A 260,610-nucleotide genomic window follows, 5' to 3' on the forward strand; every position below is an offset into this window, starting at 1 on the left:
GGCTCCTGGGCCAGCTTCATGGGGGTGGGAACCAGGGTGGGGGCAGAGCCCATGCTTATTCCACGTTCTGCTGTCAATGTCATGAATTCTCAATTCTCGATGAGTTTGTCTTTGAACTTGTGTTTTGTAAGTGGAGTCCAACGGGCCTAGGGAGCGTGCCCTTGAGCAGAGAAGAGGCAGCAATAAACTTGTCCACTAGCCTTTGCTGCCCATACACACACAGCTGTGGGCAACGCCCAGTAGGCCCGGCTTCCAGTGGCTGCACTCTGCCCGGGATTTCAGCAGGATTCCACGTGAGTACAAGGCGAGCTTGTTGTAGGTACCACTGGGTAAGCCGGGCACTGATAGCCCTGAGAGGCTACACCTTCCATTTGAACCAGACCTTGCTTTCAACCCAGAAAAAAGGAAATCGCGTTCTAAGAAACACACACAACCAAGGAACCGACCACATTTCTTTCTCATTCCTGTTACTCTCCTGTATAAGCCAACCATTCATGCTGAAAAATTATGATAGAGGAGAAAAGAGAGATGAGACCATTGAGAGCATTCATTTCTGTCACTGTGTCTTCTATTCCTGGAATTTCCATTAGATTTTTTCCTATAGTTTCCATCTCACTTTTGAAATTACCCATCTGTTCGTCCATGCAACAAGTTTGGATGAATCTCAGAAACATATTGCTAAGTGACAGTAGCCAAACTCAAAAGGCCACCTGCTTTACACTTCCATCGACACAGCATTCTGGAAGAGGCAAAACTATAAAGACAGAAAATAGATCCACGGTTGCCAGGTACTGGGGGTAATAGAGGCATTAACCGCAAAGAGGAGCAGGGATCTTTGGGGGGTGCGGGGGGTGATGGAAATAGTGTGTGTTTTTCTTACAAAAGTGTATAGGTTAGTGAAAACTCATAGACCTGTAGACTTACAATAGTGAATTTTGCTATATACAAATTATGTGTCAATAAACATTATTTTAAACACACACACACACACACACACACACACACACACACATCTGCCATTACAGGTATCCCAGGGGAGCTGACATTTAAGAAGGTGTCCGTATGAAATGCTGGTGAAGGAGAGCAGTGGGAACTCTCTGGCACTATTGGTTAGGAGTGTGGATTCCTGCAAGAACTTAGGGAAATTGTCTGACGATACCAACTGAACCTGAACATAGGCATACACCGTGACCATGCCGTTCTGTTAATAGGCTTCTACCCAAAAAGGGATTCATAAGAATGAACCCCAAGAGACAAGTACAAAAATGCTTATAGAGCTCTATTTATAGTAGCCAAATGTGGGGAAAGCACCCTATGATTGATAATTTATTGAGCTCCGCATTTACACACACTTGTGTGTTGTACACTTTTCCAAGTGTATTTTGTGTTTCTCTGTACTTTATGAGAAGGCGGTCCACCGCAAGGCGTGCAAAGCCTTCCGTGCTCCACCCCACCCGCCTCCGCAGCCTGATCTGCCTGCCCCAGCTGTGCTCATGCACCCAGCACTGATTCCCCGTGCAGATGCGCCACGGCCTGTCTGCCTCCATGCCTTCATCCACTCTGTTCCCGCTGCCTGGATATTCCTCCACATGTCTGACTCGCCCACCCCTCATCTGCACGGAAATCTCCAGCTTATATTTCAAACCCAAGTCCGATAGTACTTCCTTCCAGAAGTCTTCTTTCAACTCCCACTGCACACAGGCCCCCCCTGCAAGGCCGAATTGGGCACCTCTACGGTACTTTCTTATAACCTTGTATGCCTTCGGTCAGGGCTTATCAACCCCCACACTATTGACATTTGGGCTGAATACTTTTTGTCCTGAGGGTCCGTCTTGAGTGTGTTAGGATTTTTTTCCTTTTTAGCATCCCTCGCCTCTCCTCACTGGATACCAGGAGAAGGGGTCCACCCTCGACTGTGACAGCAGTCACCTGGGCAGTCACCGCTGGCTGAGAACCACTGCTCGTGGGCTTTAGAGAGATAATAAATAACCTCCTCCTCCCACACCCGAATTCAGAAACAATCGACTGACCCAAAGTCAGGAAGACGAAGATCAAAACGTTATTGACAGAGCTGATTGGAGAATGTGACTTCAGGCCTGTGGCCGCCGTAACTTGCTCATATGTCACTCGAAATGAGACCCCCCCCCCATCCCAGAGCTGAGCTGTGTTGGACAACCACGGGGCCCCCGCACACAGATGCCCAGCCACATGGGACATGTCAACATCCTAGCAGTGTGCCAGCCCTGAGGGGGCAGAGACAGGTAGACGAGCTCCCTTTCTCCTCCCAGACCCCCCAACCTGATGAGTCCCTCCTCCTGACATGAAAAAGACAGAGGGGTAAGGAGAGAGGCCAGGATATCACTCAGAAACCGCCCCATAGAGAAATGGTTATGCCCCTGACCCCGTGTCCCCCCATCCCGGAGAAGGCTGCGCGATGGTCAGCTGGTCTCTCGCCTGGGTCCTGCGTAGATGGAGTCCATGGTCCAGGTCTTCGTCCTCGGCGCCTAACACGGGGCCTGGTTTATGTGGACAGCTCACCACGTGCCCCGTTGTCCTTCTAATCCTTGCCACTCCTGCTGTTGTAACGTGCCTGGGCCCCTTAGAGCCCCAAATTCGCTCTGGAGAAAACCACTCACAGCACTGAAGCCTGAAAGCCACCACCGTCTCGCATGAGCCCTACTCCTGGACATCTCTCGCAAAGGGAGCCTGCCACACAGGAGGAACTCAAAAGTGTTGCAACCTTGACATCCAGCTGGCTGCCTGGAGCCCTTCCTCCAGCCTTGGCCTCATAATACCACCACCATGGCCACAAGGGGGCAGCATCCCCCTTCCAATGCCTCTACAGCCTAAAATCAACCCTTTCCCCAGGACCAGGGGAGGCAGGAAGAGACAGAATGCCCACTTCCCCTCCTAAAGGAGGGAGGGGATTCTGGACCAGATGACTGGCCTCGTGGCCACAGCTGGATGTCCAATGGACTCAGATTCTAACCATGATGTCCTTGGCCGTGAGCTGCTTCTCTGTGGCTTCTCTCTCCCTCCGTCCCTGGGTTGCCCTGAGACTTTCTCCTGTTAAGCCCAGGAGCATGCCCAGCCCCTCCAGAGTCAGGGCAAGTGACCCCTCCAGTCCTGTCTTGGGGCCTTCCCAGCTCTGGCTGGAAAGGAAGGCCCCACGTTGACCCTCAATCTTCTCACCACACCCACCTCCTCTCCCAGGGTGTCCCTGCTGCCCTCTGCGGTCCTGTTTCCCTGTGCCACCCATGGCCAGGCCCTGGATTCTCCCCCAAACGCATCCTGCAGACTACGTCTGGCCTTCTCAGACTCTCGGCGATGGTTCTAGGTTCTCAATCATTGGACCTTTGGACCAGCCATGCTCTAAGAGGTCAAGTGACCTATGGTAAGTCCCTTCCCCTCTCTGACCTCAGCTGTCTTGCTTACAAAGGGCACATTGAAATGAGCTCACCAGCTCTCATGAGCCCTGAGCCCTCTTCTCTCTAGGCCTGTCCCTTGCTGCTTCCCTCACTATCTCCATCTCTCCTGTCTTGTTCTTCTCTGGTCTCACAAGGACTTCTGCCTTCTCCGGACCCTACCCTCGGTAGGCTCCTGCCTCCACCCCATCTATACCTTCCTGGATAAGTCTTTGGAAACAGACAGATGTGAGTTCAAATCCTTAGATCGGCTCTTAATTGAATTATCACTTCCCTGAGCCTTGGTTTGTTTATCTGTGAAATGGGGGCGATAATGGCCACCTGGCTGAATTTACTATAAATGAGATCCTATGTACCTCACACATTGCAGGCAGTCAATAAATAAACTTCCCTCCCAATATTCCATGTCAACATCAAACTAGACATCCTACATAAAGGACCACTGATATGTATGTAGCTTTATCATTACTGTCCTGTGTTACAAACAAGGAAACTGAAGCACAGACTGGTCAAATAACTGGCCTGGAATCGGGGGCTGGGCAAGAGCGGAGCAGACCGGAAGGACTTTCGGGCTCCCTCTCCCCCCGTTACCCCACCATGTGCTTTGCCTCCCCGTTCCACGTGCAGGTTGTCGAAATTGTTGTCTCATCTTTGTTTTTCAGCTGGGGTATCAGCTTCAGTCCTGCCTCTGCCAAGTTGCCCCCATCACTCCTTTTTGGGGGGAAAAGAGGTCTATTCAACTTCTTCGTTTTTACTTTTGGTCAGATTCAGCTTCTCTTTCATAAAGACCTGGGACAGGTGGGTGAGACCGGTGGCCTGGAAGTCTTCGAGGGAAAGGTGGATGTTCACACTCAGTCTCATGGGGGGGTCCCTGACTTTGAAGAGGAGGGAAGTGAATTACCAAGTCCAGGGAATGCAGGCACCTGCATTCCTGGTTCCTAGACCCAGGGCCCTGAGAACAGGAAGCAGCTGTTTTCCACCTCCGTAGGAGCCGGACCCTGCAGAAACCTGCTCGCACTGAAGGCCGAGGCACAAGCGTGAGCAGAAAAGAAGCTACAAAGTGTCGGGTCATTCCTAAGGACAAGTGGAACCAAACTCTTCATTGCTTGCCTAGGAGAGACCCTGGCCCGGCCTGCCAGCTTGGCGAGGGAGAACAGCAGGCCGGCGGCAGGGCGATGGGCTGACCAGCCTTGCAGACCCAGAGAGTCGGGTCATGCAGGGCTGTGATAAGGTACCCAGAGACATCGTCTGGCCCAGAGACCCATGTTAGAGAAAAGGACACAGAGATTTCAGAGGGGAATTCTCCTGGCCAGCCCCAGTGTACCCAGATCTCCTGGCTGCTAGTTCAGTGCCCCTCCACCGAGCCACACACTGTGGCCTCAGTAGCCTCAGGGCCTCAGTTCCTGCCACCACGGGCCACCTGCAGAATCTCGGGCCCCATCCCCAAGCAGGTCCTTAAGAAGATCTGGGGGGCACCTGAATGGCTCAGGGGCAGCTGGGTGGCTCGGTCGGTTAAGCGTCCGACTTCAACTCAGGTCATGATCTCAGTCGATGAGTTCGAGCCCCACATCAGGCTCTCTGTGCTGACAGCCTGGAGCCTGCTTCGGATTCTGTGTCTCCCTCTCTCTCTGCCCCTCCCCTGCTCACAGAGCTGTCTCTCTCTCTCTCTCTCTCTGTCAAACATAAATAAATATTTTTTTTAATTTTTTAATAAATAAATCAATAAAAAGAAGATCGAGACCAGCTCTGATCTGCTAGGAAGGGTGATTAATGATGAAACCTCCAGGGGCCTCCAGATCTATGTCCCCGCCACTGCCCTGGAGCTTTTAATAAACAGTCTGCGTCTAAGTGCCCAACCACTCTCGGCTTCCAGCTCTCAGTTAACTGGGCCTCTCAGGCCCTTGGAAGCTGGCTCAGCCTGTGGCCTCAGTGACCGCGGCCAAGAGTGCCTGCAGTACCTCTATTGGCCGCTGGAGGGAGCCTTAGGCCAGGGACTCCACTGGGAAGCCGGCCACGGTCAGACCCTAAGGCTGGAGGAGAAAAGTTCAGATCACAGAATCGCAGCCCCTTCTGGACTTCCAGAGCCCCCCTTCGCCCCCCACGCATGCCTAGGCCCCTCCTGTTTTCTGAGGTCCCTGGTCCATCCACCGGGAAAGACCACAGCGGGTAGTGCAGCCGGTCTACCGGCCCCCTTGAGGGGCTGGTGGGGGGGGGGGGGTGGGGGGAGGCGAGGGGAGGCTCCCTGGGGGACAGAGAAAGAGCAATGAGATGGGCAGTGAGGGGGACTGAACCGAAGGGAACCGGGAAGGCAGCGGGAAAGAGCAGCTAGGAAGGGGATGGACGAGAAAAGAAGGAAGGGAGAGAGGGCCCTGAGGGGGGAAACTTGAGATGTAACATCTCCCTGGGCCTCCTCCCGCCTGGCCCTGCAGAGCCCGGACACCCTGCTCTGGCGTCCGCCTCGTGCACCTGCTGCCAGCCTCCTCAATACCAATCCAGGCTTTGGGTTATCAGCGCTCCGGGAGCAGGGAGTGGAGAGGAAGAGGTGTGGGGAGAGGCTGTAATGCGAAGCGAAGACACAAAGGCAGCCGGCTCTCACCTGATTTTCACCTCCCTTATCTCCACTTGGGATAGAGTCCGGCTGGTTCTAGTCCTCTGAAGGAGCGTCATTCAGAGAAGGCTGACGGCTCCCTCCCCAGCTGACACCTGCTGACACTGCGGCGGGAAAGATCGAGATTAGGTGTCAGCTCCTTCTGCAAGGCCACCCCAAGGAGGCTTCGGATTTCCAGGACAAATCGCCTCCTTTCCCGGCCTCTGCCCTGTGCCGAGCAGGTGGAAGCTAGGCCAACCTGCAGGTGGACCACCTGAGAGCAGAGAGCAAAGCCCAGGACAAGAAGCGAATTACGGTGGGTAGCAGTCAGGGTTTTTGAAAGAGCTGCCCGCACCTGCTGTCTCTCTCCACCTCCTGGTCACTCGTGGAGTCACCAGTTCTGGGATTATCCTGCGCCCTTTTGAGTCAGACACCGTGCTAAGCCACTCGCTCGACCCTGTGCCCCCACGCTCTGCGGTCACTCTTTCCCCAAAGGAAGAAACAAGGCCTCACGGTCTAATTCAATGACCTTCCAGGGCTCATGCGACTTGATCCGAAGGGGGATGGCTGGACTGTTGATCAGCCATTTCTCCCTAGAAACTCTCGCCCCTTTGCCTACTAACACATGAGATCTTCCTCCTGTTCTGAGACCTCCGTCCTCTTCAAAGGACCCTCTTCCTCTGCTTCCTCCCCACACACCCGTGTGCCCCGGTCCCACTCATGACCCTCCTCTCTCTACGATGCCTTTAGATCAGCATGAATCTCACCCCACAAATGCATGACAATCTTTTCCCGACTCAGATTATCTCCTCCATCACATAACCCTGTCCGCTAAAGTAGCTAGGAACTTCGGGGCGCCCAGTACTTGAACCTTAGGTAGGGCCGCGGCATCATCTGGGCTGCGTGGCCCCAGTGAGGCCGCTCTCTGCAGTTTCTGAACCACACCTGAGACACGGGGACCTCTGTCCTGCTGCCCTGGTCCTTGTCCTCTGTACTGAGACGCAGGACCGTCCTCCTCCTGCATCTTGTCACCTCGCTGGAGGTACTGTCTAGAAGTTCATACGATCACCCACCCCAGACCCGGGCCCTTTCTTTTCTCCTTTCTCTGGTTCAAGGAGGAGCTTGGACTGCCCCACCTTAAGTCACAAACTCGCCCCTGGACCAGCCTGCTATATAACTGGGAGGAAGCAGTCAGGGTACCCCAATGCACAGACATGACTACTGGGGGTCACCCCCGTATGTCATGGCCTTCCCAGGAAAGAGGACCACTGAGCCGTGCAGCTACCCCACATGATATCACTGTAAATTCAGGACCTTGACCCTTCACTTCTAAGTGCCCAGTGAACGTTTCCACCCGGAAGTCCCTCGGCTACTTCCCTCAACGCATCCAGCCCCAAACTCCTCACCTGTCCGTCAACTCTGTGTTATCCTTCTAACCATACTTCACCGCCCCTGCATTGGATCTGTGTTTGTTTTCCAGGTCTAGCCATTGAGCATGCCCAGTGTGGCCCCAGAAAGAAGCATAGTGTAGGCCCTCACCTCCTGCTTCTGGAGCCACAGAGGGGATCTCCTTCCCACTGGCCCTGGAGTGTGAGCCAGAAACCAGCAGCTACGCCCAACACCCACTCTCCTCTTCTTCCTTTACTAATGAGTCCCCGGAACTCATTGGGCTCTTGGTGGCACAGCATCAAAGTAATATCTCCCAGCAGCTCCTTGAGGTCAGGTGATGGTCTGGGCGGTGGCAATCTGAGCAGAAACCATGTATACAATGCAAACAATGGACTGTGTCCTTAAAGAGAAGGACATGATCTGCTCTTCCTCTGTCTCTGCTTTCCACTAACTGGAATGCAGCTGCAATGGCAGGAGCTGGAGCCACCTTTCTGGACCACGTATAACAAAACTGAAGGACCTGTATTTCCTCGGCAACTTCATCAGTAGAGCTTCAGTATGAGTTGGAGCCTTTACCTCGGGGCGGGGTGGGGGGGACTCCTAGCACATTTAAGCGTTTGGCAATGTGGAATCTGTTGTAGAAGCTGAGTCGATGTCCTAAGGGATCTTGAATCCATTTCTGTAGCATTTTCCAGCTTTGAGATCTTGGGCAAACTAATCTCCCAAGCTTTAGTGTCCTTAGCCACATATAACCTGTTTCCCGGGGTCGTTTTATAAATAAGTTAGATAACATCGACTATATTATCTAACATATAGCTGGCATTCAAGAGATGTTGGAACAGACAGCCCAGTCATCTTTGCAAAACGCTAATCTGTTCCCACCACTCTCACGATGGAGAATTTTCAAAACCGTCTACTGTTCTTACAACAAACACCAAACCCTTCACGTGACCAAATGCGCCCTGCCAAATTCACCCACCCTCTTCTAGTCCAACCTCCTGACCCTCCCCACCCCCCATCAGCTCCCTTGGGCTACGCTGACCTTGCAGTTGCCTCACTCTTTCCACAAACACGAAGAGACGGCCTCCCACATGCCCGACACTGTGCCGGGGCCCCAGGTACGGAGCTGGGTCCTTGCTCTTAAGGACTTCATAGTCTAGTGAGGGGGGCAGTGGGGAGGGAATCAAGTAGATAATAAACAGAGCCGACATTATTGAGTACTTACTGTTTGCCGAGTGCTGTCCTAAAATGTTTGTACAGGTGGAGACTCTCAATTCCTACACCAACCCCCGAAGTCGGATAACACCACTATCATCCCACCCTGGCAGATGTGGAAACAGAGGCAGAGCGAGGTCAAGCCACGTGCTCAGGGTCACACAGCCAGTAGGAACGGAGCAGAATCTGAACCGTGACACCACAGCCTGTGCGCTTAACCCCTTTTCTATCTGGCCTTCCACTGAATATGAAATTAAAACTGCAAAACACGCTGCCCAGAGGAGGCACGTGAGGTTCAGGCAGACTATGTCCCTCCTGCCCCTGGACCTTGGCACGTGCTGTTCCCTCTGCCTGAAATATCTTTTCTCTCCTTTTTACCCAATCGACTCCTGCTCGCTCTGTGGACCCTAACGTCACTGCCTGGGGGACCCCTTCTGCGCTCTCCCCAGACCATCAGAATCTGTTTACAAACTCTTACTGCGTGATGTGCCTGTCCTCTGGGGCACTTGTCACGCTGTAATTATATATTAGCTGCTTCTTTATGTTCCCCCCACTCTCCCTTCCGTGCTGTCATTAGACCCAGGTGCTGCAAGAGAAACAAACACACCAGTATTGCTCAATGCCAAGCACAATGCCAGCACATAGTAGGTACTCAATAAATATCTGGTGAATTCATTGACTGATTGGCTTACCCTGAGGTCTCCACCAGCTCTAGAGCTCCGTGTCTGTGAGGTTTTCTCCTTCTCTCCCTGGTGGTCTCCTGCCCTCCTTGAGGACCCCTGCCCCACGCAGCCTCTGCTCCTGATGTCCCCAACCAGCCCGAGTCCCCTGAGGGAGGGGTGATGGTGCTCCAGGTCAGATTCTACTCATGCAGGATACGAGGCTGGGGGAGGCCAGGGGCCGATGACCTTGCAAGCACCCCCTGGTTTTTCAGGACCAACCCAGGAGTCAGGGAATGGAACGGGGGCTGAGAGGAGGGGTCCAGAGCCCGGACATCCTGTCTCGATGGCCAGAGATGATCTTTAAACCCCATAAAAGCCGGAGCCGTGGAGGCGGCCGTACCACCCCCACCGCAGGCATGTGGTCTGGAGTCAGGAGCCAGCTAGATCAATATCGTTGGGGAGGCTCTCAGCTACGAGTCCTTTCTGCAGCCAAGCGTCTCCCGAGGCCTGAGGAATGGTGTGGAGGAGGCCAGAGGCACAGGAAGAGGAATGCAGATGCATATTCCTTAAGGCCCTACAGCCCGGCAGCAGACTCTAGTTCATCTGCACACCCGCCCCTCGGGGTGGGCGCTCTCCCATTTTACAGATGAGGAAACTGGGGCCCAGAGAGGGGAAAAAAAACTTTCCCGAAGTCCTAGCAAAGCCGGAACCACGCCCAGCCATGCCTGCTTCGGAGACCCGCGCTCCCTTGACAGGTTACACTGGACGAGGCTCATCTCTAGTCCCAAGGCCTGGCCTGGTCTTCCCAGATGCCCGGATTGGGCTGGAAGAGAGGCCTTTCCTAGGCTGTGCCCGCGGCCACACCCGGGATGGAGGCAGTCCACACTCCGGCACTTGCAGAGACGGGCACTCACTGGTCCCAGAGCACACTTGCCAGTAGCTCCTCCCCGCTCTGGGCTCCCAGCAGCCCCCACCTGTGACGGTGCGGGCTCCCTTGTCCCCAGGAGGCCACAGGACACAGCCCGGCCACCATCCCGGCCTCCCCGCGTCTCCACTGCTCCGAGCCAAGCTGTGCCAGTCCCGAGGCTCCTCGAGGCTCCTCGAGGCTGCAGCCCACTGGCCCTTTCCACCCACTCCTGCTTGCCCACGTCCTGTGTCCACTGTGCACCGGGCCCCTGGCCTGACCTGTGGAACTCAGGGGGGTATGGGTGCTGTCCCTCTCCTCTGACTGTGCCACTCTGCTAATTAGCACAGCCAGGGGTCAGCTCGCTGTGGGAGCAGCCCTGCCCCCTTGCTGGCCTGATACCCCTGGGACGGAGTCTCCACACCAGAAGGTGGGCGGGAAGGAGGTCGCAAAGGAGACACTGTGCAGCCCAACAGGCTAGGTCTCCTGTGTGTGCGTGTGTGTGCGTGTATGTGAGTGTGTGCATGCACCCCACCCTCCACCCCCCCACACACACACAGGTGCATTTAGTCCCACACCTACTGTTTAGAACCAGCTATATCCTTTCCATACTTTGAGTTGCTTAGAAACTCCTGAGACGAATAGTCATTTTCTCCAATGAATGAGGAAAATCCAGTTCTTTAAAAGAGGAAGGCAGAATTTTATGCCCATGAGGAGCCATTTCAGAGCCGCTGGACCGGATTTCCCAGGCCCTTCCCTTCCCACTCACATCCAGAGGGCCTGGGCATGGCCCCGGAGAGAGACTAAGAACAGCTTCTCCTTCAAAGAGTTCTGCCTCAGGCTGGTTGGGGGCTGGGGCAGGAGGAGGGACATTTGGGCTCAGCTCCCAAGGGGACAAGGGGGCACATGGGGAAGGGGGCCACGGGGACATCCAAGCCAATCCAGAGAGGACTTCTTCCTACTCTGGCCCTCCTCTGGGCCGTTCTCCGGGGCAGGTGCCTCTGTCTGTCTTTCTGTCTGTGGGCACACACACCTGCCACAGAGGATTCCGCACGAAGAAAGGTCTTCCACAGTGGTTCTGGAGAGAGGTGAAAAATTCCAGTGCCCCCGCTGGACCTCAGACGGATTCGCTTGGGATCTCAGGGTGTGACCCAGGCTTCGGGACTTTTCAGCCAAGTTTGAGGCCAACTGAGAGACTCTTCTTCTCTGGCCCCCAACCCCATCCCTCTGCCCCTCCTGCCCTTCCGCTGATGTTCCTGCTTCTTCCACGGCTGGACTCTGCCCACGCTCGGAACACCCGGAACAACCAGGGTACTGAGTTCCAGGCCCGGGCCCCGCCCCTTCCTAGCCCCGGCCAGCTGCAGAGACGCCACACTCCGGTCAGCGGGACAGGACTGCGAGGTGACGCCTAGGACCGCTGGTTTCCACTGGAGACCCAGACAAGAGCGGTCACCATCCTAACGGCTCGGGTGGTGCTGAGGCTGACAGTGCAGGGGCCACACTCGCATAAGAAATGAAGAGTCGTCAGTGTAATAAGGGGTATAAGGAGCGCTCGCCTCCCCACCCCAGACCCTCCGGCTGCAGCCCCAGTCCAGTTCCTCCTCCCCAGGGCCAGCCCCCACCCTGCCCCCCTGTTTGGTCCCCTCAAAGCCAGGCAGCCTCAGCCTGTCCCTCTCCTCTGTCTCTCTCATCCCCTGCCCCAGGCCCAGCCTAAAGTAACCACATCCCTCCAGAGCGGGGTGGCATCAGAGGGTGCCCTCCCTGCTCACACATCTGGAGCCCTGGTCCCCTCCGTGGGAAGCCAGCCAGACCACCCAGCCCCCCGAGCTCCCCGTCGGACCATCACTCATCAGAGTCTGTCTTTCCCTCGTAAACAAAACCCCAACAGCAGAGGAAGAGAGATGTGAGCTAAGAAACGCATGGACTCTTTAGGGTTCACAGCCCAGCTCCGCCAATTATCAGCTTTGTGATTTTGTGCAATCTCTCAACGTTTTTGAAGCTCGGTTTCTTTCTCTGTAAACTGAGGACAAGGACGGCCCTTATCTCATGGGGTGCAGGTGCATGAGAAAATACACATACGTGCTCAATGCCGTCTCTGGCACTTAGCAGGTTTGCTACATGATCTGCCTGTCAGAAGCTACATGACCTCTCACAGCCTTGCTCTCCTTGTCACTTTGACGTCACGACACCTACCTGCTGTCCCCATGGACCAGAATGTTCCAGAAGCAGTCCTGTGAACCAGCTCCAGGTAAACGGGTTGGTTCAGAGTTAGTCATTATGACCCAAGCAGGGTCTATCAGAGCCTAAGAGCATTCATCCCAGCATCTAATACTTGCTTGAAATATTGGGAGAAAAGAGCTCTCTACAGGGGCTGCTGCACTGGAAGGATGCCAACTGCTAGCACCGAGTGGCCATATCCTGGAGCATCTGTGGGGCCACCCCAGGGATAGAGGCTGTCTAAAAATTAAGGCAACTCAGAACCAAGTGATGCAGCTAAATTCCCCATTCCACCGTTCGAGCTGCTGGACCAGTGGTGCCTCACTTCTTGGTCACGTGAGCCAATACATTCTTTTTTTTTTTTTTTTTTTCTTAAACCAGTTTGAGGGGCGCCTGGGTGGCTCCGTGGGCTAAGCATCTGACTTCGGCTCAGGTCGTGATCTCACCGTTCATGAGTTCGAGCCCCGCGTCCGGGCTCTGTGCTGACAGCTCGGAGCCTGGAGCCTGCTTTGAATTCTGTGTCTCCCTCTCTGTCTGCCCCTGCCCCACTCTTGCTCTGTCTCTCTCCATCTCTCAAAAATGAATACACGTTAAAAAATTAAAAAAAAAAAAAAAAAAAAAAAAACAGTTTGAGTTTCTCTCCTAACTGAAAGAACCCAGATGAAAAACTCAGTGGCAATCAGAACCAAGACCTAGATGGTGGGGACGCTGCTGGGAGAATTACAGGTGAGCCGTATGCCAGAGGCATCCCTGAAGCCCACCCCATACCCAGAGCCTAGGTGAGGCCCCCTTCATGCTCACCAAGACGCAGCAGACCCCTTCCCGAAAAACACAGTTAGATAAAGGCACAGACTTTTTCTTTCGCTTTACCATTTATAAAGCCATACAATGGGTGGCCAAGAAACAAAGCAGCTGTACAGGGGCGGGCCAGCATTGGTGTAAAATACATTCATATCCAGGGCAAGGAGCACAGGTCAGGGTTTATACAAGGTGGCGGAGGTTATAGGCACGATGATACAAAATAGAAAGGATATTTCCATCTATATAAATACACAGCCAGGGGACGGGGAGGATACCAAGTTATTGTTTCTCCTGCAGAGGGCCTGGGAGGCGGGGAGGGGGTGGCAAGGAATTTCTTACATTTGTTTCGAATGGCGTGTCGGAGGGAAGAGAGAAAATGGGGAAACATGGCGTGCACACACACACATGTGCTCAGTCTCATGCACAAACCGAACATGGACACAGAGGAGAGTCTCAAACTGTTTAACACTGATTAGAAAACAAACTGGGGACATTCCTCTGCAATTACCTCGCTGCTGAGAAGAGCCCTGGTGTGGGAAATAAACGGAAGTCCTCAAACATGCTGGGTGTCTGAGGACAGAGGAGTCGGGAGGGAGCACCCCGTGTAGCCGGTCCTCACCAACAATACTGACAATCTAGCGATCGGGGCCCTCCTGATTCCTTTCACTGCTGGGTGATAGTGACCTTGACATCCCATCGCTCATTCGCTGCCTTTGACCCTAACCCCGTGTTCCCTAGAGACCAGCAAAATATGTACACATATATACCCACACTTGCACACGCACGTGTATGCATCCACCCCGTGTAACACCAGCCAGGAGCTCCAGTCTCAGGACCCTGGGGCCTGGGCCTGGGTGAAGAGTGGCTCTGGGACTCTGCCCCCAACCTCTCCAAGGAACCCAAGTGTGGGGAGACGTAGGGGCAGGAGGCAGCCCTTGGACAGGGCATGGACCCACTTGACCTCCTCCAATCCTGAAGTTGAGACAGTCCGAAGAAGTGGGGGAGAGCCAGGAGGCAGGGACGGTGAGCAAATGCCCCGGGCCTATCCCTGTTCTGCTTACAGACACCTCCACACCCCCTGGATGGCAGGGGAGCCTCCCTGACCTCGGCTGTGGTGCATCAGAGTACCCCCCCTCCTGAGTGCCCTTTATAAGGATCACACTTGTCCAGCTGGCTACTGCCTCCTACAGGTCACACGGCCACCAGGCCCCGCCACCCCTATCCTGCCAGCCTCTGACACACCCAGGGAGTCCTCAAAACCCACGGGAGAAGGAATCCACACATTTTTAGAGTTGCTAGGGAGAGACTCCGACAAAGATAGGGGTCAAAAGGCCCTTCCCTAGCCTAGGACACAGTGTATTGGCCCCCAAACACCTGGCTAGATAAGGGGACCAGGGTGCCAAGACTGCAGGGTGGGAGCATTGCAGTCACCCCTGGAGGTTGACCAGACAGCTCACTTCCTTCCTATTTCCCCTCTGGGGTCACCTCTCCATTGTTCCCATGCCCTGCCCTGTCCTCCTGTTCCACGGGTGGGGAGCCACCTGGACCTCTCCCTGAATCGGACAGATGTCAACTCCCTGCCCTCTTCCCTCCAGACACCGTGCAGGCCAGCCCCAGGCCCCAGGCCGGCTTCAGACGCCTGGCTGGAGCGGGGGGCCAAGGCCTGAGCCTGCCTGGCGTCTGTGTCACTGTTTCGCCGCCTCTCCCGTTCTTCCTTGCCAACTTCCCCCAGACCCTTGCCCTGCCAGCCTGTTTCAAGACCAGACAGCATTCTCCTGGCTGACACACAGATTCAACAATAACAGCAAAAAGGGTTGAGGGGGAAGGAGGAGAGGAAAGGATAGACATTCACACAATAATAACAATAATTATTAAAAGTGCTTTCTCTTAAAGGAAATCTTTGGCAAGAATATACCGCAGCGCTGTGGGGTGTGTGTGTGTGTGTGTGTGTGTGTGTGTGTGTGCGTGCACGCATGGGTACAGAGACCTAACCTGTGAGACATGGGAGAGCCACGGTGTGCTCCCAACCAGTGTCTGACCCAAAGATAGGGCCGCCTGGAGACGGGGGTACCTTTCCCTATCATTCTTCTGGAAACCCACTCCTTCCAGAGGGACGTGAGGGAGTGAGCTGATCAGCTTCCCAGGATGCCCGGTCCTTCCCAGGGTCACACTAGGCTCAGGCCTGAGTGGGGCGGGCTGGCCATGCCTGGGAGGTGGGAGCTGCTGGTGGGCAGTGGGAACGCACGTGTGAAGGCCCGGGGCTGGCTGCCGAAGGGTCTACCACTCGACCTGGCCTCAATCGGAAAGAGGACATCCAGGCCAGGAGGGGAGAGTCCCAGGGCCAGGGCCAGCAGAAGATTGAGATATTTACAAAGGAAGTGGGCAAGGGATATCTCCTATCTGGGAAGAGAGTCAGGGTATGTAGGGAATGAGGAGGGGGGAGATCTGGGTATCTGGCTTGAATGCCTCAGAAGGAAGAGCACTTTGGAGGAACCTCGGCCACCAAGTGCAAGGTTGTAATCTTTAGGAAGCGAGGGCCTGCTCCCTACCTTCAGACACTCTCCAACTCCCTGAAACAGAACGTCCACACAGATACAGCTTCTTGGAGGAGAAAAAATGCAAAAGACACACCTGTCACCCACATCTGTCACACACACCCTTGTCCCCTGCAGGCTCATCCACTTGTTCAGGCCCACAGTGAGGGGGGCAGCTCTCCTCATCTCTGGGAGCTGACTGCTGTGCCCCGGGCTTGCCAGAAAACAAGGGGGTGAAGGGAATGGACGTGTGCACCCCCTTCTCACTGAGCCCCAGACGGAGTCTAGGGAAGGCCAACAGTAGGGCCAGGAGACCCCTGATGGCTCCAAGGATAAAGGCCCCCTACAGTTCAGACCTCACTTATACATAAAAAAGGGACAGGAATTGGTTTATGCCCGGGAAGGCAATAAAGCAATATGGGAAAACAATAAATACTTCTTGTCAATTTACCTATTCTTTTTTTTAACCTTTTCTTATATTTTATTAGCTTACAGATTCTGTCAGTATGTCTCACATATATATTATATATATTTATATATCAGTACAATGCCTCTCTCTAGGGAACCCCATAGGCTTAAGAAGCCATTCAATAATGGAATCCCGGTGAATTTTCTACTCTGGCTTAGAGTGCTTGGGTGGTGGTCTGGGGGGTTCCCAATTGCCCAGATGGACTCTCAGCCCTCTGACCTAAATGCATTCCCTTGCCCCTCTGCTCCACGGGCAGCTTGGCTCTGCTGGGGAAACCACGGCAGGAGGGGGAACAGCGAGGCTTTGGCATTGTAGGTAGGCCATGTAGATGCACAGGAAGCGGCCCCAGGAGCTCTGCCAAGGACAGCCCGGGCAGCCCAGTAAAAATCAGACCCAGAATCACCTGCAGAGGGGGGGACGAAAGGCCATCGGGTGTCTCCCCCGGGGCCTCACGGAGCAGCTTCCCCAGGACGAGCTCCAACATAGAGACCCTGAAGGACAAACCAGGGCAGGAAGGCTTGATCCCCGACACCCAAAAAGGCATCAAACAAGATAAGCAAATCTGAAGAAAGGCTGGTCTGGGGCACAAAACGCAAGAATGGGCTGAGGGCTCAGGGCTGGCCGGAGCCACCTGCCCATACCTGCTGCTGGGCCACACGCCTCCGAGAAGACCCCCAGAGCTCAACCAGCAACCCCCTTGAGGGATCTCCTCCCCAAGACTATGCACACGCACGTCTGCACCTCCCGAACCAAGCGTCCAGCCTCCCCGTGGGGGCAGATCAGGGCTAAGGCTGCAGGGCGGCCAGCCCCACTCCTGCGGGGGTCTTTGCTGGGAAGGTGCTGGCAGCACCCAGGGCCGCTAGAGAGCAAGCGTGGGGACCGAGAGAGAGTCTGCGACCCCGTGATCTTGGGTACTCCTGCTGCCCTGTCACGCCCAACTCTCACCTTCTTTGGACAGTATGCACATGCGTGTGCAAATACACGGGGCACGCACAAGTCTATGTATTTATAACTCTGGCTGAGAGGCACATGGAAATCAATACGTGAAGATGTGGGTGTGGACACAGTATATACCCCATACAGACACCCACACAGACTGTACATCGGAGGCAGAGTCCAGAGACCTCAGGAACCTCAGGTCTATGGTACTCTCACAGGCAAAAGTTCTGCCACTTGGTGCCCATGCTGGCTCTTTTTGGTTTGCCAATCTACCCCAGAGGTGGCCAGAAAAGGATTCTCTCAATTTGATTTCTCCTTGCAAAGCGGTCGGGTTAGGGAGACAGCTTTTCCATTTACTCCCAAAATATAGATCCTCAAGGACTTGGTCTGTCTCCTCTGAGGAGCCCCGGCCTCTTGGAAGGGGGAGGGGGGTCAGGTGGACCTGGTTAGCGGTGGAGGCTTTGGGGGCTCTGCGGTATCCATCCACCCAGGGGAATCCAAGTTATCCTCCCCCATCTTTTTCTTTCTCTAGCTCTCTCTCTCTCCCCCCCTTCCCCTCTGCAATTCACTTCCCCCTCCCCACGTTGCACTTTCTTCTCTCCTTCTCCAAAATTGGCCCAAAGTCCTCCTTCTGGATTCAAGGGTGGTCAGGATTCATGAGTCCCCGCCCCACATGCCCCGTCCCCACTGCCATGGCCCCGGGCGAGGGGTGGCGTTCATCTCTTCTGGCCGGCACTCAGCATGACCTTGGAGACAAAGTTGACGATGGCGGAGGCGGGCTGGTTGGGGTCAAGCTCAGCGAAGAGGTGGCAGGCGTTGTCGGTGGTGCTGCCCTGCTTCCGGGCCACGAAGCCGAAGAGCCTGCAGGGGCAGGAGAAGGGGGTGACAGGCGTGAAGCGGACCCCAGGCCTTGGAGAGCTGCCCCCGTGAGCGAGCTCTCCTCAGGTTGAAGTCTCTCGCCACTCTTCCCGCCTCTCCCAGCACATGAGGACTGGGGCACAGGAGAGAGGGTTCCTCTCTCCCTTCTGCCCCGCACCCCAAAGCCAGGTCCTAGAGATAACAGGATCATTGGTTTTAGGTAGACAGAGATTCCCCTTTGAGAGACAGGGGGAGGCGGAGCTGGAGGCAAATGACAAGACTGGACACTAAAAGGCAGGGAGAGACCGAAAATAAAATGGGGACATTCCTAGGCGAGCTTCTCTCGGTCCTTCCCAGCCCCGCCCCTTCCTGACTGTTCACACAACACAGAAGCACATGAATAAAATGCTGTCTGCCTGTCAAAGCACTTTGCCTCAGACACCAGGAGGGGGTCAGGGAGACAAAAGGACAAGGGGTCACCACCACCCCCCCACACACACACACACTTCTCTTGGGCTCCAGAGAACGGGAGGGGACAGAGGACCCCACACCTGTTCCTCCCTACCCCCCACTCCCTGCACCAGGGCTGGAATGACCTGGCATTCTCTGTGCAAAACAGAGTTAAAAATATGAGCAGAGAACAGAATGTGAGCCCAGGTCCCCTCCCAGTCGGCACGTTGCTAATTAGAGCGAGATGGGGAAATCGGGACAGCTGGAGATTCCGATGGAAACCCCTCTCCCCAGGACTGGACCACAATAGCTAAAATTAGCAAAGTTGGGTCCTGCTTGCCACCGACCGCACGTATACACACACACACACACACACACACACTGGGCTTCCTACAGCTTTGCTCTCCCCAACTCTGTTTCAGGGTCTGGGAACAGCTGGACCAGAGTCCGGGGTAATGGCCTGCCCAAGTGAAGGGGTAGCCTGGGTAGACGGACCAATCCCCAGGACCCTCTTTCCAGGCGGGCTCAGTCTCCTTGGTGCAATGGAAGGCAGTAAGGGCGGACAGAGGGAGCGGCTCCAAGCTGCCGCATGACAGCGAGCCAGCCCCTGCTGCCTGGTTCTGCCGGGGTGGAGAGCCAGCCAACCTCACCAGCCTAAACACGGCCCGCCTGCCCTCCCCTACTGTTTACTTCAGCTCCGTGGCTCCCAGGGCCAGTTCAACAACTGCCAAGTCCTTTCTCTGCTTGGGGCAGTGGATCCAGGCAGGAAACCTCAGCCCCGAGGCAGGGAGGGGCACTTGCAAGAACCTGAGAACAAGTGTCTCCTTAAACGTGGGGCCTGAGGCGCCTTGCGCACGCCTCCTTCGTCTGAGACAGGCTCCCTGGGGCTCCGCCTGGCCCAGCTAGGCCGTGTCAGCAGGAAGCTCGGCACAAAACCAGCTCCGGAATGAAGAGAATGACTTCCAGGCCTGGGACCAGCCCACTTCTGTCCCTGACCCATCTCCCCACGGTGGGGCCCAGTGCTGAATGAGCACGAGCTCCCTTAAACACCAAGTTCTGGCCTGCCTGGCTGGGGTCCGAGACTGAGAGACCCAACGACCCTGGGAACTCAAAGAAGGCTGAAGTAGGTACAAGGCAAGCTTCAAGAAGGCTGGACACCTGCGTGCTCCTTTCAGCTAATTCTTTATGTGACCTCGGGCAAGGAGAGGTGCCCTGCATCCCCCTCTGGATGCTCCCAAGGGCGTTCACGGTGCTGACTGCCTACTGCTCAGCTCCATTCATTCCTGACCCAGGGGGCCTCACCGAGCTTCCTCCTCACTCTCCCCCTGCTTGCCTCCATCCTCGACTTTCTTCATTCGGCAAATATTTATTACCCCTCCCATACCACGAAGGCAGTCCTGCCCTCGGGGGCTTGCCATCGGTGTGGCCCTGCCTCCCTGTCCCCTGGAAATTGTCTCCTACTCCCACACCCATTTCTACCTGTGCAAAATGTGCTGTCTTTTAAGACCCACTTGAAAGTATTAGTTCTTTCCCCAAACCTTCCCAAATCTCTCCCTGCCTAGATGTGCTCTTTTTCATGCTTGGGCTTCATGTGTCGCTACAGCAGCAGTTTTAATTTTCTTTTAACAGGGAAAGTTCTCCTTGTCTAAAGCAATCTTACATGAAGTCCAAATACATGAAGGTGACAGCAGGATTTATGGCCATGAACGTATCGATTCAACAGCAAAACATTTACCTATTATAAAGTCAATGAGGGAGAAAAATTGGGGTGGCTTGCATGAACCATACAAAGTCAAATGTGGAATTGCAGACCATAGGCCAGCTTCAGTACTCAGATTATTGCTATACCCTGTTGAGGTTTTGTGAAACTGAGAAAACCTGATCCATACTGGTCAATAACTGCCTCTCAGGCCAGGGTTTCTCCTTCCTTCATAATGGCTCAGTTGCAACCGGAGGACCCTAGGGTTCCTGGGAACATGGTTTGAAAACCACTCCAGCACGTCAGGGCTGTTTATGCACTTGTCTTATCCACTGGGCCAGTATCAGGCCTCCTGAGGGCAGAGTCAGCCTCCTGGTCCGTCTGAATTATCCTGGGGCCGAGTGCCCTGCAGACACGTGGGAAATGCTGAAGGGGTGGAAGAATCAGCCAAAAGGTCCTAGGTCCATCCCAGAAGAAATGTGGACTTTCTGGGCTCCCGACTTCTGATGAAGAGGTGGAGCCCAGCCACAGGATCCACAGAAACCCACCCAAAGAGCAAGAATAGGAATCAAGGAAGCCAGGACTGGGGCAGAAAGATCATTTGAACAAGCCTTGCCCCATGACCATTGCCTCCAGTAGAATTCCCAGCTTTCTGTCCACTTTCTCAGATCTCTGCTGGTCTGGTCCTGGGAGAGGGAAGGTGAGGAGACTGGAGGCTGGGCCTCTGGCCTTGAGGCAAGAGAAGGCAAAAGACCTGGCTGCCTGGCCAAGCTTTTCTCCAAAGCTGAGTAACCTGAGCACAAAGGCCTTTGTTGCCCTTTGCCTACCCCTGGTCCCAGATTCTAACCACCAACCCCCCACACCCCCCCGGCCCAGGGAGCAGCCAGCTGGCGTCGGGGGAGAAGCCACACTTACTTAGCAGGGGCACCTCCTTCTGTCTTCATCCACCTGTGGAGACAAAGATACCACAGTGTAAACCACCACAACTCCTCCCCCGAGAACGCAGCCCTGCGCATGCCCAGACCTGCAGGGGGAAAGCAAGGGAAACCCCGTTCCAGGGGGGTGGGAGCCTCCAAAGACCACGCAGGGGGAGGCATTCAGGGTGGAGAGAACACTGTGGCCTGCCTCCCAAAGAGCTCTCCCGAGTGTGAGGAGGAGAAGCGGATTCAAGGTCAAGGATATGGCACGGGGCATGGAAGCAAGCATTTGAGTCCCTGGGAGGGGCTCCAAATTTGTGGTGGGAAAAACTCAAAAAAGTACCCAACGCAATTACCGACAGTCTCACAGACACAGGCGGATCTTCCAGTGGAACTGTGAATACACACCCACACGCACACACACGCCCACACATGCCCCCACACAGACTTCAGTGCTGTGAAGATGGGTGCAAGAGAAGGCGACTACAAGAGACTTACTTTCTCTCCTGTGGATCCAGGTCACAGAAGGTGACAGTGTTGAGGGGGTAGTGTCGTCTGAAGAAGAGCCTGTGGCACAGATACCAGATAAACAGACAATGAGTATCCACGTGACCACCCTTTGCCACTTTCCACTTGCAGGCGTCAGGCTACCCTCTGCAGCTGTCATGGGTTAACCCAGCCTCTCCCTTATGAGCAAGGTGGCCTGGGCTGCTCATCTTAGCAATGCATAGGGACATAAATGTGTCACTGAAGCATGTCCCAAATGCTAGTGACTAGGAAAAGAAGGGAGAAACTGGTACTGAAGGATGATCAATGAGGGGATGTGACAGAGGAAGGAAAGAAGCTGGAGGAAGAGCACAAGAGCAAGGGCTCTGCTCTAGAAATCAGGCACTTTTATGAGTTGTGTTTCTGGCTGTATACCCTATGCAGGCATATTTGTAGGAGGGAAGACGGATGGATGGATGGATGGATGGATGGATGGGTGGATGGATGGGTGGGTGGCTGGAAGATTGGACAGGTGGGTGGATGGCAGGTGGACAGACGGAGGCACAGGTTGGTAGGTGGATGGGTGGACAGGTGGACAGATGAGTACAAGGTACAAACGGTAAGTGGGTGGGTGAGTAGATTGACAGATGGGGCACAGGGGGGAGAGCCCAGTACGGAAGCAAGTAGAAGAGTCTTACTTTCTCTGGTTGTCAGTCAGTGTGATTCCCTGGGCAGAAACTTTGAAGTGAACGATGGTGGCAGCTGGTGTGGGGTCAGCAGCCAGAGTCTCAGAAGTGGCTTTGGAGATGGCCTGTGGCCCAGTGAGTGATTCCATGTCCACAGAGTTGACGAAGAGCACGTTGCAGGCTGGAATAAACCCACCCAAAGAGAAGTCACGGGGACTGGAGTGGGTGGGGATTACCTCCCAGCTCAGCTCTTCGGGGGAGGAGTAGATGAATGTTAGGCCAGCCTCAGGCCAAGGCATCCGCACAGAGAATCACGGACTGCCCAGAGATAACTGGGTCTGCAGGACGGGACAGGGCAGGCAGAAGGAAAGGCCTGGGCGGGCATCCTGTCTGGGGTGGCCACTTACCTGCCCCTTGCTTCAGCAGGTCAGTGGTTGAGTTGGCAGGGCCTGAGCTATCTTTCGATTCATCTGTGGGGTCTGAGACAAAAATTTAATTCAGCTGGTAATTAAAACTCTAGAGCTGGAAAGAAGCACAAGTCCGGCTGGGCCTCAGGCAAGCCCTGCAAATACTTTGTGCAATGGATACCGCTTTTCGTAACAGGCCCTGGCAATAGGCACGTGTGTGTCCAGTCTGAACATTCAGTGAGGACTGTCGATAGTTAGCACATGGGTTGAGAGCTCTGGAATCCAACAGTGTGGGGTGCAGACCCTCACCCCAGCACCTGCCAAGTACCTATAAAATGGAGATTGTGATGACAGTAGCCATTGTGCTGGGTTTTTGAGATGTTCCATATACACTGTTAGCCCAGTGCTTGGCATAAAGCAGGACTTCAAGCGGCAACTGACATCTCTGTTGTCATTTTGCATTGATGTGTCTTTGTGTAGATCGATGAATGTCCCAGTTCACTAAAGCACTAATACAGCGCAGTCGTGATTTCGATATTACTAAGAACGGAGTACTGTCTGTACCAGTGTTTCTCAGGCTTTGGAGTGCAGGCTGATTAAAACACAGGTTGCTGAGCCCCACTGGAGGGCTTGAGAATATCTGCATTTTTAACACGTTCTCAGGATGCCGATGCCACTGGTCTGGGAACCATACTTTGAGAAGCACTGGTTTATATAATGTAAACGTCAAACTACTTTCATAAATTTCGTAGAACTATAATTTAGTTGGTGTCTCAACTTTGTGCTTAATAATGCTACTTAAGTTGTACTTGAACTTTTAAATTAATAACGTTGGCCAATTATTAGCAGCAATTCAATGAAATGAGTTGGATTCACAGAAATTGTGAAATAATATTAGGGGTTTTGTGTATGGGCATAACCCCAAGAGCTCCAAGAGAAACTGGAAGAAAGTCCCAGAGACACTTCTGAATATCCTATTGTCAAACAGAGAGGATGGGGACCAGGTACCCAGTTTCCAGTTCCTAGACCTCAAGGTCAGGGCTGAGCATAATTTCCCTTGGGTGGGCCCTGATTCATGGGGCTGGGCAACAGAAGCCTGTGCGGTGACGAGTCTTGGGTGTCCATCCGCCATCTTCCAAAGCTGGAGCTCTTCTCTGAGAGAAGCTGGGCCTGGTGTCTCACTCAATGTCCTATATGTCCATTTGTACTTCCCACAGTCAAGAGGCCTTGCTCTCCCCATCAGCTCTACGTCCCCTCAGTCAGAGAACACCCTGTCAGCCAAGCGGACTAAAACTCCAGGGACGTCTTGGCCCTGTTTTCTTCCCACGCCATGAGGAACCTAGTCACTCTTCCTCTGTGTGTGCTCCCTGCTCTTTATTCACACCAACATCCAACACGTGGGCGCCCCCATGACCTAAATCTGCCTTCCCCTCCCCCTTCCTTCAGCCCTGCCCACTGATGCCCATCTCATCCTCCAGACACAGTCCTCCCCATAACTGACTCCTACTTCTGGTGCCTCCCCCCTGGGCTTATTCTGAGGATTCGCAAAAAAATTTCTTAAAGGCACCAGAGAATTTTCCAGAACAATCTGGAAAGTCAATTATGTGTGTTCCTGGAGTTAAGTTTTTTTTTTAGAACTTTTCCTTCTTTTTTTAATAGGAGATTTAAAAAAAAAAAAAAAAAAAAAAAAAAAAGAGAGTAGCTTTGAATTTCCCTAGATTGGCAAAATGACCCAGGTCCTCAATGCTGGCCCATGTTCTGGAGCGGCTGGCAGAGCAGACACAAACAGCAGCCCAGCTCAAAGATGTACTTGGAGAGCAAGGAGTCTCACGTTCCTACCTCGGTTTGGAATGACCAGCTTACAGGGCAGAGCCAGTGGGATGATGGAATGCTGGTAGACCAGGGCAGAGAGAGACCCTGCAGGGGGAGACAGCATGTCAGGAGCGGTGTCACTGGGAGCAGGCCCAGGCACCGAGGAGCCCAACCACCCAGCCCACTATCCGTCATCTTCAGCTTCTTTATTACCCACCTCTCCCTCATCCCACAATGAAGCTGAAAATCCACTCCCTCCTTGTTAGCAATATCTAAGGGAGAAGGTTCCAGCGGCTCGCTCTAAGCAGCCATAAGGTGTCCTTTCTAGAAAGTTCCTCCCAACATTTCTCCTAAGTCCCTCTGGCTGCTGGGGCCCTCTCAGGACAGTGCAGCAGAAGTATCAGGGAAATCGTGGGATCAAATCCCAGCTCAGTCACTTATTAGCTATGTGTTCTTGGGTAAGTCTAACTTCTACAAACCTCCGTTTCCTCATGTGTAAATGGGACCATAACACCTCCCATGCAGGATTGTTATGAGACCGGAAGTAATGTAAGGTTCCCAGACAGTGACTTTCACATAGTAGGTGGTCGATAAAGGCAGTTGTTACAGCTGTTATTCAAATTCTAATGATAATGCATTTCGGTGGGGTGAGACAAATGCAGAAAGGAATTTGGCAGAGTGAATCAGCCACAGTACAGAGGACGGGAGGCCACTGTTCATTTCCTCTGCTGCGTCTATGACAAGGGGGACCTGGGACAGCCTGAGACACTCTAGGCAGGTGGACTGTGGAGACGGGGTTGGGGAACAGCTCACCGAAGTTTGGCTCATTGGGGCATCCCTTGAGCTTGACTCCTCTGGGGCCAGTCTCTATCAGGAAATGTCTCACCAGCTCATGGGTCATGTCCCCTGGAATAAAGAGAAAGACATGAAGTTTGAGCACTTCTCATGGGGCCCTCCCACCACTTGCTAACATCACTTCATCCCTTCCCCACATGCAGCTCTGTGGCGGGAGAAAGGGTTGGAAAGATAATACAGCCAGAACCCAGGAATGGAGAGACCACCGCTCAAGGAAACACAACCAGAGTTCCAATAATCCTGCTTCCCTGTCCTCTGACCCCAACCATCACCAGGCCCAAGACTCATTCTTCCAAAGAGTCTGACTCAGCAGGCACCAGCTCCCCCAAGAACTATAGGTCTGTCCAGCCCTGAGTCCTTCTGGCACCTCAGGCTTGGAGGAGGCTGTGCTGGTCCAGAGCCTGGCTCAAGGGTGTTACCTTTTTTATTCTGCTGCACAACGGTCGGAGGAGGAGATGACACCTTCATGGCCAGCCCGTAGGCCCCTCGGAAGGAGTGGCTGTCGCGGATGATGAAGGCCCCTGGCTCCTGGTCCTTAAGGAGAGCGATGGCTGGGATTGGAAGGGATGAGGGGACCAGAGCAAATAAGAAATGGATGGCACGGGCCTTGCTTAAGACTCATCGGGTCTACCGAATCTCGCTCCTTAGTTAGAATTTAAACACCCCTAAGGGTCCTCCTATGCTAAAGTTGGCGAACATCCTCTATAAATAGCCAGGTAGTAACTATTTCAGGCTTCACAGGTCATGCCTTCTCTATTGCAAACTACTCGTCTCTACCACTGCAACACAAAAGCAGCCACAAACAATACATAAGCAAAGAGATACAGTGTGTTCCACCGAAACTGCATTTACAGAAAGAGGTCCGGGCCCTGGGCCATAGTCTCCAAAACCTGTCTAACATCCACACAGACCTTCCCTGGGAGCCCGGTGGGCCTCATTCCATCCCCACAACCACAGCTTTGTTTTGCCTGTAAAATGTGCAAAACTCTCTACATCACATAGCTAAGATTTGCTCTATGACCTTGGCTGGCCTTTTACCTTGCTTGGAAAATCATGACTTTGCTACCTTTTTTTTTTTTAACGTTTTATTTTTATTTTTGAGACAGAGAGAGACAGAGCTTGAGCGGAGAAGGGGCAGAGAGAGGGGGAGACACAGAATCTGAAGCAGGCTGCAGGCTCTGAGCTGTTAGCACAGAGCCCGACACAAGGCTTGCACTCACAAACCATGAGATCGTGGCCTGAGCCGAAGTCGGACACTTAACCAATTGAGCCACCCAGGCACCCTGAGACTTGGCTACTTTTAAGCACCCTTCGTAGGTCTACAAACCATGCTTCCGCTCCCCACAGTTCACCGCAAGGAGGTGCCTCTTACTGTCTGAACTTGATCCCAGCCCCCCTCTGTGTCCACCCTGTACTGCAAAAAGGAGTAAGTCTGCCCAGGAAGACATGGTGGGCTGCAGCCAGCTGTGACCTCTGATGGACCACAGGACCCTCGGTGCCACCTAGGACTCACCCTGCTCTCTGGAGATCTCAGGCTTGTACCAATACTTGGAAGTGTCCTGGACGAACTTCACTTTAGCCCGTGTCTCGGGGCTGTTGTCTAAGAGAGACGGAGAGAGAAAAACAGTGTTATGGGTTGAAATGTGTCCCCCAAAAAGGTAGGTTGGAGCCCTAACCCCAGGTACCTGTGAATGTGACCTTATGTGGAAATAGGTCTCCACAGGTGGATGCAAGTTAAGATGAGGTCATGCTGGATCAGAGCGGGCCCCAATCCAATATGACCGGTGTTCATCTCAGAAGAGGAGGAGAGACACAGAGACCATGGGGACAGTTGTGAAAATGAAGGCAGAGGCTGAGGGGACACATTCACAAGCCAGGGGACACCAAGGATGTGCCAGCAACCACGAGAAGCTAAGAGGTAAGCCTAGAACACATTCTCCCGCGAGCCTCCAGAAGGAGCCTGCCAACACCTTGATTTTGGACTTCTAGCCTCCAGCCCATGAGAGACTAAATTGTTCTCTTAAGCCCCCAAGTCTGTGGCACTTTGTTACAGCAGCCGTAGGAAACTAACACAGAAAGGCAGTGTCCTCAACACCATCAGAGCCCTGCTGGAAGGGGCCTCGAGTGGCTTGCCCATCCTTCCCCTGTCTCCTGCCAGCCACTGTGCGTCGCAGAGCTGCTCTCCGATGGAAAAGCCTGGCACAGCATTCTCACTGAGCTGAGGAAAGCCCTCCCTCCACCCCACCCTCTCCTCTCTCCAGAAGATCTGGACCAAACCCTTCCTGCAGCTTCCCTTCCACAGGCTAACGCACCCCACCTGCTAGCCTCTTTCTCCACTGGCTGAATTTCCCAACTTTGTCACAGCAACCTTGCAGTTGAGGGAAGAAAGCTACATTTCCATCACTTCTCCCCGAGCCCCTCCTCATGCCCTATATGAAGAGCCCGTGTTCTCCATCATATTCACATACAAAAAAATCAGTCCTGCCCTGGAACAGAGGAGGAGGTGGCTTAGAGGCCATCTACTGTGAGTCACATACCCCACTTCCCTGGCAAATGACCCCCACCCAGACCCTTTGCAGACCAGAGATGCTTTACAGAGCATTAGGTTCTGGAAGATGCTCAGAGAGAGCACCCAGGATAACCGCTCAACTTTACAAACGAGGGAAGTGAGGTTGAGAGAGGGTGAGGGACCCGCCCAAATCACACAGGTGGTTCACAGAAAGGCTCCTGTAAGATCTTCCCAGGTAAGAAAACACAGGCGCCCATTTAGTGCCTGCTTTGCCTGATCTTTGTCTGGGTATTAGGATGTGCGGCCCTCGCTCTCCAAGCCCTTCCTTCATCTTTTGGCACCCAAGAAACAAAAAGGCGGGGGGGTGGGGGGGGAGTTGGGGGAAGAGGAAGAAAGGAATATTCCAATTCCCCAGGTTTCCTCCCCTTTAGAAAGAAGCCAGAACAGAGGACGCCTGTGCTAACAACGCTATAAAGCTGAGGGTGCAGAGATGAGATCCGGGTTAGACTGTGGGTCCAGCGTTCAGTCAATTTTGACGGGTCAGTAACCCTGGGCTGGACCCCTGGGATCGGCCTCTGGAGGACAGCAAGGGGGTAGGCCGGCTCCCTTTCCTGGCAGCTGCGCACGGGGCAGGGGCGGGCGAAGCAGCCGGGCCAAGCAACTGCGGCAAGCTGCCTGTCTCTCTGCTCTGAAGCCCCAGGCCCCGCGGCTGCTGGGGCCTAACGAGCTGTCAGAGGCAGCTGCAGCCCCGTGTGCCTTCCTGCGTTGACTCCAGTGACTATTTTAAGCAGGGAAGACGGTGGGAAACAGGAAATGTCCCAACTACTAGAAGTTTTCCATCCTCCAAGAAGAGGGGCTGGGAACCGGTCGTCTCCGGTGGGCAGCAGCAAGCAGGGGCGTGCGGGGTCACTGTCGATGTCCCTGCCTGGCAGGCTCGGGGCAGGACCTGGGAGCGACACACTGAGAATCTAGGCAGCAGGGGCCCACCCCGGGGCTGCCTGAAACCTTCTCAATCTTCCTCGAATGCCCCAGAGTCCCGGGGCCATTCTGCAACAGGCACATTCGAGGTCTGGCGGAGGCCCTGACCTTTGTGTTTAGACACCGAGCCCTCTACGCGGAGGCCAAAGATGCCGAGTTCTGGTGACGAGCAAAGAGATCAGTGTGCGGACGTGCATGAGCTTCAGCAAAGTCGGGTCGGCAGAAACCAGACTCCAGTGAAAATGCTCAGCCCTCGGCCTCAGCCCCCAGTGCACGTGGCCGCCAGATACGTTAACAGTGATGTGCACGCAGTGGGATCAAAAGGTGGGGACTGAGTGCTGTGGGCAGGCCACAGGGATGGCAGTCCGGGTTAGGAAGGCAGATTCTCAAAGTTATGCTAAATCATAAATGTGGAAACACGAGAAGACAACTCCAATAATGCTTTGAGAGCGTGAGTTTTATGGCCAATGGGCCTAGATCGGAAGCCATTTACTAACTGTGTGACCCTGGACAAATGACGGAGTCTCTCTAAGCCTCACTTTGTTCATGCATAAAATGGGGGTAATAATACCTACTTTGCCAGGCGGCCGCGAGGATTAAAGAGCTAGCGAATGGCTCAGAGCCTGGCACACAGCACGTGCTCAGTGAGTGGCAGAAGCTATGCTGATAGTGATGATAATTATAACAGTAACACTATCATTATCCTCCTCCCCCTCCCCCTCCTCCTCCTCCTCCTCCTCCTCCTCATGGGCACCCACATCCTCATCACTGCCCCCGCACTTACTTTGAGGCCACCTCCAACTCCCATTATACAGATAAGGAAACTGAGGCCAAGAAGTCAGTGAGCCGCCCCTGGTTGTGTGCCAAAGAGCCGTCAGCACAGAGATGGACACAGACATCCTACCCAGTGGGCCATGTGCCATGGCAGAGGCGGGGGTGGAAGGAGGGGCTCACCTGGCATGGAGTACTTGGAGAAGTCGGGCAAAGTGTGGGAGAAGGAGACGGTGCTGCCCCCGCTGGGGCTGGACATGCCGCTGGCCACAGGCGAGGAGGACACCTTCCCGTTGACAGTGGCATAGTTGGGGAGGCTGCCTGCTCGGTCTCCCACGGACATCCTCCGCTTCTCGGGCAGGGCTGGCGTCGGGCTCCCTTGCCGGAAGGCTGCCGGATCCGGCGACGGGGAGGTGACGGGGCTGCTGAGGCCCGGGTAGTAGGCAGGGGACACAGGGAAGGAGGGCGTAGAGGGAGCCTGGTAACCAGAGGCACTGCTCTGCCGGGACAGCGTGGGTCTCCGGTCCTCGGGGGTGGAATAGCCGCCATAGGCCGCGTGCCGGTCCAAGCTGGGGCTGCCGGGAATCGTGGATCCAGGCCCTCCCAGGTGCCGGCCCGGGCTGGGGCTTCCAGGGCTGGCTACTGCATTGCCGTGGAGGCCGGAGGCCAGGTTGCCTTGGTGGGCCCCAGGGTGCCGGCCCAGACTGGGGCTTCCCGGAGTAGTGGCCACACTGCCGTGGAGGCCTGAAACCTGGTGGGCCCCGGGGTGCCGGCCCAGGCTGGGGCTTCCTGGAGTGGTCGCTGTACTGCTCTGGGGGCTGGAGACTGCACTACCATGGTAACCAGTTCCCGCTGGACCCATCACCTGGCGGTGGCTCAAACTGGGGCTACTGGGGGCAGCCATGCTGGGGTTGATGGCCCGGCGGCCGAAGCCAGGACTGGGGGGGGTGTTGGTGCCCACTGTCCTGTGGCGCGCCTGAGGGCTCCCAGGCACCGTGTGGACGCCGGCCACGGTGAACTGAGCCCGCGCCTGGCTTTCTGGGGAGCTGAACTGCTGTAGTGAGTAGTCGGGGCTGCTGTAGCTGCTGCCCACGGTCGGGAGAGGAGAAGAGCTCTGGGAGCTTCTCTGGGCCGAAGGGCTAGGCTGTCCCAGGCTGCCGGAACGGAAGCCAGAACCCAGCAAAGGCTGGGTAGGTGTCCGGGGACCCTGGTCGCTGCTTTCCCCTGAGGGGAAACTCCCCACTGAAGTGCTGGAAAGAGAGGGGGCAGGTTGAGACGTCAAGATGGCATTTCGTGAAGGCCAGGCTTGCAGGGAGCACTCAGCCCTCCCCCCACCACCACCTCTGCTAGCGGCAACACTAGGAGCCCCACTGGCATGAGCCAGAATGTCACCACTTTTGCACATCACCCTATGGAACCATCAGAAGAAGAGACAGAGGCTTAGAGAGGTTAGGCAATAAGCTCACGACCACATAGCTTGTAAAAGACCAGTCTTCCAACTCAGTCGCATCTGATTCTGAAGCCCATGTTTTCCCCACTGCCCCTTGTTGACTCCTCAACCAGAAGGCAAAGCAAGGGGTCTCCCCTATGGAAACTGCAGATGGCTGTCCCGATGTCACCTCCAGCACCACAGACACTGAACACCAGGGTGGGGTCAAACCACCCAGCTCCTGTTCCTACCAGGAGTATCCCTGCCTTGACTCACTTTTCCCAGGATGCCACTAGCATCTTTGAACACTGCGAGGGCTAGACCTGGGCTCTCATTCCCAGATAGCTGCAAAAGGCAAAGACACCACGTCTCAGAGCAGGACAGTTCAGCTTATTTATTGTAAGGTCTGCTTTCCAGCTGTTGGATCTGGCCACTAATTCAGCAAGCTGCCTTGTGTGGTAATGAGACTCCCGTCATTAGCAGCATTTAAGCAGAAGATGACCAACCTCTTGAATGTTGTGGTGGGAATTTCCTCCACCCGGAGGTTACAGTAGATGAGCACAAAGGTTGCTCCCAATTCTAAGACTCTGGAAAGTTCAGTTCAGAGGGGACTGTACCTGGCAGACAGCCACAATCACAGGCTCTCCTCCAAGGTTAAGGGCAACCTGGATCGTACTTGTTAAAGTTTCCTCATGTGGGAAACAAGGGGGCTGGATCAGATAACCCTGATTGCTTCCAGACCCAAACTCCTATCCATTGTTGACATGGCGGGAGAGGCCAAGGTTGACAGGGACCCTGCATCAGCTGTAGCTGCAGGGAGGTGGCAGGTAGGCTCTGCTCCAGGAGCCCCTGGGTGGGGGATGAGGTAGGGGTTGGGAGGGTGTCCTTACACAAGAATATGGGCCAACCTGGAACTACAGACTGGAGGGAGTCTCAAGGCCAGGCTGAGGCCAGGATAAGCTCAGGTCCCCGGCTGAGGTGAGGTGAGGGGCCAGGCAAGAGCCAAGGGCAAGAAGCAGGTCACGGCCAGGCCAAGAAAGAGTCTACTTCAGATCCCAGAAGTGGCTAGAGTGGAATGCCATTCCTGGTACGGAATAACATGGCCTCTGAGGAATGGAGGGAGTGTCCGGCTGAGCAGGGTGGGGTCAGGGGGACTGACATGGAGTTCTGGAAGATTAACCCCACAGGAGAAACACTAGCTTCCTGAGCCCTGAAAAGAGCCAACTCTACAGCAGGAGGAATTTGAGTGAGAAACAGTGAAAACTTCCTGATGTCAGGGCTCCCTGGACATGAGCGGGGGGGGGGGGGGGGGGGGGTGCTGGCCAGGTTAGGAAATGTCCTTTCCTTGAAAGGAAGAATGCACCTTCTGGCTCGGAGCAGATTTCCCAAGAAGTGGAGCCGTCTGCCTGTCAAGAGGCTGGGGAGGGGGCAAGGTGGACTGAGGGTGCACGCTTGGCTTGAGGTTCCAGAATTCTTAGAAGAGCAGAAGAACGCAGCCTCTGCTCACCCGGCCACCCCCACCCTGACCTGGGAGGGGGCGCGCCGTGCGGGACCAACAGAGGGCGGAGGGCCTGTGGCAAACTCAGCCACCGGGGCCTGGCCGGTGATAGTAGCAGGACATGGTTGGAGAGTTTCGAGGCCTCCAGGAGCCCAGGCTAGGGAAGGGGGCGGACGTGCAAAGGGATGCCCAGCAGCCGTCTCCCGTCCCGGGGCAGCCTAGCCTAGTCCGTAACCCCCTTGCCCGGCACCCTACGCCCTGCCCGAGCTCACCCCGGGCTCCCTGTCCTGTGTCAGGTCACGCTCTCCCTGTCGCCAAGCCCACACCCACTCCCCCAGCTGAGCAGCGTCTCACTTTACCCCCCACAAGGGGGCTTCCCCTTCAGAGCCCTCCCCTGCCTGATTCCAGGCTTTCCTCTCTGTCTGACCCACCTCGAATGCGAGGCACCCTCCACCAACACGGCCCTCCTCACCTGCCACTGTGTGCCCTCAGCCCCCCGCACCAACACGTCCGCACCCCAGTCCTCCGCCCCGGCTGTGCTGTCCTTCTAGAATGCCCTCTCCCTCCCCCTCCCCCTTTCAACACCTGCTCACCCTCCTGGCCTCACCACAAATACCTCCAGCCCCCAGAAACCCTCTCTGCACCCCTACCCAGAAACGGTAGCCTCCTGCTGGGAGCTCCAGACACGTACATGTCTGCTTTGGGCACGTCCGACTGTCATCCTGTGACAGGCGGGCACCTAAATGCAGGTCCAGGAGAGACATGGGCTCTAGAGCCAGAAGCCTTTGGTCTGAATCCTATTTCCGCTGTTTAGCCTGCAGGACCTTGAGCAAGCTACTTGGCCTCCCTGTGCCTCAGTTTCCCCTTCTGAAAAGTAGGATCCTAAGAGTAGCATTTAGCAAAGCGCCTGGCACACTGGAAGACTCGCTAGATAGTGGGTGCTGTCGTTAGGTTTTAAAGTTGGGGGAAGGACTGGTTTACCACGGTGCGTGGTGGTGCACGTCCGGCACAGTTTTCTGGATGGTGGCATTGAATTCAGCCTGGGAATTATAGTTCACCCATCCTCATGCTCCACGAGATTTGGCACCTGGGATGCTCTCCCAATGCACCCTGGGGAGCTGGTGTCCAAGGTGCAGCCATCTGGACGTGATTTCTACCCACCCACGCTCCAGGCAGATCCAGGCCTGGACCCTCCTCCCCACTTACCTGTCAGCACTGAGGATGGGGCTGCTGGTGGAGAGGGGGCTGGGGGAGACAAAGGAGCTTCCCAGGGTCCCATTCCTCAGGGGCATCTCATGGCTATAGGCCTGGGCAGGTGGGGCGCTAAAGCTCTTGGGCTCCGGGTCCTGAGTTCGGGGCCCAGCCACTGCCGTCCTCACCACCGACTCCACGTAGCTCCGGGGCTCTGGAAAGGGCCAGAAGAGACACTGAGGTCCACGAGGGTGCAGTGTAGACCCCTCCCAACCTGTCAGGGAACCCAACAGCGTTTCCCCAGCCTGTGGGGACAGCTCCCAAAGGACAGCCAAGCATGCAAAGGGCACTCCTCGGGCTCCGGCCTACCCACACTCCCCCTCTTCCCAGTGTCTTGGAGAAGCTGTAAGAGCTCCCACAGAGCCTTTAACCAGGGCCTCGCTCACAGAAGCTTCCCAGAAACGGACCCCAGCTTTGCCGCTGAACACAGCCATCGTAGAATCTTCCCTCCTAGAGCTAGGACACCTGTCTATAGCTGGCACCCCTTTTAGCGGCTTCTTTCCTTCAAAGACCCTTCTACCCAACCTCCAGGCCCTTCAAGGTCCCCCTGGCACCGCTGGAGTCTGGGCTCTACAGTGAACCCAGAGCTCCAGCCCAGCCTTGCCCACATTCGGGACAGAGCCAGGGTTCACATGGGCTCCACCCACGCCCAGAATCCACAAACAGGCTTGCCGGCCTAGCAACAGGCCCGCGCTGGTGAGTCACGCCCAGCCCCTTCCCTGCCAAGACACACCCACCCACCTTGCCTGACACACTTAGCATTCCTCCCGAGACCGACATGACTATCCCTGTCTGGTGTTTAGCAGAGTCTCAGAATCCGGGGGGGTTGCGGGACAAGTGCCAGCAAGGCCGTTCTACAGGTGAGGGCACTGAGGCCTGGGGAGAGCGATCAATGTGTCCGGAGGTGCGGCCCGGAGCCAGATCTCCTGACCCCCAGGCGGCGTTTGTCTGACCCTCCTCCCAGACCTCTGAGGCCAGGCCTGAAACTAACTCCGTGCTACGCAGGGAGAAGAAGCAGGGCACTCGGCCTCTCCAGGGACATGAGTAGGGATGGATGATGTTCCCTCCACCTCCACACCTGGCACCATCCCGTCTCCCCCAAGAGGGACATGATCAGAACACAGGCTCACACACTACCCACAATCAGGGCATCCGCTGAAATCAGCCTGAGAAAGTGAAGAACCAGAGAATCTGTGCTGCCTTGGGCCGGCCAGGCCCCTGGAGCTTTCGCGGGCCAGGACTGTGTGACAGCAGATGGGGGGAGGGCAAGATGTCTTCAGAGGGTCAAGCATGGGGTGTTGTATTCCAGGTACGGAGCACAGGGTGATACAGCCACCTCGGTGTCCCGAAGCTGGAGTCCATACAGGCAGAGGTAAGCAAGGCCTACCCAAAAGCCCCCCTCCACCAGCCAGGCCACCCAGCCACGTCACAGAGGTCCCAGGCCTCTGTCACTCCAAAGGCATTGGTTCTGGGCCGACCATACCCGAGGGCCTGCTGGAGCCAGGAGACGCTGCTACAGAGACCCTCTGGCCCAGTGCAGGCACGCGCTTTTGTAAAAGGTTCGATAGTAAATCGTTTAGACCATTTAGTAAATGGTCTCTGTGGCAACTACTCAATTCTGCATTTGTAGCACAAAGTCATAGACAATTCGTGAACAAAACAGCATGGCCGTATGGCAATAAAACTTTCTTTACAAAAACAGGCAATGGGCCAGATGTGGCCATAGTTTACTGACCCCTGATCTCACCCATCTCCTCAGCCCAGAAAAGTGGGGTGATTTGCCCCAGAACACACAGCCAATCATTGGTCATAGGTACTAGCACTGTGGTCTCCTGATTCTCAACGCCGGCTCCCGGTAGCCTAGAGAAGGGCCAGAGCCCCACGGGGACACCAAGAGCTGGCTGCGACCCAGTACTCCAGCATGTCAGCCAGAACTATTAATAATAATAACAATGGCAATTACATGAGCAAAGGAGGAGAATGTAAGTCCCTCACCCCGTCACAGGGGACCGAGGGACACAGCTGGCCTAGGAAAACAGGCGGTCTGACCTGGAGCTGCCCTCCCGCCCACTGCACACACACTGGCCAGCTAAAGTCCGGGAGCCAGTCGTTTCATGTGTCTTTAGTCTTGGGGGGCGGGGGGGATAGCTGTGTCCTGGGGTAACCCATCAGGGCAGAGGAACCGTGCAACAAGGAGCCCACAGAAATGGCAATGGAGACGCAAAGCCAGAGTCCACTCTCCCCTCCCATCCCTTGCCATTCTGGGTCACTCTCTGAAAACTCCTCTTGTACCTTTCCAGGCTCCTGGCTTCACCCGGGTGCCCACAGTCCTCAGCACCCCTTTTCTCTCACTGGAAGACAAGGACGTCCATCCACTCTCTGGCCACCCTGGGATCCTTGCTGATCTACACTTGCAGCGCCCTCCAACCCCCTTGCCTACAGTGTACCCTCGCCCAGGGTACAACCTCCAAATGGAAACAGTGGGGCTGGGGACTGAGTTCCCTTCTTCATGAAGGAAGGAGAGGAAGAAAGCCATTCCCCCTTACTCCAGCCTCCAGCTCCCTCTTGCTCTCAGCCTCACTGATTTTGCAGTTCCTAGAAACAACATGCAGTTCCCTCCCACCCCAGGGCCTTTGTACATGCTTTTTCTCTACATCAAATGCTTTTCTCACCTCCCAGTTTCACCAAGTTAATGTCACTCACCCTCACATCTTACTTCTTCAACCAACGTCAGGTTCTTGGCTATAAGGTCTCATAAACTGTATCCCTTCCCTTTGGAGTGCCAACTCAATGCGTAACTCCAAGTGACCTAATTCTGGCTCCTGATCACGTATATGCTCCATGAGATTGGGAATCACAGTACTGCGTATCAGTATCTTCCCAGAGCCTGGGACAGTGACTGGCACGTTATAGGGACGTGAAATATGGAATCAATGAATCAAAGAATGAGAGAATACATGTAAAGCACTTAGCACAGTGCCTTGAAAGCAGATCCCCCTAAAATCTGCTCTTCCTCTAGCCGAGTAATTCTGCCTCTGATCATTTTTCCTCACAAGAATCTTTCTCTGAATTTCCCACCAAAGTTTCAGCAGGGAGATCAAGCAGAGCTTCGGAGGGTCAGCAAACAATGTGCTTTGGTCTGACCAGGGAGGTGGTATATGAGTCGGGGAAAATGGAACTGGCCGGGAGCCTCGCTCCCCGGCCCTCTCCTGCCCCGCACCCCAGGCCACGACAGCAATTCCGACCCCCACGCTGGAATCCCAGGGCTCAGTGTCTGGAGACAGGAGGGGGGCTCTGAAATAGCCCCTTGACTAGGAGACAGGAGACCTGTAAGTCCAGTCTGGGCCCTCCTGCCTCCTAACTGGGGCCTTGGGCCGAAGCCCCAGACCCTCACTCACAACACAGGCCTCCGTCCCACATCTGTGGAAACGATGGGTCCAGCAGAGGTGATCCCCAAGAACCATCCCCTCCAAACTCTGTGGCTCCCAGACACACGAAGGAGGGTCGGAGGACTCGGGGCCTTGAAGGCCGAGAGTCATTTGTGCGGTAAAATGGGCAGTTCAGTTCTGCTGAGACTCACTTCTCTGAAGTGTCACCCCAAAGTGGGAAACACAACATCCAGCACCTATCAGCCTGTGGGATAATCCCCCCCTCAGAGCCTCCCACTGGAGAGGGCTTGTGGGTGCTCCTGGGCCCCAGCATTTCTGGACTCCTGTCCCATCCCCACTGCCCTGTCAGGGGCTAGGAGCCAGCAGCCGGCCTGGGGGAAAGCCCTTCCCCACCCCCGACTCCCGTAGGAGAATGGGGAGAAGGGCAGCCAAGAGCACGCTGTGGCTCCCCCCACTTGGGGCCTGTTGCTGGTGGCCACCTCGTTCTGCAACCCCCAGGCAGCCTGGGGCTGCTGCCCAAACTCTGGCTGGTGTCCAGTGTGCAGATTCAGAGGGGCACAGCTCATGCCCACTTTGGGGGTGGGAAATCAAGGCGGTGAGTGCAAAGGAAAGAGGCAGGTGGGATTCAGAAAAGCAGATAAAGTCTTTAAAGAAAGCAGGCCACACGGAACGAGGGCCCGAGTAGGAAGTCAGAACATTTAACGTGTCAGAGCTGGAAGGGACCTCAGTGCCCACCTCATCCAAGCCCCCCTGGTGGAGACGGGGACCCTGATGCCCAGAGTCACACACAGACGGCCACGGCCGGCACCCCCTTCATTTCACCTGATGCTCTTGAATCATCACTTGAATCCTGTTCCTAATAAGTTAAAGGTCTCCAACCAGATTGTGTCCCGCCTCTGCTTATGTCCCCTCCTATGTCCCCTGCTCTGCTTGGTGTACAACACAGAATTCATCTAAACTGAGGGTTAAGCTGGGACACAGACATGCTAACCCCTTGAAACTGTCAAAATTATGTGCACAGTGTCCCGATGCATTTGTGTGGGAGGAGATCCATAGCTGTCATGAAATCCCCAGAGGCATCTAAGATTCCAGAAAGCAGACTCCCTACCCACCATCTGTGGTAGCAAGGGCTTCAAGGGGGGCAACTCTAGGCTCTAAGTCTGCTGAGAAACCTGCTCTGAGCTGTGCACGTGGGGCATGCCCCAGGAAGTGGGATAACGTGTGTCCCTTCGCCTTCTGAGGGGGCTGTCCGCACCGCAGGCAAGCTAGAGGAAGTGTCGCTGGGGGAGGAAGGGGCGGGGGTGGAGGGGGGGTGGATCATCGCGAGGTGGCACCGCACTGGCACCTGGAGCTGGCTACGCCTGAACCTGTGCCCAGCTCCTTGGTCAGAACTCGGGGCAGCGTCCAGGGGGACAGCTCATCACCAGGGGGTGGGGACCAGAAAGCTATGTACCTGGTCATCTGAGACCCATCAGAAAAGAGAACTGCCCCCGAGCCAGCCCAACCAAGCCCCTCGTGAACAGCCACTGCCAGACTCAGAGAGAGTGAAGCGGCCACCAGCAAAGCCACACTTACCTTTGGGAAGCTCTGTCACCACCTTCCCCTCATCCTCCTCTGAGGGAAGATGAGAGGAGAGGTAGCAGGAAGGAGAGGCAGGAAAGAGAGGCAGATGATGAGGAGGTGAGGAAGAGCAGAAAGGAGAGAGAGAGACCAATTAACAGGGATTATTTCCTGAAAGAGAATTCACTGAGAAAGAGAAGGTAGGAAAGCAGGGGTGAGGCCAGGGCGGAAGAGCCCAGGGTGAGGGGTAAGATCCACCCTGACAGGACCCTGAAGGCTCAGGGAGCACAGTTCAAGGACAGCCTTGCTCCCAAGGACAAAGCCGGCCCCTCTCATGGCCCCTGCCCACCCCCCCGGCTTACATCTCGAGCAGAAGTGTGCTGGCAGGTGAGAGGCAGCCCCAGCCCCTCTGCTCCCTGGTGACTCAGTGTCCCTGGCCATGCAGACACCTCCAAGTGGGAGGCTGTGCCGGCCGTGTGGGTCACACATGCGTGTCATTGCCCTCCTACCTGGCTGGATCAGTCTTCTGGTGACTAAGGAGAAAAAGCAAAGTTGGCCCCAAGAGCCCCAGCCCAGCCCTAAAGCCAGAGTCTAGGGAACAACCTTCTGGGCTCTGCCTGAGCAGAATGGCCACTCAGGGACCAGGGCCCTCCACTCTCCCCTTCCCCACAGGGAGGAAAGGAGCTGGGGCACGTGATAAGGAAGTAGGAGGTGTGAACTGGGAGTGTGTGTACGTGTGTGTGTGTGTGTGTGTGTGTGTTTCCAAGTACACAGTGCCTGAACACTGGGGGATGGCAGAGCCAGGCTTCTGGCAGAGAAGGAAACTGAGGCCAAGCCTCCAAATCCCCCTGTTGGAGGACCCCGGGAGTGGCACTGACCCCATGAAGACTATAAAGGGACCTACCTGCCTCCACCCCTGCACAGAGAACCCCCACTCAGACCTGACAGTGTGGGCACAAAGCCACGTTGCCATCTTGTTTCCAGAAGGGTCCTGAGAACCCATCACCTCGGGGCATTTTCTGATTAGATCCTGAGGCCCCGCCCAGGACCACAGGGGTCCTCAGATGCTGACTCACTCCTTTGGCCTCCCCCACCACCTTCCATGCCCAGTCACTCACCACCAGTAGGGTGCAACAGGATGTCCGCTGGGTTGTGGGGTTTCAGGCCAAGAGCCGACAGGGGTGTCTTGGCCAGACCTGGAGGGGAGCGCACTGTGCCAGAAAGAAGAAAGGAGACATGGCAAGTGAGCCTCGGGGCGAGAGAGGTGTGGGGAGAGGAAAAGGGGCAGGAGTGCAGACACTCATAAGCGAGGGCATGTCGGTGAGGGGTGGGCGACAGGAGGGGGTGCAGAAGAACCAGCCCCAATCCCAGAAGTTGCTGCCACTGCCCTTTCCTGTCTCTGTGTTCCTCCACAGCTCCAAGGGTAGACAAAGTCAAGAAATGGAGCTGCCCCTCAGCCTGGCCCTCAACCTCAAGAAAGTAATTTCTTGACCTCAGTTGCATCGCCGTGATCCCCTTGAATCGCCACGGCTCACGACATACACACAGGCTTCTCTGGCTTTCTCTGACTTCCTCCATACTATACTCTCCCTTCCCTCATCCTCTTGTTCCCCGCTGATGCACAGCATCATTCTATGCACAGCATGGTTCTATACCATGCATTTCAATGGACTTAGAGAACTAAAGGAAATGGGATATCAAGACGGCACATCCTGTAAAGGACAGAGGGAGGAAAGGGATCCCGGGCAGAGCCGCGCCCACCCTGAGACCCCAGGGCAGCCCTCGGCCAACCACGTCGCTTGCAAACCCCAGGAAGAGAGAATTTCTCAGTGTGAGGCTCTCTGTACCCCCAAATCCCAGCGTCCGGGAAGAGGGAGAAGCCCCATCGCCACCATCCTTGGCCAAGAGCACTGACTCCCTGCGCAAACCCCAGGGCCCTTAGCAGCTGCCCGTCTGGGTTAGAAGTGTCATGGAACACACAAGGTCAGAGAGGGCTGTCAGCCGTTTTCCCATCAGCCAAGGACGTGGCCAGCGTCCGAGCTGAACTGCAGGGCGGTGGTTATGCCCAGCCACGAGATCTCTCCTCGGTGGCAGTAGCTGCCTCTCCTAACACACCTCTGAAAAGAAGCAAAGAAGCAAGCTCTGTGTCTCCTAGCCCGGCCACGGGGAGCGTGCAGAGGCCACGGGCCCTGAGGACACGCAGCCTCGGCCAGGACCCAAGCCTGCCTGCCACACGCCGTTGGCCTCAACAGACCAGCGGCCACCCTCCGATGCCTAGCACCCCCACAGCAGCTCTGGGACCCCCCCCCACAATCCTTTTCCCAAAAGGCAGAGAGACCTACAGGAAACAAAAGCTACAAGCTCTCAATGCAAGCGACATACATAAGTTGCTGGTGCACAGGTGGCTGTGTACATGGGTGCACACAGGAACAGTGGGAACTCGCAGGGGTCCAGGTGGGGGGCAGAGTCTATCCTCACACCATCCTTAGGTGCCGATTGGACAAATACAGCACAGGAGACAAACGTGTACAAACGTACACATCTGGGTAGTGAGGCAGATCCAGGTTTGCAGGTCTCTCTCCTTACATGCACGCACACTCACACACACACACACACACACACACACACACACACACACACTTTTGGTTTCTACCACCCTCCAGCCCCTCCCCTTACTGAAAATGGTGTCTTGCAAGAGATATTTATGAAGCACTTATTAATGCTTGTCAAACGAATGAATTTGAACGTGATTAGTTATGGAGGATTGAGCCCAGCTTCAGAGACCACTGCCCATGGAATGGGCACGAAGCATCTCCAGCCCACAGGTGTGCATGTGAGGGCCCAGCTGGCGTAGCAGAGGCACAGGTGGCCCAGTGACCCAAGGTGAAGAGGACAAGAGGCAGGGAGAGGTTTCTCCTGGCTCCACCTCAAGCATCTCCAGCTGCCTCGTCACTCATGCCCCAGTCCCCAGGCATCTAGCTCTTCTGCTGAGGCAGACGAGTGGGTGGCCCTGAAGCCAGGCAAGGCTTTTGCTTCCCGACAGAGAAATTCCTTGCATTTCTCCGCCTCTGTCCTCTCTCCCAACCCTGTGCACCGATGAAACCTCGGACTTACTCTCCCCGCTGGGACACCAGGGCTGGCGAGGGCAGGGCGAGAAGAATGGGAACAGGCACACAGGACAAAACCTAACTTGAGCTCAGCCCAGATGGCTTCCATCCCAAACAGGGTGATGACCAAGATCCTGGCTGATTGGACCAACCGCGAATTGGAGCAGGGGTGAAGGCGGAGGGCTGAGACCAGGGAGAGCGATTCCACGGAGTCACAAAAGGCCACAGAGCTGCCTCTTGAGCAGACCGCCCTGGGCCCGCACTGTCCACGAGGGGAGCCCTGAGGCACACACGTGGCTTTAGAGCACCTGCGCGGTGCGGCCAATCTGAATCGAGATGTGCTGCACGTGTAACACACACGCCCGATTTCAAACACTCACTGTGAAATAAGAAGGCAACACATCTCTTTGTATGACAGGTCTTTGGGGTTAAATAAAACCTGTTACTGAAAGGGATTTCATTGGCCTCTTTTCACATTTTTTAAAAGAGATTGTAACAGACCCCGTTAATATTTTTATCTTGAAGGGTGCCTGGGTGGCTCAGTCGGTTAAGCACCCGACTTCGGCTCAGGTCACGATCTCGCGGTCCGTGAGTTCGAGCCCCGCGTCGGGCTCTGTGCTGACAGCTCAGAGCCTGGAGCCTGTTTCAGATTCTGTGTCTCCCTCTCTCTGACCCTCCCCTGTTCATGCTCTTTCTCTGTCTCAAAAATAAATAAACGTTAAAAAAAATTTTTTTTAAATATTTTTATCTTGATCTACCTATTGAAACGATAATATTTTAGATATTTGGGGTTAAATAGAAAAATATTAAAATGTACTTCTCCGGTTTCCTATTATGTCTTTCAAGGCAGCTGCTAGAAAATGTCTCATCACAAACGTGACCCGTGTCCTGTTTTCCTTGGACGTGAGCTGCTGCTCACGACTTGGGCCTCCTGCGTGTCCCAGATGACAGCCAACATCAGTTGTGCTGGCACCGTGGCAGGGGACTGGTGCCACGTTCCTCCCCTCCTCAGGACAGCCAGCCACCAGGAGAACATGCCACCAGTTCTGTTATCACCCTCCTCCCCTCCCCGGTCTCTCCCTCCTCTGCTGCCCCGGGCCTGCCACAGAACCCCCCTGAGTCCTTCTCAGTATTGTCCCATCACTGCTGTCCCACAGCTGCCCCCTTCCAGCTCCTCCTGCCTCTTCTACGCCACCCCTGCACTCAGACGGGTCTTCTGTTTGGTTGGAAATGCCTGTGTCCTTGGGGGATTTTGCCTCTCCAGTGAGTGCATCAGGAGGTACGAACTAAATGCTCCTGCCTGGAGACCAAGGATGGATGAGATGGGGACTCTGCCAGGCTGAGTGTTCTGGACCTTTCTTTCCTTGATGGAAACTAAGTAGGTGGCCTGAAACGGAACAGGTGCCTGGATGTAGACAGAAATGGGCGTCAGGAGCAAGTAGGTCAAAGGGTATCTCAGGGGCACATCGGCAAGTCACAGTCGTTTTAGGAATTGGGGGAGGCGGGGGGGATGTTGCACGCAGGATGCAAAAACTCTCAACAGTTAGGAAAAATCTAGACGGTGGGAGGCCGCGGACCCCACAGAAGGTCAGCAGGATCCCAAGCCTGTGGCTGCTGCATCCGTACATGTCTGCACGTGGACAACAGAAGGAAGAGACGTGGGGCAGGATGGTGAAGTGAAATGAGTGGCAGGTCCTGGCCACGCCCAGCATTGCCAGCACCTCCCCCCACACCGGGGTGCTTACTCAGGCCAGGGCTGAGAGAGGGGCTTGAGGGGACCCAGGGAAGACAGACTCAGTGAGGAGCTCTTACCCCCGCCGGGTGGTGGGCTGGTCGGGGAGGCTCCCTCCATCTCCTCAAAGGCTTCCTTGTAGCTGTGCAGATGGGGCTGCAAGAGAAGAACAGGGCGGGTAGAGGGGATGCCCACTGGTGGCCATACCCTGCAATCAGGGGCTTCCCTAGTAACCGGCCCACTAGTCCCCTCGTCAGCCCGAGGCAAGTACAAAGGTCAAAGGGAGATGGCCACCAATTTCTTCATCACTGCTCTTTGCAAAACCGTGGAAATCGGCTCTTTGCAAAACCGTGGGTCAGCGTGGGTGGAAATGAGGGGCACCTGCCTTGGAAATACTCCACAACGGGGCCAAAGACAAGGGGCTGGGATGGGGGACTCGGGTCCAGAAGGCAGTCAGGAGAGAAAAGATGTCCAAGAGCCATTTATATCCAGAGTAACTCACTAGCCTGGATTGTATCCGACATGGGCCACTCGTATCAGGATCTTCCAAGATGCACGTCTACAATGCATATTCCTCAGCCCTGTCCCAGCCTTAATACGCTGGAATCTACTGCCTCCAACTACTGAAATGTCTCAGAAGTGCAAACATTTTGACATAGAAATTAGATATCCCAAGAAAACTCTATACCTAGAAAGAATTCAACGACACTCTTGTCAGACTCTATGATTGGGTTTGGAGCGTAGAGACTGGGGTCATCTGTGTCATACCCAGGATCCTTACCACCCTACTAAGGGGCGCCCTTTAGGAGTCAAAGGGGGAACTTCAACCTCAGTGTTGATGTAAGAAGTGGGAGCATAGAAGTTATTTAGGGAGGGAAATGCCAGCTTCCACATGCCAGAGAAGAGACATAGGGTGAGAACTGAGTTTACTGACAGGAGAGTGTCACTCAGGTGACTATCGGGCCCCTGGATAGTTCAGGTGGGCTCCGCTACCCTCTCTGGCCACAGGACACAGCCCAAGGACTCACCTCTTTGGGCCGCCCTCCAGGATTGAGGGCGATGGTGAGAGCCAGCTCGGGGGAGACGCACTGGACAGGGGAACGGACCCCAGGGCTACGGGGAGACGCGGGTTCTGGAGACTGGTTCTCATACTGTCCATCGCTGGCTGCCCGCCTCCGGAGAGGGGCTGGGGGTTCTGCAGGCTGCTTCTCCCGAGCCTGCACCCCTGGGAAGAATGCAGGGCATAGAAGGCAATGAGCATATTAGGCGAGAAAGGATCGATGAGGCCCGATCCCCCCAGAGAAGGCGGTGCACCTTAGCCAGGGGCCACACTGGAGCTGGGCCTGTCTCCCCTGAGTACTCCCCACCAGCTCCCTCCACCCGCACCCCAGGCTTTCTCTGCAGGGTGGGGGAGCTGCTAAGGTTGGGCTGGCCTTCACCGGGAATCGCTACCCTGCACAGGGCTGGGGCCCAAAGCACAAGGGCTGATACAAGAAACAGATGTCAACTCTTTGCAAACCCTGGAGGCAGAGGGCCAGAGCTTCCAGGGAAATGAGGGAAGGTGGAAGGAGGAGAGACAGTCTCCAAGGTGACCGCGTCAACCGACAAGCAACATCAGGCCCGTGGGGAAGAAATTTGGAAAGAGCCAATAATGCATCATCTTGCAAATGGTGCTCCCGAGGAGAAACAAAGAAATGACTCAAGTCTTATCGTGAAGTCCCCAGCCCCAGCTGGCCCCTAGAATATCGCCGGTCTTCTCTGGGGTTCCCCACCCTTCCTCCCATGCATCTCTGAAATCTCTCGCCAACTTCCCTTCCGCCGGCCCCTCATCTACTCACCCCTTTCCTCGCCCCAAAGATGGTGAGCTTCCCACCCTCCCCCTCCCAGCAGAACAGCAGGCAGAGGGGCTGAAGTCATGAGCTCCATCTGCTTTTCTGTAGCCCCTCCGTTCCACAGGCCCGGGCACGTTGGGAGCCTCGCCCTCCTTCCTTCCCACTCCGTCTTCCCACAGCTGGGCTGAGGCACGGAACCCATTGCCTCATGGAGCTGGCTCCAGAATCCTCGAAAACTTACTCCCCAGGTCCCGGAGGCCAAGACCCAGCCTGAGGACAGGCTCCTTGTCTTCATTATCTTGTGTGAGGGAACTTTCAGCTCTGCCTTCACCGCTTCCCGGGAGGGCAGGTGAAGTGAGAGGAAATGCCGGGATATACCAAAGGTCACGTAGGACACTGGCCGCACCAACCTCATGCCAGCACATCTGGGAACGCTGTCCCACTGCACACCACTCACGCACACGCACACGCACACACGCACGCGTGCCCACCGCTGGCCACTAGAAATGTGCCAGCGCAGCCAAGCAGAAATCACCCTCCTGCAGAGCGAATCGTCTACCATCCACAGTGGGGTCGGGGTGCCCCCAGGTGCCCCACCCCAGCTCCGGCCTGGCTCAGCCACTAAGGCTGCCGTGAGAAGCACTTGCTGAGAAGCCTTCCTACTTGTCATGAGCAGCAAGATGCCGAGGCCAAACTAGGGCCAGACACACACTCTCTCTCACACACACACACACACACAGTCACTCATGTCCCATTACTGGGGGCCCATCCAGAGAGCAGCAGGACTGGCATAATTTACAAAGGCACAGCGGTGCCCAGATGGGGTGGGGTCTGCTTTGCGCTCCTCATTGCCCAGAGGCAGCCTCCCTGTTACCTCCACCAAGACAAAAGAGCCCCTTGATGGGGACAGTGATCCAGACTCCCAAACGGCTCTCCTTAAAGCAAAAAAGCCCTCACCTTAAAATGCCCTTATTGGGGCGCCTGGGTGGCGCAGTCGGTTAAGCATCCGACTTCAGCCAGGTCACGATCTCGCGGTCCGTGAGTTCGAGCCCCGCGTCAGGCTCTGGGCTGATGGCTCAGAGCCTGGAGCCTGTTTCCGATTCTGTGTCTCCCTCTCTCTCTGCCCCTCCCCCGTTCATGCTTTGTCTCTCTCTGTCCCAAAAATAAATAAACGTTGAAAAAAATATATATATAAAAAAAAATGCCCTTATTTTCAGAATAGAAGCATGGGGGTCACATAGCCCTAACTAGGGTCTGAGCATCAGCCCGGGTCAAAGGTGCAGGCAGGCCCTGAAAGGGCTGAGCAGCGCCCGGGGACCCTGCAGCAAACCCCAGGCTCCCAGCCCTCAGAGAAGCAGCAGCATCGAGTGCCACTTCACAACTGAGGGTGCACCTGCCTTCACCCCGCTTCTCCCACCTCCGCTGAGCCCCTTCCTCCCCAGGCCTCCTGGGCAGCCTCATCTAGAGCTGCTGCTCATTTCATTCCTGGCAAAACATTATAAAGAAACAGACATAGCCATTGATTTTCTAATAATAATTGTGACAAAGGAGGCCCATTTGGGAAAGGCTCTAGGGGTTTGGAACGAAGTTCAGCCCCAAGGTTAAAAGAAATGCATTAGGGCCGGTTGTCAGTTCCGGCTCACCCAGCCCAGCAGCCTCTTTCTGGCAGGTCCCTGTGTCTTTGCAAGGGGTGGCCTGTTTGGGGATCTGATGTCTGCCCTTGAAAAGTGGGTCTGTTTTAATCCGAGGCCCTGAATCTCCCAGAGGGACAGAGAAAAATCTCCCCGGTTTGCTCAGAGCATCCTCCATGTCCAGGTGCCCCATATGGTGGCCACAAATGGTGGCCACCTCGCAGAGGAGAGGCCAGACTACTGGAGGGGCTTCCCAAATGTGGAGACATGAGGCCCTGGCACAAGGCAGTCAGACATCTGAGAACGATCACACCTCCTCAAGTCCTAAGGCAGGGGGATGGACAGGATGACCTCCAAAGAGCCAGGAGTCTGCAGAAGGGGGAAGACCCCGCATTCCACTCCCATGGGGACAGCCCCTCCCCCTGCAGTGCGCCCCATGGCACCAGTGGCCGGCCAGGGCTCTCGCATTCTTTGAACACAGTATCTCACTGTTGTCCCCCTTGGCAGGCTCAGATATGCCCCGGAGTGCTGGAGAGCGTGTCCCCTCTCTCTTGTCCTTCTCTGGGAGGGGAGACAGGGCATGGCCGGGGGGAGGGAAGAGAGTCCTACTGTTCCTCAGCCAAGCTGGGACAGCTGGACACAAGCTTACAGCCAGTGTCAGAGAGAGAACACCCCTCCCTCGTGTCCCGCAGACTGACCCATCATAAAAATAGGCTTGCTCCCCACTCCCCTCCTTCCCCCCACCACCCTCAACCCCAAGACTTTCTCAGTCTCTTGAGCCTGTTCCCAGTCTGTCAGGGCCTCTGTCTCCCTACACACACACAGGCGCGCACACATACTCTCTCTCTCTCTCTCTCTCTCTCACACACACACACACACAGACACACACACACACACACACGACACACACACACACACACACTGCAAGTCTGGGCGCTGTAGCCCTAACACACATCAACACACCCGCTCTGGCTGAGCACAGCCACCCACCACCCGAGTCCCACGGACAAATGCCCTGGTGTCAGGCTTCATCACATGTCTCCCCTGCAGCCCCCGGACTGGCCACTTCCACCCCCACAGACCCAGCTCTTCTTTCCAGCCTTCCGATTTCCAAAAGACTGGATTCCTCAGCTCCAGGTGACGGGGCTGGGTGTCCGACGGCATGCCTGGGGCTCCGAAAGCCAGGGTATCCAGGAGGCCACCTGCTGGGCCAGGGCACCAGAAAGCCACACGGCGATCACACTAGCAGCCCCAGGGCAAGCCATGCCAGCTCCCCTTGGGACAGGCCCCCCCACCCCACAACTGCCCCCATCCCCCGGGCCCAACTGAACACTCCCCACCACTGGGCCGAGAAAGGGTGAAGGGAGGGGAGAGGAGGCGGACAGGGGGCATTCTGCTAGAGCCATCTCCCCGTTATCCACGGACTGGGAAGAGGAGGGGCTGTGCAAGCACCAGATACTGCCATTGGGAGTCAACAATCCCCACTCTCCCCTAAGCCTTTTCCCGGAACTGCAGCCTTCTTAACCTGGGCCTCCGGGCTTCAAGGCTCCGGGCACTGATAACAAGATTCCCTCCATAGAACTAAAAGACTATGGGCCTTTACGTCTGAGAGGCCAGGGGCAGACGTTAGTGGGCATCATCGAGCAGACACAGACCCTTGATAAAGGGTCCACCATACTGGAGGACATCAAGCCACCAGCGTAAAATACACGTGGCAGGGCTATGATCTCTCCATTTTTCACATTAGGCAATTGAGCCCTGAGTAATTAAGGGACCTGCCCAGGGTCACAGGGATGGGTCACAGGCAGAGCCAGGACCACACCCAGGGCTTCTGACGTTTGGCCACGGGTCCTAGGATCCGAGATTCAGGATGAGGTCAGAGGGCGTGCTGTATCCCCAGAGAGTAGTGTGCTCTAGAGTGGACAGAGCACAGATGTTCGCTCTTTGTCGTGAGCCTGGTGGCCCACACAAAGCACAGCCTAGCTCCTACCGAGGCCCTGGCCCAGCAGCCTGAGTGGTCTGGCCAGGGTAGCCAGAGAGCTGGGCTGTCCTCACCCTTACTGAGCACACTCACGCGGTGGCCTGCGTGTCCACCGGGAGCCTGTAAGTTCATCTAGTCACCCCAGACCCTGTTCCCAGCAGATAAGGCCAAGGCAAAAGGCATCAGGTCTGTGTCCATGCAGAAGTGGGAGCACTCGCTCATGCAGAAAGGAGGGGGAGAGAGTGTGGAGAGAGGGAGGAGAGAGAAGTGGGTGGAGGGGGGGGCAGTAAGGGGCTGGCAAAGAGAATGGGAAGAGATGGAAAGAAGAGAACAGAAGAGGGAAGGAAGAAAGGTAAAGGGGAATGGAAAAATGAGGACAGAGGACTAGACTGGGCAAAAGTTTGGAAGAAGCGGCCCATGGAGCAGAGAGGAAGAGAAGCTGAGAGCCATAGTGAGGGCCGCAGACTTATCAGGGGGAAGGGGCAGAGGTGGACCAACCAGAGAGGGAAGAAGATCGGAGCCGGTGGAGAGGAGGCAGCTGGAAGCTCGTGTGCCCGATGCTCTGCAGCTTGGCGTTGTATGCTGCCCACCCCCACCCCGGGGAGCCGGCAGGGAGGGGGTGAGCAGGAGGGGATGACACCAGGCAAGGAAGGCACCACACCCACAGCACAGGGGGCAGGTGGACACGGGACACACGGAGAACGCAAGGGACAAGGCATTAAACAAGACGAAACAAAACAAAAACAAAGAGAAAATCAAGATTAGTTGGTGTTCTGAGTCTAGGATCTGACCACACGCTGGAGGGAGGTGGGAGGGTGTCAGACAAGAAGAGAGGGTCTTGCTTCTCCAATGGCCAGGCGGACCTCCCGCTGTCGGCAGGGACGCCACAGCTCTTTCTTTTCTAACCCCAGCATGGGGCGAGCAGGTGCCAGCCAGAGACCAGGAGACTACAGTCCTGTCGCCCTACACCTTACCCGCCCTCACCATCGGCCTGGCCCCCTCCCAGGACCTGTCTCCTCTCATGGTCACCTGCCTCTTCCTGGCCTCAGCTGTGATCCTACCAGCCTGGCCCAAGGGCCACACTCCCTAGCCTCCTAGCATCCCTCTGCCCTTCACCTTTCCCTCACACGTACCTTAGGTAACCTTCTTCCCCAAAGCCCCTTACATTTCTACTGCCGCCCAAAGCTGCTGGGCACCACCAAAAAGTCGTTAAAATGAGCCCACCTGAATGCACTAGAAAGACCTACTATGCCATCCTTTAATCCACCATCACTGACCTCCTGACACCTCAGGGGCCGCACAGGGAACCAGGCTCCTTCACCAACCCTCTGCTTCACAAGCTGCTCCACACCAGTTTCTTGGCCACTTCGTCTTCATGCCTCCCACCGTCAAATGTGGGAGGCTCTGGGACTCAGTCCTAGGACCTCTTCTGGATCCGTGCTCACCGCTAGGTGCCATATGCTATGCCACACTTCACGTGACATCACATACTGGCATCATAACACCCGCATTTTTAAACTCCAACCTCTCCCCTTGGTGGCTTCGAGGGCATCCCAAATCGATCACGGCCAAACTCACACTTAGGACACTCCCCCCAAGCCTGCTCTTCCCACACCTTATCCATCTTAGGAAAGAGCAACTCCACCCTTTAGTTGCTCAGACCCAAAACCCTAGAGCGGTCCTTGACTTGTTCACATCCCACCTCTAGCCTTGATGGCTCCACCTTCAAAACTGTCTACAACCTGAGCACTTCTCACCATCTCCACAGCCACCTCCCTGATCAATAGCGGCAGCCTCCTCACCGGTCTCCTTCCTCCCATCCTGGCCACACCGATCCTTCTAGAGCAAGTCGGATGATGTCACTGCTCTGCACACAGCACACAGAGTACCAAAGTTCTCACGATCACATACAAGGCCCACTGCAAGCTGGCCCCCACTCCCATCACCTCTCTGACTTCATGCCCCACTAGGCTCCTCGCATCAGGCACACCCCCACCTCAGGGCCTTTGCACCTGTGCATTCCCTCTGTGGGAATCCCTCTGTGCATTCCCTCTGTTCCATCTGTGCATTCCCTCGTGGCCCAGTGAAGCCTCCTCTGATCCTACGTAAAGTGCAACCACCCATCTACCCTCTACCCCTCACTGACGCTTGACTGCTTTAACTTATCTCTATGGCACTTATCAGCAATCTGACATATTATACATGTGTTTGCTTATTTGTTTTTTGTCCACCTCCCCCATGAAGGCAAGGATTTTTACCTGTTTTGTTTACCTCCATTTTCCCAGAGCCTAGACTAACACAGACTAGGGATTCGTGCTGAATGAATGACTGAATGGGCCTCGATGCCATCTCCTATTTCCATGATGAAATGTAAATGTCGGGTTCTCAATTTGAGGTCCCAAAGCTTGATACAGGTATTTCCCTATATCTGTATTCATCCGTTATTCTTGCTTCACAAAGAGGTATCTCACTTCCTGCTTGAGCCTAAATCATCCACCTGGGCTCCTGGGCCTATATCCCCTCTTACTTCCTTAGAGACCTTATTCTAGCAACTTCTTTCTTTCACTTACATTCTTTTTCTTATTTCTTTTCCCTCCATATTCAACCTCTGTTTCTCCTCTAAAAACATTCTCATGCCTCTTAGATTTACAAAAAGAAAAAAAGGAAAAAACAGGCTCTCAATATCTTGCTACCCTCTTTAGCTACTGTCGTCTTCCCTTTTATCACACAGCCACTTGAAAGGATAGTTGACATCCTGTCTGTACTCTCCCTGCACTCGCTCCTCACTCCTGCAGTCTGCTTTCTGTCACTCTCTATATGCCTTTGAAAATCCCTGGGGCCACCTAATTGGCACGCCCAGTGAACTTCTCCCAATCCTCTTCCTCGTGATCCCTCTGCAGTGACCCTGCGGACCCCCCACCCCTCCCCCTGGAAACTCTCTACTGTCTTCACTTCTGCGGTGACCCACTGTCCCTGTCTTCTCTCACTGTCCTGAACATTCCGTCTCAGTCCCCTTCCTCTCTCTTCTCCTCGTGGCCATTTCGTCCTACTTTTCTCTCCATGCCCCCTGACACAGAGATCTCATCCATGCCCAAAGCTGTGACCTACATCTTTGCGAGGATGACTCCAAAATCAGTAGTTTTTCCACTCTTTCAAGCTCCAGGTCCAAATGTTTAGCTGCTTTCCATACATCTCTCCTACCTGCAGGCTCACCGTCACCTCCAGACTCAACACAGGGAACACTGGCATCTCCGTCTCACACAAAATCCACTTGTCCTCCTAACTCTGGGCTGGTTAGTGGAACTAGCATTCTGCCCCTATTCATGGAGCCTCAGAATAATCGTTGATGTCTTCCTCTCCTTCACCCACTACATTCAATCAACTTGTAAATGCATTGGTTCTACTCCCGCGGCGTCCTTGACACTTTTCTTTTTCATCTCCACGGTCAGCATCTTAATGCAATCCCCCAACCCAGTCTACCTAATAAGCAACTACACCTCCTTAACTCAAACAAAGTCTCCTCTTTTGCACCCTTCCTGCCCAGATTCACCAGCTACATCTTCCTAAATTACAGCTTTGATCATGGCTTTCTCCCGACTAAACACAGTCATGGGTTCCTACATTGCCACCAGGTAAGATTCAAGCTCCTTGGTCTGGTATTTTAAGACCAACCAGAGGCAGGCCCCAGGCTACCTTTCTTGGCCTCTCACACTACCTAAATTGCTCTCAACCTACTATATCCATCAAACACTTCTGCCTTCGTGTCTTCACTAAAAACCCTCTCTCTCCTATGACCCCACCCACTTTCAAACTCCCACTCATCTTCCAAGGCTCTATCTAAAACCCACATGCAACTCACTCCTCAATCTCCCCAGCGGATACTGATCTTTCCTTTTTCTTCATTCCCACAGAACTTTCCCCATGTCTCACTTATTAGGAATGACTTCATTTTAAAGTTCTAGTTCTTTTTCCCCTGACTAAACTCCAGACTCCTTTAAGGATAAGATTCACACCTGATTTCCAGCATGCACTGAAATCTGTACCTCTAGAGACATCTGAGATCAGTCCAGTCACATAATCAGGATCATACGGTAACATGAACTCGACAACTCTGGCTTCTATCTCTTTTTCCTGCCTTCTTGCACTGGCTAGGGTATCCAATACAATGTTAAATGATAGCAGTGATATCAGGCATGTTTATTTTGTTCCTAGTGTAACAGGAATGCTTCTAACCTTTCACACGAAAGTGTGATGCATGCTACAGGCTTCTGGTGCCTACCCTTTATCAGGTTAAGAAAACTACCCCTATGTTCTCTGAGATCCAAGCTTAAATAAGATAGGAGGACCTGTCCGATCAAAGTGGAATGAGCCAGGGATATAGTATTAAGGTACAGAGGAGGTATTGAGCCTAGGGAAGAAAAGGCAGACCTGTGGGAGACAAGCCAGGAAAAACCAGATCAGGTTCATGGCCATGAAGAGGCTCTCCCTCGGGTCTAAGCTTCCTGAGTTACTCACGCTGAAGCTTACGTTCCAGCTTCTGGCAGAAGAATGTACAAGAAGAAGCAAGAAGCGGTCCTGGTCTATTCCCTGACTCCCATACTGTTGCACGCGATGATCCTGACAGCGCATCTGTACCTACACAAGCACATCAGACACTCTGCAGGGCAAACAGGACCCGCTGACATAGGAAATACTTCCATGGCAGGGCATGAACCAAAGAGGTCCCTTTATGGCCCTGGGGACCAAACATATCTGTCCTCTCTATGCATCTCATCCCTTCTCTGACTGAGGTAGAGAAGAGGAAATTAGGGCTGGAGACAGAGATGCTGTACCAACGACGTCTCTCCCTTCCTGTGACTCCTTGGCAGCCAAAGCCTGAGCAGCTAAGGATATGGATGTTGACGGTCAAAACCTCAGAAGCCGGTAGGAGAGAAAAGGGCTGAGGGGAGACGTACTATAAGATGAACACGCTTCTGGAGCCATTCAGGTATGGCTGCCTTTAGAGCAAGCTCCAGGAGAACTACACAGAAGGGTTTTCTGGTAGGCGGGGAGGGAATTCATTCTGTTTCCCCAGAGAATCTGCCCCCCAGATCCTGCCTATCATTAGGCTAGAGGGTTACCATTCATCGGGCCACCTCAACTGTATAAAATATTAAGAGGGCCACATCCTTCTCCCTTGACCAAAATCTGTGACAAAGAAGCCAGGGCCCAGATGTGGGACAAAGCAAAAGATGGCAGCTCCCTGTGGACCACTCCATAAAGCATTTCACGTCTGGAGCTATAGAGCTACTCATCCCATGTTTGACTCCCCACTAAAAGCAATGATGTTCTCGTGGGCCAGCTCTCTAGGCGAGGTGAGACCCTGATTACCAACTTCCATGGTGTAAATACTTTCGTGACGGCCAATTTGAAGTTGCTGACAGTGGAAGTGGGGACTGTGCTCTGCTCTGAAGTACAGCAGGGCATCTATGCCCCCACACCCCAATCCTGAACCCAACCCAATAGCCAGCTGGCCTGCCCTCAGCTACTTCCCCAGGCCCACTGTCCATCCCCAGGGAGGGTGTCTCCTCTCTCCTACAGCTGGCACGGTGACTCAGCTTCCCCTAAATTTAGGGAAAAGGGTGGAGGGCAGAGTCAGCCTCCCAGGCTCCTCTTCTTCTCCCTGAACTCCCACCACCCTGTCAGCTGAGGGGCTTGGCACAAGGTCCCCTAGCCCCAGTCTCTAGTCCATCCCCGCCCGGCCTTACTTCCACAATGAAAAACACCCCCAGGATTTCCCACCTGGTGTGGCTGCCCCCATGGAATGGTCATAGGCTTAGGCCATTAAGAAGGAAGGGAGACCTTCTGGTCCCTCCCAACATGGTTCTGCACACTCGGCCATTTCTTGCCTTTATCTCCCCAGTGAGCTCTCTGGTCACCCCATTCTCTCTCCTCTCTCCAGGAAGATGAGCCCATTCTCTGCTAGGACACAGAGTTTGGTTCCTCAGTGCCTGCTTCTCATACAGAGCAGGTCCAAAAGCCGGGACTAACAGGACAGTTGAACAAGAAGGGGACCTTGGCCTCCCCACCAAAATGAGACATGTCTTGAAAGGACCCACCAGGGTTGAACACTCGGGTAGAGCCCAAGGCCTTTAGGACACCCTTTCTATCTTTGTTATGCCTCTGAGTCTACAGAGGCCTCCCTCCAGCCTTCTCCACACCTCCCCCCTAGGAATTGAAGTCTGAGGACAGCAGGCAGTTGCAGAAAGCATCTTCTCTCTGCATAGAGAATCTGTACTCCAGCCCCAAAGTCACCACTTCCAAGAAGCTTTCCCTGATTGCCCTAGGTGGTAAGCCTTGCTTTCCCTCCAGCTCTGGGGCTTTGGTCTCCACCTCGGTCACAGCACACTTTACATTCCTGCGTAGCTGTCCCTTAACTAGACGGTAAACTCCCTGAAGGCAGGAACTGAAAGACACTGATCTCTGAATCTCAATGCCTGGCCTCCAGCCTAACAGACAACGAACGCAGGAAGGGGTGGCTAGGACGAGGCTCCTGACAGCCTCTCCTCCATGTCCAAGCGGCACCTGCCAAGGGGCAACGGCTGTGCCTACACCTCCTCCCCACAGCGAGACCAACCAAGACCAAAGAGGGAAGGGGAGGGGATTCCTAAGACTGATGGCCCACGAGGCCCTTACCTGCTACCCGGTGGGCCACCAGCCCCTCCAGGTTCAGTGGCTCCTCTTCTGGAGTGCGGGAGGGGTCTGAAGTCACCTCCTTTGGTGGGAGCTGAGGCTGAGCAGTGAGGCCAGGGAGAGAGGCTGGGGGCTGCTGAGGCCCTGGAGGGCTATGGGTAGCTGGAAGGAAGGCAGACGAGGAGGAGGAGGCTGGGCTCTTTGGACGGAAACTCTGGTTGGGCCCACCTGGACACGGCTGATAATCGTAAGGTGAGTAAGCCCTGCCAGGAGGGAAGGACTCCAGGGAAGCCCGTGGGGCCGGCTCAGGGGCTCCCAAGGAGTGCCCACTGGGGATGTAGCCAGATCTGGACTGGGTCAGTGGATGGGGCTGACAAGAGGAGCCAGAGAGAGGCTGGGAGGACAGCGGGGAAGCCCCTGGCCAGGCCCCTGGGACACTCTGGGACTTGTGCAGGGGGGCGGCGGCCGTCGGTTCCAAATCCAGCATGAGCATGTTGAGTGTTTCGATGGACTGCTCGATCTCCTGCTGGGAGGCTGCTCTTGGGAACTCAGGGAGGCCGGGGATGGGGGTCTCTGCCAGCGGCTGGGGGCTGGGCCTGCTGGGCCCGAGACTCTCCAAGTAGGCTCTATCCTGCTGGCGAGGAGGGGGACGAGGCTGCTGCTGCTGCTGCTGTGGCTGCTGCTGCTGTTGCTGCTGCTGCTGCCAGGAATTCAGGCCCCTCTGCACAGCCTCCCGGCTGCTGCCCCCACGGGCCGGAGCTGGGGGCAACTGGGGCTCGGTTTCTGGAAAGGACTGAGAGCGGAACATACCGCTGGGGTCATGGCCATAGTGGGAGGTGGTCATCGGCTGCGGCCAGGCGGGGTGGGGCCCCTCCCGCTGGTAGCCAGCTAAACCCTCCTGTGCGGAGTAGGAGGGCCGCATGGGGGCCGTGTGGCCAGCGTGGGCAGGCACCGACCGGCTGGCAGACTCATAGGCATAGCCCCCACCGTTGACCATAGGTTCCACGGGATAGGGCTTGTCCAGACCGTTGGTCAGTGAGGACAGGGCCTCTGGGTAGCCCCCCTCGCTGGTGTTGGTGACCCCATCCAGAGAGGACAGTGTGCCCATGCTGCCCACACTGTGCCCATCCTGGTTGGGCAACTCGTCATCCAGGATGTCCGTCTCCCGCTCAGATGCCAAGGCCCCACCGTTGACGTGAACCTGGGCCGGGACGACATGGCGGCCAGGGGAGGGCACGGCAGGGCCCCCCGCTGGGCGGGACCGGAGATGCTGGGTATGGTACATGGCGCCTTGCTTCTCTCTCTCTACGCCAAAGCCGCTGAGCAGACGGTCCAGCTCCCGCTTCTCCTCAGGACTCAGGGCAGCAGGGGCACTGGAGGGGCCAGGGGCAGGCTCATCGGTCTTGTCTGTCTTGGTGGAGGCTGTGGAGTTGCCGGAGTCACTGCTCACGGAGAGGGTGTGCTCTACGTGGTTGGGGGTGGCCGACAGGACAGGACGCGTGGCATTGACGGCTCCGGTGCTGCCGTGCAGGGAGTCCTTCTTCTTCACCTTGGCATACAGGCTCCCGTCCAGAGGCCCCTGAGTGTGTCCCACCACCTCTGTAAGAGAGCCGCGGGGGGAACAACAATCAGCAGACGTCAGTGGGAGGCAATGACATCTCCTCCCCAAGGAAAGGAGCCAAGAGCTTCCGTTCCCTAGACCCTAAAATCTCCTCGCACCACCTGAGATAGAGCTGAGGTCAGAGGATGTAGGGGAGGCGGACAAAGGGACCCCTACCCCAGGCTCTTGGGCCCCAACACCCGGCTTCAGGGCCAAACAGTGAAGTCTAAGACTGGCTGGGGTGCTCTGGGAGCAAGATGCCCCAGTCCAAAGCCTGGCTCTGGTATCTCCCCAGCTTCCCAAAGACCTGGAGGTACTGGGTCAAGATGGAGTTCAGCCAAGCCAGCACTCCCTGTGCTTTCCCTCTGAATGCTGGGCTCATGGGCTTCTGGAAAGGGGGTTCAGGGGCCAGGGTGGCATGGGAAACATCTTAGGAATCCAGAACACAAAAGGAGATGTTCTCATCCAGGAAGGGTGTCCCCTGTGTCATTTTGTCTGCACACAGCTCTGGCGACCCCATGAGCAATACTTTCTCTGAAAGGAAAGAGTGAGCGCTGGGTGGCTCAGGGCCAAAGGGCTGACTCAGGAACGAAGAACTTCCCCACCCAGAGGGACTCGGTGATTTCACACCCTGTACAGTCAGCAGCCCAGCTTCCAGCCCCAACACACACACACACACACACACACACACACGCACGCGCGCGCGTGCACAAGCACCTCCCCTCCCCTCACTCCGAGGCAGGCCCCTAGCTGGCAAGAAAAGAAAGTCCCCTCCCAAAAACTGCACAAACTCCAGCCAGACACCAACAGTCACACACACACCAACCACACACGGGAAAACCAGACACAAAGACATCCAGAGACACACACACACCAGCTCATAATCACCCAAGTCGAACACCCAGCGGCCAAATCAAACGCCCTGGTGCGCTCTTGAGGTACACGAGACAGGTGACCTCGAGACGCCAATCACCTTGCTAGGCACTTTACACGCACATTATTTCTAATCCTGTGAGTCAGCGAGTTTTACACCTACTTTAAGGATGGGAGAAACTGAGGTTCATAGAAGTGAAACCATTTATCTGCAGATACACGGTATCTGGTAAAGCGAGGATTTAAAATCAAAGATTTAAAATCACTTAAAAGTCAATTAAAATACAACTAAATTAAAAGCAAAATTAAAATCAGAACTTCAAAGACCACGCAATTTCTATTATTCCACATTCTCGTATCACACACACACACACACACACACACACACACAGTAAAATAAACACATAAAAGGCAGCAATACCCAAAAATAAATACTTCAATTTAAAGCCACAATCATTCCAGAAAATACAAGCTCCTACCATGCCCAAGGATAGGCCCTCAGGCCAGAAGTGGCAGCCTCTAAAAATAAACACTCATACAGAAGCCCACGGCCAAAAACAAGTGATCAGACAACCACAAAACAGGAACATCCTGATCAACACACACACACACACAAACCACAGGCCAACCAAATGACGTCACTGGGAGCAGGCACAGAGATGCCGGCAAGGCACACGGTCCACACACACCCCAGGGGGCTGGATGCTCTGCCCATTCACTTAACTCTCCAGAACCATCTATCTGTCCCCAGTTTTCCCTGGGGCTTTGGGATGCCAGCCGGCAGCAGGCCCCAAGTGATAGGGGGCCAGAGTGTGGCCACAGCCCTAGGCTCACAGGGATGGGGCTGGTCTGAATCAGACATAGGTCTGAATCTCCAGCGGTCTGCTCCCTGTGCCAGGTCCCCTAATAGTTGCTAAGATGCAGATACAAGCATGGCTGCCTCTTCTGAGTGACCTGTCACCGTCCCTAAAGGTGTCGAAGCTACTAAAGCAGAGAGGCTGTCCTTTGTGCCATGTCCTCTAAAGAACTGGGCTCCTTGTTACACCAAATAAGAGACCCCAGCTGACTGCTTCCCTAGCCGGAAGCATTGCCGACAAGGGCTCTCCTCCACTCAGACTTCCGAGGGTGGTGCCGTGAGAGTGGGCCCCTTGCAGCAGTCAGAGGAGGCTGGAGGGCTGTCCTTCCTTCTCTCTGTGCCTGGAAAGCTGCCGGCACCAGAGAAACAGGCCCATTCTTGGGCCCTGGCCCCACTCTGCAGCTCACACTGCGAGACGCCAGGTGCCTTCCCGGCCAGGGAGCTCCTGCAACCCCTGCACCTCCTAATCCCCCAAGCCCATGCTCATGTGGTCTGGGAAGCAGGGGGGACAGCAAAGCAAAGGGTGGTGCGTCCAGTACACTCCCCATCTGTACTTAGGGTCGATGAGAACCGCTGGGTGCAAACCAGTGCAAACCTGTAAGTATCCTTTCCTTCTGGGAGAAAGTGGACCCACTCCCGCATCTCACTCAGGTTCATAAAAGAAGAGCTTTTGGCAAGAGAGCTAAGAGAGCGTTCCCGGAGGCAGGGAGGAAGAATTCACACTAATTACCACTACCTGATATCTCGTCCCTTTTGGCCCCTTCATTGATTCTGACAAAGGTCAGATTTAAGACCTTAATTAAGGTCAAAATTAAGCTCATTCTGCCATGTAATCTATCCCCAAGGGGTCCACTGTTTGCAGCAACATCAGGAACAGTAACTGCCAGGCCACTGAGGCTGAGTAAGAAAATGGAAGAAGTAAAAATTGTTGAACTAAATCTTTTTCGCAAAGTAACAAACGGAAATGTCTATTGCTGTCTTCCAAAAAGGAGCCAGCTGCTTCTGACCACCCAGTGCTGGCTACATGTTCCAGGCTCTTCTGCACCTTCACTGGTCTTCCTTTTCACATCAGGGGGAGACAGTGAGGACACCCCAGACCCATCCCAGGTCTGTCTAGTCCCCGTGAGGGTTCACTGAAACCCCAGCGTGTCAGCATGACCCCGGCGGAGGCACGCACCCCCGTTCCTTCTAAAGGAGATAAAGTGCTCCCCGCACCCCACACCGGTACGCACATGCCCATCATTCCCTTCTGCCCATCCACCGTGGCCGCGTTAAGTGCTATTTAGCAGGACCACAAGAAGCCGGAACATAGCGCTGGTTTCAATCTATTAAGGCAGGAAGGGCAAAAGAGAGAGGCAGGCAGAGTAAGGAGGAGGGTGAAACAGAGAGCCAGAGAAGAGGGGCTTTAGAAAGGTGGGGGGAGATGGCTTTGAGGCTCTAAACCTGAGGGGCCACCAGTCTCAACTCACAGTCCCAGAAGCCTCCAGGGGCATGACCAGTTTAGGTAAATCCTCTCAGTTGAGAGGGTGCTGGGCATCCAGGGGCAGGGAGCAGGGGGCAGAGGAAGAACCTGCCTGGTTGGTGGGGCCGTGGGGACAGGAGGAACCTGTCACCGGCATGGGTGACAGTGGAACAGAAAGCTAAACTTCAGGGGAAACGCGAGTTACAAGCAGCCCAGAGTGGAGAGCTCCCAGCCCCAAGGCCAAGCCAGCCAGAACGTCCTGTCTCATGGGCCTTCTCCCTGGCCATTGCTCTAGGGAAGCCGAGAAGCCTGCGGTCCTTTCAAGGCCCCACTTGCTTTGTCTGACTACATCTCCTGGCTCTCCCCAGCAGCTGCTCCGAACCCGCACTCCACCCTCGACGCTGAGCTTGATTGCACCAAGAGGCCCTTATTCCACAGCGGCCGTACTCCAGATGTGTGAGTCACGCTTTTGGAAAGCCCTGAGGAAAATCCCCAGCTGACTTGGATGTGGACCTACTCCCTAGGCTCCTGCCAGCAGGCCGCGGAGGTGTGTGCGGTGCTAGAAGGCGCGGCACAGGCCAGGATGCAGGGAAGGAGGGACGCATCCATCCCGTACGCTTCAACCAGAATGAAAGAAACACGGGTGCAAAGGTGATATGGGTTTAGGGCAGGTGTTTCCCAATTTTGATGTTCATAAGCATCTCCTCCAGGGATTGGTTAAAAACATGTAGATTCGGGGGCCCCACCGCCAAAGATTTTCACTCATAGGTCTGGGGTGAGGCCAAAGAGCAGTGTTTTAGCTCTCCCAAGGTTCTGGGGCCCACACAGGTGGATAACATCTTGGGAAACCCTGATCCCAGAGGTCAGCACGTTAGACTCTGAGATTAAGGATCCTCACTTCTCTTACTAATGTCTAGTGGAGAAACTGTCTTGTTTAGATGTCAGGACAGATGGCCTGACCATAAAGAATAAAAGGTGCCAGGGGCACCGGGGTGGCTCAGTAGGTTAAGCGTCCGACTTCGGCTCGGGTCATGATCTCGCGGTCCGTGAGTTCGAGCCCCGCATCGGGCTCTGTGCTGACAGCTCGGAGCCTGGACCCTGCTTCAGATTCTGTGTCTCCCTCTCTCTCTCTGACCCTCCCCCATTCATGCTGTGTCCCTCTCTGTCTCAAAAATAAATAGATGTTTAAAAAAAATTTTTTTAAATAGCAAAAGGTGCCAGGCTGATCGAGTGCAAGAAAGAAGTTTCCTTTAGTGATGATTCAGTGAGGAGCGACCCCTCCTTGTCTAACCTGCAGACCTGTTTTGAATAATGAATGATTTATTACGGTTTTCAGGATGGGGCCTTTCATGATAAAAAGTCTTTTGGGTCCACATCCAGCAGAATAGCAATTCATTAAAATATATTGCCCAGAGCAGTGATGACCAACCCTTGTGGAAGAAAATCAATGTCGTGCCAATAGGATGAGGCACCGTGCCCACCGTGGACACAGGTAGCTCAGAGGCAGACCGGGGCCCCCGCAGACCCAAAGGGAATCTCAGCTCCTTACACACGGGAGGGGAGCATCAAAGGCAATGTGTGTCCAAGAAGCAGGTGAGCTTTGGGGCACCCGGGTGGCTCAATTGGTTAAGCGTCCAACTCTTGGTTTCGGCTCAGGTCATGATCATGATCTCACGGTTCGTGAGATCGAGCCCCATGTTGAGTTCTGTGCTGGCAGTACGGAGTTTTCTTGGGATTCTCTCCCTCTCCCTGCCCTTCCCCTGCTTGTGCGTGCATGCTCTCTAAATAAATAAATAAATAAGAAGTGGGTGAGTTCTGACAAGGGCGGAGGCTAGGCCAAGAAGCAGCCTGGAGAGCAAGCTCTGGACGTGTTAACCCGTTAGCCACAGACTCTCCCTCGGCCATGGAGGGAGCCAGGCTGGGGCTAGGACCAGGGCTATTGAGAAGCAACAGTGTAAGAGCCAGAGGAGGGGGCTAGGTAGCAGGGAGGCCACAGAGATACGGTTCTGGAGAGAAGGCAGAGGAGATGTACCCCTTCCCACCCCACCTTTGTGCCAGATACACCCCGTTACTCCAAAGGATGGTCCCCATCTTAATGGCAAATCAGCTTACATCAACCATTTAACCACACAGAGCCCAGCCTCCAAGGCTGGTGAGTGAAGATTCAGATGCTCACTTGAAGGTTTGCTGAGTGACGAGACTCAGGAGCTACGTACCGTAAGCTAGAACTGGGACCTCCGGACACTATTCTCCTCTCTCTCTACCTATTTTAACAGCTTCCATCACCCACAGAGTAAAGCCCAACCCGCCACTGCTGGACTGCCAGACCTCTTCTCATCTGGCCCTTGTCTGCCTTTTGAAGCCTCACCTTCACTGTCCTCAATATTCCAAATACCCTTCAACGCACTCAATATTCATATTCTCTTTCCTCCTCTGGGCCTTGTACATGCTGTTCCTTCTCCTGTAAGATCCTTCCTTGCTTTTCTTCCCCAAAGCTCCCAACTTCCCTGGAAAACCCCTTTCTCCTCCTTCAGGTTCAGTCTGAACTTCTTTGTGACACATTCCTCAACCTAACCCTTTTCCCACAGCCCTCCAGACTGAAATTAACCTCTTCTCTGTTCCTGTTGCCTTTTTCAGACAACTACTCTAACACCAACCTCCCTATTGCTATCCATGTTTGTCCTCCCACTAAGGTGAGGGCTCCTGGAGAGAAAGCCTTTGTCTCTCCCCACACACACCCCGGTCCAGTGCCTGGTTCCCAGAAGGTACCCTTCACAATATGTTCTACGTGAACAGTGCCTCTTGGACTTTCAGGCATAACCTGCATGGCTATCAGGACAGCTCGACAGGATGCAGTGCCTGGCACACATTATACGTTTCCTAAATGCTTCTTGTGTTATATTAAATAATCCAAAAAACTTTTATATAGTCCTGTCAGCTACTGGGACACTCTTCTTCCACTGCCACCCAGGGACGAGAAAAATCAGAGGTTCAAGGCAGACCCAAGCTTCTGCCAAAGGGAAGAAGAAAGAGAACAGCACGAGAGAGGAGTGTTTACGTGGTTTTTAGCACTGGCTGGGCACGGTGAAGGTGCCTGTAAGCTGGCTGAGCCAGAGCTGGACCCATGGTGTCTCTCAGAGGGCTCCGCGGCCATACTCCAGTCCAGTGGACGTTAGCTTTCTTAGGTAAGGACCCTTGGGGATAGCTGATGAAAGCCTAATTTCCAAAAAAATGCACAAACACAAACGTCGTACCTAATTTCAGGGGGTCAACAGACCCCTCCAAGTCCATCTATGACTCTTAAATTTAGATGTATGCATCGAACAGGGTGCTGCTTCTGGGGATCCCTCTCTGGCACCCGGGATTCCGCCAAGAATGCCAGGCTCTATGAGAGACGGGAGAGCGCACCAAAAGGAAAATCTTCCGGTTGGGGGAGCGCAGAGGGGGTCTAGCCCAGAGCAGCCCACTGAGTTGCGACCTGCCCGAGGAAGGCAAGGGTGAGGAGAGGATGGTGATGGACAGGGGCATGCAGAACCTCAGCCCCATGGCCCAGGCACGACCTGGGGTCCTCCTGAGACACCCTAGCAACAGTGGCAGGGATCTCCTGTGCCCCTGTCTGTGACAGCCTTAGCCTCCACCCATGCTGACCTCCCATCCCACAGCCAGCCGGGGACTGAGGCAGCCCTTTGTTCCTCCCAGCTGCAGAGAGCTCTGGAACATCTCCAGATGGGAACGGGCTTCCTCGGGGACTCTGAAGGTCAGCAGAATTAGGGTTGAAGAGGAGCGCGCAACTCTCTGGAGGGGAAGCGCACAGAGGAGACGCTGCCTCTGAGATGGCAGAGAACAGGCAACAGGTGCAGCCCAAGAGACTTAGGTCCACATTGGGAGGTGTCCGCGGAGGAGCACGGGCCCTCAGGCCCCGTGGGCAGGGACAGACGAGTCCACGCATGGCAAACAGACACCTGTCTCTCTTCTTGTTTCATAGCACTTGGAGGGAACCCACTACGTTTTCCGAGACTGGACAAAAGATCAATAAGATTCCTCTCAAGGCTGCTGTCAATCTTTTCACAGGTGGCTCTGTGCCCTGTACAAGCGACCTCACCAGAGATACCCAGAAACCCGCCTCTGTGGACCCAGGGAGGGTGGGTGGCCACCTCCATCATTCCACTGAGACAAGAAAGAAAGGTCCAATGTCCAAGTGGAGGCCTGGTCTCAACTTCACCCTGTGGGCCTTGAAGGTGGAGAAACTCAGCAGTCAAAGAGAAATTGGAAAGACAGCCCCTCCCACGGGCTGCTCCAGGAAGTTAGCGGAGCCAAGAGAGCTTTTTAAACGTCATGAGGTTTTAAGCTAAAGGGTCTTAGGGGATCAGTTACTCCACTGCCCACCCCTCAGTTTTCAGGAGGCAATGACACTCAGCAGGCTCAGCGAATCCCTCCCCCTCCCCCCCAAGGTCACCCAGCACAGAGAAGTTTGGCGCTCGTTCTCCTAACGGCCTTCAAGGTGAAGATGGCTGAAGTCTGGGGAGGGCAGGGGGACTCCATTCATGGCTGCACACCAATATAATATATGGGGCTTCATCAAGCGATGATGATAGATGTGTCCCCAGGCCTTCCTCAGGAAGGACCCGTGGCACTTTCACAGATACTATCTTACTTGAATTCCTCCAGAGAGAGGGAGTAGGGACAGAAAACTCAATCGTGACCTTTATTTCAGACCCGAGGGACCAGGGCCTGGATGATGTGTGACCTGCCGAGGTCACACAAAGGCCCACGCCTGTGGGGCAAACGTGAACTCTCAGGGCCAGCCGCTTGACTCCAGCCTGGCCTTCAGCTCCCACGCCAGGCACTATAAGCAGAGCCTGGCGCCCCCACTCCCTGCCCTCGGCCTATCCGGGCACCAGATATCACAGGCGCTCGGGACAGTAAAAATAGCACCCGAGCCCACAACAACCGAAGTCCTTCTGCCAGGCCAGGGCGTCCGCCTGGACACTCAGGGATCCCTGGCCAGGAGGATGGTCGAGCCAATACAGGCCCTGCCAAAGTTGGGGGAAAGCCATGAATGGGAGCCCACGGGCGGCCAGCGGGGGAGTGGTCAGCACGGGGGGGTGCCACAAAGCCCCGACCACAGAATGGGGGCAGGGGTGTCCCGAATAAAACATCCCACTGGGAATGTTTCGAGAGCTAGCCATGCCTCCAGTACATTCCCTCCACCCACCACCCCATTCTCATCCTCCGTGAGCGAGGCCAGCTCAGACACTCTGCCCCCCACCAACTCAGCCACCCCTCAGACCTGAGGCGGCGGCTTTCACTCGTCCCGGGGCAGCAAGTCCAGGAGGGAGGTGGCCACCTCCGAAGGCAGCGCGGCGGGCCACAGCCCCACACCGCCCCACGCGCTTCCCTGGTCCGGGTCCACGGCAGATCCCGGTCCACGAGCACAGAAGGCCCCCCCCCACCTCCGGGTCCTACAGGGAGCGCCACGCAGGGACACACACAACTGCCCAGCAGACACTTACCCTCTGGACGGAGAGGGAGAGAGGGGAGGAGAAATAACCACTCCGATCTGATCTCTGCTCCTTGTGCCTCAAGTTTCAAATAAGTCCTCCATGGCTGCAGCCCCAAGGCTGTCTGTGTCCTGCTCGGGGCTCCCTCAGACTGTCAGGGGTGGGAGGAGCCAGTGCCGCCTGCCTGCCCGGTCCACACGCACCACCCCTCCCTCCACTCGCTCCCTCGCTCTCTCCCCCTCTCGGCCAGCTCTGCCTCGCTCTGGCTTGTAGGAAGCCAGTGGGATAAAACTCTGTCTGTAATTTCAGCCAGCTGGGTCCCCAGGGCTTCACTTATCATCCTGTAGCTATGCAGCTCTTGAATGACATCACAGTGGCTTCCCAAGCCCTCCACACGGAGCGAGGAGCGGCGGCCAGCAGCCCGGCCCAGCTCAGCCCCAGTCCCAAACCCATCGTGGCCCCAGTGCCCAGCGAAGTGGGAAGAGCGAGCCGGGGAGCAGAGCAGCCGGGATGCTAGGGGGAGAGAGGGAAGGGCCAGAGCTCCTACGATGGTATTGAGATTTATTTCTCCAAATTTTTCCACATTTTTTTCCATTCTCAGCAAATGAAAGGCAGAACAGATGACAACAATTTTCCAGCTGCTGAACAATAAGGTGGAAATCTTTTTTTTTTTTCCCCTCCCTCTCCCCCTCCTTCCCCCCAGCGGGGCAGAGTCTAGGAACCAGGACACTTCCTTGGCTTATAAAGGGGAAGAGAAAAAAAAAACACAAGCCCCTGTTCTTCCCAGAGGTGACAATAGTTCTGAGGAGAGGAAGTGAGGTGTCACCCAGGCCGGTCTCTGGGAGGGGGACAGGAGCCCCAAAGTTACATTTCAGTGCAAAGCTTTGGATTCTGGCTCAGCAAACTGGACGATTTATGAGGCCCAACTTTGGGAAGGCCAGTGGGCATCTGGCCCAGGATACTGATCCACCAAGGCCACCTAAGATGCCTCCAATTGACTAGCTCTCAGTATTCAGCTGGTTGCAATCTATAAAGATCATGAAGAGTGGAGAGAATAACTTTTCAGAGCATCAGTGACATCCACATTCAACCCCAAGCACCCAGATCTGAAGCAGCCCCCTCAGCCAAAACCACGAGAGCTGCCCGAAAGTCCCCACCATCATCCTGGCGTGTCCCCAAAAGTCCCAGAAAGTCCTGGTGTCCCTGACAGCAGGACACCAAACCTTAACTCTTATTTGCACCACGTTGGTGACTTATTTGCACATCAAGGGGATGTCCCAACTCTCAGAGTTGGTAAGAGATGGCCTGGGGGCTGCAGCCAGGCCATGGGGGCTTCAGGGTCTGTTGTCTCCTTGAAGACCCCAGTTAGTTTGCAATCCCAGCATGCTTCTGCATCACCCCACCCCAGTGCCCAGACCTTTCACAAGTCTGGCGCCACAGGCAGGCTCGGGAGGGAAGGGGCAGGCGCCTGAGCTGATACCTCAACCCTGGCCCCCTCCCCATTGCCAGCACCCCTCTCTGGCTGCCTCTTTCTGAGACTAAACAAGGAAAATAGAAGGAAGAACAAACGTGGTACCAAATGCCCTGTACGCTGGTCTTGCCCTGTCTAACTGCATCTACAGAGATGAGACGGGATAGGCCCCTCGCCCAGTAACACAGACTTCACGGACACCATTATGAATGGGGAGGGGAGAAGTGAATTTCCAGGCCTCAGGCTCCAAACTGGAGGCAGGACAACTTGGAATTTTCCCAGTGCCGGGTTGTTGGAAGACCACCATCTGGACAAACTACTGCAATCACCCTCCTACCTCCACAGAGCCTTCTGGAACTAACCAACAAGCCCCAAGCTCCAGAAAGGGTTAAGGTTACCCAGTCCATGGACGTTCCTACCCAAACCCCACCCACAACAGTGTTAACCTAGATTTTATTTGTATAAGACCTTCTTGTTTATCTGTACATGTGAATCCTACCAACATCATTTTTATATAATTTTGCAACTTTTAAAATAAACTTCATATGGGGCACCTGGGCAGCTCAGTCGGTCGAGCATCTGACTCTTGATTTCGGCTCAGGTCACGATCCCAGGTTTGTGGGATCAAGTCCCGCATCTGGGTCCACACTGAGCATTAAGCCTACTTGGGATTCTCTCTCTCTCTCCCTCTGCCCCTCTCCCCTGCTTGTGCATGTGCACGCTGTCTCTCAAATTAAATATGTAAATAATTAATTAAAAACCTAATTTAAGCTCAAGTAGTTTTAAGCATCAATACCCATAGATACATACCGTATAAAATCTGTACCTTTTTTTCCTAACACGCATTAAAATAAATGCACCTAAAATCGTTTCATATATAATTGTCAACCTGGCCAACATAGCCACACTTTGGAAACCACCGCACAAGTCCCTAGAAGTCACAACCAGATCCTACGGTTCTGTGCTACCTCCAGGGACCGGCTGCACCAAAAGCCCTGGGAGTTTTATAAAAACCCTGAACCCCTGGCCCCACCCCAGACCTTCAGAGGCAGAATTGTGAGAGGTGGGGCCTAGGGAATCTGAACTGTGAAATGCTCCCCAGCTGAGAACGCTAGGCCACCAGGTTTGGGAAAAACTGGTCCTCACTCTGCTTAACTATTTTCAGCTATGGGGAATCTTACTATCCCCCCAAAATGCCCACTTCATCTTTAGATGGCTGTAACGGGTAGATTTTAGCACCCTGTTTTTTCCACTAACTGGCCTTATCGTGCCCGATGGCAAATTTCTGCCACACGAGAGTTCTTCAGATACTAAACATGGTGTACATGTCCTCCTAAGTCTCTCCTTTGACAGGCAGTCTCTCCCCAGAACCCAGGACCCAACCTGGAGTCCCTGCGCCCGCCGTACCATTACCTCCCTTTGCTTGACTATCCGAGCACCCGTGTGAGTGGTTTTATCACTGGGAAGAAAGGGTCCCACAAACAACGCATGTAACTCTCTGACCTATATAGCCCCATACGCCTATCACCTCCCACGTTCTGGAAACCACACCTTTAATAATGAAGCCTAATGTTATACCCAGCCCTTCTTGCTCATGTCACTTCAGCATCTGCCATGAACAGTGGCTAAGAACACAGGCTTAGGGGTCAAGCAGACACTGGTTTGAATCCAGACACTACCACTTACTAGCTTAGTGCAACCCTGGGCTGATTACTTAATTTTTCTGAGCACTGGTTATTTTATCTGCAAAATGGGTATATTAATATTTTGATCTCAGAAGGTACTGCAAAGACTGATGCAGTGCGCATACAGCACTCGGCACAGCACAGAACACACAGAGACGCTCTATATGAGGCAACCCCCTATACACAACCACAACTATGACACCTGCTTCCTCCTCCCCCTTCCCTAACCCAGCTCCACCCTGAGCGGCACCTCAGTGACCCTAGCGCCCCGGGCCCAGATACAGTATGCCCGATGCTTAAGCTTCAGGGCATATCACTTGGCCTGTCCTTTCCCTGCTCCAAAATCATGGCATCAAATGAAACAATGATGCTGTTCAGCGAATTAAGTACCAAGACCCGTCCAGTTTGGTTACTGCCAACAGCGCCTCTCCCGCCTCCAGAAATGGCTTCTCCATAGGACCATGAGGAAGGAGGAGGAAGGAGGGGCAGGCAAGACTTCGGCTGCCTTCACACAAATAGGAAAGTGCTTCCTGGAGAACTGGGCAGGGGTGTGGTCGATCTGGTTTGAAAAAGGATAGACTCAGTTTTACCATGCATTCTATTTAGGAAAAAACAAACATTTTTTTTTTTCTTAATGTAAACTGCAGAATAGAGCTACAGCAAAAATCTTTCTGGACAGGGGGTGGGGGAAGCTAAGCTTGAGATGTGAAAGCACTGTTCCTGCTTCCAAGGCGGCTGCGTGTCCCCTGCCCCCTGAGACAGTCCTGGGCAGGGCGGCTTCATGAAATATAAGATCTAGAGCAAGGATGTGACCTGGTGACCTTCTGGAGACCCTCAGACGCTCGGTAGTACTTGAGACCCCAGATTTGTCACATGAGGCCCGGCTGAGCACAGCCAGCCTGGATGAGCCCTAGTGGTGGTCAACCCAGAGGACATCCTGAGTTCGTCACCCCCCCCACACACACACACATACACACACCCCTATGTGGTCCACCAGACTCAGGGTAAGGAAGTTTCCCACTGCTGCATTTTGGGTCAGTGCTGGAGCAGAGACTACCACCCAGGGCTCCCGGTCCCCAGAAGGAAATCCTCTCCACCACCAGAGAAGAGTCACACACGATGAGGGAGATGTCCCAAAGGGCACTGGGGTCCCTGTTATGTAAGAACCTCAAAGGTCGGGGCGCCTGGGCGGCTCAGTCGGTTAAGCATCCGGCTTCGGCTCAGGTCATGATCCTGTGGTTCGTGAGTTCAAGCCCCGCGTCGGGCTCTGTGCTGACGGTTCAGAGCCTGGAGCCTGTTTCAGATTCTGTGTCTCCCTCTCTCTCTCTGACCCTCCCCCGTTCATGTTCTGTCTCTCTCTGTCTCAAAAATAAATAAACGTTAAAAACAAAATTAAAAAAAAAAAAAAAAAAGAACCTCAAAGGTCTCTGGGTCCCGCCACGCAAACAGAGTGGAATAGTCGAGGGCAATTCTACAGCTGAGAAAGACCATCCAAATGCTTCATCCCCTGCAGACGCACAGCTGGGCCAGCTGGACAAGGTAGGGCCTCTCACTCACACTGAGGGTTCTCCAGGGGGCCTCCCACAGCCCCCTTCCTGCCCCGTGCTTTCTTTTCATTGCCAGGTATGGAAGATCTTTCCCAACCTGGATTTGGGGAGGGAGGGGTATTTTTTTTTGTTTTGTTTTTTGTTTTTTGTTTTTTTGCTCGTTTTCCTAAGGAACAAAATGGCTGAGTGTTTTGGTTTCCGAGCAGCCAATCCGGGAACGGAAACAAGAAGCAGAAAAGAGTGTCCCCGGTGAAGGGCTGCTTCACACCCTATGAGCAGGAGAGATAAGGTCCCAGAGACAAGGGGCTGAGGGGACAGCTAGGCCAGTGGTCCTCCCCCAGGGGATGTGCCCCCCAGGGAACAGTTAGCAATGTCTGGAAATATTGTGGGGTTGTCACATCTAGAAGAAATACCATTGGCATCTGGTGGATGGAGATGCCGCTAAACACCTACAATGCATGGGTCAGGGCCCAGCAACAAGCAATTACCCAGTCCAGACTGAGGGTGTGAGAAACAGAGCTCAGGACTGTGACTCACGAGTCCTGGTTTCCGGTCCCAGCTGGGCCACTAACTCGCCACTTGACCTTGGGCAAGTCATTTCCTTTTCCTGGGCCTCTGTTTCCAAAGTGGTAAAATGAGAGAGAAGAACAAGATGACCTCTGAACTCTAAGGCTTCTCGTCCTACGCGGAACAGGCACGGGGAGGAGAAAGGCACGGGCATGCCAAGCGACAAGTTGTCGAAGGTCAGGTGGGCAACGGAGGAGCACAGGGAGAGGCCTACTGCCTGGGTGGGGGATGAACTCATGTCCACACACCTCCACAGCACCTCCTCCTGCCTGCCAGCCCAGGGGAGATGCAAAGCAGGGCTGACCAGAAGCTCAGGGACATGGGGGCAGGGCAGGCTCTGGGCACCCCTCACACGGCCCCAGCCTTCCAGTCCCCCCACCCAGAAAGGCAGCAGACAGCGCCAGCCTCAGGATAGTATTCCCTGAGAGGAGGGCAGGGGCCGGTGTGCCAGAGGGTCACTCAGGGAGGGAATCGTCAAGTCCCAGGCAGATGTCTGAGTTGGACAAGTGTCAGAGACATACCCACACACCTCTTCCTGCCTCTCCCCACTCTTACAGCCTCCCTAGAGAAGGATGGAGGGAAATGGGGAGGGGGCCATGGAACCAGGGGAGCCAAGAAGAATGGGAGAGTGCCACAGAATGGAGACCACAACTTATTTACTGTGTGCCTGCCCTTCAATGGATACTCGCACATTTGCTTCCACAAATGCCCTTCAAGAGAGATACTATCATTCCCATCTTCCCGGTAAAGAGACTGAGGCTTGGAAGTTGTATCTTGCTCAAGATCACATTGCCAGTGTGATTCTGCGGGGCTCATGTTCTTTCTGCTTCCCGGAGGGGAGGAAGGAAGAAGAGGGAAGGGCAAAGGGTGAGGGCTGCGGGGGTCCACCAGGAAGAAAGGAGTGGAAAGTGACAACCGCGATGCTGGTTCGGAACGACCTGCTTAAACCCTGACATCCAAGTGAGAGCCATCAACGTGGTCCCCTGGGGCTTTTATGCATTTACCCTAATGATGCTTCCGGGGCTCAAAGCATTTCTGGAAGCTTGTAGGCAACTGTTTCAGGACTGGTTCAAAATTCACAAAAATGAACCCATGTCTGCACTTAAGGGTCAGTCCCCATCCTTAACACCAAACAGGCCCATGAAGTACCACACATAACTACTGGTTATCAGACTGGCCGTGCAGTTGTATCATTAGAGCCCCCATCACCACCGTGCGGTGTGCCGTGGGGTAGAGGTCTACGTGGGTCCATGAATGAGTGGTGGGTGTATGCTGAGTGGGAGATATTTGTGGTTCTCTGCACGAGTGGTGAGTATACAGAGAGGAGTCTATGCAGTTCCATGCATGTGTGGGTGTGGGTTTGGGTGTGGGTGGCAAACCTGGTTGGGGCTCCGCTTCTTTTTCCAAATAAGTGAAAGGAGGCTCATATAGGCATCTCCATGGGGGTCTGCCAGGCAGCGAGTGCAAGCTCCACCCACTGGGCAGGTGTGGGCCAGAAATGAGCACTCCCTGCTGCAGAGGGACGAGCTGGACGTGTCCTCCCCCCACCCCCCACCCCCGCCACCAGCCGACAGAAGCTACGACACCATAGGGCACAGGCCTGGACAGGACACAGAAGGCAGGGCACCACCCCCAGGCTTCTTTCTCTCTTTGTGTCACATGACAAGCACCTGCCTGGTTCTGGAAATTTCTCAAGTCCTGTACACACAGAGGGGGGCAGGGAGGCAGGAAGGGAAGTGAAAAGATCCGAGCAGCTTTGAGCTTTCATATCAAAATCTGATCTCACTGCCCCTGGAGAAGGAGGAGAACAGACATCAAAGAACGCTTGGCTGCTGACAATTTTAAAGCCATCAGCACAGTCCAGGGTGAAGTCTCCAACTAGCACCAGGGCATTGACGAGCTGTAAAGATGTGAAGACTTGGTCAGTCGGTCGGGGATAAGAAAGGCAGTCAGAGCTCCTGGCGCCCACCCACTGACAGCTCTTCAGCTGCTTCCCAGAAAAAGGGAGCCCCGCCCGTGGCCTGGATAAAGTGCCCAGGGGATGGACAGGCTCTGGCCCTCGAGGGTGGGACAGCAGTCCAGCAGCTCTGTCATCTGAGGCCGGATGCCCCGTGTCCCTGCCGGAGAGTCCTGTACTTGCAAATAATGCTTGAGCACAGAAAAGGAGGGGCAGGAGTAAAGGGGGTTTGGGGCAAGACTCCAGAGTCCCTCTTGCACTCAGAACCTTGTTGGGGCTCCGTCTGAGCGCTCTAGAAGCTGCCTTGTTTCCCCATGTCCGTGCACCATGGTCACTCACCCCATCTAGACAGATGTGTGGGGTGGAAGGAATCTCAGAGAAAATCCAGTTCCCCTTTCTCATCTCCCTCAAAGGCAAGTCGGTTCTCCTGGATGTCAGACCTCTACCTGTTGTGCTGCAGCTAAAACCCACTCTCTCCAATTCTTTCCTACATCCCTAACTGGCCACTGCACAATACACAGTCCGAGAGAAAGGCTGTCCAGCAGCAACAGCAGTAGACTGGGAGTCAAGGGGCCAGAGTACTAAAGAGCGATCCTACATGGGCCTCCGTGTACTCCTCTATGCAATGGGAAAGCACAACCAGATGATCTCTGAACTCCTGGCCCAAAGCTAGGTGCTCAAAGATCCAACTGGGCCAGATACTGAGCCTGATTCTCCTCTCCTACTTGGTCCTGCCTGAGTAGCTCTGGGCTCCAAGCTCATCTGAGGCTATCTATGCGGCAGCCATAGGGCCCCTGGGGGCTAGGACAGAAACAGTGACTTACTGGAAATCTAGAAATACACGCCAGGCTGCAGAGATGCTGAGGGCCGTGCTGGGCAATAAAGAGGCTGATTTATTTTCATCAGCGAAATGCCGAAACCCAATCCCTGGAGCGAGCCGACCCAGCAGACAGCAGTGGAGAGCCCCCCACCTGGAGCAGAATGAGCTGGACCGCAGCCTGCCAGGTCTTGCCACCGGGGCTGATGATGGGAGGGGACAGAAGGGGAGGCCAGCTTAGCCAATGTGGCTCCCAGTCCCTCGGGCTGGCCTCTTCCCACCCTGCTGCTGGCCTGCAAGGGTCTCCAAAATGCAGATGCAGCAATGGCACGGCCAGGCAAGCAGGCTTTCCATTTTAACTCAGCCCCTCGTTTTCAGGAGTCTCAAACCCCAGGCTGCTAAGTCCACATGCCCGCTGGCATCAGGCACGGGGTAGGGGGCAGGGGGGCACAGCTCCTCAGACCATTGCCCTTGTGAAGCCATGGTGAGAAATGGCAGGCATCAGAATCCAGCTCTATCCCTACCTGGTTGTGCAAACACTGGCAGGTTACTTAACCTCTCTGTGCCTGTTTGCTCACCTGAGAAATAGGAACAAGAATAACCATCTCACAGGAGGGTCATGAGGAGTAAAGGAAATAATGGGCACCTAATAGCATCCCACGCATGGAGGGTGTGCATAGAAGGGAGAGGTGGACTTTCCTCCTAGTCCCTAAGCAAACTGCTGGCGGGGAGCGTCAACTAACACAACCTGTACAGAGGCCAAGTTGGCCCTTTCAAAATTATGTATGCATCTAATCTTCACCCAGCAATCCCAGTTCTACAGATAGAACTGCACAAATAAAAATGGTGTAGGTACAAAGTTATTCACTGCAGCAGTTCTGACAACAGCAAAAGCCTGGAAACAACTGTCCACATTACTTAAATACAGTTAAATAAAATACCAGTTAAATAAAACATAGTACATGCATACGGTGGAATCATATGCACCTGAAAAAAGATATAAAGGTTCTTTACGTGCTACTATGGCAGGGTCCCCATGACACATCACTAGATGAAAAAGTTTAGGCTACAAGCCAAATCCTTGCAATGGCTACCAGACTCCAAATGATCTGGTCCCCATTACCTCTGACCTCTCTGCCTATTACCGTCTTCACTGCAATGACACTGGCCTCTTTGATAATTCCCAAGCCTACGTCTCAGGCAAGCTGCTGCCTCAGGACCTTTGCACTTGCTGGTCGTCTGCTGGCAATGCTCTTCCTCAGATATTTTGTTGACTAACTCTCTCACCTCCTTCAAGTCTTTGTTCAGATGTCTCCTCCTCAGTGAAGGCTCGGCTGACCAGCTTTTTAAAAAATTTCAACTCACCACTCAACTCCACCCCCATTCTCAACCACCGTTATTCTGCTCTATTTTCTCCCAGAGTGTTTATCACCTTCTAGCACGCTCTCTCATTTACTTATAATGGCTTTAAAACTTTCTTTCTCACTGCCTGTCTTCTCCCACTAGAATGTAATCACGACAAGGGCAAGGATCTTGGTTTTGCCCAATTATATCTTCAGTGTCTAGAATAGTGATGGCACATAGACACTCAGTAAATATTTGTTGACTGAATGAGTGAATGTCACTGAGGATAGTCCATGTACCAAAGAACAGATGAGATTTGTTTTTTTCTTTTTTTTCTTCTTCATCAGTGGAGCAGACTCAAGGTTACCCTTACAACCACGTCATTCTCGCTCCCCTGCACTGTTTTCTCAAATGGAAGACAACAAAGCAAGTTCACAGCCATGCCAGCAGTCACCATAACCCACAGCCTGGGCACCGCTGAGGATTGGTGCCAGGGAGGCAGGACCCGTACAGGTGAAGATCCTGAAAAGACCCTGGGAGCTAGGCCTGGCTCTGTCCCAGTTACCAGTGTGACCTCCACCTATCCCCCAACCCCAGGGCAAAGAACACCCATGGGAATGGAGCCTGGTGTTTGGATGATGCCGGGGAAAAGGTCCAGCCACCCACGCCTGGTGCAGTGTGGTGGGAAGAACGCCGGAACTGCAGCCAGAGGCCCAGGTTCCAGGTCCAGTTCAACAACTGGGATCGTCGAAAAATGAACGGACTTGCACTCAGGGAAGCATTTTACAGAGCACCACCCAAGGTCAGGTAGTGGTATCGGTGACAACAGACATGAACTGCCGACTCACTACGTATAGGCACAGAGCTAGACGCCCATAGATTATCTCAATAAATTCTCAGCCCCACGGGAGAGGTACTGTCCTTGTCCCCATTTTACAGGTGAGAACCCTGAGGCTCAGAAAGGCTAAATGATTTGTCCAAGGTCAACAGAAGGCAAGAGGGGCTCATCTGCTGCGGGATTGTGTGCTGTCTTTTCTCTGAATCTCCTGGACTGTTCTCCCCTCCTGGACTCTAGGATATGGCTCCCTTGGTGTTCCCCCAAACCCTCCACCTCCACCCTCTCCAACATTCCTTCCTTCACCAGCTCCAGCCTCACACTAGCGTCCCACCCACCCGCCCCAGGACCAGAGCAGTGATGAGAGGGAGGTCAGTCAGATTCTACGACTTTTCTTTCCCTCCACTAGCTACACTTTGAGCAATGTTGTTATGCCGCTTCTAGATTTGAAAATGATTCTGCTTTCAATGCCGCATACCCCTCCCAGACCCAGGGCAAACACAGCCCCTCTACAGAGCCGTCCCCCAGAAGCTGCTGCTCTCCTGAGAAGCCGGGACCCCCGGCCGAGATCCTTCTCCATCTGGCTGTGGGACACAAGGGATGGTTCCGCACCCCCTCCCGCCCTCGTCTGCAGGCAATTCCAGGACACAACATTCCACGCCTAGGTCAGCTCAGCACCTGCCACCTAGGAGGTGATCCATAAGTATCTGGGCAAAGAAAGGAAACAGAAATGGAAGGGAGAGAAGGAAGAAGGGAGGGAGAGAAAGAGGGATGGTGGTGAAAAGTAGCCGCAGCTGTAGGAAAAAATATTTGATTCCTGGGAGCTTAAGTTTCTTTCCTTGGACATGGTCAGAGTCGGCATCTTGGGGTCTTGCCAGGTCCAGCTAACTCGCGCTCGTCTACAAGTGTGGCAGGAGAGGAAAAGGGGAGGGTGGCTGACAGGGGCAGAGTGCTCTCCTCTTGCCCTGCCTGGAGCTTGATATTTGAGCACCACAGGAGGGCAGACGTGCAGCTCAGGCCACTGGCTGGGAGCTCCGGTCCGCTCTGAGTGTGGCTCCAGCCGCCTCCCAGCCTCCAACCGATGGCAACGATTACAGAGGCCCAAAATCACATTCCCTCAGGAGGGTATTGGTTTACTGAATGTTCCATGGGCAGACACTATTCTCCTAGCCTGCCAGCTGCCTCGCGGAGCAGGGCCAGCTAAGGGTCCAAGGGCATTGGGACAAGCCCCGCCTCGCCCCACAAAGCAGGTGGCCGGCAGATGCTGGGTCAGTGGTGTCATCTTCTTACCCACAAGGTCAGGCCAACCTTCTGTCTGGATTCTCAGCACCCTGACTGTGGCAGGAAGTCAGGAGAGAGGACTCCCCTCACTTGGGGGAAGAGAAGGTCCTAGATCCTCCTCAAGAAGCCATCCCATCCTGCCTCTGTCCTTATGTCAGGCCATCCCACCCTGAGACCCATTTCCCTTATTTCTTGACATCTCTGCCCAAGGGAGCCCAGAGGACAAGAACCTGACCTCCCTACTATACTGATCTGTGCTCTCACAGTCGGGAAGCTCTGCCACCAGGTGGCTAAGTCATTCCCTTCCTGCTGCAGACTAAGCTTTTGGTCCTACGTGACATGACAGAACACGGACAGAAGATTTCTGTGGCAGCTTTGGGCTTCTGCCTCTCTGCCCGTCCCTGCCCCCCACCCCCCGAAATCACAAACCTGAAGGGCTGCCTTCTCCAGCAGCCAGGTTGACATTTCCCAACAAAAATCAGTCTGGTAGGCTCTCGGTTAGAGGATCACCCCCTCAAAACCCTCTGCTCAAAGGTACGAGGCAGATTATCACTCCAGGATCCTTGGAACCTTTTCGTGAATCCGTTGGGACCGCCTGTAGTTTTGCACTCCTCTCTTCCTGGTTCTTCCCACATCTTACCCAAAAGTTCAGAAAGCAAGGATGCCAAACCCGATGCAGGTATGTCAAGGGCAGATATTCACCATGACGTATAAGTGTGTGCACAGGGTGGGCACAGGGGCTATTTCCCCCTCTGCCGAACTGCCTCCCTCCCAACTCAAAGGGGCCACCTTCTGGAAGACAGTGTCACCTGCCCTCATCCTGCCTGGCCTCGGGGAGATGAAGGGACGGACACAGGGCCATCTGGGTGGCTGAGGCAGCTGAGAGGCAGAGCTCTCTGCCATCCAGGGATCTGAGACTTGGCCTCCCTCTCTATGCAATGAGGCAGATTTTCTAGGCCAGTTCAAGCACCATCTCTAGGGCTGGAAAGAAATCAGACCAAGCAGCCTAAAGTATTTCAGGCTACCGATGAATTATCTTTTAGATCAAGATCATTAAGTGATAGGAAGCAGTATCGATCCCTGACTCTGGCTCCAGACCCCCACGTTGGAATCCTGCCTCCACCGTTTACTCAGGACATTATCTCGAACAAGGCCTTCAACCTCTCTGCGACAGCCTCAGTTTCCTCATCTAGAAAATGGGAACCCTAGTTACAACCAGATGTTAACAAGTAAGTATTGGGATCTCAGCTGTGACAGAGGCCCCAGGAAAATGAACACCTCATTCCAAAAGTAAAGCAGGAGATCACCACACAAGGATTGCAGGGACACATCACTGACATCAAGAAAGTGAAGAGACGGGGCAACTGGGTGGCTCAGTCAGTTAAGTGTCGGACTTCGGCTCAGGGTCATGACTGCCCAATTCATGGGTTCAAGCCCCACGTCGGGCTCTGTGCTGACAGCTGGGAGCCTGGAGCCCGCTTCAGATTCTGTGTCTCCCTCTCTCGCTCTGCCCCTCCCCAGCTTGCGCTATGTCTCTCTCTCTCTCAAAAATAAACAAACATTAAACAAAAAAAAAAGAAAGAAAAAGAGAAAGTGAAGAGACAACCTGCAGAATGGGAGAAAAACACTTGCAAATCACATCTCTGATAAGGGACCTGTCTTCAGAATATATAAAGAACTTATAACTCAATAGCAAATGTATAAAAAAAATGATTTTTTTAAATGTGCAAAGTATGTGACTAGACATCTCTCTAAAATAAGATATACAGTGGCCAGTTAACATGTGAAAAGATGTTCATCATTAATTATTAGGGAAAGGCAAGCCAAAACCACAGTGAGGCAACACTTCACATCCACTAGGATGGCTAAGACCCCAAAGAAAATAGGAAGCGCTGCTGACGAGGTGGAGAAACGGTAATCCTCAGACACTGGCTGCAAGGAATATAAAACATGGTGCAGCCACTTTGGAAAACAGCCTGACGGGTCCTGCAGTGATGAGACGTATTTTGCCCATATGACCCAGCAAGATCACCCCCTTGGGATCTACCCAAGAAAAAGTGAAAGTCCATGCAAAAACTTATCTATGAATGTCCACAGCAGTGTTCTTTAAAATATCCAAAAAGTGTTGGGGGGGGCGGGGTGGAGGCCTGGGTGGCTCATCGGTTAAGTGTCCAACTTCAACTCAGGTCATGATCTTATGGTTAGTGAGTTCAAGCCCCATGTCGGGCTCTGTGCTGATAGCTGGGGCCTGGAGCCTGCTTTGGATTCTGTGTCTCCCTCTCTCTCTAACCCTCACACTCTCTCAGTCTCTCTCTTTCTCTCTCTCTCTCTCTCTCTCTCTCAAAAATAAGTAAATAAACATTTAAAAATTTACACAAAAAATAAAATATCCAAAAAGTGGACACAAAGAAAATATTCATCAACTGAGGTATGTGTGAACAAAATGTGGTATGGCCATAAATGGAGTATCTTTCGGCAATAAAAGTGAAGCAGTGACCCCACTACAACCTAGATGAGCCCTGAAAATACTACGCTGAGTGAAAGGCCACGTGCTGTATAATTCCATTTCCAGGAAATATGCTGTATAGACAGATCTGTAGAGACGGAAAGGAGGCAAAGGCTGGGGAGAGACATGGGGGGTGACTGCCAACGGCAAGGGGTGATACAAACGTTCCACGATTAGATTAGGGAGATGGTTGTGCAACCCCAAATATACTAAAATTCACTGGACTGCACACTTTAAACAGGTGAAGTGCCCGTACTAAGTTATATCAATCAGTATCTTACATTAGAAATATATTAGCTGTCGTATTTTTATAAGAGACAAAGAGGGCTGAGAACTGTTCTGTGGCTCTAAACTACCTCCCACACCTACGCTTCACGGAGGAAAAGGATCAGGAAGTGGGAGATTCCAAGAAGAATTTTGGAGAGTGTTGTTTTGCTGTCAGGGGCTTTTCCCTCCTTTCGGTGAGTCTTCCGGAGCACAGAGAATGTGAGAGGCAGAGCCTGGCTGGGGCCAGAAGTCTGAAGGATGAGAGGCAGGGCTGGGGAAGAGACAGAGGGGCTGCCTTGGCCACCCCCATCCCAGGCTTGGCTGAGGCCAACAGCACTTAAGGGCTCCCGTGGGCCCAGGGGAGGGAGGGCTAGCCTGGGGCGGGGGGGGGGGGGGGGGGGGCGGTGTGCCTCAGCTCCTGTCGGAGAGGGCCACCTGTTGGGTTGAACTGACATCAGCACCAGGAGGAGACTGCAGGGACAAGGGACACGTGGGCCCAGAAGGGTTGTGAGAGTCTGCCAGAGCTGCGGTCGCCCACCTGTAGGAAACAGAGTGAGTGACTTATGGGGAGTTTAACAGGGGCCCCCAAAACACCCACAAAAGTGCTGCAGGAGAGAAACAGCAATCTACGCCTCCAGAATCTCCCATCAGCAAAGAGCTCAGGAATCATTATCCGTGCCTGTCTCACACAGAGTGTGTGCAGCCTCACAACGGTACCTGGGGGACAGAAACGCCTTCTCGATTCCTTCCCTCCTTTCCTCTCTTCCCATAAGTCAGGAAAACAGGGAAAACCTAGTGATCTTCCCCCCCCCCACCCCAAAGCTGGTGCCAGGCAAGAGCCAACAAGGGGGAAGAACTGGCGGCCTCAGGCCAAGTCCACTGGTGCTGGGCACATTTAGGGCCGACCAGAGGACCTTTCATTCCGTGAAAGTGGCTAGAAAAGGCACAAGGCTGGCCCTACTATCACTCAGGGACAGGGAAAGCACAGGACAGATTTAAGGGCTGTGGCACCCAAGGTGGCTTTATAACCACACTCTACAAGTTCTGCATAGTAGTCCCAGAACAGTAGTACCTGCCGGGGAAGAGTAACCAAGAGAACACGGAGCTGGTGATGCCTGGCTCAGGGCAGGTACCAAGGCTAGCCGTCACCCAGTCATTTGCACGGCATCATTATCATCATCAGGGATAGAGCTAAAGTCCCCTTCAGAACCCACCCTCCTCAATTCACTGATAAGGGAACTGAGAACCAGAGAGAAGAAGTAATTTTTTCGAAGTCAGAGGCAAGTCTCCTGACTCCCACGAGTAGGGTTCCTAGAACAGAGCCAACTACAGGTGGTTCCCAGAGAGTAGAGGAGTCAGAGGGATGTGGAAATTTTCTCAAGAAGAAAGGGCACGTATATATTCAAAATCATCTCTCTGCCTTCTCTCCTCCAGTAATTCAATGATAACAATAGTAATAGTAACAGTAAGAGACACAAATTACTGCCAGCATAGAACATACTAGGCACTCCGTATTTCACTGGGCATGGGGCTTCAGGACTCAGGCCAAACAGCTAATGGGGCTTCTGGAAGCTGTGAAATATATATTACCTCATTGAATCTTAACAACAATCCTACGAGGAAAAAAAGTACTGTTATTGTACCCATTTTATAGGTAAGACATTTGGGTCTCAGGGAAGTAAAGCATCTTGACCGAGGAACAATATAAACAGCAGAGCTTAGAACCAGATCTTCTGATTCTAGATCTCACAGACTTAATCCCTATAGTAGGTATTAATCTTTTCAATGTTATTTCCACTTTCCATCTTCCATGCACCATTTCTCTGCCCCCTTTGAAGTTAGGCTTGGGTGTGTGGTTTGCTTTGGCCAGTGAAATGTCAGGCTTGGGTGTGTGGCTTGCTTTGGCCAATGAATGTCAGCAGAAGGAATATGTGTCATGTCCAGGCAGAAGCACTGTAGACATTACAGTATCCGCTACCCACGGGTATAGCAATGATGGAAACATCTATGGGATGAAGCCATCACCAGCCTGATAGATGAACAGATTGCCATCCCACACTGGACATGCAGCATGGGCAAGAAATATGCTTTCGTTGGGGTAAGAATTTGGGGCTATTTGTTACCCAGCATAACCAAGCCTCTCCTGACTAACATAAGCACCGCTGAGCTCCCCACTCCAAGTTCGTGAGGTGGGAAGGTCTGAGAGGGAAGCTCAGCAGGTCCATCTTAGCTCCTCACAAGTCACAGAAACAATGATTGAGCTCAAAGAAACAGGAAGAACCACTCCTTCAATCCCTTCATTTCAAAGGAAACAAGGGAGAGCTAAAGAAAAGGAGTTACCAAGGGCACCCAGAACACAAATCCCCTGCCTCCCAGGCCAATGTCTACCCAGGCCTGTCTGTCTCTCTCTCCATGTTCCTTGCCTGTTGCTCTCTCCTTTTTACTCTCTGTTTGCTATGTCTCCCTCTCTCCCTCTTTCCTCTCTCTCAAAAAAAAAAAAAAAAAAAAAAAAAATCAGAGAATTCTTGGACAAGCCCAGTTCGGGTGAAGTCACCACAGACTAGGGACTCATGGCTGCCATCAAGAGGCTCTTCCCCAGCTCAGTCAATAGAGCTTGAAGAGACTCTGGGTGTCCTACAGTCACAGAGTGCCTCTCCTCACAGGTCCTCAGAGGGCTGAGATGCTTGGGCACAAAACCACACCCCCAGTGCCCCTGGCTCTGGGCAGGGGGGGTGGGGGAACTGCCCACAGAAACAAAAGAGGGACTGATGGGCACCATGGAGGAACAACCCAGAAGAGGGGTGGTCACCAGCCCCCCTTGCCATCTGCCGCCAGGCCAGGGGGCCTATCGTGTTCTCCATTCTTTCTTTTGGCCCTGAGCCATATGCTACCTTGCCCAGCACGCACCCCCATTACCCAATACCCTCTTAAGTTGTGAGGGACTCTAAACAACTCAATGTCCAAGGGGGTTAGGAAACAGGAGAAGTAAATGGAGACAGTGAGGCAGCTCAGGCCTGGCCAACCTCTGGGCCTCTTGGAGGTGGAAGGCAGCCCACAGCACATGGTATGGAACTCGCTTCCGAGAAGGCTCGCCCTGGAACACTCCGGAGGAATTTGGAGACCGCTCTGTGCAGCATAGGCAAAAATACAGCCCCACTCCCACCCACAGGGAGCTGGGATCTGGGCATGGGGCTTCAGAACTCGGGCCAAACAGCTAATGGGGCTTCTGGAGGCTGTGAAACGTGGTGTCAGCCAGAGCGCTGAGCTGGCAGGTTTCCGACCAAAGCAGAGAAAGACAGAGACAGCCTGCTAGGAGGAGGCTGGTGGGGGGCTAGATCACTCTCCACTTCACCACCCTGGACCTTCTCTCCCTCTCCACTCAGGACCAAGGCTCCAGGCATCTGACTACGGGCAACCCAGAAAACTCCTTCCTAGGTGTTACAGGCTGAAGTGTTTGCTCCCAAAATTCTTATGTTTAAGCCCTAACCCCCAGTACCTCAGAACGTGGCTGTATTTGGAGATAGGGCCTCTAAATAGGTAACTGAGTTAAAAAGAGGTCCTATGAGTGGGCCCTAATCCAATCTGACTGGTGTCCCTATAAAGAAGAGGTCAGGACACAGACACAGAGGGAAGAAGTCAGCCATCTACGAGCTCAGGAGGAACCAATGCTGTTGACGCTTTATTCTCAGGCTTCTGGCCTCCAGAACTGCGAAAAAATAAATGTCTGTTGTTTAAGCCACACAGTCTGTGGTATTTCACTGTGGCCGCCCAAGCAGCCCCAGACACCAGGCCGTTGTGTTCACCAGAGGGAGCTACTCCCAAAGTAAGGAGTCCTGGAGACGGAGGGGCTCCCCCACTCCCCGGCCACATGTCCCAAGGCCTGGGACCTTCTCTGATCAGAGAGTTCTTGATATTAAGCTTCCATTTGATTCTTCACCTTTTATCCCTTCCCCTTCCTTCTGGCCTAAGCGCAGGAGAGCATTACCGGTCCCTGAGTATCCATGGTCCCCATGACCTCGGTCCACCACACAAAGGCAACTCTCCTTGTCCCCTCAATTTCGGGCTCGTCCAAAGTGAAATGGCTTCCCTGGGTGGCAGTGAGCTCTCTGCCATCTAAAGGTGTGAGAAGTTCGGGGAGCCTGGGGGGGCGCCTGGGGGGCTCGGTCAGTTAAGCATCCGACTTTGGGTCAAGTCATGATCTCGCAGTTTGTGGGTTCCAACCCCACCTCGGGCTCTGTGCTGACAGATCCTGTTTCAGATTCTCTCTCTCTTTCTCTCTCAAAAATAAGCATTAAAAAATTGTTTAGTAAATATAAAAAAAAAAGTTGGACAAGCACCCCAAGGACCACCCTGAATTAGAGGGCATGGGGCACTGAATAAGCTAAGCTCCAAGGGAGGTGGAAAGGGACGGAGTCAGACCCCTGGATTCAAATAGCAACCCTGTGTCCCATCTCATGATGCCCCACGACACGACCACATTGGGGTATTCCTTGGAGCAACGGAGTCAGTACAGCAGGATATGAGGTCATGCAGATGGGGGTTCCACAAGTGAGGATTTCCTCCCCCTCTGGCAGGTCCCCACCCTTCTCGAGCCTCAGTTTCCTCACTGTGGCAGCACAGCGTCAGATAGGCTCCATGACTGGCCTGGGCCACCCCAGCCTGGAAGGTCGGCCTATAGAGAACAGAAGTCCCATGGATTTTCTTCCCTTGTTTTGCTGCTGAGATCGATCAGCGATGTCCTGAGGGAGTGGAAAGTGGACCTGGGAACTGGTAGGGGGGAGGTGGGGGGTGCCGGCACCAAGGACACAGAGCAGGTCATGGAGGGTCATGTCAGGGTCTCCTGCGGGATCCCTCTTGATCAAGAAAATTAGCCAGAAGAAAATGCTTTTACCTCAGGGCCCCAGAATCTAGAACCTTCCAGGAGCGCCCCCAGCCAGGAAGAAAAGCAGGATAGGAATAATGATGACCGCTCCCACCTTATGGCTGGTTCTGGTTGGCTCTGCTTTCCCTGTGGGGGAAGCAGCCCAGTGGCAGTGGGGAGCACACAATTGGACAGGCAGGGTCAGCCCCGCTGACCATCCCAACTGTGTAGCTCCCGGACCAGGCCAACCGTAGTCAGGCCAGGCCAGGCCAGGCCAGGGGAGAGGACAGCAGAGCCTCGAACTGCTTCCCTAGCCTTCCCTTCCCACCCTCCAGGCACAGGGCCAGCTTCTCAGCCTCTAGACAGGAGCCCCTCTGTCCCTGCAGGATGAGCTGACCTTTAACTGGCCAAAAGGTCCTACTGGTTCCATCCCCCTGCCTGGGGGAGCGGATGAGGAGAGAGGAGGGAGGCAAGGGGTGGAGAAGAGCCCCTGGCTCCCTCACCCTCTCCTTCCTCCTCTTTCCTGCCTCTCACGACTGCGGTCTCCCTCCGCGGGGCCATCCGCCTTCCCTCGCAGCGACTGTGTCCCCACCCTGGCCTTCCACAGCCTCTCCTTCTTTCTCCGTAATTATTTTACCTTTTGTTTGCCTGGCACTTTACTAAATGCTTTTACATTTACCATTGCATTGAATCCACACCAGGGAGAAATAGGGAGACACTGAAAATACCTTCAAATTGCCAAGTGTTCTTGTTAAAAATGCAAACATCTCCAGAACGATGAACAATTAGGCTGGCAGCCTTTGGTACCTCAGAACTAATTCATTTCATCCTCTGCCTTCTCCCCAGCCACTCGGCACAGCAGATGGGGTTGGGGCAGTGGGGAGGCCTGCTTTGGGCACCGCCTCAGCCCAGTGGGGTGTCTGGGCCCCTGGGGGGAGGAAGGGAGCCATGGACCTGGCAGTGTTGCCTGTAAACAACATGCTCTCCTCAAGCCCTGGGTTCTAGCCCCATGGCCGCCCTCGTCCCACTCGCTCTGAAATCTATCACTCACTGTGGTATCTCTAAGGTCAGAGAGACCATCTGTTTTCAAGAAAAGACCTAAAAGAATTTCAGAGTGGATTCAACAAATCCAAAATCCTGGAAAAAAAGGTGGGAGGAGGCAGGGGGAAGGCGGGAGGAGGCAGGGGGGTACAGAGAGTCAGGAGCAGGTCGGGGGCCCAGCAGGCCTGGCTCCCCCAGCCCAGCTCTGCCACGGGGCCCAGAGTCCCCAAGATGGCACAGCCTCACCCTAGGACCAGTTGCAGCTGGGAGAAGCCCAGAGGCTGGGAGCTGGTGTCTTTGAAAGGACATATCCCAGGGCGTGGAGGTAAATCGGGAGACCCTTCCTTCAAGGGGGTCTCAGTTATCCCCAAATGAAAACGGGGGAATGAGCCAACAGTCCTAAGGATGCTTCCAGATCTGCCATGCTGCGGTCCCAGGACCAAATCAGAAAGGCAAGTCCATGCCAACCCCCAGACAGGCGTCTCAAGGGCTCCTGGGCTCCAGGCATGCCCCCTGTTGGAGGCCCCACCCACCGCACATATTCAAATGAACCACACAAATAAATACAGTCCATATATAACTCTCAGGGACTGAACTTGAGTGGCAGTTCACCGTCTGACATAATGTTAGGTTTTGTAGCTAAATTAGACATGCATTAATTTCAACTGCAGCTTACTTTTCAAATTTTGGAGCCTATCGGTTTCATTTCCAGCTCTTCGACATTTTCGTTGGCTGCTGATGAAAGCTTGTAGGTCCTGCATGCTGTGTCTACATTCCTAGTGCCCTGACCCCGGGGAACTCAGGCAGCGAGCCTGGAGAAATCTAACAGCAGGTTGAAAAGAAATCTAACAAATGCAGTGTTTGCTGCACAGGAGTTCTCTCAAGCTCCACTCAAGGCCACCTCCTCTGAGGAGCCCTCTCAGGCCACTCCAGCTGTCTAGAATCCCTCCCCTGCCAGTCTCAGAGCACTCACTGCTCACTGTAGATGGGACTCATTTAACAACAGCGATACACTCTTGTGTGGCTGTTTGGCTGCATTCTTTAGCTCTGTCTTCATTATCTACGCTCTGTCTTATCTTCCCCCACTGAACTGTGAGCTCTCCAAGGTGCCCTGGACCTCTCCTCTGCCTCCTCTTTGAACCCAGTATGGCGTTCACAGCCAACCAAGAGAGCCAAGGCCATGTGAGCAGGGGCAGTGTTGTTTGGAGAGGAGCTAGAAGCCACTGCTATCACCTACCCTCCATGCCATCCTCTCGATGCCCATTGAAGTTGTCATAGGAATCCCAGCGGATGAGGGGGTCAGAGGTGTTATAGTCCACGGACACACTCGGCCCGTTCTCCAGGTGTTCCATGCCTGAGAGGAATGGGGCGGGAGGGCAGTGAAGAGAAAGAAAAAAAAAAATCAGCAGCTAGAAAAACAGAGGAAGTCAACAGCTTCCCCAGGGATGCTCCCTAAGGGACTTCTTATTTTCTTAACCATAGTGGGTGGGACCAGTAGCTTACATTGGACAGAGAACCCAGGAGTCTGGTTTCTTGCATTCTTGAAAAGGCTCATACCAGGTCGTAGGGGTAAATCAGGACGGAACACTGAGGAATGAAGTTCCTCCCCTTCCCAGGGAGAAAGCTGGAGAGCCCTCTGGCTGGGTGTCTGTCTCGTCCTATTCTGTGTCTCTAGGGTCCCTGGGTGAGTGCCAGGGGGCCAGAAAGCCTGCCCCTGGATTCAAGGGGAGTGTGGAAGAGGCTTGTGACGAGCAGCATGGGGCCAAGGACATCAGGGAAATCACAGCCGTGATACTCAGAAGACACTAGGTCATTCTAGCCAACCCCCCTCCTCCCACTTAAGATGCCCTCCACTCCAGGCAGAAATCCAAGGGGAGAAGCAGTCTCTCCCACACATCCACAGAAGGGGAAGAGCGCACGAGCCCCAAGTCCTGCCTCCTAGGGCAAGTCCCTTTCCTTTAGTCTTGGCAGTCTTTTCTAGAATCTACCCAGAGTCCCACTGTCTGTAACCTAATTTCGTCTCGTCCTCATTCTGTTCTCAAACAGGATGGAGAACAACTGGCCTCCACATATAACCAGTCTAAAGGCTTAATGGCTATTATTAAAATGGCCTTCTCATCTTCAGGTTGAACCACCTCGGGCCTCATAAATACTTCTCGTCCATCTAGTTCCTCTGCATGGCCCCCAGCCACTCCCTCCATCCACCACAGCCCTCAACCTCTGAATATAACAGGATGGTGACCTAATGGGACAAGAACAGTCTACCCAACCCAGCACCTCTTGGTAGGCTTTTTTATTTTTATTCTCCAAAGATTAAGTCATTGGTTCATGTTTAGCTGAGGGTCCACTCTAATACCCAGATCCTTTACTGCTGGCCTGCCTTGTAGCCATAGTAACTTGACAATTGTAGGGCAGATGGGGTGGAGAGAGGACAGGTTAGGATGAAAGCAAGGGCATGGAAAAAATGAATTCTAACAAGCTAATACCTTGAATTTTCTCTGGTCCATAAGAAAATACAAATTCCACTTTGCCATATTCTGGAAATCGATCATCTGAAAAGGGAGAAGAAAAGACAAAAAGAGGCAGTGAATTCCCCAAAAGGACTCAAATTTTAATCTTTCTAGACAAGATTAACATAATGTGCACATGCAGGGTTGATAATACCACATACATACGTAATGAAATGAGCCTCTTTAGCCCTAGTCCTACTTGCCTGAGATAACCATGCCCAACCATTTCTATTTCTTGTCCCACTAACAGTTACCTCTAAGACTCTAAATAATAGACTCTATTTTTATGCCACTATCTCTCAATTTACTGATTTCAAGTAATCTCCACTGATTCACCATTATGAAAATGATTAATTTGGCCCGCTAATATCACTCCTATCTCCCTTCTTATTAAGTCAATTCTTATTATTATTATTATTATTATTATTATTATTATTATTATTATTTATTCTGATTGCCTTTGAAACTTTAGATCCTAAGCTAAACCTCTATTTCTTGATCTGTTCATTTTCAATGGTGTCTCCTGACCCCCTACATGTAAGAGGAGAAAATTTGCACCACCCCCCTACCTCTGCTTCTACCAACTCCACCTTTATGTTGTCTGTTATTCCTTTATTTTTCCTTGTTAAGACTGATAACATTTGCATTCTGTTCTGAATTATAATGTCATCTTCTGCTTTTGCCCTCCTGGCTTCAGTCCAGGGGAAGCTCATCACAGAAACATCCTTCTACTGCACTGGGGGAATCAGTTTCCTCCTCCCCTGAGCCCCAGCCCTACTCTCTGCCCTTGGCCTGAGCCCAATCTGCACACAGATCACCATCTGTGTGATCTGTGTGGGAAGCAAAGTTATAGTAGGCATGGTGACCACTCCCTGGATGGGACATGCCAGTGCATGTCTCCATCACTGCAGGGGTCCCTTCATAGTATCACACTTGTGTGTCTCTATCTCCAATGGGACTGTGAGTTCCCTGAGGGTAGGGCCTGACTTCTTTCTCTCTGTATCCCCAGGGTCTAGCACCTGCCTGGCACATATAGACACACAATGATTCTTGGTGGATATATGGATGGATGAGGGATAGATGGATGGATTTGGATGAGTCAGTAGATGGATGGATTTGGATGAGTCAGTAGATGTATGGATGGGTGGATGGATGGGTGGGTGGATGGATGGATAGATTTAGATGGATGGGTGGATGGATGGGTGGATTTGGATGGATGGTTAGATAGATGGATGGACGGATTTGGATGAATGGATATGGATGAGTGGGTAGATGGATCCATGGATATGGATGGGCGGGTGGATGGATGGGTGAATGGTTGGATGGATGGATGGATGGATGGATAGATGGATGGACTTGGAAGAGTGGGTAGGTGGATGGGTGGGTGGATAGATGGATGGTTGGATGGATGGATACATTTGGAAGAGTGGGTAGATCAACGGATGGATAGAAGGAAGGAAGGAAGGAAGGAAGGAAGGAAGGAAGGAAGGATGGATTTGGATAAGTAGGTGGATGCATGGGTGGATGGGTGGATGGGTGGATGAGTGAATGGGTGAATGGATGTGGATATGCTCCAGGTCTCAATGTGATACAGACAAAACCTCAAACAGATAGAGAAGGGAGACACCTCCCTAACCAACTCTCCTTCCCTCAGAAAATGGTTCCCCCTCTCTGACTGCCACAGCTCCCTCATTATTGCTCTTCTACCCTGTGGTATAGTTATTCCTTGCTAGGTCTGTCCCTCTACTCAGTGAGCTCACCTTTGAAGGCATCATCAAGGTCTTCCTTCCCAAAAACAACCCCGAGGTCATGGATGGCACAGGTGTGGAACTGCACACGGAAGATGACATCTCGGGCTGGGCTCCGAAACTTCTTGTGGTAGCACTTCAGCTGGGTGGGAAAGAAAGCAGAGCCCATCAGGGGACTGAGGATGAGAAATCAGGTCTCAGGGAGCCTCCTTATTAGCTCCACGACTGAGAACCCAGGGCTCACCCAAGCCCACTGAGGGAGAGGTCACCAATACCAAACAGGATTTCAGAGCTATCTGGGGAAACTTCTAGAAAGCAGAATGTTGGAGGCCAATCTTGCCCTGTAGGGACAAAACTGTCCTCCCAAGAAGTTCCTTCACACAGAAAGGAAAAAGTAGGGGTGAATTTAAATTACAGGAGGAAAGACTGAAGTTAGAAGTGAAGGAGTCCTTGTCACCACGGGAAGCCAGCTCACACTGAGAGATATTTCCCTGAAGATATTCCAGACCAAGAGACAGGCGTAGGAGAAGCGAGTCCAACTCTGAGGCAGGGGAATGCACAAGGACTACTGGAGGCCGAAAGCCTTTGCAGGAGCCCTGAGAGCCTATGGCCCCAAGGCTGGTGACTCACGAGGAGTGGTGATCTTGTCTGGAGAGGCAGGAAGGGAGCAGGAAGAGAGAAGAAAGGAGAGAAAATAAACAGGGAGGAGGGGGCTCGAAACAGAGGGGCAGCACTCACTAAGATATCTCCCTTCAAGAGCAGGCCAGGCTCGATGGTGATGCAGATGCTGGTCTGGCTGTCTCCTTGGACATTGCTACGGGAGAGAGGCGAGCGGAGAGAAAGAGAGCTGTTGAGGGGGCAGGCAGCACGCTTGTTCCCTACCGCCCCCTGCCAGAGGGCTCCTAGGAAGGCTTGCTGCCTCTGTCCCTCAGCCCTGTGCTAGATGAGATCCTCCTAGAGGAGGTCCTGGCCCATCCCCCCACACCCTGTCCCTGGACCTCAGCCTCAGGCCCCAGGCCCCCCTGGCCTCTTTGTCCTGTGGAATACCTACTAGATGCCAGATGTGTAGACAGGCTGCATGGCCTGGTAAATCCGGAGAAACGGCCGACACCCTGTAAGGGAGGGTGATGTTAGCTAAGGCAGCGGGAACGGTGCAGGGGTGGGGGAGAGGGTGAAGGAAGGAAGGGCTGGGGAGAGGGGAAGAAGGAAAAGAAGAAGGAGAAATGGAAAGAGAAAGGAGGAAGAAATACTAACTTCTCATTTGAGAGGCATTTTTAAGTTTATAAAATACATTGCCACATCCAACATCATGTGCCAGCAGGCACTGATAGTATCTAACCCATCAATAGACTGAGGCTCAACGAAAGCTCAGGAAGTCATGCCGTCGGGACGCCAATCCAAGCATAAGTTTCTACCCTCCCCCGCCCCCCACCCCAAGGCTGCCTCTTAAGAAAAGAAGATGGGAGACAGGAGGAGGGGAAGCCAGAGGGCTCAGGCAGGTACCTCCTTTAGACTCGAAGTTGGGGATGCCATGCATGATCACGTGGTGCAGAAACAAGGGCTTGTTGTTCATTTTGATGGAGCCAGAGAGCAGGCCACTGAAGTAGTGCACGTACCTGGGGCAGGGAGAGGGGCAACTTCAGCCAGGAGGCCTGCCCTAGAGCAGAGCCATCCTGGTTTCTTTTCTGGGCTCACCTAGCTCCCCACCACCACCACCACCCTCCTAGACCTCCTGGAAGCTGGGGTCTCCTCCCCAGCACCGTCCTTTCTTGCTGCCTGGAGCCCCAAGCAGAGAGGACAAGCAGGTACCACCACTCAAGCAGGAGCGGAGTCAAGGCAATACTCTGCTTTGGGGTTCTCTGGCGCCCCCTGGTGGTCAAAATGAAAATCCCTCTCCAGCTTCACTCCCAGCCCAAAAATCAGCTGGACCAAAATTCCCCTCCACAACATCCCTGACAGGCATCGTTTAGCTGCTCACCACCGCACAAGGCAGGCTGATCAACCATCAAACACTCCAACACCCCTAAACCTAGCTTAAACCAAGCTTATGCTTATAACCACAGGCCCCAGTTCTGTCCCCACAAACCCCCAGCCACATGACAGTCCAGCAAACTGTAAGAGCTTAACAATTACAGTCCTTCACTTTTTTATATCACGCTGAAGTGTATGAAATCCCTCTATATCTGGTATTGAAAGACAGCTAATATCTACTGTGTACTCCTCTCCCCAATTCTCTTTGGATCTTGTTGGAAGAATGCATCTCCACTCCTTCTAGAAGGGGTAACTAGGTCCAGAAAGAGTTGCTGGCACAGCAAGAACACACAAAGCCGGGGGTGGGTGGGGAGAGAAGGAATGCTCTCTTTCAATGCACCTGCCAGAAAGAGAGGCCCGTCCTTTTGCTGTGGATTGGTCAGTGCGCCTTCCTTTTTTCTGAATGGTGGGCTGGGTCAGCCACACCAATCACAATGAATCCTGAGACTTGGCGAGAGGCAAGGGGGCTCTTTGAGGCTGGTGGAACCAGAACCCACATGACCATGACAATGGTCCCCTCCTATCTCTTGGCTCCTTGGCCCACCTCCAGGCCTGTGGGCCTCTGTCCCCGGGCCCGGGTGGGGTCACTTCAGACTACCCAAGCAAGATAATCTGATGGGCAGCGCCGGTTCCTATTCAGCCCCTGACCAGCCCCCAGCCCCATTACTCAAACCGGAAACCTGGAATGGCAGTTCCTATCAGATCTCTGGATCGTGCCAACAGGATGTGTCTGTGTGCTGGGCACAATGAGCCGCCCGGGGGTGGGGTGACAATGAATGGGGGAGTTGCAGGCAAAGCCCCTCCCTCCCTCCCTCCCTCTCTGCCCTCCTCTCCTCCAACTGCTCCCGTCCCTGCAAACGACACTGCCCAGAAGGCGGGAAAGTGGCAACAAATACATAATGAAGCCAACAGCTGCATGTTCACACACGGGCACGGACAGAATCACCCACCCATAAGCAGGTGCGGTTGCAGATATAAGCTGCAAGGCAGACAGATAATGTAAACATACGCCCGACTGCGCGCTGTGTAAGCATATGCCATGCGCTGTGGGGTCCCCTACACTCCTACGGCTGAGAGGTAACCCCAACCCCGTGCTCCAGGCGCTCTGCTGCAGGGGTATGACTGCTCTGCCCACTCTCTCCGAGCCACACTGCGTCATCGTAACATCATGCTCCTTTGTTTGTCCCTCTTATCCTTCAAGGTCAGGCTCGTGACCAAGGCCACCAGCCATATGTAGAAAGCCAGGGACCGACGAGCAGGTACTTGAATGACCGTTCTTTCCTCCCTGGGAAGATTCTCATTGATCCACAGCTGCTGCATCTGGCAGCCCAGCCAGAATTTTCTGCACATAAAGCCACCCTGTTTCTGACGGCTGACCCAGAGATTGGCTCCTGAGTGCCCTGTGCCAGGTGCAAGACACCAGGTGGCCTGAGGACTCGCTTCTGCTTGGGCTTCCCACTACAATGGGAGTAAGTCCCCAGAGGAGCCGGCACCCTTCTAACAAGGCAAGAAAGATGGGGGTGATGATGAAGAATAAGAAGGGAAACCCCAGCATAGAGAGGCGAGGGGGTCCTGCCTGCCTGGTCAGTGCTCCGAGGGGCTGGAAAAATCAGTGGGATGCTTTGGCTTCTGGGTCACTGTACTTGCTGTCCCCTCTGCGTGGTGACCCCAGCCCCACCATCAGATGCTTCCCTTCTTCCTCTCAGAGCTCACCCTGCATGTCACCTGTTCAGAAAGTTCAGCCCTGGTGCTCACCCTATCACTCTCTAGCCCATCACGCTCTGTTTGGGTTTTGTTCCCCTTCCAAGTACTTCTCACGACCTGGAAGTTCCCTGATGGCTCATGTCCTTGGGAAACTCCACGAGACCCTGCTGAGAGGGTCAGTCCCACAGCCCTGGTGTGCAGAGTGGTGTGGCACATCACCATGTGTGGTGGGCCCGCAGCTCTGGCCACATAGGGGCAGGGCCCCATTCCCCATCTCCAGCTCTCCCCTCCGAGCCTGGGCTTCTGACTCACACTCACCTGCAGCCTCCCCATAGTCCACCAGCCCTGTGCTCTCTCAGCCATCATTAAACAGCACGTTATCCACAGAGCAGAGTCCCGGGCCAGCCCTCAGGACAGTGGGCGGCACAACCCTGGGGGCCCTGCCTTGACCTGACTTACAGGTCCCCAAGTACATTCTAGCTCTGCTAATACTTGCTATGGATCCTGGCCATGTTGAGTCCCCTCCCTAGGCTCAGGCTTCTCATCTGTAAAGTGGGGATGCCCTGGATCATCATACAGTAGCTCACCATTATGCAGGGTTGGCCTCAAATCCATAATTTCTGACAGGTGTTCCCTGACCCCCTTCATTACATAGCCCCAATCTCCTCCACCAGGTCTATCCCACTCTGTTCTCTTTCTTTCCTAGCACTAACCGCTACCTGAAATGGTCCTGTTGATCTATCTACTCGTGCAATGCCCATCTTTCTTAGTGGAATATCAGCTCACTGAGGGCAAAGCACTTCGTCCTGCTCAACTAGATATCCCCAGCACTTGGAATGTAGTAGAGCACATAAAACTTATCCAATGAATCAATGAATCCTCTCTGCCCTGCTTCCTCCCTCGGCTGCTGTGGACTCCAATGAGACCACGTGCTTGAGAGCCCTTGGTAAAATTTTTAAAGCTCTCCCAGCAGAACGTGACCCTTATGGTAAGAATCTGTGACCTCCCCAGGGCAGGCGGCAATGACACCAGCCTCCTACAGGCTCACCCAAGCGCGGACGCGGTCCCGCTGCCAGGACCAACATGGCATTTCCTTCTCATACAAGCTGCCTTCTTGCACCCAGACCAATGCATCCCCCACCAGCGGCCCCACTGCTCTCCAGCGCTGGCCTCAGGAGCCAACGGCCATGCCCATCTGTGGGCACACACAGCTGCCCACCGGCTCACTCATGCCCCTGAGCTTCCAGCACTCCAGGCTGGCACCTGAATATGCATGCTCCGTACACCCCCACCTAGGCATGGCTGTTCCACCCACTGTGGGTACGTGAGGCTAGTCCCCAAGACAGCGTGCACACACACACACACACACACGTGTGCATGCACTGGCAGTGAGCCCTGGAGACCCACCTTCTCTGGGATGGCTGACCAATGGGCACAATCTTATCCTCATAGAATCGCTTCATTGCAAACCGGTCCAGGGCCTGATCGGCGCTGCAGGGAGAGACAGGTGGTCAGAGGAGCCAACTCCCTGGTCTCCCCACCCCTGCTCCCCCAGACCTGTAGAGCCCTCCAGCCACCCTACTCTGAGAAGCTTTCAGGAAAAGAGTGCCCTGGCATTCCTGCATCCTGTATGCTGCAGGACTCAGCCCTGGGGCTTTGGAGCCAGAAAGCCTGGGTTCCCATACCAAGTGTGCCGCCTCCTTATTAACCTTGTGCCTTGAGGCAGGTTTACTTAATCCTTCTGAACCTGATTTTCATTTTCTGTCAAATGAGAGTGACAAGTGCCTTCCTTGAAGGTCGTTACGGTAATTAAGTGAAATAACATGTATAACGAGCTTGGCACATGTGGGCACACAGCAGGTGCACAGGAAATGTTCACCATTAAGGAAAGATTAGCCTGGGTTAAGTTTCTTACAGTCACACAACCACCGTCTAAACCCTCCATAGAACATTCTATCTGTCTGCAAAGAGATCATTTTGAAGAGAGAGAATATAGCTAGCCCCTCTGTTCTTGACTCTCTAGCAACATCCCATCCCAAGCCCCAAAGTCCTTATTAAGGCCCACAAGGATGAGATAACTTCTAGATGGTTCCGTCAGACCCAGATCTGATCCAACATTTCTTTCTGACTCTCTCACCTGCTCACTCAGGAAAAAAGAGGGCTATTTGCCAAGGAAAAGTGGTCCCGAGAAGGTGGCTGGATGGGGTGTCCGTGGATGGGCCTGCCTCTCGAGTCTGCTGCCACCAGTGCCCCCAGTAAAGGACTCTCCTTGCTCCTGCCTTCCGTGCACAGCCACCTGCCTCAGAGCCGTGGGCAGATCCCTCTCCTTTCCGTGGGCTCCTCCACCCCATCCCCTGTCATTATTCTGCCAGCCGAGGAAGGGAGAGGCCATGGAGGGATGGGCAGACGGGGTGCCTGCTGTCAATATTCAGAGAATGAGAGGCTCTTACCTGGCAGAAATGTTGCTGTAGTGCATGTAAGCCGCGATGACAACACCTATCCTGCCTCGGTTTCCCTGAAAGAACCCCAAACACAAAGCCTTTATTTCTAAGGCCAGCCCTGCTGCCCCAGAACCCGTCCAGAAGCCTGGAGAAAAAGTGAGCAGCAGCTGGAGAGAGGGGTGTGGTTCAAAGGAGGGAGTGGGATGCCAAGGAGGGGAGCAGGTCGGGCTGAGTCCCAAAGAGAAGAAACGCAGTTGATCATCTACCACACGTGAGGGTCCCACAAGCTCCTAACCCCCATTTCTCAGGTGCCCCCCGGGACAGGATCTACCATCCCCTAGAAAGGAGAATGCACACACACTCACCCGAGGACACGTCTACGCATGTGTGCACGTGCTCACACACACACACGTGTGTACATGCACACACGCACACACGTACATACAGAGCAGCCCCTGCTCTGACCTTATTGTGTAGAACGACGACATTGTGAGGGTCTGCATTGAGCCAAGTGTCCATGGCCTTGCAGACGCTGCAGATCTTCTCTAGGGCTGGAGTGTGGAGGTCAGGCCAGCCAAATTCCAGGACCTGTGGTCAAAGCCATGAGTGAGAAGTGGCGGAAGCCCCAGAGACTCAACCGGGGCAGCGGGAGCTGCACCTACGCCACATGCTGGCTCCAGGGCAGCGGCCACCAGCCAACCTCGCTTCCTGCCCTCCCTGCCCAACAACCCAGAGTGGGGGCAAGGGTGTGGCCCAGAGACCGTGGCTCAGGGCCAGAGAGGAAAAGTGAAGAGCCCCCAGCCATTCACAGCTCTTTTCCAGGCCCTGACACACAAGCCATTGATTTTTCTGGCCAATCAAGAGAACCCGAAAGGGGACAGAGGGCAGATCTGAATGGCCGTCCTCAGGCTCCTCAAAACTTTGCTTAACTCACAGATCGTTAAACTAAAAGAGAACCCATGCTTGGAAAAGCCAAGAGAGCACATCTAATCCAGCCCATCTACTTTCAGAGGGGCAAGCTGAGGCCCAGAGAACTGTCACCTGCCCAGGGTCCCACAGCAACAGGCACCAGAATCCAGGAGGCAGAGCAGATATCCACGCAAAGCCCGGCACTCAGCCCGCCGAGTGAACAAGTGAAAACCAGCCATTGGCAATTCCCAGCCAGTTTAAATCCAAAATGCTTTTCAATAAGACTAAAATTCTCACAGCTCCAGTCTCGCCCCAGAGATGCTATGCGCACCCGGGGTGGGGGTGGGGGGTAGACCTGGGTAGGAAATCGCTGCATCAAGCTTTGCTGTCTGCAATTTGTATTACAGAAACCATAAATACAGTATTTTCCATGTTCCAAAGGGAAGCTGGCATAGAAAGGGAATAGGCTTTGCGAAGTGTCTCAGCCCTTGCCCCCAGATTCCGAAGTAGGAACCACGGGGAGAACCACGCTGTTCTCCTTCTCTTCCAGGCAGAGGGAAGCCCCCACCCCTAATCCACACCAGCTCACCTTGGCGTGGAGCTTTGCGATGTCAGGCCTCCGCTCAGAGAGGTTGAAAAGCTACAAGGAGGAAAAGGAAGAGATCATGAAATGGTGCTAGCTGGCCGTCTGTCCATCTGTCTCTGTCTCTGTCTCTGTCTCTCTCCTCCCAACCACCCAGTGAAAATTCTATCCATGCATAAGCTTACAATGGAGTCCCATCAGACCCACACACTGACCAACACGCACTCAACTACAGGTTCTCAGAACAAAGAGGAGAGAGGAGGCGCCGGGGTGGCTCAGTCGGTTAAGCGTCTGACTTCGGCTCAGGTCACGATCTCACAGTTCGTCAGTTCAAGCCCTGCGTCAGGCTCTGTGTTGACAGCTCAGAGCCTGGAGCCTGTTTCGGATTCTGTGTCTCCCTCTCTCTCTTCCCCTCCCCCACTTGCACGTGCTCTCTCTCTCTCTCTCTCTCTCTCTCTCTCTCAAAAATAAATAATAAAAATATTAACAAAAAAAATTAAAGAGAAAATTAAATTAACCCTCAGTGAGCAGACAGACACCCAAACTGCACGTGAGAAGGGGATGCAGCCTGTCTCATCCCATGTGCCACCCGTCCACACAGGACGGGAATCCGGTGGTGTGACATGATAAGTGTTTGGCCATCTCTGGTTGCCACTTCACGTGTCAACTTTAGAACCTCATCTGCCTAAAAATGCAACAGCTCTGTGGGAGGACGCCCTCCCTCCGAGTGTGCAAATCACCCTGAGTGGCGCCTCTCAGACCCTTGACACCCCTTTCCCGGCAGATGCCCTCCGACACCTAACCATGTCCCATAAGACTCCCCCAATCCCTGGATTTCCTGTCTCCACCTTCACCTCATTGCCCAGAAAACTCAAAGAAAACCGTGCCGCCTCCTGCCGAGGAAAGCGACCACACGGCCTGCGATGGGAAAGCAGAGGGAGGGTGGCATAGCAGAGACCCACAGAACCCTGGACTCCTGAAACTGGGAATGATCCCAGATGGCTTCCAGTCCATTCTTGGACCCTGTAACTGTACAGACTTTATTACATTAACAACAGCTACCACTCGAGTGTCCCCAACCTGCCAGCCCAATGCTGAGGACTTTACACCTAGCAGCTGGCTTAGTTCTCTCAACAACCATAAGAGGTAGGCGGTACAATCAGACCCATTTTACAGATGCAGAACCTAAGGTTTAGTGAGGCGAAGTGGCCAAGGTCAGATAGTGAGAGCAGAGCCAACATTCAAACCCAGGACTCTCTGGTGTCTGAAGCCGGGCTCTCAACACTGCCCAACACAGCTGATGGAGAGGCATGTCTGTGGTGGGTTCAACAGTGTCCCACAAAAATTCAGATCCACCTGGAACTTCAGAATGTGACCTTATTTAGAAATAGGGCCTCTGCTGATGTAAGTAGTTAAGGATCTCAAGATGAGATCATCCTGGATTTAGGGCGGGCCCTAGGTCCGATGCCTGGTGTCCTTATAAGATGAGAAGACCCACAGAGAGACACAAGAAAGAAGGCAGGCCGTGTGAGGACAGAGGCAGAGACTGCGGTGATGCAGCTAGAAGCCAAGGTCACTAAGGATCGCTGGGGGGCACTGGAAACCAGGAAGGGGAAAGGCAGGATCCCCCGTAGAGCCTGCAGAGGAGCACGGCCTGGTCAACACCTTGATTTGGACTTCCAGCCTCCAGAACTGTGAGAAAGTCAGTTCTGCTGTTTCAAGACACCACGTTTTTGTGGCAATCTGTTACAGCAGCCCCAGGGACCTAATGCAGTCCCCTACGCCGGCTTCTGCTCACAGATCGGGGCGGCCCCTCGAGGCTGCACGGTCTGGTCGGTGGGTGCAGCCCAAATCCACAGGCACCTCCTTGTAGAACTGAGCCCTCCCCTGGGGCCAAGGATAGGTCTGATTCCCCATGCCAGCTCTCTGCCATTAGAGAAGAGCACCCCCGGGCCCCTCACCCACATTCGTGATGTGTTCCTCCTGGGCCAGGCACCATCCCCGTGATAGCAACATTTCCACAACTCTGCCCTCGGACTTCTCAGAGGCACTGCCGCCTCCCGACCTCAGGCAAACGCCCCACCTCTCTGTGCTCCAGCAAAACCTGATTTCTAGTGCTGTCATGAAGTTTAATACGTGGAGAGCAGATAGAACGGGGCCTGTGTCATAGCAAGCACGCAATAACATGAATTCTTGTTACTCTCTCCTCCTGGTCAACACACACATACACACGAGCACACGCATGCCCACGTGCACATATACCTACACTCATGCGCACACGCACACATGCACATGGGCACACGTGACTTGGTTCCAGACGCCCCATTCCAGCCGCAGACACACTCCTCCCAGTAAAGTTGGGCTGGGGGGGTGAGTGAGGACTCAGGCCGTGAGAGAGGCTAAGAGCTGGCCCAGGGCAGGTGGGCAGGGGCACCAGCAGTGAGGAGGTGGTAAGCAGAAAGGACGGGCCCCATCCTCACCAGGTAGCTGCCTCCATGTTTGGACTTGAGCATCTGGGCCACCTCTCGGAGGTTGCTCCGAAAGTTCTCCTCGTTGGCTGTGCTGGGGAAGGAGACGGCGATGATCCTCTCTGTGACATACACCAGGTCCAGCTCACAGCTGTCCTCCGTGGTCCGGCTCAGACTCATGTTTCTGGAGACACAGTAGGCAGAAGGGGGTTCGGATCAGAACCCTGGTCCTCAGGGCAAGGTGTAGGGATCTGTGCCCCCTAGACACTATATGTGGCCCACAATTCCAACCCCGGAGGCTTGACTGTTCCCTGAGCACCGGAGGAAAGGGAGCTGGGCAGAGGCTGGCAAGGACCTCGGGCCATTTCCAAGCCAAACAGCGATGACAGCAACCCTAGGTGGCCATCAATCCTGTCGGCACTGCCTTCAACCTATAAACGCAGAGGTCGGGGTCAGGATCAGAACCTGCCAGGAGCCCAGGAGTCCAGCTCAGCCTTCCAACGCACTGTGGCCACCTGGTCTGGCAGAAGTCTTTCAAAGGATCCTGGGACAGATCTAGTACAGGAAGGAGAACGGCAGGTGCCCCTGGAGCTGAGCATTCTTCCGCCCTCCCCCTGCTCCCGAGCTATAGTGTGGGCAGGGGTGTGGGGGGGGGGGGGGAGGCTTCTCAGGGGAAAGGGCAGCTCAGGTGACAAGCTCACCTGGGCTCCAGTAAGCCAGACCACGGCGCACATTCCAGCCCTCCCCAGAGGCAGGCCAGCTCCCGCCCTTTGTTCCCTGGCTCTCCCCCACCTCTGGCAGCTCCCACCACCTTCCAGGGCTATTTCTTGGCTGCAGCCTCCGTGATTTCTAAGAGGGTGCTGAGCCTACTGCTGCGGTGGCAGCTGGCCACCTGAGCTCCTAAAGGAAGTGGGGAGCCCCTGCACCAGGTGAGGGGAGGCGGGGGCTCACGCCTTTATACCTCATCCAGCTTCTCTTCCAGCAGGAGGGCCCAGAGTGGCCCCCGGGGAGCAGACAGGAAGGGGAAATGGGTCTCAGGACACTGAAATTCCATTCTGAGGCCCACCTTACACCCTCCCTGTCACCATACCTTCTTACCCTGTCACCCGCCCCCTATCGTCTCACTTCCTCTTTGTATCCAAGGTGGGCAACATTTCCTTCTGAGACTCTTTCACTACAGCAGGGTCAAGGTGAGACGGGAGGGGCAGCAGAGAGATACCACCAGGGTTAACTTGGAACCCAACTGTGTATATAGGGCTTGGAGATGGGGGGGGAGGGAGGTGCCGAGGGCGAGGTATGGCTTCTCCATGGTGACAAGGGCAGGAGCCAAGTGGTAGAGGGGTCAGTGGGCTGTGGTAAGGAGCCCAGTTTGAATTTGACCTCTGAGCCGGGCCATTCCTTGTCCCTAAGATAAGGTTCTCACTGCAGCCTTGGGCGGGCGGGGATGGGTCCAAGGCAGAACGGTACCACCACCTGGACAACTTCAGCATCGCACCCTGCACCCACCCACCCCAAGGTGGCTCTCAGCTGTAAGGGAAGAAGATTCTCTAAGGGGCTGCTCAGGTCTGTGGGCAGCTGGCAGCCCGGCCACAACCCACTGGGGGCTTTAGCTACACACCAGCCTTCTCTGGTTGGAGCTCCATTTCCCTGGAGCCAGATTCTCACTTGTCTCAGGAGCCTCAGAGGTGAAGGTGAGGCAGAGAGGGAAGGGCCCAAGCCAGAAAAACCACAGAACCTGCACACAGATCAGCAAGGGACCCAGTCCTTGTGCATCCCTGCCCCCAGCCCCTGCCGGCCCAGCCAGATAGAGAACTTTCCTTTTCTAAACGACCCTCAATATCAAAACCCCTGCCCACAGAGAGGACTTGGATCTAGCATAGACTATGATGCCAGCCAGTCCCGAAGGTACACCCAAGTCTTGCCTCTTGTTGGTCTCGTGACCTGTAACAAGTCACCACACCTCCCTGAGACTCAGTTTCTCCATCTGCCAAATGGGAATAAAAATACTTACCCTGCAGGGTTGTTGCAAGGACTAGATGGGATCGTGCAGGGACATTAAAAAAAAAAAAAAAAAAAAAAAATCCAGCTCAAGGCCTAGCTTCGAGCTAGAACTCAAAACATGACCATTTCCAAGGGTATGCAGCTACCGGCATCCTCTCTCTGTGGCTTGCTCATCCGCCCACGCTCCCTACCTGTCGCTTTATGACTTCGGTCTCAGGCACCCAAAAGCATGATTTGCTGGAAACACCCACAGGGACCTCACAGCGGCACCCCCATCCCTAGCCACCCCCCCCCCCAACAGGCCAGGCATACCTGATGGGCTGGGGGTGGGGCTGGACACTCGGGGTGACTCTGCTGGAGCCCTAGGACAGAGAAAAGACAAGCGGCATTATGGAGGAGGCTGGCAGAGAGATGTCCACGGGAGCATCAGGGCTGCGGACAAACACAGATGCTCTTATTTCTTGACCAACATTCCAGCGCGGGCACCCTAACATCCAGGCTACACAGCAACCTAAGGCCAAAAGCAACCAGGGCGGATCGCTTGTGAGTGTGCATGTGAGGCCCCAGAGGGCCCAGCTCTCCCTCCCCAGGGAAGGAAGAAATCCCAGATGCTGAGAAATGTCTGGGCTGGTGCCATCTGCACTGAGTACATGCTCAATAAAAGAGTTTCGAAATGGACGGAAACACATTTCATCTTGATTCCCTGGATGCCGTAACCGTAACCCCCAGGGGAGAATACCAACCGCGAGCATGACAGAAGGAAAGACCGGTGACAGCAGCCTCTGTCCTGCTCTGAACCTTGACCCCCTGACCACCACCATCCTGCGATCCTCCCCTTCACAGCAGCAACAAGGAGCCATTGGAGCAGAAGTTGTGGCTTGAGAGCAGCCAGGGGCGGCGTGTACCCACCGAGACCAGTGCTGGGCAGCAAGTTACCCTCCTACGGACCCACCGCCCGCTGGGTTACCCCCTCACCCGCTCCCCTCTCGAGGGTTGTCAACCGGCACAAATTTAGGCAAACGGACCCCAGTTCGGGTCCCAAACAGCCCAAGACGACCCGATGGCACCGTGATGGAAGCTAAGGGTCACCCTGCCGGCCGACCTGGGAGTACTCAATGCTCTGGATCTCTGTAACGTCACATGTAAGATGGGGCAATCCTTGCGGAGTTGTTTGAAGATTAAAAGGAAGTATGCATATAAGGCACCTCTTCATTGTTACTGCATCTAGTACAATTAAAAGGGTGCTTACACATACAACCAACATTCACCTCTATACACAGAGCCCTGCATCACCTCTCCCCCCACCTGTCAGCCACCTCACGTGATGCAAAATCGACCGCCCCACTTCTAGATTCCCAGGCCCAGCCAGGGCTCTCCGAGCCCATCGGCACCTTCCAAACATCCCTGTGCCTCCCCGAAACCAGCCTTTCCCCACCACCAAGTTGCAACCACCTCTTGGAGGAGACAGGACCACAGTCTACCAGGGAGAGGAGAAACTGAGGCACGGTGACTCACCCCCAAGTCCTGGGGAAGTTGACAACTGGCAGGACTCACCCTCAGACTTTGGGTTTAACCACTGGGGCCCTGAGGAGAGCAGCTGCTTTCGACCTCCTCCAGGCCCCTGCAGGGCCGACAAGGCAGGGGCGGAGAAGCCTGGAGGCCGGGCTCCTGGTAGTGCCCAAAGTCAGGGCAGCCCCACTAAGAGGAGGTGTCTCCATCCAGCCACCCGTGAGAAGGCTGCACCCAGAGCCCCCTCTGCGTGGGCTACAGCTCAGCTCCGAACCACTCAACCTCTGCAGTAGCAGCAGGAAGAGCCAAGTGGGGCTGTTGGGGAGGAAAGTGTCTGTCTCCACAGCCCCCTGGCCTTGACAACTTGGGTTTGCATGAGTCAGGCATGGCGAGGGAGGGGTGGGGGGCGCGGGTAAGAGGGATCACGTTTGGTTTTCAAGCCCCAAACCAGGCTGTTCCAAAACTACCCGCCCAGAGGAACACAGAGACCCAACACTTCATCCGTCTTGATTTCACTGGTCCCTGATGAGGAGTCGCTGGACCGCCCCGGGCCCCAGGCCCTGCTCCAGGCCCCGGGGCCACCCTGCTATAAATAGCCCCTCGGGTTTCATCTGTTGCTGATCCACAGCCACTTTGGAGGAGGCCACCACAGCTGCCTCGAACAACTGGAAGCCACAGCTGCAGCCGAGGCTTGCGGTGTGGTCAGGGCCAGGGCCACGGAGCTGTAGGGAGACAACGTGATATTGAGGCCGGCTTGGCGAGGGGACTGGGGAGCCAAGGGGAGCCAGAAGCCTCCTCGGGCGCAGGGGTGAAAAGGAAGAACGGGACAGGAGGGCTGGATCCCGTTTCTCCACCCCCCTCCCAAAGTTACAACACTCCACATTCCTTAACCTCCCCACCCCAAAAAAGCCAGGGAAGATAAATAAAAACTTGGCCCCAACAGAGTCTGGCCGTGCCGCCTCCAGAGGTGATAAGACAAAGTCCAAGCCGGCTCTGCTCCAGGCCAGCCAGGGAAGGGGCAGCAGGGGAGGAAGCTGCCCTGGACCGTGACCCCACCAGATGACAGGGACGGGAACAGCTGGATGGTCATCCCCTGTTGAATCACTGGGCCGTCCTCTAACTGACGGGGCTTCCTGTTTTCTGCAGAGTTCGAGGACATGTGACACTCGCTGGCAGAAAGCAGACACACGGGTGACAAAGCCTGAGTCTCGTGGACGTGAAGAACCACACATAGTTGTGGGGGGGTGGGGGGGGTATGAGCAACCACGGCCTCACGCTCCAAAACACACAGGTGACCTCACACATGAGGCCAGAGATGGGCACCCCCAGCACACGCCTCAGCACACGCACCCTCTCTGAGAGGCTGGGAGCCCCCTGAGAGATCAGTCATCCCTGCTGTCCGTCATCACGCTCCTTCCCTCGTTCCAAAAACCCTCGCTGAGTGCCACCAGCTGTGTGCCAGGCAACGTGCTAGGCGCTGGGGACCGGAGGAGGCGAAATCCCTGACCTCAGAGAGCTGATACTGGAGCTGTTCTCTTCAAGAACAGGCATGAGACTCTGCTGCCGGGTCCCACTGGCCAGTCTGTAAAATGGCTCGTGTGATCTTATGTGATTCACCTGTTCCACCTGAAGCCCCCAGGGGAAACTACCAGAGGGCTTTACAAAAAGTACTACAAAGATTTTATTTTAAAAAGAAAAAAGAAGCTCTCTGTCAGCCTGTAATCCCATTCTTCTCCTCTCTGGGGCTCTCAAAGCCCTTTGCCCATTCGGCTTTACCTACCCCACCCCCCCCCCCCCCCCCCCCCCCGCCCAGCTTCTCCCAGGACAGAGATCAATAATACAACTTTGATCCAACTCCCTAGGCACCAAGAACGCTCCCCTACAGTCATCACCGAACCACGATCTCGCTTTCAGTAAGAGAACAGCATGAAAGGAAGTTCCACACACACACCCCCCCCCCCCACCAAAACGAACTTACTTCTCTACCAGGAAGTTCCTCCTAGTATCTAACCCTCACCCTTCATCCTGCAGATCCAGCCAATTCTTTTTGCCTTGGTCCCCACTGCCAACGACCACTCGGACACTTCTGAGTGGCTCAAGGTCTGTGGCCCTAGGCTCTGTTATTTGCCACCACCTTCTCCACCATGCAGCAAGGAGCGGGAACCCCAGGACCTGGGTGGGGTTGGTTTAGAGCAACAACTGTGTGGGAAGAGTCCTGCCTGCCTTTGAGGTCCACAGACCAAACACAACAGCTCTGGACCAAAAGAAAAGCCGTTTCCTGAGCCCCAGTCCCCAGGGGGCAGAGTTGGGAGGAGGGTCCGTAAGAAGCACCAGGGGCCACGTCAGGCAGCCAGAAATTGGTGCCCAATCTACGTCAGGGGCCCGTCCCCATTCCTACCTCTCCTCTGGGGGCCGTGGCCACCCCCTCCCGCCCCCACCAGCCCCTCCAGCCACACCCCTTCCTCTCTCCTTCCTGCCCACCAGCCTGGATTTTTCCAAAACAGAGTGCGACACAGCACAGCATCCACAAACCTCTCTACACACCAGCCCTGCTGGAGGAAAACAGCCATTCCGGCCCTGTGAGTCCTGGGCCACGGGCCAGGGACAGGAAAACAGCTCAACAAACAGTCCCAACAGCACGGCACTAGGCTGAGGGCCGCAACTGTGCCGCCTCTAGCACAGGTCTCCTCGCACGGGGCAGACTGCGAGGGTCCCCCGTGGCTGAGCAGGGCATGGACCAACCTGGGATCACCCAACCTGAGACAGGTGTCTGGGAACTTTAGACACTAGGTTTTCCCTCCTCTGCAGCACACAGGCCATTCTAGAATCCGCTCGCTCGCTTAGTGTTCCCTTGACTAGACTAGCTACGCCAGAAGTCACAACCCTCTTCCCACATCCAGACAGGACACAACCCTTACCCACCTTGGCACACATTAGACACACGCGCATTCATCCCAAATCAACAAACTTTCCTTCGAGAAAAAAAAAACCTCCCGTCCCAACTAAAGGGCCGCTTCTTTCTTTCCTGGGACCAAGGTCATACCCACCATCACGTCAAAAAGTTCTTCATGATGTCTAACTTCACTCTCTCTTGCTGCAGCCCTCCCTGACAAGCTATGTCTGGCCCAGGCTGGGGCTGGGGGAAGCAGCAGCATCAGGACCTGGCCGTAAGTGTGCCCAGGCCGTCAGGTAAAGGCTTTAGTTCACACATCATCTCCTGGCCAAGGGCTGGGAGAGCAGGGTACAACCAGATCCGAGCAGCAAACCCAGAAAGGGGTGGGGAAGGCACTCGTCAATTCACTGAGCCCCTTCAAGTCTCTAACTCCTCATCTGAAAAATGGGACCAAGGGCACCTGGGTGGCTCAGTCGCTTAAGCATCCAACCTTGGTTCAGGTCATGATCTCATGGTTTGTGAGTTCAAGCCCCGCATTGGGCTCTATGCTGGCAGCACGGGACCTGCTTCGGATCCTCTGTCTCCCCCTCTCTCTCTGCCCCTCCCCTGCTCACTCTTTCTCTCTCTCTCTCTCAAATAAATAAACATTTAAAAAAAATTTTTTAATGGGGCCATAGCATCCACCATAGGGGTGGTGTCTGGGGATCACCAAAATACTCAATCCAGCTCCGGGCCCTTGGTCAAAATAACAGTAATAAGAATGGCTAATGTTTACTGAGCATATATTATATGCTTTGGGTGCACTACTTTAGTTCGTCCTCAGCAGTAGGTACACACAAAGCCTAATTTCTGACTCACATCTCAGCCCCAAAATACCGCAAACTTGGACAAGAGTCCCTCCCCAACATGTGCACTCCGTGCCCATAGGACCCACGCGTACCTTGAACAGAGCCTTCCCCACTAATTTAAGAGGCATGCTCCCGCTCCTCCTGGACAGGTCGTACAGCCCCAGGGACGCCTCCGCCTTGCAGGGCTGGCCATGAAGGGCTGCCCCAGGGCAATGTGGCCGTGGCCACGGGCTCACCACACAAGGGCGGCCGCCTGCAGGAGCTGCCTCCCGCAGCCTGAGCACCTCCCTCTGGGGCCCTCCCCATGGCGGGTCAGGCAGCTGTCAGATGATAGGGCCTCATGCCATCAACAGCTCCCCCTGTGCCAACCGCCAAAACCACTCCCTGTTCCTCTGTGGATCAGGGCGAGCAAGGATGGAGGCCAGCATAGGGGCAAATTGTCAGACGAGAGTGGGGAAGAAAGAGAAAGGCCCGACTGTGTGGGGTGTCTACCCCGGGCACATGAGGACAAGCCCAGACACGAGCACCGCTCAGAGCAGGGTCCCAGGAGAGCCCCTTCTGCCCTTCCCAGGGGTCTCTCCATTTCAGCAATTTGCCCATTGACCTCCACCAAAACTGCCCACCAGGAAGAGCCCAGAGGAGTCAACAGGCCCAGCTTCCAGCTTCTTCCTCCAGAATCAATGGCACTGAAGCCACAAAGAAGATCCTGGCGTTTGCAAAGACCCCTTTTTTCCAAAGAAGCAGAGCTTGTAATTCCTCAAGGTCTGATGAGCCTCTGTGAGCCCAGGAGTCCTTCTTCGCCTCTGTCCTTAGTCCCTCTGCTATAGCTCTGCTAGTCTCCTGCTCACCACCGAGCCAGACCTCACAGCACACCCTTGCTGCCTCCCTCCCCAGCCTGGAGCACTGAGGTCTGGCAAAGTGATGGGCAAATGAGCTCTGGATCCAGCCGAGCTGGGAGCCAAAGCCAAGACTGAGGTCCAGTATGTAAGTCCATGGGGCTTGTTCACCATTCCAACCCCTCCTCCCCTGCTCAGCCATAGCACTCAGAGACCCCTGCCTGTCCTTCTGGAAAGGAGGTAAGGGATGCTTCAGTAAGGCAGGTAGTATCCATCATCCACACCTCCAATCCCCCTGGGGCACCATGAGCCCAGCCAAACCCTTCCCTTCCCCATCCCCATACTTACGTCTTCCTCAAGGCTTTTCCGTGTGTTTCCACCCCGGAAAGCTCCTTCTCCCTGGAGACGGAGAAAAAACACAGTCAGAGAGGGGAGTCAAGGAAAGTAATCAAAGGGCACCCTCGTTTTTCACCTACTGGGATTGGCAGGGGTTGGGGCTGAGGGAGCTGGCAGAAGGGCCTCGGAGGCAACTTAGTTGTGTGTTTATCATTTCTTTGTCCACTAAAAGCCCCTCAGAGCCAACCAACCGTCTCATGTGTGTTATGATTTTCCTCTTCCCATTTTGCAGGTAAGAAAACTGAGGTACAGGCAGGCTCATGAATTGCCAATGGCCACACAATTAGAAGCCTGAATGAAGGGGGTGCCTAGGTGGCTCAGTCGGTTAACCGTCCAACTCATGGTTGCAGTTCAGGTCATGATCTCGCGGTCTGTGAGTTCGAGCCCAGCATCGGGCTCTGTGCTGGTGGTGTGGAGCCTGCTTGGGATTCTCTCTCTCCGCCCCTCCCCTACTCCTGCTCTCTTGCTTGCTTGCTCTCTCAAAGTAAATAAATAAACTTAAAAAAAAGAAGCAGCTTGGATGAGGCAGGATCTGCACACAAGCCCTCCAACTGTAAGCCCATTATTACGTGCCGGCCATTGCCAGGAGATCCCCCTCAGCTGCTAATCTCGGTTTCCACACTCTGGGACCCACCCACTCTCTTCCCTTCCTCCTCATGCAGCCTTGAGGAAATTGGAAAATTGTCTGTCTTTCTGCTAAGTCAGAAAGTACTGTTTGGAAACATCTGCCCGGCTTTCTCACATTCTACATATTTAATAAAGAAACCCACATTTAACCACTGGCCTCTCCCACCTGCCTCCCTAATTCCCTAGCCATCCATTTCCGAACACGTAAGTGATGTCAGATGCCCAGGTCCCCACGTGACCCACAAGCCCATCACTTCCCCCCAAGTTCCCCAAGTCTACTCCAGAAAGATGTCCCCAAACACATCTGTTCACTTTCCCCCAAATCCACCTTCTGCTTTCTGGGCTTCCCACACTATGCCACCACCTGCTGCCACTCACCGTGTCGGCTACATTCTTCGGGGCATTCTCAGGGTTGATGGGCTGCAAAACACAGGGAGAAAACAGTGTGAGGCCTCAGGGCGAACAGCCACAGGTTGGGTCTCAGGCTGGCTCTCTCCCCAGGGCTGGTGGCCGTCAGGGGCGGAATGCCTCTTGAAGCAGGGCCCATGCTGCCGACCCAAGGCTCAGACGTAACCTGGTTAGCCCCATGCTTGGGAGGCAGAGTTCGGAAAACGTAAAATAATCCAACTCGTACTAGAACGAGCCAGCTCGACAAACCTCTCACCAAGGCCTGTGATTCAGTTGCTGACCCCTCCAAAAGGAACACAGAGAGGGTCAAGGTCATGCCTATCCCTATGTGCCAGCCGTCTTCACCTGTACCGGCTCATTTATTCGTGACGAGAACCCAGTGAGGTGGGTCCCATTATTACCTTTGAGCCCCCACTTCACAGAAAAGGACAAGGTAAATGAGTAGCCCAAAGTCATTGACTACTACTGGCCACAACAGGATTTGAACCCCATCTTGGGACTCCGCGCTTCGTGGTCTTTGTGTGAAATCCCCACAGTCCAGGATGAAGTCTGCCAGAGACTTAACTCTTCTGTGGGCTTTCAAAGCCCCCCACCATTAGCCCTGCCCCAAAGCTCTGCCCCATCCAGACCTGTCCCTAGATCTCCTGGTTTATTCCCACATTCAGGCCTTTGCTTGCGGAATGGCTCCTGCGTCCACACTCTTTTCCGACAAGGTCTCCGCCCCGAGGCCCTTCCTGAACACCCAGTAAAGAGGACTCCCTCCCACCTTGGAACTCCAATAAGCCTGCTCTCTGTGCTACGTCTCTGGTCCTTCGGGTATAAATAATCTCATCATGGGAATATGTCTTGTTCCCCAAATACCGTTTTGTGAGTCTTACTCACCTGCCTCCAAAAAACATTCAAAGCAGCATTTTTACCAACTCAGCTGCCATATCCCTCATGCCGGGGACTGGGATATATGTGTAGCCGGCCACCAATACATGCCGGCTGATCCTGTCCTGATGCTGATCCTGGACTGATCCTGTCCCTGATGTTGGCTCCACCCTTTCCCTGCCAGGACAACATTAGTGTTTCCTACTAAAGGGATCCTAAAAAGCGGGTTCCTTGGACTCCCCCATTCCAGATCCAATTCCTGCCTACAGTCTCGAGGGCTCTGTTTCCCACCCAGTAAAGTTCCAGGGGCCCCTGAATCACACAGAAGGACGTGAGCATGACCGTGAAGGTTAGAAAGCAAGCCATTGCCATGATGAGCAGGAACCAGCTTAGGACAGTGTCTCAGAATAGGAAACGCCTGCCCTGACCCCATTCCTGGTGAGCTGCTCACCCCTGTGGAAGACAGGGGAAAGGACAGAATGGCCTCTGAAAGGTTCTGGCATCAGGGAGGAGAGCTGGGCATGGAGGAAGAAAGCCAGCTGGGATCAAGGTAGCACTGCTCTTTCTGGAAATGGCCCAGACCCCTTTACCCCTATGGCCTGGAAGATGGGAGGCCGAGGCCAAAACTTCTTTCCAGAAGATGAAACTTCCTGAGTAGTTCATGGCCAAGACAGTGTGGATGGTTGAGGGAGGACAGGGCCCAGGAACAGAGTAAGAGATGGGGAGGCAAGTCAGCCAGCGCCTCCCAGGCCCCAGGTCAGCCCGCCTGGAGTCTGAGGATAACTCTGGAGAAGTAAAGATGTCACATTCTACTCCCTCTGAGCCCAGCCCCAGTCCTCAGCCACCCTCTTCCAGCCCCCACTCCCGGCTCACAGGCCACCCGGCAGGGGCAGTCTGGAAATCCCCAGGGACCGCTATCCCAGCCTGAGCTCTAGGAGCTGCCTGCTAACTGGGGCCAGGTTCTCCCCTCAGCCTCCAACAACCACCAGCCCCAACCAGTGGAGTCCTCGGCAGTGGTGCCCTGACCCTCCCACTATCCCTTCTGGTCCAGGGCTCTGTAACACTCCTGTGGAGACTGTGGCTAAGCAGGAAGGCCCAACTGCCTCCTCTCTGAGCTGTTCTAGCCTCCAGGAAAGGAGGAACACTCCAGGCAGGCTGATCCCAGGGACCTTCTGTGTGCAGAGTCTACACCACAGAACTGAGATTTGAATCCAGATCTCCCAACTCCAAAGCCCTCACTCTTAACCAGCCTGTCTAGACGGGTGGGGGGTGGGGGGGTGGGGGGGCAGGGATCAGAAAGGACAGAAATCGGGTAGGACGGAAAAGGTGGGGACAAAGTACCTGCCCCAGGCTCATTACAGGCCCTTAGGAGGCCCTCGTCCTGCTCTGGGTAAAGCCTCCTGAGAGGCCTGACTCTGGGCAGAACAGGCTGTGAACCGGGCGGGCAGCGGGGAGGGGAGGAGGGGAGGATCTCAGAATCCCCTGGAGGGCTGTGGACATACAGGTGGCTGGGCCCTGCCCAGAGGGTCTAATCCAGTGGCCCTATGGTAGAACCCAAGAACGTGCATCTCTCAAAGGTTTCCAGGCGTGGGGATGCCACTTTGAAAACCACAGGTCTAAGCTAACAGCGTTAGCAGCCAGGGCCCCATCCTGACTCTCTCTGCTACTAACTTGTGACCGCGAGCAGGTCACTTTGTCCTTGCTCCTCAACAGGGCTGCGGAGCGCTATTTTGTGAGCACCAAATGAGACGGAGCACATTAAGCACTTAGAATAGGGCCTGGCACTTGGAAGCTCTCAATAAATGTTAGCTGTTATTTACCGTCTCCACCGTGCACACTCCCAAGGCCCACCCTACCCCGCCTTGACCCTCCTGCTCCACCCCTCCCCAGGGAGACGAGTCAATATTAGAAACCACAGGCCTCAGCACTGCAAGAGAAACTTCCCTCCTGGCCAGCGATCATCTGAGCACCAGCCCCTCGGCCCCCACCCCTTCCCCAGGCCAGCTGGAGGGCGGCCCACAGGGTCAGCCATCAGACGCCTTCGACTTAGTGGTCGACATGCTTTCTGAGAAGATAAAAATTTCCAAAAACCCCTCCCGAGCTAGACACCCAGTGTTACCCTGCGGTGTTTGCAAATACAGCTCAGCATGCACACTGAGCTCCCCACCCCTCTGTCTTGCATCCCAGTCCTCCCAGGTTTGAAGTCCTGCTTCTCTGTCCCCCAGGCACCGCCAGCCCTGGGGCTTCTGGGAATGAAAAAGGCGAGGGACGGGGAGCACAAGGTCAGGGTCTCCCTGAGGCTGCCCCCGCCCCAGCCCCTTGACTATGCTGTAGGGAAGCCCCCAGAGCACCCCAACCTGTGGGCCCTGAGCTGGCCGACCCAGAGCTCCGATGGCCACAGTGACCCAATCGGCCTGGGCTGTCAGCCCACCTTTGGGACGTGGATACACACCCACTCAAACATTCTTTTCCCCGTTCTCTGGTTTAGTTTTCTTCTTCGAACCCCTTGCTCTCCAACACACTATGTATTTTACTTGCTTATCTCATTTAGGGTTTTCCTGCCCCACTACAAGGTAAGTCCCCATAGCCCCCAGAGCCTGGGGCGGGGCCTGGTGCACTGTAGGCCCTCAGCAAATAGCGACTGAGTGAGTTAACCACGAGAGCCCCTCACTATCTTCCCTGGCCCCTTGACCATGCTCACCCCTGACCGTGAGGCTGGTGCCCCCAGACCTCCTGGAGCCGAGCTCTCTGACCTCCATCTTTGCTTGGATTTTGGCCAGGACCTTCTTACACACACACACACACACACACACACACACACACACACACCATCCTTGCACACCACTCCTCAGAACACCAGCTCTGACAAGGACCTCAGACACCATCTCCTCCCTCCCTCCCTGTTTCACAGATGGGGAAACTGAGGTGCAGAGAGGTCTGAGTCCCCCAGCCTCTCGCGGGAAGGTCCACGGCAATACTGGGGTTGGCACCCGGGTCTCTAGACCCCACCGCTGAGCTCACCTTGCTGACCTTCACCCCAATCTCTAGCCAACCTGCAGGACGCGTTAGCAGGAAGGCTCTCCCCTACCTTCCCCCTGAGGCTCAGCTGCAGAAGGATATAGCAGACGAAGCCCAGACAGGGAGGGCACCCCTCATCTAGCCCCACCCCTACCCAATCCCAGCACAAAACCTAGATCTAAGGACCCCAGGCTTTCCGAAGCTGAGGGCAGTCAACTCACAGCCCTGCCAGGGGTCTTCAGGAATCCTCCTTGCCCCCAGCCAGGACAACGCCAAGCAGGTGGCAGGGTTTGGACCTGGTGCCACTTGATGGCCAAGCCTTGCTCTTCACAGATTACCCTGCTCTAGGGTCCCAAACTCGAAGTCTGCAGCGAGGCAGGGACTAGGGTGAGGTGCTTAGGGCAGAAAATGTAAGGAGGCATTCACTCTCAGGCAGTTCAACGTGCACCCACACGACCCTGAGAGCAACATGCCTTCTCACATTTTCCACCATGGGTGCCTCACCTGCCTTACCTCTTCCTGGCCCTCGTCTGGGGATGCCTTTTCATAACATCAGCACAATAACAGTAATTGTTCATTGAGTGCTAATGATCTGGGCATCATATCAGGTTCTTGACTTTCACGATCATCAATCCGCATCACCACCCTGTGAGGTAAGCAGGACCCCACTTTACAGTTGAGACAGAAGGTCCAGGAGATTCAGTAACTTGCCCAACGCAGCACAGCTAGTAGGGAGGAGGGCTGGGATTCGAACCAGGCTCCCTCACCATCTCTCAGGTTCTAGCTCCTCTCCCTGGCAATGATCTTCACTCACTGAGAGTTCCTCTCAATCAACTGCCCTCCTGTTGGGAACAAGCTTTCTGTGACTTAACGACTAATTGTCTCGGACCCTCAGGAGGAAGAGACTCCTCCAATGCACTGCCATAGGAAGAGGAGGAAATGGGCTGCAGTCGAAGACACTGAGATCAGACATCAGAGAGAACTTCCTGAATGTGAGGGGTTGTGAACCACGGGGCGGATAAGGGAAACTGCACATCCTTTCCTCAAGTTTTTTTTTTTTTTTTTTTTCCAAAAAAAGACACAGGCACACCCCCTCCATGCATGCATACCCACCCCGACTGTGTGGGCCCGAGGGGCTGGGTGGCCAGGATGCTGCCCAGGGGTTTGTGCAGTACATATGGTGGCCTGCAGGGAGGGTGGGCTGGGGAAAAAATGTATCTGTGGGCTGCTGTTGTGGAGGAAGGAAAAGGCAAGGCAAGGGCCAATGGGGGGAGGCGGGTGGATGCCCAAGCCCAGGGCTGGGGGGAGGGGTCTGGCGCAGAATGCAGACTCAGCCTCCGGAGGAACATTCTGTCCAGAAATTCCTCACACCCTCCTCCCTTCCACCCCTTCAGCCCTCCCCACTCTTGCCCCCTGGGAGGCCTGGAATCCGGGCAGTTTTTCAGGCCCAAAAGACCCCATGACATCACATCTGCTGCCATGGCAACGGGCTGTGAGGTCACAGGCAGTGCTGCCTTTCAGGAGTGGGGAGAACAGGTGGGAGCTGGCAGGTAGGGCCAGCGGGGGGCTGGGGCGTCCTCAGCCCCAGGACCCACGGCAGGTTATTCCGGGCTCACTTGCTCCGTTCCAGAAATAGAACCCTAAGCAGATGAAAGGAGGGGCTGGTAGCATAAGGGAAGAGCAGAGAAGCGCCATTTCCTGGGCACTTAGAGGGGGCGTGGCCGGGATGGCACTTTACAGACCCCACAGCCCCAGGGGTGGGAGCGGGACCATCACACAGGATAAAACGAGCTGAGGCAGCAGAGGCTCTCTGGAACCCTTCTGGCAGATGCAGAAACTGAGCGTCCAGGGAGGCTGGCCAGCTCTACGTGAGCGCAGGTCTTCGCCTCAAAGCCTGTGTTTGCCCCCCACCCTTCGTGTTAATTACGGCCATCCTGGGAACGGGGAGCCACTGGGGCGGGGCATCAGCACTGGGTGCAGGGGGCTGGAGAGAGGGTGTGGAACAAGCAGGGCTAGGCCCGGCCAGGGTAGGAGGGAGGCCAGCAGCCTGGTTCCCCCCAAAGTGTTTGAGTGAAGTCACTCCAGGGGCGACATCCTCTCCTGGGCAGGCCTAGGCCACCAGAGAAAGAGAACAGGCTGGGTGTGATTAAATGGAATGTGATGCCTGATTTTCCCCGCACCCCCCAGGGAGGGGCCCGGGCAAGCCCACTCCTGTCCTCGGGCCGGCCCCAGTTCACCCCGAGGGACCCAGAGCACAGCTCCTGGCTGAGAGGGGGCAAGGGCAGGGGTGGCATGCACACACCTGGCCAGGCCAGGGGGGAGTACTCCCCCCAACACACCTCCTACCCCCTGCTCCACCCTGGATGCTATTCTCCCCTCAGCCAGGGCGCTGGGAGTCCGCTCGGCCCTTCGTCCCTGCCCCTCTGGCCACTCTTGTTGAAATCCTCTCTGCCCCCCGCCAAGCACCTGTGCCAGCCTTCGGTCCACCCAGCCCTCCTCCGGCAGCCCCCTCACCACCCAGCCACACCCCACAGCTGGCAGCAGACTCAGATCCAGCTTTGGGTCACTTCCCCACTCACGGACCCATAACGGCCCTACTGCTTGGCTCATCAAGTTCAAGTTCCCCTGCCCAGCTTGTGAACTCCTCCCTCATCTGGCCACACATGCCGGGTTCACTCTGCCTCCATTCCTGCACTCAACCAGTTCCACCAGCATGCCCATCCAGGGCCACCAACCAAAATGAGACAGGATTGTCTGGCCCCACTTCCCCTCCCCCGCAACCCCACCCAGCAAGGGCAGACTGGCCAAAAATATTTACCCTGGATTTGCCCTGGCTCCCAACGGTAACTCACACCAACACCCTACCCCCTCTCTGTCTCAGCTCTCCCTCCTCCTTCCCACCTCTCTCCCATTTGCTCACATCTTAAACTGGACCTGGAACAGGAGACAGACTTCCTCAACTACCACAGCACAACCTGATTGCTTCTTTCCCTGGCTCCCAAGTACCTCTGGTCAGACCCCGGCCCCCAGGCGGGCATTAATTCATTTCCACCTGATAAATCTCTCTCTCCCCCCGCCCCCACTAAACGTGGCTCCAGAGGGCAGGGCTCCTGAGGGCAAAGGCCTGACTTTGGCCCCTCCCAGTGGAGGTCCCAGGGGTGGTGGTCAGCACATTAGTGGATGCCTTGGCCTCCAGGAACCATGTCCCTTCACAGCCCAGTCTAAGGGCAGGACCTCCACCAGGACTGCCACCAGGCACTCCCCAGAGCAGGGACCTGCCATCAGCACCGGCCTCATACCTAACAGGTATCAGTGAGTATGGGTTCCAGCAATAGACAGAGACTCTCCCCGATGGCCCCGCTGGGCCATTTGAGGTGTTAGAAAGCTCCTCTTCTGGGGCGCCTGGGTGGCGCAGTCGGTTAGGCGTCCGACTTCAGCCAGGTCACGATCTCGCGGTCCGTGAGTTCGAGCCCCGCGTCGGGCTCTGGGCTGATGGCTCAGAGCCTGGAGCCTGTTTCCGATTCTGTGTCTCCCTTTCTCTCTGCCCCTCCCCCGTTCATGCTCTGTCTCTCTCTGTCCCAAAAATGAATAAACGTTGAAAAAAAAAATTAAAAAAAAAAAAAAAAAAAAGAAAAGAAAGCTCCTCTTCACATCCAAGTCTCCTCCTCTTTCTAATAACCTCCACCTACTAGGTTCTACTCCGGAGAGCAACAGAAAACAAACCGATCTGTCCTTCCTCACGTTCTTACTCCCATTCCGCACCCACTCCATCCATATGTTCCCCTCTCCAGACCGCACAGCCCTTTTGCACAAATTGAGATCTTCAGCCTCCCTCACCACTCTGGGAGTCTCCCTTGGAATGCAATGTCCTGAGTTTGCGCTCTCCTTTAAAAACCAAGGCTCTATGGGGTTCTTCTGACATTGCTCTGTTTTCTAGAATCTCCCAAGATGGTCACTCATGGCACACAGTGCTACAAGATGAAATTTCATCAAGAGACTGGCGTCCAAACTGAAGTGACTCCTAGCCACTCTCCTTAACGGAGGGCAAGATGGCAGCACGGGGGCTGAGGGTTCCGCACACTTCTCCGGAACCGATTAACATCACATGCTCTCCTCTTCCGTGAGGCGGCATGGTGCCTTCTTCCCTCAGATCCGCCCCTTGGGGAAGCCATCTGAAAATCTCAGGGCCACCACCTCACGCCCACGAGGATGGCTGCTATCAAGAAAACAGCATTATTCGCAATAATGAATGTTAAAACATGGAAACACGGAGGAAGCTCAGATGTCCGACGGGGGAACGGGTAAGCAAAATGTGACGCACATACGATGGAACGTTATTCAGCCTTGAAAAGGAAAGGACATTCTGCCAGCACAGCACGGCCTTGAGGACATCCTGCGAAGTGAAACAAGTCAGTCACAAAAGGACACGTATTACATGATTCCGCTGACATGAGTCACTTGAGCGGTCAAATTCACAGAGATACAAAGCAGAATGGTGATTGGCAGGGACGGGGGAAGCGGAGGGGGCGTTCTGTTTGGTGGGTAGAGTTTTGTTTTACAAGACGACAAGAGTTCCGGAGACAGACGGGTGATGGTTGTGCAGGAGTGGAATACTCACTTAACACCACTGCCTGCGCTCAAAAACGGTGAAGATGATGACTCTTACGCTCTGTGTGTTTTACCACAATAAAGAAAAACAAAGTCAAAAAATATTTTTTCGGGGCCTCACTGGACCAAACAGTGTTAAAGCCCTCTCATTCCTGTGACTCCATGCCACCCAACCCCACCCACCTTCTAGAAGGCCTGGCACTGTGGCAGAAAAGAACTTTACAGCCCCAGCATTAAAACGGCACCTGGCACCAGGTGGGTGCTCGGGAAATGTCTGTTGGTAGGATGGATGGACAGAAAGATGGAAGGACAGACCCTCCTTTAAACCTCGGATCCTTTGGCAAACAGGCTACGTAGGTCGACTGGTGGTTGGTGCTGTTTAGAAAATGAAATCCCAGGGGCGCCTGGGTGGCTCAGTCGGTTAAGCGGCCGACTTCGGCTCAGGTCATGATCTCAGGGTTCGTGAGTTCGAGCCCCGCGTCGGGCTCTGTGCTGACAGCTCAGAGCTTGGAGCCTGTTTCAGATTCTGTGTCTCCCTCTTTCTCTGCCCCTCCCCTGTTCATGCTCTGTCTCTCTCTGTCTCAAAAATAAATAAACGTTAAAAAAAATTTAAAAAAAAAAAAAAAGAAAATGAAATCCCAACGCCTGAAACTAATGTAACATTGTGTGTCAACTTCACAGCATTGACGCCATATAAATAAAAGAAGGGGGGAGGGGAGGGGAGGGAAGGGAAGGGAATCCCAGAAAAGTCCACCTGGTTGCATTAAGTGTTTACATCAGCAGAAAGCATCTAGGGTATCCTGGGGAGAAAGCAGAACCAGGAATCAAAAACCCCACTCCAGGGGCACCTGAGTGGCTCAGTCGGTTGGGTGTCTGACTCTTGATTTCAGTTCAGCTCATAATCTCATGGTGCGTGGGTTCAAGCCCCAAGTCAGGCTCTGTGCTGACAGCTCAGAGCCTGCTTGGGATTCTCTCTCCCTCTGTCTCTGCCCCTCCCCTGCTCACAGGCTCTCTCTCAAAATACATAAATAAACTTTAAAAAATAAAAAAAATAAAACCACACTCCTGACCCATCCCCTCTCCCCCACAGGCACTGCTGTGTGACCATGAACAAGTCACCTAGCCTTTCTGATCCCCAGATTGTTCCTCTGCACAATGTGTTCCTCCCGTCCACCCAGGTTGGTCTCACACTTGTCTGGAAGTGCCCAGACTTCCACACAATTCACTGTGGGTTCCGAATAGCCCAATGTCAGGGGAAGGGCTTTGAAACCCACAGGTGCCATGCAAGGGAATGCTGTCTGTCATTACTGACAGGAGTGGAGGGTGCGCTGTGGTGCTGACTACTGAATATTAAATATTCCAGCTCCACCCTCTGAATAGCTCTGTGGCCTTAGGCCTCAGTTCCTCATCTGTAACACGGGGATAATAACAGCATCCCTCTTGCTGTGTTGTCATGAAGAATAAATGAGTTTATTTTTGCAAAGCTTTCAGAACAATATTTGGCAAATGGAAAGTCCCATACGAGGGTTAACTTTGAACTACTGCTCTGATGGCTATTATGGGTGAAGCCAGCCTGGGATTCCAATTGCCCCATTCACCTCTTCCTTCTCTCCCCGCACAGACCCGGCACCGGACCTCCAATTCATTCCACGAGGCCCTTTGGAGCACCTGCCAGGGGGCTGGTCTGTGCGAGGAGAAGCAGCCCACACCCATCTTTCGCCAGCCCAGGCCTCCTGGGTGCCAGGCTGTGTGTGCACAAGGGCTCACCATCTGGCAGACCTCGGTGGCCACTCCACTTGGCCACCACCCTCGGGAAATTCCTTTTGACCCTTATTTGTCAGAAGTTGAGAAAGCGGCTTCAGCAACTTCCAAGGATCAGGAGTGTCCGTGGCAAACAAGCCCTCTCTCCCCTCTTCATCCTGCCCCCACCGAGAGACCCCACAGGAGGGAGGTGACCCTAGGACCCTGCTGCCCAAGGCCTTGGGCAACATCTGTTGAGTAAGATGAAAACACGGGTTGAAGATTAAGCCACTTTGCCCTGGCTGGCCTGGCACAGGCTGGAAAATGTGTCTGGCAGGCAGAGGCTGGGCAGAAATCCTGTGCCCAGGATGCGGGCCCCTGATCCCAGGGGGGTAAGATCTAAGCAGGATGGGTGAGAAGGCCAGAGGGAGCGCTGGGGCCCAACTGAGACATGGAGAAAACACCACGGGCAGACACACACGGTGTGGGGCACGAGGGAAGGGGGCAGGAAGACCAGAGACCAGCTCTGCCGAGGCTGAAGGAGAGGCAGCAAATGGAAAAGAAAGGAAAAAATACATCCCACCCTTTCCTCCCTCTTGTGAACCTGCTCAAAGCACTTGCCTTGCCTGCCTTGAGGAAAAGGTGCTGAGTGCCCTCAGGGGGAAGCCAAACTTTCTCCCGGTTTTCCCCTGGGCCACTTTCCCACTCTCTGGGGACAGCAGGAGAGATTCCGGCTGGAGCTCAGCCCCCCCAATAGACCCCCCCACCCACCCATCAGCAAGCCAGGGAATAGGAGCGACAGCAGCCCTGCTTACTGAGCACCTAATCTGCACCAGGCCCCTGGCTGCAAGCCTTCCTTCTAGCCACCCAGTGAGCACATACTGAGCACCTACTATGTGCCAGACAGTGGGGATACAGCAATGGACACAACAGTAAAAATCCCTTGTTGACACAGAGCTTACATGCTGGTATGAGGGGGACCTTGTAAGACACACAGTGTACCAGACGGCAATACGTGGAGGGACACGGAAAGCAGGGAGGGGAGACAGGGTTGCGGGGGGGAAGAGAAGTCTCACACTTGTGGGAAGATCCGAGGGAGGGAAAGAGCCTTGCAGGCTCTACAGCCCTGAAGCAGCATCGTGCCTGCTATGTTCAAGGGGCAGCGAGAAGACAAGGTACCTGAAGCAGAGTCAGTGAAGGAGAGAGCTTCTAGAAGGAGGCAAGGTCAGAAAGGAAACCCGTCACATAGACCACGCACAGGCCAATGCAAGAAACTGGACTTTTACGCAAATCAAGTGGGCAGCTGCTGGAGGGCCCTGAATCCAGATGAATTAAATACATTCATTTGCTCCTTTTATTCTCTTAACAATCTCATGCGGTGGCTGCTATTACCAAATCCCAATCTGCAGAGGGGAAACTGAGGTCCAGAGAAGTTAAGCAGTGTGTTCAAGATCGCATACCACAGACTGGGGAGCCAGGATCCAAAGCGGGTAGTCTAACCCCTCACTCTTCACCAGTGCTGGGGCAGGGGGCGGGGATGTTCTGACTCAGGTGGGGGCCCTCTGTGGGCACAAGCTGGTGTCACAACGGCTTCGCCACCAGGTGGCTGACCCAACCTCCAGGAAGGGCAGAGTCCCCTGCACAGGTGGGGCACATCACCCCGACGGAAGACAGGTAGGAGTTCCTTCTGGTATCTGCCATCCTTCCAGCTGGAGTGCCAATCTATCCCCTTTTGTCCCAACCCCTGACCCCTTCCTCACATAAACAAAGCTCACAAGACTCCAAATGGCCAGGAATCTGGCTTCTGCCCCAAGATCCCTAAAGCCCGGACCCCCCAGCTGTCCAAGACCAGCCAAGGACATTCTGTTCTCAGAGGCAAGGTGGTGGCAGTTGGGTTGAAATGATGAGACTTATGTTCCTCCTCCCTGCTCTCGGCCCGCCACGGTGACCCTCAGCAATCCCAGAGAGACTTCTCGCTGGTGGCTGCAGACCAGGCCCGCACTCTGGCCTCCTCACCACCACCTCCCCGCGGCACCCCACCCCCACTGTTGTCAGATGACGTGCGACTGGGCCCTGCGCGAATAACACTCCACATCTGGAGCGGCACAGCTGGGCAGAGCTGAGGCCCAGGAGGGCTTGAGCCAGGGGAGGCCAGAGGGGAAGGGGCGGCCGCTGCACAGAAGGGAAACAGCTTGTGAGGGCCTGGGCCTGGGGTGCAGAGGGCAGGGGCGCCGCCAAGGGTCCGAGGTGTCTGAGGCACAGGCACTTCCACAAACTTGACTTCGTTCCATCAATGACCCTCGGTGGAGGGGACACTTCTCAGCACTGAGAAGGCCTGGGGAGCATCTAGAGCAACCCCTCTCTTTGACAGAAAGGGAAACTGGGGTCCAGAAAGAGGCGGGGGACTGGTCCACGGTCACTCGGCCAATGGGTGTTGGAGGGAAAGAAGAGACCAGGTGGCCTGACGGAGATTGCAGTATGCAGGCTGAGCGAGCGTGTAGATACCTGGAACAGCCTGGGCCTCAGGGACACCCCTGCTCCCTCCCCCGGCCCCCACCCACACCAGGGTCACCACAGGCTCCTCTGCACCAGCAAATCTGACTGTGCCCACCGGGGCCCTCCGTGACACACCCCGCATGCGCACGCATGCCCCGTGTAGGGCAGACCCCTCCCCCTCCAGCCTCCAGGGCCCTGCCTGCCTCCAGCACTGGGCTGGAGAGCAGGAGGCCTTCACAGGGTGTGAAGGCACTGAGAGGGCAGGGAAGAAAAGTTCCCAGTGTTCCAAATCAGCCCAGCTGGGATCAGTCTGGAATGGGCCCCTCTCCCCAGCCCACAACTCATGAGTCCTGCCTGTCCATACTTCTCTGGAAGCCTGATAGGGGAGGGAAGGGCGGGAGACAGGGAGACGGGGCAGAAAAGCAGAGTCAGTTCCAGCTTGGAGGTGGAACGGGCCACCTGAGTGTGAGCACCTGCCCAAGCAGGTGAACTCTGTGGGTCATGCCTCCCGTCCCCCTTCCTCCAGCCGAAGGGTACCTGACCCGGGACCAGGCAGGTAGAAGGAGATGCCACCCCCTGGTCCTGGAAGCCCCAGAACAATAGGCACCTGGCCAGGCCTCGGAGGCATGCAAGATGCCCTTTTATGGGTTTTTCCAAGGACTTAAGTCTCAAATTGAAATAGGAGGCCCTGCATCTCATCAGAAGGGACCTCATGACTCATTTCCTCCCAGTCCGGCTTCAGCCTTGGGAAGGGTCCCCCTCCTCCTCCTCCCCGAATTGCCCAGCACCCTTGGGGGCTTGCAGCATGCTTAGGTCTAAAGTAAGCTGTAACCAAGGAGCTGGGGAAAGAGGAGGAGAGACCAGCAGGGTAGGGAAGGGACTGTCACTCACCACCAGTTCATGGTTGGATGGAGGAATGCAGGGGGCAGCCACCTGTGGGAGGAACAGAGAAAGGGCAAGGTTAGCATCTTTCATCCCCATAGAAAACCAGGGCCTCCTGAGATCATTCCAATGGTCCCACCTCCACACTAGACACCCCTTCCCTCAACTCAACACAATGACAGTCTCCAGCTTGAGAGGCCACTGGAAGCCTGCGCAATAACATGGGAAAACGTTCAGGCAATAATGCTTGGTAGAGGGGGTGCCGCAGGAGGCAAAAACGAAATGTATATCACAATTTTTCAGTTCTGTAGAAAAATACGCAGAAGACTGGAGGTCAGTGCACCAGAATTTTTCACAACAATGGGTTGAGGTAATAAGAATAAGGATTTTTTTTTCTTTGCTCTATGTTCTACAGTAGGCTAAGATTTGTTTTAAATTTTTTTAAAAACACGTTTAAGACCTCTAAGAAAGGAGGTTCTCCCCAGCGCCAGGGCATCTCACCAAAAACGGCAGTGTCTGGGGTCCCCTCAGCATGTGGGAAGCAGGCTGGCGAAGGGCCCCTGCCAGCTCTTCCCAAGGAAGCCTTGAGGGGCGAAAGCACCCTGTATGGGTGAGCTATTGTTTGGTTGGTTTTTTTTAAGACGAAATTTATTGTCAAATTGGTTTCCATACAACACCCAGTGCTCATCCCGACAGGTGCCCTCCTCAATACCCCTCCCCCCCTCCCTCCCCCCCCCCATCAACTCTCAGTTTGTTCTCAGTTTTTAGGGGTCTCTTATGTTTTGGCTCCCACATCATCCTCATCTTCCTCTCCGATGGAGGCGGGGGGTGGCAACTTGGGCCTCCAGACAGAGGGACTGGGGAGGGAGGGCTGCATTTCTCCCTTCCCTGAGATAACAACCCCCCCCCACCCCCCAGCCAGGGCAGCCAAAACCACTACGCTGACAATTAGCAGGGCCCTTTATCAGAGGCGCAGTGTGTTCTTTTTTTTCTAGCCGGGACACGTTTTTCTTGGAGCTCATACCTCAATCTTGGCTCCAGTTCCCAACCCAAGGGGCCCACAGAGGGGACTAGGGGGAGGCTCTCCCTCGGGCATGAGGGTGTCTGGGCACAAGCCCTGGATCACCAAAGAGGGGCTGCTGCCTCCTCAAACAGTGGGCAACCCCTGCCCCAGCCACCACCCCAGTGAAGCGGTAATGGTGACAGCCCAGGCCCTGCTGGACCTGGCTGTTGACAAGAAGCCACCCTCAGCCGGGCCCTCCCTCCACCTGACCCAGGCTGTCCTCCAAGCATCCCAAGGGATCCCCAGGCTTGACACACCAGCCCAGAAGGGGACAACACATGACTGTGTGCCCTGAGCTCTGCAAGGGGTGGAGAAACTAGGGGTTTAGCATCCCCGGGTTCTTGACCCAGTCCTGTTACAGGCTTGCTGCCCAGCTCATTCTCCAGCAAAGAAGCCTGAGTTGAATCTCAGTATCTATGGCCCGGTACTCAGCATTACTCCGAGATTGTGGCGAGACTCATGTATGAGGCCAAAAAAGGGAACAACAGCTAACACCTGCTGAATGTGGACTATAGAAATGACAGGCATTATTATTATCAGTGCTTGACCCACATTAACTCATTTAATCCTTCCAGAAACCCAAAAGGGTAGGTGCTATTATAGCTTCAGTTGAGGCACAGGGGTCACAGAGAGGTTAAACAACTTGCCCAAGGTCACACAGCTGAGAAGTGGGCAAGATCTGAACCCAGGCATTCTGATTCCCGAAATGAAATGTGAAGGAGGACTCATCCCCTATGTTCAAGAGAATGAGGAAACATGGGGGGAATGTTCCCACAAGTTCAGGGTTCTTGACACATACCAGCATGGAGCCATGAGTGACTGTTTTAGAAGTTTCAGGGAGGGGAGTCCAGGGCCTGGAGTGGGGTGGAGGATGCCAGGAGAACGGAGTGGGAAGGAAGGTGAAGGCCCCAGCGGAGACTGTGGCCTGCGGGGCTCCCTACCAGCCCCACCCACCAGACAAGGTCTCAGACAAGGGACACATGGGTGTCCCCATCAGGCGCCTTCAGGGCAGGAGTCCTGAATCTAGCAGTGGCCTCCTCCCTGTCTCCTCCCGTCCCCAACCCCATTCAGGGGCTGCAGGCTTCAACCTCCTGGGGCCAGGCCCCAAGTGTCTCCTCCCACACCGCTCTACCATTTATGGGTCCCTCAAGGCCTGGGTGGGAGCGGGTGTAATCCACAGGGCAGCGCCCTGCTCTGCTCCTTCCTTCCGAGCTGGGGCGGGGCTGAGAACCTGATGGAGGACCATGCTGCAGGAGGAGGGATGCTGCGGGCTCCGGCCACAGCATCCCAGACCCGGGCAAGTCCCGTCCATAGCCAGTGTCTCCCATGCCATTTCACCAGGGGATCTCTAGTCTCCCATTCAGGGACCGGGGATTGAGGGAGAGGTTATGGGTACATTTAAAGCAGGGGCAGAATGGACAGTATCCTCTGAAACAGGGGAGGGTCTCTCTCCTAGAAACATCCTCAGGTGGTAGAAATAATGGGGGTCCAGGTGTCCTGACCCCAGGTCCCTTCCCTGCTCCCCCTGAGGCAGAGCCACCCTCTAAGGATTTAGATCTGAGGGGAATCTGCGGACCCCCCAGCCAGAGGGCCTGAGGCCTGGGTGCCCCTCGTGGCCTGCTGCCCCCCAGCAGCCTCCTCCACCCGCCACCCACAGCTGTGCATTCCAGGCCAGCCGGCCAGCCAGCCCACTAACTTTGTTGTGTGTTTCAATGTTTCTTGTCTCTCTCTCTCTCTCTCTCTCTCTCTCCTTTTTTTTTTTTTTTTTTTTTTTTTTTGTAAGTAGAGAAATGTTTCCTTAAAAGGCTCTCTCCTTCCCTCCGGCACCCTGGCCCCTGGCCACCCTCTCAGGAGCCTGGAATGTGCCAGGGAGAGCCAGGGCCCCCTGCCACTCTGTGGCCAGTGCCTACCGCCCCACACTCCGGGTGTCAGCACTGACCACTCCCATCGCCCCTTAGGGACCGAAGCTAGAAACCTCTCTGCAGAGGGGGCAGACTCTGGGGCGTCCGCAGCGGCTCTGGGTCCCAGCCCTGTCATATCCTCGTTTCCCTGGTATCAGCAGTGCAGGATTCCAGGGCTCAGCCCCAGGAGGTCAGCCTCAGGTAAGCCTCCTCCCCTGATATACCTCCAAAACCCCATCTACACAGCGGGGGCTGAGCAGGCCTGATGCGCACTTTTCCACCCTAAGAAAGGCAACAATAAAAGCAGCAGTGCTAACGCTCCCATCACACTCGCTATATGCCAGGCACTGTTCTTCACACTCTGTGTAAATTAACTCATTAGTTCCTACAACAAACCTCAGCATCCTGTTTTATAGACAAGGAGGCTGAGGTACAGGGAGGTTAACAAGCTGTCCAGTAGAGGAGGCAGGACGCGAACCCAGCAGTCTGGCTCCAGATCGAGATGTGCTCCTGCCCTCTCTGCTATGCCGATGCTCCTGTAGACGCTGGCTTCCATATGGTTGTAGTCAACAACAATAGTAATGGAAAGCTCATGGAATGTGGCTGTCTGTCTGCTACTGTCCTAAGCTCTTTTCCTGGACTCATTATGATCCTACTAAAAAAAAATGTACAGGGCGCCTGGGTGGTTCAGTCAGTTAAGCATCCAACTCTTGATTTCAGTTCAGGTCATGATCTCACAGTTTGTGAGTTCAAGCCAGGGCCAGACCAGGGCCAATGCTGGGCATTCATCAGCCCCCTCCCCCCCCCCCACTAATGTTTTCTGAGTTTCAAATGTCCCTGAGCAAAATACCAACAACAGGAACACCCTTGGAGATTCCCCCAGGGATCACGAGGGTCTAAAGCACCAGACAGCAGCCAGTCAGGCAGACAAGGGGCTCTCTGGCCCCTGCCCTCCTCTCCACCACCACTCTATATCCATCCCCTTGTCAAGGACCCAAATCCATAAAGGGGAGGGGGGCGGATCTCAGTCCTTTGAACACACCTAGCTCTGCTCCTCCTCAGGGCCTCTGCATATGCTGTTCCCTCTGCCTGGGACATGCTCAGCCCAGCTGTCTGCATAGCTGAGTCCTTCCCACACTTCTGGCTTAGGCTTAAATGCCACCACCCCCGAGAGGCCCTCCCTGACTCCCTTAATTTACACACATATGAGCATGTGCGCGTGCGCACACACACACACACACACACACTCCTGCAATCCTATCTCTTCCTTCACAGACCTAATTACGGTTTCTAATTATGCAGGTGTCTGTTTTCTTGTCTATGTTTCCCTTGCTAGAAAACAACTGCCATGAGGGCAAGGAATACATCTTGTTCATCACACTAGTCCCAGCACATAGTAGCTGCACACTAAATACTTGTGGAACGATGAAAGACACTCAAGGCCCGAGAAAGGAAGGCACCTGCAGCCACTAGTGGTAAAGATCACTGCCATTTGTTGAGCACCTCCTGTGTGCCAGGTGCTGGGGCTAATCCTGCCACATGCCTGTCTCTCTGAGACCTTCCAGTCCTGCAGAGTCAGTAATATTGCTCCCATTTTACTGATGAAAAAATGGAGGCTCGAAGAGATCATGACACTTGTCCCCGGTCAATCCGCTGGGGAAGGGTGCACTGCAAGTGAAATCTTGGTCTGTGGGCTCCAGGCACCCGCCTGGCATGGCCCCCAGCACCTCAGTCATGAGCGAGTGGTAGGACCTGGTCCCCAGCTGGGTGACAACTCCCATTCTCAGGGCCTCAGGTTCTCAGCCTCGGTTACATAAAACCCCAGACTCCTCAACTTGCCCAGCCCTTCCAAGAAGCTCCCCACACCCATGACCACCTGGCCCCTGGGGCTGGACAGGGCCGCCTTGCCCCGGCCAAAACTAGAGCCACTTGAGTCTCTGACTTAAGCACTTCATACACTCCCCTTATCTCTAGCTAGTCTTTTGTGTGTGTGGTAAAATGCACACAACATAAAATTTACCATTTTAAACCATTTCTTTTTTTTTTTTAATTTTTTCACTGTTGATTTTTGAGACAGAGACAGAGTGCAAGCAGGGAAGAGGCAGAGAGAGAGGGAGACACAGAAACTGAAACGGGTTCCAGGCTCTGAGCATCAGCACAGTGCCCAACGTGGAGCTCAAACTTAGGAAGAGCGAGATCATGACCTGAGCCAAAGTCAGATGCTTAACCGACTGAGCCACCGAGGCACCCCACCATTTTAATCATTTTTCTAAAAAGTACAATTTGATGGCAATCAAGTGCACTCACACCGCTGTACAACCATCACCCCTATTCATTTCCAGAATGTTTTCATCTTCCCAAATAGAAATCCCACATCCTCTAAACAAGAACCCCCTTCCCCTTTCCTCCCAGCCCCTGGAGATCCCTAACCTCCTCTCTATGTCTACGAATTTACCTGTTCTAGGCACCTCATACACTGGGAATCACACAGCATTTTGTATCTGGCTTCTTTCACTTCGTGTTATGGGCTGAGTTATATCCCCCCAAATTCATATGTTGAAGTCCTAATTCCCCAGTACCTCAGAATGGGACTGTATTTAGAGAAAGGTCTTTAAAGAGGTGATGAAGTTACAATGAGGCCATCAGTGGACCCTCATCCTTTGTGGCTGGGGCCCTTATAAGAAGAGATTAGGACCCACAGAGAGTCACTAGAGGCACATACAAAAAAAGAGGACCACGTGAGGACACAAGGAACAGGCAAGGAGAGAGGCCTCAGAGGAAATCAAACGCGCCAACGCCTTGATCGTGGACCTCCAGCCTCCAGGACTGTATGAGGATCATCCATTCATGTCATAGCACTTAGCAGAGCGGCGTTCCTTTTTAGGGCTGAAGACTATTCCACCATATAAGTACAGCACATTGTGTTTATGCATCCATCCTCGATGGACACCCAGGCTGTTTCCACCGAAGTTCTCGCTGACGCCTCCTGCACATCCCTGCCCCCACCGCTCCAGGCGCCCATCTCAAACGACACCAAAAGGTACACGGGAGGAAAGAGAAGGTGGGTTTGCCGAGGGCCTGCTGTGTAGCACTGACTGGGTGCTTTACGTACATTATTTTTATTCAGTCTTCGTGACAAGTTTTTGTGGCAAATAGGCTCAGAGAGGTTAAGCAATTGCCCAAAGTCGAACAGCTAGTAGTAATGGCAGAAGCAGAAGCAGCAGCATCTGGAGAGGTTTCTGTGTACATTCACTGCATGCCAGGCACACTATGTTATCCCTCACATGCCCTGTGACCTTTTCTTAAATGTCATTTATTGGAGAGAGAGAGAGAGAGAGAGAGAGAGCAAGGGAGGGGCGGAGAGAGGGAGGGAGAGAATCCCAAGCAGGCTCCGCACCGTCAGCACAGAGCCTGACACGGGGCTCGATCCCACAACCATGAGATCATGACCTGAGCCGAAACCACAAGCCAGACGCCCAACATACTGAGCCACCCGGGCACCTCTCCCTGTGGCCCTCTGGCGGTAGATAGCAGTACCCTCATCTCACAGGATCTCAAGCAGTCTTCTCAGCAATCCTGTGGATCCAAGAGGGCACAGCTGCTAAATGACAGTGCCCGGACTGCCACCTGGGTCGGCCTGACTCCGATACCCACTTTGCCCCACGCACCATGCTGCCTCCACAGCCATACACAGGTGCCAGGGGCTGTGAGAGCAGAGAACACTCGGTGGGGGGGGGGGGGGGGGTGGCGCAAGCAGGGTCCACGGAGCAGGGGCCTCTGGGCCAGGCCTCCAGGACACATTGCTTTTGTCCGTGGGGTGTCACACCCACTAGTGTTCTAAGACCCCCCAGGGTGGGCAGCCCTGGTGTCTCGTTCAGGGCCTGGAGCTCACTATGTGGATAGGGTTTTAACAGGTGGAGATGAGGAGAGGGCGTGTCACGTGGCAATGATCACGTGAATAAGGCACAGCAGGAAGAACCACCAGAAGTCTCCTTTGGCCGGGACACGGATGGGGGAAGGAAGCAGGAGGGACACTAAAGGACACGTTGAAGGAGACAAAGGGAAGGAGGACTGGCTGCAAACTCTTTCCAGGCTGGAACTTCCTACGGGCAACTTTGCCCAGCAAAGCAGTTAAGACTTTCAGATGCTGGCACTGGAGAGCCACTGAAGATGCCTGAGTAGGAGAGGAGGCAGGGGGAAGTAAATGGTGAAACTTAAGGCAGGCAGAAGATAACGCAAATAGCAATACTACTAATAATGGGGGGGGGGGGAGGGGGGAAGGGGGTGGAGAGGAGGAGGAGCTCCAAAGCCCAGAGACAAGGGGCCATTGGGCACCCTAAAACCAAGAGGCCCTCATCCCTACCCTAACAAAACACACACTTGGATAGACCCCCACCTCCAGCCTCTACTGCTCTTCCCTCAGCCACAGCATGGAAGGATACCACTGCCCCCAACTTCTTCCCTTCCTGCCCTGCACAAAGCAAGTGGACCCTCCCCACGGGAGCCACTGTTCACCCTTTGGGCCCCGCTCAGGGAGCCTGTGGCCAGCATGCTGCTACCTGAGCCCTGGTCACGGGGGCAACACGGCAGGGGTCAAGAATAATGCAGACCCTGACCCCAGAGGATCAAGCCCACATGCCATGTGACTGAAGAAAGAGCCCGAGGACCCCTTGGCCGTGGACAGCCCAGCACCTCAGACTTCACATTACGAGTCCACTGGGCTCCAGCAAAAAGACCATAGCCAGCCCCTATGAGCCCAGCCAAGTGGACCAAGGGATGGCTCGGAAGCCCCGTAGGAGGCAAATGTGCACCCCTCAGTCCCTGAGGGTGCATAACAGTCAGGCAGCTACAGAACGCCACAGCCATGGTGAGGGGGGGCAGCAAGAACAAGGCCAGGATGGCTCAGTGGCTCAAGACACTGGCCTCCCGTTCTGAGCCCCAGGCCCTGGGCAGGGGGTTCCTGGGGGAAAGATGGCCACTGCCCTGGCTCCATTTCCTCCCAGGCCCGCACCCCCTCCTCCAGGCCACCTGTCCTCACCAGAGCTTGCTCCCGGCCTACTCGGCTATTTCCTTCCCTTATATAGAGTTCTGCTCAGGATCAGGAAAGGAAGTGCATCCAGTTCCTGGAGGCAAGAAGGGGCCTGTTCCCAGGGACATCTCGAGCTGAGGGGGGTAGGGAATGTCCCAGCTGAGAGTCCCCTCCAGAGCCAGGGGACCAGCCCTTTCCCCAAACCCAGCACAGGCTCCAACTCAGACAAGAAATAGAGGAGAGTCCCAGAGGGCCGACTCCGGGCATTGCCCCTGGGACTCCTGCCCCCAGTCCTCCCCCCAAAATCTTCCTGAGCCATATACCTCTTGAACCACTGACCCAGTCAACCTGCTCCCCAAGCTCCAGCAGCTGCCCTTCTCCTGGACCCACCCTCTTGTCTGGGAACCTTCTCCTCAGGCCCCACTCACTGGCCTCCCAGCCCACTGCCAGCCTCTAGGTCTGGTAACACACTCAAGAAAGGGCTCTCCAGTCAGGGAAGTTTCTCTACAGGCAAACACCTCCCTGACCTCTTAGCCACACCCACACGCGGCAGCCTAACCTGGGAAATCCAACACTACACAAGGGGGAGAGCTGGGTGTGCCCTTCTTGTGCCCCGCCAGAAGGTTCTAGCCACAGGAAAGGGGTTGCGGTGGACCTAGCAGAGCATATGCTGTGCAGCCAGCAGTCTCCCCGCTTACTGAAGCTGGTCCCCTGCAGAGCCCTTCTGGAAGATGGCATAAGATAGTACCAGATCAGCCCATGCTGGAAGCCCGGCTGGCTGCAGAGCATTTTCTCAGAAGATTTGCCTCCCCTTGAACCCCAGCTGGGACCCTGGCTCCAGCGCCCCACTTACCCACACCCACAATTAGGGAGTCCAGGAGGGCTGAGGTTGCAACCAGGCCAGCCTTCCTATGATGAAACCCCAGTGACCAGGAGAATCGGAAAAGTTGAGGTCAGCAAACCTTTACTGAGCACCTACTATGTGCCAGGCCCTTGGGAGCACTAGAGGGTAAGCCAAGGGTCCAAGAGGGGCTGAGCAATAGCCACAAGACAGGGTGGGGCACGAGGCCACAGGAATTTACCGGCAGGGCTAAGAAGGCACAGCTGGGCCGGCCCAGGGCTTGACACTGGTCAGCATACTGGACTCACAGCCTTACCCCCACCCTGCCTCCGCCCCACTGCTCCCTTGCTCAGCACTGACAACCACTCGACTCCCCCACCCCTAGCCACCCAAGGTTGTTAAGCCAGAAACCTGAGTGCCCGCCTTGACTCCTCCTTCCCTTCCCTCCCACCAAGCCTGGATAATTCGTCTGCCCAAATATCTCTCCAAGCCACCCTACCCTCCAGTCCCCTTAACCACAGAGATTACTGTGAGAGCCTCCTAACTCGGGTCTCTGCCTTCGGTCTTGCCCCTCTAACCTATTCCCCACTCAGCAGCCAGGGAACTATTTCGAAAATGCACATCCAGCCCTGTCACTCTCCTGCCTGAAGTCCTTCCCGGGTCCATGGGATAGAGTCCAAATGCCCTAATATGGTCCTCATAGTCCTCAGGGACCTGGCTGGGTCTCTCTTTCAGTCTCCATTCCCCACCTCCTTGCCTCAATGCTCTTGTTCCAGCCAAAGAAACCCCCTTTCAGGTCTAATTCTGTTCCATCTAATACACTCTGAGGTACTAGGTGTTATCAGTCCATTTCCCAGATGAGGCTCCAAGAGGTCATACACTTCACCCAAGGTCCCAAGCCTCCGCTCTGCCCAGCACCACACCACCTTGCCCAGTCAGGGCCACAGCAAGAGCTTCACGGCGGGCATGGCCTCTGAGGTGGAGGGAGCAGGGGAGACGGCAGAGGTGGGAAAACAGAGAAGAGAGACCGGTCGGCTGGGCCCAGGGAGCACACGGCAAAATGGAGGAAGCGGGTCAAAGAGGGCACACTGTGCAAGGCCTGGCGGGTGAGACTGAGGCAAATGTCCAGGGCTCTGGAGCAGCCCAGTGCCTCCAGAGCCAGTGAGAGAGGGCACAGGTGAGGGGCAGGGCTGGAGGCCAAATGTCCAGCCTAAAATAGGCAGCTGCCACCGAAGGGAGTCTGGCGCTGAGCCAGGGCCGGAAGCAGAGCGAGAGGCTACCAAGAGAGCTTCAAGGAGACATTAGAAGATGGAGAAGCCAGATACCACTGAGGGGCCCAGCCTGGAGGACTCGGAGGAAGCAGGGCCTCTACTGTACAAGTGAAAGTGTCAACAGGCAGTGTGAAATGTAGACTTCAGAGCTGCCTTCTCCTGAGATTCAAAGACCAGGGAAAACCCCAGCCCTTCTTCCCCTCCTGGAGAGGGGCCATGTGTTCTGAAGCAGGGGGTGGGGTGACATGGCCTATAGCACAGAGAGCAGCTTCTAGGAAGTTCCTAGAAGAATCTGGTCAAGGAAGGGCTGTGGTCTGTGGTGAAGGTTTCAGTGGAATGGGGGGCAGGAGGGCAGAGGGGTGACCGGCATGGGAAGCAAGACCATGCATTCACTCAACAATACTGAGGAGGGCCCCTCAGTGCCAGCTTCCCAGCTGAGGGAGACAGAGATGAATAAGAATGGCCTGGCCCAGGAGGGGACCTTGGGGCCACATGTGAACAGAGAATTATAAAAGACCCCAGTAACTGCTATAATGAAGGTATGAAGAGGCCTATTATCTCACTGGGATTCAAACCCATCTGTTTTTTCCAGAAATTACGCCCAGAGGGAGACTGCCCACCCAACCCCCGCCACTCCCCACTGAGGGTTTCTGTCCCCAGATGAGAACTTTAAGGGACAAAAGCCTTTGACCCTAAACTGTGCCAGAACAGTAAGGCAGGAAGGACGCATGGGAAAAATATCTAAGAGCAAGGGGGAAACCCAAGAAGTCAAAGGGCTCGGGAACTGCTGAGAAGCACACCAGCAGCCCTCGGACATGGCAAAGGAGGCTGAGGGGAGGGTAGTGGGGGAAAGGCTGGCCTCGGCCAGGCCACGAGCTGAGAATTCTGGGGCTAAAAGCCACACTCGAGCCCACACAAACACCAGAGGCTCCCCTGGCCTTCTGAAACCAGCACAGCATCTGCTCGCGGGCCATGATGGGGCCTCCTGGCCTCTGCCTTCCACACCTGCATGGTGCCTTGCAAAGTGCAGGTGTTTACCCCCTCCCTCCCCCCGTTTCCTAATTTCCAAGACGCTGTTGCTTGTCTGGGGCACCATCTTTTGAGGGGGAAAAATGTACCCAACACGTACACTTCGATTGCAAGGCACATGCCAATTTCAGAAACACCAAAACGTAAAAAAAAAAAAAAAAAAAAAAAAAAAGGAAAAAAGAAAAGAAAAAGAAAACCATCTCAAATTTGAAGAAAATTTTTGTTGTAACCTAAAAGTACTTCCTTTTTGAAAGATTCAGGGACACCAAAAGAAAGAACAAGGTGAAAAGAAACCCAACCGCATATTACCCCGGAGAAACTTCTACATCCTCAAGGCCCATCTGTGGCTTTTACGTTCCCTGGACACCTAAAGGTCATTCTGCCTCATCACCAGACTCCAGACTGCTCTGAATCTAGCCAAGAAATGGGTAGCTGGGGGCAGATTCAGATCTCAAAGATCATACATAACACCTTCTGTTTGCGGATCCTTATTTCCAAATTCCTCAAGACATCGGGAGGCCATGTGGTTTCCAACCAAAGGGCAAGAAGTGGGACAGAAAAAGCACTGAACTCGGAGTGAGGCGTGCTCCCGATGGCACTTTGTCCCAGACCACCACTTCCTGAAGCCCCCTGCATCTGTAAGATAGGAGTTAGGAGACCCACTTTGCAGGGTGCAACTCAATAAAGCTGTGTGGACACGATTAAAGATTCCTGGAACACAGCACCCGCTGGGTAAACATAGTCCCCTTCTACCGAGTCGGTTGCTATTGTATTATTGCTCCCGTCTGCCCCTCAACATCTTCATTTACAGAGCAGTAAACTGCACGGTGCCCCATTCTGAGCACTGCATGTGTCCTGACTTCTTCGAATCGTCACTTCAACCCCGTGAGGTAGGTTCTGCTCTCATGCCCTCTTGAAAGAAGAAACTGAGGAACAACAACAGATCAGATGAGGCTGTTGACTTACAAGGTCCCGCCCATCCACCGTTAGGTCAGAGATCGGGACGGTAGAATATAATGCAAGATTCCCATCCAAAAAAGTAATAATAATAATAATCCACCTTTTTCCCCTGAGATTTCAACTCCGGCTAGGCTTCAGGTATCTGAAAATGCACTCATTTAGGAAACTCCTAGGCCCCAGAAGGCAGCGACAGGAGGAGTTCGTGTGTTGGTTCCGCACAGTTGGCACCTGTCAAGGGCTGGTGTGCTGGAACCCCATCTGCTCTGATGAACGGCACCAGGAGCCCCGGAAGCAGGAATCCCAAGGGTCAGGCAGCCCAGCCTCATGTTGCTCCTTTAAATCCATCTGTGGCCGAAGCGCAGGAAGCCCCCTCTCACTCCCAATTAGCAGGCAGGCAGCGGAGACTTGAAGTGTAGCCAGCACTGGAGGCCGGCGGAGGCCTGGCTGTCACGGGCATTGTTTGGCTCCATCTGACGCATATCCACCCCCCTGCTTCCTTGTTCTCCAGGAGAACCTCGGAGATGCACACATCTGAAACCAGGTCCGGGGGAAGGGGCGCTGCAGGGAGGGGCAGCGGAAGGCCTGCCTCTCTCTCTACTGGGTTCAGAAAACGCAGGCAGGTTTTAAACAGGCAGGAGAGGGGGCTCACATGGGCCACAGACCCGGTGGCCCAGAGACACTGCTGATGTACGTACACACAGTTCACACGCCCTAAGGCACACACACACACACTGCACACACAGTCCTGCGGCCCACTGCCAGGTCCAGATGCAAAGTCACTCCCTAGCGCTCCCAGCCCCACCCAGAGCAGAGCTGCACCAACAGGAACACAGCAGCCCCACCAGCACACCCACAGGCAGGGGACCGGGTCCCGGGGCACAGCTGATCTGAGGAAGCCAGGGGCAGAATGACCCATGTGGGCAGACAGCAGAAGGGGAGAGCATAACCAGCAGAGGTGGGGTGGGGAGGGTTCAAGTCTGAACACTCACCCAGATCTCAGAGGTTGTTGTTGTTTCAAAGTGCCCGCAGGAGCCAGCCCATCCACTGAGGCAGGACCAGCAGCAGATTCCCCCTGGACTCTCCCCCCTACCTGCTTCCTGCCCGTCCTTCTGGAAGAGCAGGTGAGGGGCAAGGCACACTGATGGAAGCTGGGTAGAAAGGGTCAGAAACAGGAGGGCGAGTGTACAAACCATGGGGCAGATCTGATAGGAGAATAAACATCCTAAAAATCATGGAATAAAGGCATGGGAGCTGGAATTTTAGGGGTGGAGGTGGCGAGGAGGAGCAAAACAGAGCTTGGGGCCTTGACTGACAGCCCCAACATCTGAATACATAGAATGCACGGGGTACTGCAGACATGATGCCACATTTAATTCTTTCAACAGTGCGTACAATAGACACATCTTCCTTTTCCCATATGAGGCCACAGAAGCTCAGTGAGAAAAGTAAGTTGCCCAAGGTCACACAGCTATGAGCAGTTGAACCCAGGATAGCCAGACTGCAAAATCTATACTTCTATAGGCAACCCAAGTCACCTGGGTGCTTTGAAGACAAGACAGGGCAACTATGGGGCCTAGAGGGTGTGGTGGCAGAGCTGGAAGGAGTGGCTGATGCAGAGGAGCACAGAGAAAGAAGCAAAGGGACTGGGAGGGGGGCGGGGGACATGCCACCTTAGACCCCCAGCTCCTAAGTGACTCAGTGGCTGGGCCTCCCGGGAGCATTTCCGGAGCCCCAGACAGCCCTGCAGACTAGGAGCCACCTGCCCAGCAGAGACACGGGGCCATTACTCACTCACAACTGTTACTCACTCTTCTCTGCACCCTGCCCCTCCCCCCCCCCCCCCCCCCCCAGCGCATCACTTACTCCCACTCTGTTCTCTGAGAGTGGCCGAGGGGAGCCAGCAGATCTGGCTGGTTCCCTCCCCCGCTTCACTAGCTCCAATCCTGCCAGTGCATCTCCACCTGAGTCACTGGGACAGAGCCCCGGAGACTCTGGTCCACTCAACCCTGACAGCTGTTACCCTCCACTCTGTTCCAAGAAACAGAGCTGCCTGGAAGAGTGGTCAACTGGGCAAAGAAGCTTCCAATCCCAGGGCTGGAAGGGACCTTCCCAGCATCTCAGCTCGTTTCCCAGCAGATGCCTGAAGACCTTCCAGGACACCCACTCCCATGCTGGATGGCTCCTCTAGCAGCCTCAAGAGGAAGAGCCTCTCTGCTCACAAAGATCCACAGACTTGCGGGATTTCAGCACTGCTTAGAGAACTCTCCTAAGGCCAATCTGTCACCTTACAAATGAGGAAACAAGCCAGAGAGGGGACGCGATTTGCCCAAGGTCACACGGTGCCAAAAAGGGATGGGAAACGGGCCACCTGACCCCCCACACCCGCCACCAGTCCCTCCACTGCACCGCAAGTCCTGGGCCAGGCCCTGAAAGCCCACCCTCACCCCTGCCCACTGCAAAGCAGCTGCTCATCCGGAAAAGCACTGGAACTGGGAGAGCTGAAGCCGAGATGAGGAGAGCAGGAAGGAAGGGGGTGCCCCAAACAGTGGTTGGTGGGGAGCAATCACCGCCTAACAGTGAAGGGGCACGAGGAACAGTCTTCCCAGCAGACGGGGAGAAAGACCACAGGCCTTCCGGAGGCCATGCAGCTAAGAGGCCAGGCCCTCTGGCAGCAGACGATGGGAGGAATTCCTAGGGTCCCAGCTGGGTACTTGGGAGAGTCCTGGCCTCCTCTCTGCTCACCTCTCCTCCCTCTGGCCCTCGCCCCAGCTCCCCCTGCTCTCCCAGGGCTCCAGCCTGGAATCCAGGCTGGACGCGGCCTCCGCTCCCACGCCCAGCTCAGCCCAGCTGGCCACATCAGACACAGCCCCATGTGTGATGTCCGAGGCAGCTCACAAGGCACTGAAGAGCCTTCGAAGCTCACGAGGCACTGGGAAGCCTCATCTGTCTCTTGTGCTCTCCACCCACTCTGGGCACTTATGCCTGCCGAGAAGCCCCTGCCTGCCTCTCTCCCTCTACACCAACACAAGTAATAATGATAACAGTAATGATAATCGAGGGTCACATAACATGGCCTACATGCTGGACATGGTTCTATTTATTTCCCACTTTTGACAGAAGAGTAAATTAAAGCACCAACCACAGTCACACAGCCTGCAAGAGATGGGGTCAAGACTGAAACTCAGACGGTGTGGCTGCAGCATCTAACCTTGACCCCCTCCCCGCCCCCACATTGCCACATTGCCTCATGATAGGACCTGGCTCCAAGTTAAAGCTCCTGAAATCCCTGCTTCCTCATCCACACACAGTCACTGAACTCCTGCGGTCACACTGGCCTTGGCGATGCTCAACAGTCCTCGTGCCTCTGAAGGGGCAGCCCCTGTCCAGACACTTACCAGGCCGCTTACAGTCAGGTGGGGAAGCCTCCGCCTCCAAGCGGGCAGGCTCCTCCACCTGACTCGGGGACACTCCTGTTTGTTCATTCATTCCACAAATAGTGAGGAGCTACTGTGTGCCAGGTAGATGGTGAAGGATGCCCCCAAAAGGAGCCTCTGGATTCCTCAGAAACGCGAGCTGCCTGCGGTCCATCCTCACCCCTACCCGCTACGATCCGTCCATGCCGGTCTTGTGTGTGAAGCCTCGCCCAGGAGGGCTCTCTTCTGGCCTGAAAGATCTCCCAGGAAGGTTTCAGTGCCTCCTCGGCCTCCTGATTCAGGAGAGGATGACAACACGTGGGAAGGGAGCCCAGAGAGACGAAGTGATTCAGGAGAGGACTTCCCAGCTTGGGGTTGAGAAAGTTGAACAGAGGAGTCCAAGGGCCTTGGCTTATGGCCTGTCCCCAGGTCTCCCCGGCCAGGACAGTCTTCACAGCTGCCCAAATCACCTCCCTGAATAACAGTCTCATCACATTTCTCCCACATTAAAGCCCTCGGCTGCTCCCTTGTTAACCTGGCTCAGAAAGTCCCCCATGGCCGGACCCCAAGCAACACCTACAAGCTCTCCCCAAAGCCAGGCTTTCCTACACACAACACTCACTGAGGGCTTATCCTGTGCCAGGCACTGAGCTGACTGCTTCATAGACATGATCTCATTTTATCCCTACTATGATTCTATGAGGTTGGAATAGTAACCCCATTTTACAGATGTAGATACTGAGGTTCGACCCAAGGTCACCCAGCTAATAAGCAGCAGAGCCGGGAGGGACAGCCCCGTGTGTCTGACTCTAACACAGGACTGGAGCCACTATTTTATCCATTACACGTGTGCTACTGTGCCTTCGTGCGTGCCTTCCCCCTGTGCCTGAAGAAGTCTTCATCCCTTCTGCTTCCTGCACAACTCCTTCTTCTCAACCTTCAAAACCCACCTCGCGGTGCCTGGGAGGCTCAGTCGGTTAAGCGTCTGACTTTGGCCCAGGTCATGATCTCACTGTTCATTGGTTCAAACCCCACGCCGGGCTCTGTGCTGACAGCTCGGAGCCTGGAGTCTGCTTCGGATTCTGTGTCTCCCTCTCTCTCCGCCCCTCCCCTGCTTGTGCTCTCTCTCTGTCTCTCTCTCAAAAATCAATAAAAACATTTAAAATTTTTCTTTTAAAAAACATTTCAAATGGCACCTCTTCTCCAAAGCTCTCTCCACTCCACCAGGTCATACACACCGCTTCCTGCTTGATACGCCCTCTGCATTTGGCAGAAACTGTCCATCTACTCCCCTTTGTCTCCTACTAGACCCTGTCCCCCTGGCCTTTCCAGCCCCATACCACTGGCACCTTGCCTGGCATAGGGCCAGTGCCCCAAAACAGCTTTTAAGTGAATAATCAGGGGCCTCGTGTGCCTGGCCGGATTCAGCCACGGCCACACAGCCTCCACGGTGGATGCCTGGGCACTGCCCCCACCCCAGAAGCTGACCCCCAGCCTCAAGCAGGCATCAAGTGCCCCCCATGACAGTTGAACACCCAGCTCATATCCCTCGGTGAGGGCTTCTCCCTGTGCTTGTCCGCCTACCCCTCTCTGCTCAACCAGCTCTGCTGTTTCTGGGAGTCTCAGCCAGTGATTAGGGCCCTAATCAGCAGGACTTCCTGCCTGCGATTGCCAGAGGTGGGGGCGGGGCAGAAGGAAAGCAAGGTCAATCCAAGGTGAAGTCTGCAGCCTGGGATGGACTCCCGGACGCTTCCAGCCCTGCACCTCCCTAGCCCTTCATCTGACAGGTGAGGATACCAGGCCCAGCAAGGGAAGGGACACTTCCAGAGTCCAGGGACAGAGCAAGAGCACTGCTCTCCCCATGCCCTGGGCCTGTCTTACACTTCCCTTGAACCCTCTGCCCACCCCTTGACCCCCAACCAAGCCCCAAACCCAGGACCTTACCCACAGACTGCTCCCCATAAAGGGCTGTTGTAGACCAGTTGATTGCTCAGATCTGGTCAAGGTCAAGAGCCAAAGGCAAGCCCCTCCTCCAGAGGAGCAATGGCCTAGAAATGGAGCAGAGGTGAGCAAGGGCTGAGGAGGGGAAGCGAGATAGGGCCGGGTTGAGCTCAGGAACCCTCCCCAGCTGTCATCATCATCAACCCAAGCCCATTCTTTCTCCAAAAAAAAGCTTAATGCCTTTTGCAGCTGCAACTGGGCGGGCCAGGGGTCCGGAAATAGAGCTCACACCCCTGACCTGGAGCACCCCCAGCCTCCCTGGGTGGGAACCCGGGCTAGGTGGAGAGTGCGGCTTGGCAGGCCTTTAGGGCTGACCCCTGCTAATGAGGAACCAGAAGGTGGAGGACCCCAGAGAGGCGAGAGCCCTGGGAGGAAGAGGCAGTGTGGCCAGGACCCGCCCCTACCACAGGTTCAAAGCCCCCAGCTATGTGGCATGCAGGAGGGGCTGGGCCTGGTTCTCCCCCACCTCCCGCCAGCAAGGGACTGAACTACAGTTGCAGCAAGAGGGATGGAGGTTAGACTTCAGAGAGACCTAGGGGATATAAGACACAGCAACTTGCAGCAGTTATTTGGGGATCCCACTTTACAATACAGACACCACCCCCATGGGTATGGTCCACGGTCAAGAGAAGCCTGCCTGGAGGCCAGGCCAGCCACATTCTTGCCAGGCCTGGGAGTCTCTGATTCAGTGACTCTCATCAAGGGATGGGATAGGATCCAAGGAGGGGAGCTTGGCCTGGTTTATAATAATGTATCTTGTTTACAGTGATGGCAATTTTCTCAGCGTCCTCCATAAACACAGCTCTGCATCGGCTCCCCTGGGCAGACAGGGCCTCGGGAGGTCCCCTTAGCTCCCCGCCTCCCCACACTCACAGAGAGAGAGAGACAGAGGTCAGGGGGAATCTATTCTCTAGGCTCGGATGCTAGGACCCCCTCAAGGGAAAATGACGCCACCATCTCCTCCACCCTCTGATCCCATAATGCTCCCGTCTTAGGGACGGAACAACCCCAAGAGAGAGAAAAGAGTGAACTGAGCCCCTAGAGAAACACCAGGACCACCACCAGAACCAATAATAACAATTACTCGCATTTGCTGATCACTTGCTATGTGCCGGGCTCAAACACTGCTCGAAGTGTTTCCAACAGACTAACCCATTTGATACTCACAACCACAGCAGGAAACAGGTACAATTATTATCCCCTATTGCAGATGAGGAAACTGGGGCTCAGAGAGGTTCAGTCACTTGCCAAAGCCACACAGTCAATAAATAGGGTTATCTTCAGTTGAGCCCCAGCAGTCTGGCCTTCAGAGTCACTTTTTCTGCCTCACTCTAGACCTCTGAGTAAACTCAGCCCTGTTTCCGGGCCTAGCAAGTCCTCCCAGGCCCCATCTAAAACCATCACTCCTCTGCCCCTCATCAGGCAGCCAGTTAGTGCTGAGCAACACTCTGCCAGGCCCAACAAGGACCGCCAGAGAGGCAAAAGGCAGAGGCCTGGCCTCAAGGAGCTCGTAATCCAGCTAGAAGACAGACGAGCACACGGGAAGTTTGAAGGACGGGGAAAACTAAGGGGTCCCATGTTCTCTGCCAGAGAAGGCTTAGGAAGGTTTCTGGGGAACCCGGACCTCTAACTGGGACTCCCTCTCACCATGGGAGCAGGACAGGACTCTGCTCAGACACCGCTGTCACCCCTCGTTGCTCGCAGGCTCCCCGGGACCACACCCTCCTCGGCTAGTCCCTGCTGCCTCCCGAAACACCCAGGCCTGAGCTACAAGCCTCCAGCCCTAAAAAGGCAGGGATTACAGAGTCCAGACTAGCCCTCGGAGGAGGCAGCACCAAGGACTGGCTGGGGCCCACCTACCACCCCACCCCACAAAGCTCCAACTCTGTGGAGACCAACCATCTCCCAGAGGGAAACCAAAGTGTGGACAAATAGAAAGATGGCCAAGGTCACTAACCAGGGTAGAGGCAGGCAAGGGACCCAGCTGCACCTCCTGCCACCTCCCCTCTTGGGAAAGTGCTTCAGGCAATTTGAGAAAAGGAAGGAGAGGAGGGCCAGGTGTGACCTTGCATAATGGAGTAGGGCACCCAGGGAGGTGGGCATGGCCCGCAAGGCTGGCAACCCTTCCACCCCACTCCTCTCGTTCCGGCTCACTGGTGCCCACGCCTCTGTGTGCCTAATGGCTTTGAAAGCTAAGAGCCAGGGCCATGGGGATACGGCACTGGGGACAAGAGTCCCTCCAGTCTCTGAAAACCTCTCTCCCCCTCCCCCAGCACCACACCCACTTGCTTTTTTCAGAGTCCAGTAACTGGGAGGGCTTTCCTCTGCCCCCCTCCAATACACATCCCCCAGCTGGACCTCAGTTTCCCTTTCTGGGGTAAGACTCATGGCCCCAGAAAGAAGCCAAGAAGCCAAATGACCTGCAGCTGAGAGCCTTTGCTGTCCCCAGCTCTAACCCTGACTTCTCTAGGCTCAAGGGCACACCCAGCATCTCACCTTCCTGCCCTTCTATTGGGTCTCAGTCAGACCAGAGCAAAGAGTGTCCTAATTAAGCTGCCTCATCTAGTCCCGGCTCGAGATGAGGGACTACACTTAGACACTTGGAAAGGACTTCATCCTCAGACGAAGCCAGGACTGACTGACTGCAGGCAGAGGGTTGGCCAGGGGGACCTCAGACCCTACTCCTTCACTCTCTCCACTAAGGAGAAAAGGAGTCACAGGGGTTGTGTGGAGAGGCAGGCTGAGACGGGAAGGACGGAGCCCGGGTGGGTTCCTGAGCCTCTCCCAGAAGCCCACCTTGACATTCCCATCATGAAAAGCGCCAGCCTCCCAGGGTTTGGGGTTCCAAACCCTGTATCTCCAACCCCACAATGCCTCTCCTCTGGCAGCCTGGCACCCACACCACAGAGACACAGGTCTGGAGAGGTGACGTGGACACAGCGAGTGATCTGCTCCTCCCACACTCCTCCCGTGAAATCCCCCTGCGACTTACACAAACCACTGCAAGCTGCCCCTGACCACCCTGTGTTATTTCACAAATTTGGAAACTGAGGCTCAGGTAAGCGCCAACGCGGGGATTTTCTGCATCTCAGACCTTGGCACTTCTCCTCTGTCTACTATGTCCTAGCAGGCTGGGGAGGCCCCTTCTCATGGGCTTGTGGGGGGGATGGGGGGAGGGCCAGGGTCAGGGGGTACGAACTGGGCAGGGGTTTAAGCTGCCAAACCTCAAAGCACACCCCTATCCCTAATCCTCACACACTGGCCCCCAGTTAGCCCCCTTAGCTGGAAGCATGGGCTCTAACTGCAGGGGGCAGGGGGTGAGGTCTATGGCATCCCTTCCATTCCATACCATACACAGGTCTGTGCTGGCCCTTGTGGGGTTAACCAGCGGGGCAAGGCTCAGAATAAGACAGGAAGAATCGGAAGAAACTCAGAATCCTTGCAGGAAGCAGCTGGGGCAGACCTGGCAGGAGAGTGCGCAATGGGTGCGAGGGGAGAGCATCGGGCTCTCTGTTCCCCAAACACTGGCAGGGAGGAGAAGACAGTGCCCCCGCCCCAGGCCAGAGGCCACCGCCTTCCTGCTCTCCCATTCCGGGTGTCCGAGAATTCCTGACTTCAAGAATCCCAGGACCTCAGCATCCCAAGAGACCTCCAGGGTCATTTCTCCTAACCGCATCCCAGCTCAGGAATCCTTCCAAGCTGTTTTCAAGCCGCTGTCCGAACTCTCCCCAGGACGGGAGGCTCACTACCTCACAAGGCAGCCCATTCTCCTGCTGACCAGCAGGCTTGTTAAGAAACCCTTCAACAGACCTGAGCCAAGCTTCCTTCACCAAGCAAAAATCCATTCTCCCTTTTTGCTTCCTGTTCCCACCTCAGTACTAACAGGGCACTGAGAATTCTCAAACTCCAGGTCTTCTGCTACAGTCCATCAGAGGTGAGAAGATGGTCATCCAACGGCAAGGTTGGCCCTGAACTCCCCTGCACCCCACCCAGCAGCCCCCCACACCCGGCCACCAACCCCCAGGGTGTTTGCGATTCTGGAGGCTGTGGCCCCCATGGGAGATTCTCGGCTGGGGCTCTGTGGGAAGTGAAGAATGAGAAGTACTGAGAGAGGAATAGGGAAGGAGAGGCAGGGGTCTGGAAGCAGAGATTCCCACGCCCCCTCCTCCACCACCTGATAATTCTCAGCTCTGAATCAAAGTCCTGGCTCCCAAACCTCGGGGTTCCGGGAGACCTTCCCCAAGCGGGGATCCCAGCACTGGTCCTATTGAGAGCTCTCCCACCCAGCTCCCCATGCAGACACAGGTCCCCACCAGCCCTGGGCCAAAGGGGTCGGGGCAGAGGGGGGGCTCGGCTATAACCAGCTCTGAGGTCCTGGGGGACAGCGAGGGTGGGGGAGACAGGAGAAGCCGCCAGCTGGCAGGGTTAGAAGCGACTTAAGGCCAAGTCTGAGCCACAATGGTCCCCACCCCACCCAGGCAGCTTCAGGAAGGGGCCCAGCAGAGACTCAAGGAAAGAGAGTGCTCCCCCACGCCCTCCTGACCCCCCTGCTTTGATTCTGCCACATGGAAGAAGTTCTGCAGCTTCCAGAAGAAAAACCCCTGTCCCCAAAGATTCTGGAACCCTGGTTTCCAGTTCCTCCTCTGAGCCTCACCCCACAACTGCTTGTCCTGCCCTCCCCTACCCAGCACCCATCCTGTCCCCTAACCCCATCCCTTGCAGGGAGCCCGGCTGGGGGGCACAGCAGGCTTCTCCTGGTCACCCCTCGGTCACCCCCTCCCAGTTTCCTCTTCTAAGACAGTGGCCAGCAGAGAAACATCTGGGCAGGCAGTCCTGGCCCTGGTCCTGAATTGGGGGGTGGGGGCCAGACGCTGAGGTTTAGCTCTGCATAGACTCCCCCACTTGGGAAAGGGTGGCAGGCAGGGCATCAGAGGGTCAGAGGAGGAGACAGGGGTGGGAAGAGAGGAAGGAGAGGGGGGTGGAAAGCAGCTGCGTGTGTCTGTTCATTAACCACCTGGATTAGCCATTTCTGCCCAGAGGGGTGAGGAGGGAATGAGAGCTGCTGGCTGGGGGAGGGCAGCAGGGGGCACTTATGCCAAGCTGTGCCCAGGGACCCAGGGACCCAAGCTGCGGGGAGGTGAGCGCAGCGGGGAAACCCTTCCGAGCCCACTAGACCCTCCCTGGAAGCCTTGGACGGCCCTCTGGGAGATGAGAGGTGGGAGCAAGGGGAGCCCCGAGAACAGGGCCCGGCAGCAGCTCCAGCGGTGGTGGGGAAAGAAATGAAGAGGAAAAATGCCCACGCCCATCTCCTGGTCCCCTCCTGAGGCACCCCTGGTATGGACAGCAGGGAGGGGAGGAGAGCCCCGCAGACCCACACTCCCGACCGCCCCCTCTCGCCCTGCTGGCCTCAGTCTCAAGCAGCCACTGACACCGGCAACTTCCCCGGCAAACAAAACTCCTCCTGACTGGTCTCTTCTGGCGGGGGACAACCACACCCCAGACACCCTGCCAGAACCAGACAATGAGGACAGGGGACTGACAGGTCGGGCTGGGGTCTGGGGGCTGGCCTAGCCCCGGGACAGGTGACCAGGTGGGCTGACCTCCCCCTCCTCTAGTTTATGTGATGGGAGGTCCTGACAGCATCAGTAGGAGAGGCCAGCACACACACACACACACACACACACACACAAACACACACACCCCACACTCACCTTTCTGACAGAAGAGCCACCGGGTGGGTGGGTGCCTGGGTGCCCCTCTGTCTGGGACAGAGGCAGTGGGCAATGACGGGGCAGCAGCTGTGGCTGGCAAGAAGCTGGTAAGCTGGCCGCCGGGAGGAGGGCGTGAGTAAGCCTTGTGTCCGGGGCGGGAGCGGGAGCAGGAGCGGAGCTGGTCCCAGGGCCACTGCTGGGAGCAACTGAGCCAGGGCGCCGCTCGCCCGGCTCCCTCCCCCGGCGGCGGGCGGGCCGGCGGCGCACCGCCTCCTTCCCCGAGCCGGCCAGCAGCCCGCCCGCCGCCGCCACCGCCTTTAACCCCTGAAGCGCTCAGCCGACTCCGGGCAGCTCCCAGCAGGGCAGGCGCCTGGGGCCCCGCAATGCAGCCCCCACCTCCTTCAGCAGCCAGCCAAGGACCTGCAGGGAGGCGTCAGAGGGCTTGGGGGCAGAAGCGGGAGGACAGGTGGCAAGAGGTCCAGGACCCCACGGAAGAAACAGAGCGGCAGAGAAATGGCCAGAGGGCTGCGGGGCGGAGAAGGATGTTTGGTCACATGGCAGTAACGATGATAATAATCAGAATAACTGGCAACTCCCAATTTTTTGGAGAGCACTCTGCTCTATGCCAATCCCAACTCATTTTGTGACAGGAGACCCAGAATCTCACTTCTGAGCCCGTTTTTTTCTTCATCTCTGCTTTTTTTCTCCCGGCTGAGTGAAGGCATTTGTGGTTTTATATGCAAAAGTGATGCGAAGAGGAACTCCGGTTAATGAATTGCATGCTTCAGCTGTCTTTGAAACGCATCAAACAATAACATGGACTGATGGATGGAGAGATAAACAGAAACGTGATAAAGCAAATATACCAAAGGATTCATTATAGAACCTACGGAGTTTACCATTTAATCCTTTCAACTTTCCTATATGGACAAAATTTATTTATAATTAAAAATATCAGGGGAAACGTGATTTGAAAAGTTTGAAGATAAGTGGACAGGATTATTTTGAGGGGAAGGGAAAAGTCATTTATTTGCTACACACCTGTTGCATGCCGGACACTTAAAGAACATTCTCTCTCTCACTTAATCTTCAAATCTCCCGTTATACTAGCTGAAGAAAGCGATCCTGGAGTGGTTCAGTGACTTGTCCAAGACCACACAGGATGGTGTTGAGCAGAAAGTCGACCTCGGATAGGCTCACTCCAGAGCCTAGCTCCCCACCGTTCAGCTCTCCAGACACTGAAAGGCCCTTCTCTTCCCCATCTGGGCCAGTGACCTGCATTTCTGAGCCTCAGTTTCCCCTGCTGTATGATGAGTTTGGATCCAAAGGTCTTCAAGATGTCTTCCAGTTCTAACACTCACTAATTTTATTAATTCATCCAAACGCTTCCCCAGGAAAGTGACAGGGAAGACCCAGAGGAGGGACAAACAGTCTCGGGAAAGATCTGGGGGCATCTAGGGCCAGTGTCACAGGGCAACGATCAGTACTTTGGAGGGCTGCTCCTCCTGCTTCAGTGACAGTGAAGCCTTGAGGATTGGGGGGGGGGGGGGTTGGGAGTAGGGCACCTTCCCAGGACCCTGATGTGGGCAGGGTGGAGATGGAAGAATCACTGCGCCTACCCCCTGCCTCCAGAACAAGATGACTTCACCCCTTCCCAGGTGGAGAGTCTGGATTCCCAGAGTCCCAAATCCCAGTATCTCCAAACCTACCAACCCTTGCCAGTGGCCTCCCTCCGTGAGTGTGTAGGTGCAGCCAGAGACACAGACAGGAGAGACGTGGCCCCACAGAATGTGCCTCTGAGACTGTGGACTGTGCGAGGAAAGAGTCTAGCCCTCCCTCCTCCCAACTCTGGGACAAAGATGAATACCAATAGCCTGTCCTACTAACTCCCACATCCCTGCAGACCAACATCGACTCAGGGGCTTGGTTCAGCCTTGGTCAGGGGAGGGAAGTGAGAGATTCCATGTCAGCAATCTGGGCTCCCCTAAAGGTAGATGGGGAGTCTGCCACAGAAGCGGAAACCCCCTCCCTGTCTTGGGTCATGAATGGCAGACATGCCGCCCTCCCCATCTTCTCCTTCCAACCCATACCCCACCATCACCCTGACTGACACCAAACTATCCCAGGCTCCCCACTGCCTACCAGATCCAGTCCCAGCACTGCAGAAGGACCCTCTGTGACACAGCCCCACCTCTAAGCCTTTTCAAGGCACCATTCCCCCTTTTCCTTCTCCACGATCAGGCCTCAATTCAAAAGCCACATCCTCCCTGGGTCCGTCTGCAACTGCCCCTCCAGTAGGCACTGGCCCCTCCTCTGAACACTGAGGGCTCTTGCTCATACATTAATGCCGGGACACTCACTGGTTGGGTGCACTTGTCTATGTCCCAGTGAGTTGAGCAAAGATTCATTCATCATTTCCTTCCCCTTTCCTCGTGTGCTGGGTACCCAGTGCAAGGTGGCCGCGTAGATTCTCAGTGAATGCAGACTGAAGAAATAAATGGTGGAGTGATGGATAGATGGATGGTTGGCTACAGACTGAATAAACGAACACTTTTTAATGTTTGATTCTGCACAAAGCTGTACCAAGATAACTGTTGGCAGACTTTTATCTTCAAAGCTATATAAAAAACTGACCATCAGAAAAACTGACCTTGCTAGGACTTGAGGATCATTTACACCATGTCCCTCATGCATCATCTGCAGCAGATCAGGAGGCTCTGAGAGATGCCTGCTTCAGTTGCTAGCAAGGAGCCACTGGAGGTGACACTCTCATCCTCCACCCCAATACCACCTCTCTTTCCCAGCCCTCCTGGGGCAAGGAGGCATGAATTCAGTAAGCCTCTAGAAACTGCACAGACAGAAGGTCAAGGATAGATGGGATGGGAGGGAGGGGGTTCCAAGGAGCTGGGAGATTCCAAAGAAATTGAGTAGCCTTCCCCTTTATTTCTAAGAGCTGTCCCATAGCTGACCATCCACCCCCAGTCCCTCCCTGGACTTTCACCAGTATCAGTCTCAGCCTCTCACACATGCACATGCATAGTCACACACACACACACACACACACACACACACACACACACACACAGAGTGAGAGCTGCTTTCTACAGGAGACTGCTTAGCCCCTATTCCCTCCCCTCCACAAAGCCCTCCTCCCCTGAGCCAGAGCAGACAAGGGATTCCCAGGGTTTTCCATCTCCCAACCCCCATCCCCTCCCTACCTCCTAAGCCAGCCCATGCCCCTTTCCCTCCTCCCTCCCTCCCTCCCTGCCTCCCATCCCCACGTGCTGGACTGCACATCTGGTTCCAGTTGTGGTTGGTCCATTCAGGGGTAGGCCTGGGGGTTTCTCATAAAACTGAATAATACCAGTGTTGGAGACTGTGGAGCTGGGGGAAGGGAGGGCAGGAGGCTGAAGGGGTGGGAGGGAGAGAGGCCGGCAGCAAGGAGGCAGAGAGAGACACAGAACCCAGAAAGTAGCAGGGCTGTGCCTGGCATCTAGCAAGGAGTCAATGGATGCTTGTTGATGGAAGATAGAAGCAGGAGAAACAGAGAGCAAGGAAAGTCAGGAGGAGAGAGAGCAGGACAAAGAGGGGGTCAGAAACAGAGACCCAGAAGGAGCAAGGAGATAAAGCTGGGGGCGCTGGGACAGGGCCACTGAGCCACAGAGTAGCCATTGAGAAGAACAGCGAAATGAATCGTGCATATCGGGGCCAGGTGCTGAGTTAGGCACTTTCAATGGAACAGGAGGGGATGTGACAGAAAGGAGGACAAAGGGACACACAGAGACAGAGAAGAAAGGGCAAAGATAAAGTCAAGGGAAATACTGCCAGCGAATGTTGAATCCAGACTCCCCCTGGCCTCGTGGCCCCATGGGCCAGCACAGAGTTGCTCCCATGTTATCCTTCATTCCATTTGCATCAATACTTGAGGACCTACCCTGCACCAAAACTTTCCCGTGTGTGTTTCCGTGCAGGCCCCCATTCAAATCTGCAAAATGGCTATAAGCTGTCATTCTTATCCCAGTCTTAGAGCTGGGCTCAGAGCAGTTAACCCAAGACCACAGGGCAGCTGATGAAACAGAGTCTGAATGCAGGTCTTGCAACTCAAGGCTGTCTCACTCCCCAATACAACTGGGAATGCTGGGTGCCAGCGCCCCCTCTGGAGGTCATCGTGTCATGTGTCACGTAACCCCCACTCTTGCAGGGCCAGGTTCCCAGATCCTTCTGGAGCTAAGGGCAAGTTCCTCTGAGCTGGGCTATGAGTAGACCAACACCCAGCAGGCAGGAATTGGCTTCCCAATCTTCCTAGCACAGGGGGCAGGGAGATGCTGGAGCTACTCCCCTCTAGCGCCCTTGGCCCCCACTCCTTTCCTCCCTCTCTACCACAGAGAAGGCAGGGAGGGCCACATGCCCAGGTCCCCAGGGGAGAGGCCTTGGGCCTCAGAATCCTGCTGGGCCCATAACACAGCTGGCTGGGAGCCAGGCCGTGGGGGACACCATAGGCATTTGGTCAATGTCTGTGCATTGAGTTGCACCCTCTCCCTTCTGACCACATCTCCCCCCCCCCCAACCCGCCCCTGCAGCTAGAGATGAGCTTAGGCTTTCTCCAGGATACTTTCATCTCAGGGCCATTCTCTGGTCCTCCCCCTTCCGCGTGCCCCCCTCCCCAGAGCTGGCTCCAGAAGCCACACCCCACCCTGCTGCCCCCACAGAGCCCCTCTCCTTTCCTTCCTGATGCTGGGCTCCACAGCCCAGGTCACAGGTCTCTTCCTTTTCTGTTTGTCATCCTCGACATTCAGGCCAGACTGAGGCAGCAGCAGGGGCACCCCCTCCTCACCACTGTCCCTTATTTGCATCTCATTTGCATGCATTCCCAGCATCTCTCAGAGTACAGAGCTGGGCAGAGCCTTGGGCCCTTTGCCACACACTGCCCCAGGGAGGGAGAAGCTCCAGGCCTTCCACATTCTGGTTTCCTCCTCTCTGGTTTGCGCCTGTGGTCTGAGGACAGAGGATCAAAAGAACAGGAGAAGCATGAGAAAAATGGCCTGCCAACAGCTTGCCCCCAAGACACATGCTGGCAGCCCCTCCCTCCTGAGCCTGCCTCAGTTTCCACCCAGGAAAGGCACTCGGATCCAGCCCCAAGAACCTCAGACTGGAAGTCAGGGCCTTGGGGTCCAGCCCCACTCGGCCACCAATGCCCTGGTGACCAGAGGACGCTCTTGGTCCCTCTTGGCTTCCATCCCCCAATCTGACAACCTCGAAGATCCCTCGGAAGATTGCTGGAATACGTTTCTAGGCAGACATTGGTCCTTGGCAGAAAGTCATTGCTGGTGCCAGTTCACTGCACACAAATCCCTGTCTCCCCTGAGAAAGCCAATTTTAAAGCTGTAAGGACTCTGGGAGTTAATCGCCTCTGGGACAGGATTCCTCTCAAGCCTAAACCAGCGATGGTCACCAGCTTCAGCCTGGATCCTTTCAGAGAACCCACAGCCCTCCCTCACACACACACCCACCACCCTAACCCCATTATTACAAGGTCCCTAGACTGGACAGTCAGGGAATCCCCCACACCCAGGTTATCTGGATTTCAGGAAGGTGTTGGCAGGAGCCGTGATGAAATGCTTGGAGACGAGATAGAAAGCCGAGTGGATTCCGAGCCAGCAAGCCAAGGGGTGTTGATTAATAGATCAATGTCAACTTCCTGACTTGCCAAAGGGCTCTGTCCTCTGCCCTGGCTTGTCCAACATACTTATCAGTAACTTGGATGAAGACTTAGAACCAAGGCTTACCAAGCACACAAAGGTAAAAAAGCAAAAGAAAGATGTTGAACTGAACCAAAATACAAAATTGACACTACAAACAGACCAGAATTAGTAAGGGAACATTTCTCTTGAGGTCAAGTCCTAAACTAAGGTTAAAAAGTCATACAATAAAAACACTGAATTAATAATAGTTCGTGCAAGGAAAAGTCTAAGATTTAGCGGCAACAGAAAACAGAAAATTCAGAATTCTACTCTCAGGAGGATATGGCTGCCACCAAAAGGCACATGCTCTTTGGGTTGCATTAATAGAGGTATAGAATCTAGACCAAAGGAGATGAGAGTTCTACTCTATTCCATGCCTCTCAAACATCATCAGACGTGTTGAGTTCTCTCCTATACTCTGTAAACCAAACAGCATCCAGAAGAGGACAGCAGAAGACACTCCATAAGCATTTATTGAATAAAAGCGCAAGAAAGGCTAAAGAGATTGAGCCCAATTTTTACTTCAGACAATAAAGAAAGGACACAACATACATCGTCCAGTATTTGAAAATCTGTCTTGAGAAAGTGAGCCAGGGCAAACTGTACTGCCTCCATACTCCTCCTTTGTCTCCCTGCCTCTTCATCTGTGAATTCCTTGAAGCCTGGGACCATTTCCCATTCGTCTCTGAATATCCAAAAGGCAGCATCCGTCAGGAGCTGAGCAGCTGCTAAGGACGCAACGGCATCCTGACAAGGCCAGGCCTGTGGGCGCCGATCAGTAGGGAGCATGCTGGCCCCAGCCTGGGAGCTGACCTTTAGCCAAGCCGGCTGCTGAGCTGGAGAAGGCGAGGAGCCAGGCTTGTGGCTGAACGTTTGGCTCGCACATGCTGTCCCAGGCTGGCCAACTGGCCTCCCACCCCCACCCCCACCAAGACTCACCCTTTGCCACTGCTCTGTGGGGTCTGGCCCCAGATGGGCACCCTTGCCCAAAATCTGGAGCTCCCCAGCAGCCCAGATCCTGCCAAAGCTGGATTCCTCCCCTCCAGCCCCTCATCACCTGCATGGCCTTCCCACCTCCTCATCTTCCGTGCATCTTCCTTTCTCTCACCCCCTAGCTGACCCTCACCCCACCATTCCCTCTCCTTAACATTGAACCTCAGGCCTCCAACATTCTTCGTATGACTACTTCTTGCTCTGTGCTCTGTGGCAATGGGCTGCTGAAAATTTCAGCCCTCACCTCCCCTCCCGCCCGCCATATTTTCTTAATTATATAGCACTGTCAGGGCTGAACAGAGCTGGAGACTCCCTCCAGAGGACTTTTACCCTACAGCTAATAATAATCTCTTTGCTTCACCTTGAAATGAGGGCCGTCCCTCCTGGAGTATGACAGCCAGGGAAAGCTGGCCCTATCTTACTAAGGCCCAGGGATGGGAAGGGAAAGAGTCTAGGCTTTGGTGCCACCCGGACCATCACTGAAGCCTGGCCACCCCACTCACCAGCTGTGTGACCTCAGGCAAGTTATGAACCACTCTGACAAATGATTACAGAGTCTGACACAGAGCATCCCCCACATCCTCCTCCTTCAAAGAAGCCTTCACCACCTCCACCCCAGGGTCCCAGTTCATCTGTCCTTCTCACAGATGTCTTAGGCCCTGTTTAATAAACACTCACGCTTATTGAGGGCTTCACATGTGCCAGGCACTATTCCTAGAGCTCGTGGATATTAACTTCAATCCTTCCAACAACCCTATGGATATTGACCATTATGAACCCCATTTTGTAGATAAGGAAACTGACGCTCAGAGACATCAGCTACGATTGCTACTACTCTCCTAACTGAAGCAGCCACGGTATGTCAGCAGGGACCTCAGGGCCTTTGCCCATCGACATCCTGTTCGGGTGCCGGGCTCTCCTGTGCCTGACAGATGCTCGCTCGCCAGCCTCTGCTTTCACACACCAGGCCCTTAGAGCCCGCTCCCACACCCAGCTGAGGCTGGAAGGCTCCAATGAGTGGCAACCTGCTTCCTGTCTCTCTCTCCCCCCCCCCCCCCACACACACACCTGTTCACACTCTCCCCAAATACTTGTTTCACAGGCTGGGCATTCCCAGCTCTTCCACAGTTTCTGGATCTTTCCACCTTCCAGGTACTCGGTTGTTTCCCTGCTTCTGATCCCGTCCCAGTTGGCCTTCATTCATTCATACATTCACCCATCCATTCAACAAATGCTTTGGAGTGCCCGCAGAGGGTCAGGCCAGCACCACAGGTGGATCACACGCAAAGCCAGATGGAGCACCTGCCCGCAGGGACACTTGGTCTAGAGGACGAGATGCCGAACAAACAGACGCACAAACATGTATCAGGAACAGTGCTGAGTGGTACAAGGGGAAAGACCGGAAAGCCAGAGGGAGGAATCGCTTAGATCCTAATGGCTAATGTGCCCGTAACATGTGCCAGGCCCCATTATAAACCCCACACGTGCCTTATTAGCTCATTCCCTCCCCACCACAGGCCTGGGAGTAGATGTCCTTCTAACCCCCTTCGAACAGTGGAGGGAGCTCAGACACAAGAGGCAAAGTTGCCTGCCCAAAGTCAGCAAGACAAGAGCAGAGAGGCGGGACGATAGGCCTGAACCCCAGCGGTTCTCTGAAGCACCATGTCATATTATGTCCAGGAGGTTCATGGAGGGCTCCTAAGGACTCAGTGCCCAAGCCGATGACCCACACACACATGCCAGCAGCAGCCTGACCATGCAGAAGGTGGCAGGCCCACCCTGGTGGTGACCTCAACCCCATTCTGTGCTTTTTATCTATGTTCCCTTGTGCCACATTGGCTTCACCAAGATGGAAGTCACCCAAACACCAGAGCCCCAGCTTACTCTCCCACTTGCTATCACCTTCAGACATTTGACCTTTCCCCTGGTTGGCTCCAAGGGGGCTGGAGGGGCTGTCCAAAAAACGATGTGAATGGGGCCAGTGGTCAGCCCCTCCTGCCAGGGCTTAGCTTGAGACGTGGCTCCTGGTGACACCGATGGGACCAGGGATAGGGCAAGAAGGGCTCCAAACTCTGGAAAACAATCACCCCAGGCTCTCCCCAGGGCCACCCAATTCTGGGCTCACAAACGTTGACAAGAATTTAGAGTTGACTAACCCAATCCTCTCATCATAGTTATATGGAAGCTAAAGCCCAGAAAGGACAAGTAGGGAGTCCCGATGTCACCATAGGGAGGAACTCAATGCAGTCAACCCTAGAGTCATGTGTCCAGCTCCCAACCTGCATCACACTAGCCCCCAGGAGAGCCGGTGCTGGGCTTAGCCATGCGGGGATGGAAGGAGGACTGTGTCCACTTAACCATGAGGAAGGAAAGAGGGGCTCAGGCCCCAGGGGTGGTGAGGGACCCACAGGGCCAGATAAAGGATGCTTGGGCTCCAGGTGCAGGCCAGTCCTGCTCCCCACCGATGACCAGAACAGAGGCCAGGGCAGGAAGGGTGAGCAGGGCAAGGGGCAGCCGCTGGAGCCCCTCCCTCTGGCTGCTCCTCCCCAGGGACCCCGCGGGTGACTGTTTTCCTAGGAACATTGTGTTCAAGCTGGGAGTCTTGGCTCAAGCACCCTACCCTGGCAGATCTCCAGCTGCCTGTTTAATAATGTACAGCCAATCGGCCATTAACAGCAGGTTCAAAAAAAAAAAAAAAGTTTGATGGCTGTTTTTGCTGTTGTTGTTGGTTTTTTCTTTTCCTTCCAGGTAGTTGGTGATGGTTATGAGGAACAAGTCTCTTCTAGCTGGTGTCCAGGGCAACCACCGCCTGTCCAGGCTGAGGGATCCTGGCAGACCCCACCTGCCTCTGCCCACCCCGCCCACCATGCCCAGGCGCCAAAGTGCCCGCTCCCACCTCCACAGTCCTGGCGACACGCTGGGCTTGCTTCCCGGGGGCGGGCAGCTGTCCTGGCACCTGGGAGGTCCAGAGAGGCCCAGCAGGGCCAAGGCAGAGGATGTGGGATGTGCTGGCAGGGGCAGAGGAAGGCCAGGTGGGGGCTCAGCTCTAAATGGGCCCAGCACTCCCTAGGAATCCCACCCCATCTGGCCACAGTCAGAAGCAGAAGGTGGAGTTGCGGTATCCCAAGCAGGTGCGAGGACGTTGCCAGATGGCCAGCTCTCCTGGGCAGGACTGGGCAAGGGGGTGAGGACCCTGGGGCCTGCCTTCGTTGGGGCTGACTCATCTCCATCTGAAATTCAAGATTTGCAGCAGGATCAGGGGAGCTGGAAAGCAGGAGACTCACAGGAGAGCAGTTAAGACCGAGAGTGGAAACTTTGGTCCTTTAAGAGGCTGAATGATAAACAGATTGGCCCTGGGCTGTCTGCAGCGGCTGGCCCAGGTGAGAAAGCCTGCCAGACTCTCCTTCCCTCTCCAGCCTGGTAACCCAGAAATAGGAACAAGGCAGTGTAGCAGGAGGGAAGAGTCCCCAGGAGCCAGGGTCTGGGTCCTGGTGACCCGTGGCCGATCTGTGCCCTCTCTGGCCTCCATCTTACTATCGGGCAAGAATGAACTGGGGGTCCCCCATCCTGCCTGGGGTCCCGACCACAGAGGGATTGCCAAGGCTAGATGTGGGGCAGACAGAGGAGTCCATAATCATGATGATGATGGTGATATGTTCTCAGTTATCAAGCTCTCACTATGTCCCAGGCACTGCATTTTTTTTTCTCTCTCATGAATTCTACCGGGCAGACACTATTATGCCCATCACCATACAGATGAGGAAACTGAGGCTTGGAGAAGCTGAGGAGCCACTTGCCCAAGTGATGGCCAGTGGGCGATGGAGGCAGGACTTGGATCCAGGCCGGCTGACCTCAGGACTCATGCTGCCTTGGAGAGTCCAATAGAGGGGAACGGCCCAGACCCCAGGCGCCAAGAGCCCAGCAGCCCCTGCTCTCTGCCCTGCATGTCTGGCCGTGGTTCGCCATCCAGCCTCCCAGCCTGTCATCATGCCCTGGTGGACTCATCAGCCTCCCCTCTGTCCTTTACCCGCCTCCTGTCCCCCAGGCCCCCTTGGGGCCACCTGCTTCCCCCAGGGTAGCAGCGCTCACACAGACACAGCCACACAACCATGTACGCTCGCACACTCACATACACACACATTTGTGCATGTATGCACAGGTACCCAAGCACTACGCACAAGCACATGTACTTAAACTCATGCACACACACCTGTCTGCACACACAGGCAAGGAACTATGTCTACAGAATACACATGCACACTCTTTGCACACACATTCCTGTGCCTAAAGGCCCTCAAAGATCCACACTGACACACACACACTGGCATCCACACGCACACACACACACGGATCCATGTACATACTTCCAAGGATGCACACGCACGCGTGCACACGCACACACACACACTTGCACATAGGCACACGTGTGAGCTCCAGCCACGGGAGGCTTGGCGTAGGCACCCGTGGACTGTCTGGGCAGGCAGAACTGGACAGATGTCTGCCACGCCACCCGGGTGGTTATTCCAAAGGCGAGAAGGCCGTCGGCTAATAATACTGCAGCGCATTCCTGGCCCGAGATAAGCGGCCCCAAGCATCCTCGGCACGTTCCGGACTCGCTGTCTCACCCCTGTGGATTCCACCCACCCGCAGCGCCATCCTGGAGGAGCCCCAGGGGCCGACGCCGCCAGCACAGACACCTTGGCCAGGAGCCTGCCACTCTCCCCTCTCCAGGGACCCCGGGCCCGCTGTAGGCCTCAGTTTCCCCCCCCAGGGACATGCACGCAGGGAAGGAGAAGAGGTCTGTGTCCATCCTGAGACGCAGGCTAAACTATAAGACCTCTCTGCATTCCAGCCCCAAGCTGGGCAAACACACGCCCCATGCGCCTCCTGTACTAAGTACATACCAGCCTGGCGGAGCCCCTCCCTCCAGGGGAGCGCCTCATCACCCCCGTGCTCACTACAACTCAATGACATCATTGTATCATGCAGGTGAAGGGACTGGGGTCTGCTGAGACCCCGCTTCTAGGAAGTGAGAGACCCAGAATTTGAACCCAGGTCTCCCAACTCCTAAGCCAGGGCTCCTCCTAGGACCTCAAACCATCCCCCTCCTGGCTGACTCTTAAATCATGTATTTTCAGTGCCACCAAGTAGATCAGGGACATCTTAGGGATCATCACCTTTCTTAGGGAAAAAAATCGTGTTCATTACAGGCCCAGGAGGGGGACTGTGAGTAACACACACGCAAGGGCAGTACCCCCACAAAAGTGTCAGACGTTAGGGGCTGTTCTGGGGCATCTGCAGCTGCCAGAGGCGTGACGACGGTCCCCATAACAGGGGACAGGAGGACATGAGCCCTCAAACCTCCAAGTCACCAAGGGTTTGGGAAATGGAGGTGTGAAGACTGAGAAAGGGGCTTCCTCCACCCATGAAGTCAAGAGGGAGAGGTCTTTGGATTTTAGGGCTGCAGAGTCAGGACGAAGGGGAACAAGGGAGGATCCAGGGGATGACATGAACACACAGAGCCCTCAGGGCCCCAGAAGAAGGGACATAGAACAGACAGGAAAGAGAAGGAACAAAGCCAAGGAACCTGAGGTCCCTAAAGGAAAGAGGCAACAGGAGAGAATGAGAGATGTGGTTGCAACAGAGACTGGGAACTAGAAAGTTCCGCTGCACTTTGGTGATGTGGAGCAGTCCTCATCTGAGTCTTTTTAGAGAATTAAAATTTTTTAACATTTATTTATTATTGAGAGACAGAGACAGAGCGCAAGCTGGGGAGGGACAAAGAGAGGGTGAGACACAGAATCCGATGCAGGCTCCAGGTTCCGAGCCGTCAGCACAGGGCCCGACATGGGGCTCGAACTCACAAAGATCCACATTGACACACACACACTGGCATCCACAGGCACACATACACACGGGTCTGTGTATGACCCGAGCCGAAGTCGGACGCTTAACCGACTGAGCCACCCAGGCGCCCCTAAGTCTTATCTCACCTTGTAGCCTGACCATGTTCCAGGGCAGCAGTTTTAAAGTCTGTGTGTGTGCGCATACACACACACACACACACTCACCTAAATTTCAAGTGCCCCTCTGGGCAACTCAGTCAATGAGGTCAAGAGCTGTTCTGGACATGTCTCACATGAGAACAGTGAGGGCCAGCGAGAGACTGTGGCTTCCCAAAGGCGCCAGGTTTCCTTTTCACTGAAAAAAACACAAGCCAAGAAGAGGCCCCAAGTATCCCCATCCCCTCAATTCCCCAGGAGGCAGCACTGCCAACCAGCAGAGCCGAGGCGAGAGGCCCCAGAAGCAAAGGGAGAATGGAAGGAAGCAGGCCCGGGGGACTCTGGGGTGTGACTTTCCCAGCCCCGGGAAGATGGGACCGGGCAGGATCAGAGCAGCCTCCCAAGCCTGACACCAGCCGACCAGGCTCCAAGAGCACAGGACCTTGGCTGGAGATGAAGGCAGAGGGCACAGAGGCACAGGAGGTGGGGTCATGGTGGGGACTGCAGCTGAGAGAGGGGAGAGCGTTCCCACGAAGACTCGGCCATCCCAGCCACCAGCCTGGTAAGGCAGCTGTGCTTCCCAGAGCCGCGGGACCCTGCTGGCCACCCCCTTCCGGCTCCCCACTCCACACTCGACCCCCCACCCCCCACTCCCACTCTGAGCAAGCCAGGCAGCCTTACACGGACATCTCAGGGAGGCAGTGTTTAGCAGATTAGGCACTCTGGGGTGCTGCTATCTCCCCACAGCCCCTCCTTCCAGAGCCCTCTCTTTTCCGGGGACAGGGCAACAGACCTGCAGGCCAAGGCCAGAGAGGGGAAGCTGAGAAGGGAAGGATAACTGAGCTCCGGATTTCACATGTAGCTGGACAGACACCCTCCGGTTGGGAGCCCGTAGGGAAATCTGGAAGGGAGAGGCCAGGGACAGAAACTATGGAATGAGGACCCATCGGAAATGTGATCACATGGCATCAGCTGATCGGCGAAGGGACAGAGGCAATAGTATATGTAGATACGTGATCATTACAGAAATAGATGAGAGCACAGTTTCCAAGTTTATTTGCCTGATACACACAAAACAACTGAAACAGGACATTTTCGAAATGATGAGGGAAAACGGGACACATACTAGGTATTAGCTGCTCCTAAGAAATTATTATTAATTATGCTGACTGTGATAATGGTACTATGGTAATGTTAAAATTAAAAGTCCTTATCTGTTAATGATACAGAGTGAAGTATTTACAGTGGAATGATATAATGTCTGGGATTTGCTTTAAAAACACTCCAGCAAAAATAAGGGAGTGAGGGGGGCAGATGAAACAAAAACACCAAAAACTGATGGTTGTCAAACACGGGTACAAAGGAGTTCATTATGCTATTCTTGCTACTTCTGTACAAGTTTCAAATCTCCCACAATAAAGAATTGACAAACACACGCACATGCGCACACACGTGGCGGGGGAGGGGGGAGTCAGCTGATCCACATTCTATGAAGTGTGGTATTCAAGATGCTGTTAGCCGGAAGCACGGCCCAACCATTTTATTTTAATACTTTTGTATATTAAAAGAAACCAAAAGTATATAATTGCAGAGTAAGCCTGTACATTCTAGCACTTAAATGAGTAAAAGGTTATAAAAGCAAGTCTTTTTATTTTTAATGTTTATTTATCTATTTTGAGAGAGAGAGAGAGAGAGAGAGCAAGCATGCGAGTGAGTCGGGGGAGAGGGGCAGAGAGAGAAGGAGAGGGAATCCCAAGCAGGCTCGGTGTTCAGTGCAGAGCCTGACACGGGACTCGGTCTCGAGACTGGGAGATCATGACCTGAGCCAGAATCAAGTGTTGGATGTGTTGGATGCTTAACTGACGGAACCACCCAGATGCCCACAAGTCTTTTTTTTTTTTTTTTTAGTGACTAGGTGAGAGAGAATAGGCTGGTGAGAATGGAATTGTACAGTGGGAAGGGAGAATACACCTGAGGGCAGCCGAGAGACCACCAAGCTCACCCTAACTCCCCACGGCCGGGGAAACCATACATAGATCCACGATGGAGGCATCCTGAATATGCAGCTATGCAGCCTTACCTGAGACATTGGCCACAGGGGATGGACCTAGGCTGGCCACACAGGTGAACAGCTGGAATGCAGAGACAATAGTGGAGAACAACTGCGGCTGTTTATCGAGGGCAGCCCCCCACCCCAGCTCTGTACTGCACTGGCTCCGATCCCTACACAGCCTTCAGAGGTAGACATCATACCCATTTTACAGATGGGGCAACTGTGGCTCAGAGAGCAGATGTGACCTTCTCAAGGTCCCAAGGCCAGCAGGTGGCAGTCAGGGTTTGAACCCACATGCCTCTGATGCCCACACTTGCTAGTGGAACCAAGAAGGCAGCCAGGGAACCAGCCCAGCAAGAGCCTGGGCCCAGCAGAGAGCTACAGCCCTGAAAGACATGGAGAGGAAGACAAGAACGACATGATCTGTGGGAGGGAGAGGTAGGAGAGGAGGGCTGGTAGGGCCCGGGCTGCACAATGGGTTTGGGTGTCTGAACAGTTGTTACACAGAAGTGGCAGAAAGGGAAAGACTGCGGCAAGATGAATGAAGGTCAGACAGCTGGGAGAACTGGAAGGTAGAAACAGAGGGCTGTGAGCCTTGGTCAACATTTCAAAACATCACCCTTCGGAGCTTTGGGGCTGGGATTACACCAACTCAGCATGGGAATATACGCTATTCCACGCCTCCTGGAAGTTCTAGTTGGTAGTCAAAATGTGTTTGATTAACAAAAATAGGAAAATGCATGTAACTTCTCAAAACATGAGGCTCACAGGGGAAATATTAATGAAAGAGTCCTTCCATTGTGCATCAAAGCCTGAAACACACTTGATGACAAAGGGGTTAAGGTGGTGCCCTAGAAGGGCTATCTGCATGCCCAAGTTCTAACTTTTCAAGGCTAGGAAAACAGGCGAAGGAACATCGAGGGACACAAAACTTCCACAAAGCTCTCGGCACCCAGGAGATCCCCATCCATCTTTCCTGGCAGCTGAGATGCCCCCAGGGAGGCCCAGGCTCCTAAGCAAGTCTCACCTCCCATTCTTGCGTCTGCTGTCAGGACTAGGTCCTGAGTCCTGGGCTGGACACGCTGACCGGAGCCTAATGCTGGCTGGCGGGGAGGAGCAGGTTCTGGTCAGCAGCAACATAGGGCTTCTGGCTCCATTCATTAACTATGTGAGGTTGGGCAAGCCGTTTGACCTCTCCCCTGTTTCCCTCTCCTTCCCACCTTCCCCTGCTGTCCGTGCTAAAACTGGAATAATAATAATAGCAACTTCCTCACAGGGCTGTTTTGAAAATTCATTGGCATGATCCGTGTAATGTGCTTAGCATGGAACCTGGTCCTAATTGCTTAATAAGTGGTAACCACTGTAATTATGATCATTAACTATCCTGTCTGAGATCCACAGTTGGGCCCTTTGGCACTCAAGGCCCTGATGAGCCTGGACCACAGGAAGCGGCAGGGTGGGCAGCAGCCCGCAGGACAAAGGAGGCCGAGAGGGGAGAGCAGGCCAACCTCATCCTCTCCAGGAATGCGGCTGGCGGCTGGGAGGGTGGGGGGCGAGGGGAGATGCCTCGCCGCTGAGGTCAGGCCCTATTTGGAGCTGGCAGAGTGTTTATCACCCTCACGTGTGAGGGGAGGGGGGGTGGTGGGGATTGGAGAGGGAGAGGAGGGGAGGCGGCTGCAGCCGGGAGGAGGAGGGGGAGGCCTCCCTGAGCGGAAAGGACCTTCACCTTTGCTGGGGTCCCGGGAAAGACCACAGGCCCGTCCACTCGCTCCGCGAGGGGGTTGGGGCAACAGGGGTACCAGCTGCACACATCAGCCGCCCCCCACTCGCTGCCTTAGCCCGGAACAGGACGTCCACCCCACATCGGGCATCGTTTCCAAAGCTCATCACCACAACCCAGCAAGCTAGAGCTCATCATCCTTGTCTCACACATGAGGAAACTGAGACCGGGGCTGCTGAGGCTCCCTGCTGAAAGGTGCCTGCTGACACCAGTCGCTCGCTGACCCATCACCCTGCCCCTCCAGACACACACACCACCTGTTCGGCCCTGCCCTGGCCCAACACAACCTCTTCTATTCTTGAGATTCCAGTTAAGGGGTCCCAACTGCTCCTTCGTTCCCTGCTGCCCCTTTTCTGGCTCCCCACCACCAGAAGGCACCCCCTCAGAACCAACCCACCTCACTCCAGCTGCTGCTTCAACCTGTTTCCTCCTAGATTGTCCTCCACAAAGACCAAGACAACTCCCTGGTTACCCTCCGTGGTTGTGGTCGTACCCACCCCTCTACTGAAGCTAGAGCCACCCTGGGCCTCAGTTTCCCCTTATGGAAAGGACAAGTGGCCCACAGGGAGGGAGGGGGGATGCCAAGACCCCAAGGGCAGGGGAGAGCCTTGGGGATATATTTAGAGTGTTCCTCTTGCATGAAGGCACCCTTCTCCCTAGTTTCCACATCTCCCCCAATTCTGTGAAAGCCGGACCTCTCTCCCTCCCCCTCTCTGCCACCTACAAAACTTCAGTGAATGCAGTTCTGTTAGAGAGACTTGCTCAGTGGCTCTAGCCTCCTTGCTGGTTCAAATCCCAGGCCTCTCTGAATCTCCACGAATTCCCCACCCACGCCCTAGGATATTTCACACACACGCACGCGCACACATGCACAAACACATACACATGTGTGCACATGCACACACGCCCTGTAGCCGCAATTCCTGCCTGGGCTCTGTGGTTACCCACTGTGGTCTCTCTGATTACCATCTCCCATACCGATCAGACAGAGGAACCGCTACTCTGCCAGGGCCACCTTAGCCTCTCCCAGAAGACAAGGTACTGTGTGTTTCCCCGGAAAACTGGCTGCAAGTCCTGGAAGGAACCGGAAGCCAAGCCCTGTGGAGGGGGCGTTCCCACTCAGGCTTCTGAAGCAAGCGTTTAAGATCCTCCTTCTGGGGCGCCTGGGTGGCTCTGTCAGTTAAGTGTCCAGCTTCGGCTCAGGTCATGAGCTCACGGTCCGTGAGTTCGAGCCCCACATCGGGCTCTGTGTTAACAGCTCCAAGCCCTGGAACCTAATTTGGATTCTGTGTCTCCCTCTCTCTCTGCCCCTCCCCCACTCACAGTCTGTCTCTCAAAATGAATGTTAAAAAAAAAAAAAAATGAAAACAAAGTGAATATCGAAATAAAGCTAGCCAAATGAATTTTTTGGTTTCCCAGGGCATATAAAAGATAAAAGTTATGTTTACACTATACTGCAATCTATTAGGTGTGTGATAGCATTATCTCCAAACATTTACATAATTAAAAAGTATTTTATTGCTAAAAATGCTAATCATCTGAGCTTTCAGCAGGTCATAATCTTTTTGCTGGTGGAGGGTCTGGCCTCAATGTTGACGGCAGCTGACTGATCAGGGTAGTGGTTGCTGAAGGCTTGGGGTGGCTGTGGCAATTTCTTAAAGTAAGACAATAAAGGGTGCCACCACAGAAGTTGACTCTTCCTTTCACGAACCAATTCTCTGTAGCACGTGATGCTGTTCGAGAGCGTTTACCAACTGTAGAACTTTTCTTATCACTGGAGTCAATGCTCTCAAACCTGCCACTGTGTTATCAAGTACGTTTATGCAATGCTCTAAATCCTTTGGTGTCTTTTCAACAATCTTCACAGCATCTCCAACAGGAATAGATTCCATCTCCAGAAATCACTTGGTTTGCTCATCCCCGAGAAGCAACTCCTCCCCCATTAAAGTTTGATCCTGGGATTGTAGCGATTCAGTCCCATTCTCAGGCTCCACCTCTCATTCTAGTTCTCTTGCTATTTCCACCACATCAGTAGCTACTATCTCCCCTCCCATTGTAAAACACAACAACGACAACAACAACAATACCTGCAAAGCACAATAAAATGAGGTGTGTCCGTTTATACCTCCTACTGCTGTTTCTGTGAAGAACCTGACTGATATAGCAAGTAATAAGAGAGGTCAAAAAGTATGGATCCTACCAATTTAAATGAACTCCCAATGGCCACAGTGGGGTCAATTCAATCCAAATAATAACAATAATAACAATAGCAGTGGATTATAACCTTTAAAAAATGAATATCCAGGTTTCGCACTGACATAAACAAATAACTGTGTAAATAAATAAGGCATAAGAGACAGTAGAATAGAGACAGGAGAATGTTGAAGAACAGACGAATTCCATTTATAAACGTAGGAGGAATGATACAAATACAAAATCAAATGAACTCAAACTAAGAGACATTCTATAAAATACCTGACGAGCACTCTTCAGAAGTGCCAGAGTCACGAGGGACAGAGAAGGACTGCAGAATTATCCCAGCTTGGTGGAGGCCAAGGAGACACAGACTAAATGCAATGTAGGATCCTGAAATGGATCCAGGATCCGAAGAGGGGCAGTAGTGGAAAAACCGGCCAAATTCGACTAAGGTCTGTGGATTAGTAAAAGCATCAGATGAGTGTTAATTTCCTGATTTCCATCATTGCGCAATAGTTCTGTAAAGTTGTCAACATTTGGGGAAGCTGAGAGAAGGGTATATGGGAACTCTTTGTCCTATTTTGGCAAACTTTCCGTAAGTCTAGAATCATTTCAAAATTAAAAAAAAAAAATGTAAGTGGGTTCTAAAAAAGACACAGATTAGGGTTCAGAATGAGAGCCAGAGGGCAGTTAAAGGACTGGGTCTTTGGGAGGGAAGAGGGATTCAACCCGGGAAGGTCCCCAGCCTCAGGGAACCCGAGGAGGACGCCCTCAGACGAGAGGAGGGAGAAGGCAGACTGCTCCGGGTGCCAAGGAAACGGATCCGGCCTAGACACAAGGTGACACAGGCGGAGTCCCCGGGCCTTCAGCTCTGGGATAATCACCCAGAGACAGACTCGGCATCTAGTGCTCATAGCCATGATGCTGCCACCACCACCACAGCTGTCACAAATTGCTAGCCACTGCCCACTAGGAGCTGAAAGCTCTCTCCATTATCTACTAATTTCATTCTCACTACCACCCTGCAGAAAGGCCTTTATGACCCTTTCATAAGGGAAAATTGAGAAAATTGAGAGGGACATTTGGGTGGCTCAGTCACTTAAACCTCTGACTTCGGCTCAGGTCATGATCTCACAGTTCATGGGTTCAAGCCCCACATCATTTCCCGCCCCCTCCAACAGCATTGGGCCTGCTTGGGATTCTCTCTCTCTCTCTCTCTCTCTCTGTCTCTCTCTGCACCTCCCCAACTTCCACTTTCTCTCTCTCTCTCAAAATAAATCAAACTTAAAAAAAAAAAAAAAAAGATGAGGAAACTGAGAATCAGCGCACCTCAGAAAATGGTCCAAGGCCACTCAGCTATAAGCGGGGAGGCAGAGAACAAACCCAGCTCTGACTCCCGAACTCCCAAATCTTACAACAAAAGAGGCCTTGACTGTCTCCAGTCCAACCTCCCTCACCACAGCACAAGATGGCTGCTGAGAGCTCACTGTCTCACAAGACAGCCGAGTCCAGTGGGGACTGATCTAACTTTCTTCCCTGGAGGTTAAGGTTGGCTTGGTAAGACAGAATTTCCTCCACCCAACCTGACTACAGACTCTGTCCTGGGACCCCAGTCACAAAGCAGTGGCAATGACACTAATTGCTGGTATTCGCTACAGCTCTAGTACTTTCTATGCATTGACTCGTGTAACCCTCACAATTACCTGATGAGGCAGGGGCAGATCAGAAACCCAAGTCACAATGAGGCTAAGCAACTTGCCCACTGTTGAAGAAGATAAGTCAGATGCGGGGTCGGACCCACGTCTCCAGATCAGACCCTCTCCTCAAGGATCTCCCTAAGTCTGGGTTCAAGTCCTGGGTCCTGGTTCTACCACCTTCCTGGCTGTGTGAACCCACTGCTCACCATCTCAGCCTGTTTCCTCCTCTGTGCCCTAAGGGATTACATTAATGCCTACCTTTCCGTGTTGTTGCAAGGATTAGATTAAATGGATCCTGACCACGCAAGGAGAGAGGATCTTTGTAAGCCAGGCACTGATGGTGGAATTCAAGCCAGCGTGATTTTCCGAGTGCAGGAGAGGGCACTGAAGCTTTTAAGCTGTTCCTCCAATCACGTATGACCCATGAGTGACCTTCCTCCCTGGCTTCCTTAAACAGAACCCAGTTTGAACCCAGACACCTCTGAACACCCTCGCTCGGGTGCCTCAGCCCAGCAGGTGGAAACAGGCCAGGGGGTTAATCTGTGACTCACTCTGTGCTTTCTTGTGCCTCAGGATATATATACCCCCCTTTTCCTAATGGCCCCCTGCTAACATCCCACCCTGCTTGCTGGCTCCAGGGGACAAATGACCAAGTCACTCATGTCACTCATCAGCCAGAGCGCAGAACTCTCAGAGAGAGGGAGCGGGGCCTCACAGCTCCGGCAGAGAAAAAAGCAGGGCACAGGACAGGGGGCCAGCAGGTAGCCTCAGGCAGAGGAACCAACGTGGGGGCAGGATAACAGAGTGTGGGTCACTGTCATTCTTCTGGAGCTGGTGGGGCCTGCTGGCTGGTGGATTTCTGGGGCACTTAGATGTTTGTTATCCTTGGGTCTCAGAATAATAGAATGACTAAGAGTTATCATCTATTGATAAAGAGCCTATCACATGCCAGGATTTTACCCACACTTTCTCTGATCCTTACAGCGACCTTGCAAGGTTGGCTGGTATCGATGTCGCCATTTTTATACTGGTGAGGAAATCAGATTTCAGAGGTTATGTGACTTGTCAGACATAACACAGTTCATGTAAGTGGCAGAGGCAAGATCCACCTGGGCCCAAGGCCAGAGAAGCTCCAACTCCACCGGGCCCCCTCTCAGGCCATGCGGGCTCCGGAAGCTGTTCTAGGTCAATGGCTTGGAAGGCTCAGAAGGCTAAGACGGTCTTGGCCCCTAGAAAGAGCAATGCAGGAGAGAATGCTGGGTTCTCCAGAGGCAACTCAGGATGCCAGGAGGCAGGAGCTGTAGTTCCTAGCTCCCGGGCTCACCATGCCCCAGGAGCGGGGAGCCCAGCCCTTCCTCACCCTCTGTGCTTAGCCAGCTCCAGGAAAGACTGCTAACTCCCAAGCTAAAAACTGGAAGGAGTAGGGGAGACTAGTGTGGGCCAGGGGTCCAGGAGTCACCTCGTTCTCTCCCACACCACTGACAAGCCTCCTAATCTTCACAGGGCCCTCTGCCCTCTGCCCTCACACCACGGACCCCAGCCCTCACCAGATCTCTCATGCTTGCTCGTAGTGGGAAGCTGCTGGCCTCTGTTCCCTCCCACATACCTCACCACGTGTCCTGTTTCAACAAGACCCCCAGGATTTCCCTCTCCTTTCTCCCTCTCTGGCTCCAATTTGCCCTCTCTCCCTGCTCTGGGCTCCCACCCTCCCCCTTTCTAACTCCTCTGTTCTCTCAGAGGCAGCAACCCCCCGTGTGATGTTTACACAGCCTCAGAGTCAGAAACGCTGAAACCCATGAGACCTTTTGGGAGCCACATTCCAGGAAAATGAGAAGCCAGTCACAGCTCAGTGTCACTTTCTGCCCCCCCACCCCCTCGCCTCGCCCCCTCCCTGCCGGTGTACGTGTGTGTATGTGTGTGTGCACTAACTGCTTATGACACACTCCAAGCTAACTTATTAACTCCTGAAGGTCCTATACTCTATTACCTCAGAGAGAACTTTAGGAAGATGAAGTAGGGGTGCGTGGGTTGTTACAACTTCTTGCAAACTTTTATAAAGCAGAGAGAAAACAGCTTCCCGCCCAAGACCTACCTTGGCCTTGACTTGCACCCCAGGAGAAGCAGAAGCCAGGAGAACACAGAGCCCAGAGGAACCAGTGGCTTGCTCCTAGGGGGCCTGCCCCCAGGAAAATTGAGGAGGAGTTTCCAGGGGCAAACATGGGTTACTCAGGTGCTGTCAGGGAACCCCAGCATCGGAATTGTTAGGAATGGTAGATAATAATGCATATCCCTGGACCCGAGCCCAGTCTCACTGAATCAAAGCTGAGGGTGGCAGGAATATGCTTAACAGGCTCCCCAGATGATGCTGAGTTCCACTGACAGGTGATGTGAGGGAACCGTGACCCATGGCTCTTCCCCTTAGAAATCAGAAAACAAACCTCGGCAGCAGAGAGGAGAGGCTGAGAGCAGAACAGGGGAGGTCCCCTGCTGCAGTGAAAAGTGATCAGGCTTTGGAGCCCCAGGTCCACTGCCTGCCAGCTTCATGACTGGCACAAAGTATTTCACCTCAGTGTTCTTATTTGAGAGTGGGGCCAATTGCACCTGCTTTATGTGTGTTTTTTCAGGGATTAAATGAGTTGAGGGTCAAGTAGCCACCCTGCAGAGGACACTCAATAAACAGTGGCTTTAACCGAAGTGATTGCAACAAAAAAATCCTGTAAGAGTAAGAGAAAAAGCAGATTCTTTGAAAAAGCCAACAGAGTTGGCAAAACATCCAGGTAGACTGACCAAGAAAAAAAGAGAGAAAACTCAAATTACTAGAATCAGAAATGGAACAGGAGTTTGGGGCGCCTGGGTGGCTCAGTCGGTTAAGTGTCTGACTTTGGCTCAGGTCATGATCTCACGGTTCGTGAGTTCGAGCCTCACGTCAGGCTCTGTGCGGAAAGCTCAGAGCCTGGAAACTGCTTCAGGTTCTGTGTTTCCCTCTCTCTCTCTGTCCCAAACCCCACTTGCATGCTGTCTCTCTCTCTCTCTCAAAAATGAGTAAATGCTTACAAATTAAAAAAAAAAAAGAAAAGAAAGAAATGGAACAGGAGACATTCCTGCTGACCTCACAGAAATAAAAAGAATCATGAAGGAAGACTATAAACAACCATATGCCAATAGATTAGATAGCCAAGAGGAAATGGACAAAATCCTTAAAGAAAAAAACAAAACAAAACAAAACAAAACAGGGGCACCTGGATGGCTCAGTCAGTTGAGCATCTGACTTCGGCTCAGGTCATGATCTCGGCAGTCTGTGAGTTTGAGCCCACATCGGGCTCTGTGCTGACAGCTCGGGGCCTGGACCTCAGCTTTGGATTCTGTGTCTCCCTCTCTCTGCCCCTCCCCCACTTGTGCTTTGTCTCTCTCTGTCTCTCAAAAATAAATAAATGTAAAAAAAAAAAATTTTTTTTAACCAAACTTCCAAAACTGACTCAAGAGGAAACAGAAAATCCAAGTTGAAGAGTTCAAAGTTGCAATCAAAAAACTATGCACAAGGGAAAACCCAGACCCAAAGTGCTTCACATGTGAATTCTACCAAACATTTAAAGAAGAACCAATACCAATTCTTCACAAACTCTTTAAAAAATTGGAAGAAGAACAAACACTTCCCAACTCATTGTATGAGATCCTTATTACCTTGATACCAAAACCAGACAAAGACATTACAAGAGAAAAAGAAAAACTAAAGACCAATATCTCTTATGAATAGAGATGCAAAAACCTTTGACAAAATACTAAAAAATAAAGCCAGCTACATGTACTAATAATTATGCACCATGACCAAATGGGATTCTCCCCAGGAATGCAAGGCTGTTTTCACACCTGAAAATCAATTAGTTTAATCCATTCTATAATACAATCTATATCAAAGAACAAAAATACAAAAACCACATAATCATCTCTATAGATGCAGAAAAAGATTTGACAAACTCCAGCCATATCTCGTGATTTAAAAAACACTCAATGAATTAGAAATAAAAGAAAATGCCCCTGACAAAGAGTATCACCAAAAAACCCCACAGCTAACATCATGCTTAGTGGTAAAAGACTGAATGCCTCCCCTAAGGTCAAGAACAAGATTAGGATTTCTGCTCTGGCTACTTCAAGTCAACATTATACTGGAGGTTCTGGCCAGGACAATTTGGGGGGAAGGGGGGATAAAAAAAACACTCAGGTTGGAGAGAAAGAAGTGAAACTATATTCACAGGTTATATGATTTTGTATAGAAAATCCTAAAGAATCCCTTAAAAAACTATTAGAACTAATGAGTTCATCATGTTGCAGGATAAATCTCCAATATACAAAAATAATTGTATTTCTATACACTGGCAATGAATAATCTAAAAATGAAGTTAAGAAAACAATTTCATTTAAAGAAATCCATTTCTTCCATAGAAAAGATTAAAATACTTAGGAATAAATTTTACAAAACACGCTCAGAAAACTACAAAACCATGTTGAAAGAAATTAAAGAAGATCTAAATAAACAGAAAGACATTCCATGCTCATGGATCAGAAGACTCAATATCATTAAGATAGTAATACTCCCCAAATCAATCTATAAATTCAATGCAATCCCTATTAGAATCCCAGCAGATTGCTTTTTAGAAATTGATAGACTGATCCTAAAACCCAGGGACCCAGAATAGCCAAAGTAATCTTGAAAAAGAACAACACAGAAGACTCACACTCCCCAATTTTAATATTTACAACACAAAGCAACAGTAATCAGAATAGTGTGGTACTAGCATAAAGACAGTCATATGTATCAGTGAAATAGAATTAAGAATCCAGAAATAAACCCACACATCTATGGTCAAGTGAGTTTTGATAGAGTTGCCAAGATCATTCGGTGGGGAAAGAACAGTCTTTTCAACAAATGCTTCTGGGACAATTGGATAGCCACATGCAAAGGATTGTAGTTGGACCCTTACCTCATACCCAATATAGAAATTAACTCAACATGGATGAAAGACCTACCTGAAAGAGCCAACGCTATTAGACTCTTAGACGAAACATAGGGGCAAATCTTTATGACCTTGGATTCAGCAATGAATTATTAGGTACGACACAAAAGCAAAAGTCATAAAAGAAAAAATAAATAAATTAGACTGTATCAAAATTTTACAATTTTGTGCAAAATGAAAGGACAACCCACAGAATGGGGAAAATATCTCAAATCATATCTGATAAGGGACTTGTATCAAGAACCTATAAACAACACTTACAACTCAATAATAAAGACAGATAACCCAATTTTTAAATGGTCAAAGAATCTGAACAGACATTTCTCCAAAGATGATAAAGCAGATGACCAATAAGTACATGAAAAGATGCTCAACATCAATAGTCATCAGGGAAATCAAATCAAAACCACAATGAGATGTCACTTCATATCCACTAGGCTGGCTATAATCAAAAAGTCAGATAAGCAGTGACAAGGACATGGAGAAATCATAACCTTCGTACATTACTGGTGAGAATGTAAAATGGTATAGCAATGTTACAGGTTGAATTGTGTCCCTCTAAAAAGATATGCTGAGGTCCTAATCCCCAATCCTTGAGAATGGGGACCTTATTTGGAAGTAGGTTCTTTATAGAGATAATCAAGTTAGGATGAGGTTATTGTTATAGGTCTTAATCTAACATGACTGGTGTCTTTATAAAAATTTGGACACAGAGATAGACAAAAAGGGAAGATAATGTGGAGACATACAGGGAAAATACCACATGAAGACAGGATTGGAGTGATGGATCTATAAGACAAGAAATGCCAGAGATTGCCAGCAAACCACCAGAAGCTGGGAAGAGGAAAAGGATTTCCTCTACAGCTTTCAGAGGAACATGGCCCCGTCAACACCTTGACTTTGGACTTCCAGCCCCTAGAACCGTGAGACAATAAATCTCTGTTGTTTTAGGTCACGGGTTTTGGTACTTTGGTATAGCAGATCTCGAAAACTAATATAAGCTACTTTGAAAAACAGCCTAGCAGTTCCTCAAAAAGTTAAACAGGGTTACCATATGACCCTGCAATTCCACTCCTAGGTATATACAGTTGACCTTTGAACGAGGGGGTTAGAGGCACCAACAGCCGGCGCATGAAAATCCCCATATAACTTTTGATTCCAAAACAACTTAACTACTAATAACCTACCGTTGACTAGAAGCCTTACCAATAACGTAGTCAACTAACACGTTTTTTACTCAAAATTAGCACACATTTTATATAGCATATGTATTAAATACTGTAGTCTTACAATAAAGTAAGCTAGAGGAAAGAAAATGTTAATTAAAAAATCATAAGGAGAAGAAAATACATTTACAGTACTGTACTATAAAAATCTACAAGTGGACCCGTGCAGTTCAAACCTGTGCTGTTCAACGGCCAACCGTATACCCATGAGAAATGAAAACATACGGTCACAAAAAGACTTGTACGTGAATATTCATGACAGCATTATTCATAATAATCAAAAGGTGGAAACAACCCAAATATCCATCAACTGATGAATGGATAACCTCACATAATGGAATGTTATTCAGCCATAGAAAGGATGTGCCTTGAAAACATTATGTGAAACGAGAAAAGCCAATCATTAAATGAACACCATACATTCTATTATTCCATTCATACGAAATCTCCAGAACAGGGAAATATGTAGAGACAGAAAGTAGATCAGTGGTTGCTAAGGGCTGGGGCAGGGGTGGGGGGAAAGGATAGAGAGACTGAGAAGTGACAGCTATAATGTACAGGTTTCTTTTCAAGGGGACAAAAAGGTTCTGATGTTGATGGTCACAGAACACTGAATATGCAAAAAACAAAAAACTTAACTATCACTTTAAATGGGTGAATTGTATGGTATGTGAATTATACCTCAATATACTTGTTACCAAAGAGAGAGAGAGAGAGAGTGACCAAGAGGGAAAGGATGGAGAGAGGTCTCCAGAAGCTGCAGACCACTGGTTTTCAAATCTGGTCGCAAAGAGGACTCGCCTGGCAGGCTTTTACTTAAATCAACTTTATTGAGACAGAATTTACATACAATAAACACATCCCTTTTAAGCATATAGTCCAATGAGTTTGACAGATGGATACATGTGCATAACTACCACCACAACAAAGATAAAGAACATTTCTATCACCCAAAAAAAGTTCCCTCACACCCTTTTGCAGTCAGTCTTCCTACCACCCCCGGGGCCAGAAAACTACTGATCTGCTTTTTGCCACGACAGCTTCATACTTTCCAGAATTTCATAAAAATAGAAGCAGCCAGTGTGTACTTTTGTGTCTGGCTTCTTTCACTCAACAGTGTTTTTGACATTCACCTCCAGTGCTATGCGGAACAATGGTTCACTCCTTTTCATTGCTAAGTAGTATTCCACTGGGCCATTATATCACAATTTCTGCATTCACCTGTTATTGAATATTGGGGTTTTCCCAGGTAGGGGCTACTGTGAATAAAGTTGCTATGGATATGCACGCATTTTTGTGGACATGTTTCCATTTCTCTTGGGTAAATACCTTGGAGTGGAATTGCTGTGTCAGGGAGCAACCGTGTATGTAACTTAATAAGGAACGGTCTGTTTTCCAAAACGGTTGTACCATTTTACACTCCCACTGCTAGTTGCCACTTGTAAAAATCCCAATGCCTGGGTCATGCCGCAAACCAATTAAATCAGACTCTCTGGGGAGAAGGACCCAGGCATCATTATTGCCCCTAGGAGATTCTAATGCACAGACAAGGTCTTGAAAGCCAGTGCTATAATCTCAGGTGCCTTGGGGCAAGCAAACAAGCAAAAGACACATTATATTCACCTGCACCATTTCCTGATGCCTTCTTGATAATGGAAAGAAGAGAAGAAAACATAGGCAAGCATCTAGTCTCGAGTCAGCTATGTTGGTCTTCCAGATTCTCCCCACCTTTCATGAGTTAGGAGAAGGCGGAAGGAATGTAAAATAATAAATATTGAGGCACCTGCGTGGTTCAGTCGGTTAAGCACCTGACTTCAGCTCAGGTCATGATCTCATGGTTCGTGAGTTCGAGCCCTACATCATGCTCTGTGCTGACGGCTCAGAGTCTGGAGCCTGCTTTGGATTCTGTGTCTTCCTCTCTCTGTGCCCCTCCCCAGCTTACATTCTGTCTGTCTGTCTCTCTCTCCCTCTCAAAAATAAACAAAACATTAAACATAATAATAATAAATATTAGCAACTTTTTGACCACTTGATTTTGAGCTTGGCATTACAGTTGGGTCATCACTCTCAGTGCTCACAAGAGTCCTACAGGATAGGCCCCACTATAATCCCCATGATACAGATGAGCAAATGGAGCTCAGAGAGGTAAAGCAACTTGCCCAAGGTCACGCAACCAATTATCCATGCAGTCAGGATTTAAACTCAATATTCTGCCTCCAGGGCCAGAGAAGACTCAGTGGGTCCCCAGGCATGAAACACACCCACCCCCCACAACCCTCAGTCCAACTATACCCGGGACAGCAGGAGAATTCTCCAAGCCTCCAACACAATTGTGAAGGAAAGCCGCAGGTGTGTTTATGAGAGAGTGGTAAAGGTGGTGTATAATATGACTGAAAGGTGGGGGTTAATTATGGGATTTCCTTTCCTTTCAAGCTTAAAGGACGGGATTTAAACCCCTTTGGGACAGGGGAGGAGACCAAGTCATTGCTGGTGCTCGGGACAGGGAAGAGCCAGGGTCTGGGAAGAGGGAAGGAGAGAGATAAAGAAGCAGGAGGTGAGTGGGAGCTGCCTGGAGGCTGAGGAGTGGGCAGTTTGCCTGCCAGGCTGCCTGGTCCTTTCATTTAACTCTTCTCTGACCTGGGAACGGGTGAGGAGCACTTTGCTGGAAGGAGCCACTCTCTTTAGCGGGGACGGCTATTTCAAAACAAGGAGCAAATCAGGAGTGAGAAAAGCATTTCTCAAAAATGTATCTGGGGATTAGGGAAACCGTGTGGGCTATGCAGGTACTCTGTATTATCATGGCAACTATTCCGTAAATCTAAAACAACTCTAAAATTACAAGTTGCCTTTAAAGTGATAGATAAATGGGGCGCCTGGGTGGCTCAGTCAGTTGAGTGTCTGACTTCAGCTCAGGTGGTGATCTCAATGGTTCGTGAGTACGAGCCCACATCAGGCTTTCTGCTGTCAGTGCAGAGCCTGCTTCGGATCTTCTGTCTCCCTCTCTCTCTGCCCCTCCCCTGCTCATGCTGGTGCTCCTTCTCTCTCTCCCTCTCTCCCTCTCTCTCCCTCTCTCCCTCTCTCTCTCTCTCTCCCTCTCTCTCTCTCTCTCTCAAAAATAAATAAACATTAAAAATTGTTTCAATAAATAACATAATAGATAAACAGATGATACATAGCTAGCTACATAAAATGTACCTGGAGGTTGTGGCATCATAGAGCAGGGGAGCAAGAAGAAACACAAAGCAGAAGAAAATCTGCCGTGTATATATACACTGTGCGTGTACTGAAATAAAAGTGGGAGACAAATCCTGGGCCATCCACTTTAATCCCTAACAGGAAAGAAAAAACTGGGGACAAACAAGGGCCCCATGAGACACAGGGGTAGGGACTAAGGGAGGCTTAGGACCACTTCTTTCAAGAGATTCAGAGCCGGGAGCTGGAGGGTGGTGTTTCCATGCACTATGGGGTGTCTCCAGTGCCCAAGCCAGCCTGCTCTCTGTCTCTCTCTCTCTGTCTCTCTCTCTCTCTCTCTCTCTCTCTCTCTCTCTCTCTCTCTTCCCTTCTCACCTGCTTCCCACCCATGGGTCCAAGGGCAGGGCCAGAATCATGTAGAAGACCACTGGCCCTTAGCCAAGTTGGTTACCCTCCCCAGGCCTCAATTTTGGATCTATAAAATAGGACTACCATGAGTCCAGCCCACATCACAGAACCGAGAAGATGAGTGGAAACGTTTTGTGTGTTGCAAAGATCTGTGTAAATCCAGATGATTCAATGTTCACAGCACGTCTGTTCATAATAGCCCCAAACTGGAAATCACCCAGCTGGCAATCAACAGTGGCATGGATAAACGGGTTGTGGTTTATTCATATGCTGAAATACAACACAGCAATCAAAAAGAATGAACCGTTACAGTGTGCACGCACACAGATGAGCCTCCCAGACCTAATGGTGAGTGAAATAAGTCAGGAGCAAGAGTCAACACACTGTAGGAGTCAATTTGTGTGCAGTTCAAACAGAGGCAAGTAATCTGGGACTGTACAAGTAAGACTAGAAATTACCTTTGGGGGATACTGACTTGGAGGGGCGCATAAGGGCACTTCTGGGTACTGGAAATGTTCTGGATCTTGATCTGGTTCATATATAGGTACAGACTTATCGATGTATACTTGATGGTACATAACTTATACCTCAGCTAGAAAATGTAAATGACTAAAATTACTATGTGGAGTCAGTCTCTGTTGGAAGGTAAGAGGGCTTTTGGAGGGAAATTATGAACCCATTTGCTACTCCTTCTTTCCTGCTCTCACACCCTCCCCTCACCACCCCCCTCCACGGCCTCTCTCTAAATGGGAACTTCTTGTCCCTCAACATTCCTTGATTCTATTCCTTTACTCCTTCATTGGAACCCCTACCTCTAGAATAGTGGGGTCAGGCACTATTCTAGAAACTTGAGGGTGCAACCTAACTCTCAGCCCTCCTTTGTGCAGTAAACAGGTATTTAACATATACTTTGAGGCCCCTCCTCTACCAGCACTAAGCATTTTCTCTCAAGCAGGTCCAAGTGGTAAAGAGCTGGCAAAGAATATCTGGAATAGATAACCCTTCTCCACCTGTGGTTCAAGAAAGGAGAAAGCTGTCTACTAGGTGCTGGTATCCATTTATTCCTCTACGACAGAGCTCACATAGCTGGAAGGCAGCAGGGGTAGAGTTGAAACCCAGGTATGTCTGACTCCTACATCTCTGCCCTTCCCAACGCTCTCACAGCCCCCCAGGAGCCAGATCCGCCGTGCCTTCTCTCTGGGCAATGTACGGTCAGCCTCCAAGATGGCCCCACTGATTCTTGCCTCCAAGTATTCGTGTCTTTATATCGCCCCCCCCCACAATGAAGATGGCCTATGCAACCAATAGGATATTGTACAAATAACAGTATTTGTCTTCCAAGGCTAGGATATAAAAGACATTGTGACTTCCACCTTGCTCTGCCTTGAATTACCCACTTTGTGGAATCCAGCCGCCATGTTGTAAGGACACTCAAGCAGCCTAGGGAGAGTGCCATGTGGTGAGAAATTGAGGCCTCCTGCCAACAGCCAGCCCCAAATTGCCAGCCACATGAATGAACCACCTTGGAAGCAGCTCCTCTAGCCTCAGTCGGACTGTTCAGATAACTGCAGCCCTAGCTGACATCTTGACTGCCACCCCATGAGAGACTCCAGGCCAGAATCAGCCAGCCAAGCCACTCCAAACTTTCTGACCCATGGAAGCTGTATGAGATAATAAATGTTTGTTGCTGCTTTAAGCTACTAGATTTGGGGGTTGTTTGTTATATCATATTGCTTCATATAAATAATATAGCCCCTCTCAGCTCAGAGCCATGGGTTCATGCTGCAGGAACAGTCTGGAAGGTGGCATGTTAAGGGGTCCAGAATGATCCACTTACCAGAGGGGTAGCCAGCATGGGCTGAATTTGAGAGGACAGGAGAGGACACACATCAACAAGAAATCCCCAGCATGTGCGAGAAGGACTGTGAAATAAGAAATCAGGCAAAGCAGAAATCCTGGCACCTTCCTACCTAGAAATTTCTTACACACTCCATCTATCTCAGTAAATGGAACCACGTGGCCAGTTACTCTGGCCAAAAACCTGGGAGTCATCCTTGAGCCCATTCTCTCTCACATACCCAACATCTCATCCATCAGCCAAGCTCTGGGCTCTACCCCAGAATGTATCCCAGACCTGGCCCCTTCTCACTGCTTTTCCTGCAAGCACCACGGCCTAAACCACCAGCCCCCTTCACCTGGCCAACATCAGCAGCCTGTTGACCCATCTCCCTACCCTACTCTTGTGCCTGTTCAAGGCCAGAGGAGTCTTCTCAGAATAGAGATCAGATCATGTGGCATGTGCTCAGAACACTCCAGGGCTACTATTCTCCAGCAAGACATGGCCTTCTTTCAAGCATAATAAGCTCATCTCACCTCAGGGCCTTTGCACTTGCTCGTTCAATCTTCCAGATCATCATGTAACATCATCATTTGGGTCTCACCTCATGCAATACTTCCTCTGAATTTTCCGGGGCCACACTAACATAATCACTCTCTAACCCACTGCTTTAGCTCATTTCCTTCATAACATGTTTACCTATTTACTGCCTGTCTCCCCCAGAAAAGTGTCAGTCCCGTAAGGGCAAACACCTTATCTATCTTATTCACTTCAAAACCAGTGTCTGTCTCTTGATGTCAGCTCAGGTCATGATCTCACAGTCACGAGATTGAGCCCCACATCAGGCTCCATGCTGTGTGTCAAGCCTGCTTGGGATTGTCTCTCTCTCTCCCTCTCTCTCTGCCCCTCCCCCACTCATAGTTGGTCTGTCTCTCTCTCTCCCCCCCCAAAATAAATAAATAAACATTTTAAAAAAACAGTGTCTTCAAATAAATGTGTTTCTTACAAAAAAAAAAAAAAAAAAGACAGTGTCACATGGAAAGAGTTCAATAAACATTTGTTTAATGAATCCTGTCTGGAGGTAAGCGGGTGGATGAAATGACCTCCAAGTTGATCTGGCTGTAAAATCCAGAGGACAGAGCTCTGCTCTGTGCTCTGGGGCTCACATCGCCCTTCCCAGCAGAGGAAAAGGCAGGGCGGTAGTAAGAGCTGTGGTTTTAGGGGAAAGACTTGCCAGCTGGGTGGAGCTCACACCACCGGTGGGTCCCATTTCCTACAGAGGAAAATCCTCCAAAAAGCTCCTTCTGTCTGCCTGGCCACTGCCCTGCCGGGCCACCTCTACCCTCTCAGTTGTCGTCCTTGGCTGGGCAGAGCAGGACTGCCGCAGCCTGGTGGATTCTGAGCTTCCAGTATTTTCAAGAATTACCAGGCAGGCTACACCCCCCCCCCCCCAGAAGTCATCTTTGGCATCCCTCTGTCACCCCACAGGAGGCTGCTGTACAATAGGGAACCCTCTTCTGTCACACCTCCGGACCTCTTTCAGCCCCTGTTCACCCAGACTCAGACCCGTCATTGCCAGTATGTTCATCCCCTTATCCTAGTTGAAGGAATCCGCTGCCATAAGAGATGGAAAGCAAAGATGGAGGGGCAGGTAAGGATTAAGGAACGTCAGCAGGATCGGATATTTAGAAGGAAGCACAAAGGTCCAGGGACAAAGATGGGTGACGAGTTACACTGTGAGACCTTGGCAAAGTCATCCAACCTCTGGATGCCTCAGTTTGCTTATTTGTAAAACAAGGAGATCTTTCAGCCTGCTTTATGCGGTGATGGAATTAAAAGAATAAAATCAGACAAGGCACTGAAGTGCTTTCGAAAGCCTGAAGCACTGTACAAACATCCATTGTTACTGAGAGAAGCAGGTGCAGAAAGCAGGAGAGAAAGGGAGTAGACCGGGAGGAGGGAGGAAACAAGGGTTCTGGAGTTAAGGGTGGAAAAGCTCTGCTCTGGACGAAGAGAACAAGGAGGGAGACGGAGGGAGGAGCAGAAACCCACTGCCCCCACCTGAAGAAGGCAAGGCTGGGAGAGTCAGAAAAGCAAAAGGCACCTGGAGGGGCAGGACCGTCCACCTGTGCCCATTGCGAGCTGGGCCGTTGGCACCTCTGCTACGAGGGCACTCCCCCTCCCCCACCCCCACCCCCGGAGTTCACACACAGATGGGGAGATGCCCCCAGCAAGGCCATGTACCCTGCTTGAGCAAGTTCACTCCGGAAGAAGTGGATTCCCTTGCAGACCTGCCTGCTCCAGGGGCACCCTTCCCCAAAACAACAGTTGGCTCTTGGAGCTACCAACTGATAATAATCAACTACTCTGCTCTTGAGCACCTGCCTTATGTCAGGCACTGGACTGCGCACTTCACACGCATTATCCCATTTTATCCTCATAATAACCTTTTCTTACCCCATACCCTTGAGAATAAAACAGAGGCTCCGGGAGGTTAGATGCCTTGCCCAAGGTCACTCAGTAAATAAAGAAGCAGAGCATGAGATGTACTGGATCCTGGGCCTCAACTGCCCAGTACTTCTTTTTGAGACATCCTCCCTCCTGCTTCCATTCAAGGAACTCCTTCCTGAAAGATCAGGTGTGAACGGCAAAGGTGGGGTGAGAGGGCAGGGAGGATGTAAGTAATAATGGGGGACAATGCAGAGACGGGCTGTGTAACAGGTAAGGCAGGGCATTTCCACCTCCAGAGAGCTGAGCCCATCTGACAGAACAGCTGCTCTCCCAAGTAATCCATCATAATCCATTACTCCAAGAAGCCAACTCGTGATCCATCACTCCTCGGTCCAGGCCTGAGAGGATGCAGCAGGGCTCCAGCCAACCTGGCCAACCAGGACCCAGCAGTCCCTCTGACCTTCTTGCCTCAGTTTTCCTCTCCCACCAAGACCAGCCCTGAAACACTGATGGGGAAACTGAGGGCCAAAGTGCCACCTGGCCAATAAAGAGAGTGGGATAGTCTCGCAGGAGATTCCAGGCCCAGGGAAACCCTGACCTCCAACCTCATCCCCACTTCTACCTACCCCGTTTTCCCGCCCTCGGGCTCTTTTGACTGTGGCCCCCATCCAGAGTTTTTCCAGATTGCCCCAATTGGGCCAACCAGGGCTCTGCGAGGCCCATGGGATAACTGAAACGCGTCCTCCTCCTCCTCCTCCTCCACTCCCACAATCACACCCCCCCCCCCCAACCAAGGGAAATGCCTTCAGAAGCCCCTCCCTCGGGGCTTGGTCCCCGCCAGCCACGTTCAGGAGCTGTGGAGACCCCGTGCCGCGGCCCCCTCCCCCGCCCCCCTCCCCCCAGTCCCGGCCCTCGCCTTCACCTTGACCCGGGCCGCTCCCGGCCCCCAAGCTTAGCATAAACAAAGAGCGGGGCAGGGGACAACCCGCGCACCGCCCCCGGCGCCCCCGGTGCCCCCGCTCCCGTCCCAGAACCCGAACCAGTCCCGTCCCCGAGCCCCCCGCAGAGCCAGGCGGCCCGCGGCCCCTTACCTTGGCCTGGCATTTCCGATGACAGGAGAAGCTGCAGACTGTGAGAGGGCGAGACACAGAAAGAAAGTTTAGCCGCGAGGTATGAAATGGAAACTCCGGCGAATCTCCTCCCACCCCCGCCCGCACTCCGCGCTTGGGAGGGAAGGAGGGAAGGAGGGAAGGAGGGACGGAGGGAAGGAGGGAAGGAGGGACGGAGGGAGGAGGCGGCGGAGGGGGGCCGCTGCCGCAGCTCCCCGGGGCCCGCGGGGTGGGAACGCCTGGGACTGCGGACCCTCCGGCCGGGGAGGCACCGAGCCCCCATCACCAGAGCCCCTGGGGCAGGCCTGCGAAGGTGGGAGGAACAGGAGGAGGGGAGGGGGGGACAGACTTCCCCGCTGGATCCCTGCCAGGGGCAGAGGTGGCCCGGACCCAGGCCCCATGCCAGCCGCGCCAAGGAATAACGGGGGCCTTCTCCCCTTACACACACACACACACACACACACACACACACACACACACGTGTGTGTGCGCGCGCGCACGCGCCAGGAAGGCAGTCGGCACCCCAGGAACCACAATCGCACTCACTCTCCCCCAGAGAGGGACACACGGACCCGATTTACAGTCCAGGAGAAGACCGGTGCACACACACATTCGCATTTACACCCATACACACACTCACCCATAACCACTTATACCCGTACACTCAGCCAGAAGTGCAAACATAACCATATGTACACATATAGCCTCACACACACTCACACTCATGCCCAAGGGAAACCTCTGACTCAGCGACACCAACACACAGCCTGACACGGACGTGTAGACACAGACACACGGACAGATGCTCATACAGGCTCACAAACTTCTTGTCCATCATTTGAAACATACACACACACACACACACACACACACACACACACACACACACACAAAGGACTTAATTCTGCCCTCCCACTACCAGAAGCTGGAATCAAATTTCCTCTGGGGTTCCCTCCGTCTGGAATGTCCCAGCCCTGCCTGCCCCACCCACAGGGCCCTCCACCCTGGGGTTTGCTGGTCCCCTCCCACCAAGTCCCACAGATGGAGTGAGGGGTCTCCTGAGCTGAGCTCCTACACGGACTTGACCTTATTTGCTACCCACGACCTGCTGAGACAGTGGGTTAGCAGCACTGGTTAGAGAACAAGGTCGGGGAGGCAGGGGAGCTGCTGCAACCCCAAATCCTTGGCAGCCACAGCCAACTGCCCTGACCTCTTGGATCCACAGTTCCTCCAATCCTTTTCTGTCTTTGAGCCAACTTGATTCTCAGCAGAATGCAAAAGGGGAGACTGAGGCACAGAGGAAGGCCCAGAGTTGCCAAAAGAGGCTCTGGGGCTCTCCATACCAAGGCTTCTGATTGGTCTGTGGGAGTGGAAGTCCAGAGGCACAATGGGTGGAGCCTAGGATTCAACCTTGGCTATCGGCCCTCCTCGCCTGGGACCTTGTTCTCCCAGAACCTAGCCCTGGCCCCAGCTCAGGCCTGTGACTCAGCTGCTGCTGAACAAGGCTTTCCTGACCCCACCAGCCACCCAGCCCAGCTCAGGGACTTCTCCACCCCTGGCCACCCAAAACAAGTCATGCCCATCTGCTAGCCTTTCTGCTTCTCTGTCTCCCTACTCTCACTACCCCAGCGTGGCAACTCCCCTTTCTCCCTCTCTCTCTCTCTCTCTCTCTCTCTCTCTCTCTCTCTCTCACACACACACACACACACACACACACACACACACAGTGCCTGGTATACAGTAGAGGTTTAACAAATGATTGATGAGTTGGACCTGACTGAAGATCTCCCCTGGAATCTATGTACACCCCCATTTAATCATTCCCACCCCACTCTCAGCCTTTCCCTGAGCCATACTCTGCCCCCAATATTTAACTATCCGTTAAAATGGATCCCTAAGTTATCCAATCTGGGCCTCCTGATCCCAGTCTAGATACCAACAGCCAGGATTCCATCTTCCTCCAGTATCATACTGCATACCTGACAGTTCACAGAATGCACCAAACTCTTGCCTGCCTCAGGGCCTTTGCACTTGCTGTTCTGGCTGCCTGGAACATTCTCCCTCACCCCAGCCGTCTATTGTTCCCCAAGTCAAATCCTTCTCCTACTTCTAGAATCCACCGCAAGCCTTCTATCTCCCCAAAGAGGCTTTTCCTGACCACCCAAATTACATTACGTACTTCCAATATTCTTTCTCAGTGGTACCCTGATAATTTCCTTCTTAATACAGTTCACAGTCTGAAGTCAACGTGGGCAATTCCTGCTCATTTATGAATAATGCCTCTCCCTACACTAGACTCACCAGGACAAGGAGCATGCCTGTCTCATTCACACCATATCCCCAGTAGCTAGAACGGTATCTGCTCCAGCCCACAACAGCAAACAGCAGCTTTGTGCAAATTAGAAAAAGGCTTACCCTGTGAGCAAACCAACCCCTTGGACACACAGCTGAGTAGAGTATCTTTGTGGAAATGGCAAGGAGGTGCCTTCTCTCCAGGCAGACCCCACTCTGTACCTGAGTGTGTGGTTTGGAAAGCAAAGAGTGGCTGCTTCCAGGGCTCCCTCGGGTAGGCGCCCTTGGCAGTGAACAGCCTGCATGACCATACAGGGCAGCCCTGCCTATCACACAGTGGGCAGACACTCCACAAATGCCCTTGAATGGAGGGCAGATGGAGAAATCATCGGGCAACTGCAGTACAATGTTCTGAGGGCTCCCTGCGTGCTGGAATGCAGAGAACTTGCCCTTGAAAGCTCTACAGTGGGGAGCAAGGGAAGACCTCCCCCAACCCCCCAGAGCCCAGAAGACAAAAGCTCGGCAAACTCAACTCAAGAGGCAGGTTCCAAGCAGCTCTGCTGAGAGCTTTTGACACCTTAGGAGCACCTGCCCACCACTCCCCAAGGAGGCCCTCTTGCCCTGAGTGCCCTCCAGGGACTGTGCGCTCACAATCTTAGTCACCCCTTCTCAGCAACCCCCCACACACCCGGGGCAGTATTTCCTACTCTGACTTGCACATCCCCTCTGCTGTAATTTGAAACTTGAGCGTGACATTCTGCTGGCTTCTCACTTCCCAGATCAATGGCACCTCCCGGAACCCTCTCCCACAACGAACAGGGCTGCTTTATATACCCAACTGAATATCATCGAAAGGCTGCTGTGTGACTTCTGGGGCTCAGTCATCAAAGGCACTGTGGCTTCAGCCCTGGTCTCTTGGATCACTTGCTGGGGCAGAAGCGAGTCCCGATGCCACGAGGCGCTATAGAGAGGGCCATGTGAGGAACGGCCGCGGCCCCCTGCCACCGGCCTGCGCCCATTTGTCAGGCACAGGCCCGGGCCACCTGGCAAGTGGATCCTCCAGGCCCTGTCTGTCAGGCCCTCAGATGACTACCGCCCTGGCCGCAGCTTCATGAGGGACCCAGGTTCCAAACCACCCAGCTAAGTCACACGGGAACCCCTGACCCTCAGAAACTCTGTGACATAATAATTGCATATTTATTGTAAATTGCTAAGTCGGGGGATGATGTGTTAAGTAGCTACAGATAAACAACACAGAAACCAGGGCACAGGATCCCTCAGAAAGCAAGAGGCTAAAGGCTGTTGCTGGGAATTGAGGCCAGAGGCCATCTCCTCAGTCCTGCCTTGCATCCTGGGACCAGCATGCTCCTCCCCGTAACCCTTTCTCCCCTCTCCTTACCCTACAATACGATTAGTCATCCTGTCCCAGAAAGTAACTCCAAAGAGGCTGTTGGATCCCCCTTTTCCTGCCAGTCCCCCACCACTGCACCAGTTCGGGCCAATTATCCTTCCCTGGGCCCCGTCTCCCCTCCAGCCTTGTCCCCCTTCAATCCACAGAACCACAGACCATTCTCGAGTGCAAACCGATCGCATTTATACTCCTTCTTAGAAACACCTGGTCCAGCACCTCAGCACGCTTATAAGGCCCCGCGCAGGCAGGTCTTGTCTTCACCTCCAGCCACTGCCCCAAAAGAGATCTGTTGCTGCCACAGTGAACTCCCCCAAAGGACATTGAGGCTAGTAGGCCTGAAATGGTGAACTCATATACATCCTCTGAGGCCCAGTTCAAAACGCCCCTCCCTAGATGATCAGGCACTCAAAGGCACCTCCTCCTCTGTGCTCCCAGGCAGGTCCTGTTCAACTTGGCAGCTTGGTATCCTGCCCCTTCTCCTAGCACAGGGTCTGACATACAGATGGGGCTCAACACACGTGGAGTACATTTAAAACTGGAAAAATTCTCCCCAGCCCAAACCACTGGGACTGGGGCTGATGTTCCAGGGCAATGAAACAGACACAAGAGAGGGTAAGTGAGCCCTACTTTTCAGCTCAGCTCCTGCTGGGAAAGGGCAAATAGGGACCGTGGTCAGTGCTTTCCGAGTGTCAGTACAAATACTACCTACGATCCAACCTGGTCCAGCTCTCCATCTACCCACTTACCTACCTGGCTGCGTGTAGACTGGCTCTCAGCTCAGATGTAGGTCATGCTCTGTGACCTGGGACAAGTTACTTAACCACTCTGAGCCTTAATTTCCTCATCTATAAAATGGGGGCAATAACTGTATCTACTTTACAGGGTTGTTATGGGAATTAACTGACTCCCTATACGTGGGCGACCCACAGCATAGCAGCTTTTCATCCCTGCTGTTATTATACTGGAGAGCCCCCAACTCCTAGTCAGGAGGCCCGGCTTCCAGTCCCAACAGCCATCATATAGTTGTGTGACGTAAGGCAAGTCATTCCCAGTCTATGGTCCCCACCACGCCCTGCTGACTCACACTCATTCGCCTACATTACCCCTGAAGTTCCCTACATCACTGAGCCCTGGAACAGATGGTCCTCAAGCCCTCTTCCAGCTGTGAGAGTCTGTGTTACCCACTGGTCTCCCCACCAGTCACCACCTGTCTCTTCCTCCCTCCAGTGAACAGCAAAGAAAGCGGGGGAAGCCCAGGTTCCAACCCTGCGCACATCCCACACACTGGAGGAAACACCCAGCCTGTGATTGACATGGATGCCCACTCCACACTGTACCACACCTCACTGAGGGTCAAGGGCAGGAATACGCCAACCTTCCCAGCCTGATGTCCTCCGCGCTTGAGTCCTTCCCAGATGCACATCTCAGGATCAACCCCACCTGAGCGAACCGTGGCCCTCCCCAGCTCCCACAGAAGACAGTGGCCTCTGAAGCCAGTGACTCTGCAAGACGAAGCCCCCTGGGGAGGGATCCCATCAAACCAAAGCTCCGTGCAGCCCCAAGAGTCCCATCTCTGCCCATGGGTGTCAACAGTGACCCCCACACAGCAGGGCACCTCCCCTGCCTTCCAGGCTCCTGATACACCAGCTGCCTCCTGATACACCAGCCGGTGGCCTAAGAGGGAGCTGAGAGCCCCATAGTGCAGAGGGGTCCATAGGTTACCTTCTGGGGTGGAAAAATGCACCCCCAACCCCAGCCCTCAGCCAGCTCCCGCCTCACTGGCTCACTGGGCTGCCAGGACTCTGTCCTGAGGTGGCTTCCTGCCTCTCAGGAACACAGGAAGCCAACATTGTTGGGATCTAAATGGCCTTTTCCTCCTGGCCTCGGCTTGGAAAATGAGCACACAGCCTCAGTGTGCACCTGACCCCAGCAATAACCGCCCACACCCCCAGTGGGCCTCAGCTTCTTCCCCAGCTGACAGAGTGACTAGCCCAGCCACCCACCTGCCCACCCAGCCTAACAGCCCTTCCCTGCTCTGCTGATCTCCATGGCCTTGGGCAGGCCATGGTACTCAAATAGTTGTTCAACATTATTCTAGTTGTTTCTATGAAGGGTTTTTTTTTTTTTTTTTTTTTTTTATGGATAAGAGTAACATTTAAATCAGGAGACTTCGAGTAAAGCACATTAACTTCCATAATGTGGGTGGGCCTCATCCAATCAGTTGAAGGCCTGAATAAAACAAAGACCTCCTCAAGCAGGAAGAAATGCTGCCAACAGACTAGTTTAGAACTTGAACTGCAATTCCCTGGGTCTCCAGCCTGATGACCTACTCTGCAGATTTTGGACTTGCCAAGTCTCTGTAACTGCATGAGCCAGTTTCTTAAAACAAATCACCTACCTATCTCTATCCATCCATCAACTACCTACCTACCCATCCATCCATCTATTCACACATCCTGTTGGTTCTGTTTCTCTGGAGAACCCCAACTAATACAAGAGATGGTCAGAGGTACGGGCGCCATGAGACTTTGAAGTTGAGCGAGAAGAAACTTCTGGATCATCCCGTCCAGTGCTTTTGAAACTTTCGTGCACATGAACTCCTATGATATTGGTTACCATTCAGGAATGCTCATTCTGTACCAGGCTCTGTTCTGAGCCCTTTATGTGTACATATTATCTCATTTCATCCCCAAAGTAACTCAAGGAGAGAGGTGTGTGATGTGTGTCATTTGAAAGGAGAGGTAACTGAGGCTCAGAGGGGTTATGCGACCTGCCTAAGTTCTCACTTGTAAGCGGTAGAGCTGGGATATGAATTCAGGACACCTGGGCTAAGTACAAAACCACCATCCATTCTGCCTCCTGATACATTTAACTCCCACAACCAGAGCTTTTCTGACTCAAATGGGCAAGGGCTCCAGAGTCTCAGCCCCTCAAGCCTTCCCCTGGATTTCTCCTTTTTCCTACCTTCTCAGGCCCCTAAAGTATCTCCAAAAAAAAAAAAAAAAAATCCAGTTCCTTTGGAGAACAGTTTAGAACCTCTAATCCAGTCCAATCCCTCTTTTAGAGAAAGGGGAAAGTCAGGCCCAGAGACGTTAAGTGTCTCACCCAAGCTTACACAGCCAGACCGGAGCAAGCCACAACAAGAACCCGGGGTCTTTCCACCCTACCAGGCTGCCTCCAATGATTCCAAAGAGGTCCTCAGACACAGGGCGAAAGCTGTCATTGTCAGTGAAATAACAGAGGAGAACGAGCTCCCTGAAACAAGTTTTCCCCAAATCCAACCAGTAAGGGCTTCTGAGTAGGCTTGTCCCACTGAGAGGTGAATTGTCTTCCCCGGGTACATCCCACTCTGGGGAGGCAGCAGGCACCTCCCCTGCCTTCCAGGCTGGTCAGTGGCATTGAGAAGGGAGGTAGTCTAAAACTAGGCCCACATCCGGGCCCAGATGGCAATCCTTGGGCTCTGGAGCCGGCATTTTGGTCTCTCCTCTCAGCTTTCAGCCTAGCAGAAGGCTAGAGCCCTTTAGCAAGGCCCTAGACTCCCTAAAGCACTGCCCCCAAGGACCTGGGGGAAACCCACCGTTTGACCTGAGGAACTCATAAACACCCCTCCAGACCCAGCCTCCTTCTGCCTTCCCTGATGAAGCCTAACAGGAAAATCTCTGCTAAGTCAGAGACAACCTTTCTCATACACCTCTGTGTCAGCTTGGCCACATGTTCTGTCATTGTCTGGTGGTATGTCTGTCTTCCCAGGTCAGGGGCTGGGTCTCGGCACCAGCCCAGAGGGGTCCAGCCCAGAGGGCCCTTAGTTCACGACTGCCAGGTGGATGTCCTTGTGTGTGCAGGAGGTGAGGTGGCAACCTACACTGGGAGACTTATCTAGCCTTTACAGACTCCAACAGAGGAGTTTTCCAGGCCCTCCCACTGGCCGGGACTCAGGGAGCATTCTTGGTCCGGCCCCTTCTCTACAGTTGAGGAAACTGAGTCCTGAGTGGTGACGTGATCTATCTGAGGTCATACAGCCTGTGAGTGGCAGGGCCAGACAGAGTGCCTGGACTGCTAACAAAGGCCTGGGGCCTCTTCTCCTCCCATTGTCTCATCCATCTGTCTCCCTCACAGGGAGCCTTAGTCCAGAACACTGGTATTCATTTTATAGCCACACACAGAACCTCAGTGTTCCTCGCAGTAACCACCCCCCCAGAGACGCAGGACAGGGTTTATTACTAACCCCATGGTACACAGGAAGAAACAGGCTCAGGGAAGGAAAAGACTGGTGACAGTCTCACAGTGACCTCTCTGCCTGTATATCAGTCATACTTATGCCCAAACGTCCTGCCACCTTCGTTCTTTGCCTGCATTGTCCATCTTTGAGTCTCCCCGTCCACAACTAGACCCTAGGTTCCCTGACTCGTTTCCCCATCCCCATCATCGACCCCAACCCCTTCAGCCACAGTACATTAAACAGTGAAATGCGGAAGGCAGGGAGCAGAAGACTGGTCCAAGCTATAGAGCAAGTCAGCCAGAGGGAGACAGGACAAATGCCCCCATTTCTCTAGATCTAGGAAAGTGCCCTCGCTTTCCATGCCTGCACTTGGAGTGCCCTCAGCACTGCAAGGAGACTGAATTCAGAGCCTTGATGTCCCATGCACCCCTCCACACTCATCACCCTCAGCCACTAATCCAGAGAATGACCATGTTGTAACCCCAGACTCAAGACCAAAAAAGGAACCAGAGAGCACCACAAACCCTTCGGTTTGGGCTTGGTGAACAAAACATGACCTGGGTTTTAGTCCACAATCACCCCCTTAGCCGGGGAACAACCTGTACAACCATAGCTGGTGGCCGTGGATGGATGGGTGGGTGGGTGGATAAGGGGGTCTGTCCATCTTGTGCCACCTTCTGGTTCCAAAACACAGAGAGTTGGCCCACTCCTGTATCTCTCACCAGCAAGCCCAGTGGCTCCAACCCCGGCCCCAGGCCTGGTGACCCCAACCCTCTGCTGAGAATGCACATCGTAGTCTCCTGTAGAGCTGGGAGTCTTCAATCCTCCCTTGCTGGGCCCAGCCCCAGCCCTTCCATGGCCCAGTCCTGACACCTGGTGGTGCCTCTGGGCTGCAGTCCTGGCTTTCTTCCCACTTCTCAATAACTCATTCAGAGCTGCCAAACCAGCCTGGCAGCTCACTGGCCACCTGCCCTCCACTCTGGTTCACACCGGCAGGGCCAGGCTCCGAACCAGGTAAAACCCAGGTCTCACCTTGGCGGCCTTCCCTTCCCACAGGTTCACATCCCCTCCTCAACCCAGGCCTTCAAGCCAGGTCAACTGGGGAACTTAGGACTACAGACTATTACAGAATTTGCAGCCAGAGATGTGCCAAGGTCAGACATTGAGTGCCAGACTTCCTTCTACCCCACCCCTGTTCTGCCTCCCATCAGAGGAGTGCTGGCGGTCTGGGGTGAAGGGAAGGCACACCAGGGAAGGAAGGAAGGAACTGGTGGGAGGTGGAGGGAATGGAGGCTCAGGGGCTAACTTCAGCAGGCTCACCCGGCCGGGTGGGGTGGGGGCGGTGACGCAAGCAAAATGGAAAACGCCGCCCCCAGCAATCCCCTCCTGACTCTCCCGGCTCCCACCCTAACCCGACACCGTCCCAGCCGGACCTCTTGGGAGGAGGGTGACACCATGCGGCTTACTTTGGTACTGCAAAAGTCCCTGTTGGCCTCCTAAATTCCTTCCGGGCGCCCCAGCTCTTCAGTCAAGGACCATTAACCTCTGCCCTTTGCACATAGCAGGACGTGCCTAGAATGCCTCCACGTGCACATTCGCACACACTCACACATTCCCATCCACCCACTCCCCCCTCCAACATACTGCTGAAACTCCTTGTCTAGGAGGACTTCCCTCCCCCAGAGAGCACACCCCCGACAACCCCACTCGGACCCAGCCAGCTGTGTGCCTTGGCAAGAGACTTAACCACTCTGAGCCTTGGTTTCCTCATCTGTAAACTGAGGGCGACACTAGCACTTTCCGGAGGCTGCGAGCCCTGCAGGAGATCCATGTGAGTGCTTTCATACTAAGTGCTTTCATGATTGCTCCCTAGGCTCTGATGCCCAGCTTCCCAGCCCCACCGAGACTGGCAGGGAGGGAGGGGAGAGTCCGGGTAGAGCCACGTGAGTGAAGACCCTCGGGCAAGAAGGAGCCCGGCCCCTCTGGCATGTTTGATATACTTGGCGTATTCCAGAACTGAGCGAGGTGCAGCCGGGGTGAGTATGGGCTTGGGGGACAGGGCGGATGGGTCAGAGAGCTGGCACGGGGTGGATCCTGCTGGGCCTTGAAGGCACAGGAAGGAGTCAGTGCTCTGTCTTGAGCATAGTGGGGGCTCCCAAACCTTTTCCCAGGGAGCTGACATAACCAGATCTACGTGGAGTCCCACTCGGAGCTGGTGAGGACAGTGGATTGGAGAGAGGGCAGGCCAGGAAGCCAAGAGCTGAAGTCAGCCCTCCGGATGACAGGTGCTGCCAGCCTGAATTGGAGAGGCTCAGTGATTCAAACTACACTGGGGGCCCTGGCGATTGATGGGAGGCAGGGTGGGCAGGAGAAGGAGGCATCTGGTAGGGCCGCTGAGGGGGGGGGGGTTGTCAGTCACCGTCACTGAGACTGTGCGCGGGGGCCCCCTGCTGATTTTACTGTGTGATCTGGGGCAAGACACTGACCTCTCTGGCAACAGTCACAGCCAAATCCCAGGCCGTGTCAGAAGCACATGAGAACAGTGATTGAAAAAGCCCAGCAGCCGCCAGGCTCTCCCCCAAGTCGGATTCAGAGCCCCTTGCACTCCTCCCTAGCTTTGGCGTCTTCCTCAGTGCCAGGCACACATCCACACACCATCCCCATGCGACACCCCTTCTGCGTGCCTCCTTCATATCATCCACACGCATCCCGGCCATTCACTCACAAGCCACAGGTCATGCCCGTGCCACCCACACCTGCCAGGTACCATCCACACACACCCACAAGCTTGCCATCTGGTGTGCGTAGCACCTCTCCCCACAGGAGAACCAGGCACCAGGCTAGGACCCCGAGGACATCTGCCCCAGCCCCAGACCACCTCGTTCCCATGACAGTGCTCTCCCCACCACCCCCTCCCCCAGAGCCTGGCCAGCTGCTCACCTTTGCAGGTGCAACCCTCCCGGGTGATGGCCTGTCGGCAGATACCACAGGGCTTCACCTTCTTGAAGGTCTTCACCTTGAAGTGGTGAGTCTTGGGGGCCTCCAGATCCTCCGGCTGTGGTGGGGGGGAGAGGCACAGTGATCAGGCCTGGGCAGAAGGCCAGGGAAGGAGGCGGAGGGGACTAGGGGACAAGTGGGCAAGGACTGGGGCAAAGGAGAAGTGAGAGCCCCGTCAGAGGTGACAGGTCTGGGCCCATTTCTGGGAGGAGGTGCCCCAGGAAAGAGAAAGCTGAGTGTGACCCAGACTCCCACAATTAGGTAGGTCAGCCTACCGGGACACTGATTTTAAATGGATTGCTCAATACGGTTTTACACACGCACACGGCACAACCACACCCCTGGAGGCTGTCTCATGGCCGACCCGGTCAATAGCCCCCTAAGGTAAGTACCGTGGCGACTCCTTTCACCAAAGATGCATTTTGCCAGAGCTCTAAGCTTCACTGTGAGGTTTCTGTCACTCAGGATTAATTCGTGGGGTTTATCCACACGGTCGCACGGAGCAGCAGCACCTCGTTTTCATCACTGTGTGTGAACACAGCTAATTCCTTTCCCTGTCCATGTCCCCATGTCGCCAATGTGCCACATCCCTCCATTCTCTCTCACCCCTATCCCTACCACCTCCTGCCCCAGCCCGGGCTTCTTCCATCTTTATTTTTGGTCCTTTGCACTATGAAAATATTGGTATGTTAAATCTCCTTTTTATTTATTTTTTTTTTATTTTTTTTCACGTTTATTTATTTTTGAGAGAGAGAGACAGAGGGTGAGTGGGGAGGGGCAGAGAGAGAGGGAGACACAGAATGTGAAGCAGGCTCCAGGCTCTGAGCTGTCAGCACAGAGCCCGACGCGGGGCTCAAACTCATGAATGGCTAGATCATAACCTGAGCCGAAGTCGGACACTTAACCGAGTGAACCACCCAGGTGCCCATTTATTTATTTATTTATTTATTTATTTATTTATTTATTTTTAAGTAGGTTCCACACCCAGCACGGAGCCCAACACAGGGCTTTAACTCACAACCCTGAGATCAAGACCAGAGCTAAAATCAAGAGTTGGATGTTTAACCAACTGAGCCACCCAGGCAGGCGCCCCTTAAACCTCCTTTTTAAAACGACAGCACCACACACATGTGATGAGAGGCAGGCTGACAGTCCAGCCTTCTCTGTGTCCGACTGGCCGTGAGCCCCGAGCCAGTCACCAGCCGCCGCTGCCACAGGCCTCGGTTTCCTGCTCTGGATGGCATGAGGTTGGGCACCACACCCTCAAACTCTGACAGTCTGTCCTTTGTAACCTCATATGGGAACACACTCTAAGCCACAAAACCCTGCACCCACACTGCCTAGGACCCCCTCCTCCCATCTGCAGCCCTCAGCCCAGGCCCAGGCTCAGGGAGCTTTCTGTGGATGCCCTGGGAAGCCATCCCTGCCCACGGGCACCATGCCTCTCCAAGGCCCCTCATCCTGGTGTCCAACCTGATGCATTTCCCGGCTTTGGCAGCAGGGGCCGGCAGAACACAGACATCGGCAGCTCCCTCACCCTGCGCAGGGCTCCCTGACACCCCTCTGTACACACATGGCCACACACAGAGACACAACCTATAGCAGACCCTGAAGTCCCAGGGGACAGTTCTTCTCTTCAAGGTCCCCCTCCTTGTGCCCTGCTCCAGAGCCTCCAAGCGCTGACACAGGGGCCGGAGGGGGCGACTTGTGTGTTCAGAGCATCCCGAAAGCTAGCAGGTCCCGGACTCCTCTCTGAAGACACTGCAGTGGTGAGTCCTGGGGGGCAGAGTGAGGCTGAGCCACGAGAGATGCAGAGAGAAAAAAACAGACAAAATGAGAGAGACACAGAAAGCCAGAGAGACAAAGAGGCAGAGAGATAGAGAGGGAAAGAGAGAGACAGAGACAGAAACTCAGAGTCGGAGAGACCGAGAGACAAAGATAAAGACAGAGAAGCAGAGAAAGACAGAGAAAGACAACAGAGAGTCAGAGAGGAAGAAGACAGAGATAAGGCAGAGACAAAGGCAGAGATGAACAAGCACACACGGAGAATAAGAGAAATTAGATAGAAACACACAGAGACTGTAAGGGGAACCAGAGAATCAAAGGGGCAGACAGACAAAGGGACACAGGAGCCAGCCTGAATGGGCCCCCAAACGCTAACTCTGGGAAGACTTGAGCATCACAATACAGAACGATAGCAGTGGCCTAAATGAGCCCATGCTGATATGCAAAATACGTGAAAAAATTCACAGTGTGATGAGAAATGGAATACTTACAAATCTCAAAGCACCTCACCACACCACACTTTTATAAATTACAAAGGGAAAAAAGTCACTTTTCCCAGCAGACTCCACGTTAATCAAATGATCAAAGCGAACATCACCACTAATGGGAAGACTGGAAATCGTGCACCATGGTGGACACACACTGAGAACAGAACATCACTTCTGCCACTTCCCTGCCGAAGAGACACAAGCTGAATCTAATCGTGAAGAAACATCAGGCCAACGCAAATCGAGGCACAGTCTACCAATTAAATGGCTTATAATCATCAAAAGTGACAAGGTCACAAAAGTCAAGGAAAGATGGAGGAGATTTCCAGACTGATGGAGTCTAAAGAGATAATGATTGCCAAAAGCAGTGGCTGATTCTGAACTGGATTTTTCCCATGCCCATAAAGGACGTCAGTGGGACAACTGGCCACACTTCGGTGGGGTCTGAGGAGGACACAGTAGTCATGTACTGATGTCAGGTCCCGGACGTTGATGGCTGTGTTGGGTTAGGCAGGAGAAAGTCCCTGTAGGAAAATCAGGAAAGCATTTAAGGATGGCAGGGCACTGTGTCAGCAACTTACTCTCAAATAGCTCAAGAAAAAAAGTTCTTTGCACTGTATCTGCAACTATCTCAAGTTTGAGACTGTCTCAAAATTCAAAGAGACAGGCAGCTAGAGATGGCAGGGAGGCAGGATAGGTCAGAGACAAAGCCCAGGGCAGAAGTGGCAAGGGCAGGGGGCAATGGAGCCAGAGTGGTGCCAGAAGCCCAGCAGTGCCCCCTAGTGGCTAAGCCCAGCACCAGGGCCTGGGTTCTGATAACTCCAGCGTGCTGGGTCCTAGGAGCTGTGCTTCCAGCTTCTTCTGAGGATGGGGGCAGGACATGACAGGGCACTGTCCTGCTCTGGACCTCATTCAGTTGTCCCCCAGCCCGCAAGGAGGGTAGGTGAGCTCCCTCCATTCTGAGGTCTCACCTCCCCTGTTTTCCCATCTGAGCCCCTGGCTGGCAGCCTTCCAGACAATCTCTGTCATAGACATTCCAGGGAGGGGGCCCAGCCCAATGTCAGACGCAGCAGCACCCCCTGGGCTGGGGGGAGGAGCAGGAAGGGGACCCAGAGTTCAATTTAAGGCCTGTCTGGGGAGGCAGGCAGGAAGCCCTTAAGCCCAGTCTTTTCAGGCCTACTCTAGCCACCCCCTAAACCTGCCTCTCCCACCCCACTGAGTCAAGCAGGGCCCCCCATTCCGATTTATCCCCCAGACTTCTCCACCTATACCCCAAACTCAGCCCTTCCCCCAAAGCCGGCAGAAAGTGACCTTCTCCCCAAAGTACACTTGGAGCAGTGGAATCTCCCAAAAGAGGGTCCTGGCTGCCCAGTGAACAGATGGGGAGCAGGCGGAGCCTTCCAGACTGACAAGCAACCGCCCAGACTTCTCCCTTGGGTCCTGGGCTTGCCTGCTCTGCCTGCCCAAACTCATAAATGTCAGTTTACAAAATCTCTCCCCACACAGGCTTGGAGAACAGGAACAGGATTTCAGATACACTCGGGGCCTCACTCACGGCCTCTCTAAGCAGCCTGTGGGCGATGGCCCAGCACACTCCTGCCCCTCACCCCCACCCCATTCTGGCTCTCTGGCTCAAGGAGTGCTGGGATGGGAATCTCTAGGCTGGTGACCTTGAGAACATCAGTGACCTTCTCTGGTTCTCGCAGGCCCCAGATAGAAGTGACGGGTTTGGACAAGATCCTCTGAGTATAGACAGAGCAGGGGAAACAATGGGCCTGTTTGAGATGAAGGGATTGGAGGAACGGAGGGCAGGACATGCTCATGGTGACACAGAGAGATGTCTCATGAGATATCACCCCTCTGTGAGAGTCTAGGGAACCCAGGTGGGAGTGAGGAGGCCAGCTTGGCCAACCCCAGGCAAGTGGCTCCAGGCTGTGACCTCCACTTTACAGTATCAGCTCACCGGCCATCCAATGGGTATCTGGCAGTTTCATTGAAAGGGTCACCCACAGAGGTATGAAGATCTCCCAGTTTGCTGGAGGAGAAAGTCTAGGATGGGTGAACCTTATGTCTTCAAATATCTGAAGGAGCTGTCACGGTAAGAATGAACCAGACGTGATGTATGAAGTTACTGAAAACAAAACAAAACTCAGTGGGGGGTGGGCAGAAGTCACAAGGACACAAGATTAGACTCAAGGAGGTACGAGAACTTCCCAACGACCACATGTTAAAATCCAGACAAAGGAAAAACATGGGGGTCGGGTACCTTCACTGCCTTCCCCCAGAGTTACTCTGCACATACAGGCAGAGGATGTGAACGAGCCCGTGAAGTGCAAAACTCTGTGCGGGGGTAACCACTTGTTGTGACAGTGCTCATCATTTTTCCTGACAGGTGGCAGACAGCCTCACAAAGCACTCCCCACCCGTCCTAGCTGGATTAGCTCCTAGAGGGCCTGGGGGAAACTAGGGGGACACAGAAGACACAACAGGAGCTCCCCGATCTCTCCAACACCCACTTCCCTCAAGAGCCAGAGCCCGGAAAAGGGAAGGGGTCCCAGCCCAGAAGTCATACTTCCCCACCCTCGGAGCCCAGAGCCCCCTGCCCCTGTGACAAGCCCACCCAGCATCAGAGGGCTTTCCTGGGCCTCAGGGGGATCCTCTCTTTCCCACCCTCCATTCAGCCAAGCCTGCCTGCCAGATACATCCCAGCCAGAGGGGCGGGGCACATCTGGCTGCGACAGATTTGGCGGGAGTCCTGGGCCCCGGGGTGGGAAAGGCTGATTGTTGGTTCCTCCCTGCCCCGTGGGGGCAGAGTGTGATGGCGTGGGGGTGGGGAGTGAAAGGGGATTGGCAGCCCTAGGGGTCCTCCAGCTCAGGAGTTCCTGCCCCCTCCAGAGAAACTTCCCCAGCCCTATCCCCACTAGGTTCCCTATGCCCTGAGGCTAGGACCCCTGGAGGATGTGGCCAGAGGGCAAAAGTCTATGAGGCCAGTGAGCCTCAGGGAAGAGAGTCACCAAAAAGCAGGCCTAGGGCAGGCCTTGCCCTGCTTGCTGGCCACCCACCAGTCCACGTCTGGCAGTCTTGTGCTAGGCTGCCAGGCTGGCATCAGCTGTCATTTCTGTGGAGGAGACTCAGACTCCCCAAGGAGCCACAGGCTGGCATCTGGGAGACCCCGGTCACCTCAAGAGCAAACTTCCCCCAACCCCACTTCCCTTCACATACACACCAAAGTTCCTTACCCACCCACCACCACCTGCAATCTGCTAGCCAGCTAATGGCCTGACAGTGTTCTTGGTCGCCTGGGTGGAAAACTCTGAGTCACCCCCCAACTCCTGGCCCTCCACCCTCCAATCCAACCAGCTGCCAGACTCTGAATTTTGCTTCCTGAACACTCTCAGCCCTCCTGTACTTTTTGATTCCAGGGCCGTTGCCCTATCGAAGGCCTCGTCACTTCAACCCACGGCTACCGCAACAGCCTCCTGGTCCCCTGACACCGGGCCCCTGCTCCCCACATAGCCTCCATGCAGCCTCTAAGGAGCACAGCTCTATGAGGTCGCTGACGCCCCCACTCCCCCCAGAATGCTTCCAGGCCTACCCATGAATCCAAGATGAAACCCGGACTCCCTCAAGCCAGCCGGGAAAGCAGCCTTGGTCCGTAAGCAGCCCACCCCGCCATCTCAATCCCCACACCCCACTCCCCGACTCCCTGACCTGCGTCCACCTCTGAGCCTCTGCTCTGCTGTTGCCTCCTCCCAAAATGCCCGTCCTCCCTTCTCAGCTGGCCAAGCTTCTAGGCTTCTGTCCTCATCCTGGAAGGCCTCATCCAAACCTCACCCCCTCAGGGAGATTTTCCCCATACCCTCCCCCACACACCACCGGCTCAGATTCAGTCTCTCCACTGCTGCCCTCTTTTGGTGTTTCGAAAAGCGTAAAAGCGCTGGAAAAGACGAGCATGCTTGTTCCGTGGCCGTGATTCACCGTTTGTTAATGATGTGCCACTTGGGTCCGCGCTCCCTCTCCGTCTCTGCCCCTACACAAGCCCCACTGATTCTCACACGCAGGAAGTTCCACACCAATGTGGTACTATTATCTAATATTGAATTCATATTCTCATTTCCCCTTTTGCCCCATTAACATCCCTCAGAGCTGGGCCGTTGGTTTTGTTTTTCTTTTGCACTCAGGATTCAGGCAGAGCCCTGTATTACATTTCGTTGCTAGGTTTCTTTCATCTTCTTTCATCTGGACACATTACTCCTCCTTCTGATTTCCCTGTTTCGAAGACTCTAGGTAGGCTCTTTGGCAGGAGGTCCCTCAGTTTCCTCGGGATTCAATTCAGGCTAAGCGCCGCCTCCCACCCGCAACCCAGGTACCCCTTCCTCTCCTGGTTGTGTTTTCCTGGGGCTGCATCATGGGACTCTGTGCAATGTGACTGTCCCTCCCCTCCCTTGTTAGCTGGGTGGCCCCAGGCAAGTGTTTGAACCCCTGTCTGCCTCACTTTAGTTAAATGGGCTGGTAATAGTAACCACCCATAGCTTGTGAGACAATGCCTGAAAAGCCAAGGGAACAGCACCTGGCACATAGGAAATGCTCCCTAGGTGTGGGCTCCGTTTCACCTTGTCTGTCACTCCTGCGTGTGTATGCGTGTGTGTGTGTGTGCGCACGTGTGCATGCTCCCTAGACTAGCTCCCCAGGTACACGTGTCTGCCGGTACTTCTGCTCCATGTCCCTCAGGTGCCGGAACAGTGTGATCCCTAAAGAAGGAGCGAATTGAATGGAGTGGATGCCTGGCCTCAGTTCCCCCATGTCATTGTACTGACCTGCCCTCGGGGAGAGGACACAGGTCACCCCCTTCACCAGCCACCGATCCAAGCTCAGAAGAAAGCTCTCTGACTGTGAGTAGCCCTGCATCTCTGCGGAGGGAGGAGGGCAGGGGGCGGCACTGACTGAGTTCCTCCCAGGTGACAGAGGAGCATGGGAGGCGTGGGAGCCCAGGACTGAGTCCCTGACTCAGTCCCCTGAGCTGAATGATCTCTCCCCTCAGCTGGCCTCTCTCTGCCCTGCTCGGCTCCTTCACAAACCACATCCCAACGCTCCTGATCAACAAGTCCCAGGTCCCTTTTTGTGCCCACCCTTCCCGGGGTGAAAGGACACAGGGATGGGATAGTCTGAGCCACATTCATGGGCTGGTGCCACGGCAAGAGGCTGCCACGGAGTCCCTCACGGACCCCTCACAGTGATGATGAGGTGAGGAGCTTACTCCAGACACACAGGTAGGGCAGGATGGAACAAAGATTCGAATCCAGGTCTGACTGGGGCAAGGTCCCAAGTCCCTAGCCACCTCACTGCCATCATCTGTAACAGTGTGCCGGAAGTGGCCCGTCCTGGCCGTCTCTAGGAGCCCTGACAGTCACATCGTCAGTGCCCCTCTACCCAAAGGCCATATCCTGGCTAGTTGACCCTGTCCTATCCATCCACAACTATCTTCATTTGCTGTACTTGGACTTCCGAGCTCTCAGCTTCACCTCTGCATTAAAGGCCTCCCAAGAGGCCTTTCCTAACACCTCTGCCTCTGCCAATCCAGGTTAGGTACCCCCTAACCTACACCCACAGCTTCCCTCTTGGCAACACCCATCTTATTGTAATCATCAGCCCAAGATCTGCAAGCTTCTTGAAGAAAGTAGAACCCCATCATCATCCATGAAATGGATGGACAGGCAGTGGGTGGGCAGGCGGGTGCCAACATGGCCCAATGGCCGGACGGTTTCTCCATCACACACGGTACTTCCCCAACACCAGCCCGTACCCCTCGCTGCTCGCCCCCAACCCCCTTTAACCAGAGCTCCAACACCCCTCACCCCGCACCGGCCCTCACCTTCCCTGTCCAGGAACACTGAACCCAGCTGCCATGTGGCCTTGGGCAAGCCACCTACCCTCTGTGGGTCCCCTTCACCATGGCTGGAAACTGGTACTTGTCGTCCCTGCCCTTCGTGCCTTACGGAATCACACTGAGGTTCAAACGAAATTGTTTAAGTCAAGGAACTGTACACAAGAAAGGCAGAGAGAGGCAAAATAACTTGTCTGACCACCACAGCTATCCAGTGGCAGAGTCAGGATTTGGACTCAGGCAGGCTGGCTCCAGAGGCCGTGTTCTGAGCATTGTGTGTGCTGTCTGCAGGGGAAGGCCTTGATTGTTCTCTGCCTTCACATCGTTCTCCTGGCCCCATTCACATCGACTCCACACACCCTACCCTGAAGGAGTCCCAGAGTGGAAAGCCCTTGATGGGGGACCAGGAGACCCAGGTTCTAGTCCTGAATCTAGCTTGCTGGGTGGCTTTGAAAACATGCCATCTTACGATAAGAGCTGACATTTCTTGAGCCCTGACTGTGTGAGAGACACTGTTCCAAATGTGTGGCTCATTTGAAATCTAACAACCCTATAGGTAGGTGGGGAAACTGAGGCACAGAGATGTAAAGCTACTTGTCTAAGGGCACACAGCCAGCAAGTAGCGAGGCCGGAATCAAGGCCAGGCACAGCACTTCCTTTGAACACCGCAGAAAGACAGTGAGGTACTTGTCTCTGACTTTGTGCCTCAAACGTCATTCCGAAAAGCTTTGCCCAAGGAGGGGTTTGTTTCAGACCCTGGTCAGTCTCATCCAGCCCAGCCTAGGTCCCAAACCCTGCTTATCAGGAGGCCCCGAGTGGGCACAGCCCTCACGGGCAAACAAAACTCCAGAGACAGCAAATTCAGGACCAGAAGGTCAGACTGGGGTCTATGTGGCAGAAACTGCACGCTGAGAACCTGAGGGCTCGTGAGGACCCTTCTGAAAAAAATATGTGCTTAGCACTGGGAAGAGCATCAACTCCAGAACAGAGAACACTTCGTTGTCTGCAGCTGGAAATGGCCTCAGAAAATACTATCCACACTTCTGCGAGGTCCAGAAAAGTCGAGTGGCCAGCCAGAGGCCACGTGGCTTACTCAGGGCAGGGCCTGGGCGCCCTCGCCACTCCCCGCCACGGCCTTGTGTCTCTTTCAGCCCCACCACCCTTGAGGCGTTCCTTCCAGTTCCAGAGGATAGAGTGGCTCTAACTCAATCGGCATAACATCAAAAAGCCTCAATTAATGGGCATGTATTATTTTCTAAATAAACCATACTCGGATATGTAGAAACAAACGGGAGCATTTGATGAGAGAATCAAGTCATGCAGATTATGTAGCTCTGCCCCTCAGCTAATAAAGTGATATTTGTTTCATTCCTAGAGCTTGTGAAAACTATACCCTGCAGATACGTTGCTTCTTGGATGAAACATCTGTAGCTATCCCTGTCCGGGAACATGTGCACACATAGACAATCATGCACTCACACTAGGGCACAAGACATCTCTTCCAGACCATGCCTCAGTTTACCTTCCTAAGCTTCAGACCCAGCTAGTTCTTGGCCCCAGGCCCTGGGCAGTCGGGAGCCTCAGAGGTGGGGTCCCGGCCCACAACAGCCATCCCAGGTAGATCCTCCCCGCACATGAGATCTGGGATACAGGGGATCCCACGAGCCAAGGTTTCCGAGAGGGGGAAGGACCAGCATCTACTGAGCACCTACTGTGTGCCTGGGTACCTGATCTTTTGACATACATTACCTCTGTGCTCATCCCAGCTATACAAGGTGTGTTTTATTATTCCCACTTTACAGATCAGGAAACTGAGACTCACAAAGGGAACTGTTTTACCCAAGGCTGCCCATCTAGCAAGTAATAGAACTAAGGTTTTAACTGAGGCCTGCCTAGTATCAGAGTCCACGCATTTCCCACCACCAGGTGCCTTTCAAGCCAGAAGCAGCCCCCCTGGCAAGGTCTCCAGGGCTTCTGTGCCCCATCTCCATAACTGGTGCCATCTACCCCTCCATTCCCTGCCACAAACACACACCCCAGTCCCACCAAGGGCCACCCAGAAGAGAGGAAGTTTGCCAGTACAACTACCCGTGCAGCTGTGGGGGAGTGGGGAGACAACAGCCTGGACACGGCCAGAACGGGGCTCTCAGTCCAGTCCACACTTCCCCAGACTACAGCCCACCCTGGCAACGGCCACCCCTTCTGCCCAGCCCACTCCCGCAGCTCTTCCCCATCCCGTAGACGAGTGCCCATTGGGCTGTCCCATAGGGCCAGGAGGGACAGGGCTGGGAAGGCACCAGGAGAGGGGGCAGGGGAGGGGCTTAGAGGCACCAAAGTCACAGCGCCCGTACCTCCCTTTGGTCAACAGCACCTTCTCCCAACTCTTAGAAAGGACAGTAAGATCCATAGGGCACACATGCCTACCTCTCTGCAATGCCCCTTTACCATCTTCATTTCACCCACGGGGAAACTGAGGCTTGTCAGGATGAAGGACTTTCCCCACGACCTCTGAGCAGGGGTGGCCCTTCCTCCATCCACAGCAGCCTATCATCCCTGGAAGTCTAACTGCCCTCTGTCCCCCCTGCAGGGCTCCCCCACTGCCCACCTCAGTCCTCAGCACTGTAAGCTCATCTGAGGGAAGCCGGAAGACCTTAGAGAGATGAACTTGGCCAAAGCTCCCATTTTACAGATGTCAACATCAGCCCAGCAAACCACTGATGCATCCCGTGTGCAGGATGTTCCAGGCACCCTCAGTCTACTATTCAGACCCACACCTGCCCCAGAGCCCCACGCTCCACCCAAAGCCCCTCATCCCAGCCCCGTCTCCCACCCTTCCCCCCTCTGTCCCAAGTACACCTGGCTACCCAAGTCTGATGTCCCACGGTTGTCCTCAGACTGAGCTTGCCTAGGGCCTGGCCAGAACAGGGAAAGGGGCAGGAAAGGCCACATCTGGATCCGGGTCTAAAGCTCCCTCCCCCAAAACCAGTCATCACTCTCTTTGAGACGACGTGAACCTCAGCCAGGGATGGCTTCCCCGCCCTCCTGACCCCTGTGCATGCCTTCGCCCAGCCCAGACAGCCAAGTAGCCCCTCTAGGGAAGGGGTCTCCTGCCCCTGCCCTCACCCCTCTTGCAACTGCCGGGACTCTCCCAGCCCCCATCTCTCCCACGAGGCTTTTAACCTCATCATGTGCCCCCCCCCCCAGCCCTGCCTGCCCACACCTCAGCACCCTCACCTCAACCCATACCTTCCTCAACCGGGGAGGAGGACGAGGCAGGGGTTTCCTCCCCTGGGCAGGAGGGGAGGGGCGGCAGGGGTGTCCGTAAGGATGGGAGGCCTAGAGAGGAAGGGATGGCAGTGGGTAGAGGCTGAAAGTGAGTGGAGAAGGGACAGAAGTGATGGAATCCCAGCAGAATTCTTTGCAGCCAGGCTTTCCCAGGTTACATTTGCTAGGTCAGTGTCTCCTGTTCCCTGGGCCCCTAGCACAGCCACCTTCTCCAGTTTGGGCTGAGCAACCCAGGGGGTGAAGAATTTCCCCCCCCCCCCACCTCTCCCCAAGATGGCAGGGGGTGGGGGCGGCAGGCAGGAGAGGCCCCAAAAAGAAACAAACTTCTTGTTCTTTCTTCTACTTGCAGCTCCTGCACTCAAGTGGAGGCCAGAGAGGTAGAGAGGGGGGATGTGCCAACCACGAGAACCAGGGCCTAGGCCCTGTTGATGGGGAAGGACTACGGCTGAGGGCCTGCCCAAGTCAGTCTGTCCTTCTGTCAGTTAGAGGCAGAGAGGCCCTCCGCCTTCACCACCAACCTCCATTCCCCCCCAAAGACCCGACCACCACTGGCTCTCAGCGTAAGGATAAGACCGGGGGTGGGGGGTACAACCTCCTAGCTAAAGCAGCCAGACCTACCCAGAGCATGCAGGACAGACAGATCCACGTCATCTTTGGTGGGTCCCGTCGCTCAGGCCAAGCCCGGAGCCTGCACACGGCCCCCCTGAGCTCACAGCCTTCACGGAGCAGGCAGAAGGCAGCTCTGAGAATGAGGCCGCTGCTCCTCCAGCCAGCATCTGTCGGGCCTCTCGCCCTCCCTCCCTTCCTCCTCCTCCCCCCACTCCACCCCCTTGTCCCAGCCTCCAGTCTCCTCCCTCCTTCCAGGCTCCGCTGGTGGCTGGTGGCTGGTGGCTGGTGGCGTTGGGGGTCAGAAGCCCTGCTTTGCAGGGGGTGTGAAGGAGACAGGGCAAAGGGACAGCTACTGGAGACAGCCCCCCCACACTGGAGACAAGCCATCACCGTCCACCCTGCACTCCCCACACACACACCTCCAGACATACAACCCCGGTGAGCCACCAAAAATTCCTCCACCTTCTGATCTGATGCCGGTGGCCTGGAGTCTGCTGTCCTCACTGCGGAGCCCCCCTCCCCACCCCCAGACCACTGATGAACAGATAGACAGACACAGTCTGTATATCCTGGGGTTCCCTGGCCCCATCCCATCTCTGAGTACAGATGCACGTTCTCCTGCCCTGGGAACGCACATTTATTCGCACACACTCAGCCTTAACACAGGCCTTAACACAAGAGAAACCAGGCCAGAGACTGTGGGAGAATGGCCCTGCCTCCAGGCTGTGGATTTCATTCCAATTTTTTTCCTACTTCTTTTTTTTTTCCTTCTTTCTTTCTTTTCTCCAAACATCTGTCCCAGCCCTTCCTGCCCTTCCTAAAGGGAGCCCCGCTCCAGGCTCCTGCAAGAGTCTGTTTTTCTTGACTGTACCCTGGGCCAACATTTGGTTTGCATTTCCCCACTTCCTCCTCCACCTCCCTGGCTCCCCCTCCCTGGGCCCGGTTTTCACCTCCCACCATTCCACCCGCCTACTTCTCCCCCACAGTGTCCCCCTTCCTGGCCAGCCCTCCCCTCCCCCCACCTTAGCTCGGGGCAATAGTTTGGGGTCCAGAGAGGGGTAAAAAGTAGGGTACAGAATCTAAGTGTATTCCCAGGGAGCACTGCAGGCGAATCCAGCAAAATCTGCTCAGGCTCTCATTGTCTGGATCCACCACCCCCCCCCCCCCCCACCTTTCCCCCAAAGACTTTCCTCTTTGAGCTCTGGCCGAGGCTGGACCAAGTGAGAGTGGGTGGGGCTGGTGAATCACCCATTCTGCTTTTTGGAGCCTTCCAGGGGAGGGAAAGAGGGCTCAGCCCCACCCCCTTCTGAAGACACACACATCAGGACACAGAGTCCAACTCACATAAACACTCAAAATGCCGAGCACAGGGCCCCACCCAGAGCACTCTGAGACCATTTTCCTGGATTGAGTAACCTGGCAAAAAAGTCCTCTCGCTTGAGCTCCTACGCACATGCACAAGTGCGCTGTATACGGCCCCGGCCACATGTACAAAGGGTTACAAATTCCCGGCCTCGCTCCCCCCGCTCACCCAAGAGCATGCCCTTGCCACTCTCTGTCAGCACCACACACAGTGCATCCCCAGGGGTCAGTCTCTACAACCGGCCTCTCCCCTCAGCTGGACCTGCCCAGCAGGTATGTTGACTCCCAGCCCACAGTCCAGCCAAGACATTTACCTGGGAAACTCCAAAAAGAGAGGGAAACATTCACATTTCCTCTGGGGAAAGGCTGCCACACACAGAAACATGGGTTGTGCACTGCACAAGGGACTGACATTCTTATCGTTTGGTGTTCTAAGAAGTCAGGGGAGGACACTGAAGCAAGGTGTCTGATTCTGGTCCTTCCTGGAGCAGGTGCCTAAGTCTTTGTTCTGCTCAGGGGGATGGGGTGAGGAATCAGGAGTCCCTGCTCCTCCTGCTCCAAGTGCTTCTCCAGAGCTACTGAGCTGCAAAGGGTTTTGCCCCCACACTGCATGCCCTGCAGCGTCATAATACCCTTCAGCCCCCTCACCCCAGCCACCTCCCTACCAAGCCCGTTGGGGGCATCCACAGACAGACACTCCTGCAGACCCTCCCACCCTCTGCTGACCCAAGCGTAGGGGCAAGCAAGGAGGAGTGGTTTTCAGGAGGCCTCTCTGAGCGCCTGGAGCCCACCCACCCCCCCCCCAACCACCACCACCAGCCCTGCCAGCCTTCCCACCACTTCAAGGGCTCAGCCGGCCACGTCCTGACACCCCAGTACCCACGCCCACCCGTCCCCCCTGCCTGCTCCCACCGCCCTCTCCTGCTGGCGTCACTAGAAAATGTGCCTCCCAGCAGCTATCACAGAAGTTCTGAGAAATTACCTTGCAGCTTCCCAGAAATGCTGGAAAACAAAACTGAGGACCAAGTCACAGTGACAGCAATTTGTCTGCCTCCCACAAAGCCCAAAGGGGCCCTGCAGCCTCTAGGCCAGCGCCTTCCCCAGTCCTCCCCAGCTGGGACTAAAAACAGGTGGGAAGGGCCCTAGTGCCGCAGGTCCCCTTGGAAGAACCCTCCCCCAGAAGGCTCCCATCTCTCTTTTCCAAGCCTCTGGGGGTCTGTTCCTGTATCTTAACCTCTCACTGTTGGGAAGTCCTTCCTGCTACCTAACCACCATCCAGCCGGTTTACTGTTAAACTCTGCCACCTGAGGTGTCTTTAACTCTGCAACGACCCCCTGTTTGGGGCTCGTTACCCATTACTCATCCTGCACAGCCTGGCGCTCCCTCCCCCACCCACGCAAGGGGAGAGCTCCTTGGGCAAGGACACGTCCTGTGCTTTATATCCCCAGAGCCTGGCATACAGCAGGTACCAGACCTGATTAAAGAATGAATGAGTCAATCTGTCAATCAATGGGTCCTAACCTATTTTCCTACAGTTAGCATCTAACTTCCCGATCCTTCCCTCTCTCCCCCTCTGGCCCCCTTGAAAAGGCCTTGGGCAGTCCAGCCTGCACACCTTTGCACATGCCCATGATACCCACCTATCTTCAGTACCGTCTCTTCCTGCCACCCCCTCCCTTGCCTCTGAGCTCTCTCAGGCTGCAGACTCTCAGGAGGCCAGAACACTCGTGCTCAGTCTGGGGTTCCCCGCCTCGTGCTTGCACCAGGGTCTTGTCTGCAGCAGACATCAGGTACACGCCAGCGGGCCGGCTGGATTTTCCAGACTGGGATCCCAGAAGCCTCAGAACCTGCCACCGCCCTGTGCCACACCACCCCACCGCCTCCCCACTGCTGTGGCCTGGTTTGTGTTCCACTCGTCTCCCCCACCTGCACGCAGAGCACTTCCTGCTAGTGGGTCTCCAGATCCAGACCCAGCAGTCAACGGAAGAAACAGTTCTGCAGGTTCTAGGGCCGGCGCCAGTCAGAGGTGAACTGAGCTGACGCGGAGGGATGGGTGAGTGAGGGCAGGAATGAAGCTAAAAAGGGCTTTGTAAGCCTGACACTCTCCCAGCCTCAGTTGCCTCACCTGCAAAATGGCCGAGCCGATGACCTCCAAGGCCCCTTCCAGCTGCACCTTCTTTGATGCCACCAAGTTCCCTCCAATGCATTCCTCCTATCTCTCGACACTCATCCATCAAAAAGTTCTTCCTGTTGTCCAGCCCATCTCCGATGGTGGCACTGAACCTTTCCTCTGTCACCACCAGCACAGACGTGAAAGTCATAGACCATCGGAGGCGGAAAGACCCTCTGGCTCAGCTAGCAGCCACAGTCAGGGTGACTAGAAGGGTCACAGGCCAGAGCTCTCAGGGGCACTAGAGAAGGCAAAGAAGAGGGGTCTCTGGTGACCTCGAGACGGCAGCCCCAGCTAAAGGGGACACACGCTTCTCAGTGACAGCCACTGTGGCATCAGGGACGTGAGCCCATACCATCAGATCTTTTGATCTGCCGAGAGAGGCCCCAAATCTATATTATCGTATAAAGTCTTTTATACCAAATATGAACAAAAAAACAAATTTTACCACGCTGGCTTTTTTAAAGAAACCATTCTGTCAGTCAAACATATCCACTGGGAGAGTCTGGCCTTTGGGGCACAGCTGACCTCATCCAGCTTCCTTGGTTATCAGATGACAGCCCTGCAGTAGAGGGAGGTCACAGAGCCAGCGGGTCAGGAACAGAGCCCCCAACCTGTGCATCCCAGGCCCCACACGTTCTCCTAAGCAGCCTGCCTTCCGATCACTATCAGACCAGAGTCCAGCTTTCAGCTTCCTACCAATGCCACAGCCCACCGCCTTCCACGCAGGGGCCGCTCAAACCATGGCCTTCTTCCCAGCCGGTCCCAGAGGCCTCCCATCAAATAGGCAGGTGCACTGCCGGCTCTGGAATTCCTCTCTGACGTCCAACTGCAGATCCTAACACCAAAGCACTCGGCAACTGTATCTGTCGGCTTTCGTCCCCTCAGCCTCTGCCACGCCACCTCTGGTCCCGGGAAAGATCACTAGTGACTAACTCAGCCCTTCACTGTGGTATCGTATTTAAGACTCCTACCAGCTCTCATTTTACAGATGCAGAAGCTGAGGCACAGAAAGGTTCAGAGTCACACAGCTAGTGTGTGTGAGAATGGAGACCAGGGCGTCTGACTCAACATCTCATGAGAATTGAGAACTTTCCTGCCGCTCCTGTAGCAAGCAGTATGGTCACCCAGGGACGAGGGGTTGAGGTCCCATGTTGTGGTGACATGTGAGCTCTTTTGCCACCCCCTATCAAAGGGCTGGCGCTGCAGATCCACAAAGGGGGTCAGCTGCCCAGGTCTGGCTTGGGTGGGAGGTGCAGGGGGCAGGAAAGAGTGCTGCCGCACAGTTCAGGGTGAGACTGACGGGCTGGGCTCCCTTGTGGCTCTAGAAGAGGCAACAGGAAGAGAAAGGCCACAGTACCAGCAAGCCCTGGGGCCCGAGACCTGGGTGAGCACAGGGTCTGGCCCCTGCTGCCCAGAGAGCCTCCTTTCGGGTAAGCCATGATTCTTCACCCTGCTTCCCACCAGCACACACACACTTGGCCTTCGAGTTCTAGGGTGCTGGAGCCCTAGCATGTCTCCATGTACCACTACGCGGGATGTTCATCACACAAGGGTGCAGCCAAGGGGCGAGGTGGGGGCTGAAGTCCCATCCATACTCCAGTCACCAAGCCTGGCATGGGCCGCATCAGTCCGGAGCACGGGGCATCCATCCCAAAGCCCACCAAGGCACCCTGTGGGCTAGGGGAGGTCTTGCCTCTTGCCCCCATGACTACCACCCCTCTAGTATGAGATGCAGGTGGCCCCCTTGCATTCCAGAAATCTGGATGCTCCCTGAGACAAAAGGTGAGGTTCCAACCCGGCCCTGCCTGGGCCTCAGTTTCCCCAGCTGACATAGGAAAGGGCATCATTCACATCCCCTTCCCCTAACCTCCCCTCCACCAGCACCCTAGGTGGGGACAGAGTCTGGGCCCAATCCCAACAATTTTTAATAAAATCTCTCCCAGAGCTCTACTCAATGATCTTGATCTCTCCCCCAGCTCTAATTTCCTGCCTGACTCAGGCCCTCAAAGGCTAGCTGGAGGGAGGTGACTGCACCTGCTCAGCCAGCCCCTCACCCCCCACCTCACCACCAGTGCCCAGTTCTAATCCTGGCCCAGGAGGAGTTCAGGTCACTCTCTACCTCTGCAAATGAGGAGGGGGAATTGCTAAGCAGCCTGGGGTCCAACTGACCTGGTCCTGGGTGGCCATTGCCCGCTGCAGGCTGCCTTTTCCCAAATGTGAAAACCCAACTCCGCAGCATCTGAACTCAGAGCCCACTGGACCGTGGATGGTGCTCTGGTCCCGTGCTCCACAGCTGCAGCGGCTGCCTCCCAGCCAATCACTGGGGACAATGCATTTTGCTAGAAGATTTCAAAGCACACCTTGGGTGACTGGGGCGGAAGCCTGCTGGCACCTTTCCCCACTGCGGAGTGGCAGAGAGGGAAACTGAGGCCCAGAGGCAGCACCTGGGAGGAGGAGCTGAACATTCAATTCCATATGAGGGGGAGAATAGATACTGGGAGAAATCCCTCCATCCCCACATACCCCAGTTCTGGCCTGTCTGGAGGTCTACAAGGAAGGAGACCCCTGCTCGGAAAGGCACACTAATAATAAAGACAATATCCGTAATTTTTATGGAACACTACTATGTAGTGGGCACTTTGGTAAACACTTTAAACGTACTGCCCCATTTAACCTTCACAACGACTCACTGGGGTAGGTAGTTTCATCATCCCCATGTGACACGTGTGAAAACTCAGGTCCAGCCAGATTAAGCACCTTGCCCAAGGTCCACAGCTAGTAAATGGAAGAGCCAGAATTCAGAGCTAGGCAGACGGGCTCTGCAGCTGGCACTCTTAATTAACCAGAGTGGGGTACTGCACCCCTCTTCCCCAGTGTGACACAGGCCCTTCCGGTTTCTCAAAGGAATGCAGAACAGATCAGAAGATCAGTTTCCTGCCATAGGACCCCGAGTCCCTAAATTCCTTCCCCTCATTGGAAGCTTTGAAGGGCTCAAGTCATGCCCTGGGGATTCTCTCTGCCCCTCCAGGGGAGAATGTGAGGTTACAAGCGGTTTTCCAGTTCCCTACTCTGCTGGCCACCTATGCCCCCACCTCCACCCTTTCCCTACCCTCCCCCTTACACGTGCGCGCGCGCGCGCGCGCGCGCACACACACACACACACACACACACACACACACACACAGAGGCAAACACACCCTGAAGACATTGTCAAGGATCTTCTCTCCTCTGGGAGGATCCCAGGATGCTCAACTAGGACACACCCACCCATAGCACTGCATCCCTGCAGACCCTTCCACCCTCACTAACCCAGCTACTGCCTCCGGCCCCCATCCTCTCCCTGTCCTGTTCCCCGGTCCTTCCATCTACTGGGATAGCCCCTCTGAGTCCACCAGCCCCTCACACCCCACTTCCATGTCACTTGGCTCTCCCCCAGCCTTAACTCTGGCCCCTCCTCAGTCCGGTGGGGGAAAAGAGACGTTTCCAGGAACTAGTCCTCCCTTCCCACAGAAACTTAGGAGGGATGCTCAAACCCTTAGATAGGTTCCTCTGTGCCCAAATCCCCACTGCCTTCCCAAAGACTATCCTTCAGACTTCTGACCAAACTTAAGGTGCGCTTGGGGAGGGGCAGCCACTCCTCCTTCATGTATCCCTATTGCATGGGTAGGGGCCCCCCAGGAGTCCCCAAACTCTGACGAAAGCCAGGCTGACAATGGTCAAGACGGTGGTGTCCCTGAGGGTGGGAGGGTGATACACTGGCCCCCGAGCAGACCGCTTGCCCGGAGTGCCTGTCTGAGAGAGGGGTGCAGGGAGGGGACAGGTGCCAGGTGAGGCAGAGGACTTTTACCTGGCTGCGGAGGCAGAAGCGCAGGGGCAGGAGGCAGGAGAAGAGGTACTTGCCCCATCGGATCACGCAGGAGAAGCACCAGCTCAGCCGAGTCATGATGACCCCGAGGGTGGGCGCCACGGGCGGGCGAGAGGGTCTGGGCACGCGGACCCGCCGCTCGGGGCGCCGAGTTGGGGTGGGGCGAGGAGGCAGGCGAGAGCCCTGCCCCGGGGTCTCCCGGAACCTGAGCCCCGCAGGAGCAGCGCGAGTGTCCCGCCCCCTCTAGCGGGAGGAGCGGCCCCGACGTGGCTCCATCTCCCCGGAAGCCCCTGCGGGAGGCGCCGGCTGCTGCTGGGCGCTTCCACCCTCGGGGACTTCCTCCGGCGGCTCCCTCTCTCCTCCCCTCGGCGAGACGGCCTCGGCCCGCCTGCTTCTCGGGCGGGCTGGGGGGCGGGCGCAAGCACCCCGGCAACTTGGGAGGCTCGCGGGGCCGCGCGGGAGAGGCGGGTCGGACCCGGCAGAGGCGGTGCCAGGCGCCCGGCGTCCACCTGCGAGGAAGGCACAGCGGCGCTGGGAGGCTGAGCGGCGGCGGCGGCATTGTGCTCCGAGCTGCAGTGAGTGTGCGAGCCAGCGTGCGTGTGTGGATTCCCTCCAGACCTCACTCAATTCCCATATTGCTCCCCAGAGCATAATGTGATTAACTTAAACGGAGGCCACCGGCTTCCAGCACAAGCAGAAACATCCTCAAGCTGGGGCGTGCACATGGGGACGCTGAACACAACCTGAACCACCTGTCCCAACTCACCACCAACCCCTGACCCTGGCCACACCCAGACTCCTCTACCTGGATCTCTCTCCAGCCAAGTCAGGGAGGGAGGGAGCTCTGAGCATCCAGAACCCGCACAGGTTGGAAGGAACCCTACCTGGGAGGCTGAACCAGCTCAGACGAATGAGAGTTGGACAGGCTGCCTCTGGCTATGGCCGAGCCTCCTGCTCAGGGTTCATGGCACTCCACTCCCCATCTTCACTTTCTGTCCTGCCCCGTGGCTGCCACTAGAGCCGGGACCCACCTCTGCCTCTGCTGTGCTCAGATGATGTGAACCGAGGATGGGTCCTCGCAGGAATATTGTTTGGGGTAACCATACTGTGACCGTGGAACGAGGAAGAGGGAAGAAGAGAGAAGTGAGGGGGAGGTGCAGGAGAGAGGGAGAGAGAAACAGAGACACAAAGGCAAAGACAGACACACTGGAGACCCACTGCCAGACCACAGAGAGGTGGACAGGCAGCCATGAGCTTTGCCCCTCTTTCTGTTGCTGCAGAGAACCGGGAAGGCAGCCAGCCAGCCAAGCCCAGAGAGAAAAGGGGCGGGGGAGCTGTGCGCTTGCAGGACCCTGCCAGGGCCTCTTCCGCAGCCACAGGCCACCAGAGCCAGCTAGGGACCCCGCCCCCAGGGCCCCCATGGCCTGCACTGCCCAGCCAGGCTTCCCTGGGACCATCTCAGGGCCATTTTTCTTGCCAATGCTGTCTCCCTATCCCCTTCCCCTCACCCCTGTCCCAAGCTCTTCCCTACTCCAGCAGACTTCTCAGGCCCTGCCCCCTCCCCACTTCAGATCCCCACCAGGAGACAAGGCAGTGGGGTACAGTGCTTTGGGGGAGATTGGGCAGGGACACAGTGAAAGAGAAGGAAAAGATCCCAGCCAGTGCATGGCTAGTAAGAGAGGGCAAGACAGACATCAGGGCCCTCAGCCCCTAACAATCCCCCAAGCAAGGGGACCACCATCACCCTACACACACACAGAAGGCTCTAGGTGAAAGCTGGAGGGGGCCTCAGGGGGACACTCTACACCACCCACTAAAGTGAGCCCATCCCCCTAGCAGGCCTTTGCTCATGCCCGTGACCTCCAGCGAAGGCCCTGGCACTGCTCAAGCCTCTTCCAGGGCTGCAGAGGGGCGTTCCTCTTCTCTAGGGGTCCGGCAGTCTCCACAGCCTCCCCACCGGGGCACCAGAGGAAATGGAAAAAACGTGAGACGTGAGGAAATGGGGCTTAATCCATATGGAGTGGAACAAAGTTTAATCAAAGAAATCACTTGTTGCATTTTTTAAACAGGAGGAAGTCCTTCAGATAGGGTTGGCTGCTGAAGGGTGGCCCTGCTTGGCAGAAAAGAGGACAAGATGACTTTCTCTTAACAGCATCCTTAAGTCTTCCTGGCACTTAGGACATGAAAGGCACTCATCAAGGACACTGAAAGGAAAGAGGGAGGGTGGGAAGAAAGAGTAGAAACTGATGGCTAGACCTAGCTCTTCGGAACAAGGAGATCCGATGAAAAAGGCTCAAAAGGACAGAGTCCTTCACTTCATCCACTGCCCAGCAGGAGGTGTCCTTAAACCAAGGGACCCTCCAGAGAGGAACGGAAGAGTCTGTGCAGCTGACAGGGACAGGCAGTCAAGCCCATCACTGCCTCCAGTTGCTCCCCAGCTCTCCCCTCTCCCCCAGCTCCTGGCCTAGCTTCATGCCCCACACCTCAGTTCCTGAAGATTAACCCTGCCCCCGTGGATGCTGCCTTGGTGGGACCCAGAAATGTGGCCCTGGGAGTTTGATGCCTCGTGGGAAACCACAAGGTGTCTGTTCGGCATTCACCACCAGAGGAGGGCAGAATCCTGAGAATAGCAACCGCAGAATCCCCAGAATCTCCTAGAAGGTTTTAGTAGGGACCCCTTTGCTTCCTCTTCCACCAAGGCTCTTGTGGTTTTGCCGGGGGGCGGGGGGGGGAAGCTGAATCCCAAAAGGTCTCTTAATCTCAATTCCCTTCTCCTGAAAAGTAGTCAAAGCACCAGAAACTGCATCCAGTACCCGGTGGTGTTTAGTAAATCTTCCCTCCTTCTTCATCTTCCAGGCCCCTGAATACTGGGGACAGATGCAAGGCTCCACAGAATGGACCAGACACAGATGCTCAAACACAGTGGACCACACATTAGAGCCAAGCCATGGAGTGAATGAGGGGCCAGGATGAGCCTGGGTGGAGTTTGGTCCATCAGAGGGCCTCCTATCAGAACCCCAACCTTTCTACAGTGCCCATGAGGGTGCCGGACAAGAGCCCCCAGACTCCTAACTCTCCCTCCCCATTGGAGCTTTTGAAAAGCTAGCCAGCATCCTCAGAGGATTAACCAACCTTCCAATGACTGCTTCCAACCCCCGCCCCCCAACTCATGTGATGTGGCCCTGCCCAGGCCTCAGTGGTCCTTGGGCCTGACTCCCAGCCCTGCCACCCTCCGGGACCTCCACTATTCCTCCCTCTTCCTCTTCTCCTCAGCTAGATTCCAGACTAGCAAACTAGGCCGTGTTGCGGGTCTGGCCAGGACTTGAAGGAGGAGGAATCTCTCCTCACCCCACTCTTGTTCACACAACCCAGAGACCCAGATTCTGAGTGCAGGCCAGGGAGGAAATTCCAGAGACTAGGTGAGACGGAAGCCACGTGCACAGAGAGGGGGCCACTCTGGGCTTTTCTCCCCAAGTTTTCCCTGGGTCAGAGCCAGGAGGGCCTACTTTTCCCTTGAGTAGGAGAAGAATGGGAAACTTCCCACAGGCAGCCAGCAAAGGTGTCAAGGAAATAAGAGAGCGGGTCACAGCCAGTAGCCCCCTGGGGACAGGCCTTGGGAGGAGGGCCCACTGGCTCAGGGCAGGCACAGAGCCTCCTCTGTCTCAGGCCCCCAGGGTCACAGTGCCCCCAGCTGGTTTTGTCTGTGGGGGGACAATGGCGGCTCCTGTCTGGGGAGAATGGCTTGGGCATCAGATCGGAGGCTCCGGGTCTTCTTTTCACACTCAGAGAGAGATGCACAGAGGCCGCTCCCCAGGGACCTCCCAGCCTTTCTCCTCCATGAGATGGGGACGGCTCTGGCAGACCTGGCTTTCTCACTACCAGTTAGTTTCAACACCCTCCCAGCCTCAAGGAGTCCTCTTGTGGCCCCCAGGGGGCTCTCACTTGGTCTCACCTCCCAGGCTGGTTTCCCCAGGGTCCGGCACCACTTACAGGGACTTCATGGGCTGCACCCATAGCTACACTGCACAACCATCTACAAGATCCAGAACTCCAACAGTTCTCCCGCCATGCGACAGAATAGGGGTCCCTGCAGAGATGGGGTCCCATCTCATGTGGGTTCCAACGTCACCTCCTAGGTTCCCACCTCCTCGGACAGTCCCATTAAAGTCCTTGCCTGCCCTCCCCCACCCTCAACCCCGCATTTCTTCATAGCACTTCGTGCCTCTTGTTGACAGATTCGCTCACTTTACTAACTCATCTCTTCCCCACCAGAATGCCAGCTTCCAGAACACCTTGTCAGCCACTGCACTCCCCGCCCCCCCCCCCCCCCCGCAGCACCCAGCATGGCCTGGCACGTGGTCGATGGACATACATTACTTGGTAGATTGGTTGGTTGGTTGCATGAATAAAAGGAAGAAAGGAAGGAGGGAGGGAGGGAGGGAGGGAGGGAGGAAGACCATTCCTACTTCCAGATCCACTAGATCCCTCCCCCAGCCCTGGATTATGGGCCAGGGGGAAGTGTCACTTTCAGGGTTGTTGCAGCTCTACAGCCAGGAAGGTGATGTCTTTATGCATCTCCATTATGCATCTCACCCCTAACTAGGGGACCCTGTTCCTATTCTGAAACAGCTCCCCAATATCCAGTCCTGATTCGAGGTACACTTGAAAAAGACCTACTACCTTCTCCTGCCCCCTGCCCCAACACACACTCAGTTTACACTTGAGGACACCAAGGCCCAGAGAGGTAAAGTAACTTGTCAGGGGTCACTCAGCTAGACAGTAGCGGTGCTGGAAGTGGATCGAGGCCCCCCCATTCTTGGCTCATTGCTTTTCCATAGCACAGCATTGCAGACAGGAGGAGAGGAGAGAGAAGGGGGAGGGGGAGGGGGAGAGGAGAGGCAGGAAATGCTCCTCCTCTTACAGATATCCCAAGGAGGTGAGTCCCTAAATTCTCTCTCTCCCTTTCACCCCCTAATCCAGGTCTCTGACCCTTGACAGGCAGGAAGTTCCTCCTGATACCTAGCCTCCATCCCCCCCTCAAATTCCAAACCGTTTCCTCTTGTACTGCCTTGCCTGGGAAGGAGAAGGACTTGGTCACTCTCTTCTGCACAATGAATGCCTTCAGGCTCTGGCAGCTCATTATTCAAGCCCCCATCCCCACCCCACCCCCACCCCTCTCTATTCTGCTGGATGAGAATCCTGGGTCCTCTGGGCCCCTTTCCAAACGACTTCCATCACCACCCAGCAGCTGACATGATAAACGGTGGTGCGTGGGGGAGGGGTGGGACAGACCCAGAGCCATGAAGAGTATTGATCCCTTGGGGAGCCTAAGGCCTGGTCTCCCTCCCAAGGCAGGCTAGAGCATGGTGGGGAGGAGGGCGGGTGAAGAAGGAAGAACAGGGGCCCTAAGGTCATCCTGGTTATCCCTCTGCCCCTGGGGTTTGGGTTGCAGGGCCCCATGTGGAAACTGCAGACCAGGAGCTGGGCAGCTGGGTCTGAGCCCAGGCTCCTGCATGAGATTAAAGCAGGGACTGTCTAATTGATTCTGATGGAACTGGGAGAGGGAGGGAGATGAATGGAGAGCACAGGAGGAGAGACAGAGGAGGGGTGTGGGGGACAGGGGAGGGAAAGGGGGTTGGCGGGGGGGGGGGCCAGTCTGGGAAGCCCAATTGCATCAGAACTAGCTAATACAATTACCATTCACCTCCACCCCCACCCACCCCCCACATGGCCCCTTTCCCTTCCTGGGAAACCAGCCCACTGACTGGCCCGCCCTTGAAGTGGACAGAGAGGGTGGTGCGTGGGGGAGGCACAGAGGAGAGGAGCTGGGTTAAGTCCCCCAGTCCCAGAACCAAGATGACACGGAAAGGCAAAGACAGGGACAGAGACTGGCAGACAGCTAGAGACATCCGGAGACAGGCAAACAGAGTCAGATACAGACAGATAAGCAGATCCCTGTCTACCCCCTATTCACCCAACAATCTCCCTCCCATCCCACTCCTGGCACCCCTCACCATGCAAACACACACACACACACACACACACACAGTGCCACTTCATCATTGGGCTCCTTTCCCTGGCCCACTCCTGACAACAGAGTGAAGAAATGGGAGGGAGTCCAAGAAAAGGGACCCCAGGACTCTCAGGCTCCCCACTCTGCCCAGGGCCCTCAGCCTACACCTTGCACTCCAGGGAAGTGAGTAGGTCAGGGAGGAGCCAGGTCACTGAGACAGATCCCAGGTGGACCCCAAGACCAAACTGAAGACAGGAGGGGGAAACGGAGCCTCCAAGAGAGACATGCAAAGACAAGAAAGGCACTGGGGCTAATATGTCAAACACAGGAAGTGAGAGAAAGCCCCTGTGAGTGGGGAGAAGGAGGTAAGCCAAACTGAAAGGCAGGAGGCCAGCAGGAGGACAGGGAGGCAGGGAGGCAGGTGACCAACTCACAAAGGGCCGCAGCAAAGGGCCGGCATTAGGGGAGGGGAGGAGAGGCAAGGAATAGACCAAAGAGGAGAGAAAGCACAGGGTGCCACCTGCCAGCCAGCCAGGGAAACCAAGGCACAAAACAAGGTCACATGGCCTTATACCCAGGCTCCAGAAGCAAGCAAGGGACTCCGGCCAGGGCCCAGCTGCAGCCCCTGTGGTCAGGAGCCAGATCTGGCCCAAAGCTCTCAGGGCACTTGATTCCTGACTAGGAGGAGGTCCCAGCTGGCCCAGGGGCCAGGCCCAAAACAAGTTCCTGAGGGGACCCAAGCCCCACCAGATGCAAATTCTTCACTACTCCACAGATGCCAGGAGGGGTGGCATCTCAACGCACCCTGGCTGGATCCTGCACCCTCTCGAGGCTAGAGGCCCTCGAAGGCCCTGCGGACTTCCATTTGCTCCCCTGACCGGAATGGTACGATATGGCTTCCTCTTCCCACTCCCCAAAGGGTCCCAGACCCTCTCTGTGATCCACTGAAGCCCAACTTCTGGCATGTTCTATTCTCACTCTGGTAGCTTCAGGGCAGAGCAGGGCAGGCGCAGGTCCCCGGCAGACCAGAGAAGAGGAAGTTACTGATGCAGCCCCATGGAAGGATAAGCAAAGTCATGAGGCCTTGAGGGGTGAGGAGTCAGACCGAAGGACAGAAGACAACATCCCAGACACAGCTTGAGCACAGCGCTTCTGGGAGCCCAGCATGGTCTGGAGAACGGGTACTGCTGCCTTTGCCTTTCTTACCTCCCAGTGCACTTGAGAGCATGCCAGGGGAAAATGTACAGGAAGAGTCACCTCCCAAAGGAAAGGATACAGGTACAAAAGTAGCAGAGCCCGGGGTCCAAATCCTGTGTGACCTTGAAGAGATTATTTCCCTATTCTGAGCCTGTTTCCTCTTCTGTATAATGGAGACTAGGATCCTAACCTCATGGGATAGTTGTGAGGATTACATTAAATGTGAAAACGCCCTGGGGTGACTGTCAAAGCAAGTTCAGACCCCCCCACCAGACAGACGCTCCCCACCAGAACCCTCGGCAAGAGCACCCTGTCTGGAACACACAGTCACACCACCATCTGGGGAATGGACACCCAAGGAAGGGGAGCCAGGAGGAGCCAAAACAGTATTGTTAGGAGATGTTGGAAGCGGGCCAAAGGAGAGGTAGAATGGGGGCACAGGAGCCCAGAAGAGGCCAGAACTCAAGAAGAAAGAGGGATTGAGGGATTTTCTCAGGCAGAGAAAACAGAAGAAAAAAGCAGTGAGTTCCTGAGCTCCCCACCCACACTGAAGATAAACGTGAGGAAATGGGCCCAGACTGAAGCAGGAGATACTCAAGTTAGACAACAGGCAGAACTTCCGATGAAGCACCACACCTATGGAGAGACCCCCGTTTTAGCCCCATTACTACCCCACTCGCCTCTAAACCCCAAATGAGGTCTGAGTCTTCAACTTTCTGTTACTCGGCATAAAACCTCAGTATTAGAAGTCCCGGCTCTCCTTAGCAAGAAAATAGGCCAGCCCTGATTCCCTGGTCCCCAGATCTCCAGACTCATTCAGCCCAGCCATCTCCGTATGGATTCTCTTGCAGAAACCAAAACTCAGTCCCACCATCCGTGGCTATCTCAGATGCCTGGAATGGGGGACCAATTCCCACAGAGACATCTACTCCTAATCCCTCAGAAATCCCTTCTTCTGCCTCAACCAGGCCTTGCCTGGGCCACTCAGACCTGGCTCTGTATAGCACCGACTGTCCCCTTCCTTAAGTTTTCTGTCTGGGAGGCAGAGTGAAGGGGGCACAGGCTGCCGGTGGAAGCAGGGGATGCGGGAAGTAGGGACGGGGGGGCAGGGAGGAGCCCTTCATAGGGAAAGGTTGATGGAACCCCATTATTGCTCCTAAAAGTTTGTAAGAAAGGCCTGGGACTTGGTTAGAAAGGAAGCAAACATGCGCCTGGAAATAGAGGAAGACTATACCACATACACACATACATACGACACATGCTCCCGCAGGATAAAGTAAGCATCCTAGAGGGTCAGGTCCAGGCCTGGTACCCTATAGACAAGACAGGAAAGAGTGGAAGGGGGTGGAGCTGAGTACCCCCCCCCCCCAGGAAGAGAAAAGTAGGTGCTAAAGGAACCTTTTGACCATTATGGACCCCAAAGGACACACAAGCCAGTATGCAAATGAGGTTGCCTGACAGGGAATTCTTTGTCTATGCTTGACCATCCTGAGAGGTCAGTGTTGGGGTAAGAACCACCCCCAGGGCTCCACCTCAAACCCCTCACCTCCTTGCAGGAGGTCCCTCTCCCCCTCCAACCTTGGGCCCCAGAGAGAGGGCCACACAGGGCCTCTCCCCACCCTTGGGTCTCTTTCTAAGTCCCCAAAGCTTCTCCTGTCTCTGCCCCTCACACCCCAAACTGCCTCCTTCCACGAGGGGCTTGCCCCTTTGCCCACAGGAGAGGGACCCTGCCTCCCACGGAGAGAAGTTTTCTGTTGATAAAAAGAGGAAGAGAGGCCCGAAAAGGGAGATCAGTTCATCAACAATCATAGGGGCAGGTCAGGCAGCAAAGCCCCCTGGGCTCACTGAGGGATCACCCCAGTCAGCCCTCTGCCTTCCTGGAGATCTCTCTATATAGCCCCGGCCCAGCAGGTCCCCTTCAGCTGAAAGTGCTTCTGAAAGGGAGACCCCATCCTGTTTTCTGGCTTCACAGCCCTGGTTGGCTGGGAAGTGCTTCCAGTTGTCTGACCTGCCGCTGTTTTCAAGCTGGATGCACACTTCACTGTCCCGTCAGTGGCCTCCAGGCCATGCTTACCATAGGTGATACCTAAGACAAGAAGGGAGAGGAGACTCTGCCTCTGGGTCCCAGGAAAGGCTGTGTCTTCCAGCCCTCCTGACTAGTCACATAGCCTCCCTGCTTGCCAACTAGGACCTTTTTTTTTTTTTTTTAAGATTTTATATTTAAGTAATCTCTACACCCAACATGGGGCTCGAACTCACAACCCTGAGACCAAGAGTCACATGCCCCACCAACTGAGTCAGCCAGGCAGCCCCCCAACTTTGCTTTTCTGCAGGTGACAGCAGCCAAAGCCCCAAGAAACAACGAGGATACTTCCGGTGACATTGGCCAATTGAAGACACACATTTACTTTTGCTCCCTCTCGAAACTCCTCTAAAACAACAGCAGAAAGACTTTTTTTTTTTTTAATTAAAGCAAAAAGTCCGGAGGACAAGTCAACAAAAAACAAAAAAAGAAGACACAACCATGGAGTGCCGTTCAGCACAACACAACCACTACCGGAATAGTCAATTCCTTCTGTTCCAGTTGGTAAATAGCTCCTGTGCCCCCACCCTCCCAGTGCTCTGGCCCTCCCCTGGAACTGAAAGGGCTAATTCCTGGCCCAGGAGGGGCCTCAGGAGGACTGCTCTAGCCTCCCAGCCCAGTCACTAGAATCGCTTGTTAAATATTTTGATTGTCACCCCTGACAACACTGTCAAAAATCTGGGAGCTGGAGGGCAGATGGATGAACAGGGTCTGGGAGCCTGAGAAAGCTGCACCCAGAACTGCCTGCAGGAAAAGCCAAAGCTAAGAAGAAGCCGCCAGACCCTCGGGCACAGAACCCTCCAAAGACTCCAAATTAGTGGAGGCAGATACCTTTGGGGGTGGGGATGAATGTGAACTTAAACTAGAAGATATGTAGAACATTGGAGAAGCAATTGGTTTCGAGATCCTGTCTCTGACCCCCAGCAGAAGGCGGGAGGTTTTATTCCCTGGAGAGGGTAAAACAGCAAGCCCTCCCCAGGGGCCACCAGGCCCAGCCGACAGTGTGAGTACTGATAGGAAAAAGGGGGTTTAAGTGTTTCCTGAGAATGAGGCAGCCAGGCCTGTACCTGCCCCCCAGGCAGAGAAGTGAAAACTTCTCTGGGGATCTGACAAGCCCAGGAGGAGAAACCCAGATAAAGACAAAAGCTTCCCCAATGCAGGAGCCCAGCCAGGTCCCCAGGAGCGAAGCCCTCGGTGGATCCATTTCCAAGAGCGAACCATCAGCCTGTTAGGGTCCCATTTGAAACATAAGCCAAAAACTCAGGCTATAGGCATCTAAGGAAAGCTTAGAAGAGAACACTTGGAGGAAACAGGTGGGGTGCGGGGAGAAGAAAACTTCAAGATAAAGTTATTAACATTCACAGAGGCCAGAGAGGAAAGTGCATCTATGAAACAAGAACAGGAAGGAAAAACAAACAAAAAAGTTCTTGGGAATGAATTTAAAAGAGCAGAGCCCAGACTGAGTCCCTCACTAGGTGCTGGTGCATACCTTCCCCTTTACCCACCCCCCACACACTGGCAGAAGGCCAGGCCCTCCTCTCCTAGAAGCTCTGCACACCCCTCAGGGCCCCAGAGTCCACGATGGGAGTGACCTGGAGACCTGGTGAAACAGAGACCCAGACACATGGAAGGATCCAAGAGGCCAGGAAGAGACGAGGGTCCAAGGCCTGGGGCTGGAAAGGGACAGAGGCTGCCAGCTTGGTAAGCTCGTAGATGGTCCCCCTGGAGCCCTGGCAACCACTGACCTAGCAGCCACGCACCTAGCAATAGCCCCCAGATGTGGAAGGCCCCTCCTACAGGCAGGGAAAGCGGATGTTCAGAGAAGTTGAGTCACTGCTCGGGGTCTAAAGCAAGACAAGCGCGGTGCAGGGAAGGAATGTGAACTCTTGCCTTAACTCAACCTTCGTGCCACAAAACCATCTAAGGCTGCAGTGTCTATGCCTCCAGTCTGAGAGGCTCGACATGGGTTCAAATCCAGGCCATTGACACTTACCAGCTAGGAATTCTGGGTTGATCCCAGCACTCAGTTCACTTCTCTCTGACCACGTGTCACCCGCCAGCACCAGAAAGTCCCTCCCAGGTGTCGCTCGGGCCCACGGCCCTCCAACCAGGCTTCTGGCCGCAACAGGGTGGTGGGGAGGCCCCAAGGCCCCAGCAGAATATGTGCCCCAAGGAGACCATGAGAGACCTGTGGGGTGGACCCTGCCTCTGCCCCAGACTGCCCTGAAAGCTCCCCCAAGCATGGGTCTATTTTTAGCCAGGTCTCAGCGGGCAGCCGGCCACCTGGTGTTATTCTAGACCATGGGGTCAGCAGGCTGGCCAGGATAAAGGGGAGCCAGGGCTGAGGCTGCGGAAATGGCACCCCTGGGAGGAGACACCCACAGAATGAGGAAGGGCAGGAAGAGCAGAGCCCAGGGCAAGGAGTCAGGGCCAGGGAGGGCTGAGTCAGGGGCAGACATCCAGAAAAGGCTACGATACTGGGATGGCAGTGGGTGACAAGGCCCCCCTGGAACTGGCATCGAGGGGCAGGAAAGGGAGTCTGCCTTGTTTCTCCTCCATGAGAGGGGGCAGTACCAAAGGAGATAGATGCCAGGCTAAGAAAGAGGGCTGGGCATGGACAGAGTGAGTTGGAGGACAGATAAGGGGAAGGGCAGGGAGAAGACAGACAGACAGACAAAGAGATAGAAAAACAAGGGAATGAGAGAGCTGGGTAGAGGTGGTGAGGGGGACAGCACCCACTCGTGGGGACAGTCTGGTCCTCACTTCACACACACCCCCCAGGCCTGCTCGCCTCCTCAAAAGCACCTAGTCTCCTTTCACCCACCAGGGCCTCTCAGCCTTGGAGTAGAGGCCCCGACACCGCTTGGCATCCCTGAATCCTTTTAAGATTCCTCCCTACTCCCAAGTTACATGTAAAAGTCACCAGGCTCAGACATGGACGTGAGCACGGCACGTGCACAGGCACACACACGCACCCACACGCACACACATGCACACACAGACTCTTGGGAAGAGATGGGACAATAGAGAGGGGAGAGAGGGGTGTCCCTTCGTCCCCCTGCCCAGGCTTAGGAGCTCAAATCCACACAAAGAGCTTCACAAAAGGCCTCTGGCTCCCAGAGGAGGAGATAAATGGGGCAGCGGGGGGAGACCCCAGAGCTGGAAATACCCATCGGTGGGTCTGGGAAGCAAGATGGGGGCTGTTCTCACAGCCACAGAGGCCACAGAAGCATTTAGTGGGAGGGGGAAGTGGGGGTGGGGGGCTCATGGGCTCAGGAGGCAGGGAGAAAGCTAGGACCAGAAGTTGCTTCCTGGAGGAGGCAGTCAGAAGTACTAACCTGCCGGAGGCATTGAGAGAGATAGCTGGGCTTCCTTGCCCAGCCTGAGTGAGGGGGCAACAGGCCCAACCCTACACTAGCCCCAAAGAAGGCAGGGAAACCACAGACCCTCCCATTCCCTACCCCCCCCCCCTTCCCTATGGTGCCTTGGGTCTAGCTGGGAGAAGGGTGAGTACCTTCTTCAGGGCTGAAGGCCAGGCTGGGGTGAGACTGAGGGGTCCCAGGAGAAGGACCAACCAGTCAAGCAAGACAATGGCCTCTTGCTCCAAAGAGGCCACTGGGAACGAGAGGAACCTCTCCTTTTGCTCCTACTGCACACCCCCAACCTGTACTGTCTGGGGGTGGGGGGAAGAGGGGGTGGTATCCTGCTCAGAAGAATGGGTAAGAAGCAGGAGAGAGGCCAAGTGCAGTGAGCCAGGAATCCTAAGACCTGGCTCGCGTCCCAAAGACACTAACAGCAATGAGGCTGTTAACAGGTCACCTCCCAGGGCCTCAACCTCCCCATCTGTGAAATAGGGTAACGATGACTGCCCACATCAGTTTTCAGGGTTGTTGTGAGATCATGGGAGGCTCTTTTTATTTTTATTTATTATCATTATTGATAAGCGACCTCTGACTTGCCAGACAAATCAGAGATCCCAAGCCCAGGGCTCTCCCCTTTTCCTACCCCCAATTTCTACTTTCTGGGAGGAATTCTCAGGTGAAGCTTCTGGCCAGCAAGTGAAAGGGTCAGCCAGATGATCTCAAAGCCTCCTTCAAGGGGAAGAAGGAAACTAATGTTTATTGGGGGCCTACCACGTACTAGGAACTTTATATACGTTAGCCATCTCAATTTCCTCACTAACCCTGCAAGGTAGGTGCTATCATTCCCATTTCCCAGATGAGGAAACTGAGGCTGACAAACTTATCAGTGGCAGAGCCCAGAGCAGCCCAAGCCCTAGGCCCATGCTTTTCTACCACAAACCCCCCCTCATTTCATTGCCATACAGCTTTAAGCTCACCCGTCCCTGCCCCTCACCCCCAATCCCTGTTCCTCAGAGCAGAGCTCCCAGAACAACCTCCTCCCCGAACACCATCCCCAGCTGACCTCAGGATTCAGGTCTCGAGACTGCAGAGGGTGACAAAAGAGGGAAAGGAGATGCCAACCAGAACAATGTGGACCAGCTCGAACAGTGCTGCCTGTCCACTGGTCCCAGGGCTTGGCACATACTATGAAGCTGGCTCGCTCAACAGCCTGGCGAGGTGGGCCCTGAGTCCCGCACTTTGCAGGTCGGAGGAAGCCAAGGCTCAGAGGCACTAAAAGTAGCTTTTCAGGGGCACCCAGCTAAGAAAGAGTTAGCAAGGACTTATCCAGCTGCCTGTCCCCCAGTCCCTGCTCTCTCCACTACCCGGCTTCCTCTCTGAGTGGAAGCCTTGGAAGAGGCAGTGTTGAGTCCCACAGGGAGGCCAGGAGAATTGCTTCAGAATGCAGAAGAACCACAGAGAACCCCCCACCCCAGTGCTACTTCCAACACGCTCACCCCCTACTGGCTTTGTGCAATTCCATTAAGAAGCAAAGGAATAAATTAGCCCTGCTTAGCATATTGAGTGGCTGGGGTTCAAGAGGCCGTCTGGGTGGCTCGCACATCTCAATGCAGTCTGCCAGCAGCTGCAATGGCGGAGAGGCGATCCGGGCAGTGGAGGGAGTGGGGGGGTGCAGTCTGGCCAGGCTGGGCTTGCTCCGACCTCCCACGGATGGCCTCAGCTCAGTGCCCAGAAGCACTTGCTTCTGCTCCAACTTCATTCCCTTAATGGTGTCGCAGCTTGGCACCTGCTCTCCGCACCCCTGCCCCATGCTCCCGCCAAACCTGGGCCAGCCCCAGAGGACACCTAAGGGTAGTGTCACGGGTAGTCTCAAGCTGCCGATCCTTCCCCAGGACAAACTTTGAAGTGGATGGCTCTGTTCAGGGGGGAAGAAGAGAACAGCATGACGCAGAATCCTGCATGCACCTACAGGACCCTCACTGGCCTCATGCACCCATGCCTCAGTTTCCCCCTCAGCACTGAGGCACCCTGAGCACAAAGGAAAGATGGAGAGGGGAACAGAGAGCCATGTCAAAGGCCAGGTGGGTCATCTGTCTGCCTCAAGCAGGATCACTCTATTTAGCCTAAGACAAAAGGTTTTTTTTTTTTTTTAATGTGTTATTTATTCTTGAGAGAGAGAGAGACAGAGCATGAGCAGGGAAGGGGCAGAGCGAGACAGGGACACAGAATCCAAAGCAGGCTTCAGGCTCTGAACTGTCAGCACAGAGCCCAAAGCGGGGCTTGAACTCACAAGCCATGAGATCATGACCTGAGCCGAAGTTGGACGCTTAACCGACTGAGCCACCCAGGCTCCCCAACCTGACTAGGACAAATGATATTAACTTGACAGCCAGGACCCAGCCTGAAGCCAGGCCAAGCAGGCCCAGGCCTGGAAGGGGACAGGACAGCCTGGGGCCCAGTCTGCTGCCTCCCTCCACATCACTCGCCTCCACACCAACCCACCCCACACCCCCAGAATCAGAGACCTTGTCCTCCCCGCCTGTCTCCAGGCCCTGGGGCAGGCCACAAGAATGCACCTTACAGACCTGCGGAAGGAACGGGACTGACCAAGGCCCCACTTGAAATCACTACCGTGCTTGCCGAGGTCACGCACTCAGAGCGCAAGGACAATTCCAAGACAGCCTTGTTCCCGGCAGACACGAGACTTTTGGCCAACTTTGGTTCATGGATTCCCTATGGGCTTTGCTCGGGAGTGCACAGAGGTCTAGGACACTTCCATCCAATCCTGGCTCCCTCTGCCTCTCCTTCACTCAGGGTCAGTCTTACATGGCCATCTGAAGGCTCTCTCAGCCTACCCTGGCTCCTTCCTTTCACTCAGGCATTTCCCCTAATAAAATCTTTACACATTTAATCCCATCTTGTTTCTTGGAGAACTTGGACTAATGCAATGACTCAGTAACCATAACAACAGCAACAATAGTTACCGTTCATTGAATGTTATTGAAATGCGCCACACTGTTCTAAGTGCTTTTAAAGGCAGCAGAGGATATCAAGGCACAGAGAGGTTACATAAGGTGCCCAGTGATGCACAGCCCTGAAGTGGCCAAGCCCAAAGTTGGCAACAGTTTGACCACAAAGGCCTCTGTGTAACCACTACTCCATACTGCCTCCTCTATAAGAGAGAGCCCACCCATCTGGGAAGAGAAAGAGGGTAGAAAAGGGAATTGAAACTCTTGAGGATTGGGCAAGACAGACACGCAGAAAGAACTGAGCTGAAATTTAGAGACAGAATGAAGGCACAAATGAGAGCCAGAAGAGACTAGGAGGAGAGCCAGCTCTGGCCCCCAAAGAGTCCTGATCCTACAAGCAAGAGCACCTCACCTCCCCAGGGCAGGGACGGGCTGAGCTCTTGGACCACAGGGAGGAAAAGAGGAAGGAGAAGGTGGCCCTGGAGCACTTTCCGACCCCACCCACTTCTTGCCATCCTTGGCCAACCACCCCCACCTCGCCCCCCTTGGGCATGTGATGAGGGTGTCAGCCAAGGGACTCCTCGCAGTGCCCAGTCCCTGGAATCTCCATCCCTCCCCGCCCCCGCCATTCCTAGTCCTCTATCCCTTCCAGGGCAGAGCCAACAGGGCTAGCCCAGCCGGGTCTCAGGGTCCCAACAAAGCCAGGCCTGTCCCCTGCCCAGCCTCCGTGGGAGTGATGTCTGGGCTGGGCAGCAGGTAAAACTGAGCCAAAGGGACATGGCAGAGAACCAGGTGAGTTCCTCCAGGTGAGTTCCCAGCTTAACTCTTGACCTGCCAGACCAGAGTTCTCGGGGCTGCTGGTTAGGGGATGAAGGGGTCAGCAGAAGTGAACTCAGGGACAAAGAAGGAAAACCTCTACGCACCCACACACGCATGCACGTATGCTCACATACACACACCCATCCCCGATTGGTCTAGTCGCATAAGAAAGACCCATCACTGGCTCCAGGTACGCCCCACACACCTATCATCCATCTTCCACCCTGTGCCGGGGACAGTTTAAAATGAAGACTCCACCCCCTCTCCACACATCCGGCTGAACCTTCCAGGGGTTCTCCATGACCCACATAAGACTGAAGTCCAGACTCTTTCGCTTGGCATTCAAAGCCCTGCCCACACTGACCTACCTCTTTTCCAGCTTCTGATCCAGCCTCTCCTCTCCCTACCCTGAGGGTACCACTCACCTTCACGCCCCTGGGTCTTCCTCCCCTCTGTGTCAGTGAACTCCTATTCACCTTGTAAGACCCAGGTCAAAATGTCACCTCCTCTGGGAAGGCTTTCCAGACTGCCCCAGGCAAAGTAGGCCACCCCAGTTCTAGAACCAGGGGACGGCTTATACAGACCTTCTTGCACATTGCCTCCAGATGATGTGTTTAGACATCTTTCCTGCCGGCCCCCAAACTGGGCCTCCGAATGGAGGGTGAGGACTTACTGGGGAGGACCAGTATGTGTGCTCAGGACCTGGCAGAGGGCGGGTGAGTGGGAGAGAGGAAAGGCGACGGGCGCAAGGAGGAAGGGTGCACAGGGAAAAGAGAAGGAGGAACGGACGGTTGAGAAGACAGGTGAACTGAGAGGGGAGCAGACAAGGGAGAACCGGGGAGCTTCTACTAGGTACGGAAGGCACATGCCACACGGGGCACCGGGGCCCACGGGACATCCCACAGAAAGCTTTGCCAGGCAGCTCTGAGGATTGGGCCCAAGGACACACCAGGCCATCCTTGACTCCTTGGCTTCAGCCGTGGCACGGGGAGTGGGCTGAAGTAGGGTTTGACGGGGACACTGAGAAGTTCCTGAGAGGGGGCGGCTGGCAAGAATGCCAAGAGGAGCTGGACGGAGGCAAAACTCGTGCTGAGGCCACAGAACAAGCCCCTGGGCCCCCTGGTGACTGCCGCCCACTGCTAACCCTAGGAGATCACCAGGGTCTTTCTCCTCTCCGTTCTCTCCAAACCTCGGAAAGGCCTCTATCAGCGGATTTCCAACCATGGCTGAGCTTGACCAGGGGAGTCTCCTCCTACCTCCCATCCCATCCCCACACCCACACCCACCCACGGGCTGCCCAGAGGAGCTTGGGCCCAAGACAGAGTGGGGATCACAGCCTCCCAGGCAGAATAGCTCCACCCAGCGAAGCAGGCCACACCTGCCCATCGCCATCCCCTGGGCCTGGCCTCCCTGGGGATTCCCTCGCCTCCTCTGGGGTCTCTACCTGTCCCAGTCTCACAGGTGGTCATCCTTCCACTGGGCGACCCATAAGGAGCCTGCCTTCTGCTAAATTCCTAGGATACCAAGCTCTCAAAAACTGGGCTCTAGTCTAAAAATACCAGCTCCCAGACCTACTAGGGAGACAGAAATCACCAGAAGCACCCCAACACTCTCACATCTTTGGCCAGCAACAAACACTAAAGCTGAAATCCCTCATCCCCTGCCCCTGCTCTGGGCCCTCAGGCCACTCAGGCTGAGAGAGGGAGGGGCTGGCCAGAAGCACCAGGGCTGCTGTCTCTGGTGGGAAGGGAGTCAACTTAGGGAGCAAAACTGGGACGATCAGCAAGGGGACTGAACCCTGGACATCGCCTGGGTTCGCTCTACTCCCCACCACTTGGCTTCTTTGCAGATGGCAGCCTCTGCTTCCCACCCACAGGCCGCTGCCCCTCCAGGGGCTGCCACGGCTTGCCTGCCCTTGGCATCACACTCTGTCCTGGTGCCAGGGGCCCTTGGCAAGTTCATACATCAAACAGGGAGGCAGTGGCTGGCTTCCTGCCCTTGGGGAAGGAGGAAAGGTTGGAGGCGTGGCCACATCCTCAGCCTCACACCCCCTTGATCCACCAGGGACCCAGATCTGCCCCTAGAGAGTATGCAAGTCAGAGGTGGTCAGCTCCCACCCACCCCTACTTCAATGCAGGCCTCTAAAGCTTCTTCTTCCTTCCCCTCCCACCCACTGTAAGAGGGAGGGAAAGATGAGAAGAGTTACTACAAAGGGACACACTAGGGTGCTAGAGAATCTTCTCCACTTCCCCAAAATGCCTCTCATCACCCACAAATGCCTGAAGTGCTCCCCTTATAGAATGATGCCTCTGATTCTTGAGATGCTGGGGTCTTCCGGAGACACCCATCAAAACAGAGGGATGGATTTACCAAACGGAAATTAGAACCAGGGGCACCTGAGTGGCTCTGTCCGTTGAGCGTCTGACTTTGGCTCAGGACATGATCTCATGGCTCATGAGTTCAAGCCCCGCATTGGGCTCTGTGCTAACAGCTCAGAGCCTGGATCCTGCTTCAGATTCTGTGTCTCCCTCTCTCCCTCTGCCCCTCCACCACTCGCACTTTCTCTCTCTCTCAAAAATAAATAAACATTAAAAAAAGAAGAAGAAAAAGAAATTAGAACCAAAAGGTAGGCCCAAAAATGCTCATAGCAGTGCTTTTCACAATGACCCCAAACTGGAAACAACCCAAATGCCTGTGAATAGCAGGACTGATAGTGTATTTTCACCAGATGGAACACTACCCAGCAATGGGAAAGAACCATCTACAAACGAATGCAAGACTACTGATGAAATTCACAACCATAATGTTAAGCAAAAGAAATCAGGTACAAAATAACCCCTATAAGTGCTCACGGATAAGAAGCTCTGAAACAGGAAAATCTATGTTGTTAGAAGTCAGGATAGCGAATAACCCTCAGAGGGGACTTAGTGACCGGAAAGGGGCAGGGGGAGAGACTTCTGGATGCTGGTAACGCTCCATTGTTGGCTGTGTTCTGGGTCATGGGTATGTGGGTGTATTCAGCTTGGGAAAAGTTTGTGTGCTTTTCTGTATTTATGAAACACTTTATTTATGAAATACTAAACTGAAATCGAGGAGTGCCTGATGAGGCTTTATCAGCTACCACTTCTGTAAAATGAGGGGGTCAGGTTCACACACACCTCTGCCTCATTGCAGCCCATTTCCAACCCATCTCCATATCTTGTCCCTTCTCTGCCTGAATCAGTCTCACCCTCACCCCCTGATCCCTCCCCATGACCAGCCACTTCGCTAACCCAAACCACCACCATCTCTCACCCACAAGCCTGCATCTCACCCAGATGACTGGGGGGGACCCATCTCCCCCCGGCAGGTCTCCTTGCTCGGCCCCCCTTCCCGCTTCCAATCCACCATCCAATCAATATCCACACCACGTGGATGGCAGGGCCCATGGGGAGCCAGGCGCAGCCAGAAAAAGCCTCTGTCAAATCCCATGAGGGCTCCCACCTCTTCACCTCAGGACCTTCAAGTATGCTGTTCCCTTCACCTAGAATGCTTCTCTTCCCTACCTTCTGCTCGCTAAAGATGACTTCCTCCACCTTGCCAACCTAAATCTGATCCCTCTATTAGCTCCCATTACATCCTTATTTCTCTTCCATGGCTCTGTTTCCAGTCATGTTTGCGCTCTGTCTGTCTGTCCCACTGTATCAGCACCACCTCTGAAGGCAAGGATAGAGGCTGCCTGATTTCCTGCTCTCTCCCCAGCTCCCAGCTCAATGCCTGGCTTATAGCTGGTGCTCAAAACTGCTTGTGGACTAGGAGACTAAATCTTAATTGTTCCCACCAAAAAAATAAAGAAATGATAATTACGTGACTCAGTAGAAGCATTGATGGAAGTGTTAGCTGACGTTGCAGTGGCGTTCATATGGCAACATACAAATGAATCAAACCAACCCATCGTACACCTTGAACTTCTACGATGTTATACATCTCAATAAAAATAAGTTGTTTAAAATACGTCAACATACAGTGAAATAAACCCTATTAAAAGCTAAGCTAATAAATACCCTAAAACTCCCCATCAAAAACCCTCTTGTTGAATAAATGAATGGCCAGGCCATTGAAGGCAGCCTTTGGGGAAGGCAAAGTTGCCTCTGGGAACAAAACTTCCACTCGTTGGGGGTCAGGACGCCTGGGCTGTGGTCCTGACTTTGCCACCCACTTGTTTTATGGCCTTGGGCAAGTCATGTCTCCTCTCTGGGCTTAAGCGTGCTCCTCTGTGAAATGCAGGGGTTAGCTGTATCAGGACCACAGACGGTGGTGGTGGTGGTGGTGGTGGTGGTGGTGGGTATACGGGAAGGGGTATATGATGTGTGTATACACGCGTGTCTACACATGCCCGTGCACATTTTCCTAGCAAGAACATCCATAGCTTTTACCAGATTTTTAAAGGGATCTGTGGCCTCAAGAAGTTCAGATCCACTAACCAAGATCCTTTTCAGCTCGGGGCAGTGGTGGGGGGTGGCGGTTATGATTATATATAACTAGAGAGAAAGAGGAAGTAATCCAGCCTACAGTAGACGGAGCTAAAGAACTCCCATCAGAGGTGAGGACCGCACAACAGGAACACAGGGGAGGCTGTAGGACTTGGCCTCCTGGGGAACTCCTAAACTCAGCAGAGCTCTGGGCAGTTGGGCAAAAGCCAGACCAACTGACCCGAGGGGCTGTTTTTTTGAGAGAGGAGGCTGAAACGATCCAGAGTCTCCTCCCTCTGCTCCTGCCACCATCTGACAAGCACCCACTTGCCTTGGGATACAGCAGAAAGCGAGGAGGCGAGGCTGGCACCTGGAGATGCCCTCCAGGCCCCTTGGCACCCAGGTCAGAGAAGGTTTGGCGGGAATGCTCAGGAGGGGTGCCAAACCCCACCTTCCCTTCTCCTGAAGTTGGCAGGCTGACGTGTGGAACCAAAGGAGAGCTTAGAGCATAGGGCAATCGTGGGACCCTCAGGAGGCCACCTAAGGGGTAGAGGGCCTACACCTCCAGGCTCCAAAAACCCAGGCCTAGGGCTCTGAGGCCTGGGAACCAAAGTGGACAGACCTCCCCAGAGCAAAGAAGAGGAACAGGCCACAAATTCGGGAGGGAGGAGGAGAGTGCTGTGGATAATGGGGCCTGGTGGGGGCGGTGGGGGGGGGGGGAGGGTGGACAAAGCAGGCTGCCAGAGGGAGGAGGGCAGTGTGGTGTGAGCAGAGGACAGCCTGCTTGAGGAACAAGTTGGGGGCAGCATGCAGCAGGGGAGAGGGCAATATGGCCTGGGTGGGAGGGGGCTGCCCAGAGGGGAGAGGAGGAGAGCAAGGCTGTGGGCGGAGGAAGTGATAGGAGCCTGTGGCCCAAGGAAAGAAGCTTAGCATATGTATTGGAGGGGGACAGGGGGAACATGGTCAGTGGCAGCAATGGTGGCATGTCAGTGGCAGGTCTGTCAGTGGGAGAGCCCTGGCTGGGAGCCCAGATGCCTGAGTAACTTCTAAGCCCTGACTCCGGAGGGGAGCTCAGAGCCCAAGAGATGTTTATCCATTGCAAGAACGTGGTAAACGCCCCCTCTAGTGAAGCGATAAGCAGCCTGGCTGTTCTTTCCTGGGTCACCGGTCTCCTGAGAGTTGCTGTATAAATGGGGGTGGGGGGGTGCTGGTGAGAGGAGACAGCAGCGGGCAACAGTATGCCCCGCTGGAGCCAGGGCTAGGGTAGCAATGGGCAGGGGCTGGGACTGGGATGGAGTTTTGTCCCGCAGATAAAGAAGCCGGTGAGTCATGAGCGAGCGCCAGGCACTCTCAAGAGGCCGCTCAGAAACCAGCTCATCCGAATGCAGACAGACACTTGTCCCCATCCCTGTCCCTGTGGCTGTCACACACCCACGCACTCACTCCCTTCCTCCTCCTTCTCCTTGATCACCCACCTCCAGTGCCCCTGGCTTCTTCCTCCTTCTCAGCACCGACTGCCTGTCCCTGTCCCTGCCCACCCTCAGGTGGCCCCCCTGGAAGCCACCCCACAGCCGCCTGCATTGCAAGTGCAGAATGGAGGGAGACAGGGGGAGTCAAGAAGAAGCACCAACAGAGAAAGTGAAGTCCAGAAGGGTCTGAGACAGAACAGATAAAGGGGAAGCGCTGTGAGTGCACTTCCCCCTGAAACCTTCGAGGAGAGAGGAGAGTTCATGAGGCTCTGAGGCAGAGAGGAGTCCTGATGACCTCTAGAAGGGCCCAACAGTCCAGGGGTTGTGCCGTGTCATTTCCACTCTCCAGACCCTCTGCCCTTGTGCCAGGACTGAGAAGCAATAGTATGGGATGCCGAGCTGACACGCTGAGGCCTCACCCTACCCCGGGGCACTAAGGCTCCCATCAGAATCACACCTGGGCCACCAGCCACTATAAGGACTAGGGCAACACTATGCCCCACCAAGCCTGTTCCTCACCATGATGGGTCATCACGGGGATGATCAGGGCTAGGGCTTGGGGAAGTCAGAGTTCAGTCGGGAAATGCAGCCCCATGTTTTGCACAGTGGAGTATAACCACGAATATGCTATAATCCTGCCTTGGAGGGGCATCCGGTCAAGCGAGACAGAAAGGTCACCAGCACATGCGTGCGCGCGTGCGCACACACACACACACACACACACACACACACACACACACTGGACTTCACTGACTGCCTCAGTGAAGGGGAAGAAGGGCTGGGATATGGCCACAGAATACATTTTGAGTTGCCCAAACACCATGTGCCCCAGGTGGAGGGAGATAAGACACCAGCATAAGCCAAACCCTGCCCAGTAAACAAATCTTAGGAGGCTGCAACCTTTCCCAAACAGGGAAGTAGGCTGGGCTTAAGCAGGGAGCCTAGAGCAGGGTTATCTAGTCCCTAGTGACCCCAAATATCTCCTTGTCCTTCACTTCCTCCTTGGAGAAATCTAGCGCCCACACCTACACGGGGCCCGGTGGTTCCCAGACAGACGCCTAGTCCAGAACAAACACCTGCCTCCCACACCAGCCTATCCCCATCCCTCTGGGTCAGCTGCCCACCTGAGAGGCTCCAAGACTTACCAGAAACAGAGAACGCAGGGGTGAGGGTCCAGCTGCCCATATCATCTTCAGGTCAGTCCTTGCACTGGCGGGGCCTTCCCTGGTTCAGAAAGCCCCCTCCCTCCTGCCTACAGAAGTCAGGGACAACAGCCACAGCTACCCCGGGACACAGTCAACTCTGCATCGGGCTCTGGGGAAATCAAACTCTTTCGGTGCCTTTCCCCAGCACTCCCAGCCCTGCCCAACTTGGGTGGCTCCTAAACCTCACCTGAACCATTTGCCCTTTTAAGGGGGTCACGTCCGACACCCGCCTCCTCCCAAGGACACAACAGACCCAGGAGGGACCTCAGGCCGGCTCCCGGCCCCTTCACCCGGTCCCGGCCCCGACCGGCGCCCCCGGGGGGCAGCCGGCTCTGGCAGGCGACTGACAGGCGCTCCCCTGGCGTGGCTCCCTACCTGTGTCAGGTGAGCTGGGCTCTGCCCGCCACCGCCACCCGCTCCCCCGCAGCCGCCCCGCAGCGCCCTACCTGAAGCAGCAGCCGCCGGCTCTCGGCGCGGCCGGAGGCCCCCGGCTCCCAGCCCTCGGCCCGCGCCGGGGCCGGGGGGCTCCCCGGGGGCTGGGGGCCGCAAGGGGGCCCGGGCTCCAGCGCCTCGCAGCACACCAGGCTCACGGTGCAGCCCATCCGGCCGGGCGCCCGGCTGGGGGGAGGGGGCGGGGACGCGGGCGCGGGGGCAGCCGGGCCCCCTCCCCCCGCCCTGGCGACCGCGCCGCCCGGGGAGCCTCGCACGTCGGGAGGGGGGGGGGGCGGCGCGTCCCCGCCCAGAGCCTTCTGGGCCCGCACCGCCTGGCGGCCGGGGAGTGCGGGCCGGGAGAGGGGCGGTGACACGGGCGCCCGGACGCAGCCAGGGGCGGAGGGGGACGCGGGGGCGCGGGGAGGGGCGGCGGCGGGGTCTCGGGGGCCCGGGCGGCGGCCGGCCGAGTCTGGGGAGGGCGAGAAGAAGACCGACGGCGCGAAAGGGAGGCAGGAAGCAGTGAGGGAGAGACCGGGGACACGGGGACACGGGGGACAGAGAGGGGGGCCGGAGCCTCTGCGCGGGGAGACCGTGTCCCAGAGAGGGAGAGACGGGCAGGAAGTCCGCGGCGGAACGGCGGACCCGGGCTCGGCCACCTCGAGTGCCACTGTTTCCAGGCGGTTCCTGAGGTCTGTGAAACAGTAGTCTTCGCAGGTGCCTGCCCCTCTGTTCTCGGCCCCCAATACTAGCCCTCGGGGCATCCCAGCCTGGAAAAATGAGGACCCGGAGGTGGAAAGACCCCGGCCTCGAGGAGGCGGGGCACAGCCAGGGTGGGAGAACACGGCCCACCCGGGCAACCCAGCTGTGAACCCGGGTTCACAGTGGCTTCACTTCCATTCTTTTAGGGGTGAGTGCGGGGCGGAGCAGGATGGCGCTGGTGACCTGGAGACTGAGGTGGGGAAGGGGAGGGAGATACGTGGTGGGACCGTGTCCTCCTCCTCCCCACCTGCTCCGCAGTTCAACCGAGGCTCGAAAAGACAGAATATCTGGTAGAGCAGCAATCACGGCCTCTCTGTGCCGCCTTGTGGCGACAAGGAAGAAAGGCAAGAGCCAGCGACCCTGTTGAGAAAGGGAAGGGAACTCGCATAGAGGGGCAATTGCCGCTGTGGCTCTGGATGAGTTGGTGTCTGGCCAACAAGTGAATCTGCCACCCCATCTGCCCGAAGGGTACCATCCCCCAGCTCACCCATTCTGCCCTGGTGCCTTGGATCCCGCCTCTCCCACATGTCCCCCAGGATTTTCTGCTCCTCCTGCTCCTGCTGGGCTGGGCCTGAGTCACTTCCCAGGCGGCACTCTGGGAAAGGCTGCGCGGGACCCACGGTCACAAGTGACAGGCTCGGGCTGCAGTGCCAGCTCTCCGTCTCCCAGCCAGCCAGGCCTTCCCAGGTGAGTAGCAGGGAAGGGGTCTAGGGGTGGCTGGAGAAATGGGGCAATGCTGGGAGCGAGAGGCAGGGACGCTTGGATAGAAATGAGAGACGATGAGGCACATCTAGGTGTTCATGGAGTTCAAAGTGGATCTGGACTGGAAGGGGGTGCAGAAACCCTCAGTCCACCCCCTTGGTCTATAGATGGGGAAACTGAGGCCCAGGGAAAGCAAATGATGAGCCTAAGGCCACACAGTGAGTTAGTAGCAGGGTCAGGATGAAGACCCAGGGCTCTCAACGTCCAGCTCAGTGTTTCCTGAGCACCATCTCCACCCTCCACCCTCGTCTACCTTTGTTTCCCTCCCCTTCTCCCTCCACTGTGTCCCCTTTTTCTTTACTCCTACCCACACCCCCGAATTCCAGCAACTATGGTCTGAGAGACAGGACCCCTGGGGTTTCCCATGACTGGTCTTTATTCCAGGTGACATCAGGATAAGCCACTGGCCCCCAGCGGCCACAGTATACCTCTCTGAGCCCCAGGATCCACGGGGGAAGAAAGGCTATGATCCCCTGGTGGGGGAGAACCACAGGATTAAAACCAGGTGCCCTGCCCCCCACACACACCCAGCATTCTGGCCCAGTCCCAGCTCTAGGGCCTCATTTTACTTCTGCCTCCCTTTCCTCAAACAACACACATTTTCCACTCAGCTGGGGGCCAGGAAAGGATGAATGTGCGCCTCAAGGATGATGACTGCTCTGGCAAGGCTCCCTGTGGCAGAGAGGGGTGACCTTCCCTCAGCCCAGTGTCCTCATGGCGTGAGCCCTCACAGGGTCACTCACATCAGGTTGCCCTGTGTGTGGACACCCAGACCTGAGTTCAAACTCTAGCTTCTCCACTTAGGGCCTGGGTAGCTCAGTCAGTTAAGCTTCCAACTCTTGATAGCGGCTCAGGTCATGATCTCGCAGTTGTGATCTCACAGTCATGAGATTAAGCCCCGAGTCCAGCTCCGAGCTGGGCATAGGGACTGCTTGAGATTCTCTCCCTCTGCCCCTCCTCCACTCACGCTTTCTCTCTCTCTCTTTCTCTCTCTCTCTCTCTCTCTCTCAAAATTAACATTAAAAAAAATTTTTCATGGAGTTAATGACCTCCTAGGTTATCATGGGGACTGAACAAGACAAAGATGTCAGGCACAGAACATAGGGCTTAGCACCCAGGAACTGCTCCCCTGGTGTTGTGGGGCCCATGCCATCCCCTTCCCATGCTGGCCTATGAGGAAGAGCCCAAGTGTCTATCCTACCAGTTGACTCACTGTGTGACTCAAGAAATTTCCCATTCCTGTCCTAGGCTCTGATTCTTCCTCTGTATAAGGAGACCACTGGGCAGCTGAGCCCGGAGGCTCCTTCCTGGACTGACCCTGCAGAGCCACAAAAAATTACATCATTTTGAAATACTCATGGCAGAGGAAGGGGCCATCCTCACCAGGAACCTGAAAGGTGAGTGTGTCCTGAGAGACTTTCTGGGATTGAGTTGGGAGAGAGGTGAGGGCTCTTGGGAGCCCCTCCGTCAGAGCCCTCACTACCTACTGCCTGATGTCCACCATCCCCCCGCCCCCGCCCCTGCAGCTGCCGTCTCCGCCATCCTCCAGGGCTACCCTGGCGGGCAGCCTCCAGTGACAGATGCCAGCGCTGAGCTGCACAGACTCTGTGGCTGCCTGGAGCTGCTGCTACAGGTGACCCCCCCCCCCGCCCCGCCCCTTTCCCACCCCGCTCTCTCCAGGCCCAGGTCACCAGCAGGGATTTCGCAGATACTCAAGAAGAGCCACTGGCCGCCTCAGCACCCTCAGAGTCAGCAAGCCCTTCCAGACATCTAACCTCACCCTTGGAGGTTGACACTGCAGCCTGGGGCACGAGGTGGACAGGAGGCTGGGGCAGGGCGGAGTGGGGTGGGGTAGGGCAGCCACCTTTCTCTGAGGACTGAAGTCTCAGAGCTGAGATGTCCTAGGGCTGGACCTTTCTGCTGCTGGCGCTTTTGTTGAGCACTTACCAAGGGCCGGGCAAAGCCCTTCTCTTGCCCCACCTTATTAAATTCTCATTCTTTTCTTTTTAAATGTCTATTTACTTATTTTTGAGAGAGGGAGAGGGAGAGAGAGCACATGCACACAAGTAGGGGAGGGGCAGAGAGAGAGAGTAGGAGACACAGAATCCCAAGCAGGCTCCAGGCTCCGAGCTGTCAGCGCAGAGCCCGACGCGGGGCTTGAACCCACAAACCGTGAGATCATGACCTGAGCCGAAGGAGGATGCTTAACCGAATAAGCCACACAGGTGCCCCTTAAATTCTCATTCTAACCCCCTGAGGTGCTGGATGACCTTACCAGCCCCACATACGCGCACATACCCTTCCTACTTCTCTGCATGTTATGCACATGTGTGTGGTGTGAGTGTACATGTAAGGTTGGTAGGATGCACGTGTGAATCTTCTGCCAGTGTACCCCCCTCATTTGCTGCATTCCATTCACACTGACCTCCTTGATCTTCCGAAAGCATACACCTACCTCAGGGCCTTTGCACTTGCCCTCTGCCTGGAATGCTCTCCCCCAGAAATCTGAATGGCACAATTTCTCATTTCCTTTGGATCTGGACTTTGAATAGTATCGCCTCAGTGAGGCTCTCTCTAGCCACCCTAATACAATTTTTTAAAACATACACACACATACACACCACACGCTCACAGACATCACACACCCCGCACACATCTCACCCCCACACACCACATACACACACGTGTGCACATACCACGTGCTTTCTATTCTCTTTCCCTGCTTTATTTTTCTCCTTAGCAGTCAGCACCATCTAACATCCTATATGTTCTACTTTGCACATTGTCTGTCTCCACTACCAAGGTATAAGCTCATGAGGTCAGTTTGCTCACTGCTGTATTCCCAGGGCACAGAGCAAAGCCTGACGCATAGTAAGTGCTCAGTAAGTGTTACTAGAATGAATGAATGAGAATACCAAAGGCTCAGAGAGGTCCTGCACCTTGAGCGTGGTCACACAGCCTTTGAGGGCAGAGCCAGCCCCTGAAGCCAGGTCTGTCTGCAGTAGCCCTTTCCCCTCCATTCTCAGCGTGCTGGAATGCAAGGTGGGTTCCGGGAGGAAACATTTCCATGCCTTCCTTTCCCTGGTCTTGCTCCCAGTTTGACCAGAAAGAGCAGAAGAGCCTCCTGAGGCCTCGGAAGGATTACTGGGACTTCCTCTGCTCTGGCCTACGGCAACAGCGGGGCAGCACGGAGCCAGCCCGCTTCATCTGCTCACAGGACAAGGTATCCAGAGCCAGCTGGCAGGGAGACTGGCCTCAGCGTGAGGGGGTCCTGCCACCAGGCCCTTGATGGGGATGGCCTCCGGGAACCCTTTTCTCACCCATGCCCGCTCCACTGACCACAGACCCCTCACCCGGCCCTCGTGTCTCATTAGCCCTGCCCTCAGCAGCCCTCCAGCCACCCCTTTCGTTCCCAAACAACACAAGTCCCCATCCTGTCTCTCTGTCCTGGCCGACTTCCCTCTGATCTAATACCACACCACGCCCCCACCTCCCCACCTCTTCCCCACCATTTCGCCCCCTGTGCACCCTGCAGTTGAAGACTTCTCTAGCAAAAGGCCGTGCCTTCATCCGCTTCTGCCTAGCCCACGGACAGCTGGCCGAGTCCCTACAGCTCTGCCTTCTGAACCCCGAGCTCACCAGGTGGGGCTGTTGGGACATGATCCTACTGACACCCTCTGAGTCTACTGTCTGTCCCTTGTGAAAGATGCCTCTTTGCCCCCCAGATGGATGGATTAATATCAAGGACAACTAAAATGACAGCCATGAGGGAAAAGTCCAGGAAGAAAGGGCAGAGGGGGTGTCAGAACCCAGGAGTCCTCGTAGCACCATGATGCTTAAGCCTCTTGCTCCCCAAGGGCCACAGCCCTGCTTGGGGAACCATCCCATGGTGGTGTATAGCAGAGGAAGATCCCCTGGGGGCGGGGGCGGCCACAGCACCAAGGCCAAGTACAAAAGGCCAAGTCTGCTGATTACCGATAACACAGGGAATGGTATGGCCCCCGGAGCCCTCTGGTGTGCCCTGAACTCCGGGAAGACCTCCTGGATTCTCTCTATGCTCTCAATGGAGTGACCTTCGACTTGAACCTGCGGTGGCCGGACCTAGATGAAGCCTGGCCCATGTTCTCAGAGTGAGTGCGTCTAGCTTGAAGGGAAGCCTCTCTTCAGTGCCTTCCTGCCATTTGACCACCACACATCCCAAGCAAGCTCCAAACTCAGCCTCCAGTCCCATCAGTTCTTCCCTCCTTGCTGTCTGAGCCTCTGATTCTCCACCTCCCCAGACTTCTATTTTCCCGGCACGATCTGTCCTGTCACATGATGCTGCATAGACTGCACACTCACTAAAGAGTCGTTGGATGGTTGGGGTGGAGGGTTAGAAGGACGAGCGCATGGTGGCTGTTAGGACGAGTGGTGGGCAAGGCTCGTGGATGGATGGAGAGGGGGATGCACACATGGAGGATGGAAGGGTGGGGAGGTGGGAAGGCGGGAGCGGAAGCGAAATGAGTGGGTGGGTGGAAAGATGGGATGTCCTGCCGCTGAGCACCACGACCACTGCTGGAAAGAGGCCCGTGGTCCCCCTGCCACCTTCCCTTGCAGGTCCTGCTGCCCCAGCCGGACCCAGGGAAGAAGACCCAGAAAGACCAAAGACTCCCCAAAGCAGGTGCCTCTGCCCAACTTCATTCTGATTTGCCTCTTCTCCGTCTTTGCTGGGCCCCACAGGATAGGCAGTAGCTGAGGAGACAGACAGACAGACAGACAGAGAGGCCGGCATGTAGACCTGGGGACTGGGTAGCCACAGGACAAGAAAGGGCTCGTAGTCCTAAGGTGGTGAGGATATCGGGGAGAGAAGGGGGCCACTGGCACCATCTGCGGGAGCCATGGGGCCCAGGAGAGGAGGAGGTGGTGGGGAGGGTAACCGGAAGCATGTAGGATGCACATCAAGGAAACAACCTCCGTTGGACAATTTGCAACGTTCATGAATTTGCAAGTTCATTCAGTTGGAGAGATTGAAGAGTCAGGTTTCTGGGTTCAAATCTCAGCTCTGCCCCTAATAACCAAGGCCCTTGGCAAGGTACTTGCCCTGCCTTGCAGGGTGATTGTGAGGAAGTGTAGAGACAGCCTGCGTGTAGCACAGAGCAAGGCCCCTGGCCACGTGCTCCGTAAGTGGTAGCTCATGGCCATTGTCATTCCCCAATCTCACTCTACACTCCACCAGCTTCCTAGCACCAGGTACAGATACCGTGAGGACTCAGCCTGTGCCCAGAAGGGGGAACACACTGCAACGCCACCTGTTAAGTGCGGTGATGCAGCCATGCACAGAGGAACAGGGGAGCCTGGAGACGGCTTCTCAGGAGAGGTGACCCTTAGCTGCTGTCGGTCTGTTTAAGCTTTCACCACAACTCTGCAAGGCAGGCGTTATTATTCCCATTTTACAGACAAGAAAACTGAAACCCAGAGAATTTCAGGGGGCAGGGTCAGAGGAGAGGGTGGGAAGTAGAAACCAGATCGCTGCAGAAGACGCAGGGGAGGCAGGGAGGGGGGTACAGAAAAGAACACTGAGAAACACTACTGCTCCCTGACCAGGATCAAAGCTGGGGCCTCCCCTCCACCTGGGGCGATGTTAACATTCTGATTCCTGGGCCCTGAATCAATATTCCTTTAGATTTAGTAAGTTCCTTGGATTAGGTCTGTGGCCTCTCCCACCCACCTTGTTGGCAAATTGGTGCTGAGAGCAGTGATGGCTTTGGGGCTTCTCTGCAGATCTCAGCCACACATGGAAACCCCACAGCAGTCCATCCAGAGGAGCTGCACACTAGCCAAACCAGCTGTCTGCAAGATGCACCCAGGGAAGACTGGTTGGCCGGACTCCCCAGGTCCCAGCAACAAAGGCACCTTCCTCCCTTTTTAGAAAAGAAAAGAGAAGATCCCAGGAGCCTCGGGTCCTCCCAGGGCACGTGGGAACCAGCAGGGGAGGAACTTCAGCAAGCCCAGGAGAAAGGAGCCCCAAGAACTGGGATCTGCCTGGAGATTTCAACACCCAGCATCCAGGGACAGGGAGAGGGGTCTGAGGGGGCTCCAAAGGAGGTGATAGGCACAGAGGCCAAGGGCAGAAGGATTCTTCCCAGTGCGGAGGGGACTCATGAAGGGGGAGCAGAGCAGGGTCATGTCCATAGGCTACTGGCCTCCAGCCCCACAGGGACAATAGAGGACACAATGTCAGGGAACCAGCAGGAATGGGAGGTGCCTAGCATTCCAGGGGAGCCCGGGGTCCTTTGGGGCCTGGGAACAAAGGAAGACTTCACCCCAGAGAAACCACAAGAGGAAACAGGAGAGACCAGTGTGACCAGGAGGAAGGAGCAAGCAGAAGTGGCCTTGCAGGATGTGGTCAAGGTGAGAGCAGTTGAGCTCTGTACCTGTCTCCTTTCCCCTCTCTAACCTGGCCCCCAGGTGGGAGTCTTCAGTGGTGCGGGGGGAGGGGTGCGTTCCAGCCCACAGATAATTCTGACTGGTCTGCACGGGGTTATTATTCTCTGAGAAGGTCTTCTTCAGATCACCAAAGTCCCTGCCTCTCCCTACGGCCTCACGGAAAGCCCACTTTATTCACCAGTACTCCTGCAGGCCCTGGAGTCTGAGACCCTCCCTCCCCCAACAGTTCTTTGGGGGCAATGACAGGTTCTCAAGTTCGGTAGCCCTCATTATTGGCGGACTTCCCACCAATGTCTAAGTTCTGCTGTTGCACATCCCACCAAGCGGCTCTGGTTGTAGATGTTTCTCCTGGAGATCCCCAAGATCAATTTCAAGCCTTCCTTCCACCTTCTTTGTAACCTTGAGCTCTGTAACTTTCATCCTTCAGCAAAGGAAGAAATCTTTCACCTGTTCCTCTGTCTCTCATTTTCCTGTTCCTGTTGCACAGTCCCCTCTCACTCTCTTGAATTGTGATCATCATCCTCTCCCAGGGGCAGTCAGAGCCGGACTTCTCAGCTCCCAGTGCTGTCCTCAGTCCAGCCCTCCACCCAAGGGCTATCTCGCATGGCCCTGGGGTCTCATGGGGATGTTTGTCAGGTCACACCCGGGGCTGGGATCTCTGCCCTCCTCCTTCAGCTTCCCTTTCCTTTCCTTTGCCTCCCACCCCCAAGAGCCTGAGACGTGGGCTCCGGAAGACCGAGGAGCGGGCACAGCACCAGGAGCAGCTGCTGAAGGAGAAGGAAGGGGAGCTGCGGACACTACAGGAGCGGCTTAGCAGGTAACCTTGGCAACCTTGGCAACTGCTGCCAGGTGGGCAGCAGAGGCCAGCAGGACAGGAGGCGCTCCCCGGCGCCCACTCACGTTCATGGCCACACCAGCAAGCGGCTTCTGAGCATCTCTGGTACATCAGGCCCTGTGCTGGGCACAGCTTTGGGACACTGAGGCATTCAGGGCACTACTCCTGGGGCTCCTGGAGGAGCTCCCACCGACCCCTCCCCTCCCCTTGGCAGACCCTCCCTCACTGGCCTTCCCAACAGCCTGCAGGAGGGGTGCATGCCTCCTGTCCCTCCCTCCCCTCCCACACTCACCTTTATCTCTCTGCTGCCTCTTCCACTGCCATTCCCCTCTCTCCCAGTCTCCCTACCTGCCCCTCCACACTCCTGCCCCTTCAGTGTCCACCTTTCCCCTTGTCCTCTGTCTCTCATTTTCCTGTTCCCTGTTGCACAGTCTTCTTTCACTCTCTTAATGCATAATCATCATCGTAACTATCATGTACTGAGCGTTTACTATGTCCCTGGCACTGTTCTAGGCGTTTCTTCCCAACACACTTATAAGATAAGTTCTCTAAGAATTTCCATTGTATAGATAGGAAAACTGAGGCTCAAAGGTGCCACACAATTCACCCAGTGTCACTAGTGGAGGAGCTGAGGTCTACACCCTGGTAGATGATTCCAGAACCTGTGGGCTTAAAGATGGGCCCTCTGCCAGTATTTTGAGTGCCTGTATTTATTTCATTCTGCCTCCCCCTCAGCTACTCTCACCTCCACCTTCTCCAACTTCCTGTCATTACATTAACTGCAAGAGCCCAGAGAACAACTTTCTCAGTGTCCGAGTTTCTCTTTCATAATTTTAAAAAATACCTCTGCTATGCAAAGATCTTCCTTGGTCTGACTTGGTCTCTCTGTCCCTCTCTCCCTTAGCTCTGTGTGCCCCCGTCAGTTCACCTGCCCCTGACTCTTGCACATGGCTGACACCTGCCCCAGGGCCAGAGGCACCAGCCTGAACCCCATCAGAGCCTGGGTAGCTGTGATTCAGACTGAATCATGGAGCAGTTTACTGACTCTCTGTTTCAAAGGCTGAGAGACACTATAGGCCCGGAAACCAACCCAAAAAGGCCCCCAGGGGCTCCTCCCACCAGACACTCAGCTGAGCCTGGCAGTTTGGTCAGCAAGGATTCCCATGATTCAGGCCCTAGGTGAATGCAGAGGCCTTGCCCACCCAGAGGCCTTCTCTGGGGATCAAGACAGGCTGGAGGAAGCAGCTGGGAGGCTCCAAGGAGACAACCAGGCCCAGGCTGCTCCCTCAGCTGGGGGAGCCCCTGTCTCACAGCCGATTATTCTTCACTTGTCATCCAGTCCGTTATCCACAGACCGTCAGAGCTGCTCCAGGCCTGTTCTGTGTGCCAGAAATCCTCTTGCGGACAAAACAGACCAAATGCCTGTCCTTGTGGAGTTTACCTTCTAGTGCAGAAAGCAATCTGTAAACACGATAAGCAGGTTAATTACGTAGAATGTCAGATGTGAGAAGTTCTAGGAAGATAAAAATAAAGCAGCGAATGGGAGTGTCGGGGTGATATTAAATGAGGCGACACAGCCAGGGAAGGCCTCCCTGAAAAAGTGATACTTGAGTTAAAAACTTGAAGCAAATGAGGAACGGGCTGTTTGGGCATGTGGTAGAACATTCCAGGCAGAGGAAGACCAAGGGCCCTGAGGCAGGAACGGGCACGGCAGGTCCTAGGAATATCACGGAGGTTCAGGGGAGCAGAGGAGGGAGAGGAGGTAGGGGGAGGTCAGCTGGGTAACAGGAGACCACAGGTCATCAAAAGGACCTTGGCATTGACTCAGAGTGAGATAGGAGCCACTGAGAGTTCAGAGCAGAGGGAGATGTGACTATTTGCTTTAAGGTTAAGTAGGTTTGCATTTTTTTTTAACAATTCAGTGGGTTTTAGTGTATTCATGAAATTGTGCATCCATCACCACAATCAGTTTTAGGACATTTTAATCAGCCCAAAGAGAAGCCCTGTACCATTAGCATCCACTGCCCACTTCCTCCCAACCCCCCAGCCCTAGGCAACTGATGATTTGTCCCCATAGATGTGCCTATTCTGGACTGATCTGTGCTTTCAAGGGCTCGAGCCCGCTGCTCTGTGGAGCTAGTCTGTAAGGAACCAAGGTGGAAGCAGGGACAGCGATGAGGAAGGGGAGGGCAGGGGTGCCTCTGAATGCTCTCTGGTCGTGGAGGTGCAGGGAAGCTGCGAGATTCTGGATTCACCATGAGCCGGGGCTTCCTGGGGGGAGAGGGAAAGACAGAGTCAGGAATGACTCATTTTCCAGCCTGACCAGCTGGAAAGCTAGAGTCACAGCTGATGGTGTGCTGTGGCAGGGCTCGCTTGTGGGGAAAGTTCAGGAGTTGAGGGGAGAGCATGCCAAGTCTGAGACACCCCTTAGGCATGCCAGTGGAGCTGTTGAGCAGACAGCTGAGTGTGGAGCTCAGAGAAGCCTGGGCTGGGGACCTGCGGGAGAGTCGTCAGAATGCAGATAGCAGGACAGAAGCTCCTGTGGCCAGGAGGGATCCTCCTGGGATCCAGGGACTGAGGAGGAACACATCACTCCAGGGAAAAGGGGCCATGGGCATCAAGCTGGGGGCGACTGTTTCACTACCACCAGATTGAAGTGCCAGGGAGCCCACTCGGTCAGCAGATAGTATATTGTGACTCTCCTGTGGCCATGAGCATGGTGACAGCAGTGAATAGAACAGTCAGTGTCTGCTCTCACAGACCTGGGGACACAGACACTAGATCAACAAATAGGAATAGTATGTCAGGTAGTCATGGGCGCTGTTAAAAAAATCAGTCCAGGGAAGGGGACAAAGACAGGAGATTTAGAGTCACGCAAATTCACCTAGATTTAGAGTCATGGGGTTCCTCTCTGAGGAAGTGACAGTTGAGGAGAAACCCCAGCCACTGGGAAAATGACCGTGCAAAGATCGTGGGAGGAGTGCTCCAGGCAGGAGCGCCAGCAAAGGCAAAATCCCAGAAGTGCACTTGGAATCAAGCAAGCCCATGTGGCTGGAGCGGACAGAGACTCCCTGTGCTATGGAAGGCTGGAACAGAGTCTTGAGCAGGAAGTGGAGAGCCCCATGGGTTTCAGGACTACTTTGTCTGTGGTGTGGAGAATAGACAGAAGGTGGGCAGGGTAGAGCCAGTTGGGCACAGAGCCCCAGGCTGGACACATAGGGAAGACACAGTGGGCCAGCTAAGCCTGGCCTCAGGCCTTAGCAGACCAACCAGGGGCTATGAAAACACAGTTGGAACTGAGCTATGGGGCACCTAGGACCCACTTCCTAGCTTTCTGGCTGTGGCACCTTGAGAAATTGGCCTTCCCTCTCTGGCCTCTGGTCCTTGATTTGCAAAAGGAGACAGTTGGATCTCTAAAGTTCCTCCTTCTAGCTCAGATGCTCTGTGGGACCATCTTTCCAAGTAGGTAGGTTTCCTCTGCCCCTGGATAAGACCTCAAAGCAAAAGCGATTAGGGCAAGTATAAGTGGAAGAGGTCCTCAGACAGAATTAGGCAGACATCACACTTCTCCCCACCCCGCCCCCCATTGAGCTCCTTTGGGGCACACCAGGGGCTCATGAGGATCTATCCCTTGCTCCCACCTGCTACCCACTCAGCACTTGTGCCATAAACCACTGGCGACCAGGCCTTGCACGGACAAAAGTATGGGGAGGCCACTTGGGGAGGCCAATAGAGATTATGGCTCAACAGACCTGCGTCCAGATTTCTTCTCCCTCCACATATCAAACAGTGTGACCCTGGGCAAGTGTTATTTCCTCTCTGAAGCTCTATTTTCTTTCCTGTAAAATTATGACCATATCACCTGTCTGCCATATTTGTGAAAATTAAATGAAATAGGGCATAAAGCACTAAGCTCGGGGGCTGGCGTGTAACAGGTGCTCTAGACTTTAATTCCTCCCGTGTCCTCTCCTGCACCAGGAGTGTCTGTCAGCCCCTGCTGGAAATACTTCAGTGGCTTCCCATTGCACTGAGGTTCAAGTCCACTCCTGGGGCCAGTGAGGGAGAGAGCCCTGCCCCTTTCCACCTCATCTCTTGCCTACCCCCACCTCCTGCAACTTCATGGTATCCCAGCTTCCCTAGTCTTCTTTCAGTTCCTCAAACAAGCAAGTTCTTGCCAACTTGCAGACCTTTCCATGTGACCTTCGCTGGCTCTGCTTGGCTGACTTCTCATCTCTTACATCTGCTTAAAGGTCACCTTGTCTAAGAAGGCTTTCCTGAACACCCTCTCAAGCCTCTATCTGCCCCTCATTTATCTCCGTCACACACTTAGCTTAATTATGCTATTGGTTTATCACTTGTTTTGACCACTGTCCCCAACACACTATAAGCTCCACCAGGAGCCGTAGGCACTGCTGTATTCCTGGCACCTCAAACAGCCATTGGCAGACAGATGGTGCTTAATAAGTGTTCCCTCCCACCTCAAAGACACACACTAACCACGGTTTTCACATTGGGACCTGCACTGGCCACACCAAAGGCCCTGGGATCAGTGTGCAAGTAAACTAGCTCAGGAAAATCAAATACCAATATTAAGAAACAAGGACACTGAAGGCCAAGATGTTCATTAAAATAAACACAGCCCTGGTCAGTGCCTGAGCACAAGAACACCCTTCCTTAAAGCTGCAGGGACTGGTCTTTTTGGAATTATGGTGGATCTCTGTTGTCAGTTTGACTTTACAGCCTACCCAGCTTTCTTCTCTGAGGTGTGCTACACGGCAGTGTTGTAAAAATTCATAATTCAGTTCATTGGCAAGCCTCCTGCGAGCCTCAAACACACTGAAGGCCAGGGGTGTGGCCGTGCGTGAGTGTGCGTGCGCACACACACCCCCCACACACACACCCTGAGGTCACAGGATGTGCACCCACCTTTACAACACCCTCCTCATCTGAGTAATGGAGGGCGGGGCTGGGACTTTCTTATTTCTAGTGCAGTAGACTTCTTGGAACCTTCTAAGAAGCCACCAAAGACAAAAAAAAAAGAGGCAAGAATAGAGCTGAGGAGATTCTAAGCCCAAACTGAAACAAAAATTTAAGGAAGCCATATGTTTAACATTATTTTCTTAATTGAAAAGACAGTGTACCATAATTTTTCAAAATATTTTAAAACCTAAAAATATCCCCCTAAGTCCTACACCAGTTACCCCACTCCCAAACCAACTGTTGTTCTCAGCTGGGCAAAGCCCATCCAGCCTGGGTTGCCAGATACCCCCCTTCCCTCCAGAGAGCTGCTGCAATTGTGGGCATGCCTTTCAAGAAAATTACATTTTAAGATGGAAATGTTAAAAAAGAAAAGAAAAAAAATACAGCCAATGGAGATGTTGGCTCACCTTCTCTAAAGAAACACAGGAGGCTATACCCTGTTTTCATTCCTCTGGACGGTTGGTAAGGAGTCAGCCTATAGATGGCATGCTATCCGTGGTGTTCAGCTTGGTGTGTGGTATGGCGTGTTTTATGTGTGTGTGAGTATGTGTGGCGTGGGAGGGCGCGGGGGTATGGAGAATGTATGCAGTGTGTGTGTGTGTGGAAGGGAGTGTATGTGTGTGTGTGTGTGTGTGTGCGCGTGCGCATCAGCTATAGGAGGTACCACCAGCTTCCCCCAGGAGCTCCCTGTCAGGTAGAGGCCCAGCCTAGCTTGGTCACAGATACTGGGAACTGAGTCTTCCTTCTGTGCCCAGGTGTCAGGAAGAGAGGGCCCGGCTGCAGACAGAGCTGGAGGAGAATCAGCAGGAGGCTGAGAGGAGGGACGCCATGTATGAGAAGGAGCTTGGAGGGCAGCGGGACCTGGTCCATGCCATGAAGATGAGGGTGCTGGCACTGATTCAGTAAGGGTGGACACAGCAGGGCAGGACTGCAGAAGAGGGGATGATATGGGATGTAGAGACTGGGTAATGAAAATTCTACTCCGCTGAGAACTATCAAGCAGAACTTTAATATATGCTAACTCATCTTCTTTTAGCCGCCCCAGCTGTTCTCCTCATATCGCAGATGAGGAAACTGAGGGTCAGAGATGCTGACTTGGACACCAAGGACACACCGCATATAAATTGCATGGATTCCTCTAGCTCTAAGGCATGCCACCACTCCAACACACCCCCACATACACACATACCTACTAAGGTTAGGGGAAGGGAAAAGAGTCCATAGATGGAGAAGGATTTGAGAGAAGAAAAAAGGAGGTTAACCAAGAGGTAATCATATGTGCTACCCCTGACTGCCTGGTAGACTTCCTGAGACCACTGGGCCTGTGGGCCATCCCAGGTCAGCTGCCCTAGGTACCAGACAGCTCACCAGGATGGATTCCAAACCACTAAACCACTGAGCAATGGAGGAGGTGTGTAAAGCCTGGTTTCTGCCCTTCAGTCTAGTAGGGAACTAATGCTATACTTTGACCCAGTTCAGGAAGCAGGACAGCATTGGACTTGGGTTTCATTAGAACTGGAGGGTCACTGAGGGATCATCCAGGACTAAATCCTCTTGCGAAAAATCCCAGTGATATTAAAGATGAGAGAAGGGAGAAGTCAACCTGGAAAGAACAAACAAAGAATTTAAGAATGACCTCCTCTACAGAGCTGTCAATGGGGAGAAAGGGAGATATAAAAAATTAGCCATGTATCTCACAAAAGAATTCAAGGTAGCCAACAATAAAAGACATATACATATGATTGTTAAGAAAAATAGATGAAATGGAAGAGGAAACATTCATACTTTTGAGGGATTAGGATTAGGGTTAAAACTTAGCTCTGAGCATCTTGGCAGAATCAAAAATGGAAACACAGTAAGTTGCCTAAATGTCACTATGCATTCCAAGGAAATATACCAGTTCATCAGGAAAGAAAATTTTTTTTTCCTAGTGCTAAAGAAACTCATCACAAGATCCCAAGATACATAATATAATGTCCCTTGCAGAAGCATCATGGAAAATATGGCCCTAAGCACAAAGTGGGCAGGCAAGCTATAGAGGCTGATTTCTACATCAAGATGGTAGACAACACATCATCTGCTTTCCATCCTGAGATCTCAGTAGAATGATTGTAAAAATAAATAAATAAATAAATAAATAAATAAATAAATAAATAAAACTTCTAATAGAGAGAAAGGTGGAGGAGCCAACCACAGATAAGAGATGTTAGCTAATTTCCAGAAGCCAGAAAATGGATGAAGAAGTAGAGACCGGATTTAGCCCAAGTTAGAACTTCAGGGACCGGAGACACTAGGAACACAGATGGCAGAAATGAGATAAGGGACAGCAATCAGGAATATTGACCGCTAAAGTCATTGGAAAGATCAGTGTATACCCCCTGCTTTCAGCCTGCTCCCCCAACTTCAGAATATCAACCCTGAGGGGTCTATCTCCCAGGCAAATAATTAAAACTTCCTTCTCTAAACAAAGTTAAATGCCCCAAATAAACAACAGTGTGTTCTGGCATTTGACAGTCTGATGTGGCAGTTAGTTTCCTGCCCCATCCTTCCTAAAGAGAAGCCACAAGTCAACCACCCCTGTCCACTGTTGAAGCTCCAGCAGCTTAAACATGAAATCATGACCATGGATCCTCAGATGTTTGAGAAGAGTCTAGAACATAGAAGCAGAGACAAAGGTAAACAAAAAAGATCGGTCTCTTATGAAACAGGATAATGTGAAAAGTGACCTACAAAAGATGAGAAATGTTCTTGGAAATTAAAAATATCTCTGAAATTTTAACTCGAGGATGGGAAAAGGAAGAGGAGGCCATCTCCCAAAATGTAGAATAAAAGGCATAAAAAGATGGAATACATGAAAGAGATAGTTAGAAACATAAAGAATCATTCCAGGAGATTCACTATCTCACTATCTCTTCTCCAACTGATAAGAATTCAAAAAAAAAAAAAAAGAGAGAGAGAGAGAGAGAGAGAGAATATCAGATAAAAGTATGAGAGACTTTCCAGGCTCTAATGGTTGCAGATCTTCAGATGTAAAGATTTCACTGAGTGACCAGCACAATAAGTGAAAGGGAGCAAAACCCACATTGAGATACACTGTTGGGAAATCGCCATAAAACAAGGATGAGGACAATATACTCAAAGACACGTCACCTATAAAGGAAGTAGGACACAGAAAAACATGTTAAGAATCAATGGTGCAATACTTTCAAGTTCTGAGGAAAGCTAACTTTTGCCCTAGAATTCTAGATCCAGCCAAACTATAAAACAAGTAGAGAAGGTGATATGGGAAAAGACATTTTTCAGAAAGACATGTTATAGAAAATTTACCTCCCACAGGGCCCTTCTTGGGAAGTTAATTAAGGATGTGCTTCGGAAAAACAAGGAAGTAAGCTTGGCTTACCAAGAAAGGAGAAGATGTGGAATTCAGGAAACAGTAGCTCTAGCCCGGGAGAGAAGAAAAGGGAATTTCCAAGATGACAAGTGGCTGGCAAACCCAAGGAGCAGTACATCCAGGCTGAAACAGAAGTACTGAGGAGGAAGCTCTCAGGGGAAAAAGAGAATCGATGCCATACCTGATATGATGAAGAATTTGTTGAGGAGAGGGAATAATTAGGCTGTGTTAAAGGCAAGTCATGCAAGGACTTTGCAAGGAGCAAAGAAAGGCAATTAAAAAGTCCTGGAAAAACAAAAAATTTCCAAGGAAATGTTTAGAACACATCTTAGCTCTCCTTGAAGCAATATGCTTATATATTTTCTAATAATATAAATACTATTTATTGGTTTTTTCAATGTTAGAATCAACCTAAAGACAAAGCACAGTAAACAATTGTGATTATAGAACAAATGTAAATGTTATTACCTAAACAACATTAAGTACACAAAATAGAAGCCAATAGAAATTTCTGTGAAGATGGAAATGTTCTATACTCGCCCTGTCCAATACAGCAGCTACCAGTCACATGTAGTGACCGAGTACCTCAAATGTGTCTGATGTGACTGAGGAACTGAAGTTCTAATTTTAGTTAATTTTAGTTAAATGAAATATAAAGTTAAGTAGCCCCATGTGGCTAGTGGCTACCATATTGGACATAGCAGGAATAGATAACAAGTAGGAGGTGGATGAAGGAGGCCAACCGAAGAGGAAGTGATGCTGGTATCATCATATTACAGAATGCCAGTCAGGATGCTATCTGTGCTCCACAGAATGAGTGAGAAATAAATGTGTGAGTATATTCTGTAAAACTACAGTAGTAATAGAGGAACCAAAAATAGGGATATAACCGCATGGGGAGGAAGGAGGTGGAGTTCAGCGGGGATGGTAATAAACAAGCTAAGTCCTCTGACATCAAGGTAAGGAGCTCTGTAGATGTTCTCTCTTGATATATCAAAAAAAAAAAAAAAGAGGATATGAGCATATTATTTAAGTGTGGAAGTAATATCAAAGAGAAAAGCGACAAGTGTAAGAGGTGGTTTGCCATTGAGAATGGAAGGAGTAGGGAGGGTGTCTATTTCCTTTTGATATAAGTTCTGCACTGTTGGATTTTTAAATCGTGTGTATATATCATCTTGATAAAAAAGACTTTAAACCCACATTCCTAAACATCCTTTAAAAAAGAAACAACAGTAAAGATAGTTTTGCAGGAGTATAACATACATAAATACAAGGGGGGTTGTATCAAGTGCCAAATAAAAGATAAGGGCATCATAAGAAACTTATGAGGGCTTCTATGATCAGGGAACACTCCTTGGAGGAGGTGGGATATGAAGGTTCTTAAATAATGGATCAAGGTTGTATTGGGGGAGGGGACTGGGGTGTCACCATCCATCTTCCCAAAGACTGCAGACTCATTCACCTCTTATGTGTGTGTGTGTCTCTCATGATCTCTTCATTTCTTTCCTTCTCTGTCACTATGTCTCTCTCTCCGTCTTTCTCTGTATTTTTCTCTCCCTCTCTGTGTCTCTGTCCCTGACTGTCTCCACATCTTTTTCTCCTGGCCTTTCCCTCTCTCTCCACATTTATCTCCCTACCTACCACTCTGTCTCTGTCTCCCTCTCCAACCCCCTGACTTCATTTTCTTGTTTCTGTGTGTGTGTATCTCTGTATGACTCTCTCTCTCTGTCTCTCTCTCTCTCTTTCTCGCTCTTCCTTTGGTCTCTGTGTTTCTCTTTCTCCCGGTCTCGGTATCTCTACCTGTGTCATCTCCATCCTCCTGGTGTGTGTGTGTGTGTGTGTGTGTGTGTGTGTGTGTGTGTCCCCACCTCCATCCACTCATCAGAGAGAAGGATGACCTGTGGCAGAAGGTCCAGCATCTCTCTTCCATGGCCCCCGGATGCTGTGTTGACTGCAGCAAGGTCTTTGGCCGGCTGTCTCGGCGGTACCCATGCAGGTAATGGGAGAGCACAGAATTTTTCCTCTGGGAGAGCCCTGCTTCCACCAGCCCACAGCACTCTACCCTCTCTGGGAAGGGAGATGTCACAGGAACTGGGCTTTCATGAGAGCCACATAAAGCTGGCCATTCACTTTACACAACACTTAGCATAGACATGAGCTAGAACAGTGGAAAGGAGTCAGACAAGCAACAGTGTCTGGAAGATGGGACTGTGCCAGCCTTCCAAGAAGAGACTGATTAACAGGCTCCTGGTCTGGGAGAGATCTCCTGTACAGAGGAAGCTGCTCCCCTCATCTTCCTCCAGGAACATGGTGGCAGGACCAGCCATGAGAGAGAGGGAGGGGGGCCAGCAGGAGAACCTGTCATTGCCATTTAGAGGACTCTGGAGGGGGTGGGGCACTGGGACGCCCTTTAGGAAAGAGGAGGCCTCCTAAGACACACTGCTCTGATGGGAGATGAGAAACATGCTTCCCTCCCCCAAACACATCCCTGAGCTCCCCACTCTTCCCACCTCTGCTCCTAGGCTCTGCGGAGGCCTGGTTTGCCATGCCTGCTCTGTGGATTACAAGAAGAGAGGGCGCCACTGCCCACCCTGCTCCCAGAAGGGAGCAGCTCAGTTCGACCAATGAGATCACCCAGGAATAGCCACCCACCCCATCCCGTCAGCTCCCTCCCCTCTGCCCTTCCCACCCCTCTGGTCTGACCTGTCCTGCCTTCTGGAAGTTGGTGACCTAAGGCAGACAGCACTTGTGTGCGCATTCTGTAGTGTGGGAGTGGAAGGAGCCAGGCTGGCAGGCAGGAGGCAGGAGGCAGGTTGAAGCCCTACATCCACCATCCATGAGCTGGGCGACTTGAGAGAGCTCACAGCTGTCTGGGCTCCTTCTGTAAGTGAGGGAGCTGCGCACCATCCTCTCTAAAGTTCCTCCAGGCTCAGAATGTCCTTGACCAAGAAGAAGACCCAGGGACCCTGACATTTCCCACACTCCCACCTCACCCAGCCCACTGCTCACCACACTCAGGAGCATCCTGTCTGCTTTGAAGGTCTGCTTTTGTTGTGTTTTTGTCTTTAACATCTTTCCTGAGTTACTATTGACATTTAACGCACTTCACATAAATTGTACAATTTGATGAGTTTTCACTTTAATATATACCCATGACACCATCGCCATACTCAAAATAATGAACATCATTCCCATCATTCCCCAAATTTCTTCATGCCCTTTGTAACCTCTCCCTCCTCCTCCTCTCTCCCCGGCACCCACTTATTTGCTTTCTATCACTGGAGACTAGTTTTCCAGAATTTTATATAAATGGAATCCTAATTATACACTCTCTATTGTCTGCCTTCAATAGTCCCTTTTTACTATTGAGTAGTATTCCACTGCATGGATATACCACAATTTGTTTACACATGCAACTGTTGCCTGACATTTGGATTATTTCCAGTTTGAGACTGTTACAAATACATTTCCTATAACCATCTGTGTACAAATCTTTGCATAGACGTTTACTTTTTTTTTTTTTAAGATTTTTGTTTTTTAAAGTAATCTGTACACCCAATGTGGGGCTTAAACTCACAATTCCAAGATCAAGAGTTGCATGCTCTATCCACTGAGCCAGCCAGGTGTCCCTAGACCTTTGCTTTTATTTCTCTTGGGTAAATACCTAGGAATGAAATTGCCAGGTCATATGATAAGTATATGTTTAACTTTTAAGAAACTGCTGAGTTGTTCCCAAAAGAATTGTGTGTTGGCCCCTCCCACCAGCAGTGTGTGGGAGGGTCAGCCGCTTCGCAGAGCATCTGGTTTAGTGGGCAGGAGAGGAGGCTCAGACATGAGGCTTGGGCCTCTCTGTCCTGCCCTTCCAACCACTGTGGTGACTTGGTCAGTCCCCAGTTGTGAGTGCCTGGACGGAGGAGCTGAGACTAGGTAACTCTCTATGCAGTGCTCACTCAACTAAACTTTAGTAAAGATAGTTATGAGGATTTGTGTCCCTTCATGGTACAAGATCATATCCCTTGACTGCCCAAGAAGTCTTACACAAATTCTGTGTCATTCCCTGGACTCCCAATTGTGGTGCTTCTGAGGATACTGTTTCAGAAGAAGCACAGGCCCCACTCTGTACCAGATAGGGATTAGCTGCCCTATCTGGGCTCCAGGGCAGACTCTGTGGCCCCAAATAGGCATGCGTGCTATTATCCCCATCCCCTCTGCCTCACACAGACTGCCAGAGCCTCTGCAGCAGTTGGGCAACCTTGTGGCTCTGACCAGCGCCTGTGGACCGCCTCTTGGGGTCAGGGACACCCAGAGTTGCATCCCATTACCATAGCATGGAGCAAGAGTTTTGCAATAGCAGTTCCTGCCCTGGAGAGCTGGTAAGAACTTCTCCTTAGCAAAAGCTACAACAAGGTGAGGGGCACGGAATGGAGGGAGTGGGGGTGGGGGCAGGGCTGGGGCTCTGGAGCAATCAGGGCAATAGAATCACCCCTACCCTAAAGGACAGCGATCCCTTGTTAAGGATTAGATTTGCTCAGATACTTTTATTAGGTTCTTACTATAGTGGACGACATCATGTTCTAGTTGAACTCCAGTGTCGAGTTCAGGCATGCCCGATGAACTGATGGGAGAGAAGAGAGGTAGCAGAAGCCAATGTTCAAAGAGAAGACAAGATGCTCCTGGACAAGAACTCATCGGAAGGAAATCAGGGGCCAGAAATGGGGGAGCTTGACCTTCTCCCCGTTTGGGTGGGATGGAAGGGCTATGCTGAGGACCAGTCTCTAGCTCAACACTGCCCCCCAAAGAGTCCACACCAACTCCAATGAAGAGCACAAAAGCTCCACAAAGACATTAGAAGAGCTTGTTAGACCTTGGGGAATCCTCTGGCAGAAGGTTCCACAAGGGTCACCAAGGGTACCAGTCCTTCAGCAGTGACTCCAGCACACATGTCTAGTGCAGCCCAGGAGACATTCCCAACAGACCCCCTCAAAATTCCTGGAGAGCACCTTACAGGGGGATGAAGCCCTGAATGAGCACAGAGGGTTTAAGCCAGTGCTATTTGGGTTTACTGCTATTGATGTGACTATTGACTATTACTGCTATTGATGTGGTGGGAAATTTTGGCAACATAATTATTTCTTTCAATTAGATGTCATTCAGATCCTCCAATGTACATCAATCCCCCTACTTTGTCAAGTATATATATATATATATATATATATATATATATATATATGTATATATATATATGTATGTATATATAGTCTGTATTTATTTATTTATGTTTATATTTTTATATGTATATTACTTATTATATATAAAATCCTTGCTTTGAAGAACCTCACAGTGGGGAGGAGGGAGCAGCCAGAGATTACAAAACCCCTAACTGAAGCCATGATAGAGGTAAGCCTAAGGGTGTGGACAACACAGAGAGAAAGGGCTGCATTCCATACAGGTCATGACTGGGCTGAATCTAAAAGGAAAAAGGAGAGGTGCCTGGGTGGCTCAGTTAGTTAAGCATCTGACTCTTGATTTCCACTCAGGTCACGATCTCGAGGTTTGTGAGTTCGAGCCCTGCGTCAGGCTCTGTGCTGATGGTGTGGAGCCTGCTTGGGATTCTCTCTCTGTCCCCACCATACTTGTGTGCACTCTCTCTCAAAATAAGTAAACTTTAAAAAAATTTTTTTTTAATTTTTTTTTTTCAACGTTGATTTATTTTTGGGACAGTGAGAGACAGAGCATGAACGGGGGAGGGGCAGAGAGAGAAGGAGACACAGAATCGGAAACAGGCTCCAGGCTCTGAGCCATCAGCCCAGAGCCCGACGTGGGGCTCGAACTCATGGACCGCAAGATCGTGACCTGGCTGAAGTCGGACACTTAACCGACTGCGCCACCCAGGCGCCCCTAAAAAAAATTTTAATTTTGTAATGTTTACTTTTGAGAGAGAAAAAGAGACAGACAGAGTAAGAGGGGGAGGGGCAGAGAGAGAGAGAGAGAGAGAGAGAGAGAGGGACACGCAGATTATGAAGCAGGCTCCAGGCTCTGAGCTGTAGGCACAGAGCCCAACATGGGGTTCAAACTCACAAACTGCGAGATCATGACCCGAGCCGAAGTTGGATGCTTAACTGACTGGCCCACCCAGGCACCCCAAACTTAAAAAACTTTTTAAAGGAAAATGAACAGTTGACCAGACCAAGAGGGTAAGGAAGAACCTTCCAAGGGGAAGGGAAATGCATGCCAGGCTCTGTGGGGGAACCAAACAGCTCTTTGGGGAACTGCAAGTAGTTCCCTGTGGCTGTAGTTAAGGGGTCAGGGGGATGTGGCCAGCAACAAGGCTGGAGAAGTACACAAGGTCACATGCAGGGGCACCAGTTGCCCATAATCGGGAGATGGGCTCTACCTGAGGTCAATGGGGGTCCTCCAAGGGTTTTAAAAGGAAAAGAACACGATCAAATTCACACTTTTGGAAGATGGTTCTGAGAGCAGAGTAGAGGATGGTTTAAAGGGGAAAGATTTGAGGCCGAG

General features: G+C 54.0%; 2 protein-coding genes and 4 long non-coding RNA genes across 23 annotated transcripts; 4 read left to right on the forward strand and 2 right to left on the reverse strand.

Moving 5' to 3' along the window:
• Positions 1 to 13,249: 13,249 nt before the first annotated feature.
• TNS1 (tensin 1) lies at positions 13,250 to 213,286 on the reverse strand. 11 transcript variants are annotated; one of them, XM_045481185.1, is made up of 36 exons: positions 205,548 to 205,705; positions 193,431 to 193,545; positions 182,551 to 182,588; positions 123,662 to 123,703; positions 110,006 to 110,047; positions 108,953 to 109,003; positions 102,831 to 102,880; positions 100,530 to 100,701; positions 98,056 to 98,106; positions 97,023 to 97,145; positions 96,567 to 96,631; positions 95,524 to 95,607; positions 91,885 to 91,997; positions 91,433 to 91,493; positions 91,120 to 91,195; positions 90,394 to 90,523; positions 88,610 to 88,675; positions 87,361 to 87,477; positions 55,656 to 57,251; positions 49,479 to 49,562; positions 44,565 to 44,761; positions 43,617 to 43,692; positions 39,816 to 39,908; positions 39,207 to 39,230; positions 38,713 to 38,751; positions 33,704 to 33,902; positions 29,754 to 30,820; positions 26,826 to 26,912; positions 25,732 to 25,863; positions 25,271 to 25,363; positions 24,485 to 24,562; positions 22,646 to 22,717; positions 22,251 to 22,419; positions 21,565 to 21,633; positions 21,065 to 21,097; positions 13,250 to 18,003 (listed from the first exon to the last, which is right to left on the reverse strand). In XM_045481185.1, the coding sequence occupies exons 1-36, from the start codon at positions 205,578 to 205,580 to the stop codon at positions 17,859 to 17,861; spliced, it is 5,682 nt and encodes a 1,893-aa protein (XP_045337141.1). In that variant the 5' UTR covers positions 205,581 to 205,705; the 3' UTR covers positions 13,250 to 17,858. The 11 variants fall into 11 exon arrangements, with proteins under 11 accessions (XP_045337141.1, XP_045337148.1, XP_045337145.1 ...); XM_045481192.1 differs by lacking the exons at positions 49,479 to 49,562; positions 205,548 to 205,705 and adding an exon at positions 212,921 to 213,286; XM_045481189.1 differs by lacking the exon at positions 49,479 to 49,562.
• Positions 146,088 to 149,443, forward strand: LOC123599454. The gene is made up of 2 exons (XR_006713157.1): positions 146,088 to 146,494; positions 147,982 to 149,443. It is a non-coding gene; the product is annotated as an uncharacterized LOC123599454 (long non-coding RNA).
• On the forward strand, positions 178,176 to 178,867 carry LOC123599453. Its single transcript, XR_006713156.1, has 2 exons — positions 178,176 to 178,290; positions 178,514 to 178,867. It is a non-coding gene; the product is annotated as an uncharacterized LOC123599453 (long non-coding RNA).
• LOC123599452 lies at positions 193,438 to 201,326 on the forward strand. The gene is made up of 3 exons (XR_006713155.1): positions 193,438 to 193,515; positions 200,492 to 200,652; positions 200,802 to 201,326. It is a non-coding gene; the product is annotated as an uncharacterized LOC123599452 (long non-coding RNA).
• A 24,071-nt stretch (positions 213,287 to 237,357) lies between the features above and the next one.
• On the forward strand, positions 237,358 to 257,582 carry RUFY4 (RUN and FYVE domain containing 4). Of its 8 annotated transcripts, XM_045481196.1 has the most exons (15): positions 237,360 to 238,384; positions 238,844 to 239,207; positions 239,708 to 239,856; positions 239,986 to 240,092; positions 241,557 to 241,682; positions 241,995 to 242,101; positions 242,446 to 242,589; positions 243,056 to 243,119; positions 243,675 to 243,815; positions 244,220 to 244,849; positions 245,596 to 245,702; positions 251,456 to 251,602; positions 253,215 to 253,375; positions 255,977 to 256,087; positions 256,614 to 257,582. In XM_045481196.1, exons 3-15 carry the CDS (start codon positions 239,817 to 239,819, stop codon positions 256,733 to 256,735), a joined length of 2,007 nt encoding a protein of 668 aa, XP_045337152.1. In that variant the 5' UTR covers positions 237,360 to 238,384; positions 238,844 to 239,207; positions 239,708 to 239,816; the 3' UTR covers positions 256,736 to 257,582. The 8 variants fall into 8 exon arrangements, with proteins under 8 accessions (XP_045337153.1, XP_045337160.1, XP_045337152.1 ...); XM_045481197.1 differs by lacking the exons at positions 255,977 to 256,087; positions 256,614 to 257,582 and adding an exon at positions 254,037 to 255,404 and having other exon boundaries at positions 237,358 to 238,384; XM_045481200.1 differs by lacking the exons at positions 243,675 to 243,815; positions 253,215 to 253,375 and having other exon boundaries at positions 237,362 to 238,384; positions 256,614 to 256,732.
• On the reverse strand, positions 247,688 to 249,157 carry LOC123599455. The gene is made up of 2 exons (XR_006713158.1): positions 249,068 to 249,157; positions 247,688 to 247,991 (listed from the first exon to the last, which is right to left on the reverse strand). It is a non-coding gene; the product is annotated as an uncharacterized LOC123599455 (long non-coding RNA).
• Positions 257,583 to 260,610: the final 3,028 nt, after the last annotated feature.

This window comes from Leopardus geoffroyi, chromosome C1 (genome assembly GCF_018350155.1).
Source record: "Leopardus geoffroyi isolate Oge1 chromosome C1, O.geoffroyi_Oge1_pat1.0, whole genome shotgun sequence".
Taxonomy (NCBI): Eukaryota; Metazoa; Chordata; class Mammalia; order Carnivora; family Felidae; genus Leopardus; species Leopardus geoffroyi.

Excerpts from the sequence above, each read along its gene's own strand:
- TNS1 (XM_045481185.1), bottom strand. The coding sequence starts at position 205,580 with ATGACGTGGATCTGTCTGTCCTGCATGCTCTGG. Across the intron at positions 95,608-96,566 it reads TACAGCAACATTTCTGCCAG|CGCCGATCAGGCCCTGGACC; the intron begins GTAAGAGCCTCT and ends CTCTCCCTGCAG. Across the intron at positions 91,196-91,432 it reads GTCTACACATCTGGCATCTA|CAATGTCCAAGGAGACAGCC; the intron begins GTAGGTATTCCA and ends TCTCTCCCGTAG.
- RUFY4 (XM_045481196.1), top strand. The coding sequence starts at position 239,817 with ATGGCAGAGGAAGGGGCCATCCTCACCAGGAACCTGAAAG. Across the intron at positions 243,120-243,674 it reads CCAAAGACTCCCCAAAGCAG|CTTCCTAGCACCAGGTACAG; the intron begins GTGCCTCTGCCC and ends ACACTCCACCAG. Across the intron at positions 253,376-255,976 it reads ACATAGAAGCAGAGACAAAG|AGAGAAGGATGACCTGTGGC; the intron begins GTAAACAAAAAA and ends TCCACTCATCAG.